The sequence below is a fragment of the Pipistrellus hanaki genome, assembly GCF_964339955.1.
Source record: "Pipistrellus hanaki genome assembly, chromosome: 9".
In the NCBI taxonomy this organism is placed as follows: Eukaryota; Metazoa; Chordata; class Mammalia; order Chiroptera; family Vespertilionidae; genus Pipistrellus; species Pipistrellus hanaki.
In genome coordinates this window covers 46,000,518-46,262,620 of record NC_140511.1, presented here as the reverse complement: position 1 = coordinate 46,262,620, position 262,103 = coordinate 46,000,518, and the positions used below count along the sequence as shown (strand labels likewise).

General features: G+C 50.7%; 12 protein-coding genes and 1 long non-coding RNA gene across 18 annotated transcripts; 8 read left to right on the top strand and 5 right to left on the bottom strand.

The window, feature by feature from the left end:
* The first annotated feature begins 21,033 nt into the window (after positions 1–21,033).
* DCHS1 (dachsous cadherin-related 1) lies at positions 21,034–55,835 on the top strand. The gene is made up of 21 exons (XM_084894139.1): positions 21,034–21,320; positions 34,352–36,260; positions 42,162–42,350; positions 42,453–42,684; positions 42,819–43,055; positions 43,376–44,401; positions 44,635–44,828; positions 45,018–45,114; positions 45,215–45,372; positions 45,590–46,457; positions 46,552–46,791; positions 46,980–47,105; positions 47,963–48,172; positions 49,469–50,347; positions 50,466–50,579; positions 50,765–50,976; positions 51,064–51,218; positions 51,387–51,517; positions 51,634–51,917; positions 52,256–52,394; positions 52,758–55,835. Exons 2-21 carry the CDS (start codon positions 34,473–34,475, stop codon positions 55,367–55,369), a joined length of 9,891 nt encoding a protein of 3,296 aa, XP_084750265.1. The 5' UTR covers positions 21,034–21,320; positions 34,352–34,472; the 3' UTR covers positions 55,370–55,835.
* A 699-nt stretch (positions 55,836–56,534) lies between these two features.
* TPP1 (tripeptidyl peptidase 1) lies at positions 56,535–64,829 on the top strand. The gene is made up of 13 exons (XM_084894220.1): positions 56,535–56,636; positions 56,751–56,822; positions 57,091–57,230; positions 59,686–59,836; positions 60,064–60,191; positions 60,337–60,515; positions 60,791–60,989; positions 61,159–61,347; positions 61,580–61,649; positions 62,017–62,137; positions 62,244–62,402; positions 62,558–62,683; positions 62,864–64,829. Exons 1-13 carry the CDS (start codon positions 56,593–56,595, stop codon positions 63,002–63,004), a joined length of 1,719 nt encoding a protein of 572 aa, XP_084750346.1. The 5' UTR covers positions 56,535–56,592; the 3' UTR covers positions 63,005–64,829.
* Positions 57,717–58,064, bottom strand: LOC311627821. The gene is made up of 2 exons (XR_014795936.1): positions 57,958–58,064; positions 57,717–57,883 (listed from the first exon to the last, which is right to left on the bottom strand). It is a non-coding gene; the product is annotated as an uncharacterized lncRNA (long non-coding RNA).
* Positions 64,830–65,282: 453 nt separating the features above from the next.
* Positions 65,283–66,644, top strand: TAF10 (TATA-box binding protein associated factor 10). The gene is made up of 5 exons (XM_084894356.1): positions 65,283–65,558; positions 65,677–65,831; positions 66,024–66,088; positions 66,176–66,290; positions 66,474–66,644. Exons 1-5 carry the CDS (start codon positions 65,327–65,329, stop codon positions 66,561–66,563), a joined length of 657 nt encoding a protein of 218 aa, XP_084750482.1. The 5' UTR covers positions 65,283–65,326; the 3' UTR covers positions 66,564–66,644.
* Positions 66,613–73,186, bottom strand: ILK (integrin linked kinase). Its single transcript, XM_084894234.1, has 13 exons — positions 73,063–73,186; positions 72,455–72,589; positions 69,160–69,325; positions 68,910–69,005; positions 68,617–68,713; positions 68,443–68,526; positions 68,258–68,343; positions 68,032–68,141; positions 67,798–67,925; positions 67,592–67,713; positions 67,421–67,520; positions 67,187–67,317; positions 66,613–67,017 (listed from the first exon to the last, which is right to left on the bottom strand). Exons 2-13 carry the CDS (start codon positions 72,541–72,543, stop codon positions 66,868–66,870), a joined length of 1,359 nt encoding a protein of 452 aa, XP_084750360.1. The 5' UTR covers positions 72,544–72,589; positions 73,063–73,186; the 3' UTR covers positions 66,613–66,867.
* Positions 73,187–73,217: 31 nt separating this feature from the next.
* RRP8 (ribosomal RNA processing 8) lies at positions 73,218–83,665 on the top strand. The gene is made up of 8 exons (XM_084894233.1): positions 73,218–73,452; positions 75,193–75,559; positions 75,761–76,214; positions 76,304–76,433; positions 76,621–76,727; positions 76,840–76,936; positions 77,159–78,610; positions 78,641–83,665. Exons 1-7 carry the CDS (start codon positions 73,354–73,356, stop codon positions 77,276–77,278), a joined length of 1,374 nt encoding a protein of 457 aa, XP_084750359.1. The 5' UTR covers positions 73,218–73,353; the 3' UTR covers positions 77,279–78,610; positions 78,641–83,665.
* A 400-nt stretch (positions 83,666–84,065) lies between these two features.
* On the bottom strand, positions 84,066–140,967 carry DNHD1 (dynein heavy chain domain 1). The gene is given in 44 exon segments (XM_084895673.1): positions 84,066–87,316; positions 87,504–88,321; positions 88,536–88,685; positions 88,847–88,938; positions 90,205–90,406; positions 90,493–90,609; positions 90,814–91,000; positions 91,196–92,155; positions 92,286–92,464; positions 92,640–92,792; positions 93,032–93,347; positions 97,144–97,800; positions 98,016–98,447; positions 98,593–98,775; positions 99,029–99,271; positions 102,130–102,232; positions 102,311–102,515; positions 102,804–103,093; positions 103,190–104,801; positions 107,704–107,980; positions 108,522–108,714; positions 108,870–109,047; positions 109,242–112,131; positions 112,264–112,361; positions 112,658–112,783; positions 114,537–114,738; positions 115,207–115,396; positions 115,633–115,844; positions 115,950–116,077; positions 119,438–119,729; positions 119,732–119,947; positions 120,469–120,626; positions 123,100–123,343; positions 123,441–123,651; positions 125,015–125,033; positions 125,796–125,847; positions 125,980–126,117; positions 126,229–126,483; positions 130,167–130,323; positions 132,468–132,578; positions 132,670–132,870; positions 135,825–135,995; positions 139,784–140,582; positions 140,899–140,967. Coding segments are annotated over 44 exon segments (14,835 nt in total). The 5' UTR covers positions 140,963–140,967; the 3' UTR covers positions 84,066–86,962.
* An 11,336-nt stretch (positions 140,968–152,303) lies between these two features.
* TIMM10B (translocase of inner mitochondrial membrane 10B) lies at positions 152,304–153,548 on the bottom strand. The gene is made up of 3 exons (XM_084895034.1): positions 153,437–153,548; positions 153,138–153,233; positions 152,304–152,945 (listed from the first exon to the last, which is right to left on the bottom strand). The coding sequence occupies exons 1-3, from the start codon at positions 153,467–153,469 to the stop codon at positions 152,748–152,750; spliced, it is 327 nt and encodes a 108-aa protein (XP_084751160.1). The 5' UTR covers positions 153,470–153,548; the 3' UTR covers positions 152,304–152,747.
* Positions 153,549–153,651: 103 nt separating this feature from the next.
* ARFIP2 (ARF interacting protein 2) lies at positions 153,652–158,511 on the top strand. Of its 3 annotated transcripts, none has more exons than XM_084895032.1 (8): positions 153,652–153,769; positions 154,591–154,691; positions 154,927–155,023; positions 155,739–155,857; positions 156,057–156,278; positions 156,828–156,985; positions 157,130–157,304; positions 157,762–158,511. In XM_084895032.1, exons 2-8 carry the CDS (start codon positions 154,593–154,595, stop codon positions 157,915–157,917), a joined length of 1,026 nt encoding a protein of 341 aa, XP_084751158.1. In that variant the 5' UTR covers positions 153,652–153,769; positions 154,591–154,592; the 3' UTR covers positions 157,918–158,511. The 3 variants fall into 3 exon arrangements, with proteins under 3 accessions (XP_084751158.1, XP_084751157.1, XP_084751159.1); XM_084895031.1 differs by having other exon boundaries at positions 153,659–153,769; positions 154,551–154,691; XM_084895033.1 differs by lacking the exon at positions 153,652–153,769 and having other exon boundaries at positions 154,817–155,023.
* A 2,335-nt stretch (positions 158,512–160,846) lies between these two features.
* TRIM3 (tripartite motif containing 3) lies at positions 160,847–187,710 on the top strand. Of its 2 annotated transcripts, XM_084894481.1 has the most exons (12): positions 160,847–160,980; positions 169,128–169,293; positions 177,986–178,217; positions 178,445–178,596; positions 178,809–178,989; positions 179,246–179,978; positions 180,128–180,231; positions 185,084–185,251; positions 185,435–185,603; positions 185,846–185,916; positions 186,885–187,025; positions 187,154–187,710. In XM_084894481.1, exons 2-12 carry the CDS (start codon positions 169,163–169,165, stop codon positions 187,304–187,306), a joined length of 2,235 nt encoding a protein of 744 aa, XP_084750607.1. In that variant the 5' UTR covers positions 160,847–160,980; positions 169,128–169,162; the 3' UTR covers positions 187,307–187,710. The 2 variants fall into 2 exon arrangements, with proteins under 2 accessions (XP_084750607.1, XP_084750608.1); XM_084894482.1 differs by lacking the exons at positions 160,847–160,980; positions 169,128–169,293 and having other exon boundaries at positions 177,986–178,212.
* A 9,695-nt stretch (positions 187,711–197,405) lies between these two features.
* HPX (hemopexin) lies at positions 197,406–204,886 on the top strand. Its single transcript, XM_084894683.1, has 10 exons — positions 197,406–197,573; positions 197,699–197,763; positions 197,863–197,934; positions 198,111–198,226; positions 200,140–200,293; positions 200,964–201,176; positions 201,418–201,543; positions 204,013–204,143; positions 204,228–204,390; positions 204,523–204,886. The coding sequence occupies exons 1-10, from the start codon at positions 197,464–197,466 to the stop codon at positions 204,780–204,782; spliced, it is 1,410 nt and encodes a 469-aa protein (XP_084750809.1). The 5' UTR covers positions 197,406–197,463; the 3' UTR covers positions 204,783–204,886.
* Positions 204,887–211,256: 6,370 nt separating this feature from the next.
* On the top strand, positions 211,257–235,922 carry APBB1 (amyloid beta precursor protein binding family B member 1). 3 transcript variants are annotated; one of them, XM_084894185.1, is made up of 14 exons: positions 211,257–211,376; positions 220,347–221,090; positions 227,304–227,479; positions 227,574–227,630; positions 227,713–227,798; positions 227,902–227,965; positions 228,374–228,523; positions 228,863–228,990; positions 229,384–229,498; positions 229,636–229,720; positions 229,961–230,044; positions 234,818–234,933; positions 235,070–235,246; positions 235,348–235,922. In XM_084894185.1, the coding sequence occupies exons 2-14, from the start codon at positions 220,361–220,363 to the stop codon at positions 235,513–235,515; spliced, it is 2,136 nt and encodes a 711-aa protein (XP_084750311.1). In that variant the 5' UTR covers positions 211,257–211,376; positions 220,347–220,360; the 3' UTR covers positions 235,516–235,922. The 3 variants fall into 3 exon arrangements, with proteins under 3 accessions (XP_084750311.1, XP_084750310.1, XP_084750312.1); XM_084894184.1 differs by lacking the exon at positions 211,257–211,376 and adding an exon at positions 211,473–211,785; XM_084894186.1 differs by lacking the exons at positions 211,257–211,376; positions 220,347–221,090 and adding an exon at positions 225,510–225,794.
* A 119-nt stretch (positions 235,923–236,041) lies between these two features.
* On the bottom strand, positions 236,042–240,785 carry SMPD1 (sphingomyelin phosphodiesterase 1). The gene is made up of 6 exons (XM_084894195.1): positions 240,302–240,785; positions 238,391–239,163; positions 237,666–237,837; positions 237,294–237,370; positions 236,962–237,107; positions 236,042–236,803 (listed from the first exon to the last, which is right to left on the bottom strand). The coding sequence occupies exons 1-6, from the start codon at positions 240,755–240,757 to the stop codon at positions 236,397–236,399; spliced, it is 2,031 nt and encodes a 676-aa protein (XP_084750321.1). The 5' UTR covers positions 240,758–240,785; the 3' UTR covers positions 236,042–236,396.
* Positions 240,786–262,103: the final 21,318 nt, after the last annotated feature.

The following is a 262,103-nucleotide window of genomic DNA, read 5'->3' as shown; positions in this document are numbered from 1 at the left end:
TACCTCAACACAGTGGTCACATACATATACTGTATAATTGAAGCAAAGGCATCACAAAATATTTGCCTTTACAAATAGCATAGTAATATTTCTACTCTTTCCTAGTTCAGTTCTTAAAAATATTGGTCCCAGTTCACTAAATTGATTTTTACGGCTCACTAATGCATTACAGCCTTTCCTGAAAAATACTGATGTCAGCCAGCACTAATTATAGTGACTCATCGTTGCCTTTGCGGATAAAATCAAGACTGTTAATGACACAAAGGTCTGATAGTCAGAAAATATCAAGTAGTTTCCTATGAAGAGTGGAAGCAGATAGTGGTAGAGATGAGGCTCAGACCCAACCATAGAAGACCTTGTTCAAACCTCTACTCAGAAGTCGCCTTTTTGAGGCTTCCAACTTCCATTTCACCCTCCAAATGTGGAGAGGCCCCTGTGTGCAGTTATGGTCCTCGGGGCATACACCTACCAAAGCTTTCATCATACTGGATCACCAATGTCTGTGTACTCGACTGAGCTCCTGAGGCCAGAAACTAGGACTCATTCTTCTGGATGCTGTTCCTACCAAAAGACCTAATTCAAAATAGCTGCTCAACGGAAGCTTATTAAATGATGAAGAGAAAGCCACATGTTGTCCTTCACATACTGAGCTCTCAGGCTGAGCTTTTACAAAACAATAAACACGGTGCTGTGTGCAGGGACAGTGCTAAGCTACACTGCTGAGTAGTCCAAGGCTGAAGAAATGGGCTTCTTCCTCTCCAGGGACTTAAGTGCTGGTAATGACTGTCAAGGATGTAAGCAAGTAGTTAATGCATTTCCCACACCTTTCATATTCCTGTTTTCTGAAAACTTTCTCACAAACCCACAGGCAGAAAATACCTATGCATTTTCCAAGATTTAGCCAAAAGCTAAAACGCTGTCTCTCATGTGAAACAATCACCGAATTCCCCAAGCAAAGCTAGGCATCTCTCCAGTGGCCCAATTTCACACTGTCCTTTATTTTGGCAAAGGCAAACATACATTGTTTGGCAACCTTCACTAAGATACAGAACTTCTTGAGGTTAGGCGACATACCCAGTTCACTCTTGTGGCACCCAGTAGAGAACATGGGACAAAATGGGCTTCTGAAAGTACCTCTTGACTGAATCAATGCATTGAACAAAGATCTCAGCCTAGCTTGGTATTTAAAGCTAACTCCTCCCTTCCCCAGTTTCCTCTTACTTCATCTGAGAAAGAACTTCCTGCAGTGCTGATTTCCCATTGTTCACTACTGGAAAACTGTACCCCGAAGGCTTTCCTCTCTGTGCCCTTAAATACATGGGCATTTTCCAATTCATAGCTCTGCCTCTGGGACATGAATTTGGTAGTTACACTTGGGATTCGCTTATCATATAATAGAAATGGTCAAGTGTGCCTATATTTTGAGGAAAGAAGTTTAAACTCTTCTGGTATTTTGTATTATGTTCACAATATGAAAATAGTATTTTCCATTCTTAAAACTCAAATAGTTTACATTGCACACACACAAACTTCTGTAGGAGGTGAGCCTCCCTTACACTGTGACTTCACAGATACCTTGGCAGACCACCATGTAGTCCAGCATAGGAAAACTGCTTTTTTATTAAAGCTTTACTGCTGTTCACTTCAAGGCAAAAAAAAAAAAAAAAAAAAGTTCTTAGGGATGTCACAGAAAACTTAATGTTATTATCCTGACATAATTTCTAACTCCTTTTAAATATATATATATATATTGTCACAGAAACTTCCCCACAATCATCTTTTTATGCAGAGGATAAAAGAAAATAGTTCACTTTTGAATGTGTTGAGTTTAAGATGTTGGGAGCATCTGGAGTTTGCAAAAGAGTTCTTTACTGGGAGAACAGATTTGGGAGTTGTCAGCAATTAAAGCTAAGGAAATGAATGGAGTGACTCAGAATGTATATGTGGAGGGGAAGGAGGCTGACATCAGACAGGATGCAGAATCTATGAAAGAGTCTGAGAAATTGCCTTTTAAGAGGAAAGAGAACCTGCAAAATTCATCATAGTACCTAGTGCAGTGTCCTCCTTGAGCACAGAAGGCACTCGAAAATAATCACATACATTGAGCAAGTATATTCCTCCATTCAAAGCACCGTGCTAGTATAGAGAATACAGGGATGACTTTTCAAGGACCCAAAGGCCAATTGGAGGGACAGATAATAAACAAATGAACACAGCACAGTAGACAGGTAGTATGAAAGTGCTGCACACAAGGCTTACTGGAGTACCAAGAAAGGAGGAGGTCAATGAAGAACTTTGGAGGAAACAGCTGAATCTTGAAGAAAATAGGTATTCAGCAAGCATGGGGGGGAGAGTCAGCTGTGAGGGCATTCCAGGCACCAAGAGCTGCAGGTATAAGGGCACTGATTTATGAAGCAGTATGTAGTGATTGAAAAATTCCAAGGAAGTAATTTGGTACATCTGGGATTTAGTATTTGAGGAAGAAGTGGAGGAAATGGAGCAGGAAAGCCAAGCAAGATCAGGTTACAAAGGGCCATGTAAGACATGATAAAGTGCTTCAGGGGAAGCCACTGAAGGATTTTTAAGTGGAGAGAAAAGGCATCAGATTTACATTTCAGAAAGATCTTTCTTGCATCAGACTGGAAGATGGGATAGACAGGGAGACTAAAAGCAAAGAAACCAAATAGGAGCCTATTTTAGGAATTCCAGGGGAGTAGACTGAAGACTAGACTAAGCCACAGGCAAGGGAGGTAGAAGCTGACAGAGACAGATTAGATCAGACCTTGTGTGGGATTACATGAGGTAGAGGAAGAAGTTGAGTTCCATTCACAGAGAATCTTTCTATTAACAAAATAGCAAAGGTAAAGCAGATCTGAGATTGCCATGATGAACTTTGTTGAAAACATACTAATCCCCTTACGGAGCTATCATGTGGACAAAGGATATATGTAACAGTTGAGTGAGCTCAGAGGCTATATGTAAACTAGCAATATAGATGTGAAAGTCACATACACATACATGAGAATGAAAGCAATTGGACTAGATGAGATTCCAACAACAACAAAAAAAATACAGAGTAAGAAATTAAAAAAAAAAAAAAAATATATATATATATATATATATATATATATATATATATATATATATATATTTAATTAATATTTTACAGAGAGGAAGGCAGAGGGATAGAGAGCCAGAAACATCAATGAGAGAGAGACATTGACCAGCCGCCTCCTGCACATCCCCTATGTGCCCACAACCAATGTACATGTCCCTGACCGGAACTGAACCTGGGACCTTTCAGCCCGCAGACCGATGCTCTATCCACTGAGCCAAACCGGTTTCGGCTGGAGTAAAATTTTTTAAAAGATTTATGATACAGCAAACATGCAAAGACCAGAGAAAGAGAAGCCCTCTAAGGATGGTAAAAGGACTACAACTAGAACACTGGTGTCTCAAAGTCCAGGGGAAGAGGATGTCAAAACATCTATTTGTGTAGATTGTGAATTCTTGAGGGCAGACACAAGATGATTTTTATATTGTCAGACCCTAATGTTGGCCAGCCTCTGGAGTAGTGCTTTAATGAGTCTCTGTGGCCACTGTACTTGGGAATTAGGGTGTTCACCGTTGACCTCTGATAGAGCAGTCTCTTGAGAGGGGGGAAAAAACCGTAAAGACAATTCAAGAAGGTAGGTAACAATGAAAAAGAAGAGACAGGGCAGAGATATGTACCATAAGGTGACCAGATGTCCCGATTTTCAACAATTTGTCCTGTGTCCTGTTGAAAATTGGGACTGTCCTGCCAAAAGCGGGACGTCTGGTCACCTTAAATTGTAGCACCTTGAGAGGAAGACACTTAAAACATGAATTTTGAAAACTAATGTATTTGTGTTATGGTCTGAATGTTTGTGTTCTCCCCTACCCCCAAATTAATATGTTAAAATCCTAATACTTGGAAGGGGCAGGTCTGGGGGAGGGGGTCAATTAGGAGGGGTGGGGAGAGAAGACATGTATAATACTTTCAACAATAAAGATACATTTTTTAAAAATCCTAATGCTTACCGAAATCGTTTTGGCTCAGTGGCTAGAGCGTCAGCCTGCAGACTGAAGGGTCCCATGTTGGATTCTGGTCAAGGGCATCTACCTTGGTTGCGGGCACATCCCCAATAGGGGGTGTGCAAGAGGCAGCTGGTAGATGATTCTCTCTCATCGATGTTTCTAACTCTCTATCCTTCTCTCTTCCTCTCTGTAAAAAATCAATAAAAAAAATATATATATATTTTTTAAATCCTAATGCTTGACATGAGGGTGTTAAAAGGTGGGGCCTTTGGGTGGAGTCCTCATAAACAATATTAGTGTCCTTATAAAAGAGACCCCTCAGAGATCCCTTACTCCATCTACCACTTAAGGACACTACAAGAAGACACAGTTATGAGCCAGAAAGATGACCCTCACCAGAACCCAACCATCCTGGCATCTTGGTCTTGGACATCCCAGCCTTCAGAGCAATGAAAAATAAAATTTTGTTGTTTCTAAGCTGTCTATAGTATTTTATTAGAGTAGTGTGAGCAGACTACGGCAATTTTATAATGAGTACTTCTGCCAGTCCTTAGTCATGCAGACACTAGAGGTTAAAGGAAAAAATCAAAATCACACATCAAGGGCAAAGGTGATGGGAAGAGAGCTTTCTTATTCCCCATTTTGGCATCCATGGCTTCTCCATCTTTATGTGAAGCCTTTCTCTTTTAGGACTTGACATTGGTTGTACCACCTCTTTCTGATGGTGTTGGCCTTAACTGCTAAGGCCTAGCTCACGTGCTGGCATAACTCAAAAGTACATTGGCAAGATTGCAGTTCTAACCTGTCTGCCTTTGAGGAGAAAACAGCCTAGAGCTAGTCACATAATGAACCATTAAATTCAATCACAACAGACAGAATATCATTCAAAACACAACTGAGAAGTCAATGTGGAGCTAGCAAAGATAGAAACAAGTACTGAAAGATCAAAGGCCTCTCTGGAGGAATCTTACAAATGCTGAGAACCAGCTACCCCCTTTTTTATAACACACTGGGTGATTGGCAGTGGATGTGGGAAGAAACAGCTTCTGGTTACTCATTTAGTGAAGTCTTAGGCCCAGAGTCTTGTTCCCCATCCCAAGACCTGCTACCGTCCCATTTGCTCACTTACCCTATCCAAGTGCATGCCCCCTTCAAGACTCTGGCTCCATAGTTCTTTATTGTTCTTTCCTCCTGGAAATCATCCATGCAGCCCACTCTCTTTAACAGGCCATTGACCCTTTCATGACCAGCTCTACTTTACCTCTGAATTTTTACCTCCAGAATCTCACTCAGTAAACCCACCTTCTTGCCTCTGGCTCTCTCATGCCCCATTACACTTTCAACCTCTTGCAACTCCAGGGCTTTTAATTACCTCTTGTCTTCCTGTGTGTACCAGGCCTTTCTTCCTTTCAACCTAGCCTGAACGTTATGATCCAACATTTCATCCATTCTCATGGCAGCCCCTATTTAACCCCATGCCATTCTCTCCCACCCACTTACTAATCATCTGATTTCTCTACTCCTGTGCCCTCATCAATGAGAGCTCTGGGAAACAAAAAATATCGCAAAACATTGGAATTGGAATCAACAGAGCTGGATACTTAGCACAACTCGGTAAGCCTGACTTCCTCAATCCTCTCATCTTTTTGACCCTACAAACTTTCCACAGGGATTTTCATCTCTTACTATCAGCACTTAACCTTACTTCCTACTTCTCAAAAAAGGGAGGGAAAAGTGGCTGTGACATATTTTTCTTAATTTTATACCCTTCTGACATTTATCTGCATCCAGAAACGAGGCAATTAGTTGGATATCTATTTACTGAAGACATGACACCAAAGGTCAATTCAGCAAAATTTTCAAATTTATCAACTTTTAAAACATTTGCTTTTGAACATCAAAATCCAATTTGGTGAAATTATCAATTTACCAAAAATGTGTTTCTATCAATATTTATAGAAATCGTGTTGCATGAAAAGTTTCATAGCTTTGTGAAACTCTTTTTCATAGCTCTTCTTTTTTCAGTTTTCAATTAGTTTCAGCTTGACTTAATTAGTTCTACCAATGTATTTTTAGGATATCTGTTGTGTACCAGATTTCAATTAAACTCTGTTAAATGTCAGGTTTGTATAGAATATTCATTTCAGACAAGGATTAAGGTGCCTACAACAAACAGATAATACTCATTTGGTCTAGCTCAATGGTCGGCAAACTGCGGCTCATGAGCCACATGCGGCTCTTCGGCCCCTTGAGTGTGGTTCTTCCACAAAATACCATGTGCGAGCGTGCACATACAATGCGATTGAAACTTCGTGGCCCATGCACAGAAGTCCTATATAGTTTAAGTTTAAAAAATTTGGCTCTCAAAAGAAATTTCAATCATTGTACTGTTGATACTTGGCTCTGTTGACTAATGAGTTTGCCAACCATTGGTGGAGCTGATAAATATAATACATGAATTAAAAAGAGCACTTTTTAACTCATTCTATGAGGCCAATATTATTCTGATACTACTAGTGAAACCAAATAAATAAATATCACAGGCAAAAAAAAAATAGAGATCAATGAACTCTATGCAAAACTCCTCAACAAAATACTAGCAAACTGTATCCAACAACAGAAGCAGAATTATACTGTGACCAAGTGGATTTATCCCAGTTTGGATTATCATTCTAAAAACCAGTAGATTTACATCATAATACATCATACCATATCAATAGAGTGAAAAACAAGAGCACAATTATCTCAGTAGACACACAAAAGTAATTTGACAAAATCTGACACCTTTTCATTACAGAAACACTTAAGAAACTAGGAAAATGAGAATTTCTGAACATAATAAAAGGCATACATGATAAAGCCCACAGCTAGGATGATAGTTAGTATTAAAAGATTGTATGCTTTCTCTCCAAAATCAGGAACAGTACCAGGATGTCCATTCTTGCTACTTCGTTCAACATTGCATTTGAAGTTCCATCAAGGCAATTTAAAAAGAAAAGACAATTGTATAGGACAGGGAAAAGTAAAACTGTCTCTATTCATAGATGACATGATTTTGTGTATTGAAAATCTAAAATAATCCACCAAAAAACTATTAAAACTAACAAAGATCTCAGCAAAGTTATAGGACACAAATCAATATCCAAAATTAATTCTATACATAAACTCATCACATTTATACACACTAGCAAGGAAAATCCAAAAAGGAAATAAACAAAATTCCATTTACAATAGCAAAAAGCATAAAATGCATAGTAATAAATTAACAAAAACTACATATTTATATGTTGAAAACTACTCAACATTATTAAGAGAAATATTTAGATGCCTAAATGTAAAAATATCACATGTTCAAGGATTGGAAAACTTAGTTAAGATGGAAGTGCTCCCCAAAGTGTTTTACAAATTCAACATTATGTATTAAAATAATGGCTACCTTTTTTTTCTTCAAAAATTACCAACCAAAACTAAAATTCATATGGAAATTACAGAGACCCAGAATTGCCAAAATAATCTTTAAAAAATGAGAACAAAGTTGGAAAACTCATACTTGCCAAATTTAAATCTTCTACAAAGTAATCAAGATTGTGTGGTATTGTCATAAATAAGGATAGACATACAGAACAATGGAATATTATTAAGAGTTCAGAACTAAACTGTAATGTTTATGGTAAATTGATTTTTTTTATAATATGCAAAAAAATTAAATGGAGAAATACCAGTCTTCTCAACAAATTATACTAGGACTAGATATCCACATGTAAAAAAATAGGATTTGACCTCTACCTCATATCACATACAAAAATTAAGTCAAATGTATCTTAGTTCTAAATTTAAGAACTAAAATTATGAAATTCTCTAAAGAAAACATAGCAGCAAATCTTGACCTTGAATTGGAAAATGGTTTCTTAAAGATGATGCTAAAAGCACAAGCAAGAAAAGAAATATTAGATAGTTAGACTTCATCAAAATGAAAAACTTTCATGATTCAAGCACATCATCAAGAAAATTAAAAAGATAATCCATAGAATGGGAGAAAAGCAGTTATTTGTCTACAAGAAAAATGAGAATAAGGCTGTCAGCTGATTTCTCAACAAAAACTTTGAAAGCCTGAAGGAACTGGCAAGAAATATTAAGAGTAATGAAATGCAAGGAGCTATAACCAAGACTGCTCTACCCAGCAAAGCTATAGCCCTGGCCAGTTTGGATCAGTGGATAGAGAGTTGGCCAGAGGATTGAGGGTCCCGGGTTTAATTCTGGTCAAGGGCACTATACCTCAGTTGCAGGCTTGACCCACAGCCCTGGCCAGGGCACATGCAGGAGGCAACCATTCAATGTGTCTCTCTCACATCCATGTTTTTCTCTGTTTCTCCTCCTCCCTTCCACTCTCTCTAAAAATCAATGGAAAAATATCCTTAAGTGAGGATTAACAAAAAATAAAAGATGAGCCGAAACTGGTTTGGCTCAGTGGTAGAGCGTCGGTCTGCTGACTGAAAGATCCCGAGTTTGATTCCGGTCAAGGGCATGTATGTTGGTTGCGGGCACATCCCCAGTGGGGAATGTGCAGGAGGCGGTCGATGTTTCTCTCTCATTGACATTTCTGGCTCTCTATCTCTCTCCCTTCCTCTCTGTAAAAACTCAATAAAATATATTTATATAAAAAATAAAAAATGAAATAATCAAAGGACAGATAAAGCACTTTCTAGACAAGAAAAAGGTAAAGGAGTTCATCACCACCAAACCAGTATTACAAGAAATGCTAAAGGGTCTCCTTAATAAGAATTTTTAAAAGATCAAAATTATGAATAATAAAATGGCAATAAATACATATCTACCAACTATTACATTAAATGCAAATGGATTAAATGATCTAATCAAAAGACATACATTAATTGAACAGATAACAAAACTAGACCATTATATGCTGTCTACACACAGTTATGGCTCAGTGGCTGAGCATTGACCTAAGAACCAGGAGATCATAGTTCTATTCCCAGTCAGGGTACATGCCAGGTAGCAGATTCAATTCCCAGAAAGGGATTTGATTCTTTCTCATCATTGGTGTTTCTATCTCTCCCTCTCCCTTCCTCTCTGAAATCAACTTAAAAAAATGCTGTCTAAAGAGAACCATTTCAGATTGAAAGACACACAGAGACTGAAAGTAAATGGATGGAAAAATGTATTCATGAAAATGGAAACAAACAAACAAAAAGCAATACCTATATCAGACAAAATAGAATTTAAAACAAAGGCTATAACAAGAGACAAAAAAGGACCCAGCGACTCCAGGTCTGGGTATTTATCAGAAGAAACCGAAAACACTAAATAAAAAAGGCATATACATCCACATATGTTTATTGGATGTATATGCCTTTTTTATTTAGACCTGGTGCACAAAATTCGTGCACTGGAGGGGACATCCCTCAGCCCAGCCTGTGCCTTCTCACAGTCTGGGATCCCTCAGGGGATGTCCGACTGCCTAAGCTTGCAAGGATCTGGCCTAAGCTGGCAGGCAGACAACTCTCTCACAGTCTGGGATCCCTCTCACAATCTGGGATCCCTTGCCCCTTATCACCCGCCTGGTCGCTGCTTCTTACCACTTCCCTCCCTCCTGCATAGTGCTGCCTCAGAGGCAGAAGCAGCTCCCGCCACCGCCAATGCGCCTGCCAGCTGTGAGCCTGGCTTCTGGCTAGAGCGATGTTCCCCCCGTGGGAGTGCACTGACCACCAGGGGGCAGCTCCTGCATTGAGCGACTGCTTCCTGGTGGTCAGTGTGCATCATAGTGACTGGTTGTTCCGCCATTCAGTCAATTTGCATAGTAGGGTTTTATAATATAGGAGAGCCAAGATATGGAATCAACTTTAAGTGTCCATCAATAGATAAGTGGATAAAAACAGGTGTGCATACACAATGGAATATGTCTCTGCCATGAAAAAGAATGAAATCTTGCCATCTGCAACAACATGAATGGACTTAGAGGGCATTATGCTGAGTGAAATAAGTCAGATAGAAAAATATAAATTCCAATTGATTTCAATTATGTGGAATCTCAAAGAACAGATAAATGAACAAGCAGAACAGATACAGATCCACCCATACAGAGAACATTTTGCTGGTTGCCAGAGGGAAGAGGGGTGAGGAAGAATGGGCTAAAAAAAAAAAAAAAAAGGTAAAGGGATTTAGAAATACAAATTGGTAGTTACACAATAATCACAGAAACGTAAAGTACAGCATAGGGAATATAGTCAATAAGATGGTAATAACTCGTGGTATCAAATGGATACTAGACTTATCCATGTTAAAGTTATATACATGTCTAATCATGGGGGGTTTAATGCCTGAAACTAATTTAATATTGTACATAGACTGTTAACTTAAGCATAAATAAACACAAATGTTAGTAAGGATGTGAAGAAATTGGAGCCTTCATACACTCCTGGTGGCAATGTAAATTGGTGCAGCTGCTGTAGAAAAGTTTGGCAACATCTCCCAAAATATTTTCTCAAAAAGTTAAACATAGAGCTACACAATATACCATGCTAGCAATTCCACTCCCAAGCATATACTAGTACTCAAGAGAATGGAAAAAAAAATATGCCCACACAGAAACTTATATGCAAATATTCACAGCAGCATTATTCATAATAGCCAAAAAGTGGAAAAAAACCAAGTGTGTCATCAACTGATGAATGAGTAAACAAAACATGATATAGCCATATAATTGAATATTATCCATCATTAAAAAGGAATAAAGTACTGATATATGCTACAACATAGATGAATCTCAAAAGCATGTTAAGTAGAAAAAGCCAGACACAAAAGATCACATATAAAATGTTCAGAATAGGAAAATCCATAAAGACAGAAAGTGGGTTATGGTTGCCAAGGACTGAGAAAAGGAGGGAAGGGGGAGTAACTTCTACTAGGTGTGAGGTTTCTTTATGGGCAATGAAGATATTCTGAAATTTGATTGTGCTAATGGATATATAACTTTGTGAATGTACTAAAAACCACTCTAAATTCTCTATTTTAAAGGATGGACTTTATGTATGGATCTGCCATTTGACCCAGTGATCCCACGTCCCACACCCACGTACAGAAACAATGATTGTTGTGAGCACCTTTGAGAGAAAGCCACCCTCACGTTCCTGTCCCAATGCCAGACAGTCCAGTTTCTCCCATATGTGCCTGGCTACCCCAGAGTCTTGCCCGGAACTGGAGTTCAGAGCAAGCAAGAGCTTGTATCTCCCTCCCCGTTAAGAGAGCAGCACATCCAGGTGCCAGCACTTTCTGCGCCTCCACACCTCTTACCAGCCTCAATGTGTTTTCTTCACCTCTCTAGTTATGGAACTTCCACTAAGCCAGCTTTCCTGTGGATCTGAGTGGTTCTGCTGTTTAGTTGTGGTTTTGATGTGGTTGTGGAAGGCAGCAAGTATAGATGATTACCTATACCACCATCTTGGTTCTTGTCCAACAATAAAGATTTTTTAAATTTTTTTTAAAGAAAAAGAATGGTCTTTATGATAGATTAAATTGTATCTCAATAAAACTGTTATTTAAAAAAATAAAAAATAAAATCAAAGTAACAATCTATATAATCAAGGATAAGAATAAGTAAACAGAGCTCTTCCTAAAGTATTTTTCCAATTATGAATAAAACTGGCAGAAATTCTACAGATGTTTCTTAGATGTCTCTATAGCGTGGGCCCATTTATCAGTCTTCATGACATCAAAGAACAATTATCTTGAATTATTAATAGAATGTATATAATTAATTCTATCATTTATTGTAGTATCTGTTAATAGCATTTGCCAACCAGTATGGAAATAGAGTATGGCAATAGTTCAGTCTCTATCTATATATCTATTACCATTACAAGTGCAAAAAAATTGTAAAGACAAATTATTGGATTGAAAATGTTTTGGGAAAGAAAAATCCCCCTTCCCAATGTTTGTTTATAAAAATTTTGACATTTGAGTCATTACACAACACTGTGGAGCAAAACACACAAGAAATTCTCATTCCCAAAAGTCATAGATTCAAAGCAAGGAAAAACTTAGAATACACTGAACTTTGGCCAACCATGGCAAAATAACTTCACTGAAACAGCTGCAAATAAATTAAAACTAAGCTAAACTAAACTTAGTCAAATGATACTTTGTTAAAATCTTCACAAGTAGCTAAAATCAACCCAACCATGCAAGTTGTTGTAAACTTTACACATAATTAAAAGAAACAAAATGTTGGTAAATTGGTACATTTCAGCAAATTGATCACTGTGAACTGAAATTCAGAAAATTGGCTTTCCTTATTTCCCATCCCAGATGATGAGAGTCCTTCGTCTTCAAATGTAGCCCCTCCATCTGTTCTAGATTCTATCCCCTTCTGCTTACTCTGGCTCTCGCTCTGTTGGAGACAATCTGGAGTGTCCTTTATTCTTTCCTAGAGTCTCCACAGGGAACGGAAGTCCTTCAGAGCCTGGAAAACATACTCACTCTTGGAAGATCCCAATTCAAACAGTGCTGGACTCTGGCCATTTCTTAATAGTCCTGCTCCCTTTCTCCAGGGCTGGGCTGTACTGCAGAGCTCTAATGACTTGTGGCTTCTCATGAGCATTTGAAAGGGGGACTAAGGCTTGGAGCAGTCTGAAACCAGGCTCTGCTGCTTCCAGTGCTGCTTCCTGCACTAAGAAGGAACAAATAAAACACAGAGCCAGCGAGAATTATCAGCCTCCCATCCTGTCGTTCAGATCTTTGTTCACAAGGCAGCCCTTTGAGCCACCATTCCTTTCCCATTTGGTCCATCCCCACACTGATCTGTCCTTCCTTAACCCTAGTTACTTCACTCTTCCACTGCTTCCCTGTTTCAGCTCTTCCCATCGTGGACCCACCTCCCAGTCTTTTCTGTTCTGGAACCTCTTTTTCAAGGTGAGAAAACCCTAAACTCTCAGCTTTTTTATATGCCCCCAAGCCTTCACTTCCCACTCAGTGCTGTCATAAAATGACCTCCCCTCTTTTTCATTAATTAATCCAGTGTAGCTGTGCCTATATCCTTTGTTCTCTCACCAGCATCCTCAGCTCCATGGTCTCTTAGGCCAATGAGCCCACCAACCATTATTTCTCTCAACTGTGTCTCCTATTAACACTTTCCCCAAGATCCCTCACATATCTCCTCCATCTGCCCCGTTTCTCACAAAGTCTCAACTCCTCCCCAGAGAGAATAAATCACCAGGTCGGAGGCATCCAATTCCTGCCCTGTCCACCTTCCTCCCACATTGCCCTCATACCCTCCTCACCCATACCTGCACCCTCACCCATCTTCCCCATCAGTCTTGAAGGAGGTAGTGCTGTTCTCCTGTTAAAGGCCAATTCCTCCTTACATTCATGTAAAGTCTTCAGTCCCTCCTCTCTCCTCTGGGACCTTGCTCCACTAGCCATTGCTTGTCCATTGCCTTCTTATCTATGGTGTTAAACCTGGTCCTGCTGCTTTCTTGCAAGCAACTCTCCCCCGATCCTTCATTCCCCACTCCTCCATCCAACCCTGCTACCCATCTTCTCTATCTTTTCTTACTACACTCACTTGGTAGTGATCCTTCGGTTGTCACACTAGCATTCTTTCTTAATTCTGGAATAGCCCCTTCATGCCAGTCATTCACTTAACAAATATTGATTGAACATCACCCATGAGCAGGCACTGCTTGTATGTGCTACACTGGTAAACAAAACAAGCTTACTGTTTAGAGAATGTACAAAAACATTTAATCAAATGCTCACACAACAGAAACTTGAAACTGTGATAAATGCCACAAAGGAGAGGTACTAGGCACCACAGGAACCCATCACTTGGGGACTGACCTAGTCAGAGAGGTCAGGGAAGATGTCTTTGGTGGAGTGGTGCTTCAGCTGAGACCTGAAGGGTAAATGAGAGGCCACTTGAAAGAGAAAAGAGCCAAAGCATGCCCTGGGGAAGAGGACAAGTTTATGTGACAGCATTTTTAAGAATTAATGTGAATGGGAGCTGCCATCTTCCTCCCAAGATTGATCTGGAAAGGCACAGGAGTCAGCCCAGGCCATCTGAAAGCTTCCCTCAGGATTTCTGGATGTGTTGGTATGGTTATAAGGCTTATTTAACTATTTTTTAAAACTAAGTACACATATAATATTAATTTTAAAATTAGTTAAAAACATCAGGAGGGCTTGGTTGAATGGTTGAGCATTGACCTATGAACCAAGAGGTCACAGTTAGATTCTGGGTCAGGACACATGCCCAGATTGTGGGCTCGATCCCCATTAGGGGAAAGGCAGGAGGCAGCAGAACAATGAGTCTCTCTCATTGATCTCTCTCTCTCTCTCTCTCTCTCTCTCTCTCTCTTTTCCTCTCCCTTCCTTCCTGAAATCAATAAAAATATTTTTAAAAACCATCAGGAGGGAAAAGAGATAAGTCTTCCAAATAGAAGTATTCCAAGCAATATACCACATATTATGCTATGATATACAACATCGTATGTTTTCCTTCCAGGAGCTGGAACTTAGCCCTCCCCACACCCTACACCAGTGTTTCCCAAACTTTTGACATATGTGTAGCCTTTCTTTAATTTTCGTAACACTGAGTACCCCTCATACTCATAAGAACGTAGAATTAGGTGCAGCTAAGCACGGTGCAGTGCATATCCCCACCAAACTCTGGTGCAACATATACCCCCACCAAACTCTTCCCGTACCCCTGGTGGGGTGGGGGAGTACGCGTACCACACTTTGGGAAACACTGCCACACCAAATTTGGTGACTTACTTTCAAAGAACAGTATATGAAAAGAGAAAAGTATGTAGCTTTACAGTGGACAGATCTGGCAGACACAACCTTAAACAAGTGATCAAAAGTTAACATTACCAGTGATAATTCATGTTGATATAATATACCTCCTGATACGATGTGATGAGAAGGGCACTTTACCTCTATGGCTCTCTTTCCTCCCAATCTAAGGAACATTCTACAAATGCCTGGCCAGTGCTCTTCAAGACTATCAAGGTCATGAAAAAAATAAATAAATAAGGAAAGGCAGGGAAACTGTCAGAGACCAGAGGAGACTGATGAAACATGATGACTAAATGTAATGTGGTATCCTAGATTGAATCCTGGGATAGAAAAAGGACATTGGTGAAAATATGGAGAAATCAGAATAAAGTTTACCTAATAGTAATGAACCAAAGTTAACTTCTTATTTTTGAAAGATTATTATAATTATTTAAGATGTTATCATTAGAGGAAACTAGTGAGTGATATATGGGAACCCTCATATCATCTTTGCAAATTGTCTATAAATCTAAAATTACTCCAAAGTAAAAATTTAAAACATCAACAGGAAAAAAATGAAGCAAAATAAATTAAAATAAAAACAGAAACCAGAGACACTGAGAAAGTCTTGACAGTATTTGAATTTCTGGTTCCATTTGCCAGTCATCTCCCAGGTTTGGTTATCTAGTTTAGACCAACAAATGTACCCTTCTTTCTCAAATGAATTCGACTAGCTTTCTTTCACTAGGTTTCTTTATTAGTTTTCACTCTTACACACTGTCACTACTGTTTTACTATCACTTTTCTCCTTATCTTACTGTGGCCTGGTTTCTTTCCTCTCTTCTCTTTCTTTTTTGTTTTCTTAGCAAATTTTGCTTATACAATAACATAGTTACCAGGTTATACATTTGATCCTCAAACCTTATTCACCTTGAAAGTTGGACTTTTTGATCTTTGAGACCGTCAGCTATATCTTAATTCCAAAATCTAATGGAGACCTGTCTAACCTCATCTTACTGTGGGTTTTTTTGTTTGTTTGTTTGTTTTGTTTTGTTTTTACTATGTTAGCAATTCTCATTCTAGTAGCTATTTCTTTTGGTGGTTTCTACGGTAACATTTTGGACTCTACTATTTTCTTCAGTTCTTACCCTGTTGGCTGTTTCTTCCCAACCTCCTTCAAGGCTCTTCTTTTGTTACCATCCCTTAAAGGCTGTCCAGACCATCTCCTCACTACATGTTCTCCATAGGTGGCCAGCTCCATTCTCAGAGCTCCACTTAACCACCTATAGACTGATGGCTCCAGAATATCTATCCTCAGCTCAACTCTGTCTTCTCATTTCCAAATTTTATACTCAAACACCTACCAGACATCTTAATTTGGATATGTCATGTACATCTTAAACTCATCAAGTCTATAAACAAATTCATTATCTTCTTCGTCTCCTTGCAAACTTGTTCCTTCTTTGTTTCCTCAACCTCATGAGTAACATCACTAAGGTACAAAGAAGACATCTTAGAGTACTCCTATGCCACCATTCTTCACTTTATTATTATTATTTTTTAAGCTAACATTTTTATTGATTTTCCACAGAGAGAAAGGGAGAGGGATAGAGAACTAGAAACGTCGATGAGAGAAACATCAGCCAGATGCCTCCTGCACACCCCTTACCGGGGATGCTCCTGCAACTCATGTACATGCCCTCGACCGAAATCAAACCTGGGACCTTTCAGTCTGCGGACCAACACTCTATCCACTGAGCCAAACTGGTTTCGGGAGCCAAACCGGTCTCGGCCACCATTCTTCAGTTTAGTCAGCCACCAAGTATTGTAGTTTTATCTATTACTCCTCTCTTCTAATCCTACTATCACCAATTGAGTTTAGATCCTCAGTGTAAGTTGGGTAATTAAAACTGACTCCTACCTGAATTCCTTGGATTTTCAATATTGCAGCCAAAATGACATCAATATCACATAACCTGATCATTGTACTTCCCTTGTTAAATAAAATTTTCAATGGTTCCTCAGAGCCTGGGCCTTTTGCATGACATACAATATCCTCCACTATTTGACCCTATTTAACATCTCTGCTTCCTCCTTTCACACTAGCCCATATGTCCTACACTCCCGCCAAGTCAATCTACACAAGACCACCACCACTAGCAGCTACTCAGCAACCTCCATGGCCAGAAGCTTCTTTCTTTCATGCGTTAGGTTTTGAACATGGTGCTGTTTATCCTGCCTGAATGTCCTTTATCCAAGTCTTCCCTCCGCTATGCTTCTACTCATCCTTCAAGATCAAGTTCCAGTGTCATCTTTGTGACACCGTTTGCTGATGTCCCACCCCTGGACTGAGTTAGGAATACCCTCTATGCCCACAATCCCAGGCATTCCTCTCTCATACACCTCCCAGTGCTAATTTGCAGATCTGTCTTCACAGTTTACTGAGTTCCTCAGCCATATCTTAACTATTTATTTTAAGTGTATAACTGGCATACAGTAGACACTTATATGTGTCTTCAGTAAGTGAATAAAGCAATAAAATACCTTTAGGTCAATGATCTATAATAATAAAAACATAATATGCAAATCGACTGAAAGGCTGAACAGCGGAACGACCATCCGAATGACCTTTTGGACGACCTTCCAGATGAAGCCTGAGGCAGCCGGGGCTTCGAAGGCCTACTCTTGGATGAATTTTGTGCATCAGGCCTCTAGTATCTCACTAAAAGAAAAAGGAAAAACATTTAGGGTCTTCTGTTTTAAAAACTCTCTGGCCCCCTAAATTACCTGATCCCTCCCCCTGACACAGATCTCTCTCCTTCGCTGTAGTCAGGCCTCCTTAAAGAATGGTCTCTAAGTCTTCAGTTCCCTTCACCTCACTAGTTCCACCCCTACCACTCCACCTACCCCCATTGTCCACAAGGTCAGCAGTGGCTGCCCTCTCACCAAACCCAATGGATACCTTGCAGCCCTTATCTCGTTGGCCTCCCCTGTGTCATTTGGTACTGATGACCACTCCCTGCTTTATGGCCTCTATTAAAATTTTTTACAATGTGTTTTTATTTATTTTAGATAGTGAGGAAGGGAGAGGGATAGATAGATAGCTTCATGGCTTCTGTTTTAATTTTTTAAAAACATGTTTTTATTTATTTTAGAGAGAGAGAGAGGAAGGGAGAGGGATAGATAGAAACATCAATCTGCTGCCTCCTGCATACTCCCTACTGGGGATTGAGCCCCCAACCAGGGCATGTGCTCTGACCAGGAATTGAATTCATGACCTCTTGGTTCATGGGTCGACACTCAACCACTGAGCCACACCTTCGTGGCTTTTTTTTTTTTAAGTACTATATTTTTTTATTAATTTCAGAGAGAAATGGAGAGGGAAAGAGAGACAGAAACATCAGTGATGAGAGAGAATCATTGATCAGCTGCCTCCTGTACATCCCACATTAGGGATCGAGTCCACAACCTGGGCTTGTGCCCCAACTGGGAATCGAACCATGACCTCCCTGGTTCATTGGTCAATGCTCAACCCCTGAGCCATGCCAGCTGGGTGTTCATGGCTTCTTTATTGGCCTTTCCCTTGGCGTCAGTGGCAGCATGCAGCTCCCTTCCTTCCTCTCCCTTTCTGGCCATTCCTTCTCACTTTCCTTGGAAGCCGCTCCTCCTCTCCTCAACCTTTAAATGTTGGAGCTTCTCAGGTTCTAGACCTCCTCCTCTCTCCAATGTACTTTCTGTCCCTGGGCAACCTTATTCACTCTCTTAGCTTCCCTTACCGTTTGCCACATTTACCATATGAGGCTACCCAAACCTAAGGTGATTCTTCACTTTGCCAATCTGAAAATGTATACCCCTAAGAATGAGGATCAAAAGTTCACTTCTAGTACTTGGTGGACTATTTCGGCCACCTTCCACATTTTCCAGGATGGATGACCTTCCCTTCAGTTAACTGAAGACTGTGGGGGAGAGCACAGCACAATTTGAACCCACACATGATGCAGTCACTGGAAACTTTATCCCAAGTCACAAGTCCCATTTGCATCATGGTTTTTGGCATGAGTCCTGCAAGACTATACTCATGACCTCTAGAAACTACTTAATGTATTGCCTTTTTAAAATAAGTTTTAATTATCAATATTTTTACTCATACAGAAAAGGGCGTAAGTCACCAGTGTTTGGCTCAATGAATTGTCACCCATATAACATCACTCAGGTCAAGAAATAGAATATTTCTAGCATCCCAGAAGCCCCTCCTAGATACTATTGTATGGCTTTTTAAAGCAATCTTTTAAAAGTGTATATAGAAACATACAACACATGCAGTTGTGAGGTCATACTACCAGGAATAGTTACCAAAGCTGTGCTAAATTACTCTGACTATGATTCTGCGGCACATGACCTGTACAAGCATCTGAAATAGTATTGTTCAGGATATTTCCGGTTAATGCGTCTTGCCCAAACAGTAAAAATAGCATTTATTGAGCACTTACAATGTGCCAGGTTCATAGTTTACATATAGTAAATCATTTCATCCTTGGCCCCGCTTTACAGAGGAGAAAACTGAAGCAGAGACAGGTTAAGTAACTTTCCAAAAGCCACACAGCTCGAAAATGGCAGAGTCTGGACCCAAGCCAGGCAGTCTGGTTCCAGAGTCCACAAGCTTAGTCACCATACCATACTGCCCTATCCAGTGGTTTGTTGTTCAAAATAAAAAGTAAATGAGAGCAAACCCTGTAATATAAGAGACTTTGTAAGAACTCAAATACAAGGTTACTCCCTCTTTCCTGAGGGATGATTTTGGAAAAACAAAAAAGGAAAAACCTCACCCTATATTCAAGTTTATACGGTATTTGCAGATGACTTCCAAATATTTATGTCCATCTCAGACCGCTCTTCTAAGCTGCAGACCTGCCTACCCAACAGGCACTTCAAAGTCAGCAGTCCAAATGGAAAGTCATCATCCTTCTCTATAATCTCCCTACAAGCTCCTCCTCCTCCTCCCTTTGTCTAGCACAGTGAATGCCACCACCATCCACCTAGTTGCCCAAGCCAGAAACCAAGGACTCCGGCCTCTCCTTCAAAATCGCACCCCCTTCTCCTCTAACTGAAACTTTGTGCTCTCTCCCCAGAAGTTCCTGCTCTCTTGGAATAAGTCTCAAGTCCACGGTACCTTTGGACTCACACCTACTCTCTGCCATCGGGACAGAAGGGGAGGAGTCAAAACTCTTTTGAGTTCTTCAATACTCTCTGCCTCCGTTTTATCTCACTTCTCCCCATTTTCTCCACCAAGTTGGCGCCTTAAGCTCCTTCCCACCTCCCGGCCCAGTTTCCATCTCACTTTCCTTTTTTCTGGGGCATATGTGAGTTAGACCACCATCCCCAAATCTCTGCTCCAATGCCCTCCAATCTCTAGCCTCAAATCTGGTAAGAAAGAAGTTAGGGAAAGAGAACTAAGCGATGAAGAGGAAAAGGGGATAAAGATAACGGGATACATAGAAGTGACTAGGAGAGGGCAAGAAGAGATTAAGGAGAGAAAAGGTGGGAAAGAGGAGGACAGGGACAGGAGGAATGACAGAAGGGAATGGAGGGAAGGCAAGGAAGAGAAGCGGGTCTGAGGAAGAGACGGAGAGAAAAGGGACGGGGAGAAAGATGAAGAGAAGAAGAGATGGGGGAAATGGGGTGGGGAGCTAGGGAGGGGACAGGGGCAGAGGAGAAGAGCTGGGGAGAGAGGACCGAGGAGAAGGGATGGGGAGAAGGAGCGGATGGGGGAGGACGGAGGGATAATAGAGGGAAAAGAACTGCGAGGGAGAAGGGTTGGGCGATAGAGAGAGAGAAAGAGGACAGTGAGGGAGAAGAGGGGGCGAAGGGGGAGTGGGCGGCGGGAGAGAAGCTGGAAGGGGAGGACGAGGCAAAGGGGGCGAGGAGAGAGGACGCAGAGAACGGGGCGGGAGGAGGGGACGGGGCGCAGTGACCTGGAGCAGGGAAGGGAACTGGGAGGGCGCAGAGCCGGGGCCGGATCCGGCGCCCGGGACAGGGGCCGGGAAGTCGAGGGGCGGAGGAGGCCGGGCGGGTGCCGGGTGGGGGGGCCGCCTCGCGGGGCGCGGGTGGGAGCGGGGGCGGGGGCTCGGCGGGCCGAGGGGCGGGGGCTCGGGTTACCGCGCGGAGGGCGGGGGAGGAGGGGAGGGGAGGGGAGGGGGCGCGGGGCCGCGGCGGCGGAGCTCGCATCCTCCGCGGGGCGGCTGTGGAGGAGGCGGCGCCCCGGCGGCGGCGGCGGTGGCGGACGGACACACCGACGGCCGGGCGCGCGAGGACCGACGGCGGTCTCCCCGGAGCTCATCGCGGGCCCGGAGGCAGCAGCGACGGACGATGCGCAGCCCCAGGCCCCGGGCGGGCGGGCGCTGCCCGGGGGGCTGACCGCGGCCGGACGGCACCCCTGGACCGGGCGGGAGAGCCCGCGCCGCGCGGAGGTCAGTGCCCGCGGCCGCCCGGCCCCCTCGGCCGCAGCCGCCAGGCCCGGCCTCTGCCTCTGCGGGGCGCGGCGGCGGCGGTGCAGCCGGGGGCTTTGTTCTGAGCCGGAGACAATGGGGGAGGGGGGGCCTGGGCCTGCGGGGCGAGGGGGAGCGTGAACGTGTGCGCGGGGGCAGGGCGGCGGCGGGGGGTGTCTTTGTGTGCGTGTGTCCTCGAGTCAGGGTGTGTGTGTGTGTTGGGGTGAGAGTGCCCCTGGGGTGCGGGATGCGGGGGGTGCAGGCAGGGTGTGTGTGTGCATCCTACTCCGAGGGTGAGTGCATGGGCTGTGTGAGTGCGTGTCACCAGGAGGTGGTGTGCCTGCGTGTGTCTGCTGGCTGCGTGTGGATGTGCGTGTCACTCCGAGGGTGTGTGGGTTAGAATGAGTGTGTGTCATGGGGAGTGAGTTCGTGTGAAGGAGTGTGTGTGTGTGTGTGTGTGTGTGTGTGGCTGCCTCTGTGGGAGCCATGTGTCAGAATGTGGAGGATTGTGCGTGTGTGTGTGTGTGTGTGTGTGTGTGTGTGTGTGTGTGTCACAGAGACAAACGGAGACAGAGACAAAGAAACCGAGGGGGAAGAAGTGAAGGGAAGCGAGGAGAGACAGGCAAAGCCTCAGGAGGAGGCTGGTCACCTTCAGGTGGATGTCCTGAGTCTGTCCTGCACGGGGACGGAGGGAGGTCACCACAGGCCTGGTTCCACGTGGAGGGGGTGGGGAGAGGGAGATCTAGCAGCACAATGAACTCAGTGTGGCGTGGGCTGGGCCCGCCGCCATGGGGTTATAGGCCAGAAAAATATTGTTGCTTATGTCAACTCCTCAAATACCCACAGGGGACACAGTCATAGCCCTACTCAACCCACAGGGGACCCGGTCCCAGGCAACACACACATTTGGAAGAAATACCCTCCGAGCCATCACACACACCCAGAAAGCGCTGTCAGAGCCAACACACACCTACGGAAGATGCTCTCAGGACAACACACACCTACGGGAGGAAGGATACATTCCCACACGATCACTGTCCAGACAACACGTACGGGGGGGGGGGGGAGGGGGGGTGGGTGGGGAGCGGGGCGCACTGTCACAGCAATACACATCTATTGGAATCCTTGTCACAGTCAACCCACCATCTAGGTTATCCTGCATCAGAGCTGCATACAAAACAGGTATCCCAGCCCCGACACCGACAGGGAGCTGTATTGCAGTCAGTCACCCTTACCACACACCCACTTGTACAAGCCACAGGAGACCCGCGTTTAGGTGACAGGCACACAGCACACCACTGGGTGAGCTGTCCCAGCTGCTGAATAAACTCCCATTAACTTACGAAGCTCACACCATGACTCCTCATCTCTAGACTGCCAGGCTTACCATCCTCAGACCTGAAAATTTGGGGGCCTGGATCAGTCTTCCCCCCGGCCCTATATCCTGCCGTAGCTCTAAGGGTCCCTCCAAAACGTCAGCCTCACAGTTCCTTAGCTCCTGTTACCTTCTTCTCCCTTCCCAGAATGACTCTATGGAACTGGTCCATCTCTAAAATTCTAAACTTCTGCATTCCGCTCTCTGCCCCAAACCTCCTGTGTCTTTCCACCTCACTTCCAGTATATTTATGCTTCCACTCATAATGATCGTTTGCCCTTGACCTCTTTGCTTTCTCCTAATCTGCCCCACGCTGGCTTTGTGCTCTTCTTCCAGTTTATACTGCACACGTAGGACCCTCCCTTCAACCGCTCCTTGGTCACTTCTTGGTTACGCTGTCCTCGAGCCCACCCATCCCACAAAACCTAGCTGGAATGAACTTTCAACCTCACCAAGTGATGCTTCTATCAATACACGCTTCTATGAATTCCACCCTCAGCGAGGCCCTCCGTAAATAAATAAATAGATGACTTTTCATTTTACATTTTTGCCACACCCCTTAACCTCATATCCCTCACCCATTGTTTTCAGCAGATCCGTCAGTCATTTGCTGGCTCGTTCATTTAGCAAACACACGTGACACACTTAGCTCTGCGCCAGGCAGTGTGGTAGGTGCGAGCATGGCAAGGGTGAACGGAATGGCCGTGGTCCTTGCCTGTACGAAGCTGACAGGCTATGGAGGGAGTGCTACAACCTGGCACCACTTACGTACGTAGCCAGTGCAGTGAGGTCAGAAGAGGCTTTCTGGGGGGAGTGACAGTTCAGCTTCAGGTTGATGGACGAATAGGGAGTCGCCCAAACAAAGGCGAGGTGGGGAGAGGTGGAGGTGAGGTGGATGGGTGGAGAATACTCCAAGCCAAGGGAGCAGCGGGAGAAGGCCCACGTGAGGAAAGGGATGTACGTTGAGGTATAAAGCAATCCAGTGCACCTGGCACTAATAGCACTGTGTCCAGAGGGAGAGAGAGAGGTCGATGGAGGGTTAGTTTTATAGTTCATGGGAAAGATACATATCTAGCCCAAGAATAACGGAACATCACCAAACCAGTTAAAGTTGTGGTGCGATAGGACCAGATCTGTTTTTTGGAAATACCACTCTGACAGCCGTGTGGAGACTGGAGGGAAGAGTCTGCAAAGGGGGACAGTTGGCTGCGGCAGGAACCCGGGAGGGGATCTCGCTGGCCAGGACTGGTGTGGTGGCGGTACAGAGGGAGGAAGTAGATGGTTTCAGGAGGTCTTCAGGCAGCGGGGACAGCAGGGCTCTCGGGTAGAATGGACGTGAAGATCGAGGAGAGGAGGAGGTAGGAGCACCTAGCCTGGTTCTACTTGAACACGGAGAAGACGGAAGCCATCCCGCTTAAATTCCTCAAATTTCTGCCTCCTCCCTCAAATTTTACCTGCCTCCTCCTCAGCCTCTTCTGCTTTCCTGTAAGAATGAGGAGGCAGCGCTTCTGTTTCAGACCTGTCCTTCACCGGTGCTGTGGGTCCCATCTCCTCCACCTCCACAGGAGCATGACTCAAGTAATTACTCCGTGTCTTGCCCAGGTCTCCAGTTTCTCTCCATAAACCCAGTTGTCCTTGGAGCATGTGACTAGCCTCCGGTCTCTCCTACCTGCCTTAGCCCTGTAATATCCAGTTAACCAAGAAACTCACGTTGCTTCACTGCCACACTTTGTGTCTTCTGCACAGAGCTGCTCCCACTTCTTCACTCCCACTTACTTCTGCCCTTCCCATGTCACTGCTCCCCCTAAGAGAAGGTGGCCTCTCACCTGCCAGATCTAGGGACTCTTTTCTAAAGGCTTTACCTGCTTGACCTCTTGATGACCATTCTCTCCTGTTTGAGTCATTTTTGTCTGGTGGCTTCTGAGTCGTTATTTTATTCTGTCAACATTTAATGAGCTCTCGTGTGCCAACCACACAGCTAGGTAATGGGGATACTATGATGGAAGATACTATTCCTACCCTCAAAAAGCTTAGACCTCAATAAGAGAAACAGGCAAAGAAACAAATGATTACTGGTATAGTGTGGTGGGAATAAGTGCATCTCTCTCCTGACTGCTCCTTCTCAGTCTGCTTTAGAGGGTTTGTTGGGTGGCCTCTGAATGATACTGTTCCTTAGGGTTCTGGCCTGGACCTTCTTATCACTTTCCTATATACACTCCTCTGGGTGACCCATCTCGTTCATTTCCAGGGCTTTAATTATCATTTATTTGAGCTGATGACTCCCAAATATCTACCTCTTTCAGACCTCTCTTCTGACTTCCAGACCTTCTGCCTCCTACCTCATCTTTACTATATAGCTCATAAGCCCCTTAAAATGTCCAAACCTAAACTCATCATTCCTTCCTCCCCAAGCCATCCCCACTCAGTTATCAAGCTACAAACCCAGAAATCAACGGTAGCCACTCCCTTCTCCACACGTCTCCTAACTCAGAAAGTCATTGGAACCTGTTGGAAGATCCAAATCTATTGGGCCAGGTGCCTGCTGGGGTTGTTGGAAGGTGAGAACAGTGAGGAAGCTGTGACCTGCCATTAGGCCACAGGCATTACCGTGTTTTGCCATTCTCCCCACTCCACCAGGCCCCCTTCCCTGGAGGTGCTCTAGGCAGCTCCTTCCTCTAACGCCCCTTCACATACATCCACTCCACACCCTCCAGCTCCTGGCACCCCAGCCCCTTCTCCTCCTCAGATCAAGTTCCCAGATACTTGTGCTCTTGCCTCTTCCCTCTCCTGCCTTTCAGCGGGAATGGGAGCAAGACTGGACTCTCTAAGCGCCTGGGTACCTGCAAAACAAAAGTCCCTCCCAGGGGTTTGTGCTGTTGGATCCCTTCTTTTTCCTGGCTTCCCCCTGCCCGCCCCTTCCTTCATCTCCAGTGTCAGTATTTCCGGGGTAACCCTCTGATGTCCAGGCATTTTCAATCAACGCCACATGGAAAGGTCTTCTCGGTTCTTGTGTCCCCTGGTGAGAGGGTACTTCCTTCAAGAAGTCCACGTGGAACCCCCAGGCCTGAGTCAGGATGCCCCACTGTGTTCCGCTTAGCATACTAGAATTTCTTTATTTATGTTTCTCTCTCTAAGCTACTCAAAGAAAGGAGCTGTTGTCTTTCAGGGCCTAGAATTCCCATAAGGTTGGAGAGGAAGGAGGAGGGGAGGGAGGGAAGGAGGGAGCAGGGGTACACATCGGACCTTCCAGCCACACCATCTCCACCTGATTGACCCTAGCTTCTCTGAAGTCCCCTTTCCTCCGGTGAAAACGGAGGTAACATTAAGAGCGTGGCTTTGAGGATTCAGAAAGAAAACTATTAAGTGCTCAACTTTAACTTAGTAAATTTTATGTCCAATGTCTCAGTCCCTCTGCTGTGCTCACCTGCCTCTCAGCCTCCTTCCTCCCACTTCCCCAAACTTGTTCTTTCCTCTCGACATCTCTGGGTTGCTACATCTTCAACTTCTCTGCTAGCTCCAGCCGCATTGGCCTCCTCTGCAGTCTGGACTCCGCTGGTCAGGGTCAGGACTTAAGACCAGGCCCTTGCTGCCACCACCCCTAGATCCCTCACCATTTCCAGGTCTCCCTACCTGTGGACACCACAAAGGCACCAAGGACCCAATCTCTCCAAGTCCCTTCTATTTCCCTACTGCTTAATATGGTGTTTGGCAGATGGTAGGTCGTCAGTAGATATTTGTTGAATAAATCTACTGATGAATCATTTCTCAAGCATGCCCTAGGCCTGCCTCTCCCCGCTTTTTTTTCTTTGTCTTCTGCAGTCCTCCAAGCATCCTCTGGTCCCATCCCCTATATCACCACCTGACTCCATGCCCACCCAAACTGACAACTACCTCACCATTGATTTTCTCTCTTAAAGCAGAACTTCGCTCACTCTCCCCTGCTCTGCCACCTGGCCATGATCCTTGTTCAGGTATTTCCAAGCCCTCCGGCAGAGAGGCAATAGTTTTGGGATCCATCAGGGCTGTGTTCCAGCTTTCTCTCTGCTACTTGCTCTGAGCCTCAGTTTCCTCATCTGTGAGATAGCACTTACTAGTATCACAGGGTTACTTGTGTATCTAGAACACAGTAGCCGCTGATATTCATCGAGGCTTCTCTGTATGCCAGACACTGTGCTGAATGTTTGTAGCATTCATTCATTTAACTCGGTACAATGATAAAGTAGGCCCTTGAATCCCCATTTTACGGAAGAAGATGCTAAGAGTTAGAAAGGTTAAACAGCTTTCCCGGGGTTATGCTGTAAGTGACAGAGTCAGAATTTGCTCTCAAGTCTGTCTGACAACAACCCATCTTCTCCTCCTTTTTAATCCTTACCCAAGGATATGTTTATTGGGTTTAGAACGGAGGAAAAGAGAGAGAAACATCCATCAGCTGCTTCCCATACACCTGACCGGGGATCTAACCCACAACCATTTTTTGGTGTACAGCAAGACACTCTAACCAACTGAGCTACTCGGCCAGGACGCCCACCTTCTTTTATTTTTTATTTTATTGATTTTTTACAGGGAGGAAGAGAGAGGGATAGACAGTTAGAAACATCGATGAGAGAGAATCATCGATCAGCTGCCTCTTGCACACCCCCTACCAGGGATGTGCCCGCAACCATTGTACATGCCCTTGACCGGAATCGAACCTAGGACCTTTCAGTCCGCAGGCTGATGCTCTATCCACTGAGCCAAACCAGTTTCAGCAACACCCACCTTCTTAACCACTGCAATACTAGTTCATGCTTGCACACTTACAAGATATTTGCTGTGTGCCAGACACAGTTCATATTGCAGTAAGTATTAGTATTGCCCTTACTTTATAAATGAGGAAATGGAAGCACTGAGAAATTAAGTGGCTTACCCAAGGTCACACAGCCAGTTAGCGTGAAGCTGGGCAAAAATCCAGTTGGTTTGGTCCCAGATTCCACATCGTCACCCCTATCCTGCCCTGCTTCACTGTGATATATTGCCTTCCTATTCTGGGAGCTCAATAAGTGTGCATTGATGAATGGATCTATGATGACATCTTTCCTATGGCTCCTTATTATTCAGTTCATCCTCTCTCATTTCCCACTGCAGCAGGGTTGCGCCCTTACGGCTCTCCTTCACTGTGCTCCCCAAGGTCGCTAGTGAACTCCTCATTGCTAAAGTCAGCAGCCACTTCTCAGCCCTCCTCTTACTTAACTCTCAGCACCATTGGGTGCTGTTGGTCTTTCCCTCCTTGTTGAAATGTTTCCTCCCTCTGTGACCCTGTCTCCTTCTCCAAGAAGAATCAAGTCTCCTCTGTCTGCACTTTAAATGTGACTGTTCCCCAGGATTCTGTCCTAGACTCTCTCTTTTTAAAAATATATTTTCTTTTTTCTTTTCTTTTTTTAATATATTTTATTGATTTTGTACAGAGAGGAAGGGAGAGAGATAGAGAGTTAGAAACATCGATGAGAGAGAATCATTGATCAGCTGCCTCCTGCACACCCCCCAGTGGGGATGTGCCCGCAACCAAGGTACATGCCCTTGACCGGAATCGAACCTGGGACCTTCCAGTCCACAGGCCGACGCTCTATCCACTGAGCCAAACCGGTTTCAGCTGTCCTAGACTCTCTTCCCACTCTACTTGTCCCGATGGTCCCCACACCCATGGCTTTCCGTGGCTCCTTGATTTGTCCAAGTCCGGACCTCTCTCCTAGGCTCCAATCCAGCTGTGCCTGGAGCGATTCCACATGGAGATCCTAACCAGCCCCCCAAAATGGCTTCTCCGGGGTACCCTAATGGCACCACTTTAGTAACCAGGCCAGAAGCCTGGGCGTCGGGTCTGTAGCCCTTCTAGTCCCTCATCCTTCCTGAAGAGTCCGTGGCCAAGTCTTGTCAGCTTGTTTCTTGCAGCTTACTTCTCTGTGTTCTTAACCCACTGCGCCTGACCTCATTCCTGCCTCCTTCCTGCAAGTTCTCTTCTCCAGGTCTCCCTTAGCTTGCCAGGGACTCTCTCCCCTCAACGCTCTTGTAATTTCTCCCTCTCTCCATCTTCCCCTTCTCCCTGAATCCCAAGCAGTGTGGGGTGCACAGTGCTGGTTTTAGATGGAGGCTGTGTTAACTCGGGGAAGTTGTTTCACTCAGAGCTTCGGTTTCTTCAATGGAAGGCGGGACACCTTCCTCACAGGGTTGTTATGATGATTAAACAAGATACTGTCTGTGAATTGCCTGGCATTGGGCCCAGCACACCATAAAAGCTCAGAAAATAGACTTTCTTTCTGCTTCCTCTGCTCACATCCGTCCCAGCCTCTCCCTGAGGTGCCTTCTGGGAGCCAGCCCTCAGGAGAGCCAAGCTCCAGGTGCTGCCCTGGCCACTGGTCTCTGTCCCTTGGGAAGCCAGCTGGTCATCCTTTTCCCCCCGCTCTTTTCCTTATTCTCCTCTCTGCCCCCTACCCTTCCAGCTCCTCCTTCTGCCTCTGTCTGCCTCCCCATCCCATCGCTCCAGGCCCACTGTTCCTGCCTCTGACTTACCTCCCCTGTCTGCATTAACTCCACTCGCTTTCCTTGGCCATGTACACTCACTCCTCCTGTCGTCCACCCACCAGAACTCTTTCCTCTCTCCCTTAGGCCTGGCCCTGTACCTCCACCTCCCTTTGCTCGCCTAAGCCACCCTCTTCTTCCTCCACTTCGGTGCCACTCTCGCTTCAGTAGCTCTCCTCCTCACCCTGTTGTCTTTCTGGTCCCTGCCCCTCCCTGGCGCTGGGACAGGAAATTGAGGGAGGAGGCCTGAGTGGTGCCAGCTCCCCCAGCTTGCTTCCCCTTCTGTACCTCGGGCCACTCCTCTACTTCCTCCTGGAATATCCCCTTCCCTCGCGGTCCCCCTATTCCTTCCCCAACCCACTTTTCCTTCCTCTCCCATGTTCCCCTGCTCCCAGGCGCTATAGACACACAGGCGGCGGGGTGGGGGGAGGATTGACATCACATTGCAGGCCCCAATGAACAGTCTCGCCCCTCCCCCTCCTAATGAGAACCAGCTGTGGTTCCAGAGGCCCAGATGTGGGGGGAGAGGGGGAGAGCAGGATGGAGCCAGAGGACAGAGTAACAGGACGGGGACAGAGTGAGGGCATGCAGCAAGGCAGAGCTGGGTGGGAGAAGAGGTGTGACAGATCCGGGGAAAGGAAAGATAGATCTGGGCGGGAGGCAGGACAGACAGACTGGGGAAACACAAGATGGATGGTTGATCTGGAGGAAGGGATGGACAGACCTGGAGAGGGAAAGAGACAGGAACAGGGAGGAGGAGCAAGGTTTGGGGAAGAGGCAGTGAGAAACACTGGACAGATGGGGGAGAAGGTGCTGAGAAGAGAGTTGGAGAGAGGATGAGACAGTCTCGGGAGAGAGTCTGGAGTTCGAGTTTGGAACTGGAAGCCCTGGAGCAGGAAGTGGTGAGGCAGAGTCCAGACAGAGGCCCCAGGGACCCAGAGGTCACAGCTGCAGCCACAGAGCTGACCACGAGTGCCCCGGCAGCATGTGTGAGAGCATGCCTGCGTGTGGGTGGGTCTGCAAGTGTGCGCGCGCGCGTGCCTGTCTGTGTGGGACTGTGCGTGTGTGAAGGTGGGTCTGTCTGTGCGTATGGGAAGGCAGTGTGTGGGAGTGTGCCTGTGCATATACATGGGAGGGGTGGGGTACCTGCTTCCCCATGTGCCTGTCCATGTGAGGCCTATGAGAAAGCACCTTTTTGTGTGTGTCTATATGTATGCCTGCATGTGAGTGTTTGGGGGCGGGGGAGTCCATGTGAATGAATTTGCACATCTGTGTGTGTGAAACATGTTTCTCTGTATTTGTGAAGAGGATATCTGTGTATGTGCCCTGATTGTGTCTGTTGTCGCCTGTCCACGTGTGAATGAATGTGTGTTGAGTGTGCTTGTATGCAAGTAAGTTAGTGCACGGGTGGACCTGTGGCTTCTGAGTATGCACCTTTGTGTGTCCACTGTGAGAGTGAATGGGGACAGTTGGCACTGGAAAGGGATCCAGGCTGGGCGATGAAGAGGGCCCCAGGGCCTACACAGTGTGAAAGGAGGGCATCTGCCCGAGTCTGAATCCCTCCTCTCTGTAGTCGATCTTTCACCTGAGCTTTTATGGCATACCTTTCATATATCCTTTCATTCAAAAAAAAGTATTGATCATGTACTACGTGCCATGCTCTACGCTATACACCAAGGTGAATAAGATACAATCCTGGCCTTCACATAGCTGACATTCTGTCTCTGGGTGGGGAGGCAGAGAGTTATAACACTGTGTAATAAGTACATCGACCTTACTGTCCAGTCTCTCCTCTCCTCACCAACCATAACGGCTTTCTCTCTACTGACTGATTAAATGAATAGAACCAACTTTTAACCCTTATGTGGAACCCAGTCTCTGGCCTTGGGCCATCCCTGTACTTTCATTCTCTCCCCTCTTTGAATCGGGCCGATGTTCAGTCTGACCTCCTTGTTCTGAACTTCTCTGACCTGTTGTTCCTTACGGCAGCTCCATGGGCTCCTCAGTTTTAAGCCCTGGGGAAACCCCAGAACTCTGAAGCTGGGTAGAGGGGACCCATGAGAGAGCATCTTCCAAATGCCAGCTCTGGGCTCCTTGCTTCCATTGCCTCTAATTCTCACAAAACCCCACAGAGTAGGTTTTTACCAGAGCCATTTTAGAGATTAGGAAAATAACAAGGACCGGACTCAAATCAGCTCACACTCTGGAGACCCTGCTCTTTTTGTAGCCTCACACAGATGGGAGAGGGTGGGCGCTGGGAGTTTAAGAGTGGGGCCAGAAACTCTCCTTCCTTAGAAGACGGGAAGTCCTAGAGCAGAGCAAATCTGTATAGACCCAAGGACACACTTTTGTAGCCACAGGACTGACCATGATGTCTCAAGGGCACAGGCTTACATGTGTTTGTCATCTTAGTTGGCATGTCCATGACTGTTTCCCTCTGAGTCAGTAGGTGAGTGTGGTGGTGTGCAGTTCGGAGGCGCCAACCATTCAGTCAGCACTGGTGGCCTGCTGACACTATACCTCTACCAAACGCTGGAGAATCAGGGACTAAATAGGACCCTCAAGTTGCTGTCCTCAGGGAGCCTCCAGTTCTGAAGGGAGGCAGGCATGTAAACAAACCAGGGCTGCTATGCAACTAACGTCAGTGTGCATCCAAAGCAGTGGGAGCCCAGCACAGGATCCAGCTGGTTCCATATGGGGTGATGGAGATGTAGGAGATCCCACAGAACACAGGACATTTGAGTTGTATCTCGAAGTTTGAGCAGGAGATGGCCACTTGGAGAGGATTTATAGGGGATATCTCAGGCCGAGAGAATACTTCATACAAGGCAAGGAGTTGGGGAGGAACATGATAATGGTTTTGTGTCGGAATGCAGGGCATGGTGGGAAAAGGAAAGGGCGGGCACTCTGGAGAGGTTGGCAGGACTCAGATCAGGAAGATATATGAAGGAGGTTGGATTTTATATTTTTGGCCAGAAATTCTATACCTAATGTCCATGAACCCTTGAAACTATGGGCACAGTTTGTGAGTATCTGATCTGAATTTTTTCCCCTGGATACGCAGTAGTTTCTGCTCTAAGTGGAAGCCTTTTGTCAGGAGTGGTTTTTTGAGAGCTGTGTGGATACCTCCGGTCAGGTGGAGATGGATCAGATGGTTTAAGCCAGGAGGTTGAGGGACCCGTAAGGAGCAGAATTGAAAGGAGAGATGACAAAACTGGCCCTGGGACAGCAGCAGTGGGAGAGAGGAAAGATTCGCCCTTGAGACATGTCTAGTGGAGATGGTTAGGTTGGACAACTAATTGGAAATATGACTAAAGAGGAGCAAGCCAAGAGAGCTTCCAGACTTCTGGCCTGGACACCTGGATGAGTGGTGGTGCTGTTCCTGGGAAAGGGGCTGGAGGAAGAAAGTCAGCTTGAGGTGAAGGCTGGGGATCCGCTGTGAAGGAAGTCCAGAATATGGCTGCACATGTGTCTCCAGAGCTAGACATGGAGATCAGAAAGTTATTAGCAAATAAGTGGTATTTAAAAAAAAAAAAATGATTGCTATGCCCTAGCTGGTTTGGCTCAGTGAATAAAGAGTCAGCCTGCGGACTGAAGGGTCTCAGGTTTGATTCCGGTCGAGGACACATGCCTGGGTTGTAGGCTGGATTCCCAGTGGGAGCGTGCAGGAGGCAGCCAATCAATGATTCTTTCACATCATTGATGTTTCTAACTCTCTCCCTCTCCCTTCCTCTATGAAAGCAATAAAAATATATATTTTTTTTAAAAAATGATTGATACATTTGAATTGAAGGCATGGGAAAGGAAAGGAGGAATGATGTGACCAGGATTGAATCCTGAAAAGAACCAGCTTTTTAAATCTTCACCCAAGGATATGCTTTTCATTGGTGAGAGAGAGAGAGAGAGAGAGAGAGAGAGAGAGAGAGAGAGAGAGAAATCTATCAGTTGCCTCCCATATGTGCCCAAACTGGGAATCGAATCCACAACCTAAGTATGTGTCCTTCACGGGACGACACTCCAACAAACTAAAGAGCCACCCACCCACCCAACTAAAGAGCACCAGTTTTTAAAGGATGGGTAGAGGAAGACCTTGCACAGGAGATGGAGGAGTGAACAGAGAATGGAAGGAAGAGGTGGGGTCACCATGTGAAGCCAAGATGAGTAGGCTCCAAGAAGCTAATGACCGTAATCCAGTGTTCCAGAAGGATTAAAAAAAAATGCCCATTAGATGTAGGACATAGAAATGAGTGGAAGCTGAGTGAAAGTAATGTCATAGGAGAGCAAGTCTCACTTCATAGAGGGTGGAGGGTGTGAGAAGTGAGAAATTGGAATAAATGAATCAGCCTTCCAGAGAGGGTGGCTCTCGCTTAGTCACTAAATGCCATCTTGAGGCTTTAGGTCTCCTCCTTCTTGAACTGCAACAGCATTTGAAACCTTAGCTTCAGAGTACCTCCCCTCTCTGGTTTTCTGTCTTCTCTCTCTCTCTGACCAAAGATACCTTTGTCCAGTTCATAGTTCAGGCCAGAAATTTGCCCATCATGCTTGACTTCTCCCACTACCTCCTCCTTTGCCTTCAAGCAGTCACCAAGCCTTGTCTGTTCTACCTCCTGCAGACCTAGCCACTCCTGAGGCCCTTTCCACCGCTGTCATGTTCATGGTGAACACTCATCCAAGTCCCCATCCAAGCCATGCAAGTGCCTGGACTCCCACAAGTGTGTTACAAGGGCTGTCCTAAGATAACCATCTTCACAACATGTCAGTCAGATCTTGGCACATCCCTTCTCAAAACACTTTTGTGGCTTCCGTTTGCTTTCAGGATAAAGTCAAACCCCATCCATATGGCTTATGAGTCCCTGCCCCACTTGGGAATCTGAGGGCATTCAGGCCTGAACAATAGGAACTAGACAATCTGCTGCGAGCAGGGTCAGGTTGGGATGGGAACCTGCCAGGAAAGGTGAGCGGGTCCTGCGGAGTCCTGAAAGCAGAGGTCTCCTGGGTGTGAGGCAGCACAAGGCCTAAGCCCCAGTCTCCCTGAACTGTTGATTCCTTCCCCCTCATGACCTTTTCCCTTCTGATTCTCTCCCAGGTCAGAGAGCCTGCACTGGAGTCAGTGCTCGAATTGGACCTGATCCAGAGCCTGAGATCAAGCTGGGCCCAGAGCCTGGCCTGGAGCCAGAGCCCCAGTCACATCTGGTCTCGCGCCTGTCATGCAGAAGGAGCTGGGCGCTGTGCCTCCCTGCGCTGGCATGCAGGGCCCCGGGCCCCTCCCCCTGCTCCCACTGCTGCTGCTGCTGCTGGGGACCAGGGTGCCAGGAGCCTGGGGTCAGGCGGGGAGCTTGGACCTGCAGATTGATGAGGAGCAGCCGGCAGGCACACTGATCGGGGACATCAGCGCAGGGCTCCCGGCAGGCACGGCGGCACCTCCCATGTACTTCATCTCTGCGCAGGAGGGCAGCGGCGTGGGCACAGACCTGGCCATCGACGAGCACAGCGGGGTGGTCCGGACGGCCCGCGTCCTAGACCGTGAGCGGCGGGACCGCTACCGCTTCACCGCGGTCACCCCGGACGGTGCCACCGTGGAAGTGACCGTGCGGGTGGCTGACATCAATGACCACGCGCCAGCCTTCCCGCAGGCGCGCGCTGCCCTGCAGATACCCGAGCACACAGCGCTCGGCACTCGCTACCCGCTGGAGCCGGCTCGGGACGCGGACGCTGGCCGCCTAGGGACCCAGGGCTACGCGCTGTCCGGCGATGGGGCCGGAGAGACCTTCCGGCTGGAGACACGTCCTGGTCCGGATGGGGCTCCCGTGCCCGAGCTGGTGATTGCGGGGGACCTGGACCGAGAGAACCGCTCACACTACATGCTGCAACTGGAGGCCTACGACGGCGGTTCGCCCCCCCGGAGGGCCCAGGCCCTGCTGGATGTGACGCTGCTGGACATCAACGACCATGCCCCGGCCTTCAACCAGAGCCGCTATCACGCCGTGGTGTCCGAGAGCCTGGCCCCCGGCAGCCCGGTCTTGCAGGTGTACGCGGCCGACGCCGACGCCGACGCCAACGGGGCCGTGACGTACGAGATCAACCGGAGGCAGAGCGAGGGCGACGGGCCCTTCTCCATCGACGCGCGCACGGGGCTGCTGCGGCTGGAGCGGCCGCTGGACTTCGAGCAGCGGCGCGTCCACGAGTTGGTGGTGCAGGCTCGGGACGGCGGGGCCCACCCGGAGCTGGGCTCGGCTTTTGTGACCGTGCACGTGCGGGACGCCAACGACAACCAGCCCTCCATGACCGTCATCTTCCTCAGCGCCGACGGCTCCCCCCGCGTGTCCGAGGCCGCCCCGCCTGGCCAGCTCGTGGCTCGCATCTCCGTGTCGGACCCGGACGACGGTGACTTCGCCCACGTCAACGTGTCCCTGGAGGGCGGCGAGGGCCACTTCGCCCTGAGCACCCAGGACAGCGTCATCTACCTGGTGTGCGTGGCTCGGCAGCTGGATCGGGAGGAGCGGGACGCCTACAACCTGCGGGTGACCGCCACCGACGCGGGCTCCCCGCCGCTGCGGGCGGAGGCCGCCTTCGTGCTGCACGTCACCGACGTCAACGACAACGTGCCCGCCTTTGACCGCCAGCTCTACCGGCCGGAGCCCCTGCCGGAGGTCGCGCTGCCTGGCAGCTTCGTGGTGCGGGTGACGGCCCGCGATCCTGACCAGGGCACCAACGGGCAGGTCACCTATAGCCTGGCCCCAGGCAGCCACGCCCGCTGGTTCTCCATCGACCCCGCCTCGGGCATCATCACCACGGCGGCCTCGCTGGACTACGAGGTGGAACCCCAGCCACAGCTGATCGTGGTGGCCACGGACGGGGGCCTGCCCCCTCTCGCCTCCTCCGCCACCGTGAGCGTGGCCCTGCAAGACGTGAACGATAACGAGCCCCAGTTCCAGAAGACTTTCTACAACGCCTCGCTGCCCGAGGGCACCCCGCCGGGAACCTGCTTCCTCCAGGTACACGGCGCGGTGCTGCTCTGGGCGGGAGAGGGTCAGAGGGCCACCGGGGAGCTCAGAGCAAGAACTAAGCCTTTCAGGGGCCTCTGTCGATGGTGACGTACTCCAGAGGGTTTGGTTCTGTCTTGTGAGCTCCAAAGTCTGTGCAGAGGGTAAGGGTTAGTGAAAAGATGAGAGAGCAGGGTGCAAGAGCTGGGTCAGGCTGTCTTGGTAGCTGGAATTAAGATTAGGTCTAGAGGACAAAAGTGTCTTGTGATGTCTAGAGTGAACTTACCCACTTTAAGTCCTGCTCGGCTGGGTCCTGGGAACCAAGAAAGGTGACGGTCTTGGTGGAGAGCCACGCCAGTAATGAGTGCTGTAGCAGGCCACAGAGGAGCTGCTGTGGAAACCCAGAGGACAAGCCTTTGAAGAGCCAATGAGACTTTGTCAAATGGACGATACAGGGTGTGTGACTAGGGGCTCCAGGCCTACAGAAGGAGCTGCAGAACACCATGATGTGTTCAGGGGACTTCACTGTTCAGATGAAGTTGTGCTGATGAGAAAGCGTTGGAGGGAGATGAGACAAAATTGTAGACAGAAACCAGATTATAAGCTCTGACTTTGTCTTAAAAACCATAGGGAGCCCTGGCCAGTGTGCTCACTGGGATGGGTGTTGGCCTGTGCACCCAAAGGTTGCGGGTTCGGTTCCTGATCAGGGCACATACCCAGGTTGTGGCTCATTCCCCAGTAGAGAGCATGCAGAAGGCAGCTGAACCATGTTTACTAGTACTCTCACATCGATGTTTCTCTCTCCCTCTCCCTTCCTCTCTTTCTAAAATAGGGGTGTCGAACTCAATCAGAGAAGGGGCCAAAATCTAAAATCCAGCCTAAATCGCGGGCCGAATGGTTTACTGAACAGTCATAAACTGACAATGTCATAAACTGACAGCGGAGTACAGTGATGACAGCGCGGTGCGGGCCACGTTGCAAGGCCTGGCGGGCTGGATTTGGCCCGCGGGCCTTGTGTTTGACACATGTGTTCTAAAACAATCAATTAAAAATATATTTTTTTTAAAATCATAGGGAGCCAATCGATGAAGGGCTCTAGGCAAATCTGACATGTCTTTTGGAAATATTGCTTTGGCTGCACCATGGAGTATGGATGCCAGAGGGGAGACTGGAGGTAGGGGGGTCTCTTAGGAGACTAATGCTTGAAGTCTTTATGACTCAGAAGTCCACCAGACCCCTGAACATCTTCTCAGGGGCTCCCTCTCAGCTAGACTGCCAGGCCTTGCCTGGGCGTGGCTGGCCCTCTCCCTTCGGGCCGGACTTAGGTTGTTTGCCTGCCTGCTGCTGTCCAGCTCCCACCCACACTTGCATGCGTTTACTGTCCCTCCTGGCCCAGGACCAGTGGGCTATGGCTTCCAAACTTCGTTCTCCTCACCAGTGCCTGAAGCAAGAGGGCAACTCTCCAGGTGGTTTCCTGGAGTTTTTACTGTTAGTAACCATAGGGAAGCAGGCGTAAAAATAACCAGTGGGTGTTCATAGTGGTTACAGGAAGTCTTCATATTCGATTCACTCAGCATACATTTAGAATATCTACCAGGTTCCAGTCGTTGTGTTAGGGACACAGAATGAATGAATCATTCAGCTCCCCTCCCCTAACACCACACACACACACACACACACACACACTTCATGGAGTTTATAATGGAGAGGGGAGATTCATGTGCAAAGAAACAGTTTTACTGCAGCAAGGAAACATCCATGATGGGGATACATGTGAGGTACAGAAAGGCAATATAAATGTCTTCCCAAAGGTGAGGATCCTTGAGCTCAGACTTAAAGGGTAAGCAGGAGTTTATGAGGGGATGGGACAGGGGAAGGCACCAAGCAGAGGTGACATGCACAGAGTGGGAGATGCTGATTTGTTTGAGGGTGTGAGATGGGAGGGGGGGAGATGAGACTGTGCAGGGAGGCCAGACAGGGAAAAGTCCAGCCAAGTCAGGAGGTGTGAGCTTTTTCTTCAGGGAACATTGAAGCTTTCTGAGTAGAGGAGTATTTGTTTTCTCCAAAATAATTTTGATGATCAATGGTTCACAGCTTGAGGTGATTTTGACCTCTGGAGGGGACATTTGGTAATATCCAGAGACATTTTTTTTATTGTCACAACGGGTGAGGTGCCACTGGTACCTAGTGGGTATAGGCCTGGGATCATAAATGCACCAGGACAAAGAGCTGTCTGGTCCAAGATGTCAGTCGTGCTGAGTTGAGAAACCCTGGTGTAGAGGAAGGATGGGGGATCAGACAGCTGTGAGATGTGAACTTAACAGTTCAGGGGAGAGACAACCCAAGCCTAGGTCATGACAAGTGATAACGGTGATGGAAGGAAATAGACAAATAGGAGAGATAATGAGGATTTACTTAGTCCCTGGCTGATTGATATACCGGGAGAGGAAAAGGGAAGAACACATTTCTGGCTTGAGCGACTGTGTGGATGGAAGAGTCATTAGAGAGGGATTTGGAATGATCATGACTTTAGTTTTGGACACAGGTTGGATTTAAGGTGCCTGTGAGGACATCCAAGTGGAGATGTTGAGCAGGCACCTAACAAGTTTGGAGCTCAGAGAAGTGATCTGGGTCAAAGGATAGACAATGATCAGAGCCACCGAAGTAGAAAAGAAGACCCTAAGCAAGTGTGTAGCGTGAGAAAAGGCCAGGGAGAGATTCCAGGAAACACAAACTTGTAACAACGGGCAGAGTAAGGGGAGGTCAAAGGAAGATGGGGGGAGGGAGGGAAAACGGGGGGGGGGGGGGGGAGGACCGGAAATCGTAGTGTCAAGAAGTCAAAGTGGGAGAAACACCTGGGAAGGAGGTCAGGATGGGCTGGTGCAGTACGTTGGTGGTCTGTTAGGAGTTTCTGAGAGTTCACAGATAAGGGTCTTTATTTTCTTCCTGAAGTAGTGCATTTGATGAGAGGTTTGGGTGGATTAGAGTTACAGCTTTGGGGAGAGATTGCTGGGCAGCAGGGCGGAGAGCCTGCTGAAATGGAGACTGTGCGTTTGCAGCGGAACCTCTGAGCAGGGCCTGCAGAGGCTGGGAAATTCACCTCTGCCTTGGTCATTTCCAGTCAATGGCTGCTGCGCCTTCTGGGGTCAGTTCCTGACAACTTCCCCTGACCGCTATTTATTGCTTTCTTCCTGCAGCGAGTCAGAGGGCAAAGGTCTTTCACAGCTTCTGGGGATGGTGCCGCAGCTGTGCCGCAGCCTGCAGGCTTGGTGCGGGGGAAGTCTGTCTCCTGGGATATCGGGCCCCCGGCCACAGTAACGAGTTGGAGCGGGAGCTGTTTCCAGGGCCCAGCCATGGCAGGGTCTCAGTGTCTCTCCGGAGGGTAAACAATGGCACAAATCATTTCTGTCGAGGGCCCAGGCAACCATTAGAAGTCCTTGGCCAGCCTTCTCCCTGAGCTGCAACATTTTCTGGCTCGGGAAGGGGAACTCTCCAGCTTCCTTTTACAGCATATCGTGACCCTGAGGCCCTCGGATCCACAAAGAGCACTTTGTCACAGGCTACCGCCGTCGGCACCCGTTAGCCCACTATTGAGGCCCTAATGTGCACCCATGATATAAAAGTCAGTTTGAAAGAAGTTTTTGTTGTAAGGCAGGGCCATCAGAATGTCCGTTTACTCAATGAACAAATACACGTAGAGGACCGAGGGTATGCCTGGCCCTCTCCTCGCCTTGGGGCTCCCAGAATGGTGTCTCCTGCTGATCCAGCTCTGAAATGTTCAGAGGCTCCTGATATCGGTGTCCAATCACTCAATTGTTTCAGTCTGGGAGGTTATCAAGAATTAACCAGGGCCGAAACCGGTTTGGCTCAATGGATAGAGCGTTGGCTTGGGGACTGAGGGTCCCGGGTTCGATTCCGGTCAAGGGCATGTACCTTGGTTGCAGGCATATCCCCAGTAGGGGATGTGCAAGAGGCAGCTGATCGATGATTCTCTCTCATCGATGTTTCTAACTCTCTATCTCTCTCCCTTCCTCTCTGTACAAAATCAATAAAACATATTTAAAAAAAAAAAAAAAAGAAAGAAAGAAAGAAAAAGAAGAATTAACCAGGAAAGCCTTGCCCTATTTCTTAGTTTTGGAGAGCCCCTACATCTGAATGACTTCAGTATTGGACTTGCAGTATAGACCTGCAATTCTCCGCCTGCCACTTCCAATGAAATTTGCTTGCGAGGTGAAAGGGAAGCTAAAGTTGCATGAGCCACAACCATAAAAATCCATAGAGCAGACCCTGATCACTTCAGTCATCAAATTCCAGTATCAATCAGATCTCATTCCGTGATGACCAAACTCAATAAAGACGCCGAAACCGGTTTGGCTCAGTGGCTAGAGCGTCGGCTTGGGGACTGAAAGGTCCCGGGTTCGATTCCGGTCAAGGGCATGTACCTTGGTTGCGGGCATATCCCCGGTAGGGGGTGTGCAAGAGGCAGCTGATCGATGACTCTCTCTCATCGATGTTTCTAACTCTATCCCTCTCTCTTCCTCTCTATACAAAATCAATAAAATATATTAAAAAATAAATAAATAAATAAAAAATAGAGAGTAGCCCTATGACGTCAGCCTCTGTGGTTTTATCAGTCAGCCAGTTCTCTGTGTGGAGTGATGATGAGACTTGGGGATGCTGTTCACTCCCTGGGACCCACCAGGAATTTGCAGGCTCTTCTTCGTGAGTAAAATTGGTCCTCATTCTCTGCAGATTTCATGTCTGTCAGTTTGCTGACTCTCCAAAATGTAGGTGTGACCCTAAAATCAATCCTTGTGGAACTTCTGCAGTCATTCTTGGACGTGGGCAGAGTGATGAAAAACTCAAGTGACCTAACGCACACAGTTTCAGCTGCGGCTGAACACGGCCAGGCTCTGCCTTCACGTTTCAGTTCTTATCCTGTAAACAAGAGTCCTTCATCCAGTCTGTTTAGTGCCAGGTTTTTTTTTTGCATTTTTGTGCTTTTTGTGGATGATTTTGCTGTTTATTAAAGTGGTCCCCAGGTGTGGTGCTGAAGTGCTGTCTAGTGTTCCTAAGCACAAGAGGGCTGTGATGTGCCTTATGGAGAAAACAGTGTGTGTGTTCTGTTTAACTTTGTTCAGATAAGAGTGATAGCGTCATTGGCCATGTGTTCAATATTAACAAATCAATATATATATGGGTGGTATATGGCTATATATATATATATATATATATATATATATAGCCAGCGACTAGAACACAGGAACGACCCAACGACTTGAATGACCCATCACTATGAGGCCTACTGCACCTGGCCAACCAGCTCGATCAATCGATCGATCGATCAATCAGAGGAGAGGCTGGCCGGCCAACCTCCTACATCTCCTCCCGAACCCCACCTGTGCATGAATTTGTGCACCAAGCCTCTAGTAATATATATTAAGTTTGGTGTCTTTAAACAGAAACACACGTAAAACAAGGTTATGTATTGCCAAGCTGTCAAAAATATTATGACAAGAGGCACACAGGAACCTCACCCAGGCAATGTGTTTTGGTGTATGTCCTACTAATTCGCTCTGTGTGTCCACCATCTAGAGTAGGGGTGTCGAACTCAATCAGAGAAGGGGCCAAAATCTAAAATCCAGCCTAAATCGCGGGCCGAATGGTTTACTGAACAGTCATAAACTGACAATGTCATAAACTGACAGCGGAGTGCAGTGATGACAGCGCGGTGCGGGCCACATTGCAAGGCCTGGCGGGCTGGATTTGGCCCTCGGGCCTTGTGTTTGACACATGTGATCTAGAGACTCTGAGCTCCCGGCGGCTCAGGGCCTGCTCCTCCTAATTGCCATGTATCTCTGGCTCTTCTGGCCAAAAAGCATGTGGCAACACTCACCCCGGCCCCTCCCGCAGGTGACAGCCACAGATGCAGACAGCGGCCCGTTTGGCCTCCTCTCCTACTCCCTGGGTGCCGGGCTTGGGGCCTCGGGGGCTCCCCCTTTCCGCATTGATGCCCACAGTGGTGACGTGTGCACGACTCAGACCCTGGACCGCGACCAGGGGCCCTCAAGCTTCGACTTCACGGTGACGGCTGTGGATGGGGTGAGTGGGCAGGCCGGGGGCAGGGGGGGGGGGGACACTGGGATAGAGCGCTCACCGGGGCCAGGTAAAGCCCACCTGACGTACGGCCGTCTATCTCACCAGGGAGGCCTCAAGTCCATAGTGTATGTGAAGGTGTTCGTGTCAGACGAGAATGATAACCCGCCTCGGTTCTATCCCCGGGAGTACGCGACCAGCCTGAGCGCCCAGAGTCCACCGGGCACAGCCGTGCTGAGGGTGCGCGCTCACGACCCCGACCAGGGGCCCCACGGGCGGCTCGCCTACCACATCCTGGCTGGCAACAGCCCCCCGCTCTTCGCCTTGGACGAGCACTCAGGTGAGGATCCTTCTCTACCCAGGGTTTATCCCACACCTCTTTCCCACCGGCCTGCATGAAGCACACCGCCCCCCTTTCCGCTCTGTCGTTTCCTTATACATGTCTGCTCTCTCTCTCTCTCTCTCTCTTCCCAGGGCTGCTGACAGTAGCCTGGCCCTTGGCCAGGCAGGTCAACTCCGTGGTGCAGCTGGAGATTGGGGCTCAGGATGGAGGTGGCCTGAAGGCAGAGCCCGGTGCCCGCGTCAACATCAGCATTGTGCCTGGAACCCCCATACCGCCCATATTTGAACAACTGCAGTATGTCTTTTCGGTGCCAGAGGATGTGGCACCCGGCACCAGTGTGGGCACAGTCCAGGCACACAACCCACCAGGTATCATTCATCCTTAGTCCCACTTAGCGCCATCCCCAGGCACCCCGATATAACCCTCGGTCTCCATCTCAGGGTACCCCCCAGAGAGCCCCATTACAACACACTCTGGTTCCAATTCCCAACACCTTCCTGGGCAGGTGCAGGCGCTCTGCTTCATCCTCAGGCACGTGACGATCACCCTGCTGCCATCCAGTTTCTCTGCCAACGCCTGCCCCGCCCCCCTATTCCTTTGAAAGGCACAGGAGTGAGCATTGTGAAACCCCTCTTGGGATCAGAGTCTGGTCCCTCCATCTCTCTTCTGACCGCTCTCTCCTCCCTAGGTCGCTTGGGGCCAGTGACCCTGGCCCTCTCCGGTGGGGACCCCCGAGGACTCTTCTCCCTGGATGGGGCCTCGGGGCTGTTACAGACGCTTCGCCCTCTGGACCGGGAGCTGCTGGGGCCGGTGCTGGAGCTGGAGGTGCGGGCAAGCAGTGGAGCGCCCCCAGCTTTCGCCGTAGCTCGGGTGCGTGTGCTGCTGGATGACGTGAATGACAATTCCCCGGCGTTCCCTGCACCCGAAGACACAGTACTGCTGCCACCAAGCACCGCCCCGGGGACCCTCGTCTACACCCTGCGCGCTCTGGACCCAGACTCGGGCGTTAACGGTCGAGTCACCTTTAACCTTCTTGCCGGAGGTGGCGGGGTCTTCACCGTGGACCCCACCACGGGCCACGTACGGCTTATAGGACCTCTGGGGGCCCCGGGGGGCCCAGCGCATGAACTAGACCTGGAAGCCCGGGATGGAGGCTCCCCGCCCCGCACCAGCCCCTTTCGACTGCGGGTGGTGGTGCAGGACCTGGTGGCCCGTGGGCTGGCTCCCCACTTCGACAGCCCTACCTACCGCGTGGACCTGCCCTCCGGCACCACCCCTGGAACGCAGGTTCTGCAAGTGAAGGCTCGAGCGCCTGATGGGGCCGCTGTCACCTACCACCTGGCAGGAGATGGGCCCAGCAGCCCTTTCGGCCTGGAGCCACAGAGTGGGTGGCTGTGGGTGCGGGCAGCCCTGGACCGTGAGTCCCAGGAGTTGTACACACTAAAGGTAATGGCAGTGTCTGGGTCCAAAGCCGAGTTGGGGCAGCAGACGGGCACGGCCACCGTGAGGGTCAGCATCCTCAATCAGAATGACCACAGCCCCCGCCTGTCCGAGGAGCCCACGTTCCTGGCCGTGGCAGAGAACCAGCCCCCGGGGACCAGCGTGGGCCGGGTCTATGCCAGTGACCGAGACTCGGGACCCAACGGACGCCTGACCTACAGCCTACGACAGATGTCGGAAGACAGCAAGGCCTTCCGCATCCACCCCCAGACCGGTGAGTACTGGCACCCAAATTCGGAGGCCCCGTAGCCTCATCCTCAGATCGGTTGAAGCATCAGACAGGATCCTCAGAGCCTGGTCGTGAAGACCAACCAGCACTCAGCTTGGGAGTTTCACCCTGGGTTTCCCTCCCACACTCCCCCAAGTCCCAGCTTCTCTGCCTCATCCTCAGCCTCTGGCTCTGCATCCCCAGCTATCTCACACGTGACCCCTCTCCCGCACTCCCAGGAGAAGTGACCACCCTTCACAGCCTGGACCGCGAGCGGCAGAGCAGCTACCAGCTCCTGGTGCGGGTGCAGGACGGGGGCAGCCCACCCCGTAGCACCACAGGCACCGTGCACATCGCAGTGCTCGACCTCAACGACAACAGCCCCACCTTCCTGCAGGCTTCCGGGGCTGCTGGCGGGGGCCTCCCTGTGCAGGTATGTGATGGGGGAGGACTCTTACCTGGAAGAAGTGAGAGGGAATGGGCGTCTCCCCATAAAGCTGTAGGTGTAGGTAAGAGAGATGCTTTTTGGAACAAGCGTGAGAGCAAAAAGGGGCTCTGTCTGCACACACAGGTGAGGGGGACAGGAAAGAGACAACCGTAGGCAAGCTGTGTGTCCCCACAGGTACCAGACCGAGTGCCCCCGGGGACGCTGGTGACGACGCTGCAGGCCAAGGACCCGGACGAAGGGGAGAACGGGACCATCCTGTACACGCTGACTGGTATGGGGGTGGAGAGAAGGGGGTTGATGGGTGTGGCACACCCTGGTGACCTGCCCAGCTCTGGGAGCCAGGCCCTCACCCTTCCACTGCCTATCCCCAGGTCCCGGCTCAGAGCTCTTCTCTCTGCACCCTCACTCAGGGGAGCTGCTCACCGCAGCACCCCTGATCCGAGCAGAGCGGCCCCACTATGTGCTGACTCTGAGTGCCCATGACCAAGGCAGCCCTCCTCGGAGTTCCAGCCTCCAGCTGCTGGTGCAGGTATGCCTCTCCCCTCCCCTCCACACACACACACACACAATCTGGCCACTTGGCCACTGCTGTGGACCCACCCCCAATAGCTCCACCTTCATTGGGTCCTTTTCCCCTCTCCTAAGGCTACTCTGAGCACCCTTCCTGCTGCCTACCCATGGGCAAACCCAGACCCCCTTTCACACGGGTCCCCCTGCGTTCTTCCTCCTGTCTCCATCCACAACAGGTGCTCCCCTCCGCTCACTCGGCTGAGCCTCCACCGGATCCTTCAGAGCCGGACCCAGCGGCACCCGTGCCCGTCGTGCTGACGGTGACAGCGGCCGAGGGGCTGCAGCCAGGCTCCCTGCTGGGCTCCGTGGCGCCGCCAGAGCCGGCGGCGGGCGTGGGACCGCTCACCTACACCCTGGTGGGCGGCGCGGACCCGGAGGGCACCTTCGCGCTGGAGGCGGCCTCGGGGCGCCTGTACCTGGCGCGGCCTCTGGACTTCGAGGCCGGCCCGGCGTGGCGCGCGCTCACGGTGCGCGCCGAGGGCCCTGGCGGCGCGGGCGCGCGGCTGCTGCGCGTGCAGGTGCGCGTGCAGGACGAGAACGAGCACGCGCCGGCCTTCGCGCGCGACCCTCTGGCGCTGGCGCTGCCGGAGAACCCGGACCCGGGCGCCGCGCTGTACACCTTCCGCGCCTCGGACGCCGACGGGCCGGGCCCCAACAGCGACGTGCGCTACCGCCTGCTGCGCCAGGAGCCGCCGGCGCCCGCGCTGCGCCTGGACGCGCGCACCGGGGCGCTGAGCGCGCCGCTCGGCCTGGACCGCGAGGCCACGCCCGCGCTGCTGCTGCTGGTGGAGGCCTCCGACCGGCCCGCCAACGCCAGCCGCCGCCGCACGGCGCGCGTCTCAGCGCGCGTCTTTGTCACCGACGAGAACGACAACGCGCCGGTCTTCGCCTCGCCGTCGCGCCTGCGCCTCCCCGAGGACCAGCCGCTCGGGCGCGTGGCGCTGCACGTGGTGGCCCGGGACCCGGACCTGGGCGAGGCCGCGCGCGTCACCTACCGCCTGGCCGCGGGCGGGGACGGCTACTTCCGGCTGCACTCCAGCACCGGTGAGTGGTGTCGTCGGGGTGGCCTGGTGCGAGGAGGGTGGGATGCGAAGGGGATGCGGAGGGTTCCTTCCAACCCGCCCTGCTGATCGCCTAGGGGCGCTGTCCCTGGTGCGGCCCCTGGACCGGGAGCATCGAGCCGAGCATCTCCTGACCGTGGTGGCCTCCGACCATGGCTCCCCGCCGCGCTCGGCCACGCAGCTCCTCACGGTCAGTGTCGCTGATGTCAACGATGAGGCACCGGCTTTCCAGCAGCAGGAGTACAGCGTCCTCTTGCGGGAGAACAGCCCGCCTGGCACATCTCTGCTCACTCTGCGGGCAACCGACCCGGACCTGGGTAAGACCTGGTGGGGTGGGGGAGTTGAGAGAGAGATGGACTAGGGCCTAGGGCAAGAAAGGAATATATATATATATATATATATATATATATATATATATATATATATATATATAATGTGTGTGTGTATATATATATATATGTGTATGTGTGTGTGTATAATCACACTCCATGCTGCCCCTCCTCAGGGGCCAATGGGCAGGTGACCTATGGAGGCATCTCTGGCGATAGCTTCTCCCTGGACCCAGACACTGGAGTTCTCACGACTCTTCGGGCCCTGGATCGGGAGGAACAGGAGGAGATCAACCTGACAGGTACACATTGACAGGACCCTGAAAACCTGAGAGGTGTTGTAATCCCCAGTGTTACATAAGCAAAACCCCCAATTACCTTCTAGAAGTTTCCATCCATTACAGCACAGCTTCTGTTACATTTTTTTAAAAATATATATTGATTTTTTACAGAGAGGAAGAGAGAGGGATAGAGAGCTAGAAACATCGATGAGAAAGAGACATCAATCAGCTGCCTCCTGCACACCCCCTATCGGGGATGTGCCCGCAACCAATGTACATGTCCTTGACCGGAATCGAACCTAGGACCTTTCAGTCCGCAGACCGACGCTCTATCCACTGAGCCAAACCGGTTTCGGCCTGTTACCTTTTTTTTTTTTTTTTAATCCTTTCGGGGTGTCAGCAGTTTGACAGAGTGCAAGGTGCCAACTGATTCTAGGCTGTCACCAGTGTGACACAAACTCAAATGCATCATGTCACAGCTATGCCCTCTAGGATTCCCGCAGATCAGACTGCAGACATTTCACAGAGGAGCATATTTGAGTACACCTAAGAGGTGAACTGACTTGCTCAAGCTAACACAGCTTGAAAGGGGCAAAGCTGGAACTCGAACCCAGATCTTTTGATACCTTATTTAAGGTCACACCACCGCTACATCTTGCATTCATCAAGCATGGGGGGTGAGAAGAAAGTAGCATCTCTGGAACCTGTGTATCTATGTGTGCATGTCCACATGTAGGCACCTATGTGCTTGTGGGGCGTAGAGAGAAGGACATTGTCTGTTTTCTGTGTGCACCTGGTAAACGCGTGTGAACACTGTGGTATGGATTTCTCCGTGGGATGGGAGCAGACTAGAGCTCATTGATTTTCCTTCCTCATAGTGTATGCCCGAGACAGGGGGTCACCTCCGCTGTTGACCCACGTCACCGTACGAGTGGCTATAGAGGATGAGAATGACCATGCGCCCACCTTTGGGAGTGCCCATCTCTCCCTGGAAGTGCCCGAGGGCCAGGACCCCCAGACCCTCACCACGCTGCGGGCTTCTGACCCAGATGTGGGAGCAAATGGGAAGTTGCAGTACCGCATCCTGGGTGAGAACCATGTACTCCATGTTGGCCTATGTCAGACTCAGTCAGTGTGTCAGGGTCTCCTTTTCCTTCTCCTTATGTATTCCTCTTCCCACTCCCCCTCCCCCGTGCATGTACCTTTGTCTCTCCGTGTCTCCTGTGCTTCTTCAGCTCTTTATCTCCCTCTATGACTCTATTTTTAACTATGCTTCTATTTCTTTCTTGTCTGTCCCTAGAGCAACAGTTGCTCTCAAACATTTAGTCTTGGGTACCCTTAACATGCTTAATTTTTAAAAAAGAAATGGTGCTTTTTAAAAATACGTTTTTTATTTGTTGTTTTTTAGAGAGAGAGGAAAGATGAGGGATCGAAGGATGAATAGAAACAGAAACATGGAGGAGAGAGAAACATCATTAATTGGCTGCTTCCTGTACGCCCCCTACTGGGGATCCAGCCTGCAACCTAGGCATGTGCCCTGACCAGAATCTAATCCAAGACCTCTTGGTTCCTGGCTCAGCCGCTGGGCCACACCAGCTGGGCAACATGCTTAATTTTTGAGATCCCTGAAAAGCTTTTATTTATATGATAAAATTGTGAGATATAACATTATAATAAATATGTAAGATAAATATATATGTTTATCAATGTTATATCTTAAAGCTAAGAAGATATAAAATATTGCAAACCAAGCCAATGACGTGTACTACTTGACATATTTCTGCATAGGCACATGTTAGGGTTTCAAATAACAGTTTGTTGGGTAGTAATGAGATTGCAAAGATTGTAACAGGTATAAATGAAGGTAAGCCAGCAAAAACTTAATGAATCTCTGAACATGTTTATATCCTACACTTTCTACCTAGAATATTCCAGAAAACACAAGAAATATATCAGCACACATTCCATTAACCATCCAAGTGATGATGTCATAACATATACCATCTGGACTCCACACTACATTGTGAGATAATGAGAATAAAAAAGGCATTTAATGTCTTAGTATTGCTATGAAAATAGTTCTGATCTTATGTACTCTCATGAAAGGGTCTTAGCAGAATACTAGAGGTTCCCAGAACACACTCTTAAGATCAGCTGTTTTATAGTAAGGTATTTCTTCACCTTCTGTGTTTATCTTTGTTTCTCTGTCTTTCTCCCAATTTCTTTCTCTTTCTCTTTCTTTTTCTCTTTGTCTCTTTATGTTTCTCCTTCTCCTCTCCCTCCCTCCCTCCCATCCTATCTCATTCTTTGCTGTTGCTTATAAATCAGTCCCACTCCCATGGGCTGCTACATGTATGTTTATGTGTGCATGCCCTTCTCTGCAGATGGGGACCCATCAGGAGCCTTTGTCCTAGATCTAGCCTCTGGGGAGTTTGGTACCATGAGACCACTGGACCGAGAGGTGGAACCAGCCTTCCAGCTGCGGATAGAGGCTCGGGATGGAGGCCAGCCTGCTCTCAGCGCCACTCTGCTGGTGACAGTGACAGTGCTGGATGCCAATGACCATGCCCCAGCCTTTCCTGTGCCCGCCTACTCCGTGGAGGTGCCTGAGGACGCCCCTACAGGAACTCTGCTGTTGCAGCTACAGGCTCATGACCCTGATGCTGGGGCCAACGGCCATGTGACCTACTACCTGGGTGCAGGGGCAGCAGGAGCCTTCCTGCTGGAGCCCGGCTCCGGGGAGCTGCGTACAGCCACCGCCCTAGATAGAGAGCAGTGTTCCAGCTACTCCTTCTCCGTGAGTGCGGTGGACGGTGCGGCCGCTGGGCCCCTGAGCACCACGGTGCCCGTCACCATCACAGTGCGCGACGTCAATGACCATGCGCCCACCTTCCCCTCCAGCCCCCTGAGGCTGCGCCTGCCCCGCCCAGGCCCCAGCCTCAGCACCCCGACCCTGGCTCTGGCCACTCTGCGAGCCGAAGACCGTGACGCTGGTGCGAATGCCTCCATCCTCTATCGGCTGGCGGGCACACCGCCTCCCGGCACCACCGTGGACTCCTACACTGGTGAAATCCGTGTGGCCCGCTCCCCCGTAGGCCTGGGCCCCCGGGAGCGTGTCCTCTTCATCGTGGCCACTGACCTTGGCCGTCCTGCTCGCTCTGCCACCGGCGTGGTCATTGTGGGGCTGCAGGGGGAGTCTGAACGTGGACCCCGCTTCCCCCGTGCTAGCGGCGAAGCCGTGCTCCGTGAGAATGCACCCCCAGGTGGGTCCCAACCGCGTCTCCCAGCCTCGTATCTCTGCATGGGTTCGAGTTACTAAAAATGGCCCCCAACCTCCTCAATCTAGTGCTTACAGTCCAACCAATACCGTCCTCTCTGCAGGGACTCCCATTGCCTCCCCTAAGGCTGTCCACACGGGGGGCTCAAATGGACCAATCACCTACAGCATTCTCAGTGGGAATGAGAAAGGGACATTCTCCATCCAGCCTAACACAGGTAAGGGGCAGGAGCAGGGGGCTCTGTGAAGGGACAGGCTCCTGGAGGAGCTCCCCTTTGGGCCCAAGGAGACTCGGGGGGACGGGAGGAGGGGCAGGAAGGACTGCCTGTGAGTAAGAGGCCTCAGAGAGGAAGGCTCCAGGGCAAGGAAGGGGCATTCAGTGATGCATTCTGCCTTCTCCCAGGAGCCATCACAGTTCGCTCAGCAGAGGGGCTGGACTTTGAGGCAAACCCACGGATGAGACTAGTGCTGCAGGCAGAGAGCGGAGGAGCCTTTGCTTTCTCCGTGCTGACCCTGACCCTGCAAGATGCCAATGACAATGCCCCCCGCTTCCTGCAGCCCCACTACGTGGCCTTCCTGCCTGAATCCAGGCCCTTGGAGGGGCCCCTGCTGCAGGTATGGGATGTGATGGGTAGATGCGGGGAGGGCTGGTCAGACTCGTCTGTGCCCAGGCCAGTGCCAGCAGCCTCCTACTTCCACCAGGTGGAGGCCGATGACCTGGACCAAGGCCCCAGTGGACAGATCTCCTACAGTCTGGCTGCATCCCAGCCAGCACGGGGACTGTTTCATGTAGACCCAGCCTCGGGCGCCATCACGACCACAGCCATCCTGGACCGTGAGATCTGGGCGGAAACACGGTGAGCTCGGTAGACCCCGTGACCCCATCCTGGGTCCACCCAACTTCAAGTCCCTCCTTGAATCCCCCTCAATTCCTAGGCCACATTCTGAGCCTCCCCAGCCCTGCCCAGTGTTCTCCCTCATCCCCGGACCCCTCCCCCAATTGTGCTCCACCTGACTGTGTCCAGGCTGGTGCTCATGGCCACCGACCGAGGAAGCCCAGCCCTGGTGGGCTCAGCTACCCTGACGGTGATGGTCATCGACACCAACGACAACCGACCCACCATCCCCCAGCCCTGGGAGCTCCAAGTATCTGAAGGTGAGGGCTGGGTCAAGTAAGAGGCACAGAGGGTGGTAGGGTGGCACCGTTCCCCGCTCTGGGGCTCCAGAGGCGTCGTGGGCCACGCCAAACACATTTGCCCCGCGTCATTGCAGATGCCCTGTTGGGCTCGGAGATCGCACAGGTCACAGGGAATGACGTGGACTCCGGCCCGGTGCTGTGGTATGTGCTGAGCTCCTCCGGACCCCAGGATCCCTTCAGCGTAGGCCGCTACGGAGGCCGCGTCTCCCTCACGGGCCCCCTGGACTTCGAGCAGTGTGACCGCTACCACCTGCAGCTGCTGGCGCACGACGGGCCTCACGAGGGCCGCGCCAACCTCACGGTGCTCGTGGAGGACATCAATGACAACGCGCCTGTCTTCTCACAGAGCCTCTACCAGGTACCTGTGTCCCTGGGTGCCCCCACACCCCGACCCAGGTGGCTTGGTGCTGGAGAGAAGTGAGGAGGCTGGACCTTAGAATTGACCCTGGGGATGGAGCTCTAGGAGGGGAGGGGGAGAGGTCCCATCTCAAACCAGCCTCGCAAGTCGTGGGAACTGTATCCAGGTTCTTTGCCCCACGCCCCAAAATGGGGAAAGATGGACAATTCAAATATTAAGGAGTAGGGGCTCCAAGCTGGAATGGATACCCAGTACGGCTCCTGGGACCAGCCTCCAGAACACAGGCCGAATGGGACAGCAGGGCAGCGTGGCCGTCAACGTTTGTCCTCACACCTCAGGTGACGCTGCTGGAACACACGCCCCCGGGCAGTGCCATTCTCTCCGTCTCTGCCACCGACCGGGACTCGGGCGCCAATGGTCACGTCTCCTACCACCTGGCTTCCCCCGCTGAGGGCTTCAGTGTTGACCCCAACAATGGTGCGTTCCCCCCCCGCATCCCCTCCCCTGGTCTGACCCCGTGTCCTTGACTGTGTTGGGCCCTATTCTGACCTCCTTCCTACAATTTCTTGTCCGAAATCTTAACTCCTAGATCTCGTACCCAAGGAGGACATTTTCCCTCCTTTGTCTCTGTTTTAATCCCCGTCCTGGCTGCATGTCTAGATTAGAAGCTGTCTCCTGAATCCCGGAGTCCATCGTCCATCCCATAATCTCCCAGCACACGGGCTTAGTCCCTGGAGTCTGACTTCTGGGGCCATAGCCTGGGCCCCGAAGGGTCACTTGCTCTGTCCACCCATAGCCTCTGCTGAACTCATGTTTCTCTCCATTCCCTTCTCACCTCAGGGACCTTGTTCACGACAGCGGGAGCCGTGGCTTTGGGCCACGAGGGGCTAGGAGCGGTGGACGTGGTGCTGGAAGCTCGAGATCATGGGCTGCCGGGCCGGGCCGCCCGAGCCACGGTGCACGTACAGCTGCAGGACCAGAACGACCACGCCCCGAGCTTCACACTGCCGCACTACCGCGTGGCTGTGTCCGAGGACCTGCCCCCCGGCTCCACCCTGCTCACCCTGGAGGCCACCGATGCTGACGGGAGCCGCACGCACGCCGCCGTGGACTACAGCATTGTCAGTGGCAACCGGGGCCGCGTCTTCCAGCTGGAACCCCGCCTCGCTGAAGCTGGGGAGAGCGGTGGGCGAGGCCCCCAGGCGCTGGGGTGCCTGGTGTTGCTTGAGCCTCTAGACTTCGAAAGCTTAACCCAGTATAACCTCACCGTGGCGGCAGCGGACCGGGGACAGCCGCCTCGCAGCTCGGCCGTGCCGGTCACCGTCACCGTGCTGGACGTCAACGACAACCCGCCCGTCTTCTCCCGGGCGTCCTACCGCGTGGCCGTGTCCGAGGACACGCCCGCCGGAGCGGAGCTGCTGCGCGTGGAGGCCTCGGACGCCGACCCCGGCCCCCACGGCCTCGTGCGCTTCACCCTCAGCTCGGGCGACCCCGCCGGGCTCTTCGAGCTGGACGCGAGCTCGGGCGCCCTGCGGCTGGCCCGGCCCTTGGACTGCGAGACCCAGGCTCGGCATCAGCTGGTGGTGCAGGCCGCGGACCCTGCGGGGGCCCACTTCGCTCTGGCGCCGGTGACCGTCGAGGTCCAGGACGTGAACGACCACGGCCCCGCCTTCCCTCTGAGCTTGCTCAGCACCAGCCTGGCGGAGAACCAGCCTCCCGGCACCCTTGTGACCACGCTGCACGCGCTGGATGGGGACGCGGGGGCCTTCGGGAGGCTCCGCTACACCCTGCTGGAGGCCGGCCCGGGGCCTGAGGGCCGGGAGGCCTTTGCCCTGAACAGCTCGACCGGGGAGCTGCGGGCCCGGGTGGCCTTCGACTACGAGCACACGGGAAGCTTCCAGCTGCTGGTGGGTGCCGCCGACGCCGGGAACCTCTCCGCCTCGGTCACCGTGTCCGTGCTGGTGACCGGCGAGGATGAGTATGACCCGGTGTTCCTGGCGCCAGCGTTCCACTTCCAAGTGCCGGAAGGTGCCCGGCGTGGCCACAGCCTGGGCCACGTGCAGGCCACGGATGAGGACGGGGGTGCCGACGGCCTGGTGCTCTACTCCCTCGCCACCTCCTCTCCCTACTTTGGTATCAACCAGACTACAGGCGCCCTGTACCTGCGGGTGGACAGCCGAGCGCCGGGCAGCGGGACGGGCCCCTCCGGGGGCGGGGGCCGCACCCGGCGTGAGGCACCCCGGGAGCTGAGGCTGGAAGTGGTGGCGCGGGGGCCTCTGCCTGGCTCGAGGAGCGCCACAGTGCCGGTGACCGTGGATATCACCCACACGGCGCTGGGCCTGGCACCTGACCTCAACCTGCTCCTGGTGGGGGCCGTGGCAGCCTCCCTGGGGGTGGTGGTGGTGCTTGCGCTGGCAGCCCTGGTCCTGGGGCTGGTGCGGGCCCGTAACCGCAAGGCCGAGGCGGCGCCTGGCCCCATGTCCCAGGCGGCACCCCTAGCCAGCGGCTCCCTGCAGAAGCTGGGCCGGGAGCCGCCCAGCCCACCGCCCTCCGAGCACCTGTACCACCAGACTCTCCCCAGCTACGGCGGGCCAGGTGCGGGAGGCCCCTACCCGCGGGGCGGCTCCCTGGACCCCTCCCACTCGAGCGGCCGGGGCTCCGCAGAGGCTGCAGAGGACGACGAGATCCGCATGATCAACGAGTTCCCCCGCGTGGCCAGCGTGGCCTCCTCCCTCGCCGCCCGCGGCCCCGACTCGGGCATCCAGCAGGATGCGGACGGACTGAGCGACACGTCCTGCGAGCCGCCTGCCCCCGACAGCTGGTATAAGGGCCGGAAGGCAGGGCTGCTGCTGCCAGGAGCAGGCGCCGCTCTGTACCGGGAGGAGGGCCCCCCGGCCACTGCCACGGCCTTCCTAGGGGGATGTGGCCTGAGCCCTGCACCCACCGGGGACTATGGCTTCCCAGCCGATGGCAAGCCGTGCGTGGCGGGCGCGCTGACGGCCATCGTGGCCGGCGAGGAGGAGCTCCGCGGCAGCTACAACTGGGACTACCTGCTGAGCTGGTGCCCTCAGTTCCAGCCGTTGGCCAGTGTGTTCACAGAGATCGCCCGGCTCAAGGATGAGGCGCGGCCGTGCCCCCCGCCGCCCCGTATTGACCCGCCGCCCCTCATCACTGCCGTGGCCCACCCCGGAGCCAAGTCTGTGCCTCCCAAGCCAGCCAGCACAGCCGCAGCCCGGGCCATCTTCCCGCCGGCCTCTCACCGCTCCCCCATCAGCCACGAAGGCTCCCTGTCCTCAGCCGCCATGTCCCCCAGCTTCTCGCCCTCGCTGTCCCCTCTGGCTGCGCGCTCGCCCGTCGTCTCGCCGTTTGGGGTGGCCCAGGGCCCCTCAGCCTCAGCACTTAGCGCAGAGTCCGGCCTGGAGCCACCCGATGACACGGAGCTGCACATCTAGCTGTGGCCCGGGCTGGGCCCCGACCTGGGACACGCACAGTGTCCCCAACGCAGGCCCCAGCTGAGCCTGCCCTGGGCAGCCTCGGACCACGATTGGCCACAGGGGAGACCCGCCCCCGCCCCACCCCAAATTTCCCCGTGGGAGCAGGTCGCAAGGCTCACCCCGGCCCCACCAGAGCACCACCAGCACAGAGGCCCTGTGGGCACTGACCCGTGGCCAGGTCCAGTGTGGGGAGACGCGTGAAGGAGGCAGCCGCCCTGGTTCTCCTCAGCAAGGGCTTCCTGCCCTGTGCCAGCACCCTGAGGTGGAGCTGAGACTTTATTTATTGGGGGGTAGGGGGGATGGGGGCGGTCCTCCAGCCTGTTTGGGCCCAGCTCCTTTGGGTTCCACTGACACCCCTTCCCCTGCCCAGAACCAAGTGCCAATTCTCACTCTGGAGCCTTAATAAACTGCAGTTTGTACCCAGTGTCCGGCTCAGTTCTGTGGGGGCGACAGGGGACTGGAAGGCACCGAGCACACTGTGGACACCTCCGGGGGCACAGAGGGGTCGTAGACACAGGTGGGGGTGGCACTGGGAGCCAGCTCTCTGCAGTCTATCTTTCCCTCTAACAGGCAGCAGGCCAGGAAGAAGGCAGACGGTGACCCAGAGAGAGGCTGGATGGGTGAGGAGAGAGCTTAGGGATGACCAGCTCTAGGCCTTAGGGTCTTCAAGGAGGTGGGGTTGATACAAGAGCAACCAAGTGGTTTAGGGGTTTTCTTGGGGCCACCATATATTCCCTTGTAACAGGACTCAAATGTGTTGAGCCTTGCCATCAGACTTCTGAGTGATTTGCCTGTTTTATCTAAGTTTTATTGCAACCCTATGAGACAGGCCACTTTTAATATTTACGTTTATATTCTAAATTAGGAAAGCTCATCTCTGAGAGGTTAGGTGGGTTGTTTTCCTGATACACAGCTAGGAAGGACCCGGGTCTTTGGGTCTGTGGGCCTAGGGCTCCTTTCTTAGGCCCCCCTGTACCCTCTGGTGAGTCGTGGTGGAATCCCAGTAGGAGGAAACGGGGCCAAAGCCAGGGCCAGATGGGCCGGATCAGGAGAATCCAAGCGGCAGCCCCGCCCATTCCCCCCCCCCCAGCTTTCAGGACCGCCCACTTGGGGGAGGAGCCAGACGTCACTAGTTTCTAGGCTGAAGGGTGGTAGACTTTACGGTCCATGTGATCTGTCACATGACAGCAGACCTGCTGAGGGACGGAATGAGACTCGCAGCCTGGTAAGAAATGAGGGGTCCCTGGTGGAGGGGATCCTGTTGGAGGGAATGCATGTTGGAGGGTGGGGGCATCATCACAACCCAGTTGCCGATGAAACCCACCTGCCATCCCTGCAGCCTCCTAGGGCTCTTAGCCCTCTTCGGCGTGGGCAAATGCACTTACAGCCCGGAACCCGACCAGCAGCGCACGTGAGTTGATTCAGCGCGACCTCGCCTTCCCCGTGTGCCCTGTCCTGCACCCACTGCCCTGTTCCTCCCCTCGCTCACCCCCTTACCAGCTCCTGGCATTCACTACAGAGTCTCACCCCCAGGTTCCCAGGCTCAGTCACCTAGCATCCACCTTCATGAGCCATATCCGCTGCTGGGGTCCTTCCCACGCTCTCAGCCCCTAATCCCGAACCTTCTGTGACTGTTTCCCACCGCCACCCTAACAAAGGCCATGTTCCTGACCCCGCAGGCTGCCCCCGGGCTGGGTGTCCCTGGGCCGTGTGGACCCTGAGGAAGACCTGAGTCTCACCTTCGCTCTGAGACAGCAGAACCTGGAAAGACTGCCCAAGCTGGTTCAGGCTGTGTCGGATCCCGGCTCTCCTCGCTACGGTGCCTTCGGGGCGAGGGATGGGATGTGGGATGCAGTGCAGGTCTGGGCTGAGCCTGAGACAGTGCAGAGCATGTCAAGGTCATGCTCTCGGTGCCTACCAGGGGGTGATATAGGGCAGATGAATGGCAGTGGCTCTCATTGAAAAGTTCCTGAATGAAAGATGAACTGAAACTAAACTGTCCAAAACTAACTCATTCTGTCCCCAAATCTTGTTCATCCGTGTTTGTCAGGATAGGAACCTAAAAGCAGATGTGGCTCAGAGCACAGGCTTTCTCCTGGCTGATGTGGCTCAGTTGGAACATCCTCCCAACCAACTGAGAACCATCACAGGTTTGGTTCCTGGTCAGGGCACATACCCAGGTTGCTTTTCCATCTCTCTTTCTCACTCTCTTTTCCCCTCTCCCTCTCCGTCTGTCTCTCCCTTACTTCCTCTCTAAAATAAATTATTTTATTTCTTTTAAACTTCACCCCAGGATATTTTCCCCCCCCATTGATTTTTGGAGAGAGTGGAAGGGAGGGAAAGAGAAAGAGAGACATAGATGTGAGAGAGACATATTGATTGGCATGCATACACACACAGAGACATACAGATACATACACACACCCCAACTGACTGGAGCTGGGGATCAAACCTGCAACCCAGGTGCATCCACTTAAAAAAAAAAAAAAAAAAAAAAAATATATATATATATATATATATATATATATATATATATACACACACACACACACACACACACACACACGTACTTCAGGAAGGAAGGGAGAGAGAGAAACATCAATTATGAGAGAGAATCGTTGATCTGCTGCCTCTTGCACACACCCCTCACTGGGGATCGAGCCTACAACTCAGGCATATGCCCTGCCTGGGAATCAAACCCTGACTTCCTAGTTCCTGGGTTGATGCTCAACTATTGGGCCACACAGGCCAGGGCCCAGGTACATTCACTTGAACCCGTGACTCTTTGGTGCACAGGCCGATCCTCTAACCACTGAGCAAATTAGCCAGGGCTTAATTTAAAAAGAAAAAAGGCACAGGCTTTATGTTCAGATCTGGATTCAGATTGTGACTCTACAAATGAAGAAGTAGCATCTATTGTAGTACAGATGCTTCTTGACTTATGTTTATTGGGGGTTACATCCCAATAAACCTACAAGTTGAAAATATTAAGTCAAAAACGCTTTTAATACATCATAGCTTTGCCTAGCCAGTCTTAAATATGTTCAGAACATAAAAAATCCAAGACATTGGCAGAGTACCAGTTGCTTGCCCTCGTGATCACGTGCCTGACTGGGAACTGTGGCTTCCTGCCACCGCCCAGCATCAGCAGAGGGTGCCGTACCACACTGCTAGCCCCAGAGAAGATAAACATTCAAAGTAGGTTTTCTGTAGTCGGTCTGTGTCGGCCTGGCACCGTTGCAAAGTCAGAAAATCGTAAGCTGGGGACTGGCGAGCATCTAGGTGCTTACCAACTCAAGTTCCCCAAATCCACTTCCCTTTCCTCCTCCACTCAGATGCTGAGGCTACCGCTTCTAACTCTAAAATAGCCTTTGGTGTAGTTCACTTCTCACTCCCGTTGTTGCCACCAACTTATTTTCTCACGTGGCTGCTGCCAGCCCCGTGACTCTCTTCCCCTCCACCCCGCCCCTCCCCACTGTCCTCCACTCCCTGCTCTAAAAGAGTCGATGTTTCGCTCCAATGGTCAGGCTGGATTGTGTCCTTCCCCTGCTTGCAGCCCTTCATGCTGGGTAGAGGCATGGGGAAAGGGCGGTCTCAGAAGCACCCAGGAGGCGAGTTCTAGTGTGCATGGCTCCATTCAGGAAAACGGTGACTTGCCATCACGTTAAACTTAATATCAACGTGTATGAAAATTTGAGCTAAATTAGATATCATCTTATCATTGGCTCTGAAAGCCTCAAAAACTGTTACTGGAAATAAGCTTCAAGTGGAGTTTTAATTTATGAACCTCACGTGTTTTTCATGATCACGGCAGTGCAGGCTGTGGTGCGGCATTTGCAACCTGGTAGCCTTTAGCACATGTGTCAAACACAAGGCCCGCGGGCCAAATCCAGCCCGCCAGGCCTTGCAATGTGGCCCGCACCGCGCTGTCATCACTGCACTCCGCTGTCAGTTTATGACATTGTCAGTTTATGACTGTTCAGTAAACCATTCGGCCCGCGATTTAGGCTGGATTTTAGATTTTGGCCCCTTCTCTGATTGAGTTCGACACCCCTACTAGGGTAAAGCCACATTCCTGGCCCTGGCATTCCAGTTCCCTCCGGCTTTTCTTCCCCTAGCCCCCAAGTATAAGCTGCGCCTGCACAGGCTACCAGGTTGCTATAAGGTCCCTCAAGACCCTTCTCCAGGCTCCCGATGCCTCCTGGTTGAAGTCCAAAAAGGGAAACTGGGGAAAGCAATGAATGAAGGCAAGAGCCTCCACTGAATCCCTGCAGGAAAATACCTGAGCCTGGAGGAGGTGGCTGAACTGGTCCGGCCATCAGCACTGACCCTCCACACCGTCCAAAAATGGCTCTTGGTGGCTGGAGCCCGGGACTGTCAATCAGTGATCACACAGGACTTTCTGACCTGCCGGATGAGTGTTCGGTGAGAGAATCATTGCCTTCCCTCCCCCCACCCCCACCCCGGGGGGGGGGGTACCAATTGTGCCACCAGGGAGACTAGCCACCCCATGGAAGGGAGCCGAGAGCTTGCTGGGGCCTATGGGTCAGAGCTAACGCATGGGGAGACAACTAACTGCCTGGCGATGCTCACACAGCCGTCCGCTCTGTTCCATGCTTTCTGACCTCTGTTCTCTGCTCTCTGTCCTCCAGACAGGCAGAGCTGCTGCTCTCTGGGTCTGAGTTTCACCGCTATGTGGGGGGACCTGCAGAGACCCATGTTGTAAGGTCCCCACGTCCCTACAGGCTCCCGAAGGCCCTGGCCTCCCATGTGGACTTTGGTAACACCCGATGGGGTTGGTGGGGTTGGGGCAGGCAGGGCCAGGGGCTGGAGAAGTTTACATGCCATGGGGGGAGATGGGCGAGATCGGCAGTAAAGTGGAGGCTGGAGTCTAAAAGATCTCAAACCTTATCTCCTTCCCACAGTTGGGGGGCTGCACCGCTTCCCCCCGACATCATCCTTGAGGCAACGCCCTGAGCCGCAGGCGGCAGAGACTGTTGGCCTGCACCTGGGGGTGACCCCGTCCATTATCCGTAAGCGATACAACTTGACCGCACAGGACGTGGGCTCTGGCACAACCAACAACAGCCAGGCCTGTGCCCAGGTGAGCCAGGCAGGGGCCTCGGGGTCCTTGAAGCCTCCTCACGGAGCCTGACCAGCCAAGGGCCCCCCCCCCCCCTTATCCTCTATCCACCACGGGGAAGGTTGGGGAGATCCTCAGTAAAGTGGGGGTTGGAGTCTAAAAGATCTCAAATCTGATCTTACCACATTGAGGGGGGAGGGGGGGCTCCTAGTGTTCTCTAGGATGGTATCTCTTGGGGCCAGGTCCCGTGGGGCTGTGTCCTCTGACCCGCGTATCTGCTCTGGCTCCCTCCGTAGTTCCTGGAGCAGTATTTCCATGACTCGGACCTGGCTGAGTTCATGCATCTCTTCGGTGGGGACTTTGCACACCAGGCTTCAGTAGCCCACGTGGTTGGACAGCAGGGCCGGGGCCGGGCTGGGATCGAGGCCAGCCTGGACGTGGAGTACCTGATGAGCGCTGGCGCCAACATCTCCACCTGGGTCTACAGTAACCCTGGTACCGGCCAGGGGCTTGGTTGGTGGGAAGAGGGGTGGGAATGAGTCTTGATTGTTGCGCCTCCAAGAGAATCGCGTGATCTAGAGGGGGATCCTGAAACTCCCCCCCTACTCCCCCCTACCTCCTTCCAAACGACTGCCTTGTGCTCCCCTTCCCACAAAACATCCAGGCCGGCACGAGTCACAGGAGCCCTTCCTGCAGTGGCTCCTGCTGCTCAGCAACGAGTCAGCCCTGCCACCTGTGCACACCGCGAGCTACGGAGATGATGAGGACTCCCTCAGCAGCGCCTACATCCAGAGGGTCAACACGGAGTTCATGAAGGCTGCTGCTCGGGGTCTTACCCTGCTCTTCGCCTCAGGTGACCTCCTACTGAAAACTTAGATTCCCCCCAAACTGAGAGCTCTCACCCCACAGGGACCCCTCATCCTGATCTCTGACTGATACTCTGAGTTGAACAGGGACCCCTGACCTGACCTCTAAAACTCTGACCTCTTACACGGAGGACTAACTCCTGAATTCCTCTCCGTCCGCCAACCCTACATCCCAAGCTCTGACCGATTAATCTGAGTGCTGAACTTGGTCTCTCTCAGGTGACAGTGGGGCCGGGTGTTGGTCTACCTCTGGGAGACACCAGTTCCGTCCCAGCTTTCCCGCCTCCAGGTAAGCACTCCAGCTCACCACGCATCGGTGTCCACCAACCTTTCATCTGTGACCTTATGATCTGGGACATTTGCCTTGACCCCACCGGGTGCTCCTATGGCTTCAACCTCAGCTTTACATGCCCTGGGTGCTGCGCTCCCCTCTTCCCGGGGGTCCCAGGCATTTTAGTGGAAGATATGGTGGGTGTTCTGTTAGGAAGAGTATGCAGTCACCTCAGCCACGCCTTCGAGGCTCAGAACCTTAGACATCGCCACGTACATGCTTCCCCACGGAGGCCGACCCCTCCAGCAACACCCCAGGCCATCGCCACCCGTTTTGGAGGAACCCATAGGACCCCTATAATCTGAGTGCTGTCTTCTGCCCTCAGCCCTTATGTCACCACAGTGGGAGGCACGTCCTTCCAGAACCCTTTCCGAATCACCAATGAGATTGTTGACTACATCAGTGGCGGCGGCTTCAGCAATGTGTTCCCACGAGCTCCATACCAGGTACGTGTATGTTGATGTGGCTGGATGGGAATGGGGGGGCGGGGGGGGGGGGGGAGGTCAGGAATCCTCAGTGCAGGAGACATACGCACTCCATGATGCTTTTTAGGAGGAAGCTGTAGCCAAGTTCCTGAGCTCCAGCCCCAAGTTGCCACCATCCAGTTACTTCAACGCCAGTGGGCGTGCCTACCCGGATGTGGCCGCACTCTCCGATGGCTATTGGGTGGTCAGCAACCGTGTGCCTATTCCATGGGTGTCTGGCACCTCGGTGAGAATCAGCCTGGCCTCACACCGTCAGGAACTACCCTCAGCCTTGTACCCCCAAGACCTTGTGCCCAGAACCCCGGACTTCTCAGAGACCTCTGATCCTTTCCAACACCCCTTCCCCCAACAATCCAATTACTTGCACCCTCACCTTTGCAGGCTTCTACTCCAGTGTTTGGAGGGATCCTATCCCTGATAAATGAGCACAGAATCCTCAACGGCCGCCCCCCGCTTGGCTTTCTCAACCCAAGGCTCTACCAGCAGCATGGGGCAGGACTCTTTGATGTGAGTATGGAAGGGAGGCGTGTGAACCTTCTCATAGGAGTATGGGGAGGGCTAAGATAAACCCTTAGAGCAGTTCTGCTGGGGTAGGAAAGCCTCTGAGATCTGAATACAGGGTGAGGGGGTATAACCTATTAGTATTGGTACCGGCAGGCCCAGATCTGATGTCCACCTTATCCCTAGGTAACCCGTGGCTGCCATGAGTCCTGTCTGAATGAAGAGGTGCAGGGCCAGGGTTTCTGCTCTGGCCCTGGCTGGGATCCTGTGACAGGCTGGGGAACACCCAACTTCCCAGCTTTGCTGAAGACCTTAATCGACCCTTGAACCTTTCCTGATGGGAGAGAGGGCCTATCCCCCACCCCACAGCTGGTAGCTTGTTTCCTTACCCTGCCCTGTTGGAAGCCCTGCTGACCCCTCGCCTGTTGACCGCTGCAGACAGCTCATGTCCCGAACCCTGAAGTGCTGTGAGCGTGACTTGACTCCCAACCCTACCCTGCTCCATCATCTCAGGTCTCCCTACACCTGCCTCAGGTTCGCTACACATGCTATAGCCAGCACCCTCCCTGCCCCCCCTCCCCCCCCATTCCTTCTTTCTCTCTGCAACCAGGCTTTTCCCAAGGGTTGTCTACACTGTCTGTGTACATGATTTTACTTTGTGTTTGCATCTCAGTTCATTTCAATGAGACCTCTGTTCTCACTTTTTCCCTCTTTCCTCCCCAGACACAGAAACAATGGTCTCCCTGCTGCTTCATCAAGTGCACTCCTCCCAATCTTTACTTTATGGCCCTCTGTCGTCACAGTTGCCCACTCCCTCTCTTTCCTTAGCTTCTAGGGCTTAACTTCTTTTCTGACCATTCCCTCTTCCTTCTCTTTCTCTGCTTCCTCGCTGATGTACTTCACTACTGCATCCTTACTCAGTCTTTTGCTCTCCTCACTCTATCCATTGTCCCCTGGAACAAATCAATGATTGGCATCCACAGTCATCACCGTCTTACTAAATCATTCTGTCCAACAGTGATTGATGCCTCAAATGCAAGATGTGCCGTTCTCAGCACTTCATCTCTCTTCCTCCTTCCCAGTCCTTTTATTTCTTCTTGGTACATATACCATGCTTTTTCCAACCAAGCCAGAAAGCTAAGTGTCTTTCTAGGCTCCTATTTCCGTCACTACCCCCCATTCAATTAACAAGTCCTGCTGACTTTACCTCTGACTTTATCAATCCACAAGTCCTGCCAGTGTTACATTTCCTATGTATATCTAGAACTCATCTACTTCACTCCACCTCCACTGCTGCTGCATTAGCTTAAAGCTACATTCTCTCTCCTTTGAATTGTAGGCTCTTGCAAAAAGTGACCTTTCTTCCTGCTCTTTCCTAAATCATCTTCCGGAGATAAAATGAAAATCACATCAAGCCATTCACTTAAGACCCTTCAAAGATTATTGGATAAAGCTTAATAGGCTTTTTTTTTTTTATCATGACTCACAAACCTGACCCCTTCCTTGATATTTGTTCCTGAGTAACAAATTGTTTATCCTCCCCTGCTCTTCCCTCAAATATATTCTTTCACTTTTGCTCAAGATATTCTGTGCCCTTAATATTGCCCCTGATTCCCCTTTGCTTGGTTGATGTCAAGGATTCTTTCCAGACTCAGTTCAGAAGCCACCTTCTCCTGTGAATCTGTTGGCTCCCTGAAAGCTGGTTGGTTTGGGGATAGTACAAAAGTCCTAGAACTTGAAGCCAAACCTGTTTGATTCTTGCTTCTAATCCAGACTAGTGGAGAGCCTTGGGCAACTAAATTCATCTCCCTGAGCCTTGTCCTCATGTGGTAAGTGGGGATATCTCTACCGGTCTCTCCTAACTATCAGTGAATAATTAAATGGAATAAAGGTGATAAGAGTCCCTGATGCAAAAGTAGGCAGCAAATGTTCGTTCCCTTCATGTTTTGCACTGCACACTCTGTGTCTACCTCTAGTATTGTAACTGCCACATAGTATTGAAATGGCCAGTTGACCTGTTTGCCGCCCTTTCCAAGACCAGTTAGTGCCTAGAGGATTAGAATCTTGTTTTACTTAACTTTGTATTCCCAGGCCCCTAGCTCCGGATTGGCAAGTAGGAATTAAATAAATGTTTGTTACATCAAGAACCTCACTCTTGCACTCACTGTGATTTTTGCATATGTTGTTTACTCGGGATGAATACTTTCCAGTCCGCAGCTGCCCTGTGTGCTCTCTCTTCGGGCAGCTGGAGGGGAGGAGGCTTCCCTCCTCCACTACGAACCCTAAAAGGCGGAATGAGGGAACTAGTAGAAAGGATGCCGACTGACGGGGAACCGGTGGTCGAGGGGTGTCGGGCGGGGCCGATGAGTCCAAAGCAAGGCCTTTGGGAGTCCGGCTGAAGGAAGGTCCCAGCCCGTAGGAGACAGACCTCCCCACTCCAGGAACCGGCGGAGGCGGGGAGGCGAACCTCCGAGGCTTGGGCCCCGCCCCCGTCTGTGTCAGCTAGCGGGCATTTAAGCGGCCGGTGGGCGGGGAGCCCCGCGGTCACGGCGTGGGCGGGGCGAGCGCGGGACGTCTGACGTCACTGGTGCGTGCGTAGCGTGAGCGGAAGCGGAAGCGGCTCTGTTCGCCGCCTCTCCCACCGGCCCGATGAGCTGCAGCGGCTCCGGCGCGGACCCCGAGGCGGCCCCGGCCTGCGCTGCCTCGGCCCCGGGCCCGGCCCCCGCGGTCTCGGCCCCCGCCGCGCTGCCCGCCGGCACCGCTGCGGAGAACAAGGCCAGCCCCGCGGGGACGGCAGGGGGGCCTGGGGCTGGAGCCGCGGCCGGGGGCGCGGGGCCGGTGGCGGCGCGGGCCGGGGAGCCGGCCGAGCGGCGCGGGGCGGGTGAGGGCCCAGGGCGGGTGAGGGGGCGGGAGCGCCCCGGGCTGGGCCCGTCGGCGGGAAAGGCAGACCCAGCCGGGCCCCGGGCCCTCCACCAGTCACAGCGCTGCTTCTCCTCCAGCTCCGGTGTCGGCGGGCGGCGCGGCGCCCCCGGATGGGGCCATGTCTAACGGGGTTTATGTGCTGCCGAGCGCGGCCAACGGAGACGTGAAGCCGGTGGTGTCCAGCACGCCTCTGGTGGACTTCCTGATGCAGCTGGAGGATTACACGCCTACGGTGGGCTTTCTGCCACACCGTCTGGATTTCCAGCGTCCTCCTCTTGTATTTGCCCTTCTGCTAGCTCTTGTGATTTACCCCCTCTTCCCACACAAACTGTGAGCTTCCCATAGCCAGGCCTGTCCTCCTGCCCTCACCTGAGCCCACCAGTGCACAGGGCAAGCACTGACACATGTCTCATTGGTTTCTCAGATCCCAGATGCAGTGACGGGTTACTATCTGAACCGTGCTGGCTTTGAGGCCTCAGACCCTCGCATGTGAGTAAATTCTGGACAGGTTAGAGCCTTGGGTGCTTGTGTGGTGTTTGCCGTCCCATCTTCTTATGCTAGTTTTTTTCTCCCTAGAATACGGCTCATCTCCCTAGCTGCCCAGAAATTCATCTCAGACATTGCCAACGATGCACTACAGCACTGCAAAATGAAGGGCACAGCCTCCGGCAGCTCCCGAAGCAAGAGCAAGGTGGGAGGGGAGACTCATTGAATCAGTAATTACCTCCCACAGCAGCGGAGGCTTAATTTATCCTGAAACCCCCCTGGGGGAAACTCGACCCTAGGGGCAGTAAAAAAGCCTACTCAGGGTCACCCACCCGGGATTGAAAGCACAATTCCTGTGTTCAGCAGGTACTCTTCCCTTTCCCCCCAGGACCGCAAGTACACTCTAACCATGGAGGACTTGACTCCTGCCCTCAGCGAGTATGGCATCAATGTGAAGAAGCCGCACTATTTCACCTGAGCCACCCAACCTACGTGTACTTGTCTGCCTCCTTATCCCCACACCAGCCTGTTTTCATAATAAACTTTATTGTGACAGGTAGGGCTGATCCCTCCCATGCTGGGAGACACCGTGTGGCAAGTGACAAAGCTCTGAGCCCAGCCCCTTTGGGGGCCACAGTGCTAGGAATGGGGGCAGGGAGGGGCCCCTTGGCTGGGGTAGTACCATGACTGGAGGCAGGGGAGGCCACCAGAGGCCTGCTGCTTTGGAAGGTGCATTCCCCCGTGTCCCACGTATCTTGAGTTTAGGTAAGGACTTCCCAGCCCTATTTGTCCTGCATCTTCTCCAGGATAGGCACGATCATGTCAAACTTGGGCCGCTTCGCGGGGTCTTCGTTCATGCAGATCTTCATGAGCTTACACACGTGGGGAGAAATGCCTGGTGGGATGGTAGGCCGAAGGCCCTCCAGTGCCACCTGTACATGAAGGGAAACACAAGGTGGGTCTCAGAACATGAGTCTTATGTAGCGAGAGGCCTCCAGCCATCAGGGATGGGCCCCTTGGCTGTATATTTGAACAACTGGGAAAAGCCCAGCCCTCTACAATTGTCCCTACTACCGTCATTGCCCCAACATGTGCTCTCACCTTCATTCCAATCTCCATGTTGGAGAGGTCAGCAAAGGGCACTTCCCGTGTCACCAGTTCCCAGAGAAGCACTGCAAAACTCCACATGTCTGCTGAGCGTCTGTTTGTGTCTTCAGGCTTCTTCTGCAGAGCTGGAGGGAGAACACTTATCTGTCCCGGCTGCCTACCCTGTCCTGTCTCTGCCGCCCTCCACTGCTACTGAGCTGCCCTTCTCTACCTCCCACACAGCCTCACCTTCGGGGGCCACCCAGGCAGGTGCATACATGCGCCCAGGACATTGGAAAGAGAACTTGACGTCAGCCATGCTGATGCGGGCAGTCATGTCCTCATCGATCTGAGGAAGAGAAGATTACCAGATAGGGAAAGGTCTGGGGGCCTGAGCCAGGAGAGAAGTTGTAACCTCACCATTACACTTCGGCTGTTGAGTGCATGTCGTGGGATGAGGGGCTCTAGTGTGTGTAGGAAGGCCATGCCCCTGGCCATGTCCAATGCAAACTTCACAGCCTGACTCTGGTCCACAACAAAATCTAGGGGAGGAGGCAATAGTCAAACAGCTTGGAGAGGCTCCATACCTCTCCCCGCTCCCGTGACATCTGGCATCCCCTACTCACTGGTGCCTTCATGTAGTACGTTGTACAAGGATCCATATGGCATCCAATGTGTGATGAGAATCGGGTGAGGAGCGGGTGGAGCCTGACAGAAACCTAGCACTGGGAGCACATTCGGATGCGAGAAAATCCTGGGAGAGGAAGAGAGTGTCCCTGGCTGAGAACGAGAGTAAAACATCTTGGGTGTTAAGTCAGCTTCCTTGGAAGCGGTAGCTCCCAGTTTAGGCCTTGCCCCACCTGAGCCGAGGACACTCCTCGTTGAAGTCCCTGCTCTTCCTTGTACTCCAGTCTCGAACCTTCAGCACCTTCATGACAATGTCATTGCCCTGCCAGCGGCCCTTCCACAGCTGAGGGACAGGTAAGGGGTTAGGAGGCGTTAACTTTCAAGCCACTAACGAGAAGAAACAGGAGGAGGTGCAGATCATGTAACTGGGGAGGGAGGGGCGAGAAAGGCAGGGGTCACCTCTCCAGAGTGATTCTCGTTGATCTTTGTCATGAAGTGGAGTTGTTTGAAGTCAATGCCGGAGTGTTTGTTCAGAGTCCCGTTTCCTGAGAGTGTGAGCAGGTCAGGTACCCAGCTTCCCGCTGAGCCAGCTGGAGAAACCCAGATTGTTCCCTACACCACCCCTTCCCTCACAATTGACTCACTGGGCCGAGTGCGGGTGGTCCCCTTCCAGAATGTGTCCTTGTATGGAATACGGGTGAGATTCTGGCCCATCTTCTCTGCCCGCTCTGGGGAAGAAAGACAAACGGCCTTGGCCTCAGCTGAGGAGACAGGCAGGGACAAGACAGGAGGACACAGCTGGGGGTTGGGAGACAGACCTCGAAGCAGCTCCCTCAGGGGTGCCTTGGCTTTGTCCACAGGCATTTCTCCGTATTTGTTGCAGATGCTGACAAGGGCCCCATTAGCCACCAGGTCCTGGAAATGAAAAGGTGGCTGTGATGGCGGCCCCTGCCACCTCCCTGGCAGTCACAACCACCATGAACTCGGATGCAGTACAAATCCTATGAGCGCCCTGTACTCTGCAGTGCTCACAGGATAGGATGAGGACTCCAGATCTCCCACGGGGGCTCAGACTCCCACCCGTCCCAGGGCTGAGGGCCTGAGTACTTACCTCTGCCACCTGGTCTTGACCCCAAAAACAGGCATAGTGCAGGGGCACATTCCCATGCTCATTGACTGCATTGATGTCAGCTTTGTACTGCAGCAGCTGGTTCCCAGGGCCAGAAAACAGAAGAGGCAGAAAGCGCAGTCAGTCCCAAATGAGACGGGTGTGGAGGCAGGTGAGAGAGAGGAGTACACGTACTTTCCCCAGCATGGTATAGTGCCTGTGACAGGTAGGGAGCGGAGGGGATCCTACATACCTTCTGTACAATATCACGGTGCCCGTGACTAGCTGCCAGGTGCAAGGGTGTGTCATCCCCACGGTTCATCACATTGATTCGTGCCCCCCGCATGATCAGCATCTCGACCACAGCAGAGCGGCCCTCTCGGCAGGCCCAGTGCAAGGGGGAGAAGCCATGATCGTCCCTTTGAAGGAAGGGGCCATGGTCATTTATCTGGAGGTGGAACGGGGCAATGGCCTTTTATAGTCCCTCTATGTGCTCACCCTGGGCAGCCTTACCTCTCCAGGACTCCAATTCTCATCCCAATTCAGACTCTCACACTTCAAACCCAACCCTCAACAAGTCCCTAAGATTCATTGTTTTCATCAACATCTCCAACCAGCCCTTCTTCTCTGGAATGCCCTATCTCATTAAGTGGTGGCATTCTTTATCTGGTGTCCTCTGCATCCCTTTTGCAACATCTGTTGGTCCTTTCTGATTCCACTGCATATTGCACATCCCCCTACGTATAACACTGGACTGTAAAAATCCGTGAATGGGCTGTCCTGTCAGATTGCAAGCTTCTCCAGAGAATGGATTGACAATGGGTTCAGTGCCTGTTGCGGGAGCAGTCATGGAGAAAGAATGCCATAATTCACGGAGAGGGGGCAAACTTACTGATTGGCTCTGGTTGAAATTAAGATTTAAAAATGGAAAGGAATTTAAAAAGTTTTGGGTTTATAATGAAAATGAGAAATGCTTTTGATAGGCCATTACTGATAAGGCACTATCAAACTACCACATAAAACAGGAGTCTTTTACACAAACAATCCTAGGCCCAGAAAACAGAAGAAAATCAGAATGTCTTCTTGTAGAAAGAAAACTGCTTGACTTTTTTCTCTTCCCATGGACCTGTATTTTATAAAGTAAAAGACCCGTACAAAAAATACACACACACACACACACACACACACACACACACACACCAAAGCAATCGGGTGGGAGCAGAGCCTGCCTGACAGCCTGGGGCCATAAAAGGAAATTCCCTCCAGTCCCGGAGGCAGATCCAAGGGGCGGAGCTGGGGTTGGTCTGTGGTTTGGGCCGACCGCCTCCGGATGCCTTAGTGCTGTGGTCACTTCCGTGTGGGGGCTCTGGGCCCGGCCAGGAGCTGATCAGGGGTCTGGCCTCCGCAGGCCAACCAGAAGCCCCCGTTAGCTCATGGGAGGGAGGGGGCGTGGCCTTAAACGTAATGATTTCCTTCCGCAGCTGCCTTCATCAGCTCTCAGCCAAAAGTTTTCCTGGGAGGTGGGTTCCTCCCCCTCCCCTAAGCAGTTACCACCCCCTGCTTATCAGTCAGTTTTACTTCCCAGCACTTTAATTTATGCCTTGGCTTATCATCCACCCGCCCCCCCAGACTATGGCCCCAAAACGGGCCAGAGCCTGAGAGCAAAAGTATGGGTAGGATTCTGTCCACTGTCAAACGGATAGTGACCTCAGGGCCATGACTCGAATCCCAGAGGGGCCTGCAGGGAATTCATCCCAACCTCACAGCCATCATATGGCCAGCTTGGGCCCTCAAAACATATCCCCTCAAACCAACAAAGCCTTCCAGTTTCACTGCCACCCCTTCACTTTTGAACAGCAGAGTCTAGCTGGGTGCCACACCCACTGGACAACTTCGCCTAAGCCTTTATAACCCCAACAAAATAGTAACAGTGCCCACTGACTTTATTAGAACACCTTTTGAGTGACTTCGAATTATGGAGAAGTAGTATAGAGCCTAATGGGTACCAATGAGCCTTGTGGGAGCCTGGATGAAGATGACAGGTGATTCTTGCCTCTCAATCTTAAAAACTAAACTCTGCCAGCCTTAAAAAAAAAAAAAAAATGTTAAAATGAAATTAAAATCCATCATCCTGAGTCAACATCACTACTGCTTTTCTTGTCTTCCAGTCTTATCCAACCACATCTCTCATTCAACCTAGTAGTTGGCACAAGGCCCCTCCTGGAGGTATTGAGTCTGAATCCCCACCTCCAGCGCCCAGCAGAGGTGGTATATGTAGTACAGCGCCTTAAACGGAGGAACCTGTGTAATCTGGATTCTTCACCTGTTTTCCTCTGCAACAGCCCTCACAGAGATCACCGGATATATCATGAATTGTAAATGCAGCGGGTACCGTAAAGTGTTTAAATTCTTTGATCTCTCAGGAGCCTGTACAATGCTGACCACTCCCCCTTCATTGAAACATTCACTTCTCTATGCTTCACCAAATTTTCCTGTTTCTCCTTCAACCTCCGGTTGTTCCTTTTAAGTCTTGCAGGCTTCGCATCCCCTCTCTTTCACAACCATCTTCAGGTATCATCTATATGCTAATATCTCCCAGGTCTGTGTCTCCAAGTCAGACAATTTTCCTGAAATCCAGATATGCATGACCAACAACTTGCTCAACAGTTCTACTTCCCTTACTGTCACTTTAACGCGTCTAGAGTGGAGCTTATCATCCATCTCAGTTAAAGGAACCACCATCTGCCCAAGTGCCCAACCCAGAACCCTGGTCATTGTCTTCGACCTTCCTTCCCACACCAAGTCTCACCAAGTCTTTTTTATGTATTTATTTGTTCACTATTCTTTTTTAAAATGTCTTTCCAATTACAGTCAATATTATTTTGTATTAGTCTCATAGTGGTTAGACAACCATATATTTTTCCAAGTGTTCCCCCTGACGCTTCCACCAATTCTTTATCATAACGATTTCAGGAATCTGACCTCTCTCTCACCTATCCACTCCAGTCTAAGCCGCCACCACCACGTCTGGGATGAACTAGGCAATTGCTTCTCTTCACTCTGCCACCGCCTTCACAAAGCATCCAAGATGACCCTTTACAAATGGACAACCTCACGTCACTACATGGCTTTAAACTCTTTTTCCTTAGAACAAAGACCTTATTTATAGCCTAAATATCCTGGCATGGTCTGGCTGACCCTCGCAGACCTTTCCAGTCTCCTGCGGTTCTCCACTTGCACCGTGGCTTCTTATCCTCCGGCCATAGGAAATTTGACAATCTCTGGGCACTCCCCACTCGGTCTTGCCTCCACGCCCAAGAAGTTCCCTGAGGCTGGAAAGCTCTCTTGCAAGGCCAGGCTCTGCCAATAAAACTCTTAACTTAGCAGTCAAGGTTCAGCTCAAACACAGCTTCCTCTGTGGAGACCCTGTGCCCTCCCAGACAGGCTGTGCTTGGCACTCATCACACTGGAGAGGATGGAAGTCAGCCGCTCCGGATGAGCACCCCTCATGCCCTCCCTCTCACCCCACACCGGACACCTCCGCTCACCCCTGGTTGAGGTCGTTCTCCGTGTTGTCCAGCCACAGGCGAACGGCTACCGCGTTGCCCTCCCGGCACTGGGTGAAAATGTCGTCCATCGCAGCGTCCCGGCGCGGAGTCCCCTGGGTTGGGGAAGCCTGGGGACTGTGGAGAGATCCAGGGGGCGGGAGTGAGCCTCAAACTTTGTCCCCTCAAGTGCACAAGTGTCTGCGTTGGGGGTGGGGGTCTGGGTGCTGCGTCCCCAGTCAGTGCAAGTTTGGAAAGGAGTTCGGGGAAACGGGAGGATCCCAACTGGGTGTCCCCGGATGAGAGAGAGAGAGAGAGAGAGAGAGAGAGAGAGAGAGAGAGAGAGAGAGAGAGAGAGAGAGGCGAGTCCGGGCGAGATAGGAGGAGAGTGGGAGGAAGCATGTCTCCAGAAGGGATGTCAGAGAGCACGCACAGGGACCCAATTCGCTCACAGCTGGAGGAGGGGGGTGGGGGGAGAGGTTCGAACTCCCTATTTCCTGGGGGAGGAGATGGGGGGGGGTCCTTCCTGAGGGTGGCCCCCGTCCCCGATTCCGAACGAAGGGAGGGGTGGGGGCGCCCTGGGGAGGGGGCACGGGTGTCCCCGCACTCACCGGGACTCGGGCTGGAGGAGCCTTCTTCGGGGAACTCCCGTCCGGCCGCGCCCGCCGCCCGGCCCCGCCCCTGGCCCTCGGCAGCCCGCGCGGACCTCCCTTCCTCCCGACTCCTTGCCCTTCTAGCCCACCAGGGCGCGCACTCGATGGTTCTCGGCGCCGCGCCGGCCGCTCTAGCCGCCCGGCGTTCCCAGCTTGGTTTCCGGCGCGGGGCGCTCGGTTCCCGGAGGCAGACGCTCCCCGCACGTGGAGAGGCGCGGGCGCCCCGCCACCCCGCCCCGCGCCGCCCGGATGTTCGAGGAGCCCGAGTGGGCCGAGGAGGCCTCCTTGGCCGCGGGCCTCGGGCCGGTAGCCTCGCGGCCGCGGCCTGCGGCAGCCTGCCAAGTCAAGGTGAGTGGCCCCCGGTGGCCCCGGGGGCTGTGGAAGGCCCCGGAGCGGGTTCTCGTGGGTCACCGCGCTGGCCACGCCGCCCGCGCGCGCTTCGCCAGTAAGTGTCTGTGTATGTTTGCGCGCACACGCGCCTGTGGCCGAACTGAGATGGAAGATTTGAGCTCTTCCACAAGAAAATGACGTTGGGCCGAAACCGGTGTGGCTCAGTGGATAGAGCGTCGGCCTGCGGACCTGGGGGCGGGGTCATGTACCTTGGTTGTAGGCACATCCCCAGTAGGGGGTGTGCAGGAGGGATCGATGTTTCTCATAGATGCTTCTAGCTTTCTCTCCCTCTCTCTTCCTCTCTGTAAAAAAAATCAATTATATATTTAAAAAGAAAGAAAGAAAGAGAGAGACGTTGGAACTGAGAGTTGTTAAGTAGCACTTAGGGAAGCAAAGACAGGTTTCTCGGAAGGGAAAGCACGTGCAAAGGCCCTGGGTCAGGAGACCGTGCGTGTTCTATGAGGGTAAGGTGACCAGACGTCCCGCTTTTGGTGGGACAGTCCCGGTTTTTAACAATGTGTCCCACGTCCCGTGGCGTTAAAAAAAAAAAGAAAGAAAGAAAGAAAGAAAGTTCAAAAGATTTAAAAGAATCTTTCCAAAAATCGGGACTTTTAAAACGCCGTGGGACGCGGGACACATTGTTAAAAATCGGGACGTCTGGTCACCTTATACTGGGGTCACACACAGAGAAATAATCTGTGTCCCTGGAGCCCCGAGAATGAGAGGGGAAGCCATTGCAGTTGGAGAGGTAAGTTAGTGGCTTTGCATACTTTAAGGGTAGACAGAAGTCCATGAAGCAGTTTTAGTAGGGCAAGGATTCCTTCAGAATTGCAGTGTGGAGACGGGACTTGAGAGAGGGAGAAGGAATGACAGATGAGGGCTGTCAGAGCTACCCTTTCCAAAGCGGTGTGGAGGGGGTACTAAGAGCCTCCCAGCTAAGTGCCTGCACTAAGACTGCCCAGTTGGACTTCAGTTCCCAAGGCCTCCCAGACAATAAACCTCTTCATTCCCTTAACCCATTGCTATAATCCAGGTCCCGCTGTCTGCCTCTTGTCTCTTCAGTGCTCTATACTGCAGCCAGAGTCATTTTATATAATAGGTGTCTCTCTTTTCAGTAACCTTCACCTTTCACCAGCTGGAGGCAAACACCTCAGATGGAGGGTTGGACCTCCTGGTCTCTGGCCGTGGTCCTGCTGCTTGTGGCTTTAACACTTTTCTCCGGGGAACCCCAATACCTCTTTTGAACATTGAAGAAAGTGGGATGGGAGGTTTCTCTGTCTTCCAGCCTCCCAAAGGTTGGGGTGGCAACTTGAAAGTTCTTCAGGGTCTGACATGCTTCGTGACAAGCTCGTTAACTCGGAATAATCCAGATATTGTTGCCAGTGTTTGAATCAGGTCCCTATCTCTCCCTTCTCGTTCCCCAGGTCCCATCCATTCTCCTCTCCACTGCTTTTATTCCTTTTTTTGCATATGTATATTTTTATTGATTTCAGAGAGGAATGAGAGAGAGAGAGAGAGAAACATCAGTGATTAGAGAGAATCATTGTTTGTCTGCCTCCTGCACACCCTCTACCGGGGATTGAGCCTGCAACCCAGGCTTGTGCCCTGGACTGGAATAGAACCCAGGACCCTTCAGTCCACAGGCCGATGCTCTACCCACTGAGCCAAATTAGCTTTCATCCCTTCTTTCCTCTCTAGGGCTCCAAGCGCCGACAGCTCTTGGCCACACTTCGGGCCCTGCAGGCAGCATCTCTCTCCCAACAACTCCCCAGCCTACCTGGCAGCGACTCCGAGGAGGAGGAGGAAGTAGTGGAGAGGAAAAAGAAATGCCCCAAAAAGGCCTCGTTGGCCAGTGTTCCTACTAAGGCAGAGCAGAAAAGGCAGAAGCAGCATCAAAAACAAGGCCTACCTGGCAGTGACTCTGAGGAAAAGGAAGTAAAAAAGAAGAAGTGCCGGAAAAGGGCTCTTGAAAGTGATTCTGCTGCAGAAGACAGAAGAAAGGGGAAATGCCAGAAACAGGCGCCTTCAAACCCTGCCCGGCACCTGGACGGCGTTGACCAAGCAGGTATTTGTGGGTGCATACGTGTGTGGGGTGGGGGTCATCTGATGTTATATCTGACCAAGGTCACTTCCCAGGGATGAGGTTAGGCAGTTAGAAGTACCTTCCATCCAGGCCGCAGTCTCCGTCTTGGCCAGGATGAATGTGCCACGCCTCTGAGTTCAGTGGATCCTGCCCCAAATATGCCTTTCCGTCTTCCCCCGACAGGTGCCAAAGCTTGGAAGAGTGGTGCTACAGATGACCCGTCCACGCCAAGCCCTGTGACCACGTCCCCCCACACTCCCCACGCCTTGAGTCGCAGGCAGTGGCGGAACCGGCAGAAGAACAAGCGGAGACACAAGAACAAGTTCCGGCCACCTCAGCCGCCGGACCCGGCCAAAGCCACAGCCCCCACAGAGGAGACCGAGGTGCCTCCCGCCCCCTCTCAGGATAACCACGAGGCCCGCGCAGGAGCCCTGCGCGCCCGTATGGCGCAGCGGCTGGATGGTGCTCGATTTCGCTACCTCAACGAGCAGCTGTACTCGGGGCCCAGCAGTGCCGCACAGCGCCTCTTCCAGGAAGACCCCGAGGCCTTTCTCCTCTACCACCGCGGCTTCCAGAGCCAAGTCAAGAAGTGGCCGCTACAGCCGGTGGACCGCATCGCCAGGGACCTTCGCCAGCGGTGAATGGGGCTGGGCATTGTGAAAACCAAAGTTGGTCAGTCATGGGCTCAGACCAGACCAGTGAGTGACCCCTCCCCTCCACTCCCAGGCCTGCGTCCCTGGTGGTAGCTGACTTTGGCTGTGGGGACTGCCGCCTGGCTTCAAGTATCCGGAACCAGGTGCACTGCTTTGACTTGGCCTCTGTGGACCCCAGGGTCACTGTATGTGACATGGCCCAGGTAAGCCCCTTCATCCCTCTAGGTGTCTGGCCTGTGTTCTAAGTCCAGCTGGCATGTGCTGATCTCTAACACTCCCTTCCTCCTCCCTGCCCACACCTCCATCCTGGTGTCCAACCTACCCCTCGCTGCTGGCCTTCTCCTCCCCAAATTGTGTGCCTCATACACCACCACCCCCACACACACACAGGTGCCTCTGGAGGATGAGTCTGTAGATGTGGCTGTGTTCTGCCTTTCACTGATGGGAACCAACATCCGGGACTTCCTGGAGGAGGCAAATCGAGTGCTGAAGCCCGGGTAAGAGCCTGCAGGGCACGGGTGCGTGTATATGTGCGCGCGTGTGTGTGTGTGTGTGTGTGCGTGCGTGCGCGTGTGTCTGCACTTACACAGAACTTTCCATTCTTCTTAGGGGCCTCCTGAAAGTGGCTGAAGTCAGCAGCCGCTTTGAAGACGTTCGCGCCTTTTTGGGAGCCGTGACCAAACTGGGCTTCAAGATCATCTCCAAGGTGAGGGCCCAGGAAGTCTGTCCCTGTTTTTGTCTCACGTATGGCCCTGTTCAGGGTAATGGTGTTCAGGAAGAAGGCCATGGGCTCAGACATTTGCTTCTTGAAGGCATGACTCCTGGGAGAGCCCTGGGAAGCTTTCTGAGCTAGGGTGGGGCATAGACGGAGGTGTTTTTAATGAATGGGGTGAGGAATTGGGACTCACTGGGTCTTTTCTGCCCCTAGGACCTGACCAACAGCCACTTCTTCTTGTTTGATTTTGAAAAGACTGGGCCCCCTCGAGTGGGCCCCAAGGCTCAGCTCCTAGGCCTGAAGCTTCAGCCGTGTCTCTATAAGCGCAGGTGACCTCTGGACCCCCCCTTGAAGGGGGATGCGCGTCTTGAACTCCATAACCAGCCGGGCTGTGACCCAGGACCGGGTTCCGCCCTTCCTCTATCCCAAGAACGAAGTGTGATGAAACCCGTGGTTCAGCCCTGCTCTACTAAAGGATTCTTGGTTGCAAGAAGCATAAAATCACTCGGGCTGGCTAAAGAATACGGAAGTTATTATGAGAACACAGGGATATCTGGGAATTATGGATCCCCTAGATGTCATGGAAATTAGATTATTTGGAATTATTTGACTTTTTTTTTCTGTCTCTTAGAAGCCACAGGGGCTTTCTGTCCTGGTGTCTCCATTCTCTCTTCTCATCTTCTGTCTGCAGACCAGCTTCCTCTGCTTACTCAGAACTGCTGCCTCTTCAGCTTTGGTCTGCTTGGCTCTGAACAGCTATTAGCCCACTAACTTCCTGGCTCAGTACAACAAACTGGGTTTCTGAGTCAGGACTGTTGTATTGTCTCTGCACTAAACACTTCTTTCCCCTCTAGTCTCATGTCCACCTTTGCAGCTACATGACTCAAACACTCCCAGCATCTGTTGTTGCCTATGGGGCCCTGATGTGTGTCTGGTTGAGAGCACAGATTTTAGAATCAGGTGGACCTGGCTGAGAGTCATTTGATTTTTGAATGTCACATTCCTCATATGGAAAACGGCAGAATTCCCGTCTCGTGGACTGTTGTGGGCCAACTGAGGAGATCTATAGCCAGGCCTGGGTACCGAGGAGGTGCTCAGTAAACTATAGCTGTAGCTGGGTATTGTGTGTTGTAAGCTTCATTGTTCTCTAAAGACCTTCTCTGGACTGGGTTGGAGGTTGAAGGGTAAAGAATAGATTTGTTGCCCTAGCCGGTTTGGCTCAGTGGATAGAGCGTCAGCCTGTGAACTGAAAGGTCCCAGGTTCGATTCCAGTCAAGGGTACATGCCCGGGTTGTGGGCTCGATCCCCAGTGGGGGACTTGCAGGAGGCAGCCGATCAGTTATTCTCTTTCATCATGGATGTTTCTGGCTCCCTCTTCCTTCCTCTCTGAAATAAATAAAAAATATATATATTTTAAAAAAAACAAAAAAAAAACTAGACTCAACCAATGAGTTATATCAGCCAGGGCAAGAGAGTAGTTTTTGTTTTTGTTTTTTTTTAATATGGAAGGAATGGGAAGGTTGTCAGTTGTCAATTGCTATTGAAAGGTGTATTAAGATGAGAAATCAGATTGTGGTGGAATGAGGACTGCTGAGTAATGTTGAGGGCCTTTTTGAACATATATAGGTATTGTTTATGAATTTATAGTTATACCCCAGCCTAATGGTGTGGCTGTCTGCCTACTCAGGAATCTAGGTGTAGCTGTAGAAACAGCAGTAAGATCGTCCAGAGTTGAAACCTTGCCATGCAAAAGAAATGAAAGGAACATGAGCAAAGTAGTTTCAGACTATTTGCAGGTAAGTGATTGCTATCCTGGGCCGTGGAATTTTGTAGAACAGATAGGAGAGTGAAAACAGGAGTAGGTTGTTACCCTGGTAGTAACTGAACAAGTGATCTGGGAGGATGGGAGAAGGTGGTCAGAAATTGGAATACTTAAGTTGTAATTATTGGAAGCAGATCAGCTCCAGGTGATGGCAGAGTCCAGAGTGCAGCGACCATGGCGAGTGCCTGAGAGACATTCAGGGGAGGCTGCCTGAAGATTGGTTAGCGGACTGAGGGCTCGGGTATTTGTATGGGGGTGGGCTGTTGTCTGTGTGGACTTTGCAGTTGTCTAGGATGGTGGTAGAAGTTGGCATGGAACAGGTGCCAACCTCGTGAGGGAGGAAACCAATCCAGGAGATCTGCAGGCAAAGGGAAGGAGAGAATAATGGCATAAATTTCAAAAGTGCTGAGGGTTCACCCAGCCCATTAGAGACTCATTTGGGAGTGGAGCTGGCTGCCAGGCGGCTAAGATAAAGTACCCTGACAGTCCTCTCCAGTTCCTCAGGACTCCCCGGGGATTGCTGGGGAGGGAGTATTGTGGCAGCTCCATGGCCAGGAGCCTCCTGCAGTAATGGGAGGTGAGCCACAATGTCCAAGGGATGTGTTGTGGTATGGGGCATCTCGCTGTAGGACACATCACCTTTTATAGCTCCTTATCGGTGTTCTTTCCCGAATGTTTTTTATGTTCCTAGATCTTGACTAATCTTCTCCGTCTTCTTGGCATGCTCCACAGAACAGCTGGAGTCTGCCCTCTTCCCTCTTTTGCTTTCCCCCCTTATTCTTCTCCCTTGGCCTGTTCTGGCACTGGCCACCTGAGTAAATATCCCTCCTGGTCTGACTCAGACCCCAGGTTCACTCTAGCTCAGCCCAGTCCCCAGTAGTGGCCCATCAATCACTGATTATGAAAGCAGCACTCTGCCTGACCTGGGCCCTCTCACCCCCCACCCCCCCTCCATCATCAATTTCAGGACGAGCTTTTTTGTTCAAGTCCTTGCTTGGATTTCAGTGTCTAATGTTGAGATTCTAGAATGAAGAGAGAACAATATATGTTTCTTTAAGAAATAGCAGCATGCCAGCTGTTTAAAGAACAATGAGTCCAATTTCAGGGACACTTTGAGAACAGGGAAGGAGTGGCAAGAGTAGTAGGCAAATGAGAATGGGAGGGGCTGCCGGTTGTGAAAGGCAGTAGTTCTCAAAGTTGAGAGTGCAGTAGAATTGTCTGGAAGGCTTGTTATAATGCAAATTGCTAAACCCTCCCCCAGTTTCTGATTCAGAAGGTCAGGATAGGGCTTGAGAAGTTTTTTTCTGCTTGCTTTGATTTTCCTCAATGGAGCGGGAAGTAGACTCTGAGTTGAGAATGAGAATGGGGGAAAGGGGGTTGGAGTTTTGAGGAGAGGAAAACATGAGTACAGTATTGTTTCTAAGAGAGGGAATGAATGAATTAGGAAAATACAGCATGATTGCTAGAAGTATTTATAGCACACCCAAGGCACAAGGTCAGAAAGAGGATAGGACGGGAGGAGCCCGGGGTAAGATTGCTTTCTGAAGAGCTTGTTACTGTGAGACAGAGTACACCTGGACTGTCAGAATCCACCCACGTCTTGTGGGGCAGGCTGGTTTCTGCCCTTTTACCCCACGTCTAATTGGGGATTCCACTGGGACCATTTGGGATGCCTGAAGTATTTAATTCTACAGCCAAGAAATGATGAGCCTGGAGTCTGACTCCTACCCTGGAAATGTAGAAGGCTAGCAGAGGCTCACTGACTGCTTCAGTGTGGAGCCAGAAGAGAGCTGCTGCTTTTGCATTGGCCTGCATTCCCAGAATTTGCCAGGGCACCTGATGTATGAGTGCATCCTACACTCCTTGCAGGAGAGAGGGACGCATGGGTGGTCTTGGGTCCTGTCCAGTAGGACCATTGGAAGAGGCAAGGATACCTCAACACAAAGGAGCTACCATGTTTCCCCGAAAATAAGACATCCTCCGAAAATAAGACCTAGCGCAACTTTGGGAGAAAAAATTAATATAGGACACTGTCTTATTTTTGGGGAAACAGGGTAGGAGTGCCATGTGGACCGAGGAGGAAGTTGCAGGAGACCGCCCAAAACAAAGCCGCATCACCAGGTCAAGGGGACAGCGATGTGCCCCCTGTAAATACCTGCGTAGTCTATAGGGCTCAGAACCACCAGTCAATCAAGAACCGTTTTATTCCCTGACTTCTCTGCACTTGGGCTCAAAGCAATCAGCACCTAATAGGTGGAAAAGAGGAGAGATTATTCTGCCCTTCCCCATAGCAAGCTCTTGTATTTAAGCAGAACAGAATTGGGAAGGGAAAATAGTTAAAGCTACAACAGGTGCAGATTATTTATTGTTGAATAGGATTAGACATTCTAATCACTTGGATTTGCATTTGTATCTTAAAATGAGCACAAGACTATTAACTGAGCTGAAAAGTCACAGGCTTGCTACAGCTCTTCTCTAGCACTGGGCAAGAGTACCCCCAAATGAAAGAAGTCTGGAGGGGTGGTGAGAGACAGTAATACAGTTGGATACTAGGCTTGTTAGCATCCCGTTTAGAGGCTTATTGCTTCTGCATATATTGGTGAGCTCCAGCTTTTGTTCCTGTAAGGTAGTCCTAAGAGAATACAGTTCCAAAAGAAACATGATCTTGGCAGAGACACAACTCAGCTCCAAACACTCAACTATTTCTGTAATCGCACAAAGCCCTTAAGGCTTTTTAGAGACTTGTAATTAGACCTTTTTATCCCCATGTTGACCTCTTTCCCAGGTGACTTCTCAGACTGGTCACCTGGTTCTAGGATATATGACAAAACTCAGTCACCACCTTACTGGTCTCCTCTCTCCCACCCCTCCAAAGCAGTTCATTTTGCACACAGCCAAGTGATCTTTTTTTAAAATGTAAATCAGGTTTGTCACTTCTCTGCTTAAAATTCTTCAATGGATGCTCATTGCTCTGAAAACAAAAGACAACTTTCATTCCCAGGCCCTGTGTGATCTTGCCCAGGCCTTCCTCTCCAACTGCATCTTAACCCACTCCTTACGAAACTCCAGCCACACGGGGTTACTTTTCCTTCCTCCGACATGCGAAGCCTTTTCTGCTTCTGGGACTTTGTACAGGCCGCTCCATCTTTCTAGAGTGCTCTCCCTGGTGAGCTCATTTTCATCTTCCAGATCTTCACACCGACGTCACCTTTTCTAATGTGGAAGAAACTGGCTAGTTGCCCACCAGAATGTCCTTTCTCTGGACAGTTAAACTCCATTTCCCAGCTCCTTGCATGAAGGTGGGGCAGTGTGAATAGTCCTCATCAATGGAAGGGGGGTAGGAGAGATGTTTCACTACCAGACTAAGGCACTTAGAGAGCAGATGAGCCTTCTCCATGTTGTGCCACCCCCTCCTCCACTTTCCAGGGTGACCTTGTCGCACATGTTTGAAGGTGATTGAGTAACAGCATAGAAGAGGTCTGGATACTGGAGTCACTCTTTGGCAGGAAAGCTGCTTGACTTCAGAACATCCACATTGAACTTTGAACAGGGAGTTAACCTCTACTGCAACAAATCAGTGAATTTTGGGAGATTTAAGGCAGTTAGCGTTATATATCCTGGCTAATAGGTCTTCTCTAGTCATTCTATCCCCTTACTCTTGATCACAAAACCCTTTTTGTTTCCTTTGGGTGCTTCAAACACTTAATGTCCTTAGCAAATGCTAGTCAATACTTTCCACCTGTGCCATTAATTTTAATTTTAATTGGGGGGAGGGGGATGTTCACATCAGGAAGTTGAGGTGCTTATGTTACCAGTTACATTTTGTGTCAAGAAAAAAATGCCACTAAAGAATGTCTTATGTTAGAATTTTCTTCCTGTATCAATAGAAACCTAAAGGTTGGTGGCTGTGGGCATTGGTTCTGGAACTTGAGGTTGTTAGCCATTAGGTCTCGGTCATTCTGTTGGTCTTTTGATACTCATATTCACAAGATGTTATGTTCTTGATTAAGTGGGGACACCTAGCTTACTATTTACTAATATACCTCTTGGGAATCTCACTGATTGCCTCAGTCTTTTTGGCCTTCAAGGGTCCTTCTACATTGTCAATACTCTGGTGTAGGTATGTTCCATTATTCCCTATGACATGGCTGAGACAAAGGTCATGGTTCCATTCCCTGTCAGGGCACATGGGTGGGTTGTGGGCTCAATCCCCAGTAGGGAGTAGGGGGCAGCCAATCAATGATTTTTTTCTCTCATCATTGATGTTTCTATCTCTTATTCTCCCTTCCTTTCTGGAAAAACAAAACAAAAAAACAGAGAAAAACTTTGGTATCTATGGTTAGGCAACGAGCTTTAAACTTGACATTGAAAGCATTATCTTCTATATAATAAAAGCCTAATATGTCCCCTTGACCAGGAGTTCAACCAGGGAGTGGGGCCCTGGGACTGACTGGGGGCTGCATCCCCTCTCCCTGGCCAGTCCGGTCCAATCACCCTGATCAGACCCCACCTGTGCATGAATTTGTGCACCAGTCCTCTAGTGATCTATAAAAGGAAATGAATAAATTGGACTGCATCAAAATGAAAAACCTTTGCTCTATGAAAGACCTTATTAAGAGGAAGCTGCTGTAGAAATAAATTAGTTTCAGGTGAGCTACAGTACCCTAGTCAATGGCATTTTTGGTCTTTGAATCATTAGTGCATATCGTGTAAAGAGCCAGGCACAAATTTCCTCATCAATTTGGATATGCAAATAAAATTCAGTTCCTTTTTCAATTACTGATTTTCTTCATAAGTCTCACTCCCTTCCTGCACTCTACCAAAGAGTGGAAGGAGCTAGAAATAATCCAGTCTCTAGGTTTCATCTATCCTCTTTGAAATAAATGCTCAAAAATAAATTCCTCCATTTTGCCTCTGCTTTTCTCCAAAGAGACATCTGGGTATAAAGGGAAGGGCATTTCGGTATCAGAAGGAAGGGGTTCCCTGGCCTAATACTGGTTCTTGGGTGTGCACAAGCTGGAATTTTCTGGATACAGTTGGCTCAGTATCATGCCTGGGCATTCTGCCAACATTTGCTTCTAAAGCTGATGAATCGTCTTGTCTTCTTTAGCAGTCAGGGCCCGTGCACGCCCACTGTCCCGTGCCTCCCCCCCCCCTCCCCCCCCCTGCCATCGCCACCCTATTTTGGCCTCCTTGCAATAACACTGTTCCATCACTGATTTTCTGCCTCATACTCCCTTGAGCCTTAAAGGATCTGTACTTAGCATCCACACCATATAGGAATAAAGAAATACCTTTTCCAGACCATGCTGCTCTGCCCTCATAATGCTCTTGGGGCCTCGCTAAGTCTGGGCTGCAAAGCAGTTTCCTTCTAAAGCCCCAGGAAGGAAAAAGCAAAAGTCTTTTTAGTCCTAGTATGTCATTTGACTGCCCTGTCCCAAAGTCCCTGGTCATGTTCCACTGCTCTGGCCTCTACTCCATCTACCCCCATCCACAGGACAGGACACACATATTTCTCCCCTTTGTTCTGTATCTCACTTCCTACTTCCTTTCATTGTTTGGGACTTGAATTTCTTAATGGGATTTTAATTTATCTGGCAGACTGAAATTGTCAAACCTGGAACATGTTTACGCAGTAGTCATTGTATTTGGACTATACTAATAACCTCTCATTGACTCTGTTTAATAACTGGGTTTAATAACATAATTCAAGAATGAGCGTCAGTCCAGAGAATGGTGTGGATTTGTAGAAAATACTCTGTACCAACAAATTTCAGATGGTTTTACAGGTACCCCATCATTCCCCGCTCCCACTGGAGGGTAAATAGTAGTGATGGTAAACATGGGTAGAGTTCATTTATCCAAAAGGACTTCTTCAATATTCTGCTAATCTTTTTTTTTTTTTTTAATATATTTTATTGATTTTTTACAGAGAGGAAGGGAGAGATAGAGAGCTAGAATCATCAATAAGAGAAACATCGACTAGCTGCCTCTTGCACACCTCCCACCAGGGATATGCCCGCAACCAATGTACATGCCCTTGACCGGAATCGAACCCGGGACCTTTCAGTCCGCAGACCAATGCTCTACTGCTGAGCCAAACTGGTTTCGGCTCTGCTAATCTTCTTTCCTGGAGGAACACCCATGCCTCTGGTTGACCGCAGGAAAGAAAAGGGAATGGCTTCTGAGAAAAGTGGAGGCTTTTGCTCTCTGTTTTGTCTCATGTTCAAAGGCATCAGTTGCACCACAGTCATGAGTGAGTGGGTAACTGTGAAGAGGTTGTGCACTTCTTGAATTGCATTTCCTCCTGCCATGTAGCTTATCCTAGCCAGAGGGAGATGAGTTGTACCTGGTAAATGTTGGTGCTAGGGTCAAGGAGAGGACACCATGTAGGCCTTTATAGCTCTGCCGTCCTCTAACCCAGTTTTTACCTGAGAAGTTTGCCCTGGGGTAGTATGTAATCACACAGCTATTAATAACTGGGAATAAAGTAGAACTCAATTCCTAACTCCTAACCTGTTTCTCCCTCAGATTACCCATCTCAGTAAATAACGTCACGATCCACCCAGTTGCTCACACCTAAAATCTAGGACTCATCCCAAGTTTGTCCTCTTCCCTCACTCTTCACATCTAACCCATCAGCAAGTCCTGCTGGTTTTGCCTCCAGAATATTCCCTAATTACGTTCATTCTTTGTCTCCACTGTTATGGCCCTTGTCCAAAATCCATCATCTCTCACTTGAATCACTTCAATAGCCTTCAAACAAATATTCCTTCTTGTTACTCTGGATTTTCTCCCACCATGGAACAGCCAGGGTCATCTTTGAAAAATTCAGATTTGATCATGTCATCTCCCACTTAATACTCCGATAGATCTCTCCTTGTGCTTTTAGAAAATACAAGTTTGTTGCCATGAAAAAGCTCTATGTGATCCCCCTTTCCATACCTTTCCATCCTCTTGACTCACACTGACCCTCACTGACCATGCTCCAGCTACACGTTCTGGTCCTTGAACACCCCAGGCTTGCTTTGCCTCAAGACCTTTGTACCTGCCCAGCCAGTATGACTCAGTGATTGAGTGTCAACCTAAGAACCAGGAGGATGCAGTTCAGTTCCTGGTCAGGACACATGCCCACGTTGCGGGCATGATCCCCAGTGTGGGGTGTGTAGGAGGCAGCCCATCCATGATTCTGTCTCATCATTGATGCTTCTATCTCTCTCTCCCCCTTTCCCTTACTCTCTGAAATCAATAAAAATATATATTTTTAAAGACATTTAAAGAAAAAACGACCTTTGTACCTACCAAGCACTGTACCAGAAATACTCCTTCCTTTCAAATATACCACCCAAACTGTATTAACTGCTCCCCTCTGATCACCCTCTAACATATCAGCCTACTTTGTTTTCCTTATAGGACTTAAAATCATCAAATTCATCTTTCTTATATGTTGGCCTTTTTTAATGTTTTTATTGATTTTTAGAGAGAAGAAGGGAAAGGGAGAGAGGGAGAGAAACATTAAAGAAAAAGTAACATTTATCAGCTGCCTCCTTCTGGGCAGAACCTGACCGGGAATTGAACTGGTGACCTCTTAGTGCATGGGTTGATGTTCAACCACTGAGCCACACGGATCGGCCTGTGTTAGCATTTCATTGTCGGTCTCTATTAGAACAACCTCATTAGTGCCTGGAAGAGCTCCTGGTTCAAAGGGGCACTCAACAAATAATTGTTGAACAGATATACAATAGGACCTTGTATCTTACTTTGCTTGTGTTTTGGGTGTATGGCTCACCCAGAGAATCCATTGTAGAGGAAGGGAGACTGGTAGTGCAGGATTGGGGCTGGTCCCATAATACCACTAAGTGCCATAATAAATAATTTTGAGTTCTAATGTAATGCCTTTAAAAATGCCCTTTGTAGATTTAGCACAAGTGCTGAGACCACAGTAGAGATCTGGGCAAGGACTCTTCCCAGGCCCCTTTGTTCACAGTCCCCACACCACCCTCGCCGTTGCCAGGCACACACCCTCTTTCTTCTGCCTTCTTTATGAGCACATCTCGCCTCTGTTGTGCACACTGCTTGGCCCTCAGTGTGTCACACTCTCATGTATCACACCCTCAGTGTGTACACACAGACACTCCTCATAATCTCAGAACTCTTTCACTGAATTTTACTTCAGCTTTATTTTGCTTGAGGGCTCAGGGTAAGGGTGGGCTGCACACATGGACTCTCCGTTGAACACAGATGGCGGGGCTGAGCTTCGTGGGCATGGGCAGATACATCAGGATATTCTTGCTGTTCAGGCTAGCAGTGCCCAGGGGCCCTTCCATGTACACAGGACAGGAATATACAGGCAGGCCAGTGAAGGGTGGCAGGTCATTGGTGTCCTGGGCCTGGGTGCTGACACTGACTGGAGGCAGAGGACTGGGCTGGCTGGTGGGACCATCCTTCAAGGCTCCTGCTAGCGGATCCCACTGGGCATTCCAGAGCTGTAGCCCAATCAGCAGCACGGCCCCTGCCTCTGGAACCATGGGCTTTGGGCTGCTCACCACCTGGGAACACCAGAAGCTGGTCAGGCAAGGCTAGGAAGATACGGGGTTTTCCTAGAGTGGGATCAGGGAAGCAGACGGGGCCACTGAGGGGGACAGGATCACCAAGCAGCAAAGTAATTTAGCTTCTAAGTGTAATCAGGAAGGTTGAGGGGGTGGAATTGGAATTGAAGGGGCTGCTGGAAGATACCTGAAGGTGCAGAGGGCTGCTGTTCAGCTCCTGATATTTATGGGGGAAATGCCTAGAGCTGAGGCCTTCGGCGCCAGGCACATTCGAGCTGGGCATGTAGTGGTCAAGGGGGCCCGTAGCAAAGGCGGCCTCCCAGCGCAGTGACAGCAGCAGGCGGTGTGGGTGGCGAAAGGCTGATAGGTGAAAGATGCGCTTCGGTGCCGCAGTGCCCGCGCCCAGGTAGCGAACTAGCTGCTCCCCCCGGCGCGACAGCTGTCGCAGCCAGTGCCAGGGCGGCTGCAGCCAGGCAGGCGCATGGCGCCTCCAAGGCAGGGGTAGGCGGCCAGTCCACAGAGCGTTGGCCACCGCTACACAGCGTTGGGAGAGGCATGTGTGTACTCCTTCCAGCTGTTGTGACAGGCAACTGAGGTCCTCCTGCAGCGTGCTCACCAGCTGGCTCAGTTCCTGCACTTCCATCTGAAGGAAGCCCTCCACAGCTTGCCCCACATTGAGCCCCATCTTCAACCACCCGGCACCAGAGGCACCAGACTCTTGGTGAGTGGTCTGGGTCAGCAGAGCCTGCAGCGACTCCAGTGTCTGCTTGGCTAGAACCAGGCGCTGCTGCAGCCGCCTTCGCCTTTTGGCGTGTCTGGAGCCACCTGGCGCAGGCACCCAAATGAGTGAACACCGTTGCAGGGCACGCAGGAGAGCGCGACTCTGGCGTCGCAACAGCCAGGCCTGGGGTCCAGCACTCAGTCCACAGGTCCTGGGTTCGGGCGGTGTGGGCAGTTGGTGCATCTGGGCCTTGCATTCTGACAAAGCATCCAGCTCCTCTAGATCTTGGAGGTGGAGGTAAGGAGTGAGAGACAAGGTGGACTCAACCCACCCCAGACCCAGGGGAGTAGGCCTTTCTCTGACAGGTCCAGCCATCTCCCCACAACTGTACGAAGACCACCCCCTCCTACTCCTTTGTTGCCATGCTGTTCACATTCCCAAGAGGATGGCACTACACTGCCTTTCCCCACCCCAACACAGATACCTGATAGAGCTTACCTGGGCTGGGTATCAGAGTGGCCAGCAGATACTGCGGGGTGTGTGGTTGGTCCCAACTCGACCTGCTGGGGCTCAGGCAGGCATGTATGAGGCTAATCAGGGCCTCCCTGTCCTTGTGGTCTCCCACGGGACCTCCATAGAAAACTGAAGCTGAAGGTGAGGGTAGAGCCCTCAGTTCCAGACCCGCCAGTTTCCACCACTTCCCAAACCAAAGCTATAAATGATGTGCCAGACTCAGTACTCCCACCTCCACCCCTTTCCAGAGCTGTCCTGGGGGCAGATGACTACACGGGGGACAGGAAGGCTCTCACCAGCCAACTCCTCCACGGCAGCCTGGGGATTGCTAAGGCTGGCCCACAGCTGGTCTTGCATCTGAAGGACCTGAGTCAGGGTCACCTGATTCCTGGGGGAGAGGAGAAGGAAGTAGGGTTTCAAAACTATTTATATGCTGAGAACTCACATCTTTCCTCTCTCCTGAGCTCCTGACTCATGTGGGCTCACTAGTCATTGCCACTTGGCAACTCGAATACAACTTGCTTTCAGTAGAAATCATTTCCCTCCACACCCACCACCCAATTGTTCAAGGCAGAAATCTGGGAGCCATCCTTTGACTACTGCTCTTCCTCATCCAATATATACTCTCTACCTCTGCTATGACTACCCTAGTCCTACCACCATGATCTCTTTCCTCGAGACTTCCAGAGTCTTCTAAAGCTATTCTGCTTGCCTCCAGCACAATCCTGTCAGGCCTATCCCTACACAATGAAGCCAGAGTGATCTTTCCAACGGACAAGTAGGGTTGTATTTCTTCTCCTACTTAAAACCCTGCAGGGGTTTCCTACTGCCCTCAGTATAAAATCAGTCTCCTTGCCATGGTCTTAAAGACCCTTTACCACAAGCTTCACCTCTCCCCCTTAACCCCCAGCATGTCCACCGTAGGCACACTGTTGTCTTCTCCCTCCTTCTGAGTTTAGTTCCCTCTGCTCAGAAAAGCTCCATCTCCACTTAATCTGCCCCTGCTTATAAGACTCAATTCAAAGCGAGATTCCCCAAGTCCGTGGAGAAGGTTTCCTTGGCTTCCCCCTGCCCTCACACTTTGGTGCTCCCCAGAGGCGAATCCAGCCTGTGGGAAAACAATGTCTGCCTCTGCTGGAAGCTAATTCCAGCAGGTCATAAATGCAAGAAGCTTCCTCAAAAGGCTGATGGAACCTTGAGGATTGCCTGCTGGAAGTGGTTAAGAGCGTTTCCCCACACCTAAAGATATTTGGATAGATGATTCCTTGCTGCCAGACAGTCAAGGGCATTTTACTCTACATGTTATTGCCTCCTACTGGCCAAACACCTGAACAGCCATAGGCAGTTCCCCCAATCTGACAATGGATTCTGTATACTAAATCTTGCCTTTGATTTGTATATCTACTTTGCCCTTGGACAATTTGTGTTAATAAAAAGCAAGGGGTCTAGAGTTACAGAAGGACTTGGACTTGGTTTCTTTAGTTAAGTCTTCTCTGGCCCCCCAAAATGCCTTCCAAAATTATGTTCCATCTCCAGGCTTTTTAATAATTTACAGCAGCCCTTCTCCAGATTCCTAAAATCCTTCTAGATACCAAGAAACACACACCAGCAGCTTCGGGACTGACTGACTGAGTAGAATGGGTGTGGTCCTCACCAGTGGCCCCTGTGTGCCTGCAGCTTCATTCCATAGAGCTGCCTGTGAAGTAGGAGGCCATGTAAGACGAGCAGAGGCATTGTCCTGGTAAGGGGTTGCACATGGAGTTCTTGCTGGGCTAGCTCCACATTGTCAAGCAAGACATGGCCCAGTTCCAGGGACTGCTCCCAGAAAACAGGCATGCAGTGATGAGTCAGCACAGCTGGAGAGGAAGGAGAGTGCTGAATCAGCACAGAACAATTGCCCTCTCCTCTTCCATCTGAGAGCCTTTGGGGCGGGGCTCCTTACCTGGTAAGGAAGCAATAGACTCTGCAGATGCAATAAGCCAAAGACGGAAGTCTTTGTGGACCATATTCCTGCTTGCAGATGAGGCTAAAAGCAGTTCTGACTCCAGGTCTGAGACTACTAAGGGAAGGACATGGGTCTGAAATTAATCACTGGGTAAAGAGGGTCAGACAAGTCTAGAGATTGGACTTGAGGCTAAGGGTTCAGGAGTCAGATACAGGGGACAGGCTTGAAGCTAGGGATTGGTCATGAGACCTGAGAGTTCAAGCTTAGGCCCAAGTGTAGGAAAGGGTCCTAAGAATGATCTTTCAGCAACAAACCCACCCTCGGCTCCATCCAGCAGTCGCAGCAAGGGCTGTAGCAGCTCTTTTGGCCAGTGAGGCATCAGGTGACAGTTCTCCAGCACCAGCCAGTGCCCTTTGTACATAGCCTGGTATAGAGTGCTGACCACATCAGAGACTGGGTTCCAGGCCTCAGAGCCCAAGGCTATCACCTCCAGATGTTTCTGCCCCTGAGAACCACAGAGAGATGTCAGAACAACTCAAGGTGATACTGGGGTGCCCCAAGGGACTCAGAGTAACACCACAATGACCCCAAAAGTCTCCGAGTAAGCCAGAAACGTCCATGAGAATGTTGGGACGCCATTCCCACCCCATTCTAGCCCATAGGAGCCTGGTTGCTTTGTGGCCAAGAGGTTGGTTCAAACCTGCTCATGCTGGTCAGCCAGTTTCTGGATGACAGCCAGGGGATGCAAAGTGGCTGTGGGGTGACCAGGTGGTGGCAACAAGACCAGCAGGGGCTGAGTAGCCTGACTCTGTTCAAAGGGTATGGTGGAAGGACCCAGATTCTCATCCAGGGGCCGGCCCAGGAGGCTGGTGGTGAAGTCTGCCAGGGCACCTGCAAGGCACTCGGGTTTCAGCACACGCCACAGGACCAGCTTTTGGAGGAGGCTGAGTAGATCAGGCCCAGGTGCAGGCCCCAGCACTGTGGATGACAGGGACAGGTAAGACTGCCAAACACTGGAGTGGCCTGCCAGGGATACACGCAGCCCCGAGAATGGGGGCAGCAGCTCTAACATTCCACATTCGTGCCAGGCTCTCATCCCTAGCCAGGCTGGTCGAGCCACACCTGGGATTGGCTTGCTAGAGCCCATGCTGGGAGAGGCTTCCAGTCCAGGCCAGAGTGCCAGCCTCTCCAGAAGTGGTGCCTTCCTTGTCTCACACAGCAGCGCCAGAGCACCCAAGGCACCTACCAAGGGCATGTGGGTCAGGCCCAGCGCATCCACCATGCTGTCCAGCAGCTGGCGGGTCAGCCGTGCCTTCAGCTGTAGCAGATGGCTGTTTAAGTCCTTCCCCGGATGGTTCTCACACTGCTTCATGCTGTTTAGAGCCCGCTTGGTGGCTGCCAGCCAGTTCTCTGGGCTCATACGGAAAGGTGGCAGCAGGTCTTGCAGTGGGCTAAGGGCCCTGATAATGGCTATCCCGTGCTGGACCACCTGCTGATAGGGTACCCACTGTAGCATCTCCTGCAGCTTCAGGTCTTCTAGCTCCTCGCGGTAGGCAAGCAGTTGACATACTTCTGCCTGGTCCCTTACCATGCCCCGCAGGAACTTGACTAGATGATGATCATTTGGTTTCTTGTACAGCAGCCTCAGCAGGAGCCGCTCCTGCACACAGTCATTGTTGCATGGATTTGTCCCTTTCCCCCACAGTCCCCTGCAGTCTCCACTCTTCTCCACCCCCATACCTGGGCCCCTGCCAAGCTCATCCCAGCCCATATGGCAGTCCCCTGAGCACCTGAACAGCCTCCACAACTTCAAGGGTATCCAAGGTTCTCATCTGGAGGTTCTGCCAGCGGCTCTCGAACTTGGGACACTCCATGCACAGGATTTCATGCAGCATCTGCTCTTCTAGGATGTCCATGTTCAGACCCAGATCCAACACATTCAGCACTTTCAGCAGTTCACAACCTAGCACTTGGGGTGATATGGGAGACCCTTGACCCTTTCCCTTGGCAGAGCCAGAGGATGGGGTGCACAGAGAGTGTGGTTCCCTGCTGTAGTCCTGAGCCCGTTCCGGGCCAGACTGAGTGAAGCTGGGGGCCTAGTATGTCCACAAAGCTGTGCTAGCAACTTACCCACTGGCCCTCACCTTTTTTCAAGGCACCAAGGGGGAGGGTGGTACTCAGGTAGAGACAGAAGCCAGGCTGCACCTGGGGTGGGCTCAGCTGCTCCCGCTGCAGTAGCCATGGCAGTTCTTGGCACCTTAGTCCCAGCTCCACATTGGTCAGTAGCACAGGCAGGCCTGTGAGGGGGAAGCAAGGACTCTCTACCCACCGTGCCAGCACCAGGCCCTCCATGTGCAAAATCTGGCTCTGATGAGCTTCTCTCTGACTGAGCAAGGCTCCCTCAGGGCTCTTGAACAGAGTTAGTGCCCAGGATGAAAGTGGGAGCTGAGGTCAGACTGGGCTGTGAGAAGCCTGTGGGTCCACAGAGTTGGGGGAGGACAGAAGGGAGATGTGGTGGGCAAGGATCAGTTCTTACCTTTGGCAGCTGCCTCCAGGAGCTGAGGACCCAGGTCTGGGTCAGAGCCTGAGAGTACACTGAGGTAGGGAAAGGGCGGAGACTGGGTGTCAGAGGCTGGCCTTGACTCCTGGCTCTCTGCCTCATCCTCCTTGTTCTCTTGCTCTTCTTGCTTCTCTTCCTTGTCTATCACCTCCTCCTTTCCATTTTCCTCTGCCTTGGAACTCTTTTCACTGTCGTCATCTTCCTCCTCTGCATCCTCTTTATACTCTTGACTTCTGTCGCCCTTCCCTGTGCAGAAAGATGCAGGGGAGCTCTTCTCAGAGGAGGAATTAGCCTGCTAGGGAGCACTGCCCACCCAAGGGCTCCATCTCATGAGGAACGTCGCTTAGGTTCCTTGGGACTCAGTTTCCTTATCTGCAAAATGGGGTTGCTATCAGGGAGCCCTGAAAGGTTACTGTGAAGATGACATGAAATAGCACATAGGAAGCACTTAGCTGGCACCTCGTAAGCAGTCAATAAATATCAGCTTATGGTTATTATTACTCTAAAATTCCAGGGAGGGATTCTGGTCAGCCCTGAAATTGACCCATCTCTGCCTTTCTGTGGGTAGAAGAGTCAGTGCATTTCCCTTTTTTGCCAAAGCTAATCTGTGACTAACAACTAAAAGAGTCGTCACTAATACAGAAATCAGTGCTCGTAAGTGTAACACCGGGGAGAGGGGGGAGAAAGGTCACGAGAGCCAAAATTCTGCCTACCACATCTGGCTATTCAGACTTCTGAAAGAACTTTTGTTTTCCTGACAAATGGAATGACTATCAGCGACTCTGACATGATGCTTGGAGGGATAGCAGCCAACTAGGTAACAGATTATCACAAATACAGTGGCTTAAAACAATAGAAACTTATCTCTCATAGGTCTGGGAGCCAGAAGTCCAAAATCAAGGTACTGGCTTTAAGGAAGATTCCTTCCTTGTCTCCTCCAGCTTCCAGTGGCTTCAGGAGTTCCTTGGCTTGTACCTACATAACTCTGCTATTTGTCTCCATCTTCACATGGCTTTCCCTCTGTGTACTTGTGCCTTCTCTTCTCTCCTTTTTTTTTTTTTTTAAATTTTACTTTTTATTTATTTCAGAGAGGAAGGGAGAGTTATAGAGAGATTGAAACAACAGTGATGAGAGAGAATCATTCATTGGCTGCCTCCTGCATGCCTCACACTGGGGACGGAGCCCGAAACCCAGGCATGTGTCCTGACTGGGAATCAAACCATGACCTCCTGGTTCATAGGTCAACACTTAACCACTGAGTCATGCCGGCCAGGCTCTTCTCTCTCTTATAAGGATACTAGCCATTACATATATGATCAACTCAATCTAGAGTGGTTTCATTTCAAAGTTCTTAATTACATCTGCAGATGCTCTTTTTCCAAATAAGATCATTTTCATAGGTTCCAGGGGTTAGGATGTGGATATATATTTTGGGGGTCCACCATTCAATCCACTACAACGTGATAATCCAACATGCTAAAGACCATAGAGCAGAAAGATGGAAGAATTTGGGTGCTTGAAGGCAACATGGAAGCCCTGTACTTATCTCATACTTATTATAATGTGAGCTAAACATTGCCGGGACCGGTTTGGTTCAATGGATAGAGCGTCGGCTTGGGGACTGAAGGGTCCCGGGTTCGATTCTGGTCAAGGGCATGTACCTTGGTTGCGGGCAGATCCCCAGTAGGGGGTGTGCAAGAGGCAGCTGATCGATAACTCTCTCTCATCGATGTTTCTCTCTATCTCCCTTCCTCTCTGTACAAAATCAATAAAATATATTTAAAAAAATAATAATAATGTGAGCTAAACACATCCCTGTTTGTTTAAGCCATGGTAAGTTGGGTTTTTGTTACTGGCAGTGAGCATTCCTAACTGATTCAGCACGGTGGAGGTTGGAGGAAGCCACTTTCCCTACTGGGAAGGTGGCTGGGCTGTGTGGTAGGTAAGAAGCTGCTTTATCTCATGAGACTTAGACCATGTGCTCACCGAACTTTAGTGGATTTATTAGAAGATATTGGAGTGTGCTAGCTACTTCTCTACTTAGATGAGAGAAAGTTTAAGGAAATTCCTTTCTGCTCATATCAAGCAATTTCAGACCACAGATGATAAGACAGTCAAATCTCTGACTGAGTTGTAAAAATGATCCTCTAACTCATGTTGCATGGAATAGGAAATTATGAGCTTCCTGATTCTCTAGGTCCATCCCAAGCACCTCTCTCCATGCACTCCCTACTTAACAAAGATAAATCCTTTGGATTTGGATACAGCCCAAAGTACTAGGGGCTAAATTTCATGGCCAACCAGCCTCCGCTCACTACCCAGACTATTTTCTTACTTACAGCTCTGAGGTCAAGGCCGAGATTTAGATGTGTGACAATTACACCAAAGCTTAGTGAAATTGGTGGAGCCCCCAGAATCAATGTTAAGAGACAGAAGCTAGAAGTTATGATTTAAACTCAAGACTGAGAATGTACCAAGGTTTCTTGCATTCTCTAATAATAGCTAATAGAGTCCTTATGAATGAAATCTGTAGTAAAAAGATGAGCTATTTAAGGGGGTTAGCCAGAAAAACCTCCCATCTGGTAACAAATTATCTGGGTCTGTTTAATTTTAAGGCAAATCCTAAGTTCCTATACATTTAAGGCAGAACAGCTACAAACAGGGGACTTCTTACTCCACTTTCCTTTCATAGGTAGCCCTGAGGGCAATGGGAAAAGAAAATTACACTAGTTATCAGAACCCCGGGCAGCTGACCTGGCTGTCTAAGAATTCCGTAGCCAGTGAAATAATGCTAATTATTTGTCTTACTATCTCTCTATCTGATACACAGTACAAGCTAGAGACTAAAATAGAGTGTTTCTTACCCTTGCCCAGGTTCTAAGCAGGAAGTTTATAGCAGTTATCTTGATTTGATTTTGCTTCATTTTGTATATCAGGTATGTTGGTTTGGTGAGATGGCATGTAATCTACCATAGGTTAAGAAATCACAAGGACCCACATCCAAATCTAATCAAGAGCAATGAATAGCATTCAGAGTTCCTGGTCTCAGAATTAAAGAGTGTCTGTTAGGTGGTGAATTCAAATGAGTTACACATGTGATTGTTATATAATGGGAAGTTTTATAATGGTGCATGGACACAATGGAAAGTAGTGCTGAATAGCCAAGGGAAGGACTGTAATAATGGTAGCAGTAATATATTAGTAGTAATAAAGACTAATGTTTTGGAGAACTTATTATATAGAGTGTTCCCCCCTCACCCCCCAAAAAATGTATACACACTTAGAATAATTCTAAAGGCGGTGTTTATTAAAATAAATTTCATTTTCAAAATTGGGCTAACAACTATTAAAGTGTATGTACATTTTGGGGGGACACCCTGTGTATTAGGCACTGTGCGAAACCATTTTATGTGAATTACCATACTTAATACTCACAACACTTTATGAGATGGATATAACTAAGACCCTAAATTTATTGCCAAATAAACAGACTTAGAGAGATTAAGTAACTTGCCTTAGGTCAGAGGTTCTCAACCTGTGGGTCCCGACCCCTTTGGGGGTCGAACAACCTGTTCAGAGGGGTCGCCTAAGACCACCGCAAAACACAGATACTTACATTATGATTCATAACAGTAGCACAATTACAGTTATGAAGTAGCAATGAAAATAATTTTATGGTTGGGGGTCACCACAACATGAGGAACTGTATTAAAGGGTCGCGGCATTAGGAAGGTTGAGAACCACTGCCTTAGGTCAACAGCTAGCAAGAGACAAATGAATGACCCAGACAGTCTGATTATAGAGCCTATGAAACAGACCCCTTTATCATACACCTCCTGTTAGAGATATCTGCTATTCTCATCCCTAACCCCTTCTTCTGGGAAATAAACACCCTCCCTTCCCTTAGAAAATGTTCCTTCTCATACTCCACCCAGATGGGTCTCTGACCCAAGCAGAGCCAATAGAAATACTTCCCCAGAATTCCTGGACATGGGGACAAATTTGGATGGTAAAGCTCTGAGCTGTTAGCCAAGTTTCCAGCAGTGCTAAGCCAACCAGGGAAGTGGAAGATCATGGACTGGTCAGACACATAGGTTCAGAATCATTGCCATTTGGGCCAAAAGATGTAAATGTGACCTAATTGAATAGGCTGGTGAAATCTGGGGTTCCTTGGCCACAAAAATGTAATTATGAAAGGAAATATCACTGTGGCTCCGGTGCCGGGCAGTTCCAGACGCCCGAGAAACCCTATGATCATCATCCCTGGCGTTACCTCCGTCCTCCGTGGGACCTGGGGTCAGCAATCTAGCATGTTCCAGAGGCAGTGGGTTCAGCCACATGAGGGCCTGCTTGTTGGGGTCAAGCACCAGAGGCCAACGGCAGCTGAAGTAGTGGGTGCGACTTCGCAGAAGCAGGGCTGCCAGGCGAGCTGACTTCACCTGGGGCTTCAGGTCTCGGTCCCACTGGAACTGTTCGGATTCAGAGCTCAGTAAGGACAGAAGGCTGAAGGAAGAGCACGTGGAGAGCAGGGGCTTTTTTGGTGGCCTGATGACAGGTTTCTGATTCTGCTTCAGGGCCTGTGCCACGTCGTCTGGGCCCAGAGTCTCCTGAAAGCCCTTACACAGAGCCAGCCACTTAGCCAGCAGCTCCTGGCGCCGTAACGGTGGGAAGGGACCCAGGTAAACGATGGCAGCTGAACACAGGAGGGCATCGCCAAACACGGTCAGGCACTGCCTCTTCAACTTCTAGTGTGGAAGGGAAAAACCAGAGGGCATGCAGGCCTGTGAGGAGGGTAGAGGCAGAGGGTCTAGCAGAAAAGGGGCAAGGCAGGATATGGAGGAAAGCATGGCAAGGGGGCAGAGTGAGACAGAGGGAGGCAAGGAGGGCACTGAGAGGAGGAGAAATGCGGGCAGTGGTACAGAAATGAACTTTGGGGGGACATCTGGGAGGAGCTGGTTACCTGGAGCTCCGAAGTCCAGGAATGCATGGGCGCAAGCAATGCAGACTTTATGGGCCACTGGTATGACTGGTCAGTCTGAGTCCAACTGAACCTCTCTGCCAGATGGCCGTGGGAAACCTGGATAGCTTCCAGCTGCTTAGTCAGGGCCAGATTGCGCTCCAGGGTCTCCTTAATCTGGAACTGGTAGTGGGCCAGTTGCGCCTGCTCCCGAGCCAGTGTCGCCTCTATCTGCCGCAGCAGCAGGCCTGTGGGCAGTCCTCGGAGTTGTGCCAGCCTGTAGCGCAGAACAGCCCAGAGCCAGGCGGCCAGGCTTGCTGCAGGTGCGCTTACTGCACGCAAAGCTGCGTCACTCATACCTGGAGCCTTCAGGATAGCCCGTAAGTTTATTATCTCTGAGTCTGTCATCTTCTCCTTGGGGAAGAACACCAGCTCCTGGGAGAGTTTATGTTCAAAGGAATGGAGGGGGAGGAGGGGAGGATGACATAGATACTCGGAACCTTCCTCCAACATTCTTACCTTGTCAAGTGTCCCTTTTACACCTCTGCTCTCCTCATCCAGGATGGCCCACACTCCCTACCTGATAAAAATCTTCGGTGCATAACAGCTGCTTGGCACTGGCCCAGCCTCTTTCACGGTGGAACAGGTCACACAGTGCATTGGTCACCCGGATCACAGATTCCGGTGGCGCTCGGTAGCTTCGTATCTCCTCAAAATCAGTCACCTTCAGCTGGCTCAGGGGCCCAAGAAATGCCTTGCCCATCTAAACGAGGACAAGTTCACTCCTGAAGTGAGTTCTTAAAAGTGCCCTCTTTGTTCAAGGTATGGTCAAGAGGGATCTTCTCCTCTTAGGAGCCCCCATAAAGGGGCCATTCCTCAAGCCATCTCATTACTGTTGTCCCCTCCCCCAGGAGACTCCATGGCAAATCACCCCATCCTCTCCCCTGGGCATCCTATCAGGAGCTGTCTTCTCCCGAGAGAAGAGCAGTTCAGGGCAGGCGACAGGAAGAGCCCACCTGCTCCAGGAAGGCCTCATGCTGAGCCCGCAGGGCATCCCACTGCTTGGTCAGGTTCCTAATGAGGATCTCCTGCTGCTTACACTCTGCCAGTTGCCGCCTGTACAGGATCTTGCTTTGCTCTAGTTGCTTACGCAATAAGTTGATTTGCTGTGAACAGAGACCCAGGCTGCAACTCCAGATCCTAGACCAGATGGGGGGAATACTCCAGGGAAGACTCCATGGGCTTGGGACTCCAGGACACTCTTCACTTTATAGTCAGAGTGATCAAGTTGAACTCCAAGTAAGCCACTGATATAGACTGAGCTCTGGAGCTGTCACTTCCTGGTCTGTGAGTGACGATGCAGCCCCATCAGGCTTCTCCTGACCCGTCATACAGATCCGGGCAATCTGAATTCAATGCCTACATGTTTCACCATTTTGCTACCCTTTTCTCTTATAAGACCCATTAGTGGCATTTGTCACAGAGACAGTTCTCTTCCTCTTGAAACATTTCCTCCCCCCTGAGTTTCATGATACCGTGTTCTCCTTTGGCTTTCTCCAACTTCTGTGGCTGCTCTTTCTCAGGCTTTTCCTCTGTCACCCCTTAAATATTCCTCAGCAATTTTTTCAGGACCCCTTCTCTCCTCACCCCATATTTCAATGTGCCCTCCCTAATCTCATGGCTTTTATTGCCATTTATACTTTAACAACTCCCAAGTCTCTATCTCTAGCCATATTTTCCCCCAAACCCTTCACCCTTGTATCCATCTGCTTAGTAGGAACTTCCTCTTCATTGTCTCACAGGCCCCTCAGACTCCACATGTCGAAAAAAGTATATATTGGCCTCCTCAGATCTCTTGCAATTTTACTCATCTATTCATGTGTTCTTTTTCGTAGAATTGTGGCAAGATAAACCCAAGTTTCCCAAGCCTAATTGCTATCCTGACTCCATCTCTTCTCTTTCCCTCAAACCCTATGTATTTCCTTTCAATTATACCTCCTAATGTCTCTCATGTCTATTCCCATCCCCAATATCCATCACCTATGCCTATGCTTTCTTCACTCTTACCTTCTATACTGGCTTCTACTCTTTTTCTTTTTTTTTAAATACTTTATTGATTTTTTTACAGAGAGGAAAGGAGAGGGATAGAGAGCTAGAATCATCGATGAGAGAGAAACATTGACCAGCTGCCTCCTGCACACCCCCCACTGGGGATGTGCCCCCAACCAAGGTACATGCCCTTGACCGGAATTGAACCTGGGACCCTTCAGTCCGCAGGCAGACGCTCTATCCACTCAGCCAAACCAGTTAGGGCATGGCTTCTACTCTTAATCCCCTCCTCTAATCATTTTCCATGCTGGAGCCTGATTGGTTTTTTAAAAACCAAATATCATCATCATCATGTCCCGTACCACACCTACCATTCTTTCATTTGGTTCACAATGCCTCAATGACCAGAAAGCCTCTACTCATCATTGCAACTTCTCCTCCTTTTCCTTTCCCATTACTCTACTCTCCAGTCATTTCTGACTTTCAGTTCCTCCAATGTGGCACACATTCTTTTGCGTCTGGAATTTTGCATATGCTGTTACTTCAGCCTGTGACATTCTTCCTCTCCACCCCCATTTATGCAAAATCTTACTTAATCTTCAGCTATCAACTTTGATGTACTACATTCATTTGTTTACATATTTAAAAAATGTTTTTGAGTGCCTTCTTTGGCACTATGCTTTCTTTCTTTTTAAAAAAATATATTTTATTAAGAGAAAGGGAGAGGGAGAGTTAGAAACACCAATGAGAGAGAAACATCAATCAGCCACCTCCTGCACACCCCCCACTGGGGATGTGACCGCAACCAAAGTACATTCCCTTGACCAGAATTGAATCTGGGACCCCTGAGTCTGCAGGCCGACGCTCTATCCACTGAGCCAAACCGGCCAGGGCATGCTTTCTTTAGAAAGTTTTTTTTTTGTTTTTTTTTTTAATACTTCAGAGTATCCTGGACTTACTCTGTCATTACACACTTTTAATTACTTGGACTCATTTATATCTTCCAGTAAACTAGGCACCATAAAAGCTAAGACAATGCCTTATCTTTCTTATTAGGAGGCACTCTCACCTAATAGTAATAGTAGTTAACATTTATTGACACTCTTATTATGTGCTAGCATTTTTAAATGCTTTACATGTAAGATCTCATTTGATGCTCATTCTAAAGCTCTCTGGATTTCAGTTTTCTCATCTGTAAAATGGGGGGGGGGGGGACACGGGAGGGAAAGGGAATGGCTACCTCAGAAACTTGTGGCAATGATTCTATATCTATCTATCTATCTATCTATCTATCTATCTATCTATCTATCTATCTATCATTTACCTACCTATTTATCTATATATCTATCCAACTAGATGTAAACATAATATGTAGATGTAGACCAGTGGTTGGCAAACTAGTCGACAGAGGGGCAAACTGAGGCTCGCGAGCCACATGTGGCTTGTGAGTCGCAATTTGCTGACCACTGATGTAGACATTGACATAAATATTAATGAATGCCTGGACAAAAAATGTGGACTTTAATTTTTGTTGAGTACAGTAATGAATAAATGAACCAACTGAATATGAGAGAGAAAAGAAAGAGAGTTATCCAGAATAACTTCTGGGATTTGGCTTAAATGACTAAGTGAATGGATAGTGCCATTTCTTGGGGTGGGGAATATTGAGAGAAGCACACACTTATCTTGGCTACTGAGTGAATGAGCAACAGATCTGATACTGATAGAGCATTCAGGAAAAGAGGAGGCTCAGAGGGAGAGGTGACCACGAGACTGTAATCCCTGCCCCATTCCTAATGGAATCTACAAAGACCTTGGGGAGCATTCTGAACTTCACACAGTCAAGCTACTAGGGGAAACCGGAAGCTACACTTGGGTTTCATGCGTTTAGAAGAATCAGCCAGGTCTCAGATGTGTTATGGGGAGTTTTGGATCAGCATGGAGCAGAGAGACCTCATGGGGGAAGGGGGACTCTCCAGGGTCAAGAACTAAGGTTCAGTTTGGTTGGTTCCTCCAAAGTCCCCTTTGGGGCTCCTGCATTATTGGACCATAGTCTTCTCCCTCTTACCTTGTAGGAGTCTTTCATCTCCCGTTTCATCACGGTGACCTGGTTGGTTTGGACATTGTGTCGCTCAAATATTGCTGTCAGATTCTCCAGGGCATTGTTGAACCTGGAGATACAGTGACCCAGTCAGTGTATCTGACCCAGGAGCAGAATGAGGTACAGGACAGGGAATGGGACCACTCACCGCTGAGCCTTGTTCTTCATCTGTAGGATCATCTGTTGTTTCAGCAGCATGAAGGTCTCCAGGAAGTCTAAGAAGGTCTTGGGGGTGACGAGTGGCAATTCAGGGCACAGGTGCCCATGGTAGCTGGCAGCCGAAAGGTGGATGAAAGCCATGGCTTTGGCCAAACTGGGAATTGAGGCCTGGAGGTCTGGGTACTTCAAGGTATCTGCAACAGGCATGACTTTAGCCTGGGCTAGTGAGTTTGTAGAGGAATGGGAAAAGAAAGGGGCCTTCTCCTGGCACTGAAAAGAGGGCAGAAAAAGTGAAGGGGATTCACTAGGTGTGTGTGTGTGTGTGTGTGTGTGTGTGTGTGTGTGTGTGTGTATGTGTGAAAGAAAGAGAGAAAGAGAGAGAGAGAGAGAGAGAGAGAGAGAGAGAGAGAGAGAGAGAGCTAACTAATAATCCTATACAGAGTCTATTTGAGATGAGGCACAGACAAGTAGAAAGTGCTCACCATCATCAAGCGGTAGATTCTGAGCACTGTTCAGATGGTGCCGAGCCACACTGATCAGGGAGTCTTGGTCCCAGGGTTCATAGTGGTCAATGCTGGTGAAGAGTCTCCAGAAAAGGGTGGAGGGCAGTTGTTTGTGGGCCTGGTCATCTCCAATCAGGATGAACATGTGCAGGTGGCTGCATACTTGTTGGTAGAACCTGTGGGCCAAGAGCTCAGATACTGTCCTCCCCTTAATCTCTATTTGCCCATGCATGTCCCAGTCCCAATCCTGAACCCTTAGCTCTGACCTTCTGAGCCCTCACAGAAACCCCTACTTTTCTTTTTGGCCTTTTGGCCAGAATGGAAAAAGAGCAGAGCTGCCCCTAGAATAGGGCTCTTGGCCTCACCTCTGCAAAAGCATTTCCTTCCTGGTGGTCTGCTTGACATCTTTGAGGACATGTTCTTCAATTTTTTCCAGCTGTGCTTCTGTGTACTGGTCAGGGAAACTGCCTGAGCTTGCCAAGGCCAGCAGACGATGAAGAGTGGTAAGATCCACACCGTTGGGCACCAGAAGGGCTACTGGCTGACCTAACACGCCAGCATGCCAGCTGGCATCCCGTAGACACTGGAGAATGGCCTTCTCTGGCTGACATGGCAGGTAGAAGATACGGGCCTGACAAATGTTAGCTGCCAGAATGATGGCAGTACAGCGCCCAGTGCCCAGAGCCTCTGAGAGCAGAAGGCCATGCTGCCGGGGCCTGGCCAGCACCCGGACCAGGCGGGCCACATGCTGGGCCATTGAGTGGCACCGGGCAAGGTGGGGATTCAGCTTTAGCTGAGCGGCAGACGTGGCCAGCTGCTCCTCCAGGCTCTCCCACTGCCGTTCCAGGTACATGTTGGGGCTCTCAGAGTTGTAACCCACTGTTAGCTCCTGACTAAAGATCAGGTCTGAGGGCTTTTCCTGGGGACAGAGTAGTAGCACTGATAGCAATAGGGGTAAGTCCTGGTCCAACTGGAATGACTTCTGCGACCCATTCTTGAATCTCTTTATTTGAAGTTTGTAAGTGGAGGCCCTTGTGTTTTCCTCCTGATTTATCGTTTGACTTATGTTCTCTGTGCTCTCCCTCTCTACTGCGGCAATGGATGACACACGACTTGAGTAGCCGGAGGGTGGGCCTGGGGTGACCCAAAGGTCACAAGTGTCCTCCTCTTCTGTCTCACTGCTGCTATTGCATAAGTCCTCCCACTGAGCCAACTCCCCTTCCGACTCCACTTCAGGCACCCTCTCCTCCTCCTCCTCCTCCTCTCCCAGCTCCTCCTCCTCTTCATGGCCCTTTTCCAGGCTTTGGAACACTGGCGCACAGCAAAAGACACTCTGAGCTACTTCTAGGAGCAGCTTGGCACAGTGGTCACGTTCCCTAGGGCTGTCCAGCCGATCACAGAAGGTTCTCTGCGCCTCATGCAGCCAAAGGCGCACCATGTTGCGCATGGCCATCATAGTTATCAGGCGGGTGCCGCGCAAGCCCGACACCCGGCGCAAGTGCTCCTGGTGGTTGGGATAGTCCAGAAAACCTCGGGAGCCCGTTCTGGTTGGCAGCAGCTGCAGGCTTCCCAATAGTTGGCTCACAGAGTGCAGGGAGAAGCGGTAATGTGGGTGGAGGGGTGAGGGCAAAAAACAGCTGCCCACAATCTCCCAGGCCTCCATGGAGGCACAGACCAGGGCTCTTGCTAGAACACCCTCCCTCTCCACACAGTGGAAGCGTTCAAGCCAGGCCTGGATGATAGGTGTGTGCCTGCTCAGCAGCGTGGCCTGGTTCATGTCGGCCAGGGCTAGCACTGTAAACAGCCGGAAGAGGCGGGGACACAGTGGGCACTCACAGAAGCCTGGCACTGTAGCTGTGGCAAGGAAGTTGACTATAGGCTGTAGTGTCTGCAGTTCCAAGGTGCTGTGGGCACACACAGTGCCATTCATGGCCTGGCGTAGAGCCTCCAACACCGGCTGGCAGCTCTTCTCTGGGTCTGTGGGACATTAAGAATAGCGGTGAGGCCGAAACCTGTTTGGCTCAGTGGATAGTTGGCCTGCGGACTGAAAGGTCGCAGGTTTGATTCCGGTCAAGGGCATGTACCTTGGTTGCAGGCATATCCCCAGAAGGGGGAGTGCAAGAGGCAGCTGATCGATGATTCTCTCTCATCGATGTTTCTAACTCTCTATCCCTCTCTCTTCCTCTCTGTAAAAAATCAATAAAATATATTAAATAATAATAATAATAATAATAAAAAGAATAGCGGTGAGGACATGTTTGAGTCCACATGGCAGTGTCACCTTGTTCCTCTATCCCTGCCTTGCTCAGTTTGCTTCTGAACGCATAGGATTCTGAAGGAATTTTGTGCATCTGATGTGCTGGGTTTTGGTCACGTCTCAGTTGTTCTCTCTCCCACACACTCTCCCTAAAAGTGAGTAATTTCTTCTCTCTTCTCCCCCAAATCCTACCTTTATGGCCAATTATTCATTAGCTGAAGTTTAATGAATAGGAAAGTTTGGAAGCTGAGATGCTTGTAAACCTAATTTGACCAAATTAGTGGGGTGGGAGGTGGGGAAATGCAGTCATCGCGGAGAGTGTGGAATTATACCACATGCACACTTTCATAAAATCAACTTTATTAAAATACGACTAAAATATAGGTACCCTACATAATAAAAGGGTAATTTGCAAATCGACCCAACGGCCAGTCACTATGACGTGTACTGACCACCAGACGCATGCCACAGACAGAAGCCAGGCGAGCACAGTCGCGGTGGCAGGAGCCTCTCCCGCCTCTGAGGCAGCTAAGGAGCAGGGTGCTGAGCAGTAAGGAGCAGCGAGCAGGCAGGTGGTAAGGAGTGAGGGCTCCCAGACTGCAAGAGGGCACAGGCTGAGCTGAGGGCTCCCATTAGCTGGGGGTGCACGAATTGTCATGCACTGGGCCTCTAGTATATGTATATATATATATAAAAGCTCAATATGCAAATTGTCCCCACAGGAGTTTGACTGGGAGACCAGTCACTCACTATGATGTGAACTGACCACCAGGGGGTGGCACAGAACGAAGTAAGGCCTGGCCGGTGGCCCACAGTCGGCAATGGGAAGGCCCTGATTGCCGGCCAGGCCTAGGGACCCTACCCTGGCACAAATTCATGCACCGGGCCTCTAGTATAAAATAAAATGTAGTTATTTTAAAAAGTATAGTTCAATGAACTTTGACAAATGTATGTACTTGTGTAACCACCAACCCGATGACATTTAGAACATTTTCACCACCCCAGAAGTTCCTTCATACGCCTTGCAGTCAATCCCCCCACCTCGCTGTCTCAGGAATTTCTATCACTATTGATTAGTTTACCTATTCCATAACTTCATATAAGGGGAATCATACACTATATGCAATTTACCATTCTAGCTTCTTTTGCTCAGCATGATTCTGAGATTCATTCCTGTTTTGTGTGTACCAGTAGGTTGTTCTATTTGGTTGTTGAGTAGTAGTCTACTATGAAAATACCATGATTTGGCCCTAACCAGTTTGGCTCAGTGGATAAAGTGTCAGCCTGCAGACTGAAGGGTCCCAGGTTTGATTCTGGTCAAGGGCATGTATCTTGGTTTCGGGCACATCCCCAGTAGGAGATGTGCAGGAGGCAGCTGATCCATGTTTCTCTCTCATTCATGTTCCTAACTCTCTATCCCTCTCCCTTCCTCTGTGTGAAAAAACAATAAAATGTGTTTTTAAAAAGTGAAAGAAAATACCACAATTTGTAAATCCATTGACAGACATACTGATGGGCATTTAGGTTTCTGCATTTTGACTATTTAGGATAATGCTGCTATGAACATCCACATATACATTTGAGAACATAAATATGGTTTTATTTCACTTGGGTAAATACTTACAAATAGAATTGCTGGGTCTTGTGGTAAGTATATATTTAATTTGATAAGGAACTGCCACACTCTTTTCATAGTGGTTATATCATTTTATAGTCCCACCAACAAAGTGTGAGAGTTTTAGTTGCTCTGCATTTCCCAACACTTTCTATTCTCAGTCTTTCTAATACTCTTTCTAGAAGGTTTGAACTACTATCTCATGATGGTTTTAATTTTTCAGTTCACTGATGCCTAATAGCATGGAAAATCTTTTCATGTGCTAATTGGTGCTATATCTTTCTTTCGTGAAGTGTCTGTTCTTTTTTACGTTTTTTAAAATGGAGTTTGTTTTCTTATTGAGCTGTACATTATTTTATACTAGAGGCCCATTGCACGAAGAGATTTGTGCAATAAGCCTTCCTTCCCTTGGTTTCCAGCACCGATTTTCCTCTGGCATCCAGGACCCAGGCCTTCGCTCCAGCCAGAGTTCTGCTGTCTTTGCTGCAGAGTCCCACCAGAGTCTGCCCTCTTCGTCTTCGCTGTGGCTGGAGTGCAGCTCCTATAGATTCCTTCTCTTCCCGCCCTCCTTCTCATAGCAGTCATCCTGCCCCGCCCGGCCACTCTATGCCTGGGGCAGCTGGGCAGCTGCCATTTTGTCCTTCTAATTTGCATATTTCCTCCTGATTGGCTGGTGGGTGTAGTGGAGTGATGGTCAATTTGCATGTTTCTCTTTTCTTAGTGTAGATATTCTGAATTTAAGTTCTTTGTCAGAAATGTTTATCATGAATATTTTCTGTCTATGGCATGTATCTATCCAGTTTGGGCAATAAATACTACTTATCAAAGAGACTGTCTTTACACCATTGTATATCTTTCTCTCCTTTGTCATAAATTAATTGACAATATAAGTGAGGCTTTATTTCTTGGATCTCTATTTATTCCAATGACCTATTTATCAGTTTTTATGCCTGGAGGTTCAGGCTTCCTGGAGATATTGCCTCCCTCCCTTCCTCCCAGCTCCTCACCAGAAGCAGCCAGGTGTAGATCCTCCAGCATGAAGAGGAGGGAGCCTTTAACATTCAGGTGGTGCCTGGTGTGTGATTGGCTCTGGACCCCTCGGCTCAGCAGAAGGCGAAAGTGCGTGGTAGTGAAGGCAGGGTGGATGGGCGTGTAGATGTAAGGGTGATGTGGCTCCACCAGCACCTCCACAAAGGCTGTCTTCCCTGTCGCGGCCTCTCCAGCCAGCAGCACTGGGTATCCCTTCGTCAGAAGCAGATCCACCACGTACAAGAGTCGTTCAGTCTGCAGGACAGGAGCAGGGCTTACTGTGGCAGCTCCGGACAGTAATCCAGCTGAAAGGAAAGGTCTAGGGCAGTGTTTCCCAACCTTCTCTCATGATGAGAATCACCTGGTGGAGTTGTTAAAACACAGATTCCTGAATCCCAACTAAGAAGTGCTAAACTAGAATTTTTGGGAACATATAGGTAAAATTGTATACCTAACTAGTGCTCTAACACAGATGTTATATACAGAGCACTAAGTTAGGTATGCAATTTTACCTATATGTTCTCAAAAATTCTAGTTTAGCACTTCTTAGTTGGGATTCAGGAATCTGTGTTTTAACAACTCCACCAGGTGATTCTCATCATGAGAGAAGGTTGGGAAACACTGGTCTAGGGAATCTTGTCTTAAAGCTCTACTTGCATAATACTTTGTGTGTTTCTTGCAAGTTGTGAAAACATGGCCAAGAAAGGGAGCAAATGGGCCTCGGCTGCCCTGAACGTGGCCTCTCCCAGGAGAGCCCCTTGAGCCCCAACCCCAACCCCGACCACTGCCCTCACACCTGGGGAGAAGGACTGAAGGTGCCCAGAGATCCCTTGATGTGGCTGCCCATGTATTGCCCGGTGAAGGGGACCAGCGTCCCGTCTTCAGGGCATAGATGAAGATCGAACACCGAGGCTGAGGGCGATGGCTCGGGGTAGGTGGCGAAATAACTAATAGAACCCCTCAGGAAGGTATCGAAGACGGGCCAGAGCCTGCGCAGACGGACACACAGGCAGCAGTGTCAGAGTTACAGCAGCTCCATTTGTGACACCCTCCACCCTCCCCGACAGTGATCCCCTGGGTTTGACTCCCACCAGCCTGTCCATCTCGGCCCTCTGCATCCGCCACTCCCCATCCCCGTAGATACCTGGAGGGAAGCTGGGCCCCAAAGCCCCAGATCAAGGCAAAGAGAAAGCTGCTGACAACCAGCAGGTGCTCCTTGCGCTTATTCGGCACATCACTGGTGTCAGCCTGGGACCGGGTCGGAGAGCTGCTTTTCGAGGACTTGAAGCTCTGGGTTCCAGAATCACTATGACTGAGGTCTTCTGCAAAGTTCCCTGTGGCCAGAATAGGAGCTCGGTAAGAAGTTGGGGGGGGGGGGCGGGGTCCTATTATTTCTCACTTTCAGTCCCCAAGCCCAAGTCCACCAAAGGCCCCACCCCCTGGGCTCCAGCCATATGCCCTCTGACCTCCAGGCCTCAGAGATCTCGAGCCAGCCCTCTCTTTCCCATCCCTTCACCTGGGACAGGCGTCTCCTCGTCTGTGCGTAGGTGGGTGTCAAGCAGGCAACGCAAGAGGCGAGCCAGGCTGGTGATTTCCGCCACCCCCGGGCAAACCGCCCTCTGCCCGTGCGCCTGCAGCACGGAGCCGGCGCCCTGGCTGGTGAGGAATCGGACCGCTGCGGGCACCAGCACTTCAGCCAGGTGGTTGAGTTCGGCGATCGTCTGGGGTTGCAGGCAGTACTCCTGGGACAGGGCTGTCATCAGGGCTCTCAGCATCCCCTTCCACGTCTGCTCCCCACCACACCAGACCAGGGCACAGCGGCCCACCACCGCGGGGGGCATCCCCGTGGCATCTCCCACCTCCATCAGGAGGAAGATATCCGGGGATCGTTCTACCTGCTGGCCGCTGGGGAGGATAAGCTGAGGGGGGTCGCGCAGGAGGCACGTGAGGGAGTCCAGCCAAGCGGCGCTGGAGACCCCGTCACATATCACCCAGTGCTGGGTCCGCAGCGGCCCCCGGGCCTTGCTCTTGGGCTCCGCGGCCTTGCACTGGCTGGTTACCCGAAGCAGCCTGGGGAGGATGCCTTGGTGCCAGCAGGGGCCCTCCTGCCACCCCAGGAACTCCTCGGGGCTGAGGACGCTGGGGTACAGGTGTGTGATTTCCACGGGCAGACAGCCCTGGGTTGAGGTGCCCTCCGAGGCCGCCAGCTGGTTCTGGATCTTATACAGGCTGTGCCAGCAAGTGGTCTTGCCGCTGCCTGCGGGGCCCAGGAGCAAGATGCCCGGGGTCTGGCCCAGGGCCTGGCTCAGCTGCTCCAGGGAGCCCAGGATGTCCGCGCTGGGATGCAGGCCCGACTGCTGCAGCTCCTCCACCAGCAGCGGCTTCCTCAGCTTGGGGGCCACGAGCTCTGCCAGCACTTGTCTGGCGTTGGGGAAGGTCCCACAGAGCAGCTCCCGCAGTTGCCGAAGGCGGTCCCCCTCCAAGATGCTGAACAGCGGCGAGTGCAGCAGGGCGCGCAGGAGGGCCCGCTCCTGGATGGCAGCGAGGCTGAGGGGCACCTGGGACTTGGGCTCCTCCTTGGCCGCATTCAGAGCCTGTATGGTGTCCGCCAGGACCCACTTGAGCAGCGGCAAGCGGGGGGGCAGGGGCCCGGACGCCAGCTCGCGCTCCAGGGAGAAGAATTTGGACAGGCGGGCGGCCAGGAGGGAGGCCTCCCGCAGCCCCGCGCCCAGCAGCGCCAGCTCTGCCACCCGCTGCAGGTTGGGCTGTGTCAGTGCCACGGGCCGCAGCAGCAGGCGCAGGCTGGCGGGCACCGGGGCGCTCAGGGAGCGCAGCGTCAGCAGACAGCCGTAGCCGAGGCGCATGTCCACCTGTTTCCTCTCGAAGAGGCCCTTGCCGAGGAGCTGGGGGTGGGTGGGGTCGATGGTACTGGCGCTCCGGGAAACCTGCCGGGACAGCGGCGCGTAGAGGCTGTGCAGCTCGGCCAGGCGCTGGCCCAGGGCGGAGAGCAGGCCGAGCGGCAGGTGCTGCGCGGCCTCCAGCAGCAGCCAGGCGCCGCTCTGCAGGGCGCCGTTCAGGTAGCTGCTCAGACTCTGGGCCCCGATCTGGGGCAGGCAGGGTACCTTCACCAGCTGGCGCCCCAGGGCCTGCGCCAGGCTCTTCACCATGGCCGCCTTGCCCATGCCATCAGGTCCCAGCAGGGTCCCACAGGCCACCTCCTCCAGGGCCAGTAACAGTGCCAGGGTCGGCCACTCGGGCAGCAGGCTGGGCAGAGGCCCTGGCCTGGGGCCCAGGTACTCGTAATTGTACAGGAAGGAGCGGCCCAGCACATCGACCCAGCAGGCGGCCGGTGACGGGGAGGTGTCCGCAGACGCAATGGCCCTGAGACGCTCTAAGGGGCTCTGGGAGGCGGCGTGCGATGGGCCCAGGTGGTACTTGAGTTGGCGGGCCCAGTGGAAGTCCGCCAGGTCCCTGACCTGGCGCTCCTTCAGCAGCTGCGCTACATCCCGGTGCGCCACGGCCATGGCCACCAGGGCACTGAGCAGGCTGGTCTCGCGGACGGAGGGCAGGGGCAGGGCCTGGCCCCCCTGGGAGGCCTTCTGGATCCGTACGGAATGCGCCAGCATCTCCAGCTTGCTCAGATGGGTGCGCACCATGGTCGGGGCTTGCCCGTCGAGCAGGGCCTCCTCCATCTCGGCCCGCCACACCATCTCCTCTGCCACCACCACACACTGCCACGGGAAGACCTTGATTAAATCCAGCCAGTGGTGGACATACTTCTGGCAGGACAGCCGGCCCCGCTGGGTCAGCTCCCTGGATAGGGACGGAGCCAGAGCCACACCGCGCTGCAGGCGGGCAGCCACACAGCCCTGCAGCAGGTGCACCAGCGCCAGGCGCAGGCCCCTCTCCAGAGAGGCCAGCCACCTGGGGAAATCCGGGTGCAGGAGAAGGGGCTCCTGCAGCGTCACCTTCTCCCCACCAGCGCCGAGCACTTCGAGGCCCTCCACCTGAGGCTGCAGGCCGGGCCTCGACTCCGGGCCGTCCGGCGGCTCGCCCGGCTGGCTGGACTGGAAGCTCACAGCCACCACGTGAGGAAAACAGCGTCGCACCCATACCTGGGCCTCCCCCGGCTCCAGGCGGGCCACCAGCAGGTCCACCAGCTCGCTGTCACTGAGGAAGAAGAGGCGGGGGAAGTGAACGCAGAACTCATAGAGCACGCTCTTCAGGGCCGTGATGACGCCCTCCAGCTCCGCCGAGCCCGCCTGCAGCATCTGCTGCAGCTTCTGGCCTTGGAAGGAAGGGTTCCGCTGGCCACCGGGCACTACGAGCGACAGGACCAGGGGGTCGGCCACAGAGGTCTGCATCAGGGCCCGATACTGATCGTCCACGGCCTTGAAACGAGAGTTCTGTGGTGAGGGAGAGGGTACACGTGAGGGCGGATGGGAAGAGGCACCTCCCCCCCACTGCGGCTCCCCCCCACCCCCCGCACTGCTCAGCAGCCTCTGTCCACCCTGCCTCATCCCCCACCCCTTCCCTACCAGATCAGCACTGGGGAACTGGATCTTCATCTCGTACAGAACTTTATTCAGGAAAATCCACTTCTGCTGGAAAGTCACCCACAACTCCAGGATGTCACCTGCGCGAGCAGCCAGAGCAATGCTGGGGGAATTCTAGGGCTGTTCCTGACCTCTCAGGTTGTCCCACCCCACAATATTCTACTCAGCAGGACCCAAGGACCTCGCCCCGAGGAGAGAAAACTTTCACTGTGAATAAAGATGCGGTCGGTCCCCTCGGCCCACGCAGGAGCCCTGAAGGAGGTCCTCACGCTGCCTGTCAGATCTTCCCCACCCAGCCCCCACCTCTCGCCTCGTCCCCTCTGGGCCATCCCGCTGCAGGTCCCACACAGAAGCCCAGCTGGAGGCCTGCACTCACTCAGGCTATGCAAGATGGTCATCCACGACACAGCTCTTTTGTAAAGCTCTCCCGACTTCTGGAGGGCCAGGATCTTGAACAACACCTGAAGGCTCTCCTGGGCGGAATCCTGCAGGCTGTTGTAATCTGAGGAACGATGGGCTCAGCTGAGCTGCGCTGGCAGGCGGATGGGGCAAGGGCAGGGAGTGGCTAAGGCCCCAAATTCACGGTCACAGATCGCCAGCTGTTCTCTGGAAGACCCAACCGTTTCTTTCCTGCCGCCAGTTGAGCTGTAGGCTCAGCAAGAGCCACAGTGTGTTGGAAAACCTGCTTATGTGAGTTATAATTTCAATTACAGAATTTAAGCTGATGTCATGTTAACAGCTGAGATATATGGGTGGGGGAAAGAGCTACTGGTTCTGTGGAAACCAGGGAAGGCTCTCAGGAAAGGTGAGTTGATAAAAAAACATATTAAAGTAGGTATAGGCCAGCCAATTTTCAAAAATTGGGAAATTATAATAAAAATCGAGAAAAGTTTTGGTCTCGGGTAACTTCACAAATGTTTTCATGGCATTGCTCAACTTTACAAAGAAACTGAAACTGGAAATGGTAGACAATGCATGAGGGCGAGAAAGGAGGTGGAGATTCTGCCAGTCCCCTAACTCAGCGTTTTTCAACCGCTGTTCCGCGGCACACTAGTGTGCCGCGAGATGTTGCCTGGTGTGCCGTAGGTGCAGACAAGACAAGAATTTTATAATTTTTCACTATTTTGTTTACTTAATATTTCATAATAAAGTAATTATAAAATACTTTCTTTGTGTTTATTTGATTCCTATTCAAGAGAATTACTTTATATATAGTCAATATAGGCACAGAGTTAAATTTTTTAACATTTTCTAATGGTGGTGTGCCTCGTGATTTTTTTCATGAAACAAGTGTGCCTTTGCCCAAAAAAGGTTGAAAAACACTGCCCTAACTAATACCGCCTGGAGCGCCTGTACCCATGCTGTCCCCTCTCCCTGGCTGCCTTTCCCCCCTGACAATTTGAGAAAATGCCTCCCCCTAAGGCAGTGGTCGGCAAACTCATTAGTCAGCAGCCAAATATCAGCAGTTCAACGATTGAAATTTCTTTGGAGAGCCGAAAACCGACTTCTGCGCAAGGGCCACGAAGTTTCAATCGCACCGTACGTGCACGCCTGCACGAGGTATTTTGTGGAAGAGCCATCCTCAAGGGGCCAAAGAGCCACATGTGGCTTGCGAGCCTGGTTTGCCGACCACTGCCCTCAGGGAAGGGGAGTTTCTCTGACTCTCCCTGGTCCTTTGAAGCTGCTTTCTGAGATTCAACTGCCCTCAGTTAGGTGCTCCACCATGCACTTCTCTCTCTCTCTCTACTCTACTCTGTTCTCTCTCTCTCTCTCTCTCTCTCTCTCTCTCTCTCTCTCTCTCTCTCTCTCTCTCTCTCTCTCTCTCTCTCCTGGGAGCTCCTAAGAGACAGGACTTCTGTCTGGAAATCTCAGGGTCTCCTGTGTTTGGCTCAGCGGAGGCAGGTGGGTTGGATGAGGAAGCGAAAAAGGAATGAGTGAGCAGGGCAGAAGGTCAGACAGCAGGGCACGTGCTAGAGGACAGGATGGAGAGGTGGAGAGACGTGACCGTGAGGCGTTTCTTAATTCACTCAGAAAGGGGAGGACCTCTGCTGAAGGAGCGGGGCGTCGAGTGGGAGGGAGGGGCCGGGAGCTCCAAGAAAGACATTGTCTCAGAACAGAATGATGTGGCAGGCGCTCCAGCAAGGATGGGGACCTGGGCTAGAGAAGAAGCCAGGTGTGGCGGGCTCGGGGGATGCGGTGGATGAATGTGGCCCCCCGCGGGGGGACTTGCCCTGGGCCACAGGGCTGCGCCTCACCTGAAAGGACGAAGGTGCCGCTGTCCTGGGCCATTATGTCCCTGCGGGCCGCCTGCCTCTTGGAGCGCCCTGGGGCGGCGGCCGGCTCGCAGGGCACCTGCAGGATGAAGTTGAGCAGGCGCAGCTGGCGCGCCTCCCAGACCTGCTGCAGCTGCTGCAGGGCCTCCCGGGCATGAATGTGCTCGTTTTCATTCCGCCAGATCTGCAAGAGCCGGGGCTCAGGGATTAGCACTGGAGCTGGGACTAGAGGGCCAGGCTCAGGGGAGGGAGAGTGCGACCAGCAGGCTTCAGAGACGGACCACCAGCAGCACACTCTGACCTAGGCTGCTGCCCCGAAACCCACTACGCGGCAAGGCTCCAGCTGGTTCTCGTGCTCTTTGGGGGCAGAGGAAGTGTTGGGGGACAATCTGCCATCCTCGGTGCCCACTACTTTGGGGCCGCCACCTACTCCCTTCCCCTGGTGGGGCTGGTGCATACTGTCGGTCTCACAGAGCCTGAACCACCCGTCAGATCCCCACATGCTCCAGGCAGGCCAGCAGTCTCACCCCCAACCCCGCCCACCCACAAGCCGATATCTATTACCCCCTTGTCTCAAGGGGGCCTTACCCGGCTCCATTAGAGCTTAGCAAACAGAACCTGGGGCCACCTCCCTCCCTCCAGAGGGCCCCACCTGGTTGATTTGATCTGCAAAGTCCAGCAGTGGACAAGTGAGCAGCTGGCCCAGTGTCAGGAGTTCTACGTTGAGATTGCCCAGCCCTAAGGCTAGAGGTAGAAGGGACAACAAGTCAGAGCAACACCGGTATATGGCAGGTCCGGGACCCAGAGCCCAGCCCAGCCCAGCCCAGCTCCCAGGTGCAGATCTGAGGGCAGCACAGAGCCAAGAACCCTAAGCCCAAAGTCCAGTGGCGCACAGTGCAGAGCCCAGAGCTCCGACTGCAGCCTGAGCCAATCCAGGTTAGCAGGGGGGACCCACATGGTGCTTTGGGGGTGGCAGGGAGCAACCCAGGGAGGGAAGATGCTCCCAGCAAGAGTGCCTGAGCTGTTGCATTGTTCTAACCCCGATGTCCTTCCCTTCCCCTCCTCTCTCTGACTCTACTTATAAAACACACATCGAATGAGGCCTTGGAAGTTGAGGCCATGCAGCTGGAGGCTGCTCAGCTTGGTAAGCAAGGGCAGGTAGCTGCGAAACTCCTCCAGAACGCGTACGCAGTACTGCAGGACCGGGCTGTGCAGGCCCACGGTGGCATTCAGCTGGGCCGCCTCTGCCAGCCAGCCCTCTATCTTCTCCTGGGCCATAGGCAGGCTGAACTGCGGGAGAAGGGCTCAGTGTCAGCTGGAGACCCTCCCCCACCCCTCCACCCCCCTGCAGGCTCGCCATTCCTAGGCAGGAGCCCCAAGGAAGGGCGTCAGCACCTTGGCAAAAGCCATGCACTTCCAGTCACTGATGTGTTCAGAGGTGACTCGGTACAGGTGCCAGATGCTCTGCTGCTGCAGGATGGGATCGATCCCACAGATTGGCAGGGGCACAGGACTCTCATCCCCTGCGGGACAGGGCTGGCTGAGGCCTGGGTTATGTGTGGAGGCGGGGGCGGAGGGGGGGGGGGGGACTTGGGGGAGGGGGTCAGTCAAGAGCCCATGATGACAGAAGGTAGGGTCCCAAAAGTGCCGGGAGGGGTGGAGGGATCCAAAATTGTTTAGTAGAACAGTGGAGGTGGGGACAATCCAAGGGACAGCTGTCCCAAGGTTAAGCTCTCTGAGACAGCCCCGTGGCAGTACAAGGGCAGGGCTCCTCTTCCATCAGTCTCCATCTCACGCACCCACTCAGGCCACAGCAGGCCCCTCAGTGTGGCTCAGGGACCCAGGCGCTCCCTCCCACTGAGGGGCCTTGGCTGACAGGTCATTCTGGAGCACTGTTCCCTCAGGGAACCAGGTGCCCCCCGCGCTCCCCAAGTTCAAGTCCTTGCTCAAAACTCTCCCTCTTCATGAGGCCTCGGCAGCACACCCCTTTAAGGACATTCCCCACAGCCTTTCTTATGATTAGGGTGGATAATGCATTCCGGTTTTTCCCGTGTTTAATTCGAACTCTGGTGCTCAAATTGTCCCAGATTTGGCCAGCTGGTGTCCCTTCTGTGTCCTTGTGACATACTCCCATCACTTTTTTTTTAAATGTTTATATTATTATTATTATTATTATTATTATTGATTTTTTTTACAGAGAGGAAGAGAGAGGGATAGAGAGTTAGAAACATCAATGAGAGAGAATCATCAATCAGCTGCCTCTTGCACCACCCCCTACTGGGGAAGTGCCCACAACCAAGGTACATGCCCTTGACCGGAATTGAACCTGCAACCTTTCAGTCCACAGGCCGACGGTCTATCCACTGAGCCAAACCGGTTTCGGCTCCCCTCACTTTTTAAAAGAAGTTAACATTTCCTTACTTTCGGGTTTAAACAATAGTCCAGGCTCGTCTTATACCTGCCCTGCCTCAGCCCTGGGATCATCCATTCCCTGAGGAGCCCTGGTTCCTTTCCACCGCAATGATATTAGAAACCACGACCGGGCACCGTGTGGCGCCTTGCTGTTATGGACACACGCGTGTATCCTTGTTCGTGTGCACATAAACACGCACACTCATGCAACATGTGAGTGTGTGTTTTAAAATGCAATGGAAATTATGGAGTAGATACTATAGAAAGTGGAATCTTATCAGACAAAGTCACACTATTTCCCCAGAACTAAAAGGAAGGAAGGAAGGAAGGGAGGGAGGGAGGGAGGGAGGGAGGGAGGGAGAAAGGGAGGGAAGAAAGAAGGAAGGGTTGATGATAAAGATAAAAAATGGAGGAGAGATCCAGAAAATCCAATATACAAATAAGAATTCTGGAAGGAGGTCAGAGCAAACATAAGAACCATTTCAAGTAATTAATAAACATATCATCTGCAAAGGGGGCAATCAGATTGATATCCGATTTGTCCACAATGCTACATGTTGAAGACAATGATGTGTTACCAAATTGGAGGAAAACCTCAGAATTAAATATTTAGCCAAGCTGTGATATAAGGACATTAGAAAGAACATTTTTAGCATAGGAACTTAGAAATGTTAATCCCTCTAATTTTCTTCTTAGAAAAAAAAAAATCAACCCTCAAACATGACAGCCATCCAATGAAAGAATAAAAATAATGAAAAGATGCGGTATTTTTTAAAATGGTAAGTCATAATCAAAACCAGGAATCCTTAGATGTCAAAATAGTTGTTAAGATAGCTATAAAACAAAGTAAAGAGTAAAAGATAAATAAAGGTCGTTTTCATCATCTAGACTCAGGGGTCCTCAAACTTTTTAAAGTGGGGGCCAGATCACGGTCCCTCAGAGAGCTGGAGGGCCGGACTATATGAACTACTAATTCCTACTGTAACACCTCGGCTGCGCTCACTGCCCAAAAAACCTGGCGGGCTGGATCAGACTCCTCTGCGGGCCGCATGTGGCCCGCGGGCCGTAGTTTGAAGACCCCAGATGATTTTAACAAAACCTGGGAGTCTGGCGGGGAGCCAGGGAGGGAAGACAGAAGTAAAAGCCAGGCTGTGGGGTTCCCTGGGCCTCGCACTATAGGGCCTGCACCCACTGCTGTGCTTTTCCACAAGCATCTCCGAACCTAGCAGAAAAGGTCAAGGTCCGAGGTCAAGGTCAGAGTCGAGGATGAGGGTCTCCCAGTACTTAGCTAAAGGAAAAGCCCCTTGCTTGAGGATGGTCCCAGTGTCCAACCTCTCACACTTGGCCAACAGCCCTGAACTTGGGAGGCCCACAGGGAGAGGTGGTCGTACTGTGATTCGCCGAGAAGCAACTGAGAAGCAATGTGCCTTTGAATGGACAGAAGTGACTGACAGAAGTGACTGCACCCGAGGAAAAAAAAAGAACTTGAGCCCTAGCTGGTTTGGCTCAGAGGATAGAGGAACCTGTGGACAGAAGGGTCCCAGGCTCAATTCCAGTCAAGGGCACATGCCTGGTTTGTTGACTTGATCCCCAGGAGGGGGTGTGTGTGCAGGAGGCAGCCAATCGATGATTCTCTCTCATTGATATTTCTATCTCTCCCTTTCCCTTCCTCTCTGAAATTAATTAAAAACAAAAACGAAAAAAACAAAAACAACAAAGCCGAAACCGGTTTGGCTCAGTGGATAGAGCGCCGGCCTGCGGACGGAAAGGCCCCATGTTCGATTCCAGTCAAGGGCATGTACCTGGGTTGCGGGCACATCCCCAAGAGGAGGTGTGCAGGAGGCAGCTGATCGATGATTCTCTCTCATCGATATTTCTAACTCTCTATCCCTCTCCTTTCCTCTCTGTAAAAAAATCAATAAAATATATATTTTAAAAAAAAAACTTGAGCCCACACCATTCTTTCCGGGCAGAAGGGAAGGAGCGGGGCGGGGCCGCTGTGTGGAAGCCGTCAGACCAGCAGTGCTGTGCTGTGGACCCGTGAGGCCCCCGCCGCTGACCACACCACCCTGGCTGGAAGCAGGGAGACCATGCTCACCGGGGCCCGCTGCCCCGTGTGGGGCTGGGCTGGACAGGGCTACACAAAGGCTGGTGCTACAATAAGGACACCTCCCCATTCTCCTGCACTGGGGTGGCCCTCTGACCCCATCCCACCCTAACGGAGCATTCTCCAGTCCGTCTTCCCTCCCGGACTGGGAGTCCCATTTCCCCGCCCGAGGCACCGCCCTCTACCCATTGTATAATATGAAGATTCTACCCTGCCATTTTCATACATGAGAGACCGAAGAAGGTGTGAGATCCCCGGAACTTGCTTAGAGACACCCAGGACACAGGACCTTGAGTCCAACCCCTTCTCTCAACTGGGGGGCTGCCCACAGGGCAGGGGTGGAGGGGGCGGGGAGCCCCGGTACCCGTGAAGGAGGTGTAGGCGTGGTGCAGCTCGCTGAGGTAGCTGGTGGTGGCCTGGAACTGATGGGCCAGGGCGATGAGCTGGCTCTCCGCGCTCTTCTGCTCCTGCGCAGGGTCCATGAAGGGGCTGGACAGGGCCTTCCCGATCAGGCCCTCCAGCTCGGCCAGCGCCGCCGCCATCAGCTGCTGCAGCTTGGGCACGATGGCATGGCGCTTGCTGAGCAGGAACTCCGAGGCCTGGCTCCTCTCGAACTGAAACGCCTCCCACAGGTCCAGGAGCTGGGGGGTGGGGGCGGGGCAAGCAGAGGGCAGTCAGGTCCGCGGGCTTGTGGGGAGGAGGGCCGGGAGGGAAGGAGGGGAGGCTCCCGGAGGAGCCGCCTTCTCACCGAGATGTCCCGCGCCTCGGTCTCCGCACTGAAGAGGCTGTAGTGGTTGCGGATGAGGTCGTGGAGGCCCCGTATGTACTCCACGCGCTCCTCCAGCTCGCTGTACTGCTCGTGGGCCTTGTTCAGCTGCAGGGGCCGCGGTGTGAGGCCGGCACCCTCCCAACCCCCACATACACACACACACACACACACACACAACCCTGCAGCACCCCGAGGGGCACGCCCACCTGCTGGAGGCTCCAGACTCCAGCTGCCTCCTTTTAACCCACTGGGGTCACGCCCGCCCGACCGCCCCGTCTCACCCAGGCCTCTCTGCAGACAGCACGGCTCCTCCCCCTCCACCTCCTGACCCTGCGACAGGGCCAGGGCCGCCCGATCCCTATCTGACTGGACGGGAGCAGCCCTTTTTCTCTGGAAGCAGGGCAGTGTCTCTCTCTCTCTCTCTTCTCCCGGGGGCCTCCCCCTGCCCTGCGGAAACTGAGCCAGGGGAGCAGGGTGAGAGGTATCAAGGGCAGGTCACCCCTGTGAGGGCAGCCTAAGAGCATCGGGTCCTGCTGGGAGTTCGGCTGGGTCCTGCTGAGCCCTTTGAGCAGGATGGGCCCCCCCAACCAGGAGGCTGGGAATGGGGGGGTGGGGGGAGGGCCCACCTTCTGGGAGCACAGGGCGATCGTGTGGATGTCGGAGTTGATGGCTTGGAAGGCCTCGATGTAGTCGGCGAGCTCCTTCATCAGCTGCTGGCTGCGGCTCCAGCTCTCACCCTGGAAATGCTCGAGAACCTCCTTCCTGATGCTCTCCAGCTTGGACGCTGCACACGGAGGAGGGTGAGGTGTCCAGGGGTGCACAGCACCAGGGCGCCGAGGGAGTGCTGTGGGCCCAGCGTGGGAGTGGGAAGGGGACGCCTTCCCTCACTCGCTGAACACTTACTGGAGCCCTGTCCAGTGTCCATCCATCTTAATATACCCCTTAAGCTCAGAGATGTTAAAATAATGCACAGAAGAGCATAGAAATATGGTATAAGCTATACCACAAAACACAGTATCCCTACATGCCAGATATAACGTCATCTACTTTACCTGTGTGAGCCCATGTAATCCTCACAAAAACCCAATCGGAGGTATACAGTATATATACTATATACTGCTATTGTCCCCGTCTTGCAGATAAGCAAACCGAGGCTCAGAGTGGTTAAGTAACTATCAACATCACACAGCACAAGGGTTCAAACTCAGGCAGCCTGGCTCCACTCTGTTATATATATATTTTTTTTTGTATTGAGGGGTGAAAAAGAGATCAGCTTATCCCCTATGACCGTGGTTGGCAAACTGTGGCTCGCAAGCCACCTGCGGCTCGCAAGCCACGGTTTGCCACCCTGTTTGACTAGTGAGTTTGCCGACCACAGGGATAGGGGCTTAATCGCTAGGAACAACAGCAGCCTGTAATCCATGGTCTGCAAACTCATTAGTCAACAGAGCAGCAAACCGCGGCTGGCTCATGAGCCGCATGTGTCTCTCGAGCCGCCGCAGTTTGCCGACCACTGCCTATGAGCATCTCTCCCACTGCAAAGGGGACCCATAATTGAGATATACCGGGAATGGCCCTTTTGGAGTCTGGGAGGATGTAACCAAGAGGACTGGGCACCGAGAGCTGAGAAAACCCAGAGAAAGGGAACTATTGAGGAGCACCCAAGGTAGAAGAGAGCACAAGGATGCGAACGGACCCCTTTCAAACCATCCCTCTGGCCTAGGACAGGAGCGAGCCCGTTGCCACGGTGCTGCTTTTGGACCTGCAGCATCAGGTAGTGAAGGCAGAGGGGAGCTCAACAGCGACACCGTGTGGCACAAAGGAGCAATGACCTGATAAAGTGCGGCGGCTCCTTAGGCTGAAGTTGGAAATGGGAGGGGAGGATTGGGGGGGGGGAGGAACAGATTTGAGAGGTATCTAGGAGACAGAAGAATGGAAATGATTTGGCGACAGGTTGGATGTGGTGGGGAGTCAGGGAAAGGAAAGAGTAAAGGATGAAGTTAAATTTTTAAAATATATATAATATATATATTATTGATTTTTTACAGAGAGGAAGAGAGAGGGATAGAGAGTTAGAAACATCGATGAGAGAGAATCATCCATCAGCTGCCTCTTGCACCACCCCCTACTGGGGATGTGCCCGCAACCAAGGTACATGCCCTTGACTGGAATCGAACCTGGGAACCTTTCAGTCTGCAGGCCAACGCTCTATCCACTGAGCCAAGCCGGTTTCAGCTGAAGTTAAGTTTTTGGATGAGAACAACTCACCATTCACTGTTCCAGGGAGCCCAGGGAGAAGAGGAATAGAGTGGGAGGGTAAAAAGGTAAACTCAGCCAGAAGGATTAGAGCAGAAGGAAGAGGATAAGGGGACGTGAAAAAACGAAGCACCCGCTGCATGACGTACTCCATGCCGGGAATATCACGCATGGTATCTCATGCAGCCTTCCCTGCCGTGACCCTGCGAGGGACTCATTGTTCCGCCCGTGGTACAGACAACACTGGAGCTCAGGGACCCGAGGTCACACACAGCAGTGGGAAACAGAGCCCAGATTCTGAACCCCATGCTTCCATCCGCTCTTTTTGAAGAAGCCAGTTGGTTCTGGCCTAAGAATCAAGAAGCCAACAAACCGGAAAGGATGCAGGCTCTCCAAGTAACAGTGGAGCCAAGGCTGGCCCCGAACAGGGTCCGAACCAAAGCAGGCCAATCACAGGCCCTCCCTGCTCCTTCCTTGCCAGCTTAACCCCGTGGGTACAATTAGGACGGGGGTGGGGGGGTGGGGGGGGAGAGGGGAGCACTTTAGGCAAGTGCTTCATCGGTCGAAGAGCAGAGGCAGGGAGGGCTGGGCAGGCAGGTACTTTCGTGAGGCAAACTCTTCCAGGCCCCAGCTCCACGGCCTCCCACCTTCACAGAGAAGGCACAGGTTCGAAAGTGTCTCGTCCCTGCAGGGAGTGGACACTAGGGTTTTTCTCTCAGTTGCAGTTCAGTTGAACTCCCCGCCGTAAGAACAGAAAGCAATCAGGCGACGGGAACTTGGTTCCAAAGGAGAATGGGGAAGGGGCAGAGCCAGAACAGATGGAGAGGCTGTCCTCTTCGGGGGTCACACCTGCCGATGCACAGGGAAGGGGCTGGGGTCCGGGGCTCGGGGAAGCTCTGGGGCTCCAAGGAGGGGCCTGCAGCCAAGGTCCCTGGCGGACCTTCCAGACACCCTGAGGGAAGGAGGCAGGAGGGAAAGGAGGGGAGGGAGGCGGCACTCACCCAGGTCGGCCTGTATATCACCGCAGTTCAGCAGCAGCAGCTTGCCTTTTGTGACCAACACGGCGGGTATGCGGGAGACGCGGGCCTGCCAAACGACCAGGTGGCTCACCAGCGCCTGGTAGTTGTTGACAGGACAGCCTCTCATGGACTCCAGCTTCCGGGGCCCCCAGGCTTGCAGGAACTTGTAGAGGCCTGTCATCCAGTGGTGGTCCCGGCAGAACTCCTGCACCTCCCACAGCATGTCCTGGGGGCAGACGAGGTGCTTAGGGCCGAGGCGGGGGACTGTGGGGGGCTCGGCGGCAGGGCAGCCTCCCGCTCCTGATTGAAGTGTCTGTCCTCACCTCCAGCAGGGCCTGCTGCACGGCCAGTGCCTGCTGGATGCCGGGGTTGTTGTTTAGGTCCTCTTGCAGCTGCTTGTACCTGGGGGGCAAGTACTGGCTCCGCAGCCGGCACCCACGGACCTCCAGCGCTTCGGTGCTTGTGTGGGACTTCCAGGGCCACACCAACCCCACGTTCGGGCCACAGAAGGTCTCCACAGCATCGTCCTGGGACCTGGGCATCAGGATTTCCGTGGTCAAGCTCTCCTCCTCCTCCTCCTCCTCCTCCTCCTCCTCCTCCTCCTCCTCTTCCTCTTCCTCTTCTTCTTTTTCTTTTCCTTTTTCCTCTTCTTCCTCTTCTATTGGGACACACGCCATAATTGTCCGTGAGTGCCCTCCAGGGCCCCCACACAGCCTCCCTCTCTAAAATGTGTCCACACACGCACACACACCCTGCTCATGAGCGAGTTTACACACCCTGCTCATGAGCGAGTTTACACGTACATCTATATTACAAACACGGTGCACCAGACCCTCGGAGGAGTTCATTAGTTAGGGTTAGGGTTCAGGTGGAGAGAAGAGAGTTTGCGCTAGCGAGTGTAAGCGGGAAGGACATTACAGAACACTAAGTGGGTTGCGAATACACAGAAGAGTGGAAAAACGCTCTAGCTGCAAGGGGGTCTGGGAGGCGCCGTTTGTGGGGAGGGGGGGCGGGAAAGGATGTTGAGCGTGTGCCAGCGCTCATCCTCCTCAAGGATCCTTCAGCCCGGCCTCCCTTGTGACTTCTTAGGATCTGGTTCATTGACAAAGTCTGTGTTTGCATTAAAAATGTAGCCCTAGCGGTTTGCTCAGTGGTTAGAACATCGGCCCACTGACTGGCAGGTCTAGGGTTTGATTCTGGGTCAAGGGCACACCTCAGTTGCAGGCTCAGTCTCCGGCCCTGTGTGGAGGAAACCCGTCGATGTGTCTCTTTCACATAGATATTTCTCTCTGTTTCTTCCCCCCTGTCTTCCACTCTCTCTAAAAATCAGTGGGAAGCTGAACCGGTTTGGCTCAGCAGTGGATAGAGCATCAGCCTGTGGACTGAAAGGTCCCGGGTTCGATTCCAGTCAAGGGCATGTACCTTGGTTGCAGGCACATCCCCAGTAGGGGGTGTGCAAGAGGCAGCTGGTAGATGTTTCTCTCTCATCAATGTTTCTAACTCTCTATCCCTCTCTCTTCTTCTCTGTAAAAAATCAATAAAATATATTTAAAAAATAAATAAATAAAATAAAAATCAGTGGGAAAAAAATATCCTCAGGTAAGGATTACCAACAACAAAAAAATGTTATTAAAAAGGGGGAGGAAAAGGCATCAAAATGTTTATAAATTAGATTCTTACTAGCAACACCTAACATTGTAGTGCCTGCCCGCACCCCGCCCGCGCGCCCCCCCACACACACACAGTGCTCAGATCTCTTATCATACTCATTTTCCAAGTGAGCTCATCCAGTGTCATGGTTTTAAACACCATCTATTTGCTTCCAGGTTTATCTTTAGCTCAGATCTCTCCCTGAATGCCAATCCCATTTAAACATCTGCCTACTCTACCTCTCTACTTGGATGTCTCATAGGCACCTCAACAGGACCAAAAATGAGCTCTGAGTTCTCCCTCCCAAACTGCTCTTCCTGCAGTCTTCCAACCTCAGCAAATGGGAGCTCCATTCATCCAGTCGCTCCAGTCAGAAATTTTAGTCTTTGACACTTCTCTCTCTCTCTCTCTCTCAACCCACAGCCAGCTATCGCAAAATCCCGTTGGCTCTACATTAAAAGTGTATCCAGAATCCAACCCATTCTCACCCATCTCTACCACTGCCTGCCCCTCTGCTCAGCCCATCAAATCTCATTGTCTTGGTGGCAATACTCTTCTACCTCGCCTCCCTATTTCGGCTGTGTCTCTCTCCCTTACCTCCCCTTTCCCCCTGATTGTGCTTAAGGATCGGATGCTTAGATCTGCAGCTCATCTGTCAGTTATGTGGCAGTAAGCCAGAGGGTGAAAAGATGTTTGCAGGCCTCTCTTACCACACACATGCCTCTAAGCAGATCTGCCCTTACCTATAGCTAAGCCCAGAAAGGAGCTAGGGAAGAATATAAAGAGCCTGGTACTTGCTGGCATATTTTTTTTTTTTTTTTTTTTTTTTTTTTGAGCCACTGGACCTAGCCTGGAAGCACCTGCCTTGTGACTCCTTGTTTTCATTGTTTGACCCCTCTTACGGGGAAGAAAGTGCTCACGTTAAAAACGCCCCATCCACACCCAAGGCCTGGCTCCCAGGCAATGCCATTAGCGCGGCATGAGCCCTCCCCGCTTCTCCTACCCTCAGCCTAGGTCTCCCTAAATACCTTCACAATTCCGGGAATCCCTAAAGCTCTTCGTGTCCATGGACTTCATTACCTGCACGTCGCCGTACGGCGAAGGGGCAGAAATGGAAAGCAGTGAGGGTTAGGACCAGGCTGGAAGCTTCCGATGACAGAGGATAAAAATCTGGGAATTCCTACAGCCGGGGCCCCTGCCCACCCAGCACACCTTCAGAGCGGAAGTCTTGACAAACTGCAGGCCCCCAGTTATGACCTGGATTATGTTTTCAATAGAGGGCTCGTGAGACAGGTGGCCACTGCTGTCAAAGACCAGCTGGGCCGAGAGAAGGGGATTCTGCCTCGGGGCCTGTAAAGAAGGGTCAGGAGAGGTCATGGGGCTGGAGGTCAGTATCCGCTCCCCGCCAGCTGGCCCTCGGCGGCCGGCCCCCTCCACTCATGCCGCCAACCACCGCCTCACTTTCAGGGTGTTGGCCACAAAGGCGGTTATCTTCTCCTCTATGATCGACACGACGTTCTGGCAAACCATGTAGTGCACCAGGCGGGCCAGCTGTCCCAGCTGCAGCAGCCAGGTCTCCACTCGCTTCAGCCTCTGCGCCAGCTGCTGGCCCTGCAGCTTCTTCAGGTATATGGAGCCTTGGTCTGTTCGGATCCTCTCGCAGTTCCTCACGCGCTCCTGCAGGCCCTGTTGCATCTGATACGTATCCTCGTGAACCTGCCAGCCCAGAGAGTGGAAAACTCACTGGAGAAAGAGGGATGGCCCAGCCGGGGTGGCTCAGTGGCTGAAACAGGAGGTCAGGGTTCGATTCCCGGGTCAGGACACAGGCCCATGTTGGGGTCTCTTATCTTGGGTGGGAATGAGGGAGAGAGAGCAAACTGGTGACCTACTAGTCTGTGCAAAATGCTCAGGTCCTGGAGCCAGAACCCTAGAACCTAGATTTACACACGGCGGGCTGCTTTTTGGTGGAGATAGCCCCAGACCTCTTTAAGTGACCAGGGAAGAAGTGAAATTGAGGATCTATATTGAGAGGCCAGGCCTGTCTACGAAAAGCCTCGAGGGTGGAACTCAAGCAGGGAAATCTGTGCAGGTGTAAACAGGGAGGTCCACATGGCACAGGTTAGACAGAAGAGGAGAAAGGTTGGTAAGGCCACAATAGTTCCAGGATGTGGACTCAAATCACTGGGCTGGGTGGCGTGGCCTGCTGACAGCAGAACACTGCCTTCTGTGAGAGCAGAAGCTGTCTCTGGGTACTGACTCAGACTTTCTGTGAGATAAAAGTCTGGGAGCCTCTCTGTGGGTTCGTCTCACATCTGGGAGGGGCCCCATTCCACAAAGGCTGCTGACAGGTACCAGCTCTCGGGGCCCGTCTTGTTGAGGAGCAGAGGGGAGATACCAGAAAGATATTCTTGGCCCAATGGACATTTTGTCCTTGTTGCTCTTTTGTCCTTTTTGACGCTCCATAGAGCTTGTAATTAAAACGAACTGGTGACTGTGAGCTGCTTTCTGCTAATCCTCAGCTCAAATCGAAATCTTCTGAAACCCAGACATAGGTGGTTGTGGCTTAAGCCAGGCATATCACACATACACACGTGCCCTCAGACTTGGCGAGACAGCCTCGTCTGTGCTCCAGCAATGCTCTCAATACTGCTCGGCCAGTGTGGCTCAGTGATTGAACATCCATCCATGAACCAGGAGGTCAGGGTTCCATTCCTGGTCAGAGCTACTAGACTTGATCTCTAGTAGGGGGTGTCAAGAGGCAGCTGATCAATGATTCTCTCTCATCAATAATGTTTCTCTCCCTCTCTCTCTCTCTGAAATCAATAAAAATATATATATATATATATATATATATATATATATATATATATATTAAAAAATGCTCTCAAAGCATTATGCTAAGCGAAATAAGCCAGTCGGAGAAAGGTAAATATCACATGATCTCACTTATATGTGGGATATAACGATCAACATAAACTGATGAACAAAAGTGGATCCAGAGACAAGGTGGCACTGAGCAGACCGTGAGACCTTGGGGAGAAGGCGGGGGCGTTAGAGATCAACCAAAGGACTTGTGTGCATACATATTAGCATGAGCAATGGACACAGACACTGGGGTGGTAGGGGCTTGCCCTTGGGGATAGGAGTGACATGGGGGGGAGGGGCGGGGGAGGGAGGGTTATTGTCGGGGGGCGGGGGGGGGCGCGGGGGGAAGGAGACATGTAATACTTTCAACAAACAAACAAAATGGAACATGAAGAAAAAAGTGTTCTCAGCACTGAGTGCTGCCCACTTCAGGGCCAAGCCCAGGGCCTCTTCATTGTCTAGTTACTTGTGTGACTCGCCCGCGGCGCTGTGAAATCTTGGAGGAGGAGGCCTCCGGCACACATTTTACTTCTCTATTGCCAATGCCGGGCACTGGCAGTTCCACAGTAAATATTTATATATATATATATATATATATATATATATATATATATATATATATATATATATATTATTGATTTTTTTACAGAGAGGAAGAGAGAGGGATAAGAAACATTGATGAGAGAGAATCATCGATCAGCTGCCTCTTGCACACCCCCTACTGGGGATGTGCCCACAACCAAGGTACATGCCCTTGACCGGAATCAAACCCTAGACATTTCAGTCTGCAGGCCGATGCTCCATCCACTGAGCCAAACTGGTTTCGGCCACCATAAATATTTCTAAAAGAAATTTGTCACCTTGCATTAGGGGCAGTATCTTCAAAGTTCTGAGGACATTTTTTTAAAATGGGAATTCTGAATCTAGCCACAGTATCGTTGACGTTTGAGAATGTAAAGGTATTTTTAGATATATACACACTCCACACCTTTACTATTTACAGATTTTCTCTTAAACAAACAACCAAACCCAGTAACGATAGTATATTTCTGACAGAGAAATAAATGAATACAAGAGGATGAAATGGTCTACGAGTAGATTTAATGAGCACAGAAATTTGTGAAACATATTGTTAATTCTAAATGGGCAGGCTGCAAAACAAGAATGTTCAAAAGAAACCAATTTAAATTCCAACAGATGTTAATATGAGTACAATAGATCGGGTAGAGGGTGAAGAGAGAAAGAGGAGAGGAAGGAAATTAGGAGAGTGCTAAGGTTCTTACATTACTTGAGAGAAAGATATGCATACAAATTCACACTTGACATTCATTCATTCATTCATTCAACAAATACTCACTGAGCACCTACTATACAGCATAACCTACAATGAGCACTAGGGCCCAAGGACTGAGGGGCTCTGGGTTCCATTCTGGTCAAGGGCACATACCTTGGTTACGGGCTCAATACCTGCCAGGAAAGCAACCGATTGATGTGTTTCTCTCACATCAATGTTTATCTCTCTCTCTCTCGGTCTCTCCCTCTCTTACACTCTCTCTAAAAATCAATGGAGAAAATATCCTTGGGTGAAAAAAAAATATATAGATCCATATCCATATCTATATATCTATATATCTATATATCTATATATCTATATATCTACATATCATCTATACATCTATATACTATACATCTATACATCTATATATCTATATATAAACTACTAACTATAAGAAGGTTATAACTAGTTTCATAACATGGAAACAAAGGTGGAAGTAGGAACTGGAGGGAGGGAAAGGCCATGGAGCACCTTTCGCCCCATTCAGTTCCGGGCACTGCCAGGTCCCGCTATGGTTGCCAGGAGGCTAAAGACCATTTCCCCGTATGAACGCACCAAGGGCCTCCTTCACACCATTTCTCATTTTCACAAAATCTGGGGGGCCCTCTCTCTCAGAACCGGACTATCTACAGATGGCGATTTGCCGGAGAACTTTGTAAGTCATCCATCCCCACATAACGGACAAAAAACCATGATGACAGGTCACGGGGAAGAGGCAAGCACACCGCAGGGCCACCCAGGCCCCTCGGCAGGGGGCGTGCACCGCGGATGCAAAGTAGGCCACGTTAGGAAGGATGCCGCCTTTGGGTGCTTCTACTAGCCACGGCACCAGCCAAAGTCCCAAGACTGGTTCGAAGATAAGCCAAGCAGTATGAGAGATCAGGATTCCAACTCTCAAATTCCCTAGTGCCCCTGGCACAAACAACTGGAAAATAGATGTTGTTATGTTCCTTCTCCTCCTCCCTGCTCCAGGCCAGGACCAACCCTCAGGGAACCGCTGAGTCCAAGTCTCTGCCCACCTGTTACTGGTCCAGCCAGCCCGGGGCGGAGGCTGCTGTTGCCGGGCAGAACAACGGCTGAGCCAACTGCAGAGCCCAGGCCACGCCGGCCATCCCAGCAGAAGCTCAAGCCAAGAGGGGGCTGGGACTCTGGCAGCTCAGCTTGGAGAAAGGGGTCACAATACCCTGGAGCCTCTTACCAGGTTAAGGATGGACTTGCAGAGGCGCAGGCAGCGAGAGAGCAGCTGCAGGGCCCTGTGGTTCTCCTGGGCAAGAGCCCGCTGCAGGTCCAGCAGCTCGTAGCCCTGGTCCAGCTCCTGGGGGAGCCAGGACACAGTGTGCAGCTCCTGCAGAAGCCTGGAATCAAGGGCCACGCTGGTCAGAGCCGCTGCTCAGCCCTCTCTCCTGGGACAGATTTGACCTCTTACCAGCTCAGCTCACCTCAGAAGGAGCAAAGGTTTAGAAAGATTATAATATCCCCCCCCCCCCCCCCCCCCCCCCGTGACCAACAGCTCCCTCTGGAGAGTTCTTTGGAAGAATCCAAGCCCAGGAAGTTGCTGGCTGGGGAATTCTTCGGGAGAGGCCTGGGGCATGTGCAAATGTTCACCCTGAGTGACCTTTCTGCCAGGAGGAAGGGTCAAATGGAGCCCAAGGTCTGACTGAGGCGGAGAGACTGCAGAGGCTTCCGCCTTGGACCAGGGGAAGCTGAGGGCCCAGAAGGTCTAAATGGACAGGGGAGTTTAAAGATGAAAGGTGATGATCCTGCCTGGCTGGTGTGGCTCAGAGGGCAGAGCATCGGCCTGCTGACTGAGGGGTCCCAGATTCGATTCCGGTGGAGGGCACGTTCCTGGTTGGTTGGCTCGATCCCCAGTGGGGGATGTGTGGGAGGCAGCCGACCGATGATTCTCTCTCATGATGTTTCTCCCTCTCTCTCTCTCTCTCTCTCTCTCTCTCTCTCTCTCTCTCTGACATCAATTAAAAAAATATATTAAAAAAAAGGTGATGGACCTGCCACTCCCCTATAGGCTGACTATTCCAGAGGAATCCACTTCTGTTATCCATTCCCCACCACCCACCCTGAAAATACCACACCTCTAAACCTCCTTAAAGGGGGGAGAGAGAGAGAGAGAGAGGGAGAGAGGGAGAGAGAGATATGAAAGATCTCCAATGAGCCGAGGATGGTCCTAATGGGTGTCATTTATTCGGTACCTATTATGAGGCACTGAACATGGTACTTTATATTCCCAATCTCATTTAATTCTCACCACAGCTGTGTAGCAGAAATCTGTATCTCTACTCAGGCCAAGAAACTGAGGCTCAAAGAGTCAAGCCCCTTGCTAGCGTCCAGGACTTAAATCCGGGTCAGTCCAGCCTCCAAGCCCTAGGCTGTTCACTAACACCACGCTGAGTAGGCCAGGCGGGGGGATGTCCAGTGTATAGGCTACAAACTGGCGGCCCCCGGGCCGCTGAACGGGCGTTTTCATAAGAACGCGAGCTAACCAGATAAAATTAAGAGATTTTACCACAAAATGTGGATTTCCAGGAAATCCTGAAAAATAAGGTGGCTGGCACGCTGGACCTCTCTGTTCCCGACGGCAACCGCCCACGAGAACCGAGCACGAGGGTTCTCTTCCAAAGCCATCTCCAGCTCCCAGTCCCCACCCTGGGTCATATTCTAACCCACTGCAGTTCTTCCACAGCTCCTGTTGGGGGCCATTAGGCGTTTGAGATTGCGACTCCTGTCGCAGGAGATAATCGGAGTGGCTGAGGAGAGCAGAGAACGCAAGAGCGTACCGAAAATGGAAGAGGCAACTAAGCTTTCCCAGAGAAAGAACCCAAGTGACACTGTGGAGTCAAACACCTGAGCTCGATCCCCCGATGTGATACTTAATAACGGTGTGACCTGGGGTAACCTGATGTAGGAATGCCTAAGTACACAGTGATATATGTTCAGAATATGTTATTCAAAGGTTAAAAACAAACAAACAAACAAGCAAACACAAAACGAGTTACTTAACAATATGTAAAGTCTGATCACGGTTGTATGTGAGGTAGAAAACAAGATAGAAGAATATGCAACAAAATGTTCATAGTGGTTACTTATGGGTGGAGGGATTAAAACTGATTTTCCTTCGTGCTTCTTTGTATTTTCCAAATTTTCTACAAGGAACATGTTACTCCTTTTTCTTTAAATATATTTTATTAATTTTTTTTTTTTTTTTTACAGAGAGGAAGGGAAAGAGATAGAGAGCTAGAAACGTCAATGAGAGAGAAACATCGACCAACTGCCTCCTGCACACCCCCGACTGGGGATGTGCCCACAACCAAGGCACATGCCCTTGACCGGAATCGAACCTGGGACTTTTCAGTCCGCAGGCCGAAGCTCTATCCACTGACCCAAACCGGTTTTGGCGGCTTTTTTTTCTTTTTTTCTTTTTTTTTCTTTTCTTTCTAAAAGTGGTTTTTAGAAGCCCAGTGAAGCTGCGCTCTGAAGCCCTCACCTGCTGATGTGGAGCAGCGCCACTCCGAAGTGGGGCACGGCGAAGAGCAGGTGCTGCCCCAGGAACGCCCGGCACCGGCACAGCCGCCGGAACTTCACCATCTTCCTCCAGCTGCGGATCGGATCGGAGGGAGCAGCGGCCACATGCAGCTTGCTCTCTGCATCACCGGCCCCTACCCCACCCCACACCCACCAACGCCTACCGGGCCCAGGCCTTGCGTAAGAGGCAATTCTTGAAGAACGGAATGAGCTGGAGGTGTTGCCAGAGGACGAAGTGGCGGTGCCAGGCACCCAGCGTCATTGCCTCGGTGGCCTCAGGATGCACGTGCAGGATCCCAAAGGGTGAGAAGATGTAGTGCTCAGGGTTCACCTTGTCTGGTGGCACCACCACCAGGCTGTAGGGCCTTTAAAAAGGGGGCTCAATAAATATTTATTTAAAAAAATAAAAAATAAATAACCGGGAACTTGTGCAGGCTTCAGGAAGGTACCAAGGAAGGGGAGATTTTTATTTTTTTATTTTTAAAGGAGGCAGGAAGAAGAGGGAAGAGGAATGATATTATAATAAATAGCAGAATGATCTTCAAAATAGACAGATGGGTCAACTATTATTAAAAAGAAATAGAAGCCAAGGATAGATGGAAAGAAAAAGAGAGGCACCCAGACAATTCCAAGTTCATCTCTTCAGACCTGGATATCTTACATCCCCCATCAGATAGAAGATTGCCATTCATTGTAAGAGGCAGTGTTTTTTTAATGAAGAAAAAAAAAATGCTCCCAATATGATACTCCATCCATCTGTGAGATGCTTTGCAATTCAGAGGTTTTGAAATGTGGGGAAAAATGTGCAGCTTGGAAATGATAAAGTTCATATATCTCTACACACTGAAACAACATCAGAGATAATCACGGAATGCCACTTGGAGTAATTGAGAATGGGGAAATGCAAGGGGCGACGAGAAGACTAGCCACGGGCCAAAAAGAGGAAAGCGGCCACCTCATGAACAAGGCGCTTCCAGAGCTACCCGACAACCCCACTACATCCTCTTCCTGCGGAGACATGCACCTACACTCCGCCTTCAAGACAATTTGCAAGTAGCCATATAACAGCGGTATCCTGGTGCAGTAAACTCCTTAGCTTCCCACCAAGGCCAATCGGCATCTCATCCCACAGCATTACCATTACTAATGTTACTGCCAGACAGTCATGCGTAGCCGCCACTAGGTGGCAGTAGGTAGCTCATCACATTCCACCAAATGAAAAGTGATCATTTTCATTATTTGTGATGGCACTACATGCCATGGATTATTAATATCCCACTAATATTTCCCATTGGCAAGGAGCTCATTTCCTGGGACTACTCATGATACCAAGTACTGTATCTGTCAGGGTCCCATCAGGAATCAGGAAAACCGAAACCACAGTAGACAGTACAACAAAGTGAATCCAATAGAGAGAATGTGTGTGTGTGTGTGTGTGTGTGTGTGTGTGTGTGTGTGTGTGTGTTTTGTTTTTTTAATCCTCATATGAGGGCATTTTCCCCATTGATTTTGTAGAGAGTAGAAGGGGGGGGGGAGAAACATTGATGTAAATGAAACACATTGATCAGCTGCCTCCCTCATGTGCCCTGACTGGGGTTGGGAATTGAACCAGCAACCCAGGTATGTGCCCTTGATTGGGCTTGAACCCAAGACCCTTAGGTGTGTGGGCAGATGCTCCAACCATTAAACCATATCAGTCAGGGTGAGAATGTGATTTTTAGTATCAGAGAACTGAGAAAGCAAACAAGGAACACTAAGGTAATGCAGAGATCATGACTGCAGGAAATGGGTGCCAGTGCCAGCACTAGAGCAGCAAAGGAAAGATGTTTAGGGTCTTAGAAGCTGTGAGCTTGGAGGAGGGGTTGTAGAGTTGGAAGTTGAATTTCCTGGCGGCTACCAGTACGTACGTATTTTGGAGGAGGGGCCTCGCAGAGTTGCGACTTGGAATTCTGATGGGAAGGTACCACCTGGCTGGCACCTCCCCGGATCACGAAGAGGCTGCGGCAGGAAGTGCCGGCTGCTGCTGGGGTGAAGCAGCCTGGTGCAAGGCTGACAGGAAGAGCAAGCAAAGGAAGGAGAAAGGCCTTCTCCTCTTCTCCTGCAGTCCAGCCTGCTCCCAGCATCCCCTTTAACCAAGCCTAACACGAGGCCAGCTGAAAAATGAGAAGTGAAGCTCACAGTCTCAGCCCAAGTATCACAAAGCAGGGAGAGAAGAGTAAAATGAGAACCAAGACAGAATGGCTTAATAACTGGCCCAGTGCTCTCAGTGAACGTTTGTTAATGAATTGATCGGTAAACGAATGGATGGTGTAGATCAATAGTGCTATGTAAGTCCAGGAGAAAGAGATCGGTGTATATGAAAATAAGATGCTCAGATACTGCTTAAAAGCATGGGCCAGTCCAGCCCGGCCCATGTGGCTCAGTGTTCGGCCTATGAACCAAGGGGTCACAGTTCAATTCCCAGTCAGGGCACATGCCTAGGTTGCGGGCTCGATCTCCAGGATGGGGCGTACAGAAGGCAGCCAATCAGCGATTCTCTGTCATCATTGATGTTTCTATCTCTCCCTATTCTTTCCTTTCTGAAATCAATAAAAATATATTAAAAATAAATAAATTAAGACAGTCCTAGGGGTAAGTTCTATTTCCACCACGATGGCTTTGAGAAAGTCATCCTATATATCAATCTACTCATCTCACAAACGGAAATAATGCAGTGAGCCTTAAATAACACACCTCTTGGGCTTATTAACGCAATGCCTGGTATATAGGAAAGCTCAATTAATGGCAATTATTATTATTACTTCTGAGAAGAGATGGGACTTGAACGGGGCTTTTGAAAATATGAGCGATTTGGATCTAATGGAGGAATGTGAATGAATGCCTCCGGAGCCATGTGGGAGGAGGAGACTTGTTTTTATGGCCTCAGAGATCAGGCTGGGACTGAGAGGTAATTGTTAAAGGAGGGCAGACTTTGGTTCCGTCTCAGGAGCAGGATGCTTTGGGAAACACAAAACTTCCCTGACACTACAAAGACTTAAACAAACACCCGATTCATGCACTGGAGTGTGGAGAGGTCACCACTAAATTCCTTTCTGGGGTAGAATAAAGCAGACAGAGCCAAAGGTGGAAAAGCATGACTCTGGACAAAAGGCCCTGAGGCTGAGGTGAAGGGAAGGGAGCGGGATACTGGGAGACAGGAGAAATGAGGGTGGTGTGTGGGGGTGGGGGGAGAAAGTGCAGGAGAGCAGAGAGGGTGGAGAGAGGACATGGGAGGAAACCAGGGAGTGGAAGGAGCTGAGGTCTAGGGTTAGGCTCTTACCTGAAGTGCCGGCTAGGGGCCACATTAAGGTAGAGGAAGTGGATCTTCTCCAGGTACCTCTCTGTCTTCAGAAGGGCCATCGCCTGGCTCCCCTGGACGGAAGTCGGAAGGAAGCTGCCAGTGCTGCCCTTTTGGAAGGTCCTTCCAGAAACTTCAGAGCCAAGCCGAGACCTGGATGAGAATAAAGTCAGGAGAGACGAGGCAGGGCAAAGGGAGTCAGGGTGCCACTGTTGGCCGTGAGAGGAGGAGCTGGGTCACACCGGTGCTGAGAGGACCCGGGGTGGCACTGCCTGGGCCTTTCTGCCACCTACGGGAGCACACCCAGTCCGTGGCAACTGCGTTCACACGGACGTGCGCACAGACCAGTCCTTCCTCTCTGATGAATGGCCAGTCCCTCCAGACTGACTGCTTCTCCTGTGAAGTAGGTATCTGCAGTACTGAGTAAAAGGAAGGGGGGTACTCTTATTTCCCCAGCTCATCGCCTTGCATGCCCACGCCCTGGATTTCTCCCCTCTGGCAGCCTTCCTAACCTTCTAGAGCTCCTATCTCTGCTCCCATTATACCCGCTCCCCGACCCTACCTGATCTCCATGCCTGTGACTCTTCCTTGCTCTTCCCAACCTCCAGCTTCATATCCTTTCCATTCCAGCCAGGACCCAAGGGTGCATCCTTCAACCCCCCCTCCCTCCATCTTCTTGCACTTCTACCACACCAGTCAACACAACGAACATGAAAAATTTTACCTGGATGAATGGCTTTGGTTGGAGTGACCTCAAGTGCGCACACACACACACACACACACACACACACCTCTGAATAATTAAACTTAGACTTAACCAGTCAAAGTAGACCGGTGTTGCTAATTGATCCAAACACAGTACTATCCTATTCTAAGGTTCGTATCAACAATAGGGTTTAGGACCTTGAGGTTGGGTCGGGACGTCCTTACAGCGGTGTAACTGCTATTGAAGGTTCACTTCCTTAACAGTGAAAGTCCTCTGTGATCTAAGTGGGTTCAGAAGATCGCAGAACCAGGCATTCTGGCTTCTTTCCGTGTTCCCGGTGTCCAGTCTCCGCTGTGGGATCGCTCTGCTCTGATGTCTTAGGAGCAGCCCTCAGACAGCTGTCTCTTTCTGTGTCCTCAGCTGCTGGCCGGGCCTCCGCCAACCCCCACCCTGTGCCCAACGCTGCCCAGCCCCTCCCTTCTCTGCCCAGAGGAAACTGAGGCTTTCAGCCGTGGACTAACTACCCCACATTCAGCTGCCTTCCCGCGCATTTATCTGTACGTGCTCCCGTGCCAAACTTGTCCCCCAGTTTGAGAGGAAGGGGTGTCCTTTCTTCATTTGTACTGTGGATCCCCTGTCCCCTAACCTGTTATCCTTATCATTAGCCTATGTTTATTCAGCCTATATTTATACATATATTTCTCGAACACCCACTTCTCAAGCACTGTCTTAAGGACTATGTACATCTCTTCCCCCCCCCCTTTTTTTTAAAATATATTTTATTGATTTCTTATAGAGAGGAAGGGCGAGGGATAGAGAGCTAGAAACGTCGATGAGAGAGAAACATCGACCAGCCGCCTCCTGCACAGCCCCCACCAGGGATGTGCCTGCAATCACAGTACATGTCCTTGACCGGAATCGAACCCGGGACCTTCCAGTCCTCAGGCCGACGCTCTATCCACTGAGCCAAACCGGTTTCGGCTCCCCCCCCCCCCTTTTTTTTTTTTTAAGAGTTCAGCCCAGACACCATTTTTTTTTCAATCTTCTGTCCTACTGTATCTCCCTCCCTTTCAAGCCAGACATCACAAAAGAATAAGTAAAATGTGATTTCTACTTCACCTCCCGTTCACTCCTGAAGGCACTGCAGTCTGGCTTCCTCCTCACACAATCCCACCAAAAAGGGCTCTCACCAACCTCCTCCTCCTCTGATGTGCTTTCCCCTGGCTGCACACACACAAACACACACACACACACGAGGAGCAGCCAGATTTTATAGCGCTTAGCACAATTTGTAATTATATGTTCCTTGTATCAACTTATATAGCATTTACCCCCCCTAACTAAGCTATAAGACTCAAGGGAGGAGATGGAGTCCATCTTGTTCACTTTTGTATCCTCAGCATCTAGCAGCTCCTCCTATATGTTAAACATCCATCATCCATATTGAATGAACCAATGTCTTAGAGACCAGTCCTGGAAAACTTCATGCAAATGAAGCCACGTTAGCTAGGCCTCCGAGGTTTGCCGCCAGGCCCGAGAGAGGGCAGAGAAAACTCGATCCCTTCCCTACATCTCAGCCCATTTTCACTTCAGTTAAGTTCCCCCCGGAAAGGAAACCTACCCGGAGGGAGGCACAGTGTGAAGGGAAGCCAGCCGGGGTTATTCAAGGCATAAATTGTAGGCGCTGGCCACCTGCCATCAGGGCTTCCGGGGGCCTGCCTCTCTGTCCACCATGAGGGCTCTGAGACTTCAGGGAAAACCTGACCCAGTTGTTACTACCTTAGAGCAAACACTGACAAAGTCGAGCTAGATTAAAGGCAAAACTAACCAGATCATGAATGTGTCACGCATAAGCTGCAAAGCACTTAGAAAATCAACCCATGACCAGCCAGCATGGCCCAGGGATTGAGCATTAACCTATGAACCAGGAGGTTCAGTGCATGAATTTGTGCATGGGTGGGGTCCCTCAGCCTGGCCAGCGATCAGGGCCAATCGGGCTGTCTCCTCCAGTCCTCATGGGGAGAGACCCTAGGAGGTTGGCTGTGAGAGCACACTGACCACCAGGGGGCAGCTCCTGCATTGAGCGTCTGCCTCCTGGTAGTCAGTGCACCAGCCAGTCTTCTGATGGTCCAGTCCTAATGGTCACTTAGGCTTTTATATATATATATATATATATATATATATATATATATATATACACATACATACATATACATATATATATATATGAAAATCAATCCAGAGAATTGGGGAGGGATTCCAAGACTAGAGTTAGAGAGTTCTCAGAAAAGGAGGTCTCTGTTGGCATTCCGAAATCCTGAAGAAAACAGTAAGAGCCAGAGTGGGAGAAGGGGGTAAAGGGGGAGGGGGGTCATCACTAGAGGGGCCAGGATACCCACACTGGCAAGGCAGGAAGAAGACCCTGGAAGGATCAGAAAAGTCCCCTCTGGCAGCGCTGGCAACTTGAAGCTGCCCCGGAGATGGCTTAGCTCATGCTGACATGAGTGGAAAGGCCTCCAGACAAGCACTCACCCAGAAACATCCCGAGGGGAAGACCTGTACGCAGCATCTAGCACCCAACACTAGGGCGGCCCAGAGGCCAGGCTCAGGGATTATGAATGAGTGAGAAAAAACCAAGGAGGCTTCCAGCACCATCTGAGAAACTCAAGCTGTCCTCTGAAGCTTTGGCTTCCTCATAACCGACTTGATTTTCATACGTTTCTGCATTTTAATTTTGTGTTAATTTTGCAGACCAAGAAGAAGAGAGGAGTCCTTGTCTGGCTCAGTAGATACAGGATCAGCCTGTGGACTGAAGGGTCCCAGGTTCGATTCCAGCCAAGGGCACATGCCTGGGTTGCAGGCTTGATCCCCAGTACAGGGAGTGCAGGAGGCAGCTGATCAATGATTCGCTCTCATCGTTGATGTTTCTCTCTCTCTCTCCCTCTCCCTTCCTCTCTGAAATCAATAATATATATTTTTTATTCTATTCTATTCTATTTATTTTATTCTATTTATTCATTTTATTTTATTTTATTTTATTTTATTTTATTTTATTTTATTTTATTTTATTTTATTTTATGAAGAGGAGCAGCCTCACACCGGGTTGGCTTGGGTTAGGCTAATCACTAAAATCAACAGAGAGCTGCCTTTTGACAACCACACCCCCCAGGAGGCACCCATAACCTGGCTTCTTTCTCTGCTCCGCTCAGAACCCCAGCCTGAGTCCCCCACTTACTTGGTCTTTCTTCTTCCAACAGACTCCTCTCCTACGTCGTCAATGCCATCGCTTGCATACTGAACCGGGATGTCCGTGGCCAGTGCCAAGGGCAGGAGGCCGAGGCCATCTCGCCACTGGGCCTCATTCTGAGCCACCTCGACACCCACAATGCCCAGGCTGTGCTGCAGCTCAGGCAGAGTCAGGGGTCGCAGCCACGTGGCCAACTGCTCCTCGCCTTGCTGCCCACTCCTCCTGGCCCGCACAAAAGGGCATGCTGGGAGCAGGGGCCCAGGATGGGGCCTCTGCTTCCCAAGACGGCAGTCCACGTGGGAGGCGCTCTCTAACAAAGAGGTGTCCCGGGGAAAGGCCTGGTCTATGGCATCGAGCAGGTCCAGCTGGAGCTGGGCTTGGACCCAGGGTGCCCAGCGGTACAGCTGCTCCAGGAAGGGCAGCAAGTCCAGGTGGCCCACTAGCAGGGCCTGGTAGGGAGGCAGCAGGCGCAGCACTTCGTGCAGGTAGTGCCAGGCCGCCAGGCTGCCCTCCTGGAGCACGGCCGAGAACAGGGTGCGGAGCTCGGTGACCAGGAGCCGCAGGCCCGGCAGAGCCTGAGTCACTGCCTGCAGGAACTGCCCCTGACGCTTCTGCTGTAACTCAGCCTTCAGGGCATCGTACCACGATGCCTCTTCGGGAGGAGATGCGTCTTCTGCCCTCGTCTCCGAGACCACAAGGAGCTGGGCATCCAACTGCTGGCGAATTGACCCTGCCCACTGCGCAGGCTCCGCCTGCCAGTTCCAGGTTCCCGGCTGCTGGGCCTCACCTGCTCCGCCCAGCCCAGGAAAGGAGCAAGAGAAGACAAGGGCCTTAGGCTCTGGTCTAGGGATGGTCAGGGTCAAGGGGTTGGGGGAGGAAGAGAGGAGGGACTTAGAACAGGGAAATGGGAGCTGCAGGGCAGAGTCAGGCCAGCAGAGGGTCTTTCCTGGGACCCTCAACCCTACCTACAGCCTCCGCAGAGACTCTGGTTCGAACCCACCTTCCACCGCCCTCCCCCCTTTCCTCCCCCCCCCCCCCCAGGACAGAGGTGGGGGCCTCCCTGCACAGGTTCCTTCCCACCAGCCGGGCCCCTGCCCCCTCACCTGGCCGGAAGGGTACAGGAGGAAAGGTGAGGGAAGGGAGAAAGAGCTGCCGGTGAGGTTTCATCACGGAGCACCTGTTGGGCAAACGGACCAACTTGAACTTGGCTCCCGGGCACAGACCATTGCTCACAGCCACCCGCACGCAGGGAGACTGGCAGACACACAGGCCTGTGACCTCTGCAGATACACACGGAAAACGCGCCCCAACAACCTCTGGAACGGAGGAGCCGTCCCTGGGGTGGAGCCTGTGACCCTCGGAGGAGGAGGGGGAGCGGGTCGGCACGGGAGCCGGCAAAGCCCGGTCCTCTCTGCGCTGCAGGGCCGCTGAGCACCGGGCAGGAGCGGCCACGGAGAGAGGCTTGTCGGGAGGGGCGGCGACTGGCGGGAGGAGGAGGCGGGGGGGAGAGAAGGAAGGAGGGGTCCCTGGGAGCGTGTGAGGAGGGGGCCTCCCCGGGGACAGCCGAGCGGGGTCCCCCCCGGGGAAGGGAAGCGGGTCCGGCTCCTCGCAGGGGTTAGAACGGTTACTAGAGCCCCCGCGTGAGGCTCAGCGCTGCCGCCTGGAGCGCCGGGGAGGATGGGGTCCCAGGAGGATGGGGTCCCAGGCCGGATTCGCAGAGATGAGCGGGCAGGGCCAGGCCGACCGTGCTTGGAGGGTCGGCTTAGCTGGTGTAATCCTTGCGCCTGTGGATTCGCTGAGCGGCTAAATCAGAGTCAGGCACCAACCACCTATCTTTGAGACTCTCCCAATCCTCCCCGCCCCCCACCACTACCACCTCCGCCATATCCACCTGTCCCACCCCCCTACTCCCAACCCCTAGCAAGACAAAAGTCTTGATCACAACAAGCTCAAAATAGGGGGTGGAGCTGGGGCTGAATGATTAAAACAAAAATAGTGCTATTCAATGTCTCCGCTTGGATGTCTGAGGAATAGCTCACATTTAGAAACTTTAAATGTCCCAAACCAGACTCCTCACTGCCCCCTACTCTTTCTCCCTCTGCCCCAAAGAAACCTGCTGTTTCTTTCCCGGTCTTCCCCGTCTCAGGAAATGGCAAGGCAGTTTTTCCAGTTGCTCAGATTAAAACCTTGGAGTCACCTCTGACTTTTCTCCCTCTCTTCCCCCTCCAATCCCCACATCCCATGTCTCATCCTGCAAATTTTGTTGGCTGTAGCCTCAAAAATACCCATAATCCAACTCATTCTCACTACTTTAAGGGCTATAACCTTGGTCTAAGATCATTCCTGTTATTGACAGGATTCAATTCCTTGTGGTTGTAGGACTGAGGTCCCAAGTTCCTTCCTGGCCATTAGCCAGGGGCCACTCTCAAGTCCTAGAGGCTTGCTATATGCCCCCTCCATCGTTAAGCCAGCAACTGTTCTTCAAGCACTTCTCATGCTTCAAATATTTTTGATGTCCTCTTCTGCAACCAGCCAAAGAATACTTCCTGCTCTTAAGAGTTCATGTGATTAGGTCAGGCCCACCATCAGATAATCTCCCTTTCCTACAGTCACGTATGCCATATAATATAAACTAATTACAGAAGTAAACTCAAAGTTCTAGGGATTATGCAGGGTAGGGTATGTACGCAGGGAGTGGGAAATCTTGTGGACCATCTTTCTTTCTTTCTTTCTTTCTTTCTTTCTTTCTTTCTTTTTTTTTTTTTTTTTTTTTAACATTTCAGAGAGGGAGAGGGAGAGAGAGAAACATCAATGATGAGAGAGAATCATTGATTGGCAGCCTCCTGCATGACTCCTACTAGGGTTTGAACCCACAATCCCAGCTTGTGCCCTCGACTGGAATTGAACCTGGGACCCTTCAGTCTATAGGCTGATGCTCTATCTACTGAGCCAAACCAGGTAGGGCCTTGCGGACCATCTTAAAATTCTTCCTACCACACATATACTATAATAACAAAAAGACCAAAATATACCATTACTTTGATATGATAGTTCACTTTTTTCTCTCTCACATAACTGTCCAACTATAACCACTTCAGGACTAATATGTCAGCCTTTTAGTTAGTTGTTCTGCTTCTCCAAAGAAATGGTCCTGATCTGCAAGGTCCAAGAGAGTTTTCCACCATAGCTGCTAGGCCCATCCCAACTAGTGAGATGGGGAAATAGAGAAAGGAGAAAGCATGCCCTTACTTTTAAGAGCGCAGTCTGGCAATGCATACATCATTCAATCACACAGACACACCTAACTTCTAGGAAAGCTCCAAAAATGTAAATATTTTCTTTTTAAAAAATCTTTATTGCCGAAACCGGTTTGGCTCAGTGGTAGAGCGTCAGTCTGCGGACTGAAAGGTCCCCGGTTCGATTCCTGTCAAGGGCATGTACCTTGGTTGCGGGCACATCCCCAGTAGGGGGTGTGCAAGAGGCAACTGGTCACATCCCCAGTAGGGGGTGTGCAAGAGGCAGCTGGTCGATGTTTCTCTCTCATCGATGTTTCTAGCTCTCTGTCTCTCTCCCTTCTTCTCTGTAAAAAATCAATAAAATATATTTTTAAAAAAATCTTTATTGTTGAAAGTATTACATGTCTCCCCCCTCCCCCCCTTACCTAGCCTTCCTCCACCTCAGTTTATTTTGTTAATTACAAATCTTTATTTTGGAAAAGTCAGGGGTTCTACTAGTAAAGAAAGAAGGGGACAATGGATACTGGGGACAACTAGAGGCTTAAACCACAGTGAACATTCTTCGTCCAGAGGGACATGAGGCTTATTCCCTCCTTTCAACTCTCTGCTCAGAGAACACATGATTAAGTTCCTCTCTGACGACCTAATTAATATAAAACAACTCTCCCCACCTTCCTTATCCTTCTTAACCTGCATTAGTTTTTCCATAGCACTTATTACCATCCCTTATAAATATCCAATTGCTCACTATCTGTTTCCCTGACTAGAAGAATAACTTCTGTGGTGGCAGATTCTGATTGTTCTCTGCTCTCTCCCCAGCCCCCGTACTAGGCACTAAGAGTAGGTGATCAGGAAATATTTGTGGAACAAATGCATAAATTATATAGCAATCTTCATAAGTGAAAAAGGATAGATTCAAGTCAGATGCCTGGATTGAACACCTGACTTCACTACTTACTAGCTGTGGGATGTTTTACCTGTTTCATTTTTTTTTTTTTTTTTTTTTTTTTTTTGTAAAATGAAGATGATAATCACAGTATCTACCTGTAGGTTTGTTGTGAGACTAAACGAATTAATGTATATACAATGCTCAGAACAGAGCCTGGTGGATAATAACCACTTGCTGAAATGATATGGATTAGCTATGTGTTTTTGTTGTTGTTCATGGCACTCTACAGAGTGCTGTTGACATAATGATGAACAAGTCATAATAGTGTTCAGTGACGGCATAAATAAGTGTAAGGGCAATCCTTCTAGACAGGACAAAGAAGAGTCTCAGAGTTGCAGTAGGCCTTAAAACTGAAGGCCGGCTTAAAACAATGGTTTCCCAGCGCTAGTCAGTTTTGCTCAGTGATTAGAATGTCAGCCCGTGGACTGAGTCTGCAGGTTTGATTCCAGTCAAGGGCATGTACCCTGGTTGCAAAGACAGGTGTGGGAGGCAACCCGTCATTGTTCCTCTCTGTCTTTTCCCCTCCCTTCCACTCTCTCTAAAAATCAATGGGGGGGGGGGGAACCTTCAATGAGGATTAATAAAAACAAACAAACAAACACACACACAAATGCACTGGTTTTGCAGATAGACAAGGACAGAAGGGAATTCTGTTCAGTAACATCTACTGAGCCCTCAACACCACCTAAAATTCTACTTGTTTCTTTTGTCAGTTCATTCTGTGCAAAGACTATCTCAGACTTTCTAACCTCCTACGCTCTTTCATATCCCATTTTCTTCCATTTGCCAAAACCGGTGTGGCTCAGTGGACAGAGCGTTGGCCTGCAGACTGAAGGGTCCAGGGTTCAATTCCAGTCAAGGGCATGTACCTTGGTTGCAGGCACATCCCCAGTGGGGGGTGGCAGCTGATCGATGTTTCTCTCTCATCGATGTTTCTAGCTCTCTGTTCCTCTCTCTTCTCTGTGAAAAAAATCAATGAAATATTTTTTTAAAAAACATTTTCTTCCATTTTACTCTCTGATAACTTCAGCTCCTATTAAAAAAAAAAAAAAAAAGAACATATGCTATATCAATCAGGGTTTCCAGAGAAACAGAGCCAATAGGATACAAGTATACAGAGATTTATTTTAAGGAATTGGCTCAAAAGATTGTTTGGGGATGGCAAGTCCAAATAGGGTAGGTCAGCATGCTAGAAACTCAACTAGGAGTTAATGCCTTGAGGTAGAATTTCTTCTCAGGAAAATCTGTTTTTACTTTTAAGGCCTTCAACTGATTGAGTGAAGCCCACCCACATTATTAAGGGTAATTTTTTTTCTTTTCTTTAGTAAATACTATGATTTAATATCAATTGTAATTAATTAAATTATTAACTATTAAACATTTCATAAGTTATTTTTCTCAGACATCATCATGATAAATATATAAAACAAGATCCAACAAAACACTGTGTTAAATTCAGCCAATCTACTCTTATTTCTCTCATATTGCTCACACATGTCTGGATCCATATTGTTGGCATCTTCCATTAAGGCAGTAGGAGTTCCTTCCTGTGCTTAGTTTGGTTATTAAATAGATATTCAAAAAAAATTTTTAGTCCAAAAATATATTTAACTTTATAGCTTAGGAAGTCATCAAAGCACCTACAGTAGGTTTTTTTTTTTCTCCATTTTTTAAATTAAGGTATTATATGTGTACATTCTTATCATTGCCCCCCCCCCTACTTCCATACATGCCCTCACTCCCCCACCCCCCCCGTTTTGCTTCCATTGGCTATGCTTATATGCATGCATGTAAGGCCTTCCATTAATCTCTTATCTCCCCCACCTCTCCCTAACCTTCCCACTGTAATTTGACCGTCTGTTTGATGTTTTACTGCCTCTGTATCTGTCTTTTTGTTCATCAGTTTATAAAGTTCTATATTATCCACATATGAGTGATATCATGTGAAATTTTTCTTTCATTGACTGGCTTATTTCACTTAGCATAATGTTCTCCAATTCCATCCAGGTTGCTGCAAATGGTAAGAATTCCTTCTTTTTTTATGGCAGCATAGTATTCCATTGTGTAGATGTACCATAGTTTTCTGATCCAGTCATCTGCTGATGGGCACCTAGGCTGTTTTCAAATCTTAGCTATTGTAAATTGTGCTGCTAAGGGTAATTTCTTTTACTTAAAATCAATCAATTGTATATTTTTAATCACATCTATAAAATACCTTCATGGCAATACCTAGAATTGTGTTTGATGAAATAACTGGGTACTATAACTTAGTCAAGTTGACATGTAAAACTAACCATTACACATGCTATTTACAAGGAACTCTCAATCTCCCAAAATTATATAAAAAATAACTTAGATTTACTTTCATCCATCTCACTCTCTCTCCCTCCCTAAAGCCAAGCTCTAAACTTTTGCTCTATAACTATTCTCTTCATTCAACCAACAAACATGTACTGAGCCTCATCTCTGTTGGACACTATTTTAGATGGTTATCTCAGTGCACAAAATGCTAACAGTGACAAAAACTGAATTATGAAGCTTACATTCTAGTGGAGGACAAAAGCAATAAATGATAAACAGAATGAGTAAACTATATAAGCAGTAGCTCTACCGGAAAAAAAAATAGAGCAGAGGTTAAATTCAGATTCACTTCTGTCTCTTCTTCTAATAAAAAGTCTTCCTTTTGTTATATGAATAGTAGATTGAGCTGGGAGGAGACTGAAAGATGTTTATCCAACAAATATTTACCAAGCACATATTATGTGCTGGGAATTGTGATAAGAAAGCAATGGTGAACAATACAAACATGGACTCTGACCTCATGAGCAACTGATAGAAGTGCATGCCAAAAACATGAGGAATTATGGGAACTGCAGTCTGGAAAGAGTTCTTTGAGGAGAAAGTATTTGAATTACATACTCAAGAATGAGTAATTCAGTTGGTGGAGGGAAAGCATTGCCAGCCAGAAAACAGCAGGTACAAAGGCCTTGAAATGTAAGTGTATGGCAGGCTAGGAATCAAAAGGCTACTGTGATAAGAGCAGAGAGGAGAGAGTGAGGTGTGGTTTTAGTCCAATTCAGCAAACTGTATTGACAGTTTAGTGTTTGACTCATGATAAGATACAGCTGAGGTGGGCAGGAGCTAGATCATGCAGGGCCTTGAAAGTCATGTGCAAAATGTCAGTTTTTATCCTAAGAATGGGAAGCTATTGCCAAGTTTTAAGCATCAGTTTGTGTTTTCTGGTCCATTGGAGGGGTGCAAAAATGGATATAGGGGGAAGCAGCAATTGCAATAATCCTAGTGGGAGACTGTGGAGATGGAGAGAAACAGAATCCACACACGTCTGGATCCATATTGTTAGCATCTTCCATTAAGGCAGTAGGAGTTCCTTCCTATGCTTAGATTAAATATTAAACAGATATTCAAAAAAAATTTTAGTCCAAAAATATATTTAACTTTATAGCTTAGGAAGTCATCAAAGCACCTATAGTAATATGAGGAAATATGTAGAACTGAGGATTTTTAAAAAATATATTTTTTATTGATTTCAGAGAGGAAGGGAGAGGGAGAGAGATATATAGAAACATCAGTGATGAGAGAGAATCATTGATCGGCTGCCTCCCGCATGCCTCCTACTGGGGATGGAGCACACAACCTGGGCATGTGCCCTTGACCAGAACTGAACCCAGGACCTTTAAGTCTGCAAGCCAACACTCTATCCACCGAGCCAAACCAGACTCTTTTTTTTTTTTTTTTTAAATATATTTTACTGATTTTTTACAGAGAGGAAGGGAGAGAGATACAGAGTTAGAAACATCGATGATAGAGAAACATCCATTAGCTGCCTCTTGCACACCCCCTACTGGGGATGTGCCTGCAACCAAGGTACATGCCCTTGACCGGAACCGAACCTGAGACCTTTCAGTCTGCAGGCCAGAGCTCTATCCACTGAGCCAAACCGGTTTTGGCCCAAACCGGACTCTTGATTCCAATAATTACAGGCTGTTGTTCCTTGTGATTAAGCCCCTAGGGCAAGGATGTTTTTTGAGATATCTAAGTGGAGAGGTCAATCAAGTGGCTCCGAGGAGGGATATGGGAGTCACCAGTAACCAAGCTCAGAGTGGGGATGAAATAATCCTAGAAAAATAGGCTGAGAAAGAACAGGACCCAGAGAAACTTTTAGGCTGATTGATGGGGGATGAGCCTGCAAAGGAGGCTAAGAAGCTCGGCCAAAGAGGTAGTAATTAAAGTATGTGAGTGGAATTATAGATGCTAGGGGAAGACTGTTGATGAGAAACTAGTCAATACTACCAGATGCTACTGAGAAGGGAAGTAAGCTGAGGACTGGGAAATAGCCACCGAGTTTAGGAATGTGAAGGTCACGTGGTGAGCCAGTGTGACTTCAGTATGAACTATGTCAATAGAATAAAGGTTGTAGAACTCAAAACAGACTGGGTGGCCCTGGCCAATGTGGCTCAGTAGACAGAGCACCGAAGGATTGTGGGTTCAATTTCCAGTCAAGGGCACATACCTGGGTTGTAGGTTTGATCCTGAGCCTCAGTTGGGGCATGTGCAGGAGGCAACCAATCTATGTTTCTCTCTCTTCACCTCCCTTCCTTCCACTCTCTCTAAAAAAATCCATGGAAAAAATATCCTCAGATGAGGATTAACAAAAAACAAACACCAGACTGGGTGGAGGAACGGGATGGAGAGAGCCAAAGTATTCAACTGTTTTCAGTATAAAGTGGAAAAACAGGTTGGTAGCTGGAGAGGAAATGAGGTACAGAGTGGTTTGGTTTTCTATCAGGGGAGTGTTTAGCATGTTCACACACGGATGAGAATTTAGTAAAGTGGGGGAAAGTCAGCCATTCCCAAAGAAGGAAGGACTAGGGTTCAGGGCACAGGAATTGGCACTGGCCTTTAGGAGAACGCTGGGCCTGTTCGGACAGTTCAGAGGAGAAAGATGCAGATGTAGGTGGGTGACCAGATGTGAGAGTTCTCAACGGACAGCTTTATGCAAGAAAGATAACTGGAAAAACCCAGTGGGATTATAGGGGCTCTGACTCCATTTGAAGTTGGTAACTCTGGATCTATAGTAATATAAATCTGCTTTATAGTGATTTCATTGGGTGACCAAATGCAGAGAGACAAATGTTTCATTTTATCTATGCATCCAAAAGAGATGAAAGGTAAGGAAACAGTCTATTCCAAAGAGAATCACTAGAACTTAAGCTCCATAGGAATCAAGAGAAGGAAGAAGCAATAGCCTGACTGCTCCAGTGAATCAAAGAATGAAAATAGAGGAATAGTTCAATCAAGTGAAAGGAATGTGGTCAGCGAATAAGATGCTGGGGCGAAGACAGTGGCCGGGACATAACTATGGGAGTGGATGCCCAAGGAAGTGGAAATCACTAGATTCTGTCAGAGAACTAAGAGACCAAAATACTGGAGTGTCCACATAAACATAAAAGTATCAATGAGCGGATAGGAAGACTAAGGGTTAGCTCCTTAGAGGAATGTAGGAGAGTAGTAGTTTCTAAGGACAAATAACGAGAGGGTGGTACACTTGAATGGCCTCAAAGGAATCAGACTTTGCCAAGGAATGGACAGTTATGCTCTGAAGCCAGAATGTCAGGAGCACTAACCTCTCCAGTGTATGTGGTAATCAGATAAAAGTTTTGTCAACCTTTATTCCCATTGTGCTTGAAACATCACATGTGCTCATTATGCCACTGGCAAGACCTGAGGGAGACTCCAGCAACAATGGAAGATGGATGGTAGGAATAAGGTTCTTATAAATATTAAGAGAAAAGAACCAAGACATTAGAGATTGGAAATTTAAGAAAGACAATAATGGATGGATCAGGCTGAGGGACACTTGTTTCTCCATGCCTGGGAGAGGTATGATGCAGGTGAATAAGCAAATAGAAGCTCTGGCAATTCAAAGGTCTTCTATGTTCCTAGCCCTTCTCCAGTAATTATTAATTAAATGACTTGGAAACACAGATTATTCACAATCACCTGGCAGTTTAATTACATGGAAGTTTGTTGTAAGGACACTCACAAATGTTAATGTGGAAAAAAATCCTTCCACCAGCAATATGATATCCTGGGTCCCCATTTCTTTGTGTCTGAAAAATGGGAAGTTCACAAGCTGATTTATCTGCATTTATGAATTTTATTGGATATACATGAAGCCACTTGGTAAGGAAGTTCCTGATCAGCAACTTTTACTTTCTAACCTATTTAAGATTTGTTCAAGGGACAGCAGCTAGCTAAAAGCTAATAGAAACCATTTTTCTCAACAGGTGACTATACATATATGTAGAGTGCCTGGGAAGGCACATGAGCATTTCTTTGATTATTGTCAGCTGAGTTCAGTGGTGTTGGCAGAGCCAACATACTGTGCCAGAGGTAGGTATGTTGTCAGCCTGACCCTTAGGGCAGGTGCCAGGGGTTAGGTTTCATTACTTAAATTGAGCCAGGTGCAAGGAACAAACCTAATTATCCAGGCTCAGTTAGGAGTGACAGCTACATAGAAGCCACAAGAATGAATTACAGCTTGACCTTTAACGATTTCACATAATTCCTCTGTCTTAACTCTAGTAAAATTTCCTCGAATCATACTGTATAAAATAAATGCACTGTACCAGCTCTGGGTCACTGTCTCTCCGTCAGAGGGCCAGCTGTTCCACCTGGTCCCAGCTTTCCCTAGTGTCTGTCTCTTTCATTTTCTCAATACCCTGTCACCCCTACTCAGGACTCCTGTCCACTCCCTAGCTGTGCTGGTCAAGGTAAAGAGAGAAACACACACACATATGTGCTTCTAGTACATTCTGGATTCTTGCTTCCTCATGTTAAGAAGGGAGATAATACCTCTTACTTGTGCTTTTGTTGTAAAGATTAAGGTACAGCATGACATATATCAACATCAGAACCTATACAAAGTAAGGGCTCAATAGGTGTTTTATTTTTTTTAGGTAGCCTGTTACAGCATAAAAACAAAAACATGGATTTTAAAGTCAGATCTGTTCTTTATTTTTTTTAATTTAGAGAGAGAAAAAAAGAGAAACACTGATTTGTTGTTCCACATACTTATGCACTCATTGGTTAATTCTTATATGTGCCCTGAGGATCGCATCTCCACCTTGGAACATCATTGCTGGAGTCTCCCTCAGGTCTTGCCATTGGCATAATGAGCACATGTGATGTTTCAAGCACAACGCTCTAACCAACTGAGCTACCTGGCCAGGGTGAGTCAGATCTCTATTTTAATACAGGGTCTACTGTTAGAGAATTTTTAACTTCTGGGCCACACAAGGGAGAAAACCGTGTGCTTTGTGGGTGGGGTTGTAGGACGTTATTTTTATTATTGTGGGAACCAATGTCTAAGAGTTTCCATTTCCACTATAAAAAAAAAAATGAAACATGGTCAGCTGATGGGGGATAGTTGAAGGTGAGGGGAAGAATTAAGGAGAGCAGTAAGGTGTAAATAACTGCCATGTTAGGGACAGGGAAAAGACCAGGAACCCACAAAGGGTTGCATGTTTGTAATGATGGCTTGGTTGAGGTTGGAACCTTAAATACTTAGTGACACTCATTACACAACTATGTTTTTCTCTAGCAGTTTGAATGGAGGAACAGGAAAGATTAAACAGCTGGAATGATACAAAAGGACACAAGAACAGCAAGAAAATGTGGTGGTAGAGTGACAGGTCATTCACAGTGCTGAAAGCAGAAGTAAATTCCACAACGGGGAGGAAATAAAAAGAATGGATAGGCTGGAAATAGAAACCACAGAACAAGCAGAGTGGGAACCTGGGATAAAGGTGGAGGGGCTGGAATTAGATTATAAACAAGCAGTGAGACAGGAAGTAACATTAAGGAAGTCCTGAAGATTTTGCTTATCCCTTCTTTTCCACAACCACCATTATCACTTCTCTCTTGGGTTTCTTTATCTCAAGCCTGACCATATTGCAGCATATGGTCCCCCAAGTTTTCCCTTTCTGATCGTCCCTGAAGCAAAAAAAGACCTTCTTTGCTTAAAGGTTTTACTGTTCATTCAAGAAGATAGAAAATAGTAAAGAAGTAACAACCTGGGTATATGATTCAAGTTTCAGAACATTCAGAATTCATATAGGTTTCATTTGTTCTGGAGTTACTGATTTATAAGGAAGTAGTCCCCCCAAACCCTGATTTCTTGATATGTTGTCCTTAGATGTCTCCTCTTTTCTCTAAATCTAGCAGAATTCCCTCTTGCAAGACACAGTCCACACACACAAAAAGTTACGAATGAATGCATATCCAGCTCACAAGTGAGCCATTAAAGTCAGACAGATTTTATTTAATGACAGCTAGACAGAGCTCCTACTTTCTCTGTCATCTGGCCAGGAATCACCTTCCTGTTGCTATTACTAACCTTAAAAAATTGCATCCTGACACCTTGGTTTAAGCAGGTGCCTGGGAATGAATGCTGCTAAGGTTTTCCTTCTACACAAAGAAGGCAATTTCTCCGCTGCCAGGGTTGAAGCCAGCAGATATGCACTGACAAATAAAGGATGGTGCTAACAAAGTGGGCAAAGCTTCTCCGCCCAGAACATAAACCGAACAGAATAAAAGCGGGTTTATTAGCTCCGGAAAAAGGAGCAACAGTACCCAGCTCTCAGGCCACTCCTCACTCTATATACAGGCTGCCCCCGGCCCAAGGTCCACTGGCTCCTTCAATGTGAGGGTCCATCCAGCGCCTCCCTTCCTGGGTTGGGGATGGCTAGCTGCCTGTTGGTGCGTTTCCCGGCTGTTCAGCAGCAGCAGCAGCAGCAGCAGCAGCAGCACCGAGCCCAGCGGAGGCAGCCTCATAGTCTGCGATGCGGCGCTGCACCAGGGCAGGCATGAGCTGCACGTAGGCGGCCATGAGGCGGTGGCTGGCATGGATCAGCTTCCCAGCACAGCTGTGCAGACAGGCCTCCTGGAGGAAAGACAGGGTGGAGGGAGAGGCCAAAGGTGGCCTGTCAGAGGCGTCCCCCGTCGTCCCATTCCCAGCCTATGGGTGAGGGTAAAGGAAAGACCCGGCCAAAGGTTCAAGAGGAGTGGGGGGAGGAGGAAGGCAGCCTTCGGTTAACTCTGAGGAAGAAGAGTAGCTTCCTACGCGGCCCCCCACCTCCTCAGCATCCAGAGCTCGGTGGTGCAGGCTGGGCACGCAGCGCTGGAAGCAGAGTTCCGTCATCCGATTGTAGACCAACAGGAAGTCCCGCAACTGGAAGAGAAGGGGACCCAGGACTCAGTGATAAGGGGGCTCACACCTCTCAATTCTGCGCCGCGCCGCCTCTGCGTTTCCCAGGCCCGCGCACCCCAGCCCATGTCCCCAGCCCGTGGGCCCAGGATCCCCGGGGTCCCGCCCTGCGGACGGGGATGCGAGCTGAACGTAAAGTCCCGAAGCCACTTCGAGCCGCTACTCACGTTTCTCAGCTGCTGCTGATGCTGCTGCTCCATCCCGCCCCGGGAGCGCGCCCGCCTTTACTTCCGGTACAGCCTCCCGGTCACGCCCCGGAAGTAATCTCTGGTCTATTTCCCCGAGAGCTGAAGGGTTGGCTCCTGGATCGCCCTGCCCCCGGGGCCTGACGTCACTTCCGCCCTTACCAACTGCGACGTGGCCGGCTTCTTCTGCCCGGGCGTGGACGTCACTTCCGCCTAATCCCTGACCTGCTGCTAGGATCGCGACGGGAACTGGAGCCCGAGGTCCCCGTGCGGACCGGGCCTGGCGCCCCGAGGGGAAGAGCAGCCCAGCCCGAGGTGAGAGCGGCAAGCTTGGTCAGGTGGAAGTTGAATGCATGAACCTGTCCAGAGGGCAAGACACCTCTGAGCTCAGGGAAGGATGAGGACACACCTGATGCCCAGGTGTATGGGGTAGGGGTGGGGGTGGGGATAGGGAAACACACCTGGGGAGACGTACATGACTTTGGAAGGGTTCAACCCTATCCTGGAGGGGAAAAGAGGCTTTTCCCAGAGGCCGAGAACATATACCAACTGATTGAACTAAGGCCTGGTGGAGAGGGCGAGGAAGAGAAGGTGCATGGGGTGGAGGAGGGGGAGATCACTTGAAGAAAAGGGGGAGACGTTACCAAAGGAGCGTGCAAGGTCAAGCCCTGGGCGACATACCTGAGCCCTGGAAAGGGGTTCATCTCCTGATGGGGAGAAACACCTGCATGGGGATCAGCTCCAAGAGAATACAGACTCTATCCATTTGGTTCACTGCTGTGTTTCCCTCAGGGCCTCAACTAGTGCATGGCATATAGTAGGTACTCAGTCAGTGTCTACTGAATGATTGAATGCATGGATGATCACGGAGTCCTGGTGGGGTGGGAGAGTCATGAGAAGACACCTGAGGCCTGGGTGTGCATGTGTAAAACTGTGCACCTTGGAGGGGAGAGATGCATATGCTATAAAGGAGTGGTAGCCAAATCAGGACACTCAAGCCCTGGGAAAACATCTCAAACCTCAGAAATGGTAGGGGGGACCTTTCTGTTCTGGAGTCCTGGCCAGTTTCCAGAACGGTCTGTGTTGGGCTTTGCAGGGCGCTGGGGTGGAGACATTGACTCCGGTCCCTTCCCTAGCCATGACGGACGGGATCCTAGGGAAGGCAGCCACAATGGAGATCCCCATCCATGGGAACGGCGAAGCTGGGCAGCTTCCTGAAGATGATGGGCTGGAGCAGGTGCTTCTGTTTGATTTTTTCTCCTTATTGTCTCCTAAACCCTGGGCTCCCTGGTTTAGTCGCCTTCCCTAACTTATCTAACTCCCTTCAATCTTTTTACAAATTTTCGTTCTGATTCTGTGCAGACTTCCCTTGTGTGCTCTCTCTATGATGCTTCAATCCAAGCTTGTTCTCACCCCCAAAATGCTTCAGCTGCCCCTATGTTCCTGAAGCCCCCCTCTTCTCTGGCCTATAGGACCTCCAGCAGGTGATGGTGTCAGGACCCAACCTCAATGAAACCAGCGTTGTGTCTGGTGGCTATGGGGGCTCTGGTGACGGACTCATCCCCACAGGTATGAATGGTCAGAACAGGACAGGAAACTTGAGTGAGGATGGGGAGAGGCATGGTTCCAGGGAGAATAGGATATGCCTAAGAAAGCTTGAGTTATCTCTAGAGATCTTGGAAAACTCTTGCTAGGATGAACCCTATGGAGTCCTCTCCCCAAGGCCAGTTCCCAGGGGTGTCCAACTGCTCCCACTTACCATTTCCCCTGAGCCTTTTTCTCTGCTGCCACCACCCGAGTCACGTTAAGGATGCTTCCATAGAAGTTCCCCCTACTCTAGAGCTTGATGCTGACTTGGATCTTTATGAGGCTTCTCAGAGTTTTACTTTAGACTCTAAAATTTAGAGGAATAAATAGCCCTGGATCTCACACAGACAGTGATTCCACATGGGAATGTCAGCCAGGTTTCCTGTTGTCAGGACCCACCATCCTTGACTTCCTAGCCCACGCTCTGTGTATTTCCTTCTGTTTCCTCTTCCCCTATCCACCAGCAGCTCCCTCTAATCCCACCACCACCTCAGAAGGAGGCCAGATGTATATTGGGATTTGGGTTTCAGGGCACAAGACATGAGTTCCTTCTAGTGAGTAGGAGAATCTAATTGTCTCTAGCTTCTGCTCCTTCAGGAAAGTCCTTTGCAGGAGCTGGGAGGGAAGTATGGGTGGAGCCACAGAAGTGTCTGGTTGTATTTGAGAGAGGCTGGTGTCAGAGAACTTGGTCCTTTAGGGTCTGGCCGCCATCCATCTCACAGTGCCACTCCTGCTGGCCCCGGAGATGAGGTGGCTCGGGGCATCGCTGGAGAGAAGTTCGACATCGTCAAGAAATGGGGCATCAACACATATAAGGTGGGATTCAAGCACCTCTCCCTTCCCCCAAACTCCCCATGGGTACCTTTCCCCTTCTCCCAGATACTAATGTTCCATCTATGGCTGAGAGTAGGAGTCTGGGTATACTAGGGTACCTACCTGTTGTATACTGGGGTACATACCTGTTGTGGGGGCAGGGTGCTCGGGTCTCTGACTGATTCCCCCACTTCCCAATCAGTGCACAAAGCAGCTGATATCAGAGCGATTTGGCCGAGGCTCTCGGACTGTGGACCTGGAGCTGGAGCTGCAGATTGAGCTGCTGCGTGAGACGAAGCGCAAGTATGAGAGTGTCCTGCAGCTGGGCCGGGCGCTGACAGCCCACCTCTACAGCCTGCTGCAGACCCAGCATGCACTAGGTGACGCCTTTGCTGACCTCAGCCAGAAGTCCCCAGAGCTTCAGGTGCCTCGGCCAGGCCCAACGAGGGTGGGGGGACTGGGCCCAGGCCCTCCCAGGCAGTCACCCCTCAGCCTCCCTCCCTCCCTCCCTCCTGCAGCCCAGAGGGAGAACCCCTACAGGGTGGGCCCAGCCCTGCCCCCAGCAGCACTCACGTGTGGAGGCAGCTTAAGGGTTTGTACAGAGGTCCAGAAGTTGGAGGGGCTGTGGGAGGCGGCACACACACCAGGTGCCTCACCAGTAACCCTTCTCTGCATTTGTGAGAATGCCTTTGATGCTCAGCCTAATCCGAGCCCCTCCCTTGCCTGCTGCACTAGCTTTCTCTGTTCTAGCCCTGTGAGCTTCTCTGAGAACCCCACCCCCACGTTCCCACCCCAGGCACCCCCAGGGTGGCCCCACTCACTTTCTGGCTAAGAGAGCCTTGCTGGAGGCAGACCGTGGTTGTTTCAGAGTTGATGGCTGCTTCCTCCCCGGGGAAGGGGGGAATGAAGGGCCCTATAGCACCAGTCAGGTAGGGACCCTTTCTTAAGGCCTGTCCCTCCCTTCTGCCCTCAGGAGGAATTTGGCTACAACGCAGAGACGCAGAAGCTGCTGTGCAAGAATGGAGAGACACTGCTAGGGGCTGTAAACTTCTTCGTCTCTAGCATCAACACGTTGGTCACCAAGACCATGGAAGACACACTCATGACTGTCAAACAGTATGAGGCTGCCAGGTGTGGGCACTGGCAAGGGCCTAGGGCTTTGGGAGTTGGCTGGCGTGGGTGGAAATCTGAGGTTAGGGTCCTAAGAACTCAGGAAGGAAAGGAGAGCGTGGAGGAGAAAGGGGTGGAGTTGAGTCTCTGTCACCCCCTCTCCAGGCTGGAGTATGATGCCTACCGCACAGACTTAGAGGAGCTGAGCCTAGGCCCTCGGGATGCAGGGACGCGTGGTCGACTTGAGACTGCCCAGGCCACTTTCCAGGCCCATCGGGACAAATATGAGAAGCTGCGGGGAGACGTGGCCATCAAGCTCAAGTTCCTGGAAGAAAACAAGGTGCCAACCCCACCCCTCTGACCCCATCCCATCTCTCCCATCTGTAACACTGACCCCCCCCCTCCCCTCCCCCCAGCAGACCCTGCCCATCGTTGGATGGAGTAATGCAGTCTGACTAAGGAGTGGGGTCTTCTCTTAGCCCCCTCAACCCTTGGACCTTTCGGGGTCTCCCTCCTTCTATCCCTAGCCCTTTTCTGTTGAAGAATTGACTGCTGGTCCCAGGATCACGACAGAAAGATCACACCCTGAGTTGTGGTGCCAGATCCCCGGCCCAAGCAAATCAAGACAGGTTTCTCCCATCTGCTTACCCTTTCTCCTTTGATTCCCTTGGAGGAGTTCCAACCCCACCCCCAAAGCACCATCAGAGCAGATTGCATGCGCCCCTGGTCTGGTCTCAGGCTCAGCCCCTCAAGAAGGGCATCTGAGTCCAGCCTCAGCTGACCCTCTGGACCCCCAGATCAAGGTGATGCACAAGCAGCTGCTGCTCTTCCACAACGCCGTGTCCGCCTACTTTGCTGGGAACCAGAAACAACTGGAGCAGACCCTGCAGCAGTTCAACATCAAGCTGAGGCCTCCGGGAGCTGAGAAGCCCTCCTGGCTAGAGGAGCAGTGAGCCGCTCCCAGACCAACCTGGCTATCATAAAGACACTGGGAGGGGCAGTCCCAGGGTGGGGGAGATCGGACATGGGACGTCCCTTGCCACCTGCCCTCAGGCATGGGCTCCTTTCCCCTCGCTGGGGACCGACACCAGTTCTGCCCACATTGCTGTGGGTAGGGATGGGGCCTGCAGGCCGAGCAGCAGCTGCCCCTGTCCCATATCTTCCTGGCCACTGGGCTTTGTTCCCAGATCTCTTCCTTCCACTCCACAGCCAAAGGCAATGACAAAACTACTCCCTGGCCAATGGTATTGCTCAGGCCTATCCCCAGCTCCTGGGGTGTGCCCCCCGACCAACGGCAGAGCCTCCAAAGGCCCTGTCAGCCAAAGGCAGCTCTTCTTGGGCTCCCCTGGGCCAATGATGTTGCCTCCAGTACCCTTTGTCCCTCCTCTATGCGTGCCCGTTGCAGAGAAAGGGACTTGGGACCAAAGGGGTGGGAATAATGGGGAGCCCCAGAATGGGCATCCCCTCACCCATCCACCCAGTTTCATTGTGCTTAGAGCCCTGGAAGATTGGGACCTAGCACTAGGAATAAACCTTTCGTAAAAGCAGGCCCAGTGAGGTCAATTTGTGGGGGACTCTAGGAGGGTGGGCTGGGTAGAGAAACGCTCAGTCTAATACACCCAAATCCTATCAAGTCAGAAGGGCTGGGGACAGACAACTGAAGCCAGAGGTTTCCAGAACAGTCTGAGGAAACCACTCTCCTCCCCCAGACCCAGTTTGAGCCAAAGCTTCACCTGCCCTCTAGGCCAGCACCACGATAGCTAAGGATCTTAAGAGCACAGGCCCCAAGGGGGGTCGGGCCCCGCTGACCATCATGCATTCATTTATACAGCAAATATTTACTGAGTGCTTTTACTTGCCTGGCACTGCCCTAGCCCCTGGGGAAACATCAGTGAATGAAAGCACAGTCCCTTCCCACAGTGCTTATGGTCTAGTGAGGAATAGAGTCGCAGTAACCAGGCAACTACAATACGGTGATTAGTCCTAGGATACAGAAGTTCAGGGAGCTCTGGGATCACAGGGGAGGGGCCTCTCCTAGACTGGAGTGGAGATGAGCATGTCAACTGGAAAGCTGAGACAAAGGGTATTCAGACAGCCAGGAAGAGGAGAGGAAAGAGCAGCATAGGCTGAGAGGCCAATATGCGAAGGCCCCCGGGTAGGAATCTGGAGGAATGAATGGAGTTTCACTGGGTGAAATTGAAGGGGAGTGGCTGGAGGAGGACTACAGAGGTAAGGTAGTAAGAGATCAGGGTAGGCCTGCCTCTTCAGGCCGATGAAGGGCGTTTGCCCTTTGGAGAAGAGGAACCAGGAGGCCTTTTCGGCAGAAGTTTGATGGCGTAGGAGAAGTCTAGGCTTGAGGAAAGTAGTCCTTGTGAAGCTTAAACTAGTGTAACACAGACCCCAGTTCCCTCCCAGTAGCTCTGGCCCAATCTCCAAAGCAAGCAGGAGTCCTGCTGAGGCTCATCACCTGTGCGGGGGGCCTGAGCTCAGGTGGATGAGGGGTTGAGGCAGTTTCCAGGGCCCCTGTAGAGCCCAAAATCCGAACCTTGTCCGAGGCAGGAAAGCTCTCCAGCAGCACTTTAATTGAGCCAGAGCTCAGGTGGCATCATCTCTGCTCCTTGGCTAAGGAGAGCCCCAGAATGTTTCAACACTCCCCTACCTGCGTGGAGGCCTGGAGGAAGGGGACGCGCCAGTCAGCAGATTCTCCCAGCGCTGAGATCCAGGTGCAGCCAGACTTTGCCCTTAGTCACAGATACTGCAGCTCCCAGGCAGGCAGGCTTCCTGGGCTTTGGTCAGCCTGCAATCAGCTGACTGCAGCTTGATTATTAGGGGGAGGGGTGACCCCCGCTTTATGAAACACTGGGGGTTTTTGAACACGAAAGGTACTGATGAATCTCCAGGTGACTGGAGGCAGGACCTTCACACAGAGCTCAAACGCTGGTTACACCGCCTTCCAGCTGAGCGATCAGGGTTAATTCTAGGGAGCCGGGAGCCTCAGTTTCTTCCATTGTATAACACGGCTTATAAAAGAAGCTACCTATTAACAATATGAGTATTAAAAGAGATAATACATGCAAAGAAATTCGTTATGTGTCTGGCACCATATAAGCACTCAGTCCCTGTTCACCGTTGTTATAATTTTTATTTTCCACGGGGGCTGCTTTCCCCCCAATGCGATGATTCTGAGAATTGCTCTGGTCTTTGGAGTGCGGAAGGGAGTCGCTGGATGGTTGGGACCGAGATTTCCTCGCCAGGGTGCTCCTCGGGGAGAGCCCGGCAGCTAGAGCCGGATCAAGTCCCCCCACTTCCAGAGCTCTGGGTCCTGCCCTTGCACCTTGGGGCCCTTCCCGCCCAGAGATCCGTGTCGAGGCACAGGATGATTCCTGTCTCCCATGATCAACGGGGACCACACTAGCATATTCCGTAAGACATTCCCCCCGCCCCCCCCCGCCGAGAAAGCCAGGCAGGGAACCCCCAGGAGGAGGCAACCCGAACCGCCACCCAGTCCGAAATCTCTGCTGCCCAGCTTGTCTCTTCTTGCCCGAGCCTCCCGGGGTCTCTGAGACCCACTGTGTCGCCTGCCCTGGAGCCGCAGGGAGCCGGAGGCAGCTGGCGGGGACCCGGGGCCCAGGATCCGGGACTCGGAATCCGGGATCCGGGATCCGGATCCGGCTCTCGGTGCCCCAGCCCTCACAGGAGGCGGTGCTCGCCCCAGGCTCCGAGCGGGGCCGGGGGCGGGGCCTGACCGCGATGGGCGGAGCATGGGCGGGGCCTCAGCGCCGGGCCCGCCCCCTCCCCCGGCTGGTCCGCAGCCCCGCCCCGGCCCCTCCCTCCGGCCTGTGCGGCGGGTCCGGCGGCGGCGCCGGCGCGAGGACCCGCGGAGGCGAGGGACGTGGGGCGGCGCCGCGGGCAGGGCCGGGCGGACGGGCGCGGGCAGCGCGGGCAGCGCGGGCGGCGCCGCGGGCCCTCGGAGCGGCCGCAGACCGGGCCTCGGCCTCCCATCCCGCTCCGCCGCGGTGAGTGCGCCGGGCGGGCGTCCCCGGGGTGCGTCTGTGTCCCTGTCCGCCCGGGCCGGGGGCCGGGTCCGAGCGGCCGAGGGTGGGTCTGCGGGTGCGGGCACGGATGCTCTGCGAGGCTGCGGCCGCCTCTGTGCACGTGAGGCGTGTCCGTGCCCGCGGGAGCGGCGGGGGCATTCTCTGGGCTGTGCCTCTCACGTGAGGTCCGTGCTGGAGGGGGGCAGGCGCGGGCGGGCGGTGATGGTTCCTCCCTTGGAGAGGCGCGGGGTTTGGGAGCCAGTGTCTGCTGGCGGAGGGAGTGGGTTGCTGCGGATGGTGAGGGCTGCGGTGGCGGGGGGCGGGTGGGGGGTTGCTGAGTGGGACTCTGGAATCTTGTGGCCCAGCCTGTATGAAGGGTTCCTTTCTCCCTGGTGCCAACACTTCTACCCCTTGCTCCCCCTCACCCCACCCCTTCATCCTCCTCCGGCACCAAAAGCCCCGCCGGTCAGGATGGAGGACACTCTTTCCTCCCCTAGCCCTGCTCCCTGGACAGGAAGCCCCATCCGGAGGCTGTTTCTTGTAGGAAAGGACTCCCCCCACCCCCCTCTGGTTCCCTTGCAACCTGTGCCCTGCCTGGAGGACCCCAAGCCCCTCCCTGGTCTGGCCTCCTCCCCTCTCCACTTGGCTACAGCTCTTGGGCTGCAAACCTGCAGGGACAGATGGTTGCAGGTTGGAGGGGCAGGCTGCACCCCAGGGAGGTCATTCTGGCGGAAGGCAGCCCTGGGCTTGTTCCTGGTGTGTGTGTGTTGGGGGGAGGGTGGGGATAGGGGAGGGGGTCTCTCAGGTGGAGATTGACCCCAGGAGGAAGATGGGGTCTGGGAAGTTGGAACAGGTGTGGTCTTTTTCCCAGGCGCCCCTGCCCGCCTGTCCAGCTCACCAGGGCCCATTCATCGCTTAAGCAGGGCTCTGATTGACTGCGGAATTGGAATCAGAGCTGCAGGGCTGACAGGTGCCCTGCCTCTCTGGTCTTGCATGCCTCCAGTGACAGAGCGCTTACTCCCCTGTGCTGCGGGAAAGCTTCTCTAGGTTACGTGGAGGGCTTTTTCCTTGGAGCTTTGTTCGCTTACCTTGTCCGGTACCTTTGCTTTTGCCTCCCTGTCCGGTGAGAGGAGACTGCAGTGATTTAAACACGGCTCGCCTGTCACCGATGTATACTGGGCACCCTCTGTGTGTCAGGTGCCGCCGCCTCAGCCACTGAGGGGACAATGGCATTCTTGATGAGAGCAGAGCTTGAGCCAAGGCCCATAGTTGGGATGACAGCCTGTGTTCGGAAAGACAGAGCAAAACCATACGGCTGGGATAGGATGGAGTGCCGTGGGTTCCCTAAACTCGGCAAACATTATTTTGGAAGGGAGGTGGGGGCAATTGCAACCACCCTCTGACACATCTGGCCTTACCATGGAAACCAGCAATCACATCCTCAGGGTAGCACAAGATGGGGTTTACGCGCGTTGGCATATATTACAATCCGTAGGGACTTTTGGCTGGAAGGAGAATCTTGGGAATCTCAGATTTGGGGAACAAAAAGACCCCCGACTCCCCCCCACACACACATACACACACACACAGTTTACAAGTAAGGGGGGGATGGAGTAGGAACTTGCCCAATCTTACCTTGCATTTGTGAAATTAGCGTCCGTCAAGAACAGCTCCTGGATCGCCGGACCTTTTTCTAACCTATAAACATTTTAGAGGCAGAATCAAGGATCGTCATAGCTAGTATCCGAAGGGTGAACGAACCGAGAGGTCTCCTAGGGTTGGTGTGGTTCGATGGACGATGGTGCCCCCCCCCCCCCCCCCGCTTTTTTTTTTTTGAGATGAGAAACACAGCAGGAAGAGTAGGGGAAAATGAATTCAGCTTTAGGTGAGTCTCCACTCATTTCCCATGTAGACTTGTCCAAGATACAGTTGGGTATACAGGGCTGGGACTCAAAGTTTTCTGCACCGGAGATGAGGATCTGGGAGTCGTTAGTCAGTGGTTAGTAACTAAACCCTGGCAGAGGATGAGATTTCCCTGGCAGAATATGAAAGTGAGAGAAGGGCCCTAGAACAAGGCCCTGGGGAACGAGACATTTAAGGAATGGGCAGTGACCGAGCAACCAAGGAGCAAGTGGAGAACTCGAACGCAGTGGTCATGAAAGCGTCGGGTACGGCCTCTATCTACCCTTTTGAGTCTTGCTCTTTGGCCCATCTGGTCCTTGTTTCTTAATTTTTCATGCTGTTCCTTTGCTCAGCTTTCCCAATGTATCTATCCTACTCCTATTGGTCCCCCAAGCACCAGCTCAGATATCCCTTCCCCTGGAGGCCTGTTCTTTCTCCTTCACCTTCTTCTGACTTAGACTCCCTTCTCTTGGCTGCCACAGCAGTTCGGCTATGTCCATATCAGGACACTCATCACATTGTAGTTATGTATTTCCATGTCCATTTCTACACTTGTCTAAGAGCTGGGAAGGACAGGTAATATTTATCTTTCGGCTTTGCACCTCCAGTTCCAAGTGAAAGGGCCTGGTCCAGAGTATGCCCATCGAAGTTTGGTTGGAAGGTTGACCAGCTGATCGAATAGTTCATTCACCTACTCAGTCTGGCAATGGTGGGGGAGACGGTACTGCGAATTTCTTTACTTTCCTTCCTCGCCAACCTTATTGAATAGGATCCTTTGGCTTGGAGGACTTTACCCTCTCCTATGCTTCATCTGTTTTCAAAGACCATACGTGCAGCCATTTGACATTGTGCCGAGGCCTCAAATAATCAAATACACCTGGAGGCTAGTGCACAGGAATGAGTCATGTTAGGAAGCCAGTGAGCCTAGATGACCTTTTGCATCCACTTTTGAACAATGCCTCGGTTACCTATCTCCACTCACAGCTGTGTAAACCTGGGGCTCTCCTGGGGCTGCAGGAGGAAGTCATGGGGGAAATGAGACGCCGTTTGAGAGTTTGGAGAAACTGAAAAGCCTTGAAACACATCCTTTGCAGATGTCAGGGATCTGGTGGAGTCAGCAGCACTGGCTGTCTTCATTCGCTCACAGTCAACTTCCTCCTCGGCCCCTCGGATCTGGCTTCCTCTCCTCCGGCCCTTGGAAACCGCACGCTCTGAAGTTAATCACGGCTTCTCCTGGGCTTAAATCATGGGACCTTTCTCCAGCATTTCACAATGAGACCGTTTCCTTGTCCACGAAGCTTGATTCTCCCCTGGCCTTCGCAGTCTCCCTCTTTTTTTGCTTCTCCTCCTTCTCTGGCCACACCTCTTCCATTTCTTGCAGGCTTTGCTTCCTGGGCCTATCCCTTCAATGTTGAGGTTCCTCGGGATATAGTCACAGGCTCTCCTTTCTCGTCTCTGGGTGATGTCATCCACTTCCATGGCTTCAGGCACCATCCCAAACCTTTCTCTCCAGGCCAGACGCCTTTCCTACGCGCCAGCCTATCTCCAACTGCCAGCTGGGCCTCTCCCATAGGCACCTCCGAGTCATCTTATTAAACATGGAACTTCCCACCCTCTCATCCCAACTGCTCTTCTTCCAGAGTTTTCAAGCAAGAAAACTAGGTATCATCTCTAATTCTTCTCCCTCTATTCACATCAGATCATCTAGCAATCAAGTTCTATTGATTCCTCCCTATGAAATCCCCTTCTCTCAACCTTCTCTTTGCTACTCTGCTGGTCAATACCACTATCATCTCTCCTCTGGAAGTCTCTGAACTTCCCACTTGTTTTCCCTTCTAAACTATTTTCCATGCAGCAGTCAAAATTTTACTATTGTGGCTCTATCACTCTATACTCGAATATCCCAATTCCCCAAGAAATGTTTCCTTTGCTCTTTAGATAAAGCCTTAATCCCCTAGAAGGGAAGAGTAAAGTCTATACTCCTTCATTAGGCCAGCAGTGCATTGTGTGATCTACAATAGTTCCTGCCTACCAACCCGTCTTGTTTCTTAACTGTCCTCCCCTGTCCCAGTGTATGCTTCAGTTTCCTGAGACAGAGGCACCATGCTCTCTGTAACTCTCATTCATCCTGGCGATCTCAGCTTGAGCGACCCTTGCTTGCTTCAGGAGAATTTCCTTGTCCTCCAGCTTCCAGTATCCCTGACCCCAAGTCTAGGTTAGTGACCTCTGTGCGCCTGGAGCATTCTGTGCTTCCTCATCAGAGCCCTCACCACATTGCACTGCAGTGATCTATTTATTAGATTGTGGAATCCAGGAAGGCTGAGCTGCGACTATTTATCTTTGTATTCCCAGGCCTAGCAGAGTTGTTGAATGAATGCTGAATAGGAAATGAGATGCCTTTCGAACAGAGGGGGGCATAAGCATGCAGGATGACAAGAGGAAAGAGGCTGAAATCTCAGCTCTGCGTTCAAGGTCCTCCAGTGTCTGCTGTGATAAACAGTCCACTTAAACCATTGATTGTAGGGCCTTGGGGGCAGATCTGCAGGGCGCAGTGGGATGGGAGGGTGGAAGGAGAAATCTGGGAGAAGGACATTGAGTGATGCAGGCAAAGTTGTGGCCTCAGAGGCAGTGCCTATCAGGCAAGCCTGGGTGGGGAACTGAAGCAGGAAGGGGAAGGGAGGGAGGAGCTGTGAGACCTGGGATGTAGCCCAGTCCCCGCCCCTTTCTAACAGGCTGGGAGAGACCCTGGGGCTGGGACAGAGGCGGAGCCTGACATCAGCTGCCCAGTAGGCCACGCCTACTCTCCCCGCCCTCCCCTTCACCAGACTGAAGCTTCAGCTTGGCTCTGGCCTCCAGTTTCTTACACCAACCCTCAATCTGTCCTCCCTCCTGCTGTGTTGTCCTTGTATTAAGTTTCCAGATTCAGAACCCATCACTTCTAGAGAGAACCTCAGAATCCCAGTGTCCACACCAGGAGAGAGTGCTCTCAGCCATGCCCTTCCGAGCCTTCCCACGCCTACCCCCACTCAAACAGAAGGCACATGCAGCCTAACCTCTCTCTGGTCCCTCCTCAAGCCCAGAGAAGCCTCTGGACTGGCCCCACTGCATGCATGTAAACATTCGTTCATGGTGCAGGCACAGAGAGTGTTGACTTGCTCCTAGCCACTGCCTGTTGTGAAGGACTCCAGCTATCTTTCGCTTCTCTTCATGGCAAGATTTCTCTCATTAACTGTCTACATCAGCGGTGTTAATTTCGCCATCTCCACTCGTTCTTTAGTCAGCTAACATGGCTTCTGCCCCTGTCCACAATCAAATCTGGTGGACACTCTTCAGTCTTCATCTTATCTCGTCACTCCTTTCCCAATCGCTCTCTTCTCTTGATTCCCTTGGTCACAACTCCCCTGGTTTTCTTCCCTTTGTTCTGGGTTCTCCCTCACTTTCCACTCTCTCTAGGATTCAGTGGTTTGCAAACTCATTACTCAATAGCCAAATATCAGCAGTACAAAGATTGAAATTTCTTTGGAGAGCCGAAAACCGACTTCTGCGCATGGGCCACGAAGTTTCAATTGCACTGTACGTGCACGCCCGCATGTGGTATTTTGTGGAAGAGCCACACTCAAGGGGCCAAAGAGCCACATGTGGCTCGAGAGCTGCAGTTTGCCAACCACTAACCTAGATGGTCTCATCCATTCTCATTGCTTGTTGCTTTAAGTCAAATTAATAACCAGCACAGACTTCTCACTTGAGCACCTGTATTCTATTCCTTACTTGACATCTCTACCTGAATATTGCACAATCGCCTCAAACTTAACATATCTAAAAAGAATGTCCTGCCCTAGCCGGTTTGGCTCAGTGGATAGTGTCAGCCTGCGGGTCCCAGGTTCGATTCTGGCCAAGGGCACATGTCTGGGTTGCAGGCTTGATCCCCAGTAGGGAACATGCAGGAGGCAGCCAATCAATGATTCTCTCATCATTGATGTTTCTATCTCTCTCCCTTCCTCTCTAAAATCAATAAAAATATATTTCAAAAAATAAATAAAACATAATGTCCAGAATCACCTCCTCAGCTCCCACTTGCTCGAGGGAGAAAATGGGGTGGTGTGGGAGAGGTGGGTGTTATTATTGGCATTCCTTTCCCCTCTCACATCGAATCCATAATGATGTTCTTTTGATTCAACCTCAAGAGTATTTACGAAATCAATCCACCTTCTTATCTATAGCTCTGCTAATAACCAACATCTTATAAGTACTGGGGTAGACTCCTAACTGGTCTCCCTTCTCCTACTTCTCTTCAATCCTCATAGCTGCCAAAGGAGCTTTTTAATGTATTTCTATTTTATTCTAAATTGTATCATTTCTCACCCAAATTAGGAGAAAATTCAGATTCTTAACATCAAGGTCCTTCCTGATAACCACATGGTCCTTTCCATTTCTCAGTGAGCCCTCTGTCTAAGAACTTTCATTCATGCTGTTCCTTTAGCCAGAATGACTTCCCTCTCTCACTCTCTCATGCTCCCACCTTTATCCCGACCATTTTCCTCCCATCTTTCAGAGATCTGCTTAAAAGTCACCTGAGAGGCCTTCCCTGATCACCAACAAGAAAAGTGTTCTCCATAGCATCCTTTTCTTTATAGCATGCCCCTCTCCCAATTTGTAATTATTTGTTTATTTACTTTAAAAATACCTGTCACGCCGAGACCGGTTTGGCTCAATGGATAGAGCATCGGCTTGGGGACTGACGGGTCCCAGGTTCGATTCCGGTCAAGGGCATGTACCTTGGTTGCGGGCATATCCCCAGTAGGGGGTGTGCAAGAGGAAGCTGATCGATAATTCTCTTTCATCGATGTTTCTAACTCTCTCTCTCTCTCCCTTCCTCTCTGTACAAAATCAATAAAAAATATAAAAAAATGAAATAAAATAAAATAAAATAAAAATATCTGTCACCACCTCTCTATCACAAGGATAGTGACTATAGTGACTATATCTGATTTGTTTTATCAGTCTGGTTTGTTTATCTGTACAAAGTAGGCACTTAATAAATATTTGTTGAATTATTGAATTCAATAAATATAGATTGATCCTATGTTAGGCTCTGTGCTATTATACAATAACATTATAGTATGGCACAAGGGCTAAGATGGAGGAAATAGAGCGTGCAGTGGGACACAAAGGTGGAAGCACCTTACCCAGACTTCAGGAAATCAGGGAAGGCCTTCTGGAGGAAGTGACATCTACATAGTGACTGGAAAGACGATTGGGAGTCAGTCAGGCAAAGGGGAGCTTGGAAGAGGATCTTAGGCAGAAGGAATAGAATGTGTGACTGCCCGGTAGTAAAAGAGAAGAAGGAATTTTCCAGGAACAGAAAGGACAGTGTTACTAATTGTGGAATGAGGTGTGGGCAAAGCTAAGCCATGTTGGCAAATTTAAAAGTTTGGACTTTGTCCTCTGGACAATGCATAACTGTTGAAGGAAGTTAAATAGGAAGTTAGTGACAAGATGGAATCTATGTTGTAGAAGCCTCATTCTAACTGTGAGGGGGGTGGGCGAGAAGCATAAGTGAAGAGACAAGGCTACCAGTTAGAAGGCTGTGCTGCATCTCAGGAGAGAATTGGTGGTGATCTGATGGGGGCAGTAGCTGTGTGGTTGAAGAAAAGGGGATAAGATATTTAGGAGGCAGAATCCACAGACCTACCTACTGATTGGATGTGGGAAAGAATGCACCTGGGCAGTTGTGCTGAGAGGAGGGTCAGAGGTAGGAGGGGCTGTAGGTAGTCAGAGGAGAGACACTCCATCAGGAAGGTCTCCTGGAGGAGGATTTGAGGGAGACAGAGGAGAGAAAGGATGAACATCTCAGTGAGAGTGGGCATCCGGGTACCATGCACGTGACGAGCACTATTGCAAGTCTCAGAATAACCATGTGAAGTAGGGATTGTTATTTCCATAATTGCAAATTAGGAAACGGAGGCTCAGAGATGTTTTATGAATTATACAAGGGCACATAGCTGGTAAGAGTCTGAGCTGGGTTTGACCCCAACTTAACCCTAAGTCTGTGCTCTTAACCATGGGTTACTCGGCCCACCTCTTTCACCTTGCTCCCTGAGATCTGCCTGTGTTGCCCCTGGCAGGGAAGAAATGGGGCTAGTTCTCTGCAGGGCATTTGAGTGGTGAGGATCAGGTGGGGGAGGGAGTGCTGACTTCCCTGGTGCTGACCATTTCTCCATACACAGGCTGGTGTGAGTGGCGGGAGCCATCTGTGGGCACCATGGCGAAGAGGCAGGACAGCCCTGGCCCGGAGGTCCAGCCCATGGACAAGCAGTTCCTGGTGTGCAGCATCTGCCTGGATCGGTACCGGTGCCCCAAGGTCCTGCCTTGCCTGCATACCTTCTGTGAGAGGTGAGGAGGGGTGTGTCCAGGGAGGGAGGAAGGCCTTGCCGGGCTCCCTGAGAGGGGAGGGACATGTGTAAACCTGTACGATGTGAGGGAGATTGGTGTGCCCATGCAGGGAAGCAGGTGAACCCCACCCTGCAGGAGATGAGGTTTGATGCAAGCACCCATGGGAGGACCAGGAGCTCCTAACACTGGGCCACGGTTCCTGCCCAGAATAGGGCTTTTCTGCTCCCAAGCCCCAAGGCAGCCTTCCACGGCATCAGAGAAATCAGATGGAGCTGACACTCTCAACCAGCCCTGGCACCAGAGGACTTTATGACCAGTGGGCGGATGTTTGAAGCTAGGCCTGACCCTGTTGTCCTGGAGCACCGAGGGAAAGGCAACCCCTTCCAGCCTCTAGGCTTCTATCCATCAGTCATTCATTCAACAAACATTCACTAGCATGTAACAAGCAGCTACACTTGTATGCAGTGACAAACAAAGGCAGAGATCTCTCTGTTCTTAAAGAGCTTACAGGATAGCCCTGGCCAGGTAGCTCAGTTGGTTAGAGCATCGACCCAATATGCTAAGGTTGTGGGTTTGATCCCGGGTCAGGGCACATATAAGAATCAACCAAGGGAGATCAACAGGCTTATTAGAAGGATGAACTAAGGCAGTGTTTTTCAACCTTTTTTGGGCAAAGGCACACTTGTTTCATGAAAAAAATCACGAGGCACACCACCATTAGAAAATGTTAAAAAATTTAACTCTGTGCCTATATTGACTATATATAAAGTAATTCTCTTGAATAGGAATCAAATAAACACAAAGAAAGTATTTTATAATTATTATGAAATATTAAGTAAACAAAATAGTGAAAAATTATAAAATTCTTGTCTTGTCTGCACCTACGGCACACCAGGCAACATCTCACGGCACACTAGTGTGCCACGGAACAGCGGTTGAAAAACGCTGAACTAAGGTATCTACCATGGTTATTTTTGTAATCTGGTCAGTTAATAAACTGAGTTCTTCAAAATTGGGGGGGTGGGGGAGGAGAATCAACCAAGGAATGCATACATAAATGAAACAATAAATCGATGTTTTTCTCTCTCTCCCATCCTTTCTCTCTAAAATAAAATAAAATTAAAAAAAAAATTTTTTTAAAGAACTCATAATATAGTGACGGAGAAAGTAATCAAATAATCATATAGCCAGGCAACAGGTAAATGTAATATTGCACCCTTAATCAGAGCTGCAAATAAAGTGTAAACTATGAGAGCTGAGCATATGGGATTTTATAGTTTGGAAAATCAGGGAAGGCATCCTTGAGGTGCAGTCTGGAGGCTGAGCAGGAGTTAACTAATGAAAGGAGTGGTAAGAGCATTGCAGGCAGAAGGAAGAACATGGGAATGAGGGACTGTGTCAGGTCAGTGGGCCTCGAGGAGGCCTGGCCAGGCAGGATTGAGAGTGGCATGGGATGGAGCTGGAGAGGAAGGTTGAGGCCACACCACGTGGAACTTTGTGGGCCTGTTAGGGAATGTTGCCCATGAAGCCTTTGCAGGGTTTTAAACATGATCACATCTGTATTTGGACAATGTTCTCTCTCCGGCCCTCCTCCCTCATCGCTCTGTCTTGAGTGGCCTGGTCTCTGGGTCTTCTCACCATTGTGTCCACCCATGCCTTCACTGAAACCTGGCTCAGCCCCGGGGACTCTGCGTCCCTTCCAGCCCTGCTCTTTCAGATTTCAGCTCTACTGCGCCCTCCCCTTTATCAGCTGGACACAGACTCTGCCCTCCTGCCCTTTCCAAGTTCTTCCGTCAATTTGAATGACTTTATGATCCATTTATGCCTCTGGGTTCTTGTCTGTTTCTCTGGGATGTCCTCCATGCCACCTTGGTCATACTCATGACCAAGAACGTGCTGCACATTGCCATCCCCCAGAATAATACCTCTTCTTCTGTGGTCATAAACTCCACTGTCCCACTCCTGCTCCCATTGCCCTCCTCCCACTACACCAGCTTTCACTGGTTATAGACATCCAGCCCCTTCGACAGCTCCCTCCTGGCCTGCCTTTCTTTCCACCCATCCTGGATCCCATGGCTGTCCATCTGACTGTCCGCCACCGTCCACTCACATCTTCATTCTTCTCTAAATCCACGTGGCAGAAGCTCATTGCTGGGTCAGTAAGATGTCTCTGTACCCTCTCCTACGCCCAGATCACTGAACGCTCCTGGAGAAAATCAATGCCTGAGAAATTATAATAATAGCTGCTATGTATTGATTATTTACTATTTGCAAGGGACTGGCATGTATTGATTTACTTAATCTTTACAATAGATACTTGATTATCCCCATTTTGGAGAAACTAGGGTTTAGAGTCATTAAGCAATTAAGAAATGTTTCCACAATTAGTAGTCAAGGTCTGAATTCAGGTTTGACTGCAGACCCTTCAGTCTTTTTGTTTTGATTGATGTAAACTTGACATACAATATCCTGTAGTTTCAGGTATATATCATAGTGGTTCAATATTTATATACCTTACAAATGATCTGTATAATAAATCTTGTTACTATCTGTCACCATACAAAGTTATTACAATATTATTGACTGTATTCCCTATACTTTACATCCCCAAGACTTATTTTACAACTGGAAGTTTGTACCTTTTAATGTCCTTCACCTGTTTCATTCCCCCTTTAACCCCTTCACGCTCTAGTAACTACCAGTTTATTTTCTGCGTCTGTGAGTGTATTTCTGTTTTGTTCAGGTGTTTTAGATTCCACATGTAAGTGAATTATATGGTATTTGTCTTTCTCTGCCTTATTTCACGTAGCATAATACCCTCAAAGTCCATCCATGCTTTTGCAAATGTCAAGATTTAATTCTTTTTAAAAATATATGTTTTTATTTCAGAGAGAAGAAGGGAGAGGGAGAGAGAGATAGAAACATAAATGATGAGAGAGAATCATTAATTGGCTACCTCCTTCACATCCCCTACTGGGAATCAAACCTGCAACCTAGGCATGTACCCTGACCAGGAATCAACCGTGACCTCCTGGTTCAGAGGTTGATGATCAACCATTGAGCCACACTTATTTATTTATTTATTTATTTTTAAATTACTTTATTGATTAAGGAATCACATATTTGTTCTCATCCCCCCCATTTCCATCCCAAACCCCTTCCCACGCATGCTCCCACTCCCACTGGTTATGTCTAACCAGTTGTCCATGTTCACTGGTTAGACATATGCATGCAACAAGTCCTTTGGTTGATCTCTCTCCCTTATCCCCACCCTCCCTTACCTTCCTTCTGAGGCCCGACAGTCTGATCGATGCTGTTCTTGTTCATCAGTCTATGTTGTTCATCATTTCCCCTAGATGAGTGAGCTCATGTGATACTAGAAATACACTTGTAAGAACTGAAAATGAGACAAGCAATAATGGTTATGTTGAGAGGCAAATGAATCAGTCTATAGTGAATTTTGAGACTTTTAAAAAATATATATATTTTATTGATTTTTTACAGAGAGGAAGGGAGAGAGAGAGAGAGCTAGAAACGTCGATGAGAGAGAAACATCGACCAGCTGCCTCTTGCACACCCCCTACCGGGGATGTGCCCGCAACCAATGTACATGCTCTTGACCGGAATCGAACCTGGGACCTTTCAGTCCGCAGACCGACGCTCTACCACTGAGCCAAACCGGCTTCGGCAGAGACTTTTTTTTTTTCTTCTTCTTTTTTTTTTAATATATTTTTATTGATTTTTTAAAATCAATCTTTATTGTTCATATTATTACAAAAGTTCCTCATTTTTTCCCCCCTCCACCAGGTTCCCACCCCACCCTCTGCCCTTTCCCCACCCCCCATTGTCCTCATCCATAGGTGCACAGTTTATGTTCAGTCTCTTCCCTCATCCACCACTCCCCTTTTCCCCGAGAATTGTCAGTCCACTCCCCTCCCTTATCTCTGATTCTATTATAATCAACAGTTAATATTGTTCATCAGGTGAGACTTTTTTTTTTAAAATAAATAAATGGATGTTGAATTTTGTCAGATGCTTTTTCTTCATTATATTGGCATATAATTGACATATGATTTTTATTGTTTTGTTAATGTGATGTATCACATTGATTGATTTGCTGATGTTGAGCCATCCTTGCATCCCTAGAATAAATTTACTTGATCACGATGTATGATCTTTTAATGTATTTTTGAATTTGGTTTGCTAATATTTTGTTGAGAATTTTGCATCTACTAGTATATTCATCAGGGATATTGGCCTGTAATTTTCTTTTTGTGTGTGGCTTCTGTCTGGTTTTAGTATCAGTGTATAGCTGGCTCATAAAATGAGTTTGGAAGCTTTTCTTCTTCTTTCATTATTTTTGGAATAATTTGAGAAAGATGGATATTAACTCTTCTTTAAATCTTTGGTAGAACGCACATGTGAAGCCATCTGGTTTTGGGCTTTTTTTTTGGGGGGGGGGGTGTAAATTGCTAACTCAAATTATTACTTGTAATCAGTCTATTCAGATTTTATATTTCTTCATGATTTGCCTTTGAAGGCTGTGTGTATTTAGGAATTTATGCATTTTTTCTAGATTTTCCCAATTTGTTGGAGTATAATTATTTATAGTATTCTGTAGAGTCTTCACTCTTATGTTCTAGTGGGAAATGAAAGACAATAAGCAAGCAAATAATCAAACAGGTGGGTCACAGCTTGTGCTGAGTGTTTTGCAGGAAATAAGCAGGGAGTAAATGGGGTGGGTGGGCCAGCGGCTATTCTACATAGAGTCTTCAGGAAAGGCTTAGTTGAGAAGGTGATATTTGACCTAATACCTGAGGATGAGTTCCAAGCAATGGGAAAATCTCTGCATTGTGCCATGCAGGGCCTTAGGGAAGGAGTAAACTGGCATGTTCAGAGACCAGAAAAGAAGCCAGGGGGGCTGAGTGAGGAGGAAAGTGAGATGAAATGAGGCACAAAAGAGTCAGGACAGTTATGGGGTAGCTTGGCAGTTGTAGGAAAGTGTTTGGACTTTATTATAATTGCAGTGGAATACCCTTGGAGGATTTATTTTAGCAGGGAGATAATGTGAAGTAAACTAGATTTTTAAAAGCTCACTCTGGCTGCTGTGCTGAGAATAGATTACAGAGAAGTAACAGTGGAAACAAGAATCCAGTTAGGAAGCTGTTGTAAGTCAGGTATGCTCAACAAAGGAAGGAGGCCGTGATGAGTTCGAAGGTATTTTGCAGGAGAGACACCAGAGTCCATGAGCTGGGAGGGGAACCACAGGGGAACAGAGCAGAATGGTAGAAATGCAGATTGTAGAGTTGATGCAGTGATGAGTGATGCGATAAGGGTGGTGGTGGGAGCAGGGGAGTGGACTGCTGAGGTGAAGTGGAAGGAAAGATCGCTGGGGTGAGGAGATCAAGGAACTAAGAAATCTTGATAGTGGATGAGTCACCTGGTGGATGTCAGAGCCACTGGAACTGATGGGAGGAGACTGTGTGTGTGTGTGGGGGGTGGGGGGGGGAGGGCGAGGGTGTGGGGTGTGGTATGGGTCAAGAGTTAACAGAGGAAGAGAGTAAGCCAGACCCAAAGAATGTAGTGACCGGGGAAGCAACCATTAAGTTAGCAGAGACAATAAAAGGAGGGGTGGTGTAGACAGAAGGCTTGAGCTTTCAAGGAGCTAAAGAATAGTTTAGAAATGTTTCATCTGGGGGTGGGGAGGACTCAACCCCACCTTCTGGCCCTAAGGAATGTGGAGTATGAGACAAAAAAACAACTCTCTGCTTGAGAGGACTGCAGGGGAAACGAGGTCACAAATAAGTTAATTTGTGTGAAGCACTTAGAACCGTGCCTGGCGCGTACTGTTTGTTAAGTAAATAAATTAATTAGTTCAGATGTAGAGGTGTAGAGAACATTAACAGAAGAGACCGAAGATATATGGGAAGTTTGCAGCATGCAGATATTCCCTCCACAGACTTGTGGTCTGGTCAGTCTGTAAGCGTCCTCTCCTCCACCCTTCAGTGACTAATCGCAGCTCCCCCGTTCTCCTGAATCCTCTCTCTCCTTCACACGCAGCAGCTGATCTTGCCTGAGGCAAGTTAGGCACCAGCTCCTTAACTTTGCTCCTGTGCTCAAATACATCTACCTCTCTTCCCTCCTCCAGTCAGAGGAGGTGGTTCATTCCTCTTCAGACCAATCCGAGCCATTTCCGCATCCCTGGACTCTTCTAGCCTCTTCCGTCTCTCCTTCTCTCCTGGCTCCTCCATGTATACACATGCTCAAGGCTCCCATCACAAACAGATAAGAACTGTTCCTGCCTCTGTCCCCATAGCTGTCATTCAGTCCCTCAACCCCCTTCTTCCTCAAACCTCCCCCTGTTCACTCTACAACTGGCAACAGTCGAGTTTTTGCTTCCCCTACCACTCTGGTGTCTCTGTTTTACTTACAGACAAAGTACTCTCACATTTGCCAAACTTGTTGGCCATTTCTCGGTCCTTAATGTTCCCTGAGTCCTCAGCTACTTGGACACTGATGACTACTCCTTCCCTCCTGGAACTGCGCTGAGTACTTTGCTGCTCTGTCACCGGCTCTGCCCATGGCTCTTTGTCCCCCTCATGGGTGCTCTGCCCTCCTCTTACCCCCGCCAACCCCTTCTTGGCTGATTGTATCCTCTCCCAGGGCCACAGAGGCCATGTACATGTTGACAGCACCCTCCTCTATATCTCTAACCTGTCTTCTCCCCAGCTCTCTGCGGGTCCCCTCTACCTGGATGTCCCCTGTTATGGTGAACTTCCTTAGAAACCACTCCTCTTCCTGTGAATGCCGCCACTATCCACTCAGTGCTCTAGGCTAGCGTTTTTCAACCGCTGTTCCGCGGCACACTACTGTGCCGCGAGATGTTGCCTGGTGTGCCGTAGGTGCAGACAAGACAAGAATTTTATAATTTTTCACTATTTTGTTTACTTAATATTTCATAATAAAGTAATTATAAAATACTTTCTTTGTGTTTATTTGATTCCTATTCAAGAGAATTACTTTATATATAGTCAATATAGGCACAGAGTTAAATTTTTTAACATTTTCTAATGGTGGTGTGCCTCGTGATTTTTTTCATGAAACAAGTGTGCCTTTGCCCAAAAAAGGTTGAAAAACACTGCTCTAGGCTAGGAACCTGGGAGTCAACCAAGATTCATCTCCCACCTCCCCTTTCTAATCAGACAGTGCCTCCTATTAGCTACACTTCTTAAATGCTTCTCAAATTTATTCCACCTTAGTCTACATTGCTTCTGCCTAAACCCAGGTCTTCTCATCTCTTGCCTAAACGATTGCAAGAGAATGTTTGCCTTGTTTTTGGATCCAGGCTCCAGTGTTCACTAGCTTTGTTTCCTTGGTCTGCTCACCCTTTCAGAGTCTATATACATAAACAAAATATAAAGTACAGCGCCTGGCACATGGTGCTTAATAAATGGCAATTGGATGATGATGATGTTAAAAACCCCTTGTCTGCTGTCTCTTCACATTCTCTTTTGACCTCCACCAAGAGGCAGTGAAGAGGAGCTTGATACAATGGAAACCTGGCTGTCCCATGCTCCGGGGGCTCCCTTTGGCTGTTGCAATGACTTCTTAGCTCCTTGGTGTGTGGCCCATAAGGCCCTCCATAAACTGGCCCCTGTCTCTCTCCAGACTCCCATTACCATTCCTTGTCTTGGATTTGGCCTCCAGCCACATCAAGCTGTTTATAATTCCCTACCCACACTGTGCTGTTTCTGGATGCCTTCTGTGTCTGGAACACCCTCCCTCCTCCCCCTGCACCTTCCTTTGGTCAGGCTAACATTATTTAAGCATGAAGATGGAGCTTACGTCACCTCTTCAGAAGCCTTTCCTGGCTCCCCTCTCCACCCACCCCAGGCCAGGTGCCCCTCAGTGCATTTCCTTATCAGTGCATCTACGATATTCCTTTTATTAATGATAAATAGTAGTCTACAATGTATAGCATTCTCTGTGAGTTAGGCAAATACTCAGAGCCTATAAGATGTAGTGCTTTCTGTGAGTTAGGCATAGAAGCCCTTTACATTTAATCCTCCCCACCTTGTGAAGTCTGTACTGTCTCCATCTTACAAAGGAAGAATCCCTGGCTCATCCACGTTAAGTAACTTGTCAGGGGTCACAGTTTAATAGATGATTGACCTGGGATTGAACCCCGGGCAGCCTAGCTCCAGGGTCCACACCCTTAATCATTACACTGCTTACTTCTGTAGACTCTCTATTTCAGAACTTCTGTAAACACTCCTCGGTAGACTCGAAGTATTTTAGAGGTATGCACTGTGCTTTATCTTTATATCCCCAGAGCTTGGCACAAATTCGACAAGAGTAGGCAGTCCGTAAATGTTTAATTAAAGTAAGGGCACATTTTTTCTATGCCAAGGGTTTGTAAACACCTCTGAAAGGTGAACCAGTGTGTGTGCACACGGTGAGGAATGCGGATATGTCAGCTCTGCTGAGAGGTCAGGGATGTGTTTCTACGCAGTCGTGAGAGAGGAGATGGGGCCTTTTATACCTGCTGGCAGGACAAGATGTGTGCGCCAACCAGAGAGGTTTCCCAATGCAGTGCGGTGGCACCCCTGTGAGGAGAGGCATCGGCACCCAGGGAAAGTGCGAGGAGGAGTGTACTGATGCTGCCCCACCCCCTCTTTCCCTCTCTGGCCAGATGCCTCCAGAACTATATCCCTGCCCAGAGCCTGACGCTGTCCTGTCCAGTGTGCCGGCAGACGTCCATCCTCCCCGAGCAGGGCGTCTCCGCGCTGCAGAACAACTTCTTCATCAGCAGCCTCATGGAGGCCATGCAGCAGGCACCCGACGGGGCCCACGACCCGGAGGACCCCCACCCCCTCAGCGCAGTGGCTGGCCGCCCCCTCTCCTGCCCCAACCATGAAGGCAAGGTGGGCCCAAGCAGGCCCAGTGAGGCCAGGACTTGGGGTGGAGGGGAGGGGAAGAGGCTGGGGGAGGGGGCCGAGTGGCTGTGGGTGAGAGGTGCTTCTCGGAATAAGTGGCCCAGGTGTAGGGGGCACACCTGGAAGGGGAGGGGCCAGGAGGGCGGGTGGGGGCGGGGCGGGGCAGAGAAGTCCGGCGCCTAAACGTTGCCTAACTGGAGTCTTTGTGCTGCCAGACGATGGAGTTTTACTGTGAGGCCTGTGAGACGGCCATGTGCGGCGAGTGCCGCGCAGGGGAGCACCGGGAGCACGGCACGGTGCTGCTGCGGGACGTGGTGGAGCAGCACAAGGCCGCCCTGCAGCGCCAGCTGGAGGCGGTGCGCGGCCGGTAGGCGCTGGTGGGGACCTGGGCTGGTGGGGCCGTCAGAGATGGTGTTTCGGCGGGGGCAGAGGAGGGACCCAGGGCAGGGTGCAGATCAAACTGTGAGAGAGCAGGGGATCTCCTGGACGGTAGGGGATCTGGACGGCAGCAGTAGGGAGAAGGGATGGTCTGGTAAGGACGCCTCAAGCCACCCCAGTATGAGTTGTTTCCCTCCCCAGGCTGCCACAGCTGTCCGCGGCGATCGCCTTGGTGGGGGGCATCAGCCAGCAGCTGCAGGAGCGCAAGGCAGAGGCCCTGGCCCAGATCAGCGCCGCCTTCGAGGACTTGGAGCAAGCACTGCAGCAGCGCAAGCAGGCGCTGGTCAATGACCTGGAGGCCATCTGTGGGGCGAAGCAGAAGGTGCATTTGTTCACCCTTCCCTGCTTTATTGCTCCCCATGATTCTCTGCTTCCCACACTTGCACACCCCCTTTCCCTAGTCAACAGTTCCTGCCTCCTGGCATGGCCCCGCAGGTGCTGTGGGCATCTGTGACCGACCCTTGTCCACCCTCCCTCGCTTGTCTTCCTTTCACACCATCGTGCTGCCCGTTCACCAGAAATCACAGAGACCCGCCTCTGCGCCCCTGTTCTCACCCACCCCACCCCTGATCCCTCAGGTGCTGCAGAGCCAGCTGGACACACTGCGCCAGGGCCAGGAACACATCGGCAGCAGCTGCAGCTTCGCGGAGCAGGCCCTGCGCCTGGGCTCGGCCCCGGAGGTGTTGCTGGTCCGCAAGCACATGCGCGAGCGCCTGGCGGCCTTGGCGGCGCAGGCCTTCCCGGAGCGGCCGCACGAGAACGCGCAGCTGGAACTGGTCCTGGAGGTGGACGGGCTTCGGCGATCGGTGCTCAACCTGGGCGCGCTGCTCACCACGAGCGCCACGGCGCACGAGACGGTGGCCACGGGCGAGGGCCTGCGCCAGGCGCTGGTGGGCCAGGCGGCCTCGCTCACCGTCACGACCAAAGACAAGGACGGGCGGCTGGTGCGCACCGGCAGCGCCGAGCTGCGGGCGGAGCTCACGGCGCCGGACGGCACGCGCCTGCCCGTGCCCGTGGTGGACCACAAGAACGGCACGTACGAGCTGGTGTACACGGCGCGCGCCGAGGGCGAGCTGCTGCTCTCCGTGCTGCTCTACGGCCAGCCGGTGCGCGGCAGCCCCTTCCGCGTGCGCGCCCTGCGGCCCGGGGACCTGCCGCCTTCCCCCGACGACGTCAAGCGCCGCGTCAAGTCCCCCGGCGGCCCCGGCAGCCACGTACGCCAGAAGGCGGTGCGGAGGCCCAGCTCCATGTACAGCACCAGCGGCAAACGGAAGGACAACCCCATCGAGGACGAGCTGGTGTTCCGAGTCGGTACTGACGGCCGGGGGCGGGGCCGGCCGGGGGCGGGGCCAGGCGGGGGCGGGGCCAGGCAGGAGGCTGCGCGCAGAGGGCAGGGAGTTTCAAAATGACCTGCAAGTGAATTAAATTCTTTTGTGTTCCCTCCCATCTCCTTTCCATAGGCAGCCGTGGAAGGGAGAAAGGCGAATTCACCAATTTACAGGGAGTGTCCGCAGCTAGCAGTGGCCGCATAGTGGTAGCAGACAGCAACAACCAGTGTATTCAGGTGAGCGCCTGTCCCGCTCCCACATCTCCGAAATACAGGCCCTTCAGCTACAGCCTCCTCAAACCAACCAACCAACCAACCAACCAACAAAAAACAGTGTATAGAATATAGATCTACTCCTGAAAGATGTACAATAATCGAAGCTTTACTTAAAAAAAAGGTTTGCATATAGTACCATTTCTTAAAGAGCAAGAAATCACAGCACCGCCCTTCATTCACCCACTTGTAACCTCACCCCCGCTAGCCACAGGATCACCACGCTCACAGTTAGGCACCAGGGTTCACTGTGCTGGCACTTTCTACCTCCCAGGCCATGGTTCAGCCCAGACCAGCTCCTGGACCTTAAAGGTCAGCTCATTCTTCCTTCTCCTCTGTCTCCTCATGAGCCTCCACCTGGCTGGCTGACTTTCTCCTCTCTTCACCACCACGTGGTCAGGATGCTGGCTCTGCCCTTCCCTGCTGTGTCCCAACATACCTTCCTGGCTCAAGAATGTATCTTGTCTGCACCAGTCTCTGCAAACATCCGGTGGACCAAACAGTCAAATGGGGTTAACTTGTGAAAATGGGGTGTCTTCAGTGGCCAGACTACAGTGCACGCTCACAGGTGGTCCTCTCATTCCCTCCCTCACACACCGGATTAAAGCATCTGCCACACAAATAGACGCGGCCTTTGCTGCACATCAAGCTCTTTAAAGCCAGAAAAATGTGGTTTTCTCTTTTTATTCCTTGTAGTAAACCCAGAGCCCTGTGTGGTAGACACAGCGGAGCAGTTAAAAGCCCGGGCTCTGAAACCAGACACCTGGGCTTGAATCCTAGCTCTGCCACTTACTGGCAAGTCATGTGACCTCTCTCAGCTTCAGTTAACTCATGTGTACAATTAGGAAAAGAATACCTCAGAGGGTCGCTGGAAGCATTAAACGGCATAACGTACTCTGCCTGACACCTAGTGAGTGAGCCTTCTCATGTTGGTTAAAAATATCACCAGTCCAGGTGGCGGCTGTCAACAAAAGCCAGGAGGTGGGGAGTGCTGGAGGGGATTGTACAGGGAGCTGGAAGGATTCCCAAAGGAGCTGGAGGTAGATTACTCTTAGGAGCCAAGAAGCTGAGGTCACACCGAGTTTATGCTGTGTGGGATTGTTTGTGACTATCCTGAGCTTCAGTTCGCGGAAACACTTTATCAGGGAGCAAAGCTGTTCCCTGAAGATCCTTACTTCGCAACGCCTGTAAACTTACACTTCTCCCTGACCCAGCCGGAGCGCCCCCTCACAGGTCCAGCTCTGCCAAAGGCCTGTCGCTTCAGTGTCAGATCCCACCTGGCTCCTGCGTCCCACCTGCCAGGCTGCAAGTGCCCCGAGCTCTTCCGTGACCATTTTCGCGGTCCTTTATTTCCAGCCAGCCTCTATTCCCGCCCTCTTCCTAGGAGCGGAGGAATGGAGAGGCCCGGTTCAGCACAGGGAGGTATTTGGACGCAGCCTGGATAGTGAAGAGGAGATGGGCGTGGGGGTGGTGCTGAGGCCCTACTCAGTCACTTCCTCTGCCCTCCAACTCTCTCCCTGCTCCTCCTGCCAGGGATGCTTTCTGGCACAAATGCTGAGATTTGGGAAACCTTCCCTCCTGTGCGTTCACATGAGTGCTCACATGCAGAGTGACCTGTGCCAATCTGTCTCTCTGATGAGTTGGGCTTGTCCACTGTTTCGGGGTGTGGGGGATTGAGAGGTGGGGCCTGACGTAGTCCCCTCCCTTCCAAACACTTACTGGTCCTCTAGCGGTCTCCCTTGCTCCCACTCCAACCTGCACTCCAGCTTCCCAGTTGCTAGGAACCTGACTTGGATTCCAAAGCCGAGTTTCTGCTTCTCTTACTCTGGGCCCTCAGGCCTGGTATGGGCTGAGCTCCCAGATGGACTGTGACCTGTACCCCTCCGTTCATGAGAATTGGGCTCCGCGTGAACTTTTCCTCTTTTGGACCCACGTATGGTGGAGGCTGAGTGAAGAATTCAATTTGCATATTTGGTTTGACAATTTGAGTAACTTGTCTTAGTCCAGGAATGTTATCAGCTCATTTCCTTCAGACAGAATATTAATCACATTCTCCTCTGAGCTCCTCAACCTTTTGCTATAAACACTTTCAGACTTTACCAGAACCACCGACTTGTTTAATTTTGTCTTAGTCTCTTTCCCCTACTAGGCTCAGGTCCCGAAGTTACTTAGTGCTACTGTGATATAGCAGGGAGATGTTAAAGACCACACTAGGGCACCAGCAGATCCCAGAGATGTTCAGGAAGCAAACATGGCAGGTTTTGATGAGCTATCAGACATCAAGGGAGAGGGAGGGCTCGGGAACGGCAGGGTTTGGTGCATTGGGTCCGTGGTGTCGCCATGCAGGAGCTGGTCTAGGTATAAGTTGATGAATTCCCTTTTGCACGTGTTGAGTCTGAGATTGCTGAGTGTCATTCCAGTGGAGGTGTCTGGCTGCGATCTGAGATTGAGCTGGGGAATTCATTCATTTGTTGAATGTCTGTTATGTGCCAGTTGCTTTACTTACAAATGCAGCAGCAAAGAACAGACACAGCTCCTGCCCCACTTTGAACTTTCTTAGAAGGGGACAAAGATATTTAGTTACAGAAGTGATGGTTGTTATGACGAGAACTATAAAGCATATATCACAGAGACCTAACTGTAGGTGTATACATTGATTCAGGGGTTGGAGTTGGTCGTTGAAGGCTTCTCTGAAGAAGTGACCTGGAAATTCTGAGAATTGAAAGATGAATAGGAGTTGGCCAGGTGTGAGGGATGGGATAGGATAGGACAGGAAGAGTAAGATGTCCCCCACACCCCACAAGCCTCTGAGTTTTGAGCTGGAAGTTGAGCTTCTCAGACTGGAGAAGGCACATGTATAATCTCACTGCTGGTCTGGGAGAACCTTGTAGTCTCTCTCACATCAGCTCTCCAGTCTGTGGTCCTTCCCTTCTCATGCTAGCAAGTGCTATCCCACTGCAGGGGTCTACAGCAGAAGGGGTGAGGGCATCATAGAAGGTCTACATTAGGAGGGAGTGATGTCTCTTGGTGGGACCAGTTCAAACGGCCCTGCAGGCCTGAGAGACGGGGATGGGGTAGGACAGGGGCCCAGTCCACTAAGGAGGGAGCAGGTCTGGATAAATTAAGGCCAAGGCCCAGAACTTGAGTTAGCCAAGGCTGCTCCTGGCTCGGATACCTCTTATGTCCCCAGAGCCTATAACAAAGCAGTGTGTGGGACTTACGCAGTGAGCCGTGAGCAACGTCTTGGCTGCAAAGGAGGAGAAGCAGGGAAGGCTTAGCTGTAGAGGGAAGGAGCATTAAAGGAGGTCAAGGAGGTAGAAGAGCGAGAGAGGTTGAAAGGTTCACTCTGGCCAGGTAGGTTGCCTGGTCAGCCCCATAGCCTGGAAGGGCTAATCCCGGTCCATCTCCCTCACCTCCCTCCTTTCCTTGTCTGCTACCAAGTTTGTTGAATCTACCTCTACGGTATATGTCTCTTGAGTCCATCTGCTGCCCTCGAGCAGTGCCCTGGCCCAAGCCATCATCATTTCACACCTGGACTGCCGCAGCAGCCTCTGATGCTTGGCCAGCATCCAGTCTTGACTCCTCCCTGAAACCAGAGTGCTCTTCCTTACAAACTCCCAGGTGTTTTTCCCAAACACTACCAAACAGTTCTCTAATTCCAGTGGACATTGGCCATGTTTTCTATGAATTTAATTCCGTTCTGACACTGTGTACGGGGAGGTAAAGGGCTCAGTCCCATAAGGCTGCCCCACGCAGACACCAGTTGCAAGTCAGGCTGTCACCTGGGCATTGGCCGACCTGCTATAAATTGGAAGGTCCCACAGCCCCCTCTTCGGGTTCGATTAGTTAGATAGGCTCACAGAACTCAGAGAAACATTTGCTTGGGTTTACCAGCTTACTGTAAAGGATCTGATCAAGGACACAGATGAGCGGCTAGATGAAGAGGTCCAGAGGGCAAGGTCCAGAAGAGTCCCTAGTGCAGGCACTTCTCTCTCTGTGGAACTGGGGTGCTCCATCCTTTCGGCACCAACCCATAAGCTCATCAAATCTTGTTCAGGAGTTTTTATAGAGCTTCATTTGTGTGCGCACACACGCACAACCCTTCCCAGAGGTTGGATAGGCTGTAACTTCCAATCCTTTAATCATTTGGTCTTTCTAATGACCAGCTTCATCCTGAGGCTATATGGGTCCCCCCCCTCCCCTGCCAAGTCAGTGCAGTTGCCTAAGCTCAAAAAGGGCCCCTTATGAATGACAAAAGGCAATCCTATCAGGAAATTCCCAGGCTTTGAGGAGCTCTGTGATAGGCACTGGGGGACAAAGACCAAACGAATGTCTTATTATACCACAAAAGCAAATCTCATCCTGTCACTCCCCACAAATTTTCGGTGAATCCCCATTACATCAAGGATAACACCTGACCTCTGTTGTACACGATGAGCAGGGCCCATGCTGGACTCTGTGCCTTTTATACACTGTCCAGTCTGCTTAAATGTCTTGTCTCCTGCTTCTTTACTGACCAACTTTGGTTCACCTGTCAGCATCCATTCTGGTTGTTAGCTCAGATATCCTCCTCTGCAGCCCTTCCTGATCACTCCTTCAACCCTTTTATATTCCTACAGTCCCATTCACACCTCTACTGCATGCCCACTAGGTCTGCGGACATGTCTGATTCTTCTCTGTGCCCTGACATGGTGTCATTAGTCCTTGCTGAATGACTGAATGAATGGGGGTCTCCTCCCTCAGGATCCTGCTCCCTTTCCTTTGTGCCCACAGTCTCTCCCCTCCTTCCCCTCCCTCCCTTGATCCTGTGCTCCAGGTTTTCTCCAACGAAGGCCAGTTCAAGTTCCGCTTTGGGGTCCGAGGGCGCTCGCCTGGACAGCTGCAACGCCCCACAGGTGTGGCCGTGGACACCAATGGAGACATTATCGTTGCAGACTATGACAACCGTTGGGTCAGCATCTTCTCCCCTGAGGGCAAGTTCAAGGTAAGAAACTTATTATCACTACACTTTGCACCCCAGGTGATCAGCTGAAGTGACTCTCCTAGTGTCCCCTGGTGGTTGGGCCAGGATTGGTCCATCCCCAGCCCAGGATTCTGCTTTGGTGCCAGGATGGGTGTGTTCTCCGGACCAGGCAGGATAAAGACCCTAATGCTCATCTCCTTCCAGACCAAGATTGGAGCTGGCCGCCTCATGGGCCCCAAGGGGGTGGCTGTAGACCGTAACGGACATATCATTGTGGTCGACAACAAGTCTTGCTGTGTCTTCACCTTCCAACCCAATGGAAAGCTGGTTGGCCGTTTTGGGGGCCGTGGAGCCACTGACCGCCACTTCGCAGGTATGAGGAGACAAGTCAGACATCTATTCTGATATCCCAGTCCCAGAGAACCAGGGGATCCCAACTTGAAAGACCCCTCCTCTGTGTCTTGGCCCTAGAGAACCCCCTCCCTTCATTGGGCCTTAGCACCGTCATCCCAGAGACCCCCACCCCTCTCTTAACACCCCAGCTTCATCATCACAGGTATTCTTCCCCACCCCGGTGTCCCAGCTACTGCCTTAGAGACCACTTTATATTTTCAGGGCCCCATTTTGTGGCTGTGAACAACAAGAATGAGATTGTAGTGACGGATTTCCATAACCATTCAGTGAAGGTCAGTGTCTTCCCTTCCCTCCCCCTGCCCCCAGATCTTTCATTTGTGCTGTAAACATTCATGGCAGTGCTACTTGGACCCAGGCACTATGTTAGAAGCAATGGGGATGCAGTCATGAATCAAGCAAATACTTTCCTGTCTTCTTAGTTATAGTCTAGTAGAGGAGAGAAGAGTTAACTGGCATGTGACAATTTGATGTCATACGTTCTGTGATAAGGAAGTGTAGGGAAATGTGAGGGCATAGCAGGAGCATTGGCTCAGATGAGAGAGAATTGCCTAAAGCAAGAGTGGGAGTTAACCAGAAGGTAGAGAAGGAGAGGAGGATTTGAGGCAAAGGGGACCAGAGGAGCTGAGAACTGGACGTGGGAACCCTGAGGCATGTTCAAGAAACTACAGGTAGTTCAGACTGGATTTGCAGGGATGAGTCTTGTGTGGCCTTTGAGGAGCATGATCTCTTCCTAAGAGTTCCGGGAGTCGCTGAGGATTGCAGACAGGTGGGGTGATACAATCCTGTGTGTCTGAGAAAGATCGCTCTGGTTGGGGCAGGACTAGAGGCAGGAAGATCTGTCTTTGCAACAATCTAGATAAGGACCATTGCTGTGGAGATATATATATTATATATCTTACAGACTTGGGGTAGAATCAATGATTGTGTCAATTCACTGGCTGTCGAGCAGAGGAAACGATGCAGTCGACAGTGACTCATGGCCAAATGGATGTTGCCAGTCCCTGAAAGAGAAGTGAGAACTGCTCTCCTGGGAAATGGACTGTTAGATGTGATAGGTCTGAGGGGCATCAGCTGGAGATGTCCAGTGCAGTGGGGTGCATGGATGGGAAGGCTGAAAAGAACGGAGCTGTAGCTGCAGACCTGGGGGTCCTCAGGCCTGGAGCTTCCCCCACCCTCCTCCTCCAAGACCCTGCCCTCGGTCTGAGGCCAGGTCCCCAGTCCCCAGCCTTCCTCCTGCCAGGTGTACAGTGCCGACGGGGAGTTCCTCTTCAAGTTCGGCTCCCACGGAGAGGGCAACGGGCAGTTCAATGCTCCCACGGGAGTGGCCGTGGACTCCAACGGGAACATCATCGTGGCTGACTGGGGCAACAGCCGCATCCAGGTGAGTGAGGCCCAGGGACGGCGCGAAGGTGAGGTTTCCCGCTGCTCCCCACGCACACACTCCCTCCCCCCAGCATGCCCCTCACCAGCCTGATCTCAGCTCTCCCTCGTTCTCCACCCGTTCCCCAGGTATTCGACAGCTCTGGCTCCTTCCTGTCCTACATCAACACGTCTGCAGAGCCACTGTACGGCCCACAGGGCCTGGCACTGACCTCGGACGGCCACGTGGTGGTGGCCGATGCCGGCAACCACTGCTTCAAGGCCTATCGCTACCTCCAGTAGCTGCGCAGGGGCCCTGCCCGGCTCATGGAGGGACGGACATAGGGGTGATTGGACAGGCGTGTCTGGCCCGCAGCTGGGCCAGACCTGGCAGCACTGAATGTGGGCTGTGGGCGTGGGTGCGCCCGGTGCCCTCCCTCCCCCCGTCTCCCACCCCCACGGTTGCACTTTATTTATTCGGTTCTTGCTTTGGTGACTGGGTGGGCCTGGACTGTGGTTCCCAGGACGTGTGCAGAGCTTCACCCTCCCCCCTTTACACACCTCCCCCGCCCCCTCAGTCTGCTCCCAACCCCAGCCTGGGGCCAGAACAGCCTCTTCCTGCAGGGCGGAAGTCCCTCTGGTTGTCTCCCTACCACCCATACACACTGACAGAGACCCCCGTATTAAATAAATGTGTTCGCCACGTGGTTTTGTTGCTTTCTTGTGGGGTGAGGCTGTGAGGGGATGGGATGGGATGGCGGGCCTAGCTCTGGACTAAAAAGTAGGCACGCAGGCAGGCAGGGCACCCAGATTCCTAAATGGGTCCTGGTGTTTTGAAGCTTCAGGAGGGAAGAGCAAGGGAGGGTGAACCCCGGGAGCCTGAGCCACCTGCCAAATCCCCATCCCAGGCCCTGCAGCTTCTGCAGAAACAGTGTCCTGTGTCTCCCTGCCCTGGTGCTGAGAGGAGCCTGGGAAAATGGCCCCTGCCCTGAACACAGCCAGCGCCTACAGAAAGAACAGTCGGGTACAACAGCAATCCTTCATGCCCAAGCCTGGTGTGGAGACCTGGGGCTGGCCCAGGTGGAAGCTGACTGTGGAAGGATCCACAGCCAATTTTCAAGCTTATTTGGAAGCCCTGAAGCTCTGTTCCATCCTCCTGCTCTCCATTCCAAGATTGCTGCCCTTTTTAAAAAATATATATTTTATTGATTTTACACACGGAAGAATTGAGAGGGATAGAGAGAAACGTCGGTGAGGAGGAACATCGACCAGCTGCCTCCTGCACACACACACACACACACACACACACACACACTGGGGATGTGCCCGCAACCAAGTTACAAGCCCTTGACTGGAATCGAACCTGGGACCCTTCAGTCCACAGGCCGACACTCTATCCACTGAGCCAAACCGGTTACAGCAAGACTGTTGCCCTTTCCCCACATTGGAACGAGGGTTCTAGCACTGACTCCTGAGCTCTAGTCTGCCAGGGTTTGGCTGCCAGTTCCAGAGCTATTGTAATTACACAGCACTCTGATTTGGGACGTGGGGACTATGATTCTCTCTACAAAAGGCTGAGGCTCGGAGAAATAGGGCATAATTGCTAATGAAGAGCAGAGCACAGGCCTAATCTGTAGCTGTTGTATGCATAACTGGTAAGTTGCAGCACTTACTCATTCTTCTGCCCCCTGCACCCAGCCTGGTGCTTATACTTTACTGGGGAAGGCAGGCAACCGAGAAAACACATGGCACTAGCTGTGCAATGACGGTTGTGTTAAAGCCGGAAGGCGTAGGAGGCAGTAAGTAATGTAAAAGATGTGGTGTTAAGGGGGTGGGCAAGGAGAGCCTCCTGGAGCAGTGACCTGCAGGTGGGGGGAGACAGGGCGGGAGGGAACCAGCTGTGATAAGAACTAGAGCGCTCTCTCCAATGGCGGGGTCTGGAGAAGATGCGCAGAAACGGCACCTCACTCGGGGAAGGAAAAGGAGGAAGAACAGGTCTTGGGTGACTGAAGGAGAAAATGCATTTGGTGTCTCCCACATCTTTACGTACTTCCATGACACCGATCTTTCTGGCAAGGAACCATCTGCCACGTGACCGGTGGGACAAAGGTAAAGGCTGACCGAGATGAGTCCTCTCCATATGCCTCCCTGTTGGCTACCCAGGTGTGCCCAGAGGTGCAAGGAGCTGGGCATCACTGCCGTCCACATCTAGCTCCAGGCCACAGGAGCAAATAGGACCAGGACCCCCTGGACCAGGGGCCCAGTCGGCTCTCAGAGCCCTTGCCCACCAGGGACGAAGATGGCAGATTGAAGATGTCACTCATCCCCTTCAGCACCCACAGGAAGGCAGGTCACCTACGTCACCATGAACAGGACTCTTCAAATTATTGGTTTCTGTTAATAAATTGCCTTTGTATGAGCTTAAAAAAGGAGGTAGAGATTTCCAAAGGAAGAAGTGGTACAAAGGTCCCGAGGGATCAGGATCTGGGTGTTGAAAGACCCGAAAGGAGGCCAGGGTGACTGGAGAGGAAAAGAAGAAAGGCAACCGTTTGGAGTCAGGCCGGAGTTGGATCATTTAACTCAGGTAGAGCTTGGATTGATTTGGAATATAACAGGAAACCGTGGGAAAGTTTGAGTGATAAGGATGAAAGGACACCTAATGGGATGAACTGGCAGCTAGACAGTGGCTCTGTGGGGTGGGGGAAAAAGGATGAAAAGCATAAGAAAATTGAACATCTCTAAATTCCTTTTGAAGACCGTGGATACCTTACAACCATCTATGGAACTCCAGCTCTAGGAATATTTTCAAAAAAAAAGAGTTGGGCAAAGGCACAAAAAAAAAAATAAAAAAATACATGCACCCATGTGTATTACAGCTTTACTTAAAATAGAAAAATACCCCCCCCTCCGCACCCCCAAAGGCTAAATGTCCATCTGTAAGAAATGGTATACTAGTATAAAGTTTTGCTTAAACATATAATGGAATTGTATGTACCCTTTAAAAATGCTGCTATCTGAGATACACTGTTAAGATAATGAAGTTTTATAAAATTATATCTTCATTTTATTTATTAAAAATATATATACCTTATTGAATTTTAAAAGAGAGGAATGGAGAGGAATAAAAGAGTTAAGAAACATCGACCAGCTGCCTCCTGCACACCCCCTACTGGGGGTATGCCTGCAACCAAGGTACATGCCCTTGACCAGAATAGAACTTGGGACCCTCAGTCTGCAGGCTGACACTCTATCCACTGAGCCAAGCTGGTTAGGGCTCATATCTTCATTTAAAAAAGGATGTTGTAAGAATAGAAGAGGGCTGGAATAGATAAAATGTGAATAGTGGTATCCTCTCGTTTGTAGAATTAAAACTGACTTTTATCTTCAAGAAAGAAGTCTTTTAAGTAGGAGGAGAAGGTGGTTTCAGATATGCTTTTGAAGATGACTGTGGTTGCCACAAAGAAAGAATTGTAGAGGGGAAGGCGAAGCAGAGACGGGACTATCTCAGCAGTTAGAAATAAATGACGGTGTTTGCACTATGAGGGAGGCAGGGAGAGGTGGACAGATTTTAGGTCTAATTAGGAAGTAGGAATAACAAGGTTCAATACTCATTGAACACATCCAGTGTTTCAGGCATTGTGCTAGGTACTAAAGATGTAGAAGTGAATACGTCAGATAAAACCCTGTCCTGTTCATTAAGGCAGTGTGGTGGACAGTGGGGTGCTAAAGTGGCTTTGTACTGGCTTACGGAGAGCTCGTCACATTTTCAGGAATTGTGACAGCTGGTCGCTGAAAACCAGCTATTAACAATGGAGTTATGTAAACTTAAATACATTTCGTTAAAGTCAAAGATAATAGCCCTGGCTCCTGTGGCTCAGTGGTTCGTGTGTTGTTCTGCACACCAAGGGTCCTGGGTTTGATTCCTGGTGAAGGGCACAGACCTGGGTTGCAGGCTCATCCCTGGCTCCAGATGAGACGCATGCAGAAGGCAACCAATCAATGTGTCTCTCTCACATTGATGTTCTCCCCTCCCCCTCCCCGCCTCCCTTCCACTCTCTCTGAAAACCAATGGGAAAATATCCTCAGGTGGGGATTAACAACAACAAAAAAGTAAAAGATAATAAATACTCAAACTCATCACTTCCTAATTATTTTGCTGCACTTGACTCTGACCTGTGCTCCTGAGGTTATTTATATCTGTTGGGTCTGCCTGGTTGAAATACTGTATCAGAAGTAGCATGTTACTGTGCTACTTTTTCTTTCAACTGCACATTTGGATGTCTTCTTGGTAGCTTGAAGATGGCTGTGATATTTATACCACAGAAATTAACAGAAGCTACAAACCGGCCCTTTAATCCTTCTGGAGAGCTAGCCCTGACACATGTACCAGCACACGCCTTACAGGGTGGAGCGCACTGCCAGGAGTCGGGAGCAGAGCTTCATCGTGGCTCTATCACTTCATAACAGTGGGGCTTGGTTAACATACCTAATGGCAGTGTCTGTCCTCATTTGTAAAGTGGGACTAATGTTATATGTGTGTGTATATATATATGTGTGATTTATTAGTAAAGAGGTAATCCCTATTAACCTCATTATAGTGCCAGGCACATACATATGCCCATAGATATAAGTAATTCTCTATATATAAAAGGCTAATATGCTAAGTGTCTGACCATCTGACCAGTTGCTATGATACACACTGACCATCAGAGGTCAAATGCTTGCAGAAGCTGCTGAGCTGCAGTGACTTGGCAGTGGTGGTTCTTGGGTGATGCATCCCAAAACCAGAGAGAAGGGAGCCTGATTCCTCATGGGGCTGTGTGATTCCACCTTTGACTGTGGGTTATGTTGTTGCTGGGGCACTGTGGGCCCCGAATCTGGTTTACTGCACACTTGCATCTGCGTTCCACACCCTGAATGACAGCATCTTTGCAGAGTGCCCTCTTGCACTCCAGGACTCCTCAGAGGATGTTGGAGAGCCAGTTTCAGCCTGACCCTGCAGGCCAGGCCAAGAGACCTCACCTACCAGAGGGACCTCGCTCACTCCACAGATGCCAGGGAGGGACTGAGGGATGTTAGTTCCAGGGTGCGTCTGATCCATCTCACATAGTCCTGCCCTGAAGGCCACCTTCCAATTAATTTCCTTGGAATGTGCACAAATCTGTGGGATCCCTTATCAAGTCCCGTGTGGTTCAGGGTTCTATGTTCTGAAGAAGGCCGCACACAAATGAAAAGAGACTGGAAATGAGTTAATTTGGAAAAATGGGGGCCAAGTGGGAGTCCACCTCTAGGGGGAGGACTACCACTAGGCTCCAGTTTTGCTATCCCCTTTATTGATACTATGGGATACACCCATAACCCTTAAGCAGGTTTGGGATACACCCATAGCCCTTAGGCAGGTAATAAGTGGATTATCATATCAGTAAGGATTTACATGATTACAAGATGGGGAAGTTGCCTCAGTTACCATTGTCTCAATTGGGTAGGGAGTGGTTGGCTTTGACCTTTCAGAGCTTCTAGGTTGACAAGCCTTTTCTTTCTATTAGTGAGACCATGATCGGTTTCTGGCAGGTCACTAGTTATTATTATAATGATTTATTCATAGAGAAGCAAGAATGGATGATGTAGGAAAGCCCATTATAGACAGAGCCAGTAAAAATGCACATGTTGGAGGACTCATTTGGGAGTAGTGACCTCTTTTTGGTGTCTGGAACTTTACCCCTAAGCTGTCTCAGTTTGGGGAAAGGATAGGTCCAATCTGCTTCCTGGAGTACACAGCCGGTGCAGCAGGCCCAGCTCACTGGCTCTCAGAGGCCCAGGGGAAATGACGGGGGGTCAGAGAGTGCGGACCAGCAGCAGGGCCGGATGGACGTGGCCATTCCGAGGGACAGTGGATCCGGCTTATATGTGGCCCTGGCAATGCAAGAGGAAGCTCTGTCCATGCAGACCCTCTGTAAGGGAAGCAGAAAGCTACCAGTCAGGAAGACTACATGGAAAAGCAGACAATTGGATTTTTCAGGGCTTGAATTGCCCAGAAAATCAAACGAGAACCTGAAGGCCCCCAACCCACCCTGGGCAGCAGAGATTTGCCGTGCAGGAGGTTGTGCCACTGAGGGAGTGAGGGAAGAAGAAGATGAGAGCCCATTTCTGGGAGGAAAAACTCCTGGGCTCTGTCCCTGGTTGAAAGGTGGGAGCGCACTGACACCTACAGCCTCCAGGGGGCGCTCAGGACCGAGTGAGGACAATCACTTTCTCTTCAGCTCAGGTCAGAGAGCTGGGAAGGACTCCAGGACAAGAATAAATTCCACCTCAACTGAGAAGAGAAGCAAGGCCAGCCCAATCTTGGATCCTCTGCGAAGAGTTCTTTGTGCCCTGCGACCAGCACCAGACGGACAACATATCCACAACTTGGTTTCCAAATGGATAGTCCTGGCTCAGAACTTGAGCTTCCCCCTGAGCTGCCTGCCCTGCTGAAGTCTCTGCTGAACTACTCCTGGGCAGGCAGGAAATCTCCTATACTGGTATCTAAGTCATCTTAGGGTAGACAAGCGAATTAGGAAACAGTGAAAAGAGAACGTAAAGCCCTCTTCTACGATAGTTCAGGGGTGAGGGAACCAGGGCTGTTTTGGGAAGAGGCTGAGTGGAAACCCCGTCATCCAGTGCCTGTGCTTTCTCCCCGTGGAGAGCCGTGCCAGGCCAGGGGGCGGCCGCGCCCCTGCACCAGCAGGTCCAAGCAGGGCCTTGATTAAATGACTACTGAAGGCCCTCACTGTGTGTGTGTGTGTGTGTGTGTGTGTGTGTGTTTGGGGCGGGGGGTAGGCTGTTAGTGACTCAGTATGAAAGCTCCCATCTCCCAGGAGAGACTCAGTGAGAGCTGTAAGACACACAGACACCATCTGGAGCTAAAAACAGTTGCTGAGGGTGTTGCTGGTGCAAGGGGCTCAGGAGGGAGAGCCCCAGGAACGCTCTATAAGATTGTAGAGTAGGGGTGTCGAACTCAATCAGAGAAGGGGCAAAAATCTAAAATCCAGCCTAAATCGCGGGCCGAATGGTTTACTGAACAGTCATAAACTGACAATGTCATAAACTGACAGCGGAGTGCAGTGATGACAGCGCGGTGCGGGCCACAGTGCAAGGCCTGGCGGGCTGGATTTGGCCCGCGGGCCTTGTGTTTGACACATGTGTTGTAGAGGCTGAGAGTAAAAGAAGAGGTGAGGGGGAGCCTGGGAGCAGCGGTGTCCAGGGCCCGGCGCCCAGCTGCCAGCGGGGAGCAGGTCCAGCCTGGGTGAACCTGCAGAGGGGAGAGAGTGGGTGTTGGGCACCTGCCGTAGGAGCCATGGCATTGCCCATGCTGCCAAGGGCTAGGGGAGTCCCGCTTCATCCACTCACCTGTGGGAGGAATGAGGCTAACAAGGCACATCTGTGAGTCTGGAGAGGACACTGAGCGCGATGGCGGAGGCCGGTGAGTTCCCAGGATTAGAGGAAGAGAGGGATGTGGGGCTGGGACACTGAGCCCCGTGACCAGCACCAGGATGGCCAACATGTGCACAGGAAAGAGAAATTAAACCATAAAATGAAGGACAGTGACAAGGGAACCTATGAACCCTCGCCTGCAATATGCCTTCCATCATAACAACCCCTGCCCAGGCCCTGATATTTCCCCTTACCCCAGGAGGAAAATTGCCAGAAATTTGGCTGCAACACTAGTCAGTACTTGAAATCCTTTTTTTTTTTTTTGTCATTCAACAAATATTACTGAGCACCTATTATATGCCAGGTACTATTTGTGGTGGAGAGAATGTAACAGTATACAAATAAGTAGACAGACAAAATAATTTCAAATTTTTAGTAAGTGACATAAAGAAAACAGGTGTGGGTTTGAAATGGCTGGAGAAGGTGGTCATGAAGGGCTTCATTGAGAAGATAGCATTTCAGCAAGAATCGGCTGTAAATATTGTGAAACCCATGGCAGTTCTATTTATTCTATGATGGGCAAATAAAGCACCTTTCCCTTATTGTGAAAAGTACCAAGAAAGAGTAATTACGAGCAGCGCTCTCCGAAAGAGAAACAACCTTTCCTGTCCCGTTACAGTCAGCCCCTTCCTGCCCAGTGATTTTTTGTAAAGTTCTTTGCCCGTGGGAGTGGGGCCGGGGTGGGACTTGGACATTGATGGTGAAATCTTTTTTTTCTTCTTTCTTTTTCTTTTTTTTTTTTTTCTTTTTAAATATATTTTATTGATTTTGTACGGAGAGGAAGGGAGAGAGATAGAAAGCTAGAAACATCGATGAGAGAGAGTCATCGATCAGCTGCCTCTTGCACACCCCCTACTGGGAATATGCCCGCAACCAAGGTACATGCCCTTGACCGGAATTAAACCCGGGTCCCTTCAGTCCCCAAGCCAACGCTCTATCCATTGAGCCAAACCAGTCTTGGCTGATGGTGAAATCTTAATGACTTTTCAAGGGCAAAGCTGATGACTCAATGGGTAAGGAGACACCTGTTTGGTGGTGGCACTCTTTTTTTTTAAAAAAAAAAAAATTATTTTATTAATTTTTTTCAGAGAGGAAGGGAGAGAGATAGAGAATTAGAAACATGGATGAGAGAGAAACATCCATCAGCTGCCTCCTGCACACCCCCTCCTGGGGATGTGCCCGCAACCAAGGTACATGCCCCCAACAGGAATCGAACCCAGGACTCTTCAGTCCGCAGGCCGATGCTCTATCCACTGAGCCAGACCAGTTTCGGCATGGTGGTGGCACTCTTATATTAGTCAGGGGCAAAGCAGATGTACAGTCCTTAGTTCATTCTAGCTTGCTGCCTGTCTTTGTGGCCAGAGCTGTTTCATGTTTGGGGCACAGAAAAGAAAACAAAAGGAAAGCAAAGTGGGGAGGGGAGGGGAGAAAGAAAGAAAGAAAAAAGGTCTGATAACTGATAATGCCTGGGAATGCCCCAGAAAGGCCCTTAGTGGAACTTGGAAATAGTTGTTCTCTGAGTGTTTCTAAGTATGTTGGTACATGTGTTTGCTATGTATATGTAAGTATCAGTGTCTTTAGCTGTCTTGGAGCAGGGCTTGATACTCAGTACACAAAAATGTTAGTGTTCTCCTCTTCTCTCCTCCCCGTTATAGAGGCAGACCTAACCACAGAAGGTGATCTTCAATCAATCTACCCACTTCCTTGATCTTATGGGCAACCAGATCCATCACCAAGGTGATGAGAGTCACAACTGGGCATTGGTGGCATGGGCTAGTCACTGCTCAAAAATCACTGAAGCCCTAGCTGGCTTGGCTCAGTGGATAGAGCGTTAGCCTGTGGCCTGGAGGCCCCAGGTTTGATTCCAGTCATGGGCATAAGTCCGCCCAGGTTTCAGGCTCGATCATCAGTAGGGGTTGTGCAGGAGGCAACCAATCAATGATTCTTTCTTATCATTGATGGTTTTATCTCTCTCTCCCTTTCCCTTCCTTTCTGAAATCAATCTCCATATATAAAAGGCTAATACGGTAAGTGTCCCACCCACCATCCAACCGGTTGCTATGACACACACTGACCACCAGGGGGCAGGCATTCAATGCTAGAGCTACTGAGCTTCAGTGACTTGGTAGCGGAGGTCCTCTGGTGGCACACCCCAAAACCAGAGAGGAGGGAGCCCGATTCCTCGTGGGCCTGCTCGTTTCCACCGTGACTGTGGGTTATGTTGTTGCTGGGGCACTGTCGGCCCCGAATCTGGTTTACTGCACATTTGCACTTGTGTTCCACACCCTGAATGACAGCAACTTTGCCAAGTGCTCTCTCGCACTCAGGACCCCTTGGGGGATGTTGGAGAGCCGGTTTCTGCCTGATCTCATTGGCCAGGCTGAGGGACCCCACCTGCTGGAGGGACCCTCATCACTCCGCAGATGCCAGGGAGGGACTGAGGGAGGTTGGCTCCAGGGTGTGTCTGGCCGGTCTCACACAGTCCTGTCCTGTGTCCACCTTTTTAAAAAAAAATATGTTTTATTGATATTTTACAGAGAGGAAGGGAAAGGGACAGAGAGCTAGAAACATCGATGAGAGAGAAACATCGACCAGTCGCCTCCTGCACACACCCCATCGGGGATGTGCCCGCAACCAATGTACATGCCCCTGACTGGAATTGAACCCGGGACCTTTCAGTCCACAGGCCGATGCTCTATCCACTGAGCCAATCCAGTTTCGGCCTGTGTCCACCGTCTAATTAATTTCCACAAATCCATGCACTAGGTCACTAGTAAAAAAATATATTTTTTAAAAAGTCATTGGAGTGGGATGGGGCCTTCTGCCGGGAACAGTGACTCTTGGACTCAGATTTCTGCCTGGACCCTGACCTTATTTACACTGATGTAATCAGCCAATATTGGCCTAAACCTTGCAGACAGCCCATTCCCAGCAGGCTTGGAGGTGGGGCAGTACTGTTGCCATCTCTATAAAGGGGGTTCAGACAGATGACGAGAGCTGTCCTGTGGCATCTCCAGCTCAGCATGGCTCGGACACTGGGAACACTGGGGCTGTTGGGCCTGTGCTGGTCTCTGGCCATTGCCCACCCTGTTACTTCGTGAGTAAAGCTGATGCTGGGGAAGAAGGACTGGGGTCTGACCTAGAGGGGACAGAGCCAGGTTTTCGGCCTGGGCAAGTTTGGGGTCAGGAGCTAAGAAAGACCTCTCTCTGCCTTCTCTCTAGGACTAGTGCCTCTGGGAGTGGAGCTGAAGGTGGGAATAGGAACCAGCTGGTCCCAGACATGAGTGGTGAGGCCCCCACTCCCTGAGTGTGTCTATCTGTCTGTGTCTCTGCATTTTGTCATCTGACTGGTCTTTTACTTTGTCATCTCCCCACCTCTACCTCAGAACTCTGCTCAGATGGCTGGAGCTTTGATGCTACTACTCTGAGTGAAAATGGGACCATGCTGTTTTTTAAAGGTAGGAGAGGCTGGGGTTGGGGCATTTGAGACCCCAGACTTGGTCCCCTTCACCAGGGGTGTATCCTCCTGTGGGGGATCATAGGAATTACCTCAGAATATCGCCCACAGCTTCTCTGTAACTACCTCAGTGGACCCAAACGTTGTTCTTGGTCTCTCAGTGAGTGCATTTTTCAGGGGAGTACATGTGGACTGCTCACCACTGGTCCCGGGAGTTGATTTCAGAGAGGTGGAAGACCAGCTCCGTGGATGCCGCCTTTCGCCTTGGTCAGGACACTGTCTACGTGATCAAGGTACTGCTGGGTCAAGGTCAGGGCCGGGCCAGGAAGTGCAGGGATCTACATGAGAGACTTTCCCCCAAGTGGCCCTGGCAAGCAGCCCTTACCAATAAGTTCCAGGTTTCCTCCCCCTGTGCCTTCCCTTCCTGAAAAAGCTCAGGCTAAGGCAGTGTGTGCATGTGAGCTTGGAAGGTACTGTATCCAAGGCTTTTTTTTAAAAAATATATATATATTTTATTGATTTTGTACAGAGAGGAAGGGAGAGAGATAGAGAGTTAGAAACATCGATGAGAGAGTCATCAATCAGTTGCCTCTTGCACACCCCCTACTGGGGATGTGCCCGCAACCAAGGTACCTGCCCTTGACCGGAAATCGAACCCGGGATCCTTCAGTCCCCAAACCGACGCTCTATCCATTGAACCAAACCGGTCTCGGCCCAAGGCTATTTTGTAGTTTTGATTTTAGTCCAGACCTCTTTGCCACTCCTCACACTCTTGGCCATCCTTTCCTTCGTGGCAATTTCTTCGCTTGGCTTCTGTGACCCTGCATCTGGTCCTCTTCATAACGGTGGCTAGGTTGTACACAACACAATCGCATGACAGAATGAAACTCATCGAGGGTGAGTGATGGATAAAACCCAGCCTAAGGGGGTGAGTGACAGATGAAATGGAGCCTAGGGGGTGAGTGACGGATGAAATCCAGCCTACTGTGTTCACTAAGTCATGTGCCCTGTTCCAGGCTGTGTCTGCTCAGAGGAAAGGGTAACTTCTCCTCACTTTAACAGAGGTGCTGTGAGGTTGGGGTGGGCCTCACTGGCAGCTTTGTTTTCCCTCCTGCTTCTTTTCTTGCTCTTTCTCAGGCTTCTTATCCTTAGTCAGTCCTCAAATGTTCCTTGGAGATCCAACTCTTCCAGACACTCTCCCTTGGTGATGTATACTAATGCCATGGCTTTGAGGAGTCTGTTGTGGACACCAGGTCTGGATTTCTCCCTGGAGCTCCAGGCACGTCTTCCCAATTTCATGGCAGACATCTTCGACTACTTACATGTTCCATAGGTGCATCACCCAAGCTGAACTTAGTATCTTCCTTACACAGGGACCCCCTCCTGCTGTGTTCCCCATTTCAATAAATGGCACCACCACATGTGGGTTCCTGCAAGCCAGGTGCATGTGGGTCTCAGGATCTGGCCCTTGGTTATCTGTTCAGGTTTATCTCCCATCCCCGCCACATTCACTGTACTTGACACATGTATTTCTCTGAGCATGCTCTGTATGTGCTGCTCCCTCTGCTGCGGATATCCTTTCCACACTGTCTACCTGGAAAATTCCTGCTCAGTTTTTAATTCTTGGCCCAAATGTGTCCTCCTCTGTGAAGTATTCCGGAATTCTCTAGGTAGATCAGGCATTCTCCCAATATCCCCAGTGCACTTCACATCCACCTTGGTGGCTGCATGGCTCGAATGGTGGATTTTTTTTTTTTTTTTTTTTTTTTTGCACTTGTACAGGGAACTCCTTGAAGGCAGAGACAGAGCCTTGTCATGCCTTTACTCCCTATATCTGTGGTCATTCTTGAATTAATAAACGAATGAAAATAGATAAATGAACAAATGCATGTATACATAGATGAGTGATTACAGGATCACTGTTTTTTGGATGTTTTCCAACACCAATGGTGTTACAAGTAAGTGTGCCATGGGAGAGTCCATTGTACAAAGCCAGATGTGTGTGTGTGTGTGTGTGTGTGTGTGTGTGTGTGTGTGTTGTAGTAATAGTGATGGATATGGGGACAGTCCATCTACAGATGGACTGGGAGTGTGTGGGGCTGCAGGAGGATCTTGTGTAAGTACAACAGATTAAAGATGCTGTGTGTAAATGCAGGATGGCAGTATGTGGGGAGCATAGTTCAATACTGAGTCCTTTTGTATGCAGGGGGACAAGGTCTGGGTGTACCCTCCTAAGGACAAAGAGGAGGAAAACCCAAAGTTGTTGCAAGATGAGTTTCCTGGAATCCCATTCCCAGTGGACGCAGCTGTGGAATGTCACCGTGGAGAATGCAACAGTGAGGGCATCCTCTTCTTCCAAGGTCAGTCCAGAATGAGAGAGGCTGGAGCAATGGTGGGTAGGTGGGTGGTGACAGAGGTAGTGGTAGGCACAGTGGTGGTGGTGGATTCACTATATGGCTCCCCAAGGAAGGAATGAAATAGGTCAGTTAGGATCCAAAGGTCAAGTAGAAAAAGTTATCCTAAGGAAGGTAACTGGGTATAATTCTACTAAAAGTTCCTCATTGTTCCCATGACCCTTCAGACAAATCTATGTTCCTTAGTCTTACATACAAGGTTCTCCATGACCAACTCCCTATTGACCCTCCAGCCTCAACTCTCACCATCCCCTTACCTTGAAAATGAAGCTCCAGAAGCTCCATGCTGTTCCCCGTACACCCAATTTCCTTCGTGCTTCAGGCTTTCCTCTATCTGGAGTTCTGTCTCCTCCTCCCATCTGCCTTATAACTCCTGCATCAGATTTTAGTCTAAGTATCGCCTCGGGGAATTTTCCCCTGACTCTTCCCACTGCCCTTGCTGAGCTGATCATGTGCACTTTGCTGTGGAATTTTACTGTATGATCACTCTCTTCAACTGTTTCCCTGGTGGGCTGTGAGCTTCTTGTAGCCAGGACCATGTTTGGTCCACCCAGTACAAACATAAAGGAGGGAACAGGCTGGCCTCACCGAACGTTTGTTGATTGAATGGACACAGGTAACCACACATGGTTCTGGGACTTGGCTACAAAAACCAAAAAGAAACGTGACTGGCCGGCTGTTGGGAACTGCTCCTCTGCCATTCGATGGATTGGCCGTTACTTCTGCTTCCGGGGTAACCAATTCCTGCGCTTCAACCCTGTCACGGGAGAGGTGCTTCCTAAGTACCCTCTGGATGTCCGAGACTACTTCATGCCCTGCCCTGGCAGAGGTGAGAAAGCCCCAGCCCCTGGGACTCACTGGAATCTATCCATATGCCCACCTCCCACCTTACCTTTGTGGTGTAAGACCTTGGCCCTTGCCCTAGCCCCATTTCTATTCTGGCTCTCCCCAGTTGTCCTCGTCTGGTGGAAGCCTACACCCCATTAACCCCAATCATCTCTTCCACCTCGAATTTCATTATGATCTCTGGCCTCTGTCTTTGTTTCTCCTTGCCTATTTCTTCCTCCAAGGCCACGGGAACAGAACCCACCATGGAAATGGTACCCACCATAACTATAAGGAGGTACGCTGTCGCCCAGATGTAGTCTTGTCTGCACTGCTGTCTGACAACCATGGTGCCACCTATGCCTTCAGTGGTAAGAGATATCCCTAAGTCCCCCATCTCTCCCCTCTACATCTTTCATGTGTCTACCATCTCTGATATGTTTCCTTCATTTTCACCACTGTGTCCCTTACTTTGTCCCTCAGCTCCCATCCTTAGCATGTCTTTTTTCATTCCCCTTCTTCTCTGGTGTATGTTGTTCAAATTGCCTCTCAGTGCCCAGGCCTCTTCTGCCACCCAGTCCCATCTACTCCCAGGCCTGTGACCTCTCCTGACCCCTCCGGGTCCCTCATATTACCTTTGCCCTTGCATGTCTTTCTGGGTCCTCTGGTGACCCCTGAGCTTATCTTCAGAAGCTCAGTCTTTTTCCAGGTTCCCAGAACCTCCTGTCCAGGCTTCTGGGAACAGCATTACCTGCGTATGAGATGTTTCAATACCAAAAACTAGCCAAGAACTGTTGGGTCCCTCAGACCATTAGAGATAGCTTCACTGGCCTGAGGAGGTTTCTCCTTGGAGCAACCAATGGAGAAACCTCTCTCCAGACTAGCAGCATTAGTTGGTAAAAGCCATCTAATGGTACCTTGGGATGCTCTGGGGTTAGTAGGGCAGGTAGTGACAGGTGTTGATTCACACTCAAGAACAGTTCCAAGAGAAAGAGAAAACAACCACATTATACTCAGCCCAATACATGTATGATCAGATACAAAAGTAAAATACAGGTGAGAACATGGAGCAGTGAAAATCCTTTTTTGCTCCTAACCCCTGGGACAACAAATATGATTATAAATGACTACCAAGCTAGAATGAAAAAGACACAGTCACAAGATCATATCCTCACAACAGGAATTCATGTTGTAATGAGAACATCCATCCATGATTAAACACATACTTGCAGTGAAAAATATAGACCTGTACTGAGAATATATGCCAGAATCAAGAACACTTAAGTATCAGGAAAGAATGCAGCGATGGTGAGCGCATGGGACCACTGTGAGGACACACACACACACACACACACACACACACACACACAACACAAACACACACACACACACACACACACACGAAGAGAAAGATAGAGAGAAAACAGGGTCATAGGGACCACACAGAGATGTAGAGAGATCATAGAACCTTAAGGCCATGTGGCTATGAATAGAATGCAGCTGAACTCCTAAATCAAAAGTACACTATTAGGTATGTTCCCCTAGGTTTCAGTTTACATCCTTGATTGGGACATGTATGTGAGGCAACTGATCAATGTTTCTTTCTTTTCTCTCCCTCATCCCCCAATCCTCTCTCTTTAAAAATCATAAGGAAAGTATATCCTCAGGTGAGGATTTAAAAATTTATTTAAAAGAATGACATTTTTTTGTAACTAGATAGGTGATTAGTGGTTTCTTTCTCTAAAATTAGGAAATATTATAGAAGGAATAAGTGTGTGTGTGTGTGTGTGTGTGTGTGTGTGTGTGTGTGTATGTTTGGTGGGAGCAGCGATCAGTTTAGACATATTTGGCTTTTGGTGCCTAGTGGCCCCAAATGCACAGGTCAAGTAGGCAGTTATGTTTGAGCCTAACATTCCAAGGAGAGTCCTATAGAGCTAAAGAGAACAGATTGAAAGTCATCCGTATGTAGATGGATTTAAAGCCCTGGACTGGGTGAAATCCCCAAGGGAGTGAGTGTAGAGAAGAGAGCCAAACTAGAGAATTCCAGTATGAGACATCAGGCTGAAGAGAAGAGTCAACAAGACAAGAGGAACATGGGAGAGTCTGGTATCACAGGAGTCAAGATCTAAAAAAAAGATATTTAAAGAAGAGAGTTGTCAGCAGTCAAATGTTGCTGAGAGATAGAGAATGAACCATGGATCAGTAGATTTGGCAAGTTGGAGGATACTGGTGCTTTTGAACAATTTCAATAGAGGAGGGAAACAGAAGTGTAAGTGAAGTAGGTTGAGAAAGTAAAGGTAAATGAGAGCTTAGACAATCGTTTAGTAAGTTTCTATGGAAAGGAGAAAAGAAAATTAGAGTGCTGCTCTGGCTACTCCCTCACTCTCTTACTATCTCCCCCCCCCACCCCCTTTTGCCCCCCGAATTAGAGAATGTAGCCAGAGTGAGAACACTCCATGGAAGTTTGGAAGCTTGCTGTGGTGCTTCCCTTTTAACTTCTGGTCACTCTCTCCTTGTCTATAACATCTGTGCACATGGACATCTGAGATTCGTAGGAAACCCCAACAAACCTCATGACATTGGCCTTACCGGGCAACTTGGCCACTGTTCTTTATTCTTGCCCTTCTGTCAGGCTCCTGCTGACTCCAGTTCCAATCAGGCCACAAGGCCCAGTTTTGCTAATCAAGTCCTTCTCTAGTTCCTCTTATGTGTCTTCTTCCCTCTTGGCCTCTGGATGCATTCTCTCTTTCCTCTCAGGACTCACCCCTACATCTCTCACTTGCTTCTTCACTCCCTGGCCTTTTACCACCAGCACTACCGGTGCCTCTGATACTCCGCAGGGTCCCACTACTGGCGTTTGGACGGCAGCAAGGATGGGTGGCATAGCTGGCCCATTGTCCATCAGTGGCCCAAGGGTCCTTCAACAGTGGATGCTGCCTTTTCCTGGGATGATAAACTCTATCTGGTCCAGGTATGTGTTAGTGGGGAGAGAGGCTTGAGGCAAAGACTGGGAGAATGTCCAGATCTATGCTGATGAACATCTCTTATCCTCCAGGGCAATCAGATTTATATCTTCCTGACAAAGGGAGGCTATACCCTAGCAGATGGATATCCAAAACGGCTGGAGAAGGCATTAGGGAGCCCTCCTGGGACCAGCCTTGAGGCTGTGGACGCAGCCTTTATCTGTCCTGGGTCCTCTCGACTCCACGTCATGGCAGGTGAGGGGCATCTGGTGCTAAGGGAGTGGCTTGTTCTACTACTTCTCCAGGATCACCACCAGGGCCTGAGAAGGGTGAGGTCAGGGTCCCCGTGATGTGGAAGCCATGTTATATCTGGTGCCTTCTTCCCAGGACGACAGCTGTGGTGGCTGGACATGAAGTCAGGAGCTCAAGCGACATGGACAGAGCTTCCTTGGCCGCATGAGAAGGTCGACGGGGCCCTGTGCATGGCAAAGTCCCTTGGCCCCCATTCCTGTTCTGCCAACGGCTCCGGCTTGTACCTCGTCAGTGGCCCCAACTTGTACTGCTACAGCAACGTGGAGGAACTGAGTGCCACCAAAACTCTTCCCGTGCCCCAGAGAATGAACAGCCTCCTGGGCTGCAGCCACTGACAGGGCTTCTGATGCGAACCTGGCCCAGACCCTTCTCCCCATTTTCTTTACAATAAAACCAGAGGACTTCTTGGCTTGAATCAGGGGGCCCTGGTTGCGGAACAGTCTCATTTCCTTCTTTAAACTGAGAGGTAGTAACATTTCTCTCGAGGCTTTCTAGCTCAAATGAAGCTGTGGGGGGCGAGGAAGGGAAAGGCTGAGGGACAGACCTCATTTCTGCCCAGATGATCCTATATCCAGATCCTACCCTGGCTTCTTCTGGACTACTACACAAAGAAGGAAGCAGAGGACCACAAGTCCGAAAAGGAACTGGTGTGTTTACACAACATGCAAGAGGCAGAGCAGGGATTCTGACCCGGCCTGCTAATAGCTGACCACAGCATGCCTCAAGGCACCGGGGGCAGATATTCATAAACCAAATAGTTTGGCTCAGGGTTGCCATTTGAGGGCCATTTAAGCCCTAAAACTGTGGTTTCAGATGGTTCAGCCTGCGCTGCACCAGAAAATGAGGCTTTGGTTGCCCTGAGTTAGGTATAACGAAGGGAAGTTGAGGTGGGGAAACTGGGGAGGCCAGATGTGTGTCAGAGGCAAGCTGGGGAGAGGGGAGGTGGAACCATTCAGGGACCTGGCACCGTAACACATCTGTAAAACACTGGTGGTCCTGCTGGCTACCCTGTAGCCTCCGTGAATGTAGGCCTAGGTGCAGTGTTGGTAAAGGCTATAGTTGTTGATTCTTTTCTGATCATAAATGGGCCAAGACTTTAGTCTCCAAACTTACTGACAACCATTTGACTTGGTCTGGACCACAGGCAACTGGATCTCAGGTAAGATCCTTTTTCCTCCTCTCCCTACTCAAGCCAACAGAGGTTAATTTGTTTGTTTTAGACTGAAAAAAATGGCCTCAGACTCTAGCAGGGGACCCTTACTCTGACTTTTTATATTCTAGCCTCAATGACCTCATCCATAAAATGGGTGTAATACTACTCATATCCCAATGGCAAGGAGTATCGACTCAAACCCATCCCTTGGATTCTGTCAGGAAGGGGCCCTGGAAATAGACCCAAACTCTGGTCCATGGCCTCATTTGGTTTGCAGTTAGCCCCTCCTGACCTGTGGCCCCTTACTTGTGGGTAGAATGGTACACTGACAAGCTCCACTGACACACTGGGCTTTGCACTGGGAGGCCATGCCATAGAGTGGCTCCTGATAGGCACTAGGCTCCTCTGGTTCAGAAATGCCTAAGGGCCCTTCACCAGCCTTGATGAGTTGGGGGATGGGGGGATAGGGGAAACCCGGGGATGAAACCAGGTCTCAGAGGTTCCACCAGGACTTGAGGTTGACTGAGGCTAGGAACAGGGCTTAGAGGCCAGGCACCAGGCTGTGGGGTCCACTGCTAAGAAGTATCTTGAGCCGAAACTGGTTTGGCTCAGTGGTCTGTGGACTGAAAGGTCCCAGGTTTGATTCCAGTTAAGGGCATGTACCTTGGTTGCGGACACATCTCCGGTAGGGGGTGTGCAGGAGGCAGCTGATCAATGTTTCTAACTCTCTATCCCTCTCTCTTCCTCTCTGTAAAAAATCAATAATAATAATAATAATAATAATAATAATAATATATGAAAATATATATATGAAAGAAGTATCTTGAGCTTTCCTCTTCATCCCTGATGGTGCCTGGATGGTTCTCCTCCTTCAGTCTAAGAGGTGAGGACAAGGCCCCAGTCTCAGATTTGGGCCTTATTCAGTCCATATACTACATTTGGACCATTGCTGCATCATGGGAGTCTAGAGGGGTCTAAACACCTCTAGTGATCCAGCAATTCTGGTACTCAAGGTTAACTTCCTCCTCATAAGGGGGAGCACCATCTCCTCTTTCTTCTCTTCTCCCACCTGCTCTGTCACAAGGAAGCCTCTAGCTTATCTCCAAAGAACTCCCATAAGAGGCTCAATTCATGCTTCTTTCATCCACTCACTTAACACCTCCCATGTGCAAAGCATTGTGTCAGCTACTAGAGTAAGATGAATTGGAGCCCAAACCAGTTTGGCTCAGTGAGAATAGAGCATCGGCCTGCGGATTGATTCCAGTCAAGGGCATGTACCTTGGTTGCGGGCACATATGGAAAGCAACCGATTGATGTTACTCTCTCACATCAATGTTTCCCTCTCTCTTTCTCTCCCCCTTTCTTTCTCTATGCATGTTCTCGGGTAAGAATTTAAAAAAAAAAAACACACACAAAAAACCAAAAAACAAATAACCTAAATAAGTAAGTAAACCAGAATATTTAATTTCATACTACTTTTCAGCTACTGTCTATTCTTTCTTCTAAATTTCTCTATAGGGGGTTCTGCACTTATTCTTCTTCCTTTATTTTCATTTGCTCAACTCGTTGCATTGTGGCTTCTGCCTCCATTTTCTGCTGATACAGATCACATCATGGATGTCCATGACCTCCCTGCCACAAAATTCAAAGGATACTTCTTTGCCTTGACCTTATTGGAAATCTTTGGTGCATTTGATGCTGCGGACCATTTTTGTCTCCTTGAAAATCTTTCCTCCCTTGGACACCTTCCATGACATTACTCTCTCCCGATTCTCTTCTTACTCTGTTTCTTCTCAGCTTTCTTTTTGGCCTTCTTTTCCTCTGCTGGCTCCCCAAACACTGGCATTCCCAGAGGTTAGTCCTTCTCTCACCCTCTATGCTCTTCCTGGGAATGCATTAGAAGCGTCTTGAAGAAGGGTGTTGAGGAAGTTCTTGCCAGACCTAGCATCTGACTTATGAATTCCACTCCATATAATATGTAGGAAGATTTTACTCCTTATAAATTTTTCCAAATGATACCAATCACCCAGAATAAACAAAATTTATTAGATCAACTACAATAAAAAACACAATATTCAAGCAATGCTTATATGTAGTGGTAGGAAATGCTGCCTTTGCTTCATTAAGTGTCTTTAATGCTAATAGGGATGAAAGCTCTGTTCTTCCATATAGGTGACATAGATTCCAACTGCCTGGTGATGCATAAAGCCAGTGCTCTTGGTAAGTGACTCTCTGGATAGAATTATTTTTTTAAATTGATTTCAAAGAGGAAGGGAGAGGGAGAGAGAGATAGAAACAGCTATCTCTGATGAGAGAGAATCATCGATTGGCTGCCTCATGTATAACCCCTATTGGGGATCGAGCCCGCAACCCAGGCATGTGCCCTGACTGGGAATTGATCCAGGACCTTTCAGTCCACAGGCCGACACTCTATCCATTGAGCCAAACTGGCTAGGGCTGGAGTTGTTTCTAAATCAAGTTTTTCTTGATAGGACCGAGGTAATATTTTTTTAAAATTGCTGCCTGGGACCCACATTGTTAGAACCACACACAGTATCTGAGGTGGTTCATAGGCCCTGGAGAGCATCGGAAGGGAGAAGAGATACATTAGCGAAAGGATGACTCCCCATTGGGCAGGAGGCTTTGCAGACATAGGAGATCAGGGATTCAGGAAGACTGTGTATGGGTCAAACTGCACCGTGTGTGAGCTGCATATTTTCCTTTGTGCATCTTAGCTAATTAGACGCCTATCCTCACCCTCATCATCCTATCTGTGTGTCTCTGGTTACCTGAAGAGATTTCCCTGAATGCTGCAGCCCTCCTGCTCAATGGACTGGGAAGATGAGTATTCTGGTGGGCTTTCTGTAAACTGATGATATTTCTGGAATTTTTTTTTTAATTGCTCAAGCAGAAGTCTGGAATTCATCCTTTCCTTCATACTTCCATAGCCAATCAACTGATCACTAATATCTGTGAGTTCTACCTCCTGTTTTTTAAACCTCTGCAATTTTCTCCATCCCTACTCCCACAACTAGTCACCTCCCACCTACACTACACTAACTGCTTCCTAACTGGCCCCCACCCTGAGGGCCAATTCTGCTCTCTTCCTATCTATTCTCCACTTAGCAGCCAGTGAGCTTCTGAAATGCGAGGATGGACGTGCCTCTCCTCGGCCTCAAACCCTTTGATGATTTTCCATTGCCCTTAAAATAAGTCCAAACCCTTAGCAAACCCTTACAAGGCCCTCCTTGATTTGGCACATACTACCTTTTCAGTTCATCTTATGCCGTTCTTCTCCACTGTCACCCATACGGGCCTTCCTGTGTTTCTCCTTTGACTTGGAATAATTTTCTCTTCCAGCTGACCTTCTCCTTTACCCCATACCCCTCACAAAAGTGCCAGTTCCTTATGGAAAGCCTTCCCAAACCTCTCCAGGCTAACTTTAGTTCACTCACATAGCATCTGGTACACCTCCTTCAGATACTCATCACAAAATAGCTAAGATCTGAAAATAGCTCAAGTGCCTATCAGTAGATGAATGGATAAAAAAAAAAAAAAAAAAAGCAATTGCACATTGATACTATGGAATACTATGCAGCCGTAAAAAAGAGGGATCTCTTACCTTTTGGGACAGCATGGATGGACCTAGAAAATATTATGCTAAGTAGAAACAAGCCAATCTGAGAAAGACAGGTATCACATGATCTCACTAAATTTGTGGAATTCAATGAACAAAATGAATTGACCAACAAATTAAGACTTGAAGCACAGAGGTATGGAACAGACTGGCATATCTTTATGTGTGGTTGTGGGTCAAGAAGAGATAAACCAAAGAACATATATACTTACTAGAGGACCAGTGCATGCAATTTGTGCATGAGGTGGGGGGGGGGGGGGGGGCCCTCAGCCCGACCTGTGCCCTCTTGCAATCTGAGCCCCTTGGGGGATGTCTGACTGCCTTTCATAATCTGGGACTGCTCAACCCATAACTGCTTGCCTGCTTGCCTGCTCAGTGCCCATCATAGAGACTGGTCATTCCCGTTGTTCTGCCTTAACGGTCGCTTAGGCACATATATATATATATATCCATCCATCCCATGGACATTGGCAATAGAGTAATGAAGACCTGGGCGTGGATGGTTAGGGGAAGGGAAGTAAGCCGGGGGGGGGGGGGGGGGCGGGGAGATATCTGTAATACTATCAACAATAAAAATATATTTTAAAAAAACGATACTCCCCACATTTCTAATCATGTTTAGTGTCCTTCCCATTATTCAAGCTTTAAGAAGGTAGAAATACAATCTTGTTTCTTTATGTATTCCTAGCACCAACGACAGTGCCTCACACATTAATAATGATTTGTTGAAAGAGAATGAATGAATAAGGACAACTTTCTTTTTTCTGGGTAACCCTCATTCACCTATCAGGGACCAAGGTCAGATGTGATATCCTCCAGGTTGGGTTACAGTCAAATCTGATACATCTTTGGATCCCTAGGACCTAGTGTGGAGCTTGGTACATGATTCATATACCATAGATATTTGTCAAATAATAATAAACTCTTGGCCAGGAGTTGATCATGGTTGAAACTGAGTGATGGGTATATGAGGAGGATTTATTACATTGTTCTTTCTCCTTTCATCTATATGTTTAATTTTCTCATAATAAAAAGTGAAAACATTTATATTCACCTAAAGTCAAGCCAAAGTGTAGTGAAAGAGGATCTTGAGGTTTCTGGCTGCAGCAAACCAGTAGATGGTGGTGCGGTTCACTGGGTGGATGGAGTGGGGCTTCTTGGAGAGGGTTCCTTTTCACCCCAGTGAAAGTTCTTCAAAGGTCAATAACGGGGATGAAAGAATAAGTGATGATTTCAACACCTTTAGTTTTAATTACTCGAGGGCTTCTCCAGTCAGCTGTGCAATAGTTAGCAACTACCATACAATCAAAACCTCTGCCTTACACAGTGAGCTATAAGAGGGTTTCTGGATGGTAACCTTCCCCCTCAAGGTCCCCCATGGCCTCTGGGACTCTGATCTGACTGACCACCGGGAACTGTCCTGCGGTAGATACTGTGCCCCTCCGTACCTCTCCCCTTCTTCTTTATCGCTCTTACTTCTACTGGGGAGCGGTTTATTGCCATCAGCCAGGCCTCGGTGGATGGGAGCAGGTAGGGTGTCAAGAAAATTCTGGGCGGAAACCAGTTTGGCTCAGTGGATAGAGCGTTGGCCTGCGGACTGAAAGGTCCCAGGTTCGATTCTGGTCAAGGGCACATCCCCAATAGGGGGTGTGCAAAAGGCAGCTGATCGATGATTCTCTCTCATCTATGTTTCTAACTCTCTATCCCTCTCCTTTCCTCTCTGTAAAAAATCAATTATATATATATATATATATATATATATATATATATATATATATTTTTATTTATTTATTTTTCTTAAAAGAAAAGAAAAATCTGGTTCCCCTTTGACTTCACCACCTTCTATCTGCAAATCGCTTGACCGTTGTTCTGAGCCTCCAAGGCTGCCTCCGAAAAATGAGGATAACCATGAGGCGCATTCACAGGGCTGGCGCGGGGATGAACGCACGCAAAGGGCTGCACCCAGAGCCCGGCGCAGCGCGAGCGGTCGATAAGCGGGAGCTATTATTACCACCGTCGCCCCCGCCGCGTGCCCGGCTCCGCACCGGGGCGCGGGGAGAGTGCCTGCCGCAGGGGCGGGGCGGGCCGCCCTCCGCCGCCGCCGCCCGCCCTGCCCAGTGGGTGCGAGGCCCCTGCCCGGTGGGTCCAGGCCCCGGGGGGCGCGGGTAGAGGGGAACCGGGGTGGAGGGGGTGGCGCCGGCCGCGCAGGGTCCGCACGGGCGGGGGCTGCGCCGTGGGACCCGGGACCCGCGCGCAGGGTTGGCCGCGGGGGCGCGGCCATGGGCTCCCCGAGGCCGGAGGGTCCACGCTGGGGTGGGACCCTCCCGGACCCCGCGGCCAGGGCCGCCCCGAGGAGCGGGCGCCCGCGCCGGCTAAGATGGCTCCCCTCCCCGCGCGCGCCCGGCCCCCGCGCGCCCCCGCTCCGGGCGCAGCCCCGCGGCCCGCGCGCTCCCGGGCGGGGGATGTTGTGATGGAGAAGCCTCCGCGGAGCCCGAGTCCCGCAGCCTGAGCCGCCTCCGCCACCCGGGCCTGGGGCCTCCCCGCGCAGGTAGGAGCTGCCCCAGCCCCGGGCCCAGCCCCGGCGGGCAGATCCCGACCCCCAGCGGCCCGCGGCCCGCGGCCCCGCGGCACCTTCCCCAGGGCGCCCGGATCCCCCGGTCCCCCGGCCCGGCCCATCCCCGCGGGCAGTGCTTTTTCCGGGCGCATTCCCACTGTCCCCGGGCCTCCCGGGAGATCCCGCTTCGGGCTCCACACTGTCCCGCCCCGGCCTGTACCCCCTGCCCCTGCGGGATGAATGGGGGGACGCGGACGGAGGGAGGGACGGTGGGGGATGGGGCGCGGGGGGAGGGGAGGTCCAGGGCTGGGAAGGGGAGGTGCGGCGAGGCAGGCAGAGGCCGCGGCTTTCCCTGCAGTGTCCCAGGCCTGGGATCTGCCAGGCCGCATTCTGTCGCTCTCAGCGACCGTGCAGCGAGCGTGCCCTGGGGCCGGCTGTGTCCCCAGCTCGGCCCGGACGGAGGCCTAGCACTCGCAGGGCCACCCATTAGGAGCGGTTTTCCCACAGCCCATTCAGAGGTTATTCCGAAGCTGTTTTGATTCCTATGCCTGTGCCGTTTTTTTGCATCCCCAGACCCTCTATCGTATCGTAGTTCCAGCTCTCTCCACTCTTCAAAGCCAAAACCTTGTCTACACTCGCTGTGTTCATTGCCTCACTTCCCATTCATTTGTAAAGCCGCTTTGCTGGGTCTTCTGTGTCCCTCACCCACGGAAACCGCTCCAGCCAAGGTCACCGGAGACCTCCATGTGGCCAACTCCAGTGGGCACTCTCCGTCACCCTTCTCCTAGTATTCATTCCGTGGCGGGTGTCAGCTCTCCTTGAAGCATTTTCCTGGATTCTCTCCTGGCATTGTTGGCTCATTCGAGGTCTCATTTGCTACCTTTTTCCTCTTCTTTTAGATGCTGGTGAGGCTCTTCTTTCTGTCCTGAGCGGTCTTCTCTCATTCTGCACTTTCTCCTTGGGCATTTCATTCATTCCCAAGGCTTCATACACACATGCTGATGGTCCCCACATTTATGCATCTGGCCTAGCCCTCTTTCCTGAACAGCAGATTCAATATCCAACTGCCCTCACGACCTCCGTTTGGAAGTCCAATAGGAATTTCAAACCTAGGGATCCACGCTGAGTTAATTGTCTTCCCCGAGTTCCCTCTCTACCCTTCTTCCCGGTCTGTTGTTCCTTTAACCCTCTGAAATGGCTACTTTCTAGAATCCTGGGCAACAGTCTAGGTTAACCTCTACTGCCTCACCTTCTACATCTAATGCCACCAAGTTCTGTCACATCCACTACCTAAATATTTTTCACATCCATTCATTTCTCTCCATCCCCACTGCTACCAAACTTAATCTAGGTTACAACCTTTTCCCCTTGGCTGGCTACTCTAATAGCATACCTCCCCTCCTTAAAAAAAAAAAAAGCATCCATCTGATCATCTGTTCATTCAACAAATGCTATTTGAGCACCTAATATATACCGGGTATTGTATTGGGCACTGAAGATGTAATTGTGAGCTCAATAGACCAGGTCCTTGTTCCATGGAGCTGACAATCTACAGGAAGGACTAAAATTACAGATTTAATAGATATCACGAAGGAAAGGTAGATGATGCCTTGGTGGTCTCGTGGGTAGAAAGAAAGGGTCAAGGAAGATGTCTCTGAGAATGTGACGTTTGAACTGAGATGTAAACGATGAGTAAGAGTTAGGCTGAGAGGGGAGGGGAAGGAGGTTCCAAGCAGAAGTGAAATCACATGCAAAGAGACAATATGATGATTTGAGGAATCAAAGAAGGCCAGTGAGGCTGGAAAACAACGTGCCAAAGATGGAGAGGAAGGCAGGGGCCAGGCCGAGCAGGACAGTTGAGGCCATGTTATAAATGTTGGTCTGAAAGGTCTTTGTTCTTGATGCAGATTGCTGATGGTAGTGGGTGTGGAGAGTAGATCAAATCTAGAAATGTCTTCAGAGAGAAAACTGTCAGTATCTAGGGATGGATTGAATATGGGGAATGATGGAGAAGGTAGTGTGATGGATGGTTGACACACCCTACTCAGGATGGTTGATCATATCATTCCATGAGCCAGTTAGGGGATGGGCAAGAGAACCGTGAATGGACATGTTAGTCTTGAGACATCCAAGTGGAGATGTTGAGTAGAAAGATATGTACATGTCTGGAGCTCAGACAAGGGATCTGGTGGAGGGGAAACCATTGGTATAGAGATGGTAACTGAGGCTACGGGCATGAATGAATACCTCTGTTGAATGGTGGGTGAGAAAGACCAAAGGGCATAAGGACAACATGGGAAACTCCAGCTGGTAGAGGAAGATGAGGCAGCAAAGGGGTCTAAGAAGCCACCAGATAGAACCTAGAGTGTAGGGAGGACACCAGGTGACGTAGCATGTAGAAGCCATGGATGAAAGTTGGATGAGAGGCCCATGGTGTCAAATGTGCAGAGCGTGCAACCCAGAGGAGGACTATGAGTGTCTGTTGGATCAGTGACCTAGGGGCCATGTTGACCTTGGTAAGAGCTGCTACTGAGATGTGTCGGGAGTGGAAGCAAGATTGGAAACGGTTAAGGAGTGAGTGTGAGGTGAGAAAATGGCTGTTGGGGGATGTGTGGAAAAGAGAGCAGCAAGTAGCACTGGAGGAAGAGTGTTGGGTCAAAAAAGAGTGTGTGTGTGTTTTAAGTTGGGAGATAGTAGATCCCATTGAGAAAGAGAGATTGATTATATAGTGTGAGGTGAGAAAATGGCTGTTGGGAGCTGTGTGGAAAAGAGAGCAGCAAGTAGCACTGGAGGAAGAGTGTTGGGTCAAAAAAGAGTGTGTGTGTGTTTTAAGTTGGGAGATAGTAGATCCCATTGAGAAAGATAGATTGATTATATATACAAAGAAAATGGGGTGCTTGCTTCGGCAGCAAATATACTAGAATTGGAACGATACAGAGAAGGTTAGCATGGCCCCTGTGCAAGGATGACACACAAATTTGTGAAGTGTTCCATATTTAAAAATAAAAAAATAAAATAAAATGGGTAAGCAGTGATATAAAATTCCTGGAAAGGCATGAAAGGAAGGAACCAAGTGGTAGGTCCTGAAGTCAGCAGGTCTGTATGTTTGAGGAAATTCCCGACCGATGGCTTCCGTTTCCTCTCTGAATCAGGAGTGGGTGGTCATGGAGATGGCACTCTGAGAGGGTGGGTGGTGCAGGGGGTGGTCAAGGGAGAGTTGTGCTCTTGCCTGAGCTAAAAAGTCCCTTCCTCAGGAAGGTCTTTGCTGATCTCTAGGCTAGAGTGAGCCTCAGGCTGCTGCAGCGTCCTGTTCTCCCCCATCAGATCAGTCATGTATTCAACAAATAGGGAGTGCGATTAGGTCCACGTACCAGTCTACATGCTGGCATCACATTTTATTGTGACGACCTGTTCAATGACTATTTCACCACTCGATTGTGAGCTCCACTGGGGAAGAACCATTTCTGTTTTTTCTTTTTAAAATATACGTTTTTATTGATTTCCGTGAGGAAGGGAGGGAGAGAGAGATAGAAACATTAGTGATGAGAGAGAATCATTGATTGGCTGCCTCCTGGGGAGTGAGCCCGGGACCCAGGCATGTGCCCTCAGCCAGAATCGAACCTGGGACCCTTCAGTCCACAGGCTGATGCTGTATCCAGTGAGCCAAATCAGCAAGGGCAACCATTTCTTTATGATTCCTTACTCTCCCCCATGCCATGCAGAGAGCCTGGCATAAGCTACCAGGTTAGAAGACCCTTGACCTTGAGCAGGATACTCCCCCTAGCCCCCCCCCCCCCCTAGTCTGATATCAGCTTCTTCAGGTCTAGTGACCTCTCTTAATTTCCGCCCTGAATTCCCTGCCCAAGTCCCTGCCTTGAGCCAGAACCCATTCGGCTCTTTCCGTCCTTCAAGAGGATCCAGGTATGGATGACCCCCATGAGAGGGCAGAGGTGGGGTCTTGGAAGATATCGGGCAGCTGGTCATCCTCTGATCTCAAAGGCAGTGTGATCACCACCACCTCAGAGGGTCCCCCTCCTCCCCCAGTACTTTCTGCCCTGCTGGCCAGAGATGGACAAGGCTGCCCTGAAGTCAGCCAGGCTCTTTGCTGCCCCAGCCTCACAGTGCCTATGCCCCTCCCAGACCACACTTCCAAGAGCTAAGGAGCTTGGTCCCAGCCAGCCTGACCGCTGCAACGCCCAGCTCATACCGCTGCCTTAGGGAAGCACCCCGCGTGAGCTGGCCAGGTCTCGGCCCTCCCACCTCCGGGAACTCATGGAGACAGCACTCGAGCAGCCTAAGAGCCAGGATGCCAGTTTAAGTAAACCCTCTTGCTCCTTTTCCCCCTCGGTCTCGGCCCACACCTGTCCTGCACCCCAGGCCCCTCTTACTTCCTTCTCAGGACCCTTTTCCATCCTCCTGCACCCTCTCTACGCTCCCATCGCCCATCCTCAGCCCGTGGGGCCACACCAGCCTATCTTAGTGTCTCTTTCCAAAGAGTTTCAAGCTTCCCGGTGTCTCTCACCCTGTCGGCCCCACCCATCTCCCCTTCCTTCCACACGGAGGGCCAGCCGTGTGGCAGGTGCACAGTGGACTCTCGTTGTGAATGGGAAAGTGAAGTTGAGCAAGACACCAGTGGCCTCTGAGGCGCTGGTGGGATGCAGTATTGGATATTGTGAGACACAGAGGAGGGATTGGTCCCTTGAGGATGGGGAGAGAGGGCTGAACAAGAATAGACTTAATATCCTAGCTGGTTTGGCTCAGTGGCTAGAGCGTCGGCCTACAGACTGAAGGGTCTCAGGTTCGATTCCAGGCAAGGGCACATACCTGGGTTGCAGGCTCCATCCCCAGAAGGGTGTGCAGGAGGCAGCCAATCAATGATTCTCTCTCATTGATGTTTCTCTCTCTCTCCCCCTCTCCCTTCCTCTCTGAAATCAATACAAATATATATATATTTTTAAAAGGAATAGATTTGCCGAAACCGGTTTGGCTCAGTGGTAGAGCGTCGGTCTGCGGACTGAAGGGTCCCAGGTTCGATTCCGGTCAAGAGCATGTACCTTGGTTGCGGGCACATCCCCGGTAGGGGGTGTGCAAGAGGCAGCTGGTCGATGTTTCTCTCTCATCGACGTTTCTAGCTCTCTATCCCTCTCTCCTCCTCTCTGTAAAAAAAAAAAATCAATAAAATATATTTAAAAAAAAAAAAAAAAAAAAGGAATAGATTTACTGCTCCGGAGCTGTGACCCCTGAGCCACGCTTTGAAACATGAAGCAGAGTTTCTCACGAGGGGAGCTAGAATTCCAAACGAAGAGCCGGGGCAGTGGGCGTGTGGCGTGGTCCAGAACCCCCCACCCTTCACGCGGCTGGAGGGTGCGGTGTGCAGGAGGCAGGCGGAGGGGGTCCGGAGGAGAGGGCTCCGGGATTGGCGCAGGAGGCTCTTGGTGTCCTGCTAATGAGCCCGGGTGTTTTATCCTCAAGGCAGGGTGAGCCATCTTCTCGTTCGAGCTGGGGAATTACACAACCCCGTTTCCATTTTGGGAGGATTGCGGTGGTTTTGGGTAGAGACAGAGCTGATGCTTTTCTCGCTGCCCAGGTGGAGCCACGCGGAGCAGACCGGCAGTTCCACAGGAGGCAGACATAGACAGGGCCTTCCCCATTTACCTCCCAGCTGCCTGCAGAGCATTGTGCTAGGGTCTGAGGCACATAAAAGGCGAGCTATGGCTCCTGCCTCGGGACCACCCCCCCCCCAGAGAGGTGGCAGAGCCTTGCTCGGCAGCCTAAACACCTCGCTGCAACCTGTGCCTGGAGCTGAGAGCCACCCTGAGGTGGCAGAGAACTGGGCAGAGGGTGGGTCAGGGGGTGAAAGGATTTCTTAAAGGGGCACAGGGAGACACAGAACTGAAGGGGATGGAACTGTCCAGTGGGGGTCAGAGAGAAGGGTGGCATGGGAGGGCCAGGCAGTGAGGGAGAGCTGTGTTGGGGAAAGGCTCAAGCAGGAAGAGACAGCCCTGAGTGCCCGGGAAGTAAGCGTGTCATGGTAGGGGCTGTTGACGAGGGACAGACCAGGGACAGGAGGAGAAAGAACTGGGAAGGGGTTGGTCAGGAGGCATAGACTGTGATGTGGGGGCTCACAGGGGGTGAGCACTTTGTAGTGGGGGTTAGGGGAGGAAAGTAGCCCCGTAGTGGAAGGTCGGGGGAAATGGGGAGAGTGGGCTGGGAGCTTGAGGGTGGGGTCCCTGGGGCGATGGGGCTGGAAGGAGAGGTGAGTGGAGAAGGTGACCCGTGAATGGCTTGTGGGGATACATGGCAGTCACTGCGGAGCAGGAGGGCAGGCAGAGTGTGGCTGGGGCGCCGTGAGCCCTGGCTGAGACGCAGAAGCACGAAGTGTGCTTTCTGGAACGGGCAGTGGAGATGCTACAAGGAGGCCTGGAGGGGAGGGGAGGGCACATCCAACGTTAATTCTGCAGCTGTGCATGGAGTTCCTCTTCTGTGCCAGGACCGTGCTAGCTCTAGGAATACTGCCTTGAAGGGGGGAAAAAAAAAAAAAAAGACAAGATCCTCACAGTGTAGAACTGGCATTATTGTCACGAGGAGACAATAATAGCCTTGGTCAGTGTGGCTCAGTTGGTTCCAGAAGGTGGTGGGTTCCATTCCTGGTCAGAGCACATAGCCAGGTTGTGGACTCAATCCCCCATTGGAGGGCATGGGAGAGGCAACAGATACATTTCTCACTCACATCCATCTTTGTTTGTTTTCTCTCTCTTCCTTCCTCTCTCTAAAATCAATTTTAAAAATAAAATTTAAAAAGCAACAACAGCCAAAGCCGGTTTGGCTCAGTGGTAGAGCTTCGGTCTGTGGACTGAAAGGTCCCAGGTTCGATTCCGGTCAAGGGCATGTACGTTGGTTGCGGGCACATCCCCAGTAGTGGGTGTGCAAAAGGCAGCTGGTCGATGTTTCTCTCTCATCGACGTTTCTAGCTCTCTATCTCTCTCCCTTCCTCCTCTCTGTGAAATATCAATAAAATATATTTTTTAAAAAAAAAGCAACAACAATAATAATTATAATAATATCTTACCAAAACTGTTTTGGCTCAGTGGATAGAGCGTCTGCCTGCTGACTGAAAGGTCCCAGGTTCAGTTTCCGTTAAGGGCATGCACCTTGGTTGCGGGCACATCCCCAGTAGGAGGTGTGCAAGAGGCAGCTGACTGATTGATGATTCTCTCCCGTTGATGTTTCTAGCTCTCTATCCCTCTCTTTTCCTCTCTGTAAAAAATCAATAAAATATATTTTAAAAAAAATAATAGCTTGTTAGATGGTGTTAGGTGCTAGGGAAGATTTGGGGATTGCTGAGAGGGGGCATAGTGACCTGCAGTTTTTTTTGTTTGTTTGTTTTGTGTGTGTGTTTTTTTTTTTTTTTTTTTTTTGTGTGTGTGTGTGTGTGTGTGTGTGTGTGTTTTAAATATGTTTTTATTAATTTTTTTAGAGAGAAAGGAAGAGAGAGGGATAGAGAGATAGAAACATAGCAGCTACCTCCTGCATGCCACCTCCTGGAGGCTGGGCCTGCAGCCTGGGCACGTGCCCTGACCAGGAATCCAATGGTGACCTTCTGGTTCTTAGGTCAACACTCACCCCCCGAGCCACGCCGGCGAGGCAGAGTGCGGTTTGGGAGTATTCAGAAAGGTCTCACTGAGAAGGTGACATTTGGGCAAAGACCTGAAGGGCTGCAGGGTCCAGCTCAAAGGCTCCTGCTGTGACCCAGGCTTGGGTTAAAGGGGCAGGTGGAAGGACCGGTGCCTGACGTGAGATACTTTATAGAAAGAGTCACCAAGCCGAAACCGGTTTGGCTCAGTGGATAAAGCGTCGGCCTGCGAACTGAAGGGTCCCAGGTTCGATTCCGGTCAAGGGCATGTACCTTGGTTGCGGGCACATCCCCAGTATGGGGTGTGCAGGAGGCAGCTGATTGATGTTTCTCTCTCATCAATGTTTCTAACTCTCTATCTCTCTCTCTTCCTCTCTGTAAAAAATCAATAAGAATATATTAAAAAAAAAGAAAAAAGAAAAAAAGAAAGAGTCACCAAAATACAGCGTCAACTGACCCAGGAGCCATGAATTGGAGCGGAGGCCCTTCCTCTGTGACCCGCCTTCCCTGGGCCCGGCCCTGCCCTGCCCTGCCCTGCCCTGCGGGCTGGGTCTGCAGCTCTTTCTTTCCTGACCTCACAGGCCCTAGGGGGGAGGGGGGCCAGCGTGGGGGCTGGTTGAGCCCAGTGGTGTATGATGATGGGAACGCACCCTGGGGAGCTCAGAGGTGGGGCTCTGGGTGGCAGTGTGGCAGGAGGAAGGGGGCAGTCAGTGTCCAGTGAACACATGAGCCAGGCCCACGCCTGCTGCGTCCCTGGCACAGGGCGCCCCAGTTGGACGAGCTGGGGGTGGGGATGCACAGAGAGCCATTGTGTGAAGGCTCTGCTGTTGGAATTGAGGGGAAGGCAGAGGTGGGCTGCTCTCCCGACCTGGAGGCTAACTGTGGTCTTCCCTTTCCCCCCCACCCCCACCCTGCCCTGCAGGACCTACCAAGGCCATGTCTGTTCCATCCTCGCTGAGCCAGTCGGCCATTAACGCCAACAGCCACGGAGGCCCCGCCCTGAGCCTGCCCCTGCCCCTGCACGCTGCCCACAACCAGCTGCTCAACGCCAAGCTGCAGGGCACGGCCGTGGGACCCAAAGACCTGCGCAGCGCCATGGGGGAGGGCGGCGGGCCTGAGCCCGGCCCGGCCAATGCCAAGTGGCTCAAGGAGGGCCAGAACCAGCTCCGGCGGGCTGCCACGGCCCACCGTGACCAGAACCGAAACGTGACCTTGACCCTGGCCGAGGAGGCCGGCCAGGAGCCCGACACGGCACCCTTGGGCCCCAAAGGCCTGCTGCACCTGTACTCTGAGCTGGAGCTCTCCGCCCACAATGCGGCCAACCGGGGGCTCCGGGGACCCGACCTGATCATCAGCTCCCAAGACCAGGGGCCGGACGAGGGAGAGGAGAAGGCCGCAGGGGAAGCAGAGGAGGAGGAGGACGAGGAAGAGGACGAGGAGGAGGAGGAGGAGGAGGAGGACTTGTCTTCTCCCCCGGGGCTGCCCGAGCCCCTGGAGAGTGCGGAGGAGCCCCCTGCATCCCAGGCCCTGGCAGACGGCCCCCGCGAGCACAGCAAGAGCGCCAGCCTCCTGTTCGGCATGCGGAACAGTGCGGCCAGCGACGAGGACTCCAGCTGGGCTACCTTATCCCAGGGCAGCCCCTCCTACGGCTCCCCGGAGGACACAGGTACCTTGTGGGGGTTGACACGGGGAATGTGGGCGGGCAAGAGGGCAGAGGGCAGGCTTCTCTCCATGCAGAGGCCCGGGCCAGCCTAGGGGTGAGTCCTCGGTCCGCGGCAGGCCACGCCCAGGCTTTCCTGAAGGAAGCCGTTCCCGCCTCAGAGAGAGTTTGACCACGTTAACCAGTCCGTCCGTCATGCACCCCTGACGGATGGACAGCGGAGCAGGCCCGTGTATGGGGCGTTTGCCGGGCGCTGGCCCCGTGCTCAGCTCTGTCGTGTTTGACCTTCAGGATGCTGTGACGTGGCTACTAGATTGTGCCCGTATTACAGATGGCAGAACGAGGCCTGGAGAGGTTGAGTAGTTTTCCTGAAATCCCAGGGAGGCTGAGATCACAGGAGAACTGAGGCTCTAAACCAGGTCTGAGTCCAGACCTGCACTCGGGGTGCTGTGCTAGCCTGCCATCGGGGCACACAGCACAGGGGACCAAGGCGCCTGGGCCAGACTTGGGCATGCCTGTCCACAGAGGTCCATTGCGAAAAGGGGGGAGCGTTGTGTGCAACACGCTGGGCATTGCAGGGATCCTGTTTATTTATTTTATTTTATTTTATTTTATTTTATTTTATTGATATTTTACAGAGAGGGAGGGAGAGGTATAGAGAGCCAAGAAACGTCGATGAGAGAGAAACATCGACCAGCTGCCTCTTGCACACCCCCCACTGGGGATGGGCCCACAACCAATGTACATGCCCCTGACCGGAATCGAACCTTGGACCTTTCAGTCCGCAGGCCGATGCTCTACCACTGAGCCAAACCGGTTTCGGCAGGGGATCCTGTTTTGAATCCTTTGTATCTGCAATAGAATATTTGCTAAGTTAGGAAGAATAAATATATACTTCTTTGGGGGTGTTGGGGAGAGGAAGAGTAGATATTCAGACTCCAAGGATTGATCATTAAGTGTGTGTCTTGGAGGTACCGGTAAGTTGAGTCTCCACGTTGGCTGATATTAGTACATTTGTGGAGATGCAGACAGAGCTGAGAGCGCAGGGCAGAGTGAGTGGGCTGTGGCCACAAGCTGGGCATGTGGAGGGTGGGGTGTAGGTAAAGATTAGGAAAGACTGCCCTGCACCAGGCAGCAGGCACCATTTTGTGCCCCTATTACAGATGACAGAGTGAGAACCCAGACTCCAAACTGTGGAACCTTAGCAGGAAGCCTGTGGTTCCAATGTGCCCTTTTAAAACTCTTATTATGGACACTTGCAGACATATACAAAAGCAGAGGGAATAAAATAACCAACCTGATTTACCTAGGACCCAGCTTCAACAATTATCAACACCTGCCTAGTCTGGCCACATCTGTAGCCCCACCTACTCCTGGGCCACAGCCTAGGTTGTTTTGAAGTAAACATTTCATCCATGTTTGCCCATCCATTGTTTTAAATTTTATCTTCACTCCATATTTTTTTCATTGATTTTTAGAGAGAGTAGAAGGAAGTAAGGAGGATGGGGCAGGGAGCGCAGGCGGGGAGAGAGAGAAACATCAATTGGCTGCCTCCTGCACTGGACCATGGATTGAACCAGCAACTGAGATACATGCCCTTTACCGGGAACCGAACCCGTCCTGCGGCCAATGCTCTAACCACTGAGAAACCGGCCAGGGCAGCACATACATTTCTAAGAGATGTAATTCTTTTATTTATTTTAAATATATATTTTTATTCATTTCAGAGAGGAAGGGAGAGAGAAAAACATCAGTGTTAAGAAAGAATCATTGACCGAAACCGGTTTGGCTCAGTGGATAGAGCGTAGGCCTGCGGACTGAAGGGTCCCAGGTTCGATTCCGGTTAAGGGCATGTACATTGGTTGCGGGCACATCCCCAGCAGGGGGTGTGCAAGAGGCAACTGATTGATGATTCTCATCGATGTTTCTAACTCTCTATCCCTCTCTCTTCCTCTCTGTAGAAAATCAATAAAATATATTAAAAGAGAGAGAGAGAGAGAGAGAGAGAGAGAGAGAGAGAGAGAGAGAGAATATCATTGATCGGCTGCCTTCTGCATGCCCCATACCGGGCATTGAGCCTCCAACTTGGGTATGTGCCCTGACTGGGAATCAAACCGTGACCTCCTGGTTCACAGGTTGACGCTCAGTCCCTGAGCCATGCCGGCCGTGTGAGATAAAACTCTTTTTAAAAATTCACAATACCATTATCAAGTTTACAAAAATGAAGCAGCCATCACTTAATATCATCAAATATTCAGTCAATGTTTACATTTTCCCAGTTGTCTAATAAATGTCCTCCCTGCCTTTTAAAACACTTATTGTTTGAATCAACATCCAAGTATTGATATTGACCTTTTGATGGCTGACGTGCCTCTCAGTTTCCTTTGATCTGTATGTGGTCCCTCCACCGCTTAGTCTTCATTTTGCCTGTCATTTTTTTATGGAAGCTGCGGAGGTGCGTCCCTGGTGTTTGCAGGGTCGGCCTCGCACATCCTCTCTGTGGTGGTGCTGAACTTGTCCGCTTCCCCTGAGGCGCCAGGAATTTGCCGTGCGTTCAGAGCCGGGCTCAGACTCAGATTTGTTTCCGCAGGAACACTTTATAGGTGCCACTGAGTCTTCCTTTACCAAAGGCCGCGTCCGATGGCCTCTCTCCTCTGTGGCGTCATGGCCTTCGATGGCCATGGCTCGGACCCCTTTAAAGGGAGCAGCTGCTCTTCCAGTCCAGCTCGTTGTTTGTAGGGAAAATGTAGTCGCAAGGGAGCCATTTCATGTACCTTTTCAAGGGAAACGGAAAACTGGATATTGTTGTGAACTATCTCAATTTCTAAATGTTAGCAGTCAATTCTGTTTTGTTTTTTTTTTTAAAAAAAAACACCTTGGAGGCCACACAAAATCTCTCTGCGGCTTGCACCAATCTGCAGGTTGCTGGTTTGCTACTTCTGCCCCAAGGGTGGGAGTCAGGCCAAGTAATGGAGAGGGCTCGGTTGCTCAGGGCTCCTGGGATGGTCACTGTGGTAGCCACACCTGGGAGCAGGAGGATAGAACTGCTGGACACCTGGGAAGGGAATGTAGGCATGGGCAGTGACCTTAGCGAGGGCATTGGTGAGGCAAGAGGAAGGGTGCAGGCTGTGGAAATTGAGAGTAGCCATGTGGGGCCAGCCCAGGGAAGGGCCTACAGTTTGTGATTGTGTTGCTATACACATGAAAGCCAAAGACATTTCTAGACTCCTGTAGGAATGGGCTAGAATTGAGCAAAAATTATTTCTCCTTCCCACGTTAGCATCTCCACAAAATTGTTGATTGGTTGCATAAGTGAATGAATGAATGATGAACGAATGAATGCACTCGACTGTCTGCGTGGGGTGCACACCCTGTGCCAGGCCTTGTCCTGAAGACTGGAAATGCAGACTTCAGGGGACAGGTGATCCTGCCCTCATACACTCCCAGTCTAGCGGGGAGACAGAAGCACCAAGCCAGAATCAGCACCATGCTCTGTGATGGGCAGTGCAGAAGGGGCATCTAACCCTGCCTGTGTGTGGGTTTGGGGTTTGGGATGGGGTGGGGTGGGTTAGTTTTGAAAAGTGACCTTTACACTGATGCCTGAGGGAGGGGTTGGTAATAGCCAGGTGAGGATAGAAGGGAGGGAGACTGGGCTGGAGAAGATGGGGGGGCATGCCCCAAGCAGGGAGAGAAAGAGAGAGAGGGGGGAGGGTTAGGGATGGTCAGAGATAAGGCTGAGAGGCAGTGGTTAGGGCCTCCTGACAACACACAAACCTTGGGGGATGGGAGGGGGAAGGATTTGGATTCCATCTTGAGGGCCAGGAGAGGACAATAAAGAGTCATTTCATCAGCTGAGATTTCAGAGCAGTCATTCGGGCTGTGAGGTGCAGCCCACAGCCCAGACTGGTGGGGACTAGACTAGAGGGAGGCACCGCTGTTGCAATGATCCAGGTAAGAAATAGGAGTCATGATAGTCGAAATAGGTGGTGACCGGGAGGTAGGGAGCGGGTGGAGGAGATGTGCCAGGCTCCAGAAGGGCCTCGCAGATGGTCAGGGCAGGAGAGCGGCCCCTCCAGATCAGATCGGAAGGAAGAAGCTCTCTGAAGCAGGGAGGTGCAGACGGACAGGGACGGCAGATGGATTGGTGTGTGTGGCTCAGTCAGAAGATGGAGAATTCGCCCCCCAATTCGAGATGGCTTTCGTGAAGACGCGTGTGGCTGTGGAGGGCATGGCTGCCCTTCACGCTGATGTTCTTGGAAGGTGTGGCCTTTCAGCCGGGAAGGCGGTGGGAGGTCTCGGTGTGGAAGAGCAGGCATTTCAATTCCCTAGGGCCTGAGGGTGGGGATTGGGAAGTGGAGGGAGAGGGAGGTGGTTATGGCTGCCTGGAAGGCTGGATGGGCAGCAAGAGCCCCTCCTCCCGGGCCCGCCCCATTTGGAAGGTCAGGGTGGCGAGGCTGCTGCCCAGATAGCTCTCACCTCAGGTGTGCAGCCACTGCGGTGTAGCCACGCCCACTCCCAGCCCCCGGGGCCTGGCTGCTCAGCAGCCTGGGTCTAGGGACTGACTGCCTGTCCCTCGGTGCTGCCTCTTGGACCAGTCAGGATTCCTGGTCTCCCTGGTAACGCGGAGCACGTCAGCAGACTGGGCGCTCCCAGCCGGTCCTGGTGCTGCGGTTGCCGAGGAGACGCTGCAGCCTGGCTGGGCCCTGGCAGGTGAGGGGGGTTGGTACTGGGAAAGCCCCGAGACCAGTAGCCTCAAGCTTACTGGAACCCATGCCCTCAGGGCCCACTCTCAGACACTCTCAGACGCAGACTGTTGGGCAGGCTCTGGGGAGGGAGGTGTCCCCGGGAGCCTTGAAGCCACACCCTGATGGTGCCGAGCTCCCGGCTTGCAGGGCCCCAGGGGGCTGAGGGATTCCCGAGGGGCTGAGCCTCCTCGCGTCCCTGAGACCGGGCATGACTGTGGCGCTGATGTGGTCGCTGTGGGATGATGGGGTGGGATGGAGATTTGGGATTGGGGGAGGGGAGCCAGGATTGGAAAGAAAAGATGTGAGAAAAAGGACTGCTGGGGTCTCCTGAGCACCCTCCCTTCCCACCCCAAAGGGGTCCCCTCCCCTGGTGGTCCTGGCCCCTCCCGAGTGAGCTCCAGGCGGAGGAGGATCGTGCCTGGCAAGCACTCTGCCCTGGTGAGAAGGGGGCGGGATGAGCTTTTCTCTGCAGCCCAGCACCAGGCTGTGAGCCCAGCTGGCCGGGCTGGAGGGGCTGCGAGGAGGGAGGGTGCGGGCAGGAGGGGCTGGGAACGGGCGCCATGTTCTCCCAGGACTTTTTCCTGGCCATCATCCTGCAGGACAGCAGCCCAGGTGAGGGAGGGCCGGGGGCTGGGCATGACGTGGGCTGGGGCTGGCAGGGAGGGCGGAGGCGGAGGAAGCACGAGCTGGGCTGCAGAGCTGGAGTGTTGGTGACGGCGGGGATGGGGGGGTAGCGGGAGGGAGAATGTACCGGTATGTCACAGGTGCGTGGTGTGTGCACAGAATGTTAGCCTGCATCCGTAAGGGTCCGGGTGCGAGGTCTGCCGTGTCGGCATCCACGTGGCAGAGGTTGACCTATGCCGTATGTCCGAGAGTGCGTTCAGAATGTGGTACCTGCACATGTGTCAGAGGTCATTGTGGGTGTGGTCTCTGTACTTACGCATGGCCGGGTTGGTGTGTATACATAGATACCTACCTAGGTGTGTGCACACCTCCCCTCTGTACAGGGTGTCTGCGTTAGTATATGCCTGGAGTTGGTGTGTGTGTTTGCCCATTTGCCGTGTGTACACACCCTTGTGTTGGTGGGGGGCTGCACAGGGGTGGAGTAGGGCTTGTGTGTCTGTGTGCACATGTGTGTGCAGGAGCTGGTAAGCGTGTGCCACCTGAGATACGGAGCTGTGTGACAGGAGCGCCCCTAAGCTCCCTCCTTTCTCTCTGCTCCCCTCCTTCCCCCAGTATGGCCGCATTAGCCGGGAGCAGGGCCCGGGAGGAGACCTGAGCCATGTTCCCTGCTCGGGTCCCCCCTGTGGCGGCTCCAGACGGCAGGCTCTAGGAGGAAGCAGGAACCATGCTGTACTGCGGCCCTCATCCACCCCTTCTTGCCCACCGTGGGGGCTGAGGGAGGGGACTGGACATGAGCACCCGCTGCCTGCCTGTTGGGTGGGCAGACTCTCACCAAGCCCCCGCCTGCCAGATTCCTTCTGGAACCCCAACGCCTTCGAGACGGATTCCGACCTGCCGGCTGGATGGATGAGAGTTCAGGACACCTCAGGGACCTACTACTGGCACATCCCGACGGGGACCACACAGTGGGAGCCCCCGGGCCGGGCCTCCCCCTCCCAGGGGAGCAGCCCCCGAGAGGAGTCCCAGGTGAGGCTTACGGGCCTGCTGTATTTCAGGGTGCAGGGTGGGGGCTGCCCACTCACTCACGAGCCGCCCCCTCACTGCTGCCGCCCCCTCCTAGCTCACCTGGACAGGCTTTGCCCACGGAGAAGGCTTTGAGGATGGAGAGTTTTGGAAGGTGAGTGGGGGGCTTGTCTCACCAAGGGGGAGCTGCAGGAGGGGCGCGATTTGGGTCCTGATCCCTCTCTCCCCTCCCCAAGGACGAACCCAGTGAGGAGGCCCCCATGGATCTGGGATTGAAGGACCCCGAGGAGGGGCCCCTGCCCTTCCCGGCTCGGAGCCTTAGGTGAGTGGGGAGGCAGGAAGCCGTGGGAGGGGTGCATTGGGAAGGCGCCTTGGGACAGCGCCATGGCTGGGGCCTGTACCAAGTCTTCCCCATCTGCCTCCAGCCCGGAGCCATTGCCCCCAGAGGAGGAGAAGCTGCCCCAAAGGAATGCCAACCCAGAGACCAAGGTTTGTCCAAGGCCCATGCCCGTACCCCAGGCTGGGCCCTTCTGTGTGCAGGAGAGCGCCTGGTGCCATGTTTCGGGGGGCACCTCTGGTCTCAGCACAGCCCCCCAGGTCCTGAGTCAGGAGCTCTTCCCGTGTCCACACACCCCCCGGGTCTGAGCTGCAGGAGCTCCCGTTTTCACTGGGTCTGGGGGTCTGGCAGGGAGGCCCTGCCGGCTTGTACCTGCGGGGTCTCTTCCGAGACCGCCACCCCTCCCACCAGCTATCTTTTATTTTGGGAGCTTCTGAGTCTCAGCTTCGAACAACCCCCCGCCACGTTCTGAGTCTCAGCAGAAGCCCGTGTCCTGTGTCGGAGGCTCCTCCCGTTCCCGCGGAGACCCCCCACCCCACCCCCTCCTCTGTGTTCGGCAGTGCTTCGCCGTGCGCTCCCTCGGCTGGGTGGAGATGACCGAGGAGGAGCTGGCCCCCGGACGCAGCAGCGTGGCCGTCAACAATTGCATCCGGCAGCTCTGCTACCACAAAAACAACCTGCACGACCCCATGGCTGGGGGCTGGGGGGAGGTGAGGGCCTGGCTGGCGGGGGGTGGTGCTGTGGCAAAGGGAAGGGAACTGTGAGAGATGGGAGAGCGGAGCTGCCCAAGTGGGGGATAGGGTGTGTGTGTGTGTGTGTGTACCTATCCCACCTTGGGGCCTTGGGAGATGGCTGTGTAACCTGGGGTGGAGGATGAAGGGAGGGTGATAAAAGGAGCAAGCGATGGTGGGTGAGACCTCTACTCTAGCGTGGCCTGCAGGGTGGGTGGTCTGGCATCCAAGTAAGGGTCCCAGGGCCACGGCTGACCTCCTCTGAGCTGGAGGTGGCAGCGGGGCGGCCCCAGAAGTGCCTATGTCCTGGGCCTGCAGGGAAAGGACCTGCTGCTGCAGCTGGAGGAGGAGACGCTGAAGCTGGTGGAGCCGCAGAGCCAGGCCCTGCTGCACGCCCAGCCCATCGTCAGCATTCGCGTGTGGGGCGTCGGGCGGGACAGCGGAAGGTGGGCGCAGGGCCTGGGGTCTCGGTGTGGGGGCTGGCCAGCAGCTAGCGCGGGATCTCCTCCCTAACTCTGTTCTTTGCCTCTCTTGTGCTGCCGGACCCAGAGAGAGGTACTATGCCTGTTTGCCTCCTCCCTCCTCCCACTCCCAGACCGATGCCTCGATGCCTCGAAGTACCCAAGTGCCCCTATTCTGCCCTGCCCCTTCCCTCCCGCTGTGCTCGCCTGTGCTCCCTCACCTCGGCATGCTTGCCTGCCTCCCCTCCAGCCAGAAGGCAGTACCCACAGGACGCCATCTGAGGGCAGAAGCCCCGGGGGAGGGTGTGGGTGAGGTGGGGGCAGGCTCGGCGGCATTGGATGGCACCGGGAGACACTGAGGCGCCCCTCCCCCAACAGGGACTTTGCCTACGTGGCTCGGGATAAGCTGACCCAGATGCTCAAGTGCCACGTGTTTCGCTGTGAGGCACCCGCCAAGAACATCGCCACCAGCCTGCATGAGATCTGCTCTAAGGCACGACCTGTCTGCTCCCTGGATTAGCTGCCACCTTCGCTCTGCAGGAGTGGGGGTGGGCGGTGGGGGGTGCTTTAGGGCTAGGAAGTCCTAATGGACCCTCCTGCGCTCCTCCCTTCCTCTCCTCCCTCCCTCAGATCATGGCGGAACGGCGCAATGCCCGCTGCTTGGTCAACGGGCTCTCTCTGGACCACTCTAAACTTGTGGATGTCCCCTTCCAAGGTCAGTGGCACAACCCCTCCCCGTCGAGCATCAGCCACTGGACAGATAGAAAATAGAAAAAAAATGGCTGCTAAGTTCTTTGGGTCACATGAGTGGAGGGACTTTGGTTAAAGGGAGGAAGTGGGAGAGGGTGGAGGTAGCGCCTTGACTGGAATGTCCAGCTCATGCCCGCAGGGTGGGAACTGGGAGGGAGTGAGCAAGATCTGCCACCACGGCTCAGCTTCCTCTTCTTCCCGGCAGTGGAATTCCCAGCGCCGAAGAACGAGCTGGTACAGAAGTTCCAAGTCTACTACCTGGGGAACGTGCCTGTTGCGAAGCCTGTCGGTACGTATGGTCTCCTGCACCCAGGGACCCCCCGCCCCCCACCATGACCCGAAAGCTCTGGCCCACCCTCTGCCTGCCAACGCCTCTTTCCCCAGACCTTCCTCGTGCACGATGTCACCCCGTCCTTCCAAATGCATCTCACCTGCGGTGCCTCGGTCCCAGCTGCACCGTGTCCTGCCTGTCACCGCAGTGGGCATGCCCTCACTGAGTGAACCAGTGAGCCCGGCACACAGGGAGGGAGACCCACTCTTGAACCCTACAGAAAAGCTCTGATTGGGTTGGGAGGGAGGTCTTCGATGATTAGAGACACCAGGCAGCCGCTGGGGGGGCTGGATTTGGTGTTACAGCACCAGCTGTGGGCCTCTGCAGAGCCAGGGAGCATATTTGTCACAAGCTTTATTGTTTTTAAATTACTTCCTTATATGTCATTTAATGCTTGATTATATTATGATAATCTCCACTTTATAGATAAGGAAATTGAAGGTAGGCTATCTGGTTCACTCTTACATTTCCATGTTCATTCACTAAGCAAATAATACCTCGGAAGCCTACTCCCGTGTGCCAGATCCTGGGAAAACAATGGCCATAGTCCTGCTTTCATGAAGGTTACTGTAGGAAAAAAATAGGAACTGGGAAAACGATCACGCAAATAAATATGTAATTACAAGTTGAGTCATTCGTTGAAAGGAAAGTAGCAAGGTGCTATGAAACTGCGTAATGGGGAAAGGAATCATTTAGTCCAGGGAGTCAGAAAGGACTTATTTGGGGAAGTGACATTTGAACTGAGATCCGAAAACGAAGAGGAGCTAATGTCGAGTGGGATGGAGGTGGGAGTGAGGTCGGGGAAAATCCTTCCAGTCATTTGAGTACCCAGAGGCACCTTGGTAGAGTAGTGCCAGACGAGGCTGGGAGCTGGGCAGTGGACAGACTGTGTGTGCAACCTCACAGGCCATGCTAGCGAGTTGTTCTTCATCCTCAGAGCAGCAAGGAGCTCTGGAGGGGTTTTCAGGAGAGCTGTTGACAGGATCAGATTTGGATTTTGTAAAGCTCCCTTTGTTATTCCGTACGTGGGGCGTGTGCAGTGGCGGAGGTGGGCGTAGAGAACGCAGGAGACCTTGCAGTAGTGGCTGGCAGTAGGGGGAATGACTTGGACTCTGAAGGAACTGAGAAAGGGTGTGTTGACTCAGAGATATTTAGACAGATGACAAATCAGAGAGGGAGAGGTTTAGACAACTGAAATCAGTAGGCCTTGGTGATTAATGTGAGGTGCGGGGCAGAGGCGTTAAGGTTGACTCCTGGCTTCCTGGCGTTTGTAGAGTGGTGCCCTCCATCACTTAATGGATAGCAGAGGAGGGTGAAACTGTCAAGGATAGCAAGAGCGGGAGAGAGGTCACAGGGAAAAAAAGACTGCTTCACGGAGTGGTTGGGTGTCACGTCGAAAGAACTAAACAAAGCTTGGTGAATAGGTAACCCGACAAACGAATGTATGAATGAATGAGACTTGCCTCAGATGACAGCCAGGAGATGGTGGTCCTAGGACTCAATCTGGTCACCTTCAGTTCTTTCCTCTTCCCCTCCAACCATGCTAACTGTAATGACCGGCACCTTACATTTAGTGAAGGCACCCTTCTTAGGAAGGATGGGGATGGAGCTGGAGTTGCAGAGGAGTGGCTGTTCTGGTTGGATCTGTGCAAACGTGGATTTGGAGGTGGAAAAGGGCGCTGAGGAAGCAGGAAGGAGATGCTTGACTCCTACACATTCCCTCTCATTTCCTCTCCCTCCCACCCTCAGCTTCTAAGCCCTTGTTGCCTCTTCCAGTTATTACCCCCACTCCCATATCCACCGTACACAGGTGCTCACTGCACTGAACCATCTGTCTGCAGCCCTGGATGGCCCCTCTGTTGTCCATTAGCTCAGTGTGTCTGCTCTGGTGAAGCCAGGTCGTTCACACCACTGCTCTCGAAGCTCACTTCTTGCTTTACTGTCTGCTCCCTTTTTGAACTCTGGGAATTTATTTATTTATTTAAAACACATTTTTCATTTATTTTAGAGAGGAAGGGAGAGAGATAGAAACATAAGTGGTGAGAGAGAATCATTGGCCGGCTGCCTCCTGCATGTCCCCTACTGGGGATTGAGCGCACAACCCAGGCATGTGCCCTGACCGGGAATCGAACTGTGACCTCCTGCTTCATAGGTCAACACTCAACCCCTGAGCTACACCTGCTAGGCTGAACCTCTGGGAGTTTAACATTGGCTCCTGCGGAAGCTACAATATTCATTCACTCAACAAATGACTACGGACTGCCTGGTTTGTGCCAGACACTATTGTGGGTTCTTGGTACACATTAATGAGCAAAACTGACAGAGATTCTTGCCTTCAGGTAGCTGACACTCTAGCTAGGAGAGACAGACAATAAAAGAAGTAAGTTATGGAGTATGTTGGAAGGCAACACCTCATAGTAAAAGAATGCACATCAGGAAAGGGGGATGGGAGTGTGAGGCTAGTGGTTAGGGTGTAGGTTTCAGCTCCGAGCTGTTACCAACTCAGGCTTTTTCTTCCACTGCTTTCCCCTTCCCTCCACTATAGTCCTCCCCACACTCGGAAGCCAGGACCCACCCTCACAGCCCCTTCTGCTTCCCCCCACCAGAGGATATGCTTTTTATTAATTTTAGAGAGAGAGATAAAAAACAAACAAAAGAACACACCAATTGGTTGCCCCCTCCCCTACTCCCCAAAACGTACCCAGACCAGGAATTGAACCTACAACTTAGGTATGTGTCCCAACAGGGAATCAAAACCGTAACCTTTTGGTGTATGGGACAATGTTCCAACCAACCGAGACACACCACCGGCCAGGGCCTCGTCTGTTTCTTAAGCAGCTTGATTTCAGGGTCGTATCTACAACGCATGATCTCTGAGACTCTCTGTCATACACATCACAGCTGAAAGTCATACTCATCGCAGCTCTCTGCAGTCTGACCTGGCCCACCCACCCCTGCTCGCATTGACACCCTTCTGTGGGTGACTTGGTCATACCAGTTTGGGTGCTGGTATTGGCCCATGTTGCCTTGAGGGTGACTTGCTCACGCGTCTGGAAATCCTTCAGCAGATAAGCCCTGTGCTAGGACTGGCAACACAGAGATGAATGGAACTTGGTTTCTGTCCCTGAGGTGCCAGCCCAGTGTAGGGGAGGTTTTAAGCAGTCTGAGATGTTTTGCTCAGAGTTGACCCAACCACACCCTCTCTCTGCCTGCAGCGTGTGGGTGAACCTGAAGGGTGAGGATCGGGAGTTCCTCGGGAAGTCAGGGGGCACGGTGTGCTCCGGACCGAGGCCTTGCCCTCCGTAACATTCCGTGTCCCTCGAGGGTATCCTCTTTCATTTTGTATCCTCCACCTGCCTCGCAGGGCATTTTTCCAGGTGAGATGTTAATAAATGTTCCATAAGTCATCTGAAGCTCAGGGAGCGAACAGGAGGCTTGACAGCTCAGAGGAGGAGGGGTTTTAGAGGCCTCGCGTGCGTGGGAGCTGGGCCTTGATCCAGCCGGAGGTAAGATGAGCAAGGCCGACGTGAGGGAGGACTGTGGAGGGAGACATTTGTCCTCTGCCCTAAGAGGGTCCGTGTGGTCTGTTCCCCGTGGGAGCCCAGAGGGCCCCGAGGGACCACAGAGGCGTGTGCTTTTGCGTGTGATGCTTTTGTTTTGTTTTCGTTTTTTAAATATATTTTATTGATTTTTTTTACAGAGAGGAAGGGAGAGGGATAGAGAGCCAGAAACATCGATGAGAGAGAAACATCGACCAGCTGCCTCCTGCACAGCCCCCACCGGGGATGTGCCCGCAAGCAAGGTACATGCCCTTGACCAGAATCGAACCCGGGACCTTCCAGTCCACAGGCCGACGCTCTATCCACCGAGCCAAACGGGTTCCGGCCATTGGGTGCTTTTGCGATGGCACTATTCGCCACTGCAGGGCTGAAGAAGACACGTAGGTCACACAGCCAGTTCTGAGCGGAGCAGGGACTGGAACCCACGCCTCCACCACGCCACGCGCTGCTGCCTGGCTTCTCGCCGAGTGCCAGCAGAAGTGGAGGAAACCGTTGTGTGTCAAGGAAAAGCTGGTCGATGTAGTAAAAGCCTGGGACCTTGGGTTCCTTGGCCTTTGGGCACATTATAGAAATCATTGAGCACGACTAAGGTTTTGACACCCCATCCCTCCGTGTGACCTAAGGTTGATTTCCTGATCTCTGTGAGCTTCCTTATCTGTAAAAGGATCTGTTGTGAGACTGTCGAAAGGCACTCGGCGGTTTAACACGCGGTGTGACACAAGAGTAAACATTTTCTTAAACGGGCACCTTCAGCCAAACAAAGGTGGGGTCTTGGGCGAGGACTGGCCTGCGGGGCAGATTTGGGAGCCGGTGTTGTGTGAAGCACGAGGTCTGAATGTGGTGAGTCAGGTTACGGCAAGGTCAGAGCTCCAGGGGTCAGGAGTCTGGGTTCTCCTCTGAGTGCCAGCAGGAGAGGGAGAACAGTGAAGAATGCCAAGCCTAGGATTTAGGATGGAGACACCAGACCAGAGGCAAGTCCCTGAAGCCCAGGAGGAGAGCACCGAGGCGAGGTGCCCGTGCAGCCGGTGCAGCTCCCTGGGGGCTGTAGGCTGGCGAACTGGGATGGAGCCAAGGCCCTGGGTTTGACTGGGCGGACCTGGAAAGCCTAGGGCAGACCCAGGGGTCCTCTCCCCACCTCCAGTGGTGCCGTGTGTGTGTCTGTACCTTCTAGGGGTAGATGTAATCAACGGGGCCCTGGAGTCCGTCCTGTCCTCCAGCAGCCGGGAGCAGTGGACCCCAAGTCACGTCAGCGTGGCCCCTGCCACCCTCACCATCTTGCACCAGCAGGTAAAGACCTGGGGGGAGAAGATGGATATGGCAGTGCTTTTCCAATGAAGGGGACCTGGGGGGTGAGGGCAAGAGCTGCCACTGAGATGCATGTGCCCCTCTGGCTGCTCCTCGCTCACCGGGCCCCTCCCCGCAGACGGAGGCAGTGCTGGGAGAGTGCCGGGTGCGCTTCCTCTCCTTCCTGGCCGTGGGCAGGGATGTCCACACGTTCGCTTTCATCATGGCTGCCGGCCCCGCCTCCTTCTGCTGCCACATGTTCTGGTGCGAGCCCAATGCGGCCAGCCTCTCCGAAGCGGTGCAGGCCGCGTGCATGGTAAGTGGGTAGGATGGTGGGGTGTTGGCCCCCACACACACCCCGGCGGGGCAGGCTGGAGAATGACTGACTGCTCCCCACCCCCCCATGTCTCTCTGCAGCTCCGCTACCAGAAGTGTCTGGATGCCCGCTCCCAGGCCTCCACCTCCTGCCTCCCCGCGCCCCCGGCGGAGTCCGTCGCCCGGCGTGTAGGGTGGACTGTCCGCAGGGGCGTCCAGTCGCTGTGGGGCTCCCTCAAGCCCAAACGCCTGGGGGCCCACACCCCCTGAAGCCCTCAGCTCTCCCTCCACCTGCTTGCATTCGGCCCCAGGGAACTCAAGGGGACGGGGCTGGGAGGGGCCCTGGAGGCTATTCTTAGGCCTCAGCCCCACGCCCCTCCCAAACGGCCCCTTCTCTGTAGCTGGGTTCCCGGCCTAGGGGCTGGGGAGGGAGACCTCTGATCCCTTCACGGAAGTGACAACACTGGATGATAAGAGGAACAGGGAGCAGCAAAGCCAGCCCCGTCTTCTCCATCCCCACATTTCAGGTGGAGCGGGAGGAATGCCGAGCCGGGCCCCACCTTTGTGGGGTCCCGCGGGGGCTGAAGTAGGGGGCCAGTCCAGACACGGGCCCCCTCCCCCCTGCTCCATGGCACCTCTGCTGTACTGATATCACTAATAAAGTCTGTCTGCCCTGCTGAGCTGTGTCACTTCCTGTGGCCGCACCGCCCCATCACCCCGTTACCCTGACCCTGCAGTCAGGATCTTGTCCCCAAGGCCCTCGAGCCCTGCCTGCTTTGAAAGAAGAAACGGGGGCAGTCACAGAGGGAGAGGACCTGGAGTCCATGTCTCTTAGCTTTATTAACCGCCTGGCAGCCAGACAGCAGCAGCAGCAGTGTTCCTGGCTGGCCAGCTCGGGCCTGGGGCGACAGCCCCCGTCTGGTCTGCCCGGGGCACTGCCCACGGAGGCCTCTGCTCCTAGTCTGTGAAAGGACAGCAGCCCCAGGGCAGCTTCCGACAGGTGGAGCCGCCAATCCCCGTCCATGTCTTGCCACCCCAGCTCCAGGCAAGGAGCTGAACTTGGGGCCCAGCAATGGCGGCCTTCAGGGGCTTCTGCTCCCTTCCTAAGACACGCCCTTTCCCAACGGAGACGATGCCAGCCAGAGTGGGCGCTAGCAGAGCGGCCTTCGCTGATGGCTCCGGACGTCGGAGATGCTCGCGTCGGGCACCAGGTGGCGGCACAGGGCAGGGCTGTCGGAGCGGGCGGAGAGCTGGGCGCACAGGGTGGCGAGGCGGCAGGGTGTGCCACAGGGCTCGGAGGGCGGGTGTCCCTTATGGTAGAGGAACCAGAAGGTCTGGAACAGCTGCGCGTCGCCCCGCATGCGGTACACCAGGTCGTGCCAGGCGGCGGGCAGCGCGTTGGGCAGCCCGTAGGTCTCGAGGGCCCGGTAGAGGAGGTGCCAGTGCGGCGTGGCCCCCGGCTCGTTGGCTTGAGTCAGGTTCAGGATGTAGGTCTCGTGATCCAGGACCACGTGAGAGCTCCCGGGGTAGTTGCCGTCTGTTAGGTAGACCCGGTAACCTGCAAGGAGGGAGGCGCTGGCTGGGAACTCAAGAGAGCAATGGCAACGGAGGAAAGAGACCTGTGCCCAGCCCCTTGCCGGCCTAGGCTTGACCCCGCCGCCCCTTTAACCCCCCCAACCCCCCCCTCTTTCTACAGCCGCTCTCTGCCTCACTCACCGGGATTCAGGCTGATGTAGGTGGTGGCACTGGGCGCCAGGAAGGCTACGGAGAGCGGCCGGCTCAGGGTCTCCTCATCATAGAAGATTTCAAACTCATCCACGTGGGTGTGGCCAAAGAACTGACCGGCCACGGTGTTCTCGTACCTACACAGGGACAGCAATCGCACTCAGAAGGTTCTAGGGAGGAGGAGGAGGAATAGGAATCCATCCTATTCGAGCACGTGGCCTCCCCATCTGGTTGGGGCAGCAGGGATGTTGAAGAAGAGGCTCAAAGGAATTTCAATCTTCACCCTTCATCCTCCTACCCACCCCACCTCCCCTCCTACCTACCTGGCTACAATCCGGTAATAATTCCAGCTCCAGCTTTTCAGGCAGTGCCCTGGGGGGATGTGGCCGATTATATGCACCTGTGGAGGGAGGGAAGGGTGGTTATCAGGGCATAATCCGGGCTAGGAGGGGTTCAGACAGCCCAGGCCAGCCGAGTTGGTACTCATCTATGCTGACTGGCATTTCTGGCCAGGGAGAGGGTGAGTGAACAAAAGGACTTCTAAGGATGACCTTGCGCAGCACCCTGAGAGGATGCTGTTGGTGGAAGCGTCTCCGCTCACAGGGGCTCCGGCTCCAGACAGGGGTCTGCTGAGAAGAGCCGGCTGCTGCCCCGCATTGGGCACCTACACCATCACGCTCCCCACCCTCCCTCACCTTGTCTCCTCGGTCCTCAGCGGCCTGAAGCTCCCCCACCAGCCACTGGAGCTGCCCAGCGGGATCTGTGGAGTTGATCAAGAGCCAGAAGTTCTCACGGGAACAAAAATTCATATTGAGAGAGATGAGGCGGAGGCCGGGGCTTGGGGAAAGGGCATAGAACCCCCCGGTTCTGAAATAAAAGGGAACACAAGGGGGTCAGCGCCCATTCACCACCCTGGCCCTGCATGCCCTGACCTGTGCGAGACATCTGAATGGAACTTGGAGGCCTACAGAACCTCGTGTCTGCCCTCAAGAAGCTGAAGACCCAAGAGCATGGTGATGGGGCCCCAGGGACTGAGGAGAGTGGTTCGGAGGGCTGAGGGCTCTAGGGGTTCAGGGTAGAGAGAAAAGTGAAAGCAGTGGCAGCTCGGGAGAGATGGCATGGGCCTGGGTAAGCTGGGGGAAGGTAGGATGTAAACAGGAGGGGAAGGCATTCTGGAGAGGGCCAATACGAGCACAGCGGAGACGAGAAGGAGAGGGAACGCTGCCAGCCCTGTGAAGGAGGGTGGTGGGAGATAAGGGTGGGGAGGGAAGGGAAGGGAAGGAGGGGTCAGGTCAGGGAGGCCCGAGAGGCGAGCAGAGGAGTCCCGCTACAGCGGCCAGAGACAATGCCCGGGATCCCGGCTCCCTTCACGTCCATCCACCTTGCTTTCCCGCCCCGTTCTCCCGTGGGCCGCAGGTACCTGAGGGTGTGAAGGGCCTCCGCCGGCAGCCAGGGCCCCCAGGCCTCGGCCATGGCCTCGTAGAGCCAGCGGGAAGAGTGGTTGCCCTCTATGAAGGGGGGCGGGAAGCCGTTGACGGGCGTGCTCTCGTGGTTGCCCACGGCAGGGTACACGGGCACAGGCCCCAGGTACTTCCTCACCAGGGCCGTCACGGTGGTCAGGGCCTGCAGCTGGTCCTGGCGGGACTGGCGCCAGACGTTGTGGGCGGGGATGTCTCCCGTCCAGTACACCCTGTCGAAAGGGCCGGCGGGGCCCAGCCCGCTCAGCAGGCTCTCCAGCGTCCGCAGGGGCAGGTCGCACTTGCTGTACTCGCCCCAGTACCCGGCGCCCCGGCGGGCGGGGGGTGGCGGGCCGGAGCCCCGGCGGCAGCACAGCGGGTCTCCGCAGTCGGGGTCCGTGCCCTCCAGATAGTCCCGGTCCCAGTGCAGGTCCGTGAGGAAGAGGACGCGGCTGACGGGGGCCCCCGGGGCGGGCGGGTCCGGAGGCCGGGGAGCCGGCTTGGGCACGGCGGGCAGAGAGATGTTCCAGGAGGAGAAGATGTCCCAGTGCCCGCAGCTGGGGCCCAGGAGCAGGCCGCAGGCCTCCGACGGGCTCAGCACCGAGCGTCTCCACACCTCCACCATGTCGTCCTCGAAGAGCTGGACCGCCGACTGGCACACGGCCGGCGGTGCGATCTTCAGCAGCTGGCACAGCTTGGTGGCCAGGGAGCCCACCCGGGCCACGTTATTCTCTTTCTGTGGGGGGTGGGGGGGGGGAGGGAAGGCCCGGCGGTGAGAGGTCAGGGTCAGGACACGGGGATCCAGGCCGCCCCCCTGGCTACCACCCCTTGGGCCTCCGCATCCAAACGGGGGCTGGACTGGACCGGCGCCACCGTGGCAACGAGCCCTCAGCGCGCCCTCGGCCTCCCACAGGTCCTGCCCCGTGACTCAGGCAGCACCAGCTAGCACTCCTCTGCGGTCCCGTGGCCAGAGGCGTGTCAGGCCTTTGTTTTTGCCCAGTTGGCTTTCTCAGGCGCACACACAGCCTGCAGTGTGCCCTGAAGTCTGGGCTGGGCACACTAATGACAGGCTGTCCGGGGTTTGGGGGCCCGGCTTATCTGGGGAGCCTCACAAAGCTTTACCTAGCCGCCAGCACTCATCCTAACCGGACCAGCGTCAGGGCGGCCCCAGCTGGTCCTACACCCCTGGATGTGTCTTCCTGCAAGTCCCCTTGGAGTAGCTAGGACCAGGCACACCAGGGTGGGAGTCCCAGCCGCCCCCCCCCCCCCCAGCCCCCCTGACCAGTCATCTGCCCTTGGTCAAGTGACTTCACCTCCCCGGAAATCTAATCATTGGTAACATGGAGACAGCAGCAGCCAAGAGACCAGCGGGCGGGCCTGCTTTAACCTGTGTGAAAAGGCTAGCACAGCCGAAACTGGTTTGGCTCAATGGATAGCGGGTCAGCCTGTGGACTCAAGGGTCCCGGGTTCAATTCCGGTCAAGGGCATGTAATCTTGGTTGGGGGCACATCCCCAGTGGGGGCTTTGCAGGAGGCAGCTGATCTATATTCCTTTCTCATCGATGTTTCTAACTTTCTATCCCTCTCCCTTCCTCTCTGTAAAAAAAAAAAAAAGAAAAAAAATAGTTTAAAAAAAGAAAAAGAAAAAAAAAAGGCTAGCACAGCGCTAGGCCTATAATTTGCTCTGCTCCCTCACTTCACAAGGTCACCATGGGGGCAGGGCGACGTACAGCCCCGGGTGTCCTTAAAGGAGGGCGCCTTCAGTGAAGGCGTGTGTGGGGGCTAGCCTTTCCCCACGGGGGTGCCCTCCGGGACCCCGGGCCCTGTCTGTCCTCCGGCCTGGCCTCCTTCCCCACCAGCCCCTCCCGCGCTCACCTGCAGCCCGAAGTCGAGGACGGTGAAGAGGCTTTTGCAGGCCGGGCAGGTGAGGTTCCTCCATCCAAAGGTGCCCCCGTCCTGGGACACCAGGCCGCCGAAACTGGCGAAAAGGCCTTGGGCGGGGAGCGGGTGGGCCGCCGCGGGGGTCCGGAGAGCCAGGGCGGGGAGGAGGGCCAGCGCCAGCGCCATGCCCAGGCTCCCCAGGCGCGGGGCCCCGCGGGGTCCGGCCGGCCGCCGCTCCCCGCCGCCGGCCCGGCCGGGAGTGACCCCGGGGCCCGGCATCGCCCGCCGCGCAGGCCGCCTGTCCCGGCCCCGCCGCCGCCGCTCTGGGCCCCGGCCGGGCTCCAGGCCGCAGGGACAGCGCGGGAGGCCGCCCGCTCGCCCCGCCGGGCGCTGACAGCTCCGCGGAGAGCCGCGCCGCCGCTCCACCCCTTCCTCTTCCTCCGGCCCCATCGGCTGGCGGCGGCGGCGGGGCGGCGGGCCCGGACGGCGCCCGGGAGGCGGAGCGCGGCGCCCGGCGCGCCCCGGACCCGCCCTTGACCCCGCCCTTGACCCCGCCCCGGATTCCGCTGGGGCCCCGCCTGCTGGGGGTGGCAGGTGAAAGGCCTATAATACCTTAATAAAAAAAAAAAAAAAGAGAGGAAAAAAATTGATTAAAGACCTATACGGGAAAGAAAATGTAACTATTAGGACAAAATTCAGAAGAATATAGTTTTGAGCTTGGAGCTGAGGTACTTTAAATAAGAAAAAATGTATTAATCACAAATAAAGGAAGATTAATTGACCTTAAAAAAAAAAAAGGCCTATGGGAGGTTCCTAGGGGCCACCTTTCTCCAAATCTACGCTCCGATTCCTGGGCCCACCCGGCTTTTTTTTAATTTATTTTTTTTATTTTATTGATTTTTTTACAGACAGAGGAAGGGAGAGGGATAGAGAGCTAGAAACATTGATGAGAGAGAAACATCCATCAGCTGCCTCCTGCACACACCCCCACCGGGGACGTGCCCCGCAACCAAGGTACATGTCCTTGACCAGAATCGAACCCAGGACCTCTCAGTCCGCAGGCAGACGCTCTATCCACTGAGCCAAACCGGTTTCGGCCCCACCAGGCTTTTAACTGGGAAAGCGAGGCTGGGGCGAGCAGGGTTGGGCCGGGATCCTCCCACTGAGTGTTCTTCCCCTCGATGTCCCACCTTCTGGTCCTGGCACCAGCCCCCTGAGTCACCCTGCCTGCGAGTCTTTGAGTCACATTTGATTCAGACTTCTGAAGGAAGGGACTCTGGGCTCGGGTGGGGATGCCCATGCTTTAATTTTGTGGGCGAGGAAACTGAAGCCTGCGGATGGTGAATGAGTAAGAAGGGCTGGGAACGTGGACTAGAGCTTGGATCTCCCACCTCCTGTAGCCATGATAGTAAAAGCTGTCATGTATTGAGCTCTATACATGATTCCCACACGGATCCAGACACTGCTGTTCACGAAAAAAAGCCATTGAAACCTGTAAAGAATTTTTGTGAGTTTATTTGACATATGCCGGGAAGCAGAACCTCAACGGACTGAGATAATGCTCCGAGGAATGGCGGGTTACATTTCTATTTATGCATTGCCACCAAAGGAGAAACATAGGTGGGTCACATGAAATTCATTGGTGATGGAGTAAGGAGGTGGGAGAAAGCAAAGTGGTGGGACACCCCTGCGATTGGATAAAAAGTAAAATGATGGACTCGTACTTAGGTGAGTGCAGGAACAATTAACATGATAAAGAAGGAATTCGAGGCCTCCGTCCTGGCGCCCACCACACACACACACACACACACACACACACACACACGGTTGTGCCCCAGGGGCTCCAGAAAAAGGGAAGTTACAAGTTACCCAGACATCTCACAGATATGTTATCTTATAGGAAAGAAGGCAAATGGGCTCAGTAAAAAGATCGAAGTTGATCTTTGTCAGGGAAAATATCAGCCTAGAACATTACTACCCACTATAACCTGTTTGTAGTTAAATATTTAATTTCCAAACCGTCTTTTGTGGTTATTTTAGGTCTCTGAGTTTGCAAGACAGCCACGCAGGCCTCCCTTGAGTTTGTCAGGTCAGCATGTGGCTCTTTTCTTTCACACTGCAATGACTAATCTTCCATTTTACCAACCCTCAGAAGCAGGTATAATAATATCATTCTCGCCTTGACTGGTTTAGCCTATGGACTGAAAGGTCCAAGGTTCAATTCCGGTCAAGGGCATGTACCTTGGTTGCGGGCACATCCGCAGTAAGAGGTGTGCAGGAGGCAGCTGATGGATGTTTCTCTCCCATCGATGTTTTTAACTCTTTATCACTCTCCCTTCCTCTCTGTTTAAAAAAAAAAAAAAAATCAATAAATTATATTTTTTAAAATAATATAATTCCCTCCACTTTACAGAGGGAAGTTCAGTGGCAGAACAGAGATGAGAACATGAGCTGTTTAACTTCTGGAGTACTTCTCCAAGACCCAGAGTCCTGCCGATTCTCCCCTTTGAGAATATCTTCCAAGTGACTCTTCCTCATGTCTATGAGCATTATCTCAGAGTAGCTGTGGGGCAATAAATATATTTGGTCTTTGTCTCCAGTTCCTGGCACAGAGCTCCCCACATCCTTTGGGTTTCCTAAGTGATAGAAGTATCTTTTGTTATTTATGTTATGCTAATTAGGTACTTTAGGGTGGGGTCCCTAGATTGAGAATGGGGGTGGTCGCTAATCAGTCCCATCCCCTATCCTTCAAAGAAGGGAGTAGGGCTGGAGTTTGAGCTCTCTAAAAACTCTTTGGACCTGGAGAGCATTATGCTAAGCGAAATAAGCCAGTCAGTGAAAGATAAATACCACATGATCTCACTCATTTATGGAAATTAAAGAACATTATAACCTGATGAACAAAAAGATAGATACAGAGGCAGAGAAGCATGGAACAGACTTAATTATAGTTAAGTATAATTGAACATTGGAACAGTCAAATTATAGTGGGAAGGCTGGGAAGGGAGGAGAGAGGTAAGAGATCAATTGAAGGACTTGTATGCATGCATATAAACATAACCAATGGACGCAAGGCACTGGGGGGTGAGGACATGTATGGGAGTGGGGTGGGGGGACAATGGGGCGGATATGGACACATTAAAAAATTGATTAAAAAATTGGAAGAAAACAACTCTGAGCTCTGGCCAGTTTGGCTAAGTAGATAGAGTGTTGTCCCTATAGACTGAAGGGTCCCTGGTTCCATTCTGGTCAAGGGCATGTACCTAGATTGCAGGCTCAATCCCCAGCCCTGGTCTGGACACAGGCGGGAGGCAACCAATCGATGTCTCTCTCACATCCATGTTTCTCTCTGTCTCTCTCCTTCGCTTCTACGGTACTCCCTCTAAAAATCAATGGGAAAATATCCTTGGGCGAGGATTAACAAAACAAACAAACCATCTCTTTGAGGGCCTCTGGCTGGTGCAGAGGGTGCTGGGAAAATGGCACATCTGGAGAGAGCATGGAAGTTCCGTGACATCCCTTTCTATACCTTGCCCTAATCCATTTAGTTATTCGTGTGTAGTACCCTTTATAATAAACTGGTAAATGTAAGTAAGGTGCTTTCTGAGTTCTGTCCCAGCAAATTATCAAATCAAAATTTCTAGCTGGTTGGTCAGAAGCACAGGTGGTGACCTGAGACTGGTCACTGGCTTTGGAAAAGGGGTCTGGTGGGACTCAGCCCTTTAACTTGTGGGATCGCACACTAACTCTAGGTAGATAGTAGCAGAATTAAATTGAATTGTCCTACACCCAGTTGCTTTTAAAGAATTAATTGGTGTCAGAGAAAACACCCCAGGATTGGCATCAGAAGTAGGATTTGCCAGACTGGTGCTGGCTCATGGTTTAGGAAGAGGAAGGATGAAAGGGGAGAGGATGAGGAACTTGATTCCTGGTAGGGAACAGCAGCTGTGCTGCAATTCCTAAAGAATGAGGAATAGAGTGAAGAAATAAAATGAAGTCGCTATAGCCAACCTGCCAAATTACTAAAATCAGGTAGGTTGAGGCAGGAGGAAATGATTCTATTTCCTGTTCTAACCAGCCTGGGAACTAAAACGATTGGACTTTCCAGTCCTGTGTGTCAATGCCTGTATGTACATTGAATTTCCAGGTAACCTTCTGGTTACCCCATGAAGAACTAAGGAAAGAATGTTCATATATCCAGACGACACCTGTGGATGGGATAAAAAAGGATTCTAGGGAAAGTCACCTCACGGCGTGATCTGATCATAAATTCCTAACTGGAACACCTCATGCTCATCACCTAGAAACATCAACTTTTGGGGGCTCTGTGCAGAAACAGAGATGAAGACTACATGTACAGGGTGTCTGTCCCAAAACATGCCTATGCATACTGTGAATAGTTACAAAGGCAGTGTTTATTAAAATATATTTCATTTTAAAAAAAAATTCCTAACTAGACAAGTTATGGTGCATACCTATGCCCCAGGCATATAACTTTTTACTATAAGTTTATTTTTGTCTTAAGCAAGCTCGGTCAATTGTTTCTACGAATGTAGGTTAACACACCTTTGAACTGAGTCATAACCACCCTCAAGAGAGCACATAATTTTGTTAACTGCTCTGTAATCCTGCTTTGCTTTTCCCAACCTCCAGGAAATCTCCCTTAGTTCCCCTACTTAATTTCAAATGCATGGGGAAAGCTGCAAAACTATTATTTTCTGGAGCATTTGAGATCTCGTTTCCTGGCCTGTGTTGGCTCAAATGAACTCATAAAAATTTCTCTACCAGTGTGGGCATTTCTTACATCAACACATATCCATTATCCAGACTACTGGTCAGCTAGAAGATTACCATCTCTGGACCAGAGGCTAAGAATGCAGGACTAAATCTTCTCAAGAACGCTCTTTTTACTATAAGAACTCCCAGCTTTTTTTTTTTTCTCTTTTGGAACACTCTGGGTTTTACCTACTTGAGTTTCTGAATGCTTGAGGAAATGGAAATGAATAAGACAAGAGCAAAATATATAATCTCTTCATTATTGCTACCTGTAATAGTTAAAATGAAAATAAGAGAGTGCGGGGTTGGACCTTGATGTTGGCTCAAGCGAAGATTTTGGTTGAGCTTCGGCCACTAGCCTCCAAATTACCCCAAAGGGAAACGTTATTTGGTGACAACTGAGAGCTCCTCTAAGATTCTAGTCACCAAGAGGTGGTCCGTGTAGGGAGAGGACAGACACCAAGCAATGACTAAAGCCAGGGGTATAATGTGAATGAGCTGTTTTATTTTGAAGAATAACATCATCAAATTCCCAAAGCACTTTACTAAAATGGGCTGTAAGGGTGAGGAATTTAGGGGCAATACCTTTGTTTTTAAATGCTACAGAGTGGCAGAGCAGGCCTGGGTCGATACAGGACCCACAGCTTGCTATGGAACAATCATGCTGTCAGATTTGTTTACCCTGCACCATACGGCAACCCCTATAAATGTCAAGTAGAACACCCCAGACGAAGCAGCTGACCTGCTTTGCACGGAAGCCAAGGAAGGCTGGCTTAGCGATGACTCATCTTCGCCCAGGTCCTGGTGAGTGCTATGGCTCCCTGGGCCCCTTTTACTCGGGCACCACTTTGGCATTGGCCCCCTATGTAACTTTACAGCTGCAAAACCAAGCAGCAGTCACCTATAGTAACCTACTAAACTGCAAATTAAATCCATAATTCCAGTCAGCGGCTGAGCACCGAAAGGGAAAGGTCTCCCTCTGGTGGGTATTTTTAGGGAGTACGAGAGGGCTAAGAATCTTAATTTTTTTCTGTTGGGGGGGGGGGGGGGGGGGATCTTAAGAAAGCCCTGAAGATATGTTTGTATATTTTCAGAAAACAACTCCGAAACCATGTGGATTCCTGCAACAGAGAGGAATTGACAGGAATGCCCCAGCCATGAAGACAGAAGAGAATCAGTCCAGAGATGGAAGACGCTGACAACGCCTTGCCATACTAGCAGTCAGCAGCCGTGCATCGCTGCAGGTTGCCCAGGACCAAACCAGAGATGGTCGGAACTGCATAAACACCACTTGTCAACCAACCAGATATGAAATACCATGGCTGACATGTACTCATAAGGAACTGTTAGACATTGAAATGGGGACTCAAAAGAACTGGTGACCCAGAAAGGAACTCACTACAGACTGATTCATTTGCCTCTCAGCATAACCATTATGGCTTCTCTCAGTTTTGGTCTTTATAAGGGAATTCCTTGTATCACATGATCTAACACATCTAGGAGAAATAATGAACAACATAAATTGATTAACAGAAACAGACCTGGAGACAGAGAAGCAGCGATCAGACTGTCGGGCCTCAGAGGGAAGGTAGGGGAGGGTAGGGGCAAAGAGGAGATATCAACCAAAGGACTTGTGTGTATGCATATAAGCCTAACCAGAGGTCATGGACAACAGGAGGTGGGCATACATGGGGAGGGGTTTGGGATGGGAATGGGGGGTGAGGACAATTATGTGACACCATAATCAATAAAGAAAATTTTAAAAATTAAAAAAAAAGACCTGAAGAAACAGTAATTTCTAATAGGCAATTCTAACACAATGTATACAGAACCCTGAATGGCAGGGGCAGAGGCCAAGGGGGTGGACTTTAGATGCAGGATCTAAAAAGTGCATGCCGCTTTCTGGGATTCAGTTTCTTCCCGTGTGACACGGAAATAATTATAGTACATGCTGTGAGGCCTCAGTGAGGGACAGTTCTTAGAGCAGCATATGGTGCAGAGGAAGCCTTAGTATCTGATGCCTCAGCTTTAAGATGCAGCTTTGAGACATATTGACTGCCAGTAATTTAATGAGGTCCAGCTCCCAGCTTTACTGACTTCCCAGGCCCCATTCACCATGTTCATTGTCAGGGGAGACAGACTCTGGCTGCCATGAGGTGGAAGGCCAAAGGGGAAGAATGCAGGAAACTTTGAAAAATCCCATTAGGGCCCCTCAATGGGATAAGTAGGGAGCATTTATTTAACAGACACTTAGTTCCTTTTATTGCCAGGCAATCATACACTGGTTCATTTAAAACACACACACACACACACACACACACACACACACACTCCTCACTAAATTTATCCTCTCCAGAAAAGCCCTGTTGTCATCTATTGCCTTGTTTTGTTTTTTTAATATATTTTATTGATTTTTTACAGAGAGGAAAGGAGAGGGATAGAGTTAGAAACATTGATGAGAGAGAATCAGCTGCCTCCTGCACACCTCCTACTGGGGATGTGCCCACAACCCAGGTACATGCCCTTGACCGGAATAGATCTCTGGACCCTTCAGTCCACAGGCTGATGCTCTATCCACTGAGCCAAACTGATTTCGGTGTCATCTATTGTTATTCATGCAGCTTTTGGAGGACCTCACTGTCTCCACCTAAACTTCTCATGCATCAAAAGATTAATGCAATAAAACCATTGTCTTCTGAAGGGATAGGGAGAGATTCTGCATCTAATATATATATATATATATATATATATATATATATATATATATATATATATATTAATTTCTCTATATTGCTATACTAGTAATTGAGCAATTCTATTCAGTCTGATAAGAACCTCCGGTGGGGGGAAGTGTGGGGAGTTGTGGGAGCAAAGAGAGGGCTGATCACCTGGAATGGAAGGCCTTCCTTAGTGCAGGCTCTGAGGAAATGACTGGTGTCTACACTGAGGCTGGAGGAGTGCTTAGATGAAGAAAGACCAATGCCCCTGGCAGAGGAAACTGCTTGCACAATCCTCTGGCAGGGAGGGCTGGGCAGGTTCAGGAACTGATAGAGAAGACAGTAGGACTGAAGCCCTGAGGAGGAATCAGGAATTGATGGTGCTGAGAGCGGAGGCTGGAGAAACTGGCAGGGCCACATTAAGAGGATTACATTAAAGTGCTTAGTCTTAATCTTTAAAGGGATGGATGCATTTATTATTAATTTTATTCATCCATTCACTCATCCATCCAGTCAGCCAGCCAGCCATTCCTGTGACAAATACTTTAGAAGTCTACTCTGGAGAGAATCCAAAATGGCGGCATAGGTAACACCTAACTGCAGCCTCACACAACGATTTCAATAAAATACAACTAAAATATAAAATGGACATTATCTAGAAGTCTACTCTGCACCAAGTGCAGGAACCGTGAACTCAGAGCCCCACTAAGATGCCAGTACCTCCCTCAGACCCTCCCTCATGGACCTGTGGGAAGAAGCAGATACGAAAGCACAGACCTACCATAAAGGGCTTTTGAGGTCAGGTACTGCAGGGGTCAAAGGGGTCAAAGGAAAAGGGTTGGCTCCTGCTGATGAGGGAGTAAGGGTTGGTGGGGATGAGAACAAGTTTTCCAGTCTTTAGAAATACGTTAGTATTTGCCTGGAGAACAAGATTGGGAAGAGGTTTCCCGTTATGCCTCAATGCTTGGGATGCACTAACCTTCTCTCGGAATTTGTGCAACATGCTTCCAGCTTTCTCAGGGCCGTTGCACATGTTGTTCCTCCTATCTAAAAAGATCTTCCCCCTCTTTTTACTTAATTAACTTCTACTCATTCTTCAGTTCCACTGTGATTTCCTTGGGGATACTTTCTCTGATCGCTTTAACTCTTGTTCTTTTTTCTGCTCCTTCCCTTCCCTCCTCCTCCTTTTCCCTCCAGCATATTTCCATTTACAGTTATAACTTTACATTTATGTATGTGCATATTTGATTCATGCCTGCCGTCTCCAATAGACTGTAAGCTTCATGGGGGCAGGGGCAATGTCTGGGTTTGCTCCCCAAAATATCCCCAGTATTGGCCACAAAGTCTGGCAATGTCACAATAAGAATGGTTGAATAAATCAGAAGTGAGATATAAGCAAAGTGTTGGCAGCAGCTGGAACAGTACCAGGTGTTAGTCCGGTGAGGTCAGGCAGGGCCTGGGTTCAGCAATCTCCATACTTGAGTTCTGGTTAGGAAAGAATTCAGAGCCGAGATTCAAACTAGGAGAGATTTCACTCATTTGGAAAATCACAGAGGTAGGAAAAGCAATTCACAGAAGAAATAGGCTTAGGCTTAGGAAAAAAGCTATAGAGGCAAAGGAAGGGCCCTTGGAGCTCAGAAGTGAGGAAGGTAAAGGTAACATGCCGGAGGGAAAGGGGAAGGGGAGGGGAAAAGGTTCCAGCACCATCTGGGGAGGAAGAGCGCTCTGGGTCCTCCATCCTAAGGGTCTTAAGGTTGGAATTTTGGGGGGAGATCTCAGGGGGAAGATCTTGATAGAATGCTCAGTGGCTTTCAGATCTGGGTCTCCACTGATTGATTGATCTACATCTGGGAAGAGGGTCATTATTCAATGCAGCTGGTCCTGAGGTGGCGTCCCTGGTCAAGTTTTGCTGCTTTCCTGGGCCTGGAGCTGAAATACAGGTGAGGCCTATCTCTAGGGAGGAAAGATTATCTCTAGGGAGGAAAGATTAGGGGATCTAAACCCCATGATCAGCCATATGCTAGGGGAGGAAAGGTCACCCTAATGGTGAGGTCCCATTCTACAGTTGTTCTTTGCTAGGCCTCTGGGGCTGTCCACCCTGGTGACCTTCTGTACCTGGCCCATTGTCCTGGCTTTGGTCATGCCTGTTTGACTGCTTACCACAAAAGGACCACTGACAGCAAACACCATGCAAGAAGGAGAAATATTTAAAAGTTTAGATGAAGGGTGGTTTTGAGAGGAGGTGGGTAAGCAGGACCAATCTTTAAAAAAAAAAAATTACCGTATTTTCCGGCGTATAAGACGACCCCCTAATTTTACAGTTAAAACATAGGTTTAGGCCTATATTCGCTGTATAAGACTACCCCCCACTTCCTAGGCAACACCAGTTCTTTTTTTTACCCGAAGCTACACTGTGTTCTAGTAAAAAGCCTGCTCAGATTGGCTAGAGTCAGAGAGGCGGTCTATTAAAAAAAGAACTGGTGTTGCCTCGGAAGTGGGGGGTAGTCTTATACAGCGAATATAGGCCTAAACCTATGTTTTAACTGTAAAAAAAATAAAATAAATAAATAATTAAGGGGTCGTCTTATACACCGGAAAATACGGTGTTTTATTTTTATTGATTTCTGAGAGGAAGGGAGAGGGAGAGAAAGCTATTATAGAAACATCAATGATGAGAATCAGAGATGGGTCAGTTGCCTCCTGCACGACCTCTACTGGGGAGCAAGCCCAAAACAGGAAAAATGCCCTTGATTGGAGTTGAATCTGGGACTCTTCAGTCCACAGGCTGATGCTCTATTCACAGAAGCAAACCAGCTAAGACGGCAGGACCAATCTTAAAGAATGTAGTTACAATCTTGTGGAAGGCCTATCTTGTCCCAGCTCTACTCCTAGCCCCCTTAGAATGGGTGCTAGGTGTAGGGCTCATGGTTGTGTGTGCCAGTGCACTCCCATAGCACACCTCCTGTGTTCCTTCCTCCTGGCCAGCCAGCCCTGATCAGCCCAATTGCCAGCCAGGCTGAGGGACCCCACTTGCATGAATTCATGCACCGGGCCTCTAGTAAAGAAAACCAAAAAACATATATATATATTTTAAAAGAACTTCCCCTGGATGCTTGGCTGGTGTGGTTCAGCGGCTGAGCATTGACCTATGAACTCAGAGGTCTCAGTTTGATTCCCAGTCAGGGCATATGCCCCGGTTGCAGGCTGGAGCCCTAGTGGGGGGCATACAGGAGGCAGCTGACCAATGATTATCTATCCTCATTGATGTTTCTATCTCCCTCTCTCTTCCTCTCTGAAATCAATAAAAACATAGAAAAAAACATCTTCCCCTGGGTTCAGCAACCTCAGTATTTGAGTCTGGCTAGGAAAAATTCACAGCCAAGACTGCAACTATAAGAGAACATTTACTTGGAAAATCACAGAGGTAGAAGTAATTCATAGGAGAAGTAAGGGGCCCTTAGAACTTGGGAGTGAGGAAGCTAATGGTAATGTGTCTAGGCCCTAGGGGAGGGTAAAGGGAAAGGCACACCATGTTCCTGGGAGGGAGAGCGCTCTGGGTCCTCCATGCCAAGGGTTTTAAGGGTGGAATTTTTAGGGGAGACCCCAGGGGAAGGTCTAACACCTAGTGCTGTTCCTGCCTACCACCATCTTCATGATCCTGCAATCCAACCTTCACCTTGCTCTCTCTCTCCCACCTCTTTGTAATCTTCCTTAATTTCAAATGCATAAGAGAATCTGCCAAACTGCTACTCTTTGGAGCTTTGGAGACCTTTGCTTCCTGGCATTTGTTGTCAGTTTGGCTCAAATAAACTCATAAAAATTCTCTCCAGGTTTGGACTTTTCTTACCTTGACACTATAGGGAGAGGGCTACTGATGTCTTCCAAGTAGCCATTTTAGCTCTGTAAATAAACAAGTGAAAAAAAGTAGATACTTGAATTAAAGACTTGAGGATTTCTGGGTTAGGAGATAAGCAGACGGAACACATGGGGTAAGTTTTGGATTGGGATAAGAAAAGGGTTATAGCTTCTTCTGAAGTTGAAGATAGTGTACTTCTGTTTTTTTTTTTTTTTTTTTTTTTTTTTTTTTTTTTTTTTTTTTGTGTGTGTGTGTGTGTGTGTGTGTGTGTGGTGGTATTATCTATTCTTCTTAATTTATATTTATTTATTTTGAAAATATTGTACTGTTGTCTGTGTAAGAAAGAGATAAAGAAGATTACATGATTGTGGGTTATTGTTAAGTTGATTAACACTGTCTCCCTCCACACAACCATACTTGACTGACTTAAAAAAAAAAGATTACATGAAGGGAGAGAAAGCCAGGTGGGGGTTGGATTACAGGCTAGTTAAGATTCTTGAGGGTGGTTATGGCTTTGGGGAGTGGGGAGGGTGAGGGGTGGTGTTACTTCAGGCATTTCAGAGATGTGTTAACCAGATGCACGGGAACAAGGGCCAGAACTGTCTTAAAAACCTTTCACTAAACAAGTTACAGGCCTGGGGCATAACTACCCACTGTGACCTGCCCGGTTAGGAATTTATGATATATTATAGCACCACATTTTCACCCACACTTCATATTCATGTAGGAGGAAGAGGACAACATGAGAGGATTTCAAAGTCCCCGTGATCTTTGTCAGGTAGGAATTGAGGTCACCAAGGCCTTGGTCTGTGCTGTCCCCTCCCCCTTATCTGCCTAATTTCTTGTCTTTCAAGTTTCAGTCTAGCCGCTTCAAACCTGGGGGATTTCCCCATGCTCTACCCACTACACACCCTTCAGGAGACAATTGCTCAATACCTTCCCCACTAGATCAAGAGTTATGGGGGCGGACATGCTCAGTTGCACCATTGTATCCTCACTCCCTGGCAGGGTGCCTGGGGCGTAGTAAAGGCCCACTGCCTGTTTGTTCCAAGAGTGGGGCTGAGGGAGGGGTCTGGAGGAGAACTTGACAGTAGAGATGAGGGGACTGGGAAGAATATAAGGAGAAACAGCCAACATTATTGGCAAGTAAGATTGGGAATCCAGCTGTTAGAAACACAAACAAAAAAATCTCAAACCTGAGAAAAGGTGAGCTTGTATGCTGTTGCACTGATAATAAATAGCCCTGACTGACTAAGGCAGTGGTCGGCAAACCACTGGAGGCTCTTTGACCCCTTGAGTGTGGCTCTTCCACAAAATATCATGTGCGGGCACGCATGAACAATGCGATTGAAGGAGTACCCTAATTAAGTTAATAACAATGTACCTACCTATATGGTTTAAGTTTAAAAAAATTGGCTCTCAAAAGAAATTTCAATCGCTGTACTGTTGATATTTGGCTTTGTTGACTAATGAGTTTGCAGACCACTGGACTAAGGGGAAAGAAGTTTGTTGTTTGATCTGAGTATCAGCCCCTTGTGGAAAGTTAGATTCCTTTAACCCTCTCAGCTGACCACTAGTCTTGTAGTGAGGAGCCTAAAGGCCTTGAATCAGCCTTATTTTTTCTTGAATCTCATGTAACAATTTTATCTTCATATCTCCCTTTTTTCCTCCCAGTAAAGCCTACTTCCCTCAAATACATTTTTCTTTTTCATTTGGGTTGCTTGTAAGCTTAGCTCCTTTGAGGGGAAATTTGAAATAAACTTTAATTCTTGCTTGAAATCTATTTGTCTGGCAAGTTGCTTTAAGAAAGGCATTACTTTGCTTTGTGTAATACCACCCACACTTGTTTGTTACACTGGTGTAACAAAACTATCCTGGAGACTGAAGAGAGAACAGGAAAGCTTTCAATTTTTTTAATGCCCAGTTAAAAAAAAACCAAAAACAAAAAAACACTGAAAAAAATAATATATGCACATGTTAAATTTCTTTTCTTTTCCCCCCCAGAGAATGCTTCCTTCCCCCAAGCCCTGAGCCTTTTTCTTTGGAGAGAACCATGACTCCTTTGTGTATTTTTAGAATATTTCTGCCATAATAAGAATAGTGTGTGTGTGTGTGTGTTTGTGTGTGTGTGTGTAACAGAATGACACTTTAAAAATATATATATTTTTATTGATTTCAGAGGAGAGGGAGAGAGAGATAGAAATATCAATTATGAGAAAGAATCATTATTAGCTGCCTCTTGCATGCCCCCTACTAGGGATGGATCCCACGACCCAGGCATGTGCCCTGACTGGGATCGAGCTGTAATCTCCTGGTTCATCATTGGTTGACGCTCAGCCACTGAGCCAATCCCGCTGGGTGGGATTTCTGATATCTCAATATTTTGACTAAAGCTCTAATCTTAGACAGTACACATACCCAACGGATTTCTTACAATTTGACGGAACGAGTTTCTTTGACCCTCACCCTAACACCCACCTTCAGTATATAAAAAGTCTCTGAAAGTTAAAGCACAGGGACAAGTGCCATGGTTTTCTAAGTAGGTGTGTGGTTGGGAAACTGGTTTCTTTCCTGTGGAGAAAGGCTTGGGGAGTTGCAGAAACATACCCGATGCAATCCCAATGCAATTACTGGAGCAGAGGGTGATGAGAGAGTTCTTGAGGGAGCTTGCCATGTGACAGCCTGCTGTCTATTTTCCACCTGTATAATTTCACGTGGGGAGGCTGTCTGAAGCAGCCCTGTGTTAGAGCAAGGAGAGAAGGCAGCAGCGGCATAGTCTGCGTGCCGATAGCTTGAAGTGACAAAGTCAAGTGGATGCTGCAGAAGAGAGCTGAACGTGAAGGAGCCTTGTCCATGGGGGTACTTGGTACTGACAATAACAGACTATAGACTATGCATCAGTGGAGAGGAACTGAGGAGGAGGGGTCTCAGGAGATCAGCAGGAGGAAGCCTACCTCTTTCTGCCCATTTCCTTCTCCATCTCCCAGGTCAGGGAACTGTACAGGGTTTGGATCCCTCCTGGGCCTCTGAAATCCACAAATGTCCCCAGAGAGAGCCAAATTCTTGTCCAACACCTCTATACAGAGGGTGTCAATTGTTGGGTTACACCAGGCTCCTGCTATACATAGAAACTCCCATTCAAACACTGGTGGGCACTCCAGAGGAGCCAGTTGTAGGGTGAAGAAGGTGGATAAAACATGGAAGAGCTGTCCGTGTTTGCTTTCATTATTACAAGTTTCAAAACCACAGAACTGGCCTGAGCTGGAAGCGCAAAGTACAATAGGTAGGGGAAATTTGGAATTGGAAATGTTTAATATTTTGATTTAGGCAAGACTGGATTATTTTAATACGTAGAAAGGAGTTTAGTTTTATTTACCAATGTGTGACCTTTTCCATCTGCAAGAGACCATCTGGGAGATCTGTTTGAGACGTCATGGGAGGCGTGGTGTGAAAAGGGCATTCAATACAGAACATGTGAAGGCCGTAGTTGGAAAGAAAGCTGAGGCCTGTTACTATTGCACTGAGTTCAGTTCATTCTGTAAACCCATTGCATGTGTACTGATTGGCAATGATAGGAAAATGGCACCTTGCTTTTTCCACTTAGCAAAGTGTCTTTTCACATCAAATTGGAGAAATCTAACTTCTGGGTAGTTCCAGGAGCCATTTAATCACAGGGCTCTCAGTGTCAGATGAGGATCTGGGTTCACCAGCCTCATGGGGGTCCTCAGTGGGGCCTGGCGATTTTCCTGTTTCTACAAAACTCTACCTTTTTCTACAATAACTCTCCCATTACTTCGCAAATCTTCTCATATCTCTGAGTCCTCTGTCCCCAAACCACACCACCCAGTCTCCTGTAAGGATTTGCCTTCTATTTCACAGATAATTCAGGATCCACTAGACAGAAACATCCTTGGCTTTGTTGTAACACATCAGTAGTCTACTAACTATCCTGAGCATTCCTGAACTCTGACACAACTAACTCATAATATCTGCATTTTGCTTTGGTTGGGGGAGGAGGGGTTTCATCTTAACCAAAGCGGCTAATTTCAGCCTCTTATCACCTAAAAGTATAAGCAAGTCCCCTAACATAAGGGCATGTGGAGGAGGAACAAACTTTCCTCTACCCTCAAGGTTCTCTTGGTTGTCTAATAATCAAACAGTCATGAAACAGATTAGCGAGGGACAATAACCAAATTTAATACATACTGTATGTATGAGAACCCCACACATATGACAAAGTCAGAGACCCCACATGCAGGAGAAGTTCAGAGATAGAAGGGGGATTGAGGAATATAAGACATCATGAACTAGGGATGAGGTAATGCACCTTGGTGACTTCAAAGGGTCCTTGCAAGATGATAAGAAGAACAGATGGCCTGGCCAGTGTGGCTCAGTGGTTGAGTGTCGACCCATGAACCAGGAGGTCACAATTCGATTTCTGGTCAGGGCACATGCCAGGCTGTGGGCTTCATTCCCAGTGTGGGGCATGCAGGAGGCAGCCAATCAATGATTCTCCCTCATTGATATTTCCAACTCTCCCTTCTTCTTTCTGAAATCAATAAGAACATTTTTTTAATTAAAAGAACAGGTGTTTAGTAAATAAAAGTTTGCCCTGCCATATTGTTTACCTCTGATAATATCTTATGGACAAAGCCTCTAATTAAAATACATCAAGGCAGCCGAAACCGGTTTGGCTCAATGGATAGAGCGTCTGCTTGGGGACTGAAAGGTCCTGGGTTCGATTCTGGTCAAGGGCATGTACCTTGGTTGCGGGCATATCCCCAGTAGGGGGTGTGCAAGAGGCAGCTGATCGATGACTCTCTCTTCGATGTTTCTGACTCTCTATCCCTCTCTCTTCCTCTCTGTACAAAATCAATAAAATATATTTTTAAAAAAATACATCAAGGCAATTAAGGAGGTGGAGAGGGCAGACGTTTCTCCTGAGCCTGTGGCTGACATGGCCTTTAGCTCAAAACAATCCACATACCATAGAACTCTTTGGGGGGACTCTTTCTGGACCCCACAGACATAGCCCATAACTGGGTCTTTTGCCTGCCTGGCTCAGGGCAATACTTTTTTGGTCTTTTATGTATTTCTTGAATCTAAGTGAAGAAGAAAGTACATTCCTTTTCCTTTTTCCCTTTCCTAACAAGTTATTATTTTTTTTTCATTTTTTTATTAAGGTATTATATGTGCACATATCTTACCATTGAGCCCCCCACCCCCATTCCCATGCATGCCCTCACCCCCCAGTGTTTTGTGTCCACTGGTTTTGCTTATATGCATGCATACAAGTCCTTCGTTGATCTCTTTTCTCCCCCACCTCTCCCTAACCTTCCCGCTGTAATTTACATTACTTTTTTTTGAAAGTTTTCTTCCTTTTTCTTTCTCTTAAAAAGTACCCTTTTTCCAGTCAATGAAAGACAAATACCACATGATCTCACTCATTTATGGATAATAAAGAACATTATAAACAGATGAACAAAAAAATAGATACAGAGACAGTAAAGCAACAAACAGACTGTCAAATTACAGTGGGAGGGTAGGGAGATATGGGGGAGATAAGAGATCAACCGAAGGACTTGTATGCATGCATGTGAGCATAACCGAAGGACACAAAACTCTGGGGAGGGAGGGCATATGTGGGGGTGGGGGGGGATTGGTAAGATATGTACACATATAATACCTTAATAAAAAAAGAAATTGTAACTTAAAAAAAAGTACCCTTTTTTTTCTATTCCTCCCTTGTGACCTTGTCTGAGATGTTACCGGGAGCCAATGATAGACTTATTTTGCCTTTTCCCTGCTGTAGAACTCCTGCCAACAGCAGGCTTCCTGCTTTAACTTCTCTGCTTTAACTTTTTTTTTTTTTTTTTTTAATATATTTTATTGATTTTTAACAGAGAGGAGGAGAGAGGGATAGAGAGCCAGAAACGTCGATGAGAGAGAAACATCGACCAGCTGCCTCTTGCACACCCCCCACCGGGGATGTGCCCACAACCAATGTACATGCCCTTGACCGGAATCGAACCTGAGACCTTTCAGTTAGCAGACCGACGCTCTACCACTGAGCCAAACCGGTTTCGGCTCTGCTTTAACTTTCACGAGTTAAAGCAGACAGGAGCCCAGGAACCACTCAAAGACACTTGAGCGTCACTGGGGCTGAGACCTGGAGGCCCTGCCTCACTCCTGAGCTGGCTGCTTTCCAGGGCCTGGCAGCCTCACCGTGTGGGCAGGGCAGGTGACCCAGAACTTGCCAGGCTTGTCCTAGCTTTTCTGTTGAAATCAAATTTGTTCCTCTCAGCAGTTCTTTGGATGCAAAATGGTCCAGTTCTAATTTTATTTTATTTTTTGTTTTTTTTTCAAGTTCTAATTTTTATTCACTGTGGTCATAGATTGGATCCACCCAATCTGGAGTGTGTGTTACAAATCAGATTCTGGGGCTGGGCTGTAGTATCTTAGCAGCTAAGAATGGGGGAAGGAAGCCTGAAGGGCCAGAACATTTAGTCAAATCATCACGAATGACCCTGAGACAGGTACCAGTATTACAGTATCCCTGCTTCTCAGAAAACAGGCTTAGGGAGACTAAAATTTGACCAAAGTCACACAGCCAGTGAGTGATGGTATCAAAGCTTGGGATTTGCTTTCAGATTGTCCAAACCCCAGCCATGCTCTCAGGGATCCCAATGCATTGCCTCTCTGTCCACAGTTCACTGTGAAGATCTGGCCAGTCACACAGGCCTCAGAGATGTTAAGATCCCAAAACACCATGTAAACCTTTCAGACGGCGTGCCTCTCATTATGGGACATCATTGCAAAGGTGGGAAATGTGTGTGACACTACCAGCAACAGAACGAATAAGCAGAAAGGTTTTTTCTCAACTCCTGGCCTGGGTAAGAAGTCAGCTGGAGATGTAAGAAATGGCTAGGGACGTGGTCTGATTCCTTAGCTTAAGGATGGGCTTTGGTGTCTGTCCCTGCCTGCACAGGGCCTTGTCACTGCGGTATGAAGACATACATGAGGAGCGTGGATGAGAAGCTGGCCATCTGAGGAAAGTTAATTGGCACAAAAGCCAAGTGATTAGGGAAACAGTTATCCTTTGGAAGCAGGAGGAATTTGAATTTACTCTGTTTTCATACTTGTACATTAGTCAGGATGAGTAACGTTAGCCGCTTTAAGGAACAATCTTAAATGTCAGTGACTGAACACAGTACGGGTTTATTTTGGGCTGTCATTGTCTAATGTGGGTGTGTGGTGAGAGAGAAGTGAGTGGGACCTGGGTAGACAGAGGTCAGAGGTTCTATCATAGTATCACAGTCAACTCATGACTCCTGAAGTTGCCCTGGATGTTAAAATTCAGACGGGGGCGGAGAGGGTTGGGTAGGGAGAGAAGGGGGAGGAGAGAGAGAAAAAGAGAGAGGGGGGAAGAGAGAGAGAGAGAGAGAGAGAGAGAGAGAGAGAGAGAGAGAGAGAGAGAAAGAGTGTCATGCAGACGAACCCAGGCTTAGAAGCAATTTTTATGCACCAGGCCTGAGACTGGTGTCCATTGCTACTGCCCAGATTCTCTTGGCAGGAAGTGGGGCAAGGATGCCTGGAAAATCTAGTTTAGCTGTGGGCCAAGATAGGAGAAGAGGGATCTTGGAGAGCACTGTCATTCACAATGTGTGATTCTTTAGTGCCAGGTGTAATTACATTTATCTTAATGTTTCATCTCTGCATTTTCCTATCTACCCGGAGTCTGACCTACAGAAGCTCAGAGAATGTGCTGACGTTTTGAATGACTGACGTGCTAGATAAGAACTCAAGCTTTCTAATTTTCAGGCTGGTGTTCCCTTAGCCTGACCCAGATTGTAGAAAAAGGTCACTGTGTTCAGGTCACTCTGGGCTGAGGTGATCAGGAAAGGCTTCAGGGGAGGGCAGTGCCTGAACTGGGTCCTGGGGGGTTTGGATACACCGAGCAGAGGGCAGCACGCTCCAAGCAAGTTAGGAAACAGATTTCAGACAGTGTTCCTCTCAAAGAGCATATTCATTTACTTCAATTTCTATTCTTTTTATAACTAAAACTAGAGGCCTAGTGCAAGAAATTCATGCTCTGGGGGGTGGGAGGGGGAGGTGTCCTCTCAGCCCAGTCTGCACCCTCTTGCAGTCTGGGAGCCATCAGTGGTACATCCTTAGCGCTCCCACCACTGCTGCTGCGCTAGCCAGCCATGAGCCTGGCTCCTGGCTGAGCTGCGCTCCCCTTGTGGGAGTGCACTGACCACCAGGGGACAGCTCCCGCATTGAGTTTCTGCCCCCTGGTGGTCAGTGGGTGTCATAACGACCCATTGTTGGGCTGTTTGATTGATTTGCATATTAGCCTTTTATTATAAAGGATAATGTCTTTTTTTTTTAAATTTTGTGAACTCTTTTTCTGTTTTGTTTTGTTTTTTAATATATTTTATTGATTTTTTACAGAGAGGAAGAGAGAGGGATAGAGAGTTAGAAACATCAATGAGAGAGAATCATTGATCAGCTGCCTCTTGCATACCCGCTACTGGGGATGTGCCTGCAACCAAGGTACATGCCCCCCACTGGAATCGAACCTGGGACCTTTCAGTCCGAAGGCTGACGCTCTATTCACTGAGCCAAACCTGTTTCAGCAAAGATAATTTCTTATTATGGGTAAGGCCTTTAATTCAATTTTTTAAGGTAGTTAAAGGGAGGGGCAGAATTTTTATTTGAGCCTGAAGCTAAAATTGCCCTTAGCTCAAAAATCTGCATACCACTGAGACACATCTTGATGAGGCTCATTCTGAACCCCCACACTGTTCTATTATGTATATAAATACTGGGAACCATCTTATCTCTTTTGTGAAAGCAACCTTTTGTTATGTTACAATAACTAACTTTATCTCATGAGTAGTGCTTTGGCTTCAAGCCTCTATCCAGTGTTCATGCAGCAATTTCAGCTCTTCTGTTCAATATTTATCTGGCATGTCTTTTATTTTCTCTAAGTCTTCCTAGATTTTTATGTTTTAGATAGGAATAGCCTAGGGACACAGAAAATAGTCTGGCAAAGGCCTGGAAGGGGTGGGTGCAGGGTGGAGGAGATCAATGGAAAAAAACACACACTAAAACAAAGGGACATCTGTAATACTTTCAACAACAAAGACACATTTTAAATAAAGGAAAATATCTTAGTTGAAAAGAGTTTTATGTGAGATAATTTAAGTAGTTGCTCTACACTGTATTTTATATTCTCAACTCCTCTGAAAGAGATATTAATTGATCTTATGTTCACTTAATATTAATTGACCCTATGTTCACTGACTGCAGGACTGACTTCCACCATGCTGACCCAGCACTGACTGCCACAGGGACTGTGATCAGACCCTGCTTTTCTCTCTGGGCCTGATTGCAGCCCCCTTGGCAGTCACCATGGTGACCAGCACTGACTGCAGGACTGACTTCTGGTGTTCGGTTGAGCCTTTGGTCATTTTGGATGCTAGCTCTTATATATATATATATAGACGATTTTCTAAAAACAGTAACATATTCACATGGCTCAAAAGGTACAAAATGATACAGGATGAAAAAAAATCTCAGTGGACAGAGCGCCAACCCATAGACTGAAGGGTCCTGGGTTCAATTCCAGTCAAGGGCAAGTACCTTGGTTGAAGGTTCAATCCCTGGCCCTGGTTGCAGGTGGGTGTGGAAGTCAACCAATCGATGTGTCTCTCTCATATTGATGTTTCTTTCTCTCTCTGTTTCTCCCATTCTTGTCTACTCTCTCTAAAAACCAATGGAAAAATATACTTGGGTAAAGATTAACAATAAAATTTTTCTTCCATCCTTATTCCCTCTCACCCCAACTCCCACCAAGTTTCCTTTCCCAGAGGCAAATATTACCTGTTTCTTTTTTCTAAATATCTTCTTTGCATATATAAATAAATACTTGGGCCTAGCCTGTGTTGTTCAGTCGTTGAGCTCTGACCTATGAACTAGGAGGTCATGGTTCAGTTCCCAATCAAGGAAAATGCCTGGGTTGCTGGCTCCATCTCCAGTGGGGGGCATGCAGGAGGCAGCTGATCAATGATTCTCTCACCCTAGCTGATTTGGCTCTGTGGATGGAGCATCAGTCTGCAGACTGAAGGGTCTGGGCTTGATTCCAGTCAAAGGCATATGCCCAGGTTGCAGGCTCAATGCCTAGTAAGGGATGTGTAGGAGGCAGCGCATCAGTGATTCTCTCTCATCATGGATGTTTCTATCTCTCTCCTTCTCCCTTCCTTTCTGAAATCAATAAAATATATTTAAAAAAATAATAGAATAAATAAATACGTGGACCCTGGCTGGGTAGGTAACTCAGTTGGTTGGAGCATTATCCTGCTATGCCTAGGTTTCAGGTTCAATCTCCAGTCAGGGCACATACAAGAATCAACCAATGAAAGCGTAAATAAATGGGACAACA

Coding starts and splice junctions, on each gene's coding strand:
- ILK (XM_084894234.1), bottom strand. CDS start 72,543: ATGGACGACATTTTCACCCAGTGCCGGGAGGGCAACGCGGTAGCCGTT. Junction 68,527..68,616: donor CCTGAGGGAGCTGCTTCGAG/GTCTGTCTCCCA, acceptor TTTCTTCCCCAG/AGCGGGCAGAGAAGATGGGC. Junction 67,926..68,031: donor GAGGAGTGTCCTCGGCTCAG/GTGGGGCAAGGC, acceptor TTCCTCTCCCAG/GATTTTCTCGCATCCGAATG.
- ARFIP2 (XM_084895032.1), top strand. CDS start 154,593: ATGACGGACGGGATCCTAGGGAAGGCAGCCACAATGGAGATCCCCATC. Junction 155,024..155,738: donor TGACGGACTCATCCCCACAG/GTATGAATGGTC, acceptor TTGGTCCTTTAG/GGTCTGGCCGCCATCCATCT. Junction 155,858..156,056: donor GGGGCATCAACACATATAAG/GTGGGATTCAAG, acceptor CTTCCCAATCAG/TGCACAAAGCAGCTGATATC.
- SMPD1 (XM_084894195.1), bottom strand. CDS start 240,757: ATGGGGCCGGAGGAAGAGGAAGGGGTGGAGCGGCGGCGCGGCTCTCCG. Junction 239,164..240,301: donor TCCTCGACTTCGGGCTGCAG/GTGAGCGCGGGA, acceptor CACCCCCCACAG/AAAGAGAATAACGTGGCCCG. Junction 237,838..238,390: donor GAGGCCCTTCACACCCTCAG/GTACCTGCGGCC, acceptor CTTTTATTTCAG/AACCGGGGGGTTCTATGCCC.
- APBB1 (XM_084894185.1), top strand. CDS start 220,361: ATGTCTGTTCCATCCTCGCTGAGCCAGTCGGCCATTAACGCCAACAGC. Junction 227,799..227,901: donor TTCCCGGCTCGGAGCCTTAG/GTGAGTGGGGAG, acceptor ATCTGCCTCCAG/CCCGGAGCCATTGCCCCCAG. Junction 234,934..235,069: donor TCACCATCTTGCACCAGCAG/GTAAAGACCTGG, acceptor CCCTCCCCGCAG/ACGGAGGCAGTGCTGGGAGA.
- DCHS1 (XM_084894139.1), top strand. CDS start 34,473: ATGCAGAAGGAGCTGGGCGCTGTGCCTCCCTGCGCTGGCATGCAGGGC. Junction 44,829..45,017: donor GCGGGGGCCTCCCTGTGCAG/GTATGTGATGGG, acceptor GTGTCCCCACAG/GTACCAGACCGAGTGCCCCC. Junction 51,518..51,633: donor GGAGCTCCAAGTATCTGAAG/GTGAGGGCTGGG, acceptor GCGTCATTGCAG/ATGCCCTGTTGGGCTCGGAG.
- RRP8 (XM_084894233.1), top strand. CDS start 73,354: ATGTTCGAGGAGCCCGAGTGGGCCGAGGAGGCCTCCTTGGCCGCGGGC. Junction 73,453..75,192: donor CGGCAGCCTGCCAAGTCAAG/GTGAGTGGCCCC, acceptor TTTCCTCTCTAG/GGCTCCAAGCGCCGACAGCT. Junction 75,560..75,760: donor GGACGGCGTTGACCAAGCAG/GTATTTGTGGGT, acceptor TTCCCCCGACAG/GTGCCAAAGCTTGGAAGAGT.
- TRIM3 (XM_084894481.1), top strand. CDS start 169,163: ATGGCGAAGAGGCAGGACAGCCCTGGCCCGGAGGTCCAGCCCATGGAC. Junction 185,252..185,434: donor CCCCTGAGGGCAAGTTCAAG/GTAAGAAACTTA, acceptor ATCTCCTTCCAG/ACCAAGATTGGAGCTGGCCG. Junction 185,917..186,884: donor TCCATAACCATTCAGTGAAG/GTCAGTGTCTTC, acceptor TCCTCCTGCCAG/GTGTACAGTGCCGACGGGGA.
- TAF10 (XM_084894356.1), top strand. CDS start 65,327: ATGAGCTGCAGCGGCTCCGGCGCGGACCCCGAGGCGGCCCCGGCCTGC. Junction 65,832..66,023: donor TGGAGGATTACACGCCTACG/GTGGGCTTTCTG, acceptor TTGGTTTCTCAG/ATCCCAGATGCAGTGACGGG. Junction 66,291..66,473: donor GCTCCCGAAGCAAGAGCAAG/GTGGGAGGGGAG, acceptor CTTTCCCCCCAG/GACCGCAAGTACACTCTAAC.
- TIMM10B (XM_084895034.1), bottom strand. CDS start 153,469: ATGGAGCAGCAGCATCAGCAGCAGCTGAGAAAC. Junction 153,234..153,436: donor ATCAGCAGCAGCTGAGAAAC/GTGAGTAGCGGC, acceptor CTTCTCTTCCAG/TTGCGGGACTTCCTGTTGGT. Junction 152,946..153,137: donor GAGCTCTGGATGCTGAGGAG/GTGGGGGGCCGC, acceptor TCTTTCCTCCAG/GAGGCCTGTCTGCACAGCTG.
- HPX (XM_084894683.1), top strand. CDS start 197,464: ATGACGAGAGCTGTCCTGTGGCATCTCCAGCTCAGCATGGCTCGGACA. Junction 197,764..197,862: donor GCTGGTCCCAGACATGAGTG/GTGAGGCCCCCA, acceptor CCTCTACCTCAG/AACTCTGCTCAGATGGCTGG. Junction 201,177..201,417: donor CATGCCCTGCCCTGGCAGAG/GTGAGAAAGCCC, acceptor TCTTCCTCCAAG/GCCACGGGAACAGAACCCAC.
- TPP1 (XM_084894220.1), top strand. CDS start 56,593: ATGACAGCAGACCTGCTGAGGGACGGAATGAGACTCGCAGCCTG. Junction 56,637..56,750: donor GGAATGAGACTCGCAGCCTG/GTAAGAAATGAG, acceptor CCATCCCTGCAG/CCTCCTAGGGCTCTTAGCCC. Junction 62,684..62,863: donor ATGGGGCAGGACTCTTTGAT/GTGAGTATGGAA, acceptor CCTTATCCCTAG/GTAACCCGTGGCTGCCATGA.